At 43.4% G+C, this 288,358-nt stretch overlaps 3 protein-coding genes and 1 pseudogene across 7 annotated transcripts; 3 read left to right on the top strand and 1 right to left on the bottom strand.

Moving 5' to 3' along the window:
* Positions 1-60,429: 60,429 nt before the first annotated feature.
* Positions 60,430-192,882, top strand: LOC124030079 (CUGBP Elav-like family member 4). 5 transcript variants are annotated; one of them, XM_046341587.1, is made up of 14 exons: positions 60,430-61,057; positions 95,801-95,883; positions 161,947-161,995; positions 168,991-169,116; positions 170,457-170,557; positions 170,852-170,992; positions 174,981-175,122; positions 175,338-175,490; positions 177,956-178,060; positions 186,303-186,365; positions 186,560-186,640; positions 187,471-187,614; positions 189,948-190,135; positions 191,686-192,882. In XM_046341587.1, the coding sequence occupies exons 1-13, from the start codon at positions 60,814-60,816 to the stop codon at positions 190,073-190,075; spliced, it is 1,560 nt and encodes a 519-aa protein (XP_046197543.1). In that variant the 5' UTR covers positions 60,430-60,813; the 3' UTR covers positions 190,076-190,135; positions 191,686-192,882. The 5 variants fall into 5 exon arrangements, with proteins under 5 accessions (XP_046197543.1, XP_046197556.1, XP_046197549.1 ...); XM_046341600.1 differs by having other exon boundaries at positions 168,988-169,116; positions 170,457-170,536; positions 186,563-186,640; XM_046341593.1 differs by having other exon boundaries at positions 168,988-169,116; positions 170,457-170,536.
* Positions 192,883-198,534: 5,652 nt separating this feature from the next.
* On the bottom strand, positions 198,535-220,866 carry LOC124030070 (annotated as a pseudogene).
* Positions 220,867-252,409: 31,543 nt separating this feature from the next.
* LOC124030058 (transmembrane prolyl 4-hydroxylase-like) lies at positions 252,410-262,347 on the top strand. The gene is made up of 9 exons (XM_046341570.1): positions 252,410-253,493; positions 253,678-253,759; positions 253,919-254,109; positions 254,556-254,652; positions 256,661-256,823; positions 257,965-258,150; positions 258,443-258,533; positions 260,734-260,857; positions 261,150-262,347. Exons 1-9 carry the CDS (start codon positions 253,122-253,124, stop codon positions 261,377-261,379), a joined length of 1,536 nt encoding a protein of 511 aa, XP_046197526.1. The 5' UTR covers positions 252,410-253,121; the 3' UTR covers positions 261,380-262,347.
* Positions 262,348-276,303: 13,956 nt separating this feature from the next.
* On the top strand, positions 276,304-280,879 carry LOC124019265 (kelch repeat and BTB domain-containing protein 12-like). Its single transcript, XM_046334645.1, has 6 exons — positions 276,304-276,440; positions 276,861-278,040; positions 278,492-278,762; positions 279,126-279,276; positions 279,506-279,703; positions 280,144-280,879. The coding sequence occupies exons 2-6, from the start codon at positions 276,962-276,964 to the stop codon at positions 280,311-280,313; spliced, it is 1,869 nt and encodes a 622-aa protein (XP_046190601.1). The 5' UTR covers positions 276,304-276,440; positions 276,861-276,961; the 3' UTR covers positions 280,314-280,879.
* The last annotated feature ends 7,479 nt before the right edge of the window (positions 280,880-288,358 follow it).

Below are 288,358 nucleotides of genomic sequence, written 5' to 3'. Positions count from 1 at the left end.
ACAGTAGTTTTCGGGTGGGTTTGATTCCGAGCAATGTACTTGGGCAACCACGGCTCTTTGCCTGTTGCGGTCTGGAATATTTCGGGCGGGGGTCGATGTTCCCTGGATTTGCAGTGAGTTTGAAAAATCGCTCGTACAGAAAGGTAGAATTGCATCAAAGTCCTGCGTGTCAGATGTCCATAACGCATCCTTTATTATTCCTGACTGTATGTCGGCTGTAAATACATAAAATAGTTTTTTTTTAAATAGTACACCCTATTTTTTTTTTTTTATATATAAATATTCTTGGGTATGTATTTAATTATAAGGACTTACAACGAAAAAAGGCCTCTGGTGATTGCCTGCCAGACTTTTGCGCCTGTGAACCACCCTCATGTTGTTCCAGATCAGGTAAATCACGTAAAAGCTGCGTAAATGTCGGGGAGCCTAGACACCATTAGACAATATTAACAGTTATACGCTATATCTACACTTTTTTAATATATATTTTTAAAACTATATTGGCCTTTTGGCCTGAAATACCCAAATAACTAGGTGTTAATATTCCAATAATATTCAAACAAATCTTAAAATATGTTTTTCATTTACTCACCTCCAGAAATATCCATTATGCGAGATTCACTTATTCCGAATATTATTATTATTATTTTTTAATCTGTCCGTGCAGCTCAATATTCGGGCCTGTATTTTGCGGTAAAGCAATGCTAACAACGTTAAAAATAGTTCTGTCCTTAACTATCTAAAAGTACGGAATGAGTTTTTGAGAGATGTATGCTACACCCCACCCCTGTATGTCTGTTTTAGAGCCCCCAAAAGGCTTTGAATTCAAAGTACCGTTCTGTCTGCATTGGGTTTGCTAGAATCCCTGTGTGTTGATTAGATATCAGTATGACGGATAATGTAAACCTTGGTTTCAAACGATTCTCTACAGATAGAGCTCTGGGACCCCGGGTTGAACCCCACCACCTTAGGATTTATGTAACACACACACAACCACACACACACACACCCCTGATTCTATTTTACTTCGCGACAGAGCTGGAAGACGTTGTTAAATAGGCTTTTCCCATAGTTAAAGGGTGAGATACCGTTTTTTAAATTCCTTTTATTGTACATTTTCAAAAATTAACACCTACATTTTAACACACGTTATAATTCAACATGTTTTACTATTTCTTCCAGATATAGGGGTCCTGTTAGCCCTGAACATTATCCATTTCCAATTCCCCATCGCATAGTCTTTTCCGCGCTCCGTCGAAGCCCTGTCCACTTTCCTGCCAGGGAAAGATCCGCCTTCGACCTTATTGTTGTTCCGGGGTATGTCTCAACGATAAACTCGGCCATCGACGTAATTGTTCACGATTTTCGAAAAGACTGTCCAGCTTATTCATCAGGGTTCGGAAAATGTGGTAATCGCGCCATTTAAAACTAAACTAAAATGTACATCCTTGCATGCTTTGGGGGATACATGTGAACTGACCATTTTCGTAGCATTTGCCCTATCAAATTGCTCACATGCTAAAATTGTCACTCTGGAGTCCGGGGTATACCCCATGGAAGTGACTCTCAGAGCCATTAGATAATTTTGTCCACAGACTTGTTCTTCCAACGCATATCCTGGCAGCCTTGAAGCACTCAGGACGCGTTCCATTTGACACAAAGCTAGCCTTATTTTAACATTTACATTTAACATTTAAGTCATTTAGCAGACGCTCTTATCCAGAGCGACTTACAAATTGGTGCATTCACCTTATGACATCCAGTGGGACAGTCACTTAACAATAGTGCATCTAAAACTTAGGGGGGGTGGGGTGAGAGGGATTACTTATCCTATCCTAGGTATTCCTTAAAGAGGTGGGGTTTCAGGTGTCTCCGGAAGGTGGTGATTGACTCCGCTGTCCTGGCGTCGTGAGGGAGTTTGTTCCACCATTGGGGGGCCAGGGCAGCGAACAGTTTTGACTGGGCTGAGCGGGAGCTGTACTTCCTCAGTGGTAGGGAGGCGAGCAGGCCAGAGGTGGATGAACGCCGTGCCCTTGTTTGGGTGTAGGGCCTGATCAGAGCCTGGAGGTACTGAGGTGCCGTTCCCCTCACAGCTCCGTAGGCAAGCACCATGGTCTTGTAGCGGATGCGAGCTTCAACTGGAAGCCAGTGGAGAGAACGGAGGAGCGGGGTGACGTGAGAGAACTTGGGAAGGTTGAACACCAGACGGGCTGCGGCGTTCTGGATGAGTTGAAGGGGTTTAATGGCACAGGCAGGGAGCCCAGCCAACAGCGAGTTGCAGTAATCCAGACGGGAGATGACAAGTGCCTGGATTAGGACCTGCGCCGCTTCCTGTGTGAGGCAGGGTCGTACTCTGCGGATGTTGTAGAGCATGAACCTACAGGAACGGGCCACCGCCTTGATGTTGGTTGAGAACGACAGGGTGTTGTCCAGGATCACGCCAAGGTTCTTGGCGCTCTGGGAGGAGGACACAATGGAGTTGTCAACCGTGATGGCGAGATCATGGAACGGGCAGTCCTTCCCCGGGAGGAAGAGCAGCTCCGTCTTGCCGAGGTTCAGCTTGAGGTGGTGATCCGTCATCCACACTGATATGTCTGCCAGACATGCAGAGATGCGATTCGCCACCTGGTCATCAGAAGGGGAAAGGAGAAGATTAATTGTGTGTCGTCTGCATAGCAATGATAAGAGAGACCATGTGAGGTTATGACAGAGCCAAGTGACTTGGTGTATAGCGACAATAGGAGAGGGCCAAGAACAGAGCCCTGGGGGACACCAGTGGTGAGAGCGCGTGGTGAGGAGACAGATTCTCGCCACGCCACCTGGTAGGAGCGACCTGTCAGGTAGGACGCAATCCAAGCGTGGGCCGCGCCGGAGATGCCCAACTCGGAGAGGGTGGAGAGCAGGATCTGATGGTTCACAGTATCGAAGGCAGCCGGTAGATCTAGAAGGATGAGAGCAGAGGAGAGAGAGTTAGCTTTAGCAGTGCGGAGCGCCTCCGTGATACAGAGGAGAGCAGTCTCAGTTGAATGACTAGTCTTGAAACCTGACTGATTTGGATCAAGAAGGTCATTCAGAGAGAGATAGCGGGAGAGCTGGCCAAGGACGGCACGTTCAAGAGTTTTGGAGAGAAAAGAAAGAAGGGATACTGGTCTGTAATTGTTGACATCGGAGGGATCGAGTGTAGGTTTTTTCAGAAGGGGTGCAACTCTCGCTCTCTTGAAGACGGAAGGGACGTAGCCAGCGGTCAGGGATGAGTTGATGAGCGAGGTGAGGTAAGGGAGAAGGTCTCCGGAAATGGTCTGGAGAAGAGAGGAGGGGATAGGGTCAGCGGGCAGGTTGTTGGGCGGCCGGCCGTCACAAGACGCAGATTTCATCTGGAGAGAGAGGGGAGAAAGAGGTCAGAGCACAGGGTAGGGCAGTGTGAGCAGAACCAGCGGTGTCGTTTGACTTAGCAAACGAGGATCGGATGTCGTCGACCTTCTTTTCAAAATGGTTGACGAAGTCATCTGCAGAGAGGGAGGAGGGGGGGGGGGCGGAGGATTCAGGAGGGAGGAGAAGGTGGCAAAGAGCTTCCTAGGGTTAGAGGCAGATGCTTGGAATTTAGCGTGGTAGAAAGTGGCTTTAGCAGCAGAGACAGAGGAGGAAAATGTAGAGAGGAGGGAGTGAAAGGATGCCAGGTCCGCAGGGAGGCGAGTTTTCCTCCATTTCCGCTCGGCTGCCCGGAGCCCTGTTCTGTGAGCTCGCAATGAGTCATCGAGCCACGGAGCGGGAGGGGAGGACCGAGCCGGCCTGGAGGATAGGGGACATAGAGAGTCAAGGGATGCAGAGAGGGAGGAGAGGAGGGTTGAGGAGGCAGAATCAGGAGATAGGTGGGAGAAGGTTTGAGCGGAGGGAAGAGATGATAGGATGGAAGAGGAGAGAGTAGCGGGGGAGAGAGAGCGAAGGTTGGGACGGCGCGATACCATCCGAGTAGGGGCAGTGTGGGAGGTGTTGGATGAGAGCGAGAGGGAAAAGGATACAAGGCAGTGGTCGGAGACATGGAGGGGAGTTGCAATGAGGTTAGTGGAAGAACAGCATCTAGTAAAGATGAGGTCGAGCGTATTGCCTGCCTTGTGAGTAGGGGGAAGGTGAGAGGGTGAGGTCAAAAGAGGAGAGGAGTGGAAAGAAGGAGGCAGAGAGGAAAGAGTCAAAGGTAGACGTGGGGAGGTTAAAGTCGCCCAGAACTGTGAGAGGTGAGCCGTCCTCAGGAAAGGAGCTTATCAAGGCATCAAGCTCATTGATGAACTCTCCGAGGGAACCTGGAGGGCGATAAATGATAAGGATGTTAAGCTTGAAAGGGCTAGTAACTGTGACAGCATGGAATTCAAAGGAGGCGATAGACAGATGGGTAAGGGGAGAAAGAGAGAATGACCACTTGGGAGAGATGAGGATCCCGGTGCCACCACCCCGCTGACCAGACGCTCTCGGGGTGTGCGAGAACACGTGGGCGGACGAAGAGAGAGCAGTAGGAGTAGCAGTGTTGTCTGTGGTGATCCATGTTTCCGTCAGTGCCAAGAAGTCGAGGGACTGGAGGGAGGCATAGGCTGAGATGAACTCTGCCTTGTTGACCGCAGATTGGCAGTTCCAGAGGCTACCGGAGACCTGGAACTCCACGTGGGTCGTGCGCGCTGGGACCACCAGAGTAGGGTGGCCGCGGCCACGCGGTGAGGAGCGTTTGTATGGTCTGTGCAGAGAGGAGAGAACAGGGATAAACAGACACATAGTTGACAGGCTACAGAAGAGGCTACGCTAATGCAAAGGAGATTGGAATGACAAGTGGACTACACGTCTCGAATGTTCAGAAAGTTAAGCTACGTAGCAAGAATCTTATTGACTAAAATGATTAAAATGATACAGTACTGCTGAAGTAGGCCAGCTGGCAGTGGGTGCGTTGTTGACACTACACTAATCAAGTCGTTCCGTTGAGTGTAATAGTTTCTGCAGTGTTGCTATTCGGGGGCTAGCAGGCTAGCTAGCAGTGTTGTTTACGTTACGTTGCGTTAAAAGAACGACAATAGATGGCTAGCGAACCTAGAAAATCGCTCTAGACTACACAATTATCTTTGATACAAAGATGGCTATGTAGCTAGCTAAGTAGCTAGCTACGATCAAACAAATCAAACCGTTGTACTGTAATGAAATGAAGTGAAAATGTGATACTACCTGTGAATGCGATCGGGTAGTTGAGTTCTATACAGAAGACGTTGGCTAGCGTTGGCTAGCTAGCAGAGTCACCTACGTTAAGGACGACAAATAGCTGGCTAGCTAACCTCGGTAAATTAAGATAATCACTCTAAGACTACACACTCTAAACCTAAACAACACAATTATCTTGGATACGATGATACGAAGACAGCAAAGACAGCTATGTAGCTAGCTAACACTAAACTAATCAAGTCGTTCAGTTGAGTGTAATAGTTTTTCCAGTGCAGCTAATCAGTGGACGTTAGCTAGCTGGCTAGTGAAGACTACGTTAGGACGGCGAAATACGATAATTACGCAATTATCTTTGATACAAAGACGGCTATGTAGCTAGCTGAGAAGAAATTGCTAAGATAAGACAAATCAAACCGTTGTGATATAATGAAATATAATGAAAAAGTTATACTACCCGTGGGAGCGAAGTGCAGATGCGACCACTCGCTCCAACCGCATCCTTAGCGCTGGAGAAAAACTCTCGGGTTCTGCACGATAAAAGGGTTGGGACACGCTGTCTGTGAATATCTTAACCGTAGATTCCTTCGGGTTGAATATGTACGAAATATGTCCCTCGCTTGTACACAAAAATCCGTGAAAACATTCGGGAGCCTCAAGCAAAATATCCTCCAGGCTTTTGGCGTTGGATTCATGACATGAGCTACAGAGCACTCCGAGAATTCCCCTTGTAGACATATTTTAGATGTTTAATATTCAGGTCTTAAAAAATGGCTTGTTCTGGACATTTATAAAGCCTAGGCCCCAGATACATAACCCTGGACATTCCTGCTTCATAGATAACAACCATAAGGGAGATAAAACTGGGTGTACGGTCCCAAAAGTTCAAACACTCAAACACCACCCTCCCCAGTTCAACCAGCCCCCCTAGACATCAAACAACAGGCCTACTTCAAAGCATAACATAGATATATAAAATAACACACACCCTCTAACACGGGACCACATGAACTGGGGGGGCGGGCCAGAGGCCCATATTCAGACATGTACACGTCATCATGACGTAAGGTAATCAATCAATCATTTTGACCCGTGCCGTATCCTATCTCTCTCTATTAAAACCTGTTTATCAACCACTCCACAAATATCTTGATAACAAACTACAGTTTTGGAAAGTTGGTTAGGACATCTACTTTGTGCATGACACAAGTAATTTTCCCAACAATTGTTTACAAACAGATTATTTCAATTACAATTTACAGTATCACAATTCTAGTGGGTCAGAAGTTTACATACACTAAGTTGACTATGCCTTTAAACAGTTTGGAAAATTCCAGACAATTATGTCATGGCTTCAGAATCTTCTGATAGGCTAATTGATATAATTGGAGTCAATTGGAGGTGTACCTGTGGATGTATTTCAAGGCCTACCTTCAAACTCAGTGCCTCTTTGCTTGACATCATGGGATAAAATCCTAAGAACTCAGCCAAGACCTCAGAAAAAAGATTGTACACCTCCACAATTCTGGTTCATCCTTGGGAGCAATTTCCAAACGCCTGAAGGTACCACGTTCATCTGTACAAACAACAGTGCGCAAGTAGAAACACAATGGGACCATGCAGCCATCATACTGCTCAGGGAGGAAACACGTTCTGTCTCCTAGAGTTGAACGTACTTTGGTGCAAAAAGTGCAAATCAATCCCAGAACAACAGCAAAGGACCTTGTGAAGATGCTGGATGAAACAGGTACAAAAGTATCTATATCCACAGTATAACGAGTCCTATATCAACATAACCTGAAAGGCCGCTCAGCAAGGAAGAAGCCACTGCTCCAAAACCGCCATGAATAAGCCAGACTATGATTTGCAACTGCACATAAGAACAAAGATCGTACTTTTTGGAGAAATGTTCTCTAGTCTGATGAAACAAAAATAGAACTGTTTGACCATATTGACCATCATTATGTTTGGAGGGAAAAGGGGGAGGCTTGCAAGCCAAAGAACACCATCCCAACCGTGAAGCACAGGGGTGACAGCATCATGTTGTGGGGGTGCTTTGCTGCAGGAGGGACTGGTGCACTTCACAAAATAGATAACATCATGAGGGAGGAAAATGATTTGGTATATTGAAGCAACATCTCAGGACATCAGTCAAAGTTGAAGCTTGGTCACAAATGGGTCTTCCAAATGGACAATGACCCCAAGCACACTGGAACACACTGGAACATTTTATACTATGTTGTTGATTTAAGTAATATTTGTGGTGTGTAATGAGGAGCAACCAGACTGCACTTGACACATTTATTGCTTATTCCAGTTACTAAGAAGCATACATCCATTAAATGATTAAATATCCATTGTGTAACGGCGTTCGTCTGTTGAAGGAGAGTCGGACCAAAATGCAGCGTGGTGGTTACTCATGTTCTTTAATGAAGAATCGCGATACATGAAAATAACTATAAAATATTACAAAAACAACAAACGGAACGTGAAAACCTATACAGCCTGTCTGGTGAACAACTACACAGAGACAGGAACAATCACCCACGAAATACACAGTGAAACCCCGGCTACCTAAATATGGTTCCCAATCAGAGACAACGAGAATCACCTGACTCTGATTGAGAACCGCCTCAGGCAGCCAAACCTATGCTACACCCCTACTCAGCCGCAATCCCAATACCTACAAAACCCCAATACGAAACACAACAAAATAAACCCATGTCACACCCTGGCCAGACCAAATATATAACGAAAATACTATGACCAAGGCGTGACACATTGATTGATGAGGAATTGGAAAATTGTATGGTTGAGGCAAAAGGAAATATGTCTGGCTACACAACCGATTAGCAAACATGCTGCAAATTGACCAAACTCAATAAAAATAAGAAACTATAATGTGAAACAAAGATGAATTCTATATATTTTTTTACCTTTATGTAAAGAATGACAGTTAAAATCTCTGGAGCACATTAAATGAACTTTTGGGCAAAAATACAATCACAGCTACATCATTCACTGGCTCATTCATCACAAAACCACCTGATATTGTCAATTTCTTCTTTTAATTGGCAAGATTAGCAAACTTAGATATGACATGCCAGAATAAAACGCTGACACTACATATCTAAATAAAACTGATCATATGATGAACACAAACGTTTTAAATTCCATAAAGTGTGTAAGATGTGAAAAAATTATTGTTGTCAATGACAAGCCACTGGGGTCAGACAACTTGGATGGAAAATTACTGAGCATAATAGCAGACGATATTGCTACTCGATATTGCTACTCCTAATTGCCTTCAATTTAAGCCTACTAGAAAGTGTGTGCTTTCAGGCATGGAGTGTAAGGGTTTTCTGGTGAAAGAGAAGCGGACCAAAAAGCAGCATGGTGGTTATTCATGTTCTTTAATTTATAAAGAAACTACACATGAGATAACTAACAAAAACAACAAACGTGAGAAAACCTAAAACAGTCCTATCTGGTGCAAACACAGAGACAGGAACAATCACCCCCCAACACACAGTGAAACCCAGGCTACCTAAGTATGATTCTCAATCAGAGACAACTAATGACACCTGCCTCTGATTGAGAACCATACTAGGCCGAAACATAGAAATTCCCAAAACCTAGAAAAACAAACATAGACTGCCCACCCAACTCACGCCCTGACCATACTAACTAAATACAAAACACAGGAAATAAAGGTCAGAATGTGACATGGAGGGAAGCAAACGTTATTCCTCTAATTAAGAATAGTAAAGCCCCCTTTACTGGTTCAAATAGCCGACGAATCAGCCTGTTACCAACCCTTAGTAAACTTTTGGAAAAAATGAAACCAAAATATAACTTTTTGGTAAAAACTCAACTTGTCGTGTTTGGAGCACAAGAATGCTGAGTTGCATCCAAAAACACCATACCTACTGTGAAGCATGGGGGTGGAAACATCATGCTTTGGGGCTGTTTTTCTGCAAACGGACCAGGACGACTGATCCGTGTAAAGGAAAGAATGAATGGGGCCATGTATCGTGAGATTTTGAGTGAAAACCTCCTTCCATCAGCAAGGGCATTGAAGATGAAACGTGGCTGGGTCTTTCAATATGACAATGATCCCAAACACACCGCAAGGGGCAACGAAGGAGTAGCTTCGTAAGAAGCATTTCAAGGTCCTGGAGTGGCCTAGCCAGTCTCCAGATCTCAACCCCATAGAAAATCTGGAGGCAGTTAAAAGTTTGTGTTGCCCAGCAACAGCCCCAAAACATCACTGCTCTCGATGAGATCTGCATCTTTTTAAATGGGAGAACTTGCACAATTGGTGGCTGACTAAATACTTTTTTTGCCCCACTGTACCTGTCTAACAGAACGCAGAGGGTGTTTTTTAATGGAAGCCATTCCAACATAATCCAGGTAGAATCAGGTATTCCCCAGGGCAGCTGTCTATGCCCTTTACTTTTTTCAAACTTTACTAACAACATGCCACTGTGTTTGAGTGAAGTCAATGTGTCTACATATGTGGATGACTCAACACTATACATATCAGCTACTACAGTGACTGAAATGACTGCAACACTTAATAACAAAGAGCTGCAGTTAATTTCAGAATGGGTGGCAAGGAATAAGTTGGTCCTAAATATTTAAAAAACTTAAAACCTAAATCTTATATTGAATAATGTGGAAATTGAGCAAATTCGGGTGACTAAACTGCTTGTTCAGGTGACTAAACCCTGAATTGTAAACTGTCATGGTCAAAACATGTTGATACAACAGTAGCTACAATGGGGAGAAGTCTGTCCATGATAAAGCACTGCTCTACCTTCTTAACAACAGTATCAACAAGTCAGGTCCTACAGGCCCTAGTTTTGTCACACCTCGACTACTGTTCAGTTGTGTGGTCAGGTGCCAAAAAGAGGGAATTAGGAAAATTACAATTGGCTCAGAACAGGGCAGCTAGAATGGCCCTTAAATGTACACGCAGAGTTAACATGAATGATACGCATGTCAATCTTTCGTGGCTCAAAATGGGGGAGAGATTGACTCATCACTTCTTGTTTTTGTAAGAAGTATTGACAAGCTGAATGCACCAAGCTGTCTATTTAAATTACTAGCACACAGCTTGGACACCCATGCACACCCCACAAGACATGCCACCAATCTCCAACTCCAGAACAGGCTATTAGATGTGCACAATACTACATAAAGCCATGGCTACATGGTACTGTATTCCGCATCAGGTAACTGTTCCAAGCATTGGAATCAGATTTTAAAAAACAGATACAAATACACCTTATGGACTGTGAAGAGACACACACACGCATAGGTACAGAAATACACATACGCACATGAGTGCTAGCACACGCACTCTACACACACGTACATTGTAATATTGTTGTATGGCAGCATCATATATTTTGTGTTGTAGATTGGTAGTGGTGTAACAATATTATATGATGTACCATTTCATCTTTTGATCTACAGCAACAGTCTAAAGTTTGGACACACTCATTCCAGGGTTTTTCTTTATTTTTACTATTTGCTACATTGTAGAACAATAGTGAAGACATCAATAAGCGTGAAGACAATAATACATGTGGAATCATGTTGTAACCAAAAAAGTGTTAAACAAATCCAAATATATTTGAGATTTGAGATTCTTCAAAGTAGCCACGCTTTGCCTTGATGACAGCTTTGCACAATCTTGGCATTTAATCAACCAGCTTCATTAGGTAGTCACCTGGAATGTATTTCAATTAACAGGTGTGTTAATTTGTGGTATTTCTTTCCTTCTTAATGCATTTGAGCCAATCGCTTATGTTGTGAAAAGGTAGGGTGGTATACAGAAGATAACCCTATTTGGTAAAAGACCAAGTCCATATTATGGCAAGAACAGCTAATAATAAGCAAAGAGAAACGACAACCCATCCTTACTTTAAGACATGAAGGTCAGTCAATTCGGAAAATGTAAAGAACCAAAAGTTTCTTCAAGTGCAGTCGCAAAAACCACCAAGCGTTATGATGAAGCTAGCTCTCACGAGGACCTCCACAGGAAAGGAAGACCCAGAATTACCTCTGCTGCAGAGGATGAGTTCATTAGAGTTACCAGCCTCAAATTTCTGCAAAGAAACCACTACTAAAGGACACAAGTGAGAAGAAGAGACTTGCTTGGGCCAAGAAACACGAGCAATGGACATTAGACTGGTGGAAATCTGAACTTTGACATTTTTGGTTCCAAACGCCGCTTCTTTGTGATATGCAGAGTGGGTGAACAGATGATCTCCGCATGTGTGGTTCCCCCTGTGAAGAACGGAAGAGGAGGTATGATGGTGTGAGGGTGCTTTTCTGGTGACACTGTCTGTGATTTATTTAGAATTCAAGGCACCAGTATGGCTACCACAGCATTCTGCAGCGATACACCTTCCCATCTGGTTTTCGCTTAGTGGGACTTTCATTTGTTTTTCAACAGGTCAATGGCCCAAAACACACGTCCAGGCTGTGTAAGGGCTATTTAGTCAAGAAGGAGAGTGATGGAGTGATGCATCAGATGACCTTGCCTCCACAATCACCCGACCTCAACAGGATTAAGATGGTTCAGATGAGTTATCATGGCAAAGCGTGGCTACTTCGAAGAATCTAAAATATATAATATATTTTGATTTGTTTGACACTTTTTGGTTACTACATGATTCCACAAGTGTTATTTCATAGTTTTGTGGCTTCACAATTATTCTACAATGTAGAATAGTAAAAATAAAGAAAAACTATTGAATGAATAGGTGTGTCCAAACTTTTGCCTGGTACTGTATGTTTAATGCAAGTGCCTTAGAAACAGTTTATCTTGTGTAGCCAGCACCTGCAAGTTATTGGATGTGGATATACACTACATTTGAAACAAGGTCCTTTAAGATTACAGATAAACCACCTCTCCCCAGGATCACCACAGGGTGTTGAGGGGAGGAGGGTGGGGGTGGTTGAGTTTGTTGTGGTTTTCACCAAGGCTGACTGTATATTTACTGACCTGTCCACCAGAAGCAGCCTGATGTGTTTGTCATCTCCCTCCCTCACCTGGTAACACCAGTAAACGCTAAAGGCCCCTGTAGTATGCACATCAAGGCAGGTTTTGTCATATTGCGCTCGAACATTTATCTTTACCAATTGACACACACACACAAACACTCAGACACACATTCCTACACTTCTGTTAGACAAATGCAGCTGCTCACGAAATGCACACACTTGCTGAACGGTTTGAACAATTCAGCTGACAGCGAACCTTGTTCGGCCCCATGTCTCATAGAGCTATTGAAAATATTTATCTTTATGGTATTATTGCATTGAGATTAACATTTAACGCACAGGAGAACAAATCTTCTTTGTTGTGAGATATCTGTTGTTTTTTTACATGTTCTGTCATTTTCTCCATGTCATCAAGTGAGCAAGCTACTTTCCTTTCTTACTGACAATGTATTGAGATATTCCTCCAACTCAACATCAGTGACGTATTTGGCACGGTTATACAATCGTTTTTGGTCAGTGTACCGTGAGTGTCCTGTCGGGCCTGAGTGCAGTTCAGGGGTGAGACCATCCAGGTGGAATCAGAACAAACAAGCTGTCAAAGACAGTTACATCTTCCAATGTGACACGTGCAAAGCTAGGCCCCATAAAGCTGTCCATCATGTGTCCACAGCCAGGCGCCAGTGTCTGGGCCCCGAGGGCCACGTCAGTGGGAGAGAGGCTGCATTGTTTCGCATGAGAGAAAACAAGACATCCTCTTAGGACTCTGACTCACTCAAGTCTCTTACATGTACCTTAGCTAATGTGGACAAAATCCCAAGTTTTTGTTTTGTTTCCACAATAAAGGTAAGAAAACCCTAGTGATTCTAAAGGATATTCCAGGTCATCTTCATTTCAGTCAACCTGCACAGATTATCAGATTCCACAATGCCTGGAAAAGTATATAAACAGTTTAACTGAGTTACTTAGTGTAATTGTATTGGTTCATCGAACATAACCTTGTTTACTACAAAAAGAGCCCAAAGTTAGTTGGAAGCTAGGTTTAAAACTACTGGTACTGCACTCTTACAATTTTGTGAGGGAACGTCCTTCTCAGGCTGGTGATTACTTGCGACAGAAACACTTACTTGTTTTAATCCCCTCTCTGAATGACAGGATTATTTTTGTGAACAAAACAACATTACAGATAAGTATCATCATCTTCTCTACCATCACTCGAACTCCATGTTATTGAGTATTCAAATGGAGGAGAAAAACTAATTACAAAACATGTCTGGCAAAGAGAGTTATCTTAAAGATAGTCTGCAGTGCAGACACATTTTAGCCATTTGTTTTTTGTTGTGCAAACCTAATTACAGTTTTGTACAAATAGATCAATTCTCCTTAATAGTTCCTCAAACCTGTTATGACCTTCAAATACAATTATGACATCTGCAGAAGTAAGGCATTTAATAAACACTATTTACATTAGCCTAAATTAATTTAGGTGCTATGCTCAGACACTTTGGATACAAATCCTGTTTTGTTTTGCTGTAGGTAGAGCATTTACCAAAATTACATTTATTATGAAAGATATAACTCCCCAAACTTTGGTGGAAATGAAATTGTGTGCATGTTCCTGCCTTACTCAATCAAGCTACTGTCATGACATTGGCCTGGGGGTAGGTTTATGACAGTCATAAATATCTCTTCCCCCCTTTTTCCTCTCTTTACCCTACTGATGTTACATTTGCAAAACCCTTAGTTAACATAAAGATTCTGGGAACATCTGATTTGGGGGGAAATTAACTATATTCCGGTAATCCGACCAATTGAACATATGCGTTGGTACTTAATGAATATGATGTCAGTTCAGTTGTCATCTGAGACATTCTCATCAATGTTAAGATGACATAAACTCTACAGTGGAAAGTCTACACATCAGAGTTATCGGATTCACATAGAATTGTTGTTCAAGTTAAATGTTTGAATGTGAAATTATTTGTGATGGGATGCTCAATCAGTGGCCCACCCCTGCGAAGGGACATGGGCTATAAAACTTTTCAAACACGCCCTCCTCTCCCATCCTAAAATAAAGCATTGACGACAATATAACCTCCTGTTCCGAGGATGTGAGGACAACGGTCCGATGTCAGCTGGCGCAGTGCTGGCGCAGCTGTGCCACCAGAGATTCTGGGTTCGCGCCCAGCCTCTGTCGTAACTGGCCACGACCCGGAGGTCCGTGGGGCGACACACAATTGGCCTAGCGCGGTCCGGGTTAGGGAGGGTTTGGCCAGTAGAGAAATCCTTGTCTCATCGTGCACCAGCGACCCCTGTGGCGGGCCGGGTGCACAGTGTTTCCTCCGACACATTGGTGCAGCTGGCTTCCGGGTTGGATGGCACTGTGTTAAGAAGCAGTGCGGCTTGGTTGGGTTGTGTATCGGAGGACGCATGACTTTCAACCTTCATCGAGCCCGTACGGGAGTTGTAGCGATGAGACAAGATAGTAGCTACTATCTGGGATATCAACTCTGTAAACGTACCAGTTACAACTACTGTAAACGTACCAGTTTATTGTTATGTTTGATAAAACATTCAATACACACCAAGTGGCACTATTACAAAATTACCACAAAATCCAAATGCACTTTGGAACCCTGAATGAGAACCTGTCGATAATATCTGTTATCAATGGCATTTATGTACCATAATCAAAATACCAATTTTAAAAATTTTCCCACTCTTTTTAAAAGAAGAAGAGGAGGAAGCCCTACGTTTTGATCAAAAACAACATGCTAGTTTGAGAGGGGTGAATACAGCCCAGACTTTAGAAACCATGAAACAGTCAATTGAATGGGTGGGTAACTCAAGGTGAGATTGTTTTTTAGAGTCTGTCTCCTTGTTGTGTCAAATTCCAATCATTCCTCAGATGTAGCAAACCAATTCAAATGTAAACATTTAGAGTGTTGTTTGTAGTTTACAATTTGACAGTTATTTGTTTTAAAACTTATTGGGACAAGACCAGAGACAATTCAAAAATCTTTGTTTGTACTTCACATCAGTCTTCAGTTGTTGATTTCATTTCCCTTTTCAGAAGGAATGGAAATACAGCAATAGCCCGCGTGTCCCGCACTGACCTTAGTTATCTTTGTTTTCTTTATTATTTTGGTTAGGTCAGGGTGTGACGAGGGTGGTGTGTTTCATTTTTTTGTATTGTCTAGGTTTGCCTTGTCTAGGGGTTTATATGTCTATGGTTGCCTAGATTGGTTCTCAGTCAGAGGCAGCTTTTTATCGTTGTCTCTGATTTGGAACCATATTTAGGTAGCTATATTCCTTGGTTTATCTGTGGGTTATTGTCTATGTGTAGTTGCATGTCAGCACTCAGTCTTTATAACATCACGTTTGTTTTGTTGTTTTGTATAGTGTTTAGTGTTCCTCCTTTTATTAAAGAAGAATGTATTCACATCACGCTGCGCCTTGGTTTCCTCTATATGACAAATGTGACACTGCGACATTTACTGTATGGATGTGCAGTGCCGTGTCAGAAACAAAAAAAGCCATTGTCTTTGTATGTTGTTACTATGTGTACCCCACGAAGAAGAAAGGGGAAAAAGAAGGGAATAGGAAAAATATTGACAAATTCCTTTTAAAAAGACATCACACCTATTTCCATCAAAGTCACTAATTATTGCCTTTCTCCATTAAACCTGACCAAAATGCAATTTCCATCAGATGTTTTGTAATACAGAATTAAATCTTTATGGTCCCTGAATGGCAAGCTTTCTGCACCATGAATACATACATAAAAACATAAACATATCATAAATACAACAACAAGGGGAGGTTGAAAAGAATTTAAAAATTAAGATTTCCTATAAATGTAAAATGTTAACAAAGAGCAACCAACGACCCTTAGGTCAGGTCTGTGTACAACAATGTTTGTTCTTTTCCTCTGGCCATGTTGAATGGTTTTGCATTGGTGCAGGTTTGTTTCTCCCCATGGTTCCTAGGCAGGGCTGGGAGTGATCTATGCCAGTGGGAAGCTACTTTGTTTCCTGTTGAACACTTAGCTATCAGTGTAAGGATGAACCCACTACAGAAACCATCGCAAACAGCCTCGGCGGCCAGAGTTATGGTGGCGTTCGGTAACAGATTGGGACCCGGGACACAGGAGATAACTCCCACGGTGGAGAGACACACACACAACCCCCCTCCGTTTTTCCTCTCTCTCTCACTCTCTCTTCACCTCCCTAGTCTCCATCCCTCTCCTCTGCGGCCTACGATTGAGTGCTTCTAAGCCAACTGGGTGGCCTGAGTACAGTATAACTTTAATTAAATGTTAATTTTATTTAGATCCCCATTAGCTGACAATAATGGTGACATTACTTTACAATTTACATACATCTAAAAACAACTACATCTAAAAACATGAACATAGAAATGACAACTAGGTCAGACAGGAGAGAGGTGTTGTGAGGTGTTGTTTTACTTGTTTTTTTAAATATAATTTTGCTGTTTGCTTGAGTAATTTGAGATGGAAAGTGATATGTGACCTATATAATACTGTCTGTTGCCTTGAATCCGTTCTGGATTTGGGGACTGTGAAGAGACCCCTGGTGGCATATGTGGTGTGGTAAGTACAGTATGTCTGTCAGATTTATACAGTGCCTTCAGAATGTATTCACACCCCTTGACTTTTTCCACATGTTGTTGTTATAGCCTGAATTTAAATTTTATTACATTACATTTGTATTCACTGGCCTACAAACAATACCCCATAATGTTAAAGTGTAATTAAAGTTTTTCACAAAAAAATATATATATAAAAAAATTAAAGCTGAAATGTCTTGAGTCAGATATTCAATCCCTTTCTTAAGGCAAACCTAAATAAGTTCAGGCATAAGTTCAGGCATAAAACATCTATTTAATCTCTTTTGAATTCAGGGTACAACACAACAAAACGTGGAATAAGTCAAGGGATATGAATACTTTTTGAAAGCACTGTATGTCAGTTGATTATGGAGACAATTTGGAAATTTCAACACAATAATATTTCTCACAGAAACAAGAATTCATACAGTTAATCTTTCATCAACCCTCAACCAGGAAAGACATGCATGTTGTTGATGTTAGCTCTGTATGTGCAGTTAAGGGCAAGGCATGCTGTAACTTTGCTATGTGTTTCTTTGCTGCACTTGACAAGACCAGAGCCTATACAACTAGTACAGTTGATTTGTGTGTAAAAAACGCAGAACATATTATTTTAACAGACATACCCCTCCCCTTCTTCACAACAACTTTGTTAATATGACTTAACCATTATAATTGACCTTCCAATGTTATACTTAAAAGGTTAGCTTCCTCAACTTGCTCTAAGGTCACAACCTTTATAAACAACTCCAGTTGAGGTTTAGGTCTTAGAGAATGTTTTGAAACAAATCCAATGCTTTTAGTTTTAGCCGTATTTAACACCAGTTTATTAGTAATCACTGACTTCAACTCTTTATTTCGAATTTCAGTGGGCTCACTGGCTTTGGGTGCTGACATGTAGTGTGGAACCATCAGCATCCATAATCATTCTAGCTTTGTTTAATGCCAGTGGCAAATCATTTGTAAAAATGGAGAAAAGTAATGGCACACGTCAGCTGCCCAGAGGGACACACCACACTGTACAAATGTTAGAGAATACCTCTCCAACCCTGTGATGCCTGGTGATGTAAAGCCATAGCAAGTGGGTTTCTTCAATAACAATGTCTGATCAATAACATCAAAGGTTGCACTGCAATATAACACAGCCCCAACTATCATCTTATTATCCATGTATTTTAAATAGAGATAGCAATAACTGCATGTACTTATTAGCATATAACATTGAAGTAACACGGGTTATTAGTTTCCAGTATAAAATAAGAATGTGTTCTTAACTGACTTGCCTGTTTAAATAAAGCTAAAATAAAAAATAAAATAAAAATAAGGCCTAAAGTAAAACGCAACCAGGCAATTCTCTCAATACTGTTGCAAGTGCTTAGATCAGTGTTTTGTGAGCATTGAGACAATTCATGTTGTAAATTAAGTCCGCAGTGAGGAAAAAGCAACAAAGAGAGAGTTTCTGTCAAATCTCCTCCCTCTGACAGCTGTTATCACTCACTTTTTGGCTGGAAAAGAACACAAGTTTAAATCGGTGTGCAGAAAAAGAAAATGGTATTGAATAACCCCCTTGGTCAAATATTTTTTGAGGAATGTCATGCAGTCTGATAAATTAGGTGGCCTCTCGATCGATAACTGCTTCTTTCTTCATAGTTCAAGATGGGATTTTTGTCAAAATAGGAACTGGAGCAATGTCCATTGACTTCACTACACTGACTTGGTGTAATTTTGAGGAAGGTAGACAGCAATTGGAAGAAGTACCTATTTGTGTGTTTGCTCAGGTGTGTGTGTATGAGTTTTTTAATTTAAAAGCTGATATCCACGATTGGCGAAACAGTACCCCTGGTCGCCACAGACACAGTTGTTATTGATTGGCGAAACAGTACCCCTGGTCGCCACAGACACAGTTGTTATTGATTGGCGAAACAGTACCCCTGGTCGCCACAGACACAGTTGTTATTGATTGGCGAAACAGTACCCCTGGTCGCCACAGACACAGTTGTTATTGATTGGCGAAACAGTACCCCTGGTCGCCACAGACACAGTTGTTATTGATTGGCGAAACAGTACCCCTGGTCGCCACAGACACAGTTGTTATTGATTGGCGAAACAGTACCCCTGGTCGCCACAGACACAGTTGTTATTGATTGGCGAAACAGTACCCCTGGTCGCCACAGACACAGTTGTTATTGATTGGCGAAACAGTACCCCTGGTCGCCACAGACACAGTTGTTATTGATTGCCGAAACAGTACCCCTGGTCGCCACAGACACAGTTGTTATTGATTGGTGAAACAGTACACCTGGTCGCCACAGACACAGTTGTTATTGATTGGCGAAACAGTACCCCTGGTCACCACAGACACATTTGTTATTGATTGCCGAAACAGTACCCCTGGTCGCCACAGACACAGTTGTTATTGATTGCCGAAACAGTACCCCTGGTCGCCACAGACACAGTTGTTATTGATTGCCGAAACAGTACCCCTGGTCGCCACAGACACAGTTGTTATTGATTGGCAAAACAGTACCCCTGGTCACCACAGACACATTTGTTATTGTTTTGTTTAGAAGAAATGATCATCCAGCATCGTGGTAAAACATATTGTAGTACATACTCTGCTGTTCTATCGCGAATTCAATGATGTCCGAGGGAAAAAAAGGGTTTGTTGTTTGAAGTAATGTCTTTGTTGTTGTAATATCACAAACGGGCGTGGCAGTTTCACCACTATGGATTCCAGCTTTAATGTTGCCTTCCATTTGCTTGAGCTATAAACAGAGAGAGTACTGTGTCAGTACATATAACATCCTTAAAATTCACTATTTTCATCATAATACATTTTCATTAACCATAATATGATATTGCACAATGATTTCATGCAACTGGAGTCAAGTCAGTTGGTAAAATGTTAGGTGCACACTGTGTACACTGACCTTTACGTCTAGCTACCAGTTTCATCTCTGCTTCTTTCATCATTTAACTGACATCCCTCCCTCAAGCTATAGCACCAGATCCATGCGCTCACCATCTCACCATCCAAGTTAAAGAGACAACTCTACAAGATGGCATATCTTCCATACCGGAGATTTCACACAATTTTTAACACATTCCATGTTCAATTCTAACATGCTCCATGGCATGTGAAATGGCTTGATAACCTGTTTCCAATACATTTGCAATGAATTTAGGAACTACAAATGCACTTTTAAGTCCTAACTAGCTTTTCAGGCATTTCAGATGAAAGTAAAGATGATACAATTCAGTTTGTGTTACAAAAACAAATGATTGTGTAATTATTGTATTTCTAATACATGTTTAACATGTAGGCCTACATTTCTGATAGGGTTCCATCTTTGCGTAACCAACATTGTAAATGTGTGGAACAATAAAATTGGTTATTGTGTAATAAATGTATTTTCAACATGTTTTTAACATGCACAGTACATTTCCAGTAAGGCTCTATCTGTGTTTGTCCAACTTTGTATCACATACAAATATGGAATCTTCTAAATTAAAATGTCATGGTGGCGTGATGTTCCATTAAGGCTGTTTCCCCCTCGCCCTTTCTCTCCTCTGATCCTCCCAGTGGACCTATTAAGCAAGGGACAAAATGATTGAAGTTCAAATTCTATTTCCTATATAGTGCACTAATTTTGACCAGGCTCTGATCAAAAGTAGTGCACTACATAGGGAACAGGGTGCCATTTGAGACGCAGACTGAAGGTTTCAGCTCACCGCTCCCCTCCACCGAGCGCTTGTCCCAGCAACCCTGACCTTTACCAAGACAGCCGTCGACGCTAATGTGCTCGCATATCTAATGAGAGGTTCAGATGTAGCCCTGACAGCCCTATATGTGCGATAATTCCACCCCCCCATTCTCCCAACCACCCCCCCCCCCCCCAAAAAAAAAGTAACAAAAAGAGAACTTGCCATCTTGTTCTGTTTTTAAATGTTGAGGTATTCCCCAACAAGATCTGTCTTTCTCTCCTCCTCCTCATTTCTCTCTCTTTCTCACTATCTCTCTTTTCTTCTTCACTTCTTGTATCTTTCTCTCCCTGTTCTCTAGGGAAAGGTTATTTGAAAGGACAAGGCATTGCCTGCTTTTCATAAAAGGCGCCACTGTCTGTCAGTGAGTGGCAGGGGAGATTCTAATCATGCTCTCACTTCCACATATAACAGACGTTCTTACCCTTAAGTCATCTCACGTGGCAGCGTCAGTAATATTTATGTAATCATTAATGGAAAAAGCCTTGTGGACAAAAGCGTCTTAATACATACATTTTTAGCAGAAGGGGGAAATCAACTTTACATTCAAGTTGAAGGCCAAACAGGGCCAAACAGGGTTACTGCAGGCTGTCATTAGCAACTAAGTTGTCCTTCTTCTTCTCAAATCGAATCAAATTTCATTTGTCACGTTCACATGTTTATAAGATGTTATTGTGAGTGTAACGAAATTCTTGTGTTTCCAGCTCTAACAGTACAGCAATATCTAACAGTACTATCTAACAATTTCACAACAATACACACAAATATAAAGTAAAGGAATGGAAATAGGTAAATATAAATATTGGGTGATCAATGTCAGAGCAGCATAGACTTAGATACAGTAGAATAGGATCAAATATAAACTCAGCACAAAAAAACACCTCTCATTGTCAACTGCATTTATTTTCAGCAAACTTGACATGTAAATATTTCTATGAACATAACAAGATTCAACAACTGAGACATAAACTGAACAAGTCCCACAGACATGCGACTAACAGAAATGGAATAATGTGTCCCTGAACAAAAGGGGGGTCAAAATCAAAAGGAACAGTCGGTATCTGGTGTGGCCACCAGCTGCAATAAGTACTGCAGTGTATCTTCTCCTCGGGGACTGCACCAGATTTGCCAGTTATTGCTGTGAGATGTTACCCCACTCTTCCACCAAGGCACCTGCAAGTTCCCGGACATTTCTGGTGGGAATAGCCCTAGCCCTCACCCTCCGATCCAACAGGTCCCAGACGTGCTCAATGGGATTGAGATCTGGGCTCTTCGCTGGCCATGGCAGAACACTGACATTCCTGTCTTGCAGGAAATCACGCACAGAATGAGCATTATGGCTGGTGGTATTGTCATGCTGGAGGGTCATGTCAGGATGAGCCTGCAGGAAGGGTACCACAAGAGGGAGGAGGATATCTTCCCTGTGATGCACAGCGTTGAGATTGCCTGCAATGATAACCTGCTCAGTCCGATGATGCTGTGACACAACGCCCCAGACCATGACAGACCCTCCACCTCCAAATCAATCCTGCTCCAGGGTACAGGCCTCAGTGTAACTTTTCGTACCTTCAACGATAAACGCGAATCCAACCATCACCCCTGGTGAGACAAAACCGTGACTCGTCAGTGAAGAGCACTTTTTGCCAGTCCTATCTGGTCCAGCAACAGTGACTTTGTGCCCATAGGCAACGTTGTTGCCGGGGATGTCTGGTGAGGACTTGCCTCACAACAGGCCTACAAGCCCTCAGTCCAGCCTCTCTCAGCCTATTGCGGACAGTCTGAGCACTGATGGAGGGATTGTGAGTTCCTGGTGATTGTTGCCATACTGTACCTGTCCCGCAGGTGTGATGTTCAGATGTACCGATCCTGTGCAGGTGTTGTTACGCGTGGTCTACCACTGCGAGGCCGATAATCTGTCCGTCCTGTCTCCCTGCTGTCTTAGGCGTCTCGCAGTATGGACATTACAATTTGTTGCCCTGGCCACATCTGCAGTCCTCATGCCTCCTTGCAGCATTCCTAAGGCATATTCACGCAGATAAGCAGGGACACTAGGCATCTTTCTTTTCTTTTTTTTCAGAGTCAGTAGAGAGGCCTCTTTAGTGTCATAGGGTTTCATAATTGTGACCTTAATTGCCTACCATCTGTAAGCTGTTAGTGTCTTAACAACCGTTCCACAGGTGCATGTTCATTAATTGTTTCTGGTTCATTGAACAAGCATAGAAACAGTGTTAAAACCCTTTACAATGAAGATCTGTGAAGTTATTTGGATTTTTACGAATTACCTTTGTAAGACAGGGTCCTGAAAAAGGGAGTTTATTTATGAGTAATGCAAAATATGTAAACATTCTTAAAGTCACTGTAAGGACCGACACCGGAGATGAGAAGCATGTACGGGGAGTTAACATTTAATAAGGAACAGACATTAAACAAGACAGGCACAGCGTCAGTACTCGGGCAAAACAACAATCAATGCTGAAGCAGGGAACAGACATATATAGGGGAGGTAAAGACCGAGGTGATTGAGTCCAATAATCGCTGATGCACGTGACGGGGGAAGGCAGGTGTGCTTAATGATGGTGGCAGGAGTGTGTAATACTGGGGAGCCTGGCGCCTTCGGTCGCCAGGGAGTTGGAGCGGGAGCAGGCGTGACAGTGACTATTGTTCCATTATTAAAGTGGCTAGTGATTCCACGTCTATGTATATAGGGCAGCAGCCTCTAATGTGCTAGTGATGGATATTTAACAGAATTTAACAGTCTGATGGCCTTGAGATAGAAGCTGTTTGTCAGCTTCTCGGTCCCAGATTTGATGCACTTATACTGATCACGCATTCTGGATGATAGCAGGGTGAACAGGCTGTGGCTCGGGTATGTACCATTTCAAAATAATTGGTTCAAGGCCATACATCTGGTGTATTGAAGCAATTATTGGTAACATGACTGTCTTCTAAAAAATGTTTTAAATAGATGAAGACTGACCACGAAGATTAACATTTTCCCATTCACAATAATGGGGGAACCTGTTTTCTGCAAATATTGCCTGCAGTACTGTGGTCGGCCTTTAACTCCTGTGACTTCAATGAGAGGGGGCAGTCGTTCTCCCCTGATTTAAACAGACCTTATTTCTGTTGTCAAATTAAACAGCGGTGTCATTGTCGGTACCATTAGAAATACCAGGAAATACCAGAGAGTAACCTATGAGATAATGTAGTTACCTCCAGTTTACAGGATAAGACAGGTATGGCAGGTATGCATATGGACAACAGTTTGTAAGATTACTGTTGAATTGGGCTCTCAGTTGGAATCTTGTGCTTCTCTTAAAAACCTTTGCAAGCCTCACCTGACAAGTCTTTTCCATTGGAAGAGCAATCTTGTGGCAGTTCCTCACACACTTGTTCAGACTCACACACCTCTCTCTTTCACAGACACTCACTCTAAAACACAAACTCACATTGACACACACACGCACGCACGCACGCACGCACGCACGCACGCACGCACGCACGCACACACGCACGCACACACACACACACACACACACACACACACACACACACACACACACACACACACACACACACACACACACACACACACTCTCTCTCTCTCTCTTACTGACAAACACACAAACATTCTCACTGACAAACACACACACACACTTGGGCCTGCTTTCTGTTCCGTCCTCAGCACTCAGCTGGCCCTATCTTATTAAAGCCTGTCAGCATAGCTTGCGCTATCATAAGCGTTTTATTATTGACTCTGAAAATATGATAATTTGGAAATCAAACACCACCTCCTAAAGACGCTACCGTCACTTTCAATTTGATCCATTCCTCTCCCCTTTAATGGGACTGATGCGATAGTAGGAACTTCATAAGCTTCTCTAGTTTTTCCCACATTTATGTAGTTATTTGTGGGGTGCATTTTTAAAATGTATTTTAGTTTTTGAATTAGAACGTTATAGTGGGGGTCTCTCACCTATTGGACATTGTTGGAAACTCTAACTCCTTTAATAGGGGAAAATGAATTATGTTTGAAGTGGGAGAGATTGCAAACTGACAACATGTTTTATTTATTAACTCAGTCTTCTATGAGCTTTTTACTTCTTCTGCCGTCAACTGAAATAAAATCTCCATGCAATTGTATTACTGACACTCCCTGCACGGCAATTTCTCATTAGAAGATTATTTATGTTAAATGAGTGCAGTGTAAAAATTCATTTTCTGCATTATAAATGAAATAGAGAATTAGTGATCTGAAACTGAGTATACTCATTTATTCTGCTGCCGGCAGGATTTTATTTGAAATTTGGCATTTGCAGAGGAATAGGAAAGAAGCTTTAGATTCATGTTTGAAGCAGAGAATGTGGATACAAATCACAGGAGGCTCCTGAGGGAGGGAATGCTCATAATAATGTCTGGAATTGAGTGAATGGAATGGGATCAAACACAAGAAAATCGTGATTTCAATACCATTCCATTTATTCTGTTCCAGCCATTTCTATAAGCCCGTCCCAATTAAGTTACCACCAGCCTCCTGTGATACAAAACACCAACACGCACAACCTTGTTCCTCTCCTCTATTTTTTCCCTCTCCTCTCTTCGTCATCTATACTGATTTCCAATCCCTCCCCTATCAGCTCTTGTCCTTTTCTTCCTCAACTCTCAGTATTCTCAGATTAGCTCCCTATCTGGTCTTCACATTCCCAGGGGCCTCCACACAATCCATAGTGAACAGGGGCCCTCTTAACTATGCCATAATCTCTATCGGGCACCCCTTGCTTTAATCGGAGTGTAGCTTCAATATCTTATTGACCCTCTCTCTTGATAAAAGATCATTAGCTTTTTAATCTGGAGCCAAAAGGTGTTGAGTGTCCAAGCATGAGAGTGTTGTGGTTCTCCGGTAGGACGGTCAGGTTGGGGGAGACCTGTGTACTCTGCTGATACACAGTGATTCTTGTTGGAAACTTTGCCCCACCGATAGTGGAGGTTGGACGGTCAGTCCTCTGCCTGCTGCAGAGCAAAAGGAAGCAGGAGGTTTCCAGTGAGTTTAATCAGATCTGATTATAATACCTTCTAGTTAGGGGTGGGATTGGGAAGCTGATCCTAGAGCAGTGCTTGAGGGCATGCAGGGCCCCTAATCTAGATGTGGAGAGGTATTGGAGAGATTGTGAGTAACCCAGGGCCCTTTTCAATCAAAATGTATTGTTTATCCAGGTTTAATAACAAAGAACACTAAATTATTCTTGTGCTGTGACTAAGAATGTAATATGAAGTTTTCACACATTAACCAAATCCAATTATGCAATCTTGATTAAATCATGTTTTTTGTGTGTTTTTTTACAGTCTGAAATCAAGCCTTCTTCTCTCCTCTCATATTCTCAAACAGGTATAATATCAGCAATATGGTGTAAATGTGTTCATTTTTGGACATGGCAGTGGAATTCTCCATCCAAGCAAAATCACGCTCAGTTTCATCAATTATAGGGAAACTTTGAACTCTTCCATTTAAATAATGAACAGTCTTGTTTGATGAATTCTATATCTATGCATATAATTTGACAACCCTCAGATGAGAGTGTGTGTAGGAGAGTGTGTGTGGGGGGGAGAGGGGGAGAGGGGGAGGGTTGTATATAACTATGCCCATTTTTACATTGAAAACAGATGCTATTACAACCAGAAGGATCTCTCCCCTGGGCAGTTCTTCTACAGGGAAAGTAAAGGATGGAAAATTGGCCAAGGCGAGCAGCAGAAAGCTAATGGATCAAAATTACACCCGACAGAAAGTTTTGACAAAAGCTGACAGTTGTATTTTTTTTGCCTGCATCTCAATATGAAACGCAGACAGAGAAATCCATCTGTAATGCAGGCATTGTCAGCGTCTCGCATTTTGCACCCACTCTTCTCTTGTTCCTGTGCTTGATGGCGTGATAAATTAATATTTGTCCACGCCACTGCGTCCATTCTTTTAAAAGAATACATTAAGGGGCGTTCAAGACGATTTTTTCCTGTGGTCATTTCCTCTCTCAGTCACCATGACAAATCATATTCTCCAGAGACGAAGCCGAGAACAGAGAGAGAAAAAGTGAGGAGAGAGCAATGTGGAAGGGGAGAATAACATTTTGACGTACTGAAAGCAGCGCAGAGATGCAAACTCAGTCAAAGAGCAAGATTAGAGTTTTAGTCAACAGATCCAATGGGAAAATATAGTGGTCATAGCTGATCAAGAATAATGTCTTATTGTTTCAGATGATGGAACGAGCAGCACTCGAGCTGATTTCAAAACACTTGGTTACATCCCTAAAATCAACAGCCTACTGTCATTTGTCTCTCTTTGCCTTGGCTGTGCAACCAATTGTCCATCTGATATACCATCAGCCATGCATACCAATATTCATATTACACTGCTAATAGATACGACCCCCATACATGTTCTTGGCAATCAAGAAAATGTCAATCTTATCAATCGTTATCAAACACATTTCCAAATGCAGCCAATACTAATAGATACACTGGGTGTTAGCGTGTTCTATCATGGGCTTACCTACGCAGCCATGTCTGTTACAATGTTACAAATATAATTGGAGTTTCTACAAAGAAGCTCATCCACGTATGAGTTAGCCTACAATAGTATTTTTTTAAGCACCGCAGGGGGGGCTCTCAAACACTCTCGCAGTGGTTGTTCCCTTATCATTTCAAATAGCTACCCACTTAAATACGCCTCATCATCCCTTCTGAGAGCTTTGAACCCTGAATGGTGGAACCCTGCCCTGGAGCTGGGCTTCCCCGGAATCGTCCCAGCTTCCAGCGCAGTACGTATGGGACTTTAGGTGAGAGTGGCACTGAGGTGCAGCTCCAGGGGAAGGATGAGAGGGATATAGCACAGGCTCGACTAAGCGGTACAGAGGCCCTCAGTGCCCCACAGCACAGCCCTTCCTGCTGAGTCGCCGAGGCTCTTCACCTCCCGGGACCCTAGTTCTGCTCTCAGAAAAGACTGACTCCACTTGACAGAGGAAAAGAAGGAAGAAGGAAAGAGGGAGATCAGTCATCCTTACTGGGATATGAAAAATAGGAGGTGGTAGCTAACACCCTCTTAAACCTTGGACTTAGATGTGCATGCTAACAAGTGTGAATGTATGCTAATGTGCACACCCACGCAGTAACACATATGCATATGCATACTCACACACACTTTGTTGCTTTGTAGCACATCACTAAGGATCCATTATGGTCCAAACACACCAACACAGTCGTGAAGAGGGCACGACAATGCCTCTTCCACCTCAGAAGGCTGAAAAGATTTGGCATGGGCCCTCAAACTTATACAGCTGCACCACTGAGAGCATCTTGACTGGCTGCATCACCGCTTGGTATGGCAACTGCTTGGCATCCGACCGCAAGGCGCTACAGAGGTTAGTGCGAACGGCCCAGTACATCACCGGTACTGGACCTATAAACCATGTGGTGTCAGAGCAAGGCCCTAAAAACGGTTAAAGACTCCAGCCATCCAAGTCATAGACTGTTCTCTCTGCTATCGCGCGGCAAACACTACTGATGCACCAAGTCTGGAACCAACAGGACCCTGAACAGCTTCTACCCCCAAGCCATAAGACTGCTAAATTGTTAGTTAAATAGTTAACCAAATAGCTACACGACCGATCTGCATTTACCCGTTTTACACTAACTTTTTGGACTCGTCACATACGTTGCAGCTACTGTCTACTATCTGTCACTTTATTCCTAGTTATATGTACATATCTACCTTAATTACCTCGTGCCTCTGCACATAGACTCAGTACTGATACTCCTTGTATATAGCCAAGTTGTTATTGACTCAGTACTGGTACCCAGTGTATATAGCCAAGTAAATATTACTCATTCGGTATCTACTATTACTTTTATTGTTATGTGTTTTACTTTTATATTATTTCTCTATTTTCTTTCTCTCTGCATTGTTGGGGAAGGGCCCCTAAGTAAGCATTTCAATGTTAGTCTACACCTGTTGTTTAGGAAGCATGTGACTACTAACATTTTATTTTATAGCTAAGTTCCTGTCAAAGCAAAATCACCCAGCCCCTTCATCATGTTGAGTCGCATTGGCCATGGCATTGTTATGAGTGACATGGTGCCATACTCAGCTGAATAGTGACTTGCTTTTAAGAGCCTCGAGGGTCATGAATAAGTCATCAAGAAAATATACTGTGTGCTTGTGTTCATGTCATGTGCGTTATGTGTGTACATATATCCTTGTTCTCCATTTCTTTACCCACACAAGTACAGCAAGTTGTTTAATCACAGTCATTCAACTACAGTACTGTATAGGCTTGAAACTGACACACTGTATTTCTGCACCTTTCCTTCTCTTCCGGTCTCTATTCAAATACAAATGGAGCGCTCTTATAAAGCAATTGTCCTTGGAGCGCTGAGTGTCTATTTCACACACCAGAGAATCTCTCGCCACCACAGCAACAGAGTCCGGGGCACACATGTGGGGAGACTGAAGAGATGTATGGGCCATACTGGGGGACGTGTGCCTTTATGTTATAACCAAAGCAGAATCCCTGTAGCCTTACAGTAGCCCGATAGTTATTGAGGGCAGCAGGGTCTGCTGATTGCCTTTTACTCATTTTTTGGGGAGTGCAAATCAGAGGGTCACGTCCAAAATGGCACCCTATACCCTATGTAGTGCAGAATAGTGCACTATATGGTCAGAAAAGTGCACTATTTAGGGAATAAGGGTGCGTAACAAGGATTTGTCAGCAAAGTACAGTAGAGGGCTCCCGTTGACAAACTCCGCATAGGAGGCCTTGCACAGGCAGAAATCCTTTAACCACTGTTCCAAGATTTCACATTTTTCCTGGAGAAGAGAGGATACAATACACAGTCGAGGTAAAAAAAAAACCTACCTAGAAGCAATTAAAAACCTGGTCTTGTGAAGATTTCTCTGCTTAGTTATGGTTTTCAGTACGTCCACAAAAACAACTGTCACAGACTAGATTACAGGAAGACGGGCTGTGATTTGTGGAGGAAAGTGTTGTGGCTGCAGTACTTACAGTTGAAGTCGGACGTTTACATAGACCTTAGCCAAATACATTTTAAACTAAGTTTTTCACAATTCCTGACATTTAGTCCTAGTAAAGATTCCCTGTCTTAGGTCAGTTAGGATCACCACTTAATTTTAAGAATGTGAAATGTCAGAATAATAGTAGAGAGCTTTTATTTCTTTCATCACATTCCCAGTGGGTCAGAAGTTTACATACACTCAATTAGTATTTGGTAGCATTGCCTTTCAATTGTTTAACTTGGGTCAAAAGGTTTGGTTAGCCTTCCATAAGCTTCCCACAATAAGTTGGAGGAATTTTGTCCCAATCCTCCTGACAGAGCTGGTGTAACTGAGTCAGGTTTGTAGGCCTCCTTGCTCACACAAACTTTTTCAGTTATGACCACGCATTTTCTATAGGATTGAGGTCAGAGCTTTTTGATGGTCAATCCAATACCTTGACTTTGTTGTCCTTAAGCCATTTTGCCACAACTTTGGAAGTATGCTTGGGGTCATTGTCCATTTGGATCAGACCAGAGGACATTTCTCCAAAAAGTACGATCTTTGTCCCCATGTGCAGTTGCAAACTGTAGTCTGGCTTTTTTATGGCGCTTTTGGAGCAGAGGCTTCTTCCTTGCTGAGTGGCCTTTCAGGTTATGTCGATATAGGAATAATTTTACGGTGGATATAGATACTTTTGTACCGGTTTCCTCCAGCATCTTCACAAAGTCCTTTGCTGTTGTTCTGGGATTGATTTGTAGTTTTTGCACCAAAGTACGTTCATCCTTATTAGACAGAATGCATCTCCTTCCTGAGCGATATCACGGCGGCGTGGTTCCATGATGTTTATACTTGCATACTATTGTTTGTACAGATAAACATGGTACCTTAAGGCGTTTTGAAATTGCTCCCAAGGATGAACCAGACTTGTGGAGGTCTACAATCTTTTTTTTTCTTTTGATTTTCCTATTATGTCAAGCAGAGGCACTGATTTTGAAGGTAGGCCTTGAAATACATCCACAGGTACACCTCCAATTAACTCAAATGATGTCAATTAACCTATCAGAAGCTTCTAAAGCCAAGACATAATTTTCTAGAATTTTCCAAGCTGTTTAAAGGCATAGTCAACTTAGCGTATGTAAACTTCTGACCCACTGTAATTGTGGTACAGTGAATTATAAGTGAAATAATCTGTCTGTAAACAATTGTTGGAAAGATTACTTGTGTAAGACCTAACCAACTTTCCAAAACTATACTTTGTTCACAAGAAATGTGTGGAGTGGTTGAAAAACGAGTTTCAATGACTCCAACCTAAGTGTATGTAAACCTCCGACTTCAACTGTACGTATTCTGACCCTTTGCTATGAGAATTGAAATTGAGCTCAAATGCATCCTGTTTCCATTGATCGTCATTGAGATGTTTCTACAACTTGATTGTAGTAAATTAAATTGATTGGACATGATTTGGAAAGGTACACACCTGTACATATAAGGTCCCAGAGTTGACAGTGCATGTCAGAGCAACCACTGAAATTGTGATAGAGTGAATTTTAAGTGAATTAATCTATCTGTAAACAATTGTTGGAAAAATTACTTGTGCCAAGCACATAGTAGATGTCCTAACCTACTTCCCAAAACTTTTTTCAAGAAATTTGTGGAGTGGTTGAAAAGATCATTTTAAAAATGAGTTTTAATGACTGCAGCCTAAGTGTATGTAAACCTCCGACTTCAACGGTACATCCTAACGCTTTGGGATGCTGCAAAGGTCGGGCCTGTCTTCTTTTGGGAAAATTGGCTATTTTGTTGGGGTAGTGAGGTTCATGGATCATACCCACCCTTCACTCTTTATATGTTGGTGTCATATGTGAGGATTAGTGGGTAAGGCTGGTCATCAGAAGGGTGCCTGGGACTTGCAGAAATTGTATGGGTGCACTTCTTGAAGAAATTGGACAGTACATGGACTATTTCTTTAACCCTGTCAAAAGGTCTAGTGCTTGGTTGACAAGTATTACGTTTCTGATTCAAATCTAGCCCCAGCAACAATAAGCCTAACAGGGCACATCTGACTCTGGAGCTCCACAATACTGTTTTACAATACTGTAAGTATGCTATATACATTAGATCATAGAATTCGTAGTTCAATATTTTTGTAAGGGCTCTGCTACTTGTAAGATTGCTTGACAACTTTATTTCTAGAGTTCTGTCTAATTGTACCAACCAAAGGGAGAAGGCTGTCTGAACGTATGTCTAACCATTATAACATGTGTTGTCATGTGTTATCATGTTGTCTATGCATAGGGTGACATAACAGAGACATGTATTTGCTTTGCGTACCAATTGGCTCTGCAAGATGAGGTTCTGAGACGGAGGAGGAGTGTGGGATGCAAAGAGGATGAGAGAGAATTACAGAGGAGAGGGGCATGATTATAGGGGAACTATGACTTCAGAGGAAAGAGGATTTACAGAGCCAGTGAAGAGATGAAGAAAGAGAGCAAAGAGAGATAGGAAGATGATTCTGTATATACTTTAAGCATTCGGTCTTTAGTGTATCCACATCATTTTGAGAATTAAATAAATTAAAACATATCTATAAGCTATAGAGAATTGAGATATGCTTGTTACATGTGTTAATGTATGTTGACATGAGCTGTACTGCAATATGGACAATACCAACAGAACTAAACTAACCAACAATGGTGTCAAGAGATAGGGTCTCTTGAACCATCTTTGAAAAACAGAGCATTTCCTCCACTCTATCTATTTATCATTTAAATTGCATCATTTCCTGCTCTGTCATCCTCCTTTCTTCTCATAGTGGGTCTACTTGGCATCCACATGTTTCTGTCCAATTTCAAGCCCAGTTGGACATATCACATGTCACCAAGCAAATGATATAAAAGGCGACGCGATACATATTATTTCCTGGCTTCCATGTGTCATGATGTTAATAGACAGCGAGTAAATGTGAAAACCGGGAGCATTTTCATCTTTCTCTTCTCTCTCCTACACCTGCATGGTGAGGAAGGAATGCATGTAAATTAGCTATCTGGGTGGAGGGGTAGAAAACAATTATCGGAGCGTCGCGCCTGCGAGAAATGAGTCTATTGCCCATCCTGTAATGAAGTGGAAAGTTGACACGCCGGCTTTGTGCGACTCAGAGATTTGAATACGAGGAAATCACTCCTCTGTATAGTCAGAGCCAGAAAAGAATTGGCAATTATAACGGATGGAATCCAGTTGGTGCTTAGGTAACATTTAAAGTGATGGATAGGGACAGACAGAATATTTAGTGGATGCATTTGAGTTTTTTAGCGGAAACATTCAATGAGTCCTTGTAGAGAACATCCCCACAGAGTGTTCAATGAAAACAAGCATGATATGTTGTGAATCCAAAATATTTGAATTGAATGTGACAATGATATGGACCCATAAAAGATATCAAGAAGATTAGAACTTCAGGATCTTATAAGCAAGCAGAGGTGCTTCTTCACTTGCCTGTACAGTACTTGGTCTACGAAAATCTCCCTTCTCCAGATTTTAAAAACATGTTGGCATTTGAATTAAAGATCTGCTAAAGTGCTGCTTTTAATCTGTGCTAAAATAATATAGCCTAATGATTAACATTATGAACTCTCTCAGAGAGTTCCCCAGATGCCAAATGAACCATAGCATGATGGAAATAATGCTATTCTTTCTCCATGATTGGTCCACCCCTGTGGGTGTCAATTGCCATATGAACCTAATTGGCCTCATTTGCTACGCAGACTAACATAGGACCCGAAGAAAATGGACTAGAGCAGGGGACAAAAGAGGACTTTAGTTGGTTGGAGGATGGTCAACTGGAGTTCACAGCAAATAATGTCAGAAATGTGTGTGTCTGTGCTGGTGTGTGCATGCGCACAGGGGCTAATCTGTTCATCTCTGGGTTCTGGGGGGCGTTGACTTGAATGGAGCTCTGCTAATAAGCAGAAGGATAAGCACAGTCTCATTCCAGGTTACTAAGTACATTTCAAAATGCAATGATACTATCTTCATGTCTATGTTTCCTTTATTCTATTCTCTCCCTTTCTTTCCTTCCTTCTCTCATTTCATCTGATCTCCTGCAGGTGCTCAGGAGAGCGGAGTTCATTTTCAGACAGCACTCGTTCTCCCTCCCCCCCTCTATTCTTTTCCATCTATTCAATGTTACTGTTGAAATATTTCCACAGCAGAAAGCTGCTCAAAGACTAGGAAATATCTAAAGGGAATGCCATGCAAGTCACTGTGTCTTTGTAGTCTATTCATGGGTTGCACCTCCGTCACTCGGTCATGTCATGCCAGTGTTATGAACATTCTAAAGACATCTCAGCCATAGTGGCTCCAGAAAGTCGAGTGGTGCCCAGTTATTCTGAACAGGGGCTAACGATTGTTTGGTCTGAATTACATTATAGTGGCTTAGAAATCAAACCAAATTGCCAAAGTAGGCAAATAATTAGTTGGAAACAGCTTAGTCAAATTGAATGTAGACAGATGGAAATGTTACTATTAGCTAGCAAACGTCGCCAGAAATACCTCGCAAAGCTAACATTAGATGCAATACTCTAAGCATGATCAGAGACGGAGTGAAGTCATAGGCTGAAAGGCCATGGAGTGGTGAGAGAGTGGAGAGAGAAATACAGAGAGAATAACTCACCACAGCAGGCCAGGCACACAGCAGGCCAGGAACACAGCAGGCCAGGAACACAGCAGGCCAGGAACACAGCAGGCCAGGCACACAGCAGGCCAGGAACACAGCAGGCCAGGAACACAGTAGGCCAGGAACAAAGCAGGCCAGGCACACAGCAGGCCAGGAACACAGCAGGCCAGGAACACAGCAGGCCAGGCACACAGCAGGCCAGGAACACAGCAGGCCAGGAACACAGCAGGCCAGGAACAAAGCAGGCCAGGCACACAGCAGGCCAGGAACAAAGCAGGCCAGGAACACAGCAGGCCAGGAACAAAGAAAAGGAGAAAGAGACAATACATCTACGATTCTGTAATAAGCATCTGAGTTGTTTGGATTCAAAACCTGAGTTGTTGACCAATCAGCTATCAGCTACAGGATGACAAGACAACAGAACCTCTGCTACACAGAGGTGTGACATCATGGGGGTTGAGGAGATAATGCAGGGAGGCAGCATTTCTGAGGCCTTTGCATAGAGTGTTAAGAGTCACTTCGGGGGTGGGCCGCCCTAACGTCGTTGTGGACTGGATTTTGCGGTTGTGAGTTTGATTAGCTGCAATACACTGTAATGTACAATCAGAGAGAGAATGTAGCCCAGTCCAAGTGATAAAAAGTTTTTGTAGGATGTTACATTTACTGATAGATTAATAAATTAGCCTACATGGGTATCTAGCAACAATATCATATTTTGAGTTCGCTATCCAGCAAAGTGTTTTGAGTTGAATAATGTAGCTTAGGCCAACATGCACAAAGATGTCGGGCAAAATCATCTCTGAAGAGATAAAAAGAAATCGGATCATTTGACAGGTTGCACATAAAAATATCAATCATGTATTCCCTGGATATGTTAGATGAAATAGCTTCCTTTTGAATCATAGGCTACCATCTCAGTTGTCTTACATTTATATTGTAGTCATTTAGCACAAGTGGGGGTTGAGGTGAGGTGGGGATTTCAAAGACTAATTTCAAAGACTCAATCATGGACACTCTTACTGACAGTTGTGGCAGCTTTGCGTGATGTATTGTTGTCTCTACCTTCTTGCCCTTTGTGCTGTTGTCTGTGCCCAATAATGTTTTATACCATGTTTTGTGCTGCTACCATGTTGTGTTGCTAGCATGTTGTCGTAGCAGCATATCGACATAACCTGAAAAAAATTTATCCCAGACCCCGTCCCCGCAGAAGGTCTTTTGCCTTTTGGTAGGCCGTCATTGTAAATAAGAATATGTTCTTAACTGACTTGCCTAGTTAAATAAATAAAAGATAACTCTTTGAAGAGGTAGGGTTTCAGATGGGCAGGGACTCTTCAGTCCTAGCTTCAGGGCCAAGCTGTTTCCACCATTGGGGTGCCAGGATAGAGAAAAGCTTGGACTGGGCTGAGCGGGAGCTTCCCTGCAATAGGGGTGGGAAGGCCAAGAGTCCATAGGCGGCATGTCACGGATCCTTCCGGAACTGTCCTTACGCACACAGGCCCCTATTCCCATTGATTAGTAATTGCATAAGCGTGCCATTTGTTCACCGTTGTCCTGTCGATTATTGTTCCAATGTCCATTGGTTGTGTGAGTACCTGTGATGTGTTGTTTTGGCTTTCGTGCCACTTGTATTGTGCAGATGATTACAGGTCTCGTCCCATGTAATAATCCTTGTGCGATTCTGTATTTATTTGAGGTACTCCTCACTCTTTTGTTTGGGTCTCAACCCTGGTTTTGGTATATGTGTTTTTAAGGTCTTCATCCCCGTGCCTGTACCCGCCACAATATAATTTGGGTAAAGATATATATTTTTTAAATACACATTCCTGCGCCTGTCTCCCGACCCTTTATACCAACGTGACATGGCAGAATGGAGTGCTTGGGTAGGTACTGGAAAAAACTGTCTCAAACCCTGCGGCTAATGTCAAGTAAGTAGTCTTGCACGAGCCGCTGTTTTTGAAAGACGGAATGGCTCATAGGCTCCTGCTCCTATCTGCTGTTTCTGTAGCGTGAGGCAGCTTGATGTATAGGTACACCCCTTGAACAGGATGATAGTCTGCAAAGTAACTGTCCATAAAAATAAATATTGTTGTATTTATCGTTATCGAGCAAAATAGTTACATAAGACTTTTGGTCCATATCAAGTCAAATAAAATATTATTTGTCACATGCGCCAAAAAATGCTTACTTACAAGCCCTTAACCAACTAGTTAAGTTCGAAGAATTTTAAAATATTTTTTATAAAAGTAACAAATAATTAAAGAGCAAAAGTTAAATAACAATAACGAGGCTATATACCGTAGCATGAACCATAGCATGATGGAAATAATGCTATTCTTTCTCCATGATTGGTCCACCCCTGTGGGTGTCAATTGCCATATGAACCTAATTGGCCTCATTTGCTGCGCAGACTAACATAGGAACCGAAGAAAATGGACTAGAGCAGGGGACAAAAGAGGACTTTAGTTGGTTGGAGGATGGTCAACTGGAGTTCACAGTAAATAATGTCAGAAATGTGTGTGTCTGTGCTGGTGTGTGCATGCGCACAGGGGCTAATCTGTTCATCTCTGGGTTCTGGGGGGCGTTGACTTGAATGGAGCTCTGCTAATAAGCAGAAGGATAAGCACAGTCTCATTCCAGGTTACTAAGTACATTTCAAAATGCAATGATACTATCTTCATGTCTATGTTTCCTTTATTCTATTCTCTCCCTTTCTTTCCTTCCTTCTCTCATTTCATCTGATCTCCTGCAGGTGCTCAGGAGAGCGGAGTTCATTTTCAGACAGCACTCGTTCTCCCTCCCCCCCTCTATTCTTTTCCATCTATTCAATGTTACTGTTGAAATATTTCCACAGCAGAAAGCTGCTCAAAGACTAGGAAATATCTAAAGGGAATGCCATGCAAGTCACTGTGTCTTTGTAGTCTATTCATGGGTTGCACCTCCGTCACTCGGTCGTGTCATGCCAGTGTTATGAACATTCTAAAGACATCTCAGCCATAGTGGCTCCAGAAAGTCGAGTGGTGCCCAGTTATTCTGAACAGGGGCTAACGATTTTGTTTGGTCTGAATTACATTATAGTGGCTTAGAAATCAAACCAAATTGCCAAAGTAGGCAAATAATTAGTTGGAAACAGCTTAGTCAAATTGAATGTAGACAGATGGAAATGTTACTATTAGCTAGCAAACGTCGCCAGAAATACCTCGCAAAGCTAACATTAGATGCAATACTCTAAGCATGATCAGAGACGGAGTGAAGTCATAGGCTGAAAGGCCATGGAGTGGTGAGAGAGTGGAGAGAGAAATACAGAGAGAATAACTCACCACAGCAGGCCAGGCACACAGCAGGCCAGGCACACAGCAGGCCAGGAACACAGCAGGCCAGGAACACAGCAGGCCAGGAACACAGCAGGCCAGGCACACAGCAGGCCAGGAACACAGCAGGCCAGGAACACAGCAGGCCAGGAACAAAGCAGGCCAGGCACACAGCAGGCCAGGAACACAGCAGGCCAGGAACACAGCAGGCCAGGCACACAGCAGGCCAGGAACACAGCAGGCCAGGAACACAGCAGGCCAGGAACAAAGCAGGCCAGGCACACAGCAGGCCAGGAACACAGCAGGCCAGGAACAAAGAAAAGGAGAAAGAGACAATACATCTACGATTCTGTAATAAGCATCTGAGTTGTTTGGATTCAAAACCTGAGTTGTTGACCAATCAGCTATCAGCTACAGGATGACAAGACAACAGAACCTCTGCTACACAGAGGTGTGACATCATGGGGGTTGAGGAGATAATGCAGGGAGGCAGCATTTCTGAGGCCTTTGCATAGAGTGTTAAGAGTCACTTCGGGGGGTGGGCCGCCCTAACGTCGTTGTGGACTGGATTTTGCGGTTGTGAGTTTGATTAGCTGCAATACACTGTAATGTACAATCAGAGAGAGAATGTAGCCCAGTCCAAGTGATAAAAAGTTTTTGTAGGATGTTACATTTACTGATAGATTAATAAATTAGCCTACATGGGTATCTAGCAACAATATCATATTTTGAGTTCGCTATCCAGCAAAGTGTTTTGAGTTGAATAATGTAGCTTAGGCCAACATGCACAAAGATGTCGGGCAAAATCATCTCTGAAGAGATAAAAAGAAATCGGATCATTTGACAGGTTGCACATAAAAATATCAATCATGTATTCCCTGGATATGTTAGATGAAATAGCTTCCTTTTGAATCATAGGCTACCATCTCAGTTGTCTTACATTTATATTGTAGTCATTTAGCACAAGTGGGGGGTTGAGGTGAGGTGGGGGATTTCAAAGACTAATTTCAAAGACTCAATCATGGACACTCTTACTGACAGTTGTGGCAGCTTTGCGTGATGTATTGTTGTCTCTACCTTCTTGCCCTTTGTGCTGTTGTCTGTGCCCAATAATGTTTTATACCATGTTTTGTGCTGCTACCATGTTGTGTTGCTAGCATGTTGTCGTAGCAGCATATCGACATAACCTGAAAAAAATTTATCCCAGCCCCCGTCCCCGCAGAAGGTCTTTTGCCTTTTGGTAGGCCGTCATTGTAAATAAGAATATGTTCTTAACTGACTTGCCTAGTTAAATAAATAAAAGATAACTCTTTGAAGAGGTAGGGTTTCAGATGGGCAGGGACTCTTCAGTCCTAGCTTCAGGGCCAAGCTGTTTCCACCATTGGGGTGCCAGGATAGAGAAAAGCTTGGACTGGGCTGAGCGGGAGCTTCCTGCAATAGGGGTGGGAAGGCCAAGAGTCCATAGGCGGCATGTCACGGATCCTTCCGGAACTGTCCTTACGCACACAGGCCCCTATTCCCATTGATTAGTAATTGCATAAGCGTGCCATTTGTTCACCGTTGTCCTGTCGATTATTGTTCCAATGTCCATTGGTTGTGTGAGTACCTGTGATGTGTTGTTTTGGCTTTCGTGCCACTTGTATTGTGCAGATGATTACAGGTCTCGTCCCATGTAATAATCCTTGTGCGATTCTGTATTTATTTGAGGTACTCCTCACTCTTTTGTTTGGGTCTCAACCCTGGTTTTGGTATATGTGTTTTTAAGGTCTTCATCCCCGTGCCTGTACCCGCCACAATATAATTTGGGTAAAGATATATATTTTTTAAATACACATTCCTGCGCCTGTCTCCCGACCCTTTATACCAACGTGACATGGCAGAATGGAGTGCTTGGGTAGGTACTGGAAAAAACTGTCTCAAACCCTGCGGCTAATGTCAAGTAAGTAGTCTTGCACGAGCCGCTGTTTTGAAAGACGGAATGGCTCATAGGCTCCTGCTCCTATCTGCTGTTTCTGTAGCGTGAGGCAGCTTGATGTATAGGTACACCCCTTGAACAGGATGATAGTCTGCAAAGTAACTGTCCATAAAAATAAATATTGTTGTATTTATCGTTATCGAGCAAAATAGTTACATAAGACTTTTGGTCCATATCAAGTCAAATAAAATATTATTTGTCACATGCGCCAAAAAAATGCTTACTTACAAGCCCTTAACCAACTAGTTAAGTTCGAAGAATTTTTAAAATATTTTTTATAAAAGTAACAAATAATTAAAGAGCAAAAGTTAAATAACAATAACGAGGCTATATACCGTAGCATGAACCATAGCATGATGGAAATAATGCTATTCTTTCTCCATGATTGGTCCACCCCTGTGGGTGTCAATTGCCATATGAACCTAATTGGCCTCATTTGCTGCGCAGACTAACATAGGAACCGAAGAAAATGGACTAGAGCAGGGGACAAAAGAGGACTTTAGTTGGTTGGAGGATGGTCAACTGGAGTTCACAGTAAATAATGTCAGAAATGTGTGTGTCTGTGCTGGTGTGTGCATGCGCACAGGGGCTAATCTGTTCATCTCTGGGTTCTGGGGGGCGTTGACTTGAATGGAGCTCTGCTAATAAGCAGAAGGATAAGCACAGTCTCATTCCAGGTTACTAAGTACATTTCAAAATGCAATGATACTATCTTCATGTCTATGTTTCCTTTATTCTATTCTCTCCCTTTCTTTCCTTCCTTCTCTCATTTCATCTGATCTCCTGCAGGTGCTCAGGAGAGCGGAGTTCATTTTCAGACAGCACTCGTTCTCCCTCCCCCCCTCTATTCTTTTCCATCTATTCAATGTTACTGTTGAAATATTTCCACAGCAGAAAGCTGCTCAAAGACTAGGAAATATCTAAAGGGAATGCCATGCAAGTCACTGTGTCTTTGTAGTCTATTCATGGGTTGCACCTCCGTCACTCGGTCGTGTCATGCCAGTGTTATGAACATTCTAAAGACATCTCAGCCATAGTGGCTCCAGAAAGTCGAGTGGTGCCCAGTTATTCTGAACAGGGGCTAACGATTTTGTTTGGTCTGAATTACATTATAGTGGCTTAGAAATCAAACCAAATTGCCAAAGTAGGCAAATAATTAGTTGGAAACAGCTTAGTCAAATTGAATGTAGACAGATGGAAATGTTACTATTAGCTAGCAAACGTCGCCAGAAATACCTCGCAAAGCTAACATTAGATGCAATACTCTAAGCATGATCAGAGACGGAGTGAAGTCATAGGCTGAAAGGCCATGGAGTGGTGAGAGAGTGGAGAGAGAAATACAGAGAGAATAACTCACCACAGCAGGCCAGGCACACAGCAGGCCAGGCACACAGCAGGCCAGGAACACAGCAGGCCAGGAACACAGCAGGCCAGGAACAAAGCAGGCCAGGCACACAGCAGGCCAGGAACAAAGCAGGCCAGGAACACAGCAGGCCAGGAACAAAGAAAAGGAGAAAGAGACAATACATCTACGATTCTGTAATAAGCATCTGAGTTGTTTGGATTCAAAACCTGAGTTGTTGACCAATCAGCTATCAGCTACAGGATGACAAGACAACAGAACCTCTGCTACACAGAGGTGTGACATCATGGGGGTTGAGGAGATAATGCAGGAGGCAGCATTTCTGAGGCCTTTGCATAGAGTGTTAAGAGTCACTTCGGGGTGGGCCGCCCTAACGTCGTTGTGGACTGGATTTTGCGGTTGTGAGTTTGATTAGCTGCAATACACTGTAATGTACAATCAGAGAGAGAATGTAGCCCAGTCCAAGTGATAAAAAGTTTTTGTAGGATGTTACATTTACTGATAGATTAATAAATTAGCCTACATGGGTATCTAGCAACAATATCATATTTTGAGTTCGCTATCCAGCAAAGTGTTTTGAGTTGAATAATGTAGCTTAGGCCAACATGCACAAAGATGTCGGGCAAAATCATCTCTGAAGAGATAAAAAGAAATCGGATCATTTGACAGGTTGCACATAAAAATATCAATCATGTATTCCCTGGATATGTTAGATGAAATAGCTTCCTTTTGAATCATAGGCTACCATCTCAGTTGTCTTACATTTATATTGTAGTCATTTAGCACAAGTGGGGGGTTGAGGTGAGGTGGGGGATTTCAAAGACTAATTTCAAAGACTCAATCATGGACACTCTTACTGACAGTTGTGGCAGCTTTGCGTGATGTATTGTTGTCTCTACCTTCTTGCCCTTTGTGCTGTTGTCTGTGCCCAATAATGTTTTATACCATGTTTTGTGCTGCTACCATGTTGTGTTGCTAGCATGTTGTCGTAGCAGCATATCGACATAACCTGAAAAAAATTTATCCCAGACCCCGTCCCCGCAGAAGGTCTTTTGCCTTTTGGTAGACCGTCATTGTAAATAAGAATATGTTCTTAACTGACTTGCCTAGTTAAATAAATAAAAGATAACTCTTTGAAGAGGTAGGGTTTCAGATGGGCAGGGACTCTTCAGTCCTAGCTTCAGGGCCAAGCTGTTTCCACCATTGGGGTGCCAGGATAGAGAAAAGCTTGGACTGGGCTGAGCGGGAGCTTCCCTGCAATAGGGGTGGGAAGGCCAAGAGTCCATAGGCGGCATGTCACGGATCCTTCCGGAACTGTCCTTACGCACACAGGCCCCTATTCCCATTGATTAGTAATTGCATAAGCGTGCCATTTGTTCACCGTTGTCCTGTCGATTATTGTTCCAATGTCCATTGGTTGTGTGAGTACCTGTGATGTGTTGTTTTGGCTTTCGTGCCACTTGTATTGTGCAGATGATTACAGGTCTCGTCCCATGTAATAATCCTTGTGCGATTCTGTATTTATTTGAGGTACTCCTCACTCTTTTGTTTGGGTCTCAACCCTGGTTTTGGTATATGTGTTTTTAAGGTCTTCATCCCCGTGCCTGTACCCGCCACAATATAATTTGGGTAAAGATATATATTTTTTAAATACACATTCCTGCGCCTGTCTCCCGACCCTTTATACCAACGTGACATGGCAGAATGGAGTGCTTGGGTAGGTACTGGAAAAAACTGTCTCAAACCCTGCGGCTAATGTCAAGTAAGTAGTCTTGCACGAGCCGCTGTTTTTGAAAGACGGAATGGCTCATAGGCTCCTGCTCCTATCTGCTGTTTCTGTAGCGTGAGGCAGCTTGATGTATAGGTACACCCCTTGAACAGGATGATAGTCTGCAAAGTAACTGTCCATAAAAATAAATATTGTTGTATTTATCGTTATCGAGCAAAATAGTTACATAAGACTTTTGGTCCATATCAAGTCAAATAAAATATTATTTGTCACATGCGCCAAAAAAATGCTTACTTACAAGCCCTTAACCAACTAGTTAAGTTCGAAGAATTTTTAAAATATTTTTTATAAAAGTAACAAATAATTAAAGAGCAAAAGTTAAATAACAATAACGAGGCTATATACAAGGGGTACCAGTGCAAAGTCAGTGTACGGGGGCAAAGGTTAGTTGTGGGTTTTGAGGTAATATGTACATGTACATGTAGGTAGAGTTATTAAAGTGACTATGTATAGATAATAACAGAGAGTAGCAACAGTGTAAAGGGGGGGGGGGGTGCAAATCATCTGCGTAGCCATTTGATTATATGTTCAGGAGTCTTATGGCTTGGGGGTAGAAACTGTTAGAAGCCTCTTGGACCTAGAATTGGAGCTCCGGTACCGCTTGCCTTGCGGTAGCATAGAGAACGGTCTATGACTAGGGTGGCTGGAGTCTTTGAGAATTTTTAGGGCCATCATCTGATACCGCCTGTTATAGAGGTTCTCGATGGTAGGAAGCGTGGCCCAGTGATGTACTGGGCCGTACGCACCATATTCTGTAGAGCCTTGCATTCGGAGCCCGAGCAATTGCCATGCCAGGCAGTGATGCAACCTGTCAGGATGCTCTCGATGGTGCAGCTGTAGAACCTTTTGAGGATCTGAGGACCCATACCAAATCTTTTCAGTCTCCTGAGGGGGAATAGGTTTTGTTTTCCCTCTTCACGACTGTCTTCGTGTACATGGACCATATTAGTTTGTTGGTGATGTGGACATCAAGGAACTTGAAGCTCTCAACCTGCTCCACTACAGCCCCGTCGATGAGCTTGGGGGTGTGATCGGTCCTGCTTTTCCTGTAGTCCACAATCATCTTCTTTGTCTTGATCACGTTGAGGGAAAGGTTGTTGTCCTGGCACCACTCGGTCAGGTCTCTGACCACCTCCCTGTAGGCTGCCTTGTCGTTGTTGGTGATCATCGGCAAACTTAATGATGGTGTTGGAGTCGTGCCTGGCCGTGCAGACATGAGTGAACAGGGAGTACAGGAGGGGACTGAGCATGCACCTTTGAGGGGCCCCCGTGTTGAGGATCAGCATGGAGGATGTTTTGTTTCCTATCTTTACCACCTGGGGGAGGACCGTCAGGAAGTCCAGGACTCGGTTGCATAGGGAGGTTTTTAGGCCCAGGGTCCTTAGCTTAGTGATGAGCTTTTAGGGAACTATGGTGTTGAACGCTGAGCTGTAGTCAATGAGTAGCATTCTCACATAGGTACTCCTGTTTGTCCCGGTTGGAAAGGGCTGTGTGGAGTAGTAGTGCAATAAAGATTTCACCATCTGTGGATCTGTTGGGCAGGTATGCAAATTAGAGTGGGTCTAGGGTTTCTGGGAAAATGGTGTTAATGTGAGTCATGACCAGCTTTTCAAAGCACTTAATGGACACAGACATGAGGGCTACGTGTCGGTAGTCATTTAGGCAGGTTACCTTAGTGTTCATGAGCACAGGGACTATGGTGGTATTCCTGGAACATGTTGGTATTACAGACTCAGACAAGGACAAGTTGAAAATGTCAGTGAAGACACTTGTCAGTTGGTCAGAGCATGCTCAAAGTACACATTCTGGTAATCCGTCTGGCCCTGCGGCCTTGTGAATGTTGACCTCTTTAAAGGAGCGTGATCACACAGTCGTCCGGAACAGCTGATGCTCTCATGCATATTTCAGTGTTACTTACCTCGAAGAGAGCAAAGAAGTAATTTAGCTCATCTGGTAGGCTTGTGTCACTGGGCAGCTCTCGGCTGTGCTTCCCTTTGTAGTCTGATAGTCTGTAATAGCTCTAGCGTCTGTGTGCCTGCTTGAAACAGAGACTGACTGACTGACTGACTGACTGACTGACTGACTGACTGACTGACTGACTGACTGACTGACTGACTGACTGACTGACTGACTGACTGACTGATAAGAGACCCTGAGGACCAGAGTGTGACAGTCCCTCACCCTTCTTGTGTCATTCAGTCTGGCTCAGGAGCAATTAAGCTTGAAATCGGTCCTTATTTTACAGAAGGGCCATGCCATGGAGGGGAAAGGGTCCGCTCTGCACTCCATGGCATGCCAACCCTTCATGGCACTTCTTCAAATAGGCATGATGGACAAGGAGAGAGGCCTCAGCAACTTCCACTTGGCACAGAGGTGGTGGCATTGTCCTGTGCCCTTGTTGTACACAACTACACAGGTGGCACAAAATGCGTGTGTGTGTGCGTGCATGCGTGCGTGCATGCGTGCGTGCGTGCGTGCGTGCGTGCGTGTGTGCGTGTGTGCGTGTGTGTGTGTGTGTGTGTGTGTGTGTGTGTGTGTGTGTGTGTGTGTGTGTGTGTGTGTGTGTGTGTGTGTGTGTGTGTGTGTGTGTGTGTGTGTGTGTGTGTGTGTGTGTGTGTGTGTGTGTGTGTGTGTGTGTTGGACTAGGAGGGGGGCCTTAAGGATGGTGGCTTGATTGACAAGTCTCATCAGGGGCAGCTGCATGCCCCCCCCCCACCACCACCACTAATTAGAGCTCATCAAGGTCCCCAATTGAATGTCGTTAATAAATAATGGATCCCCGCCGTAATTCCACATAATCTTGATATTAGAAAGTCAAAGGTGTATGCATTATTAATGGGGCCAAATTTGAATTTAATAACTGTTCAGGCGAATCCTACACCGAGGAGGAATTCATTTATGTTAATATGGCTTTATTATTAATGGAGCAGCCGTTTTCTAAAATGTTAACTGACTGGGGCACTCTAGAGGCAGTTGGCAAGATTGACGACCCTTCCATCGGGGGGGGGGGGGGTTGCTTATTTATTTATTCTACCTGTAGAACCTCGGCACAGATCATTGTGTCAATCATTTCCTAGTAAAGTCATTAGCCGCAATCTGAGTGGCACAATTAAGTCTACCATGTGTGCGATGACAATCGTACATCGTTAGCCCTGTAATGGCATGCGTTACTCAGCCTATTTGTAAACAAACAGAGATGATTACAGGGAAATGCCATCTTCCAGTGTGTGCTAATCAATATGTAATATCTGAGGTTTAAGAGGGATTTAAGTTTATAGTTGGGTATGCATTAAGAAATTCACAATGTTATGAGTTAATAAAATGTATCTTCATGCATTTGGTAAAGCATCTCTCCACATGTTGCTGTTGTATAGCAGACCTGTTATCTCTCATATGTCAGAGGCTTGGTGTGGCTCCCTGATTTAAAATTGCCCTCTTTCCAGCTCAGTGGGAGCCTGGTCTCGACTTCTGAGACAATTTGGGGTAGGCATCTGAGAACCAAAAGTGACAGACTAGTTAATATGTTCTCTTATACTATTTGCATAATGTCCATGGTGCATCGCCAGAGCTGTTCTGCTCCACTTCCTGCTGGTAATATATCTGGCAGCAGTTCTGAAACACTTGTCGCTGGAACTGCCTTACAGATTCTACGCTGCCTGAGACACATCCAGCAATATCATGGAAAACACAGCTTCAAAATATTTGTTTACAATTTTATTTTGGAACAAGTTCCACACTAATCAAGGGTGGAGGCTGTTCTGTTCTCGGGAGGGCCATTCCTATAACATGTTTTTATGGTCCTGTCCAAAATATAAGAACAGGAAGGAGCAAGGAAGACAATGCTATATATGACAGCAGGGGTCCACAACCCTTTTTTTGGCACATTCCCTCAGGGCCTGAATCACCTCTCCTGAAACACCTCTCCCTGCTTTTATCATACTATTTCTACTGCATTTGGTGGCAGAAGAGGGATGCAATTTATTTTCTTTCCCCATATATTGTTTTAATGAGACTGAACTGTGCGTATCACAGGCACATGGTATAACCATTTAACATATTTTTGGTCAAATTTAGCCCGGGATCACACCAAACAAGGTTTTCAAAATATGTGACTTCGGTCTTGAGCCCACATTATGTCTTGGGACCACTTTATCCTTCTAAAAGCAATCTCATGCTGTAGTTGCAACCCAGGCTATTGGACTAATCAATTGCCATACGAGGGCTTCTCACACTGTTAACTATTTGACTGTTGCTGAACAACGGTTGTTTTTTGTGTTAATTAACACTTGCTATCGGAGCAATAATTGACATACACCCCCCCCCTCAATTTCTCTCATCCGTCTCCTCTTCTTTCATTCCCTCCTGATTACTCTTTGTGTGCCCCATTGGTTTCTCTCTTCCTCTCAGCGGAAGTACCTCATCATTTACCAGGCTTTCCGGGAGGGTGGAAGGTATAGTGTTTGTGTGTGTGGTGGGGTTGGTGAGGGTCTGACTGGCATGCCCTGGCTGTGTGAAAAGCCTTTAACCAACTTCCTGACATCCCAGTTGATATATTGACAGCAATTGTCACTTGCCGCAGCTTTGCTTGGTAGTACTGAGCAGCACCAAGCCAAGGAGGCTGCCTGTCACGCTTCAATTCCCTGTAGCAGGACCTCAGTAGCTGGGGAAAATCACACAACATCCTGGCCAGGTGGCTTTGACAGCGTGGAGGATTCCTCACCCTGCACTGACAAGGGTTGCATCCCAACTGCATACCTATTTCACATATAGTGCACTACATTTGACCAGAGCCCTATGGGCCCTGAGCAAAAGTAGTGCAATATAAAAGGAAAAGGGTGCCATTTGGAACGCTGACAAGGACTTCTCCGGGCATTACACCCACCCACCTCTGAAGACAGACAGAAGCAACAACCAACCAACTAGGCGTGACATTGGATCAAATCTGTACTGCAGAAGATATGGACTATATACCTAAAGACCAACTTTAGCTCCCTGAATCAATTCATAGGCTTTAGCTCAGCAGGCTAACATTCTTGTGGCGGTGAGGAGACCTGGGGGGGAGGGTGTGTGAATTTCACTTGCAAAATGTTTCTCCACAGGAAATTGCTTCCTTTGGTGTTCACATTTCCTCATGGCACCCTTTCAATTCATGACCAAAGCCCCCCACAAGAAGAACATGCAAGAGGTTGAAAATGTCAAATGTCCCCCTGTCTTGTCTCCCCTTCCAATTACATTGGCTTCTCACATCTCCTTTTCTCCTCGCAACCTCTGCTCTTTCGTCCTCTCCTCAAAGAGGGGTGGGGAGCCGTGCCAACAATGTCACGGTTGGAGAAAGCTTATCCAGGACAGAGTAGTCTGTGGATAGAGTCAGTCACAGTCGACAGACCCTTCATTGCTATTGCCATTTACCGGGGCCTATTTCCAATTCATCATCAAGGGGCTTCAACTCTTCAAGCTTGATGACCCAAAAAAATGTGTGGGGACAAAGTGGCTAATTTTGTAATTGACTGTGTGTCTGAAGGGAGAAGAGCTTTTAACATTGGGTGATTGAGACATGGAAGTGAGTGATGAGGGATGGAAAAAATCTGGTTGGAATCTGTCACTCCTGATCCACACAGATAGTTCTAATGCTTTGTGTTTTGACGTACATACATACTGTTTGTTTGGTCATTGAAAATGTACTTTTATCCAAAGTGACTTATTAATGTAGGTTTGTAGTACATGAGCTTTATGCTGATAACTAAAGAAAAACAAATCCAAGACATGGTTTGGGAGGAGAAGTTGGAATTCAAAGAGATACTTTTCTCAGCTGTTCCTCACTGAGGGAGAAAAGAGATGGAGAAAATGTGTGAAAATTAGATAGAAAAAGACGAGAGAGCAACGGGTTTTTCTCTCCTCATTAAATGAGAGGCGTACTGCAAGATTGTAGTAAGTTGTCTGCATCATATTAGGCTTGGCAACATGCGTTGTGCATATGGCAATGTATTGTTGTGAAATGGCATTCTGTGGGTTGGGGTATTGGATATTGTGAGTGGATTGACCTCTGCTGACAGTACATGGATACATACATACACATGATGTGGGCCAGCATGCTGTGAAACACTTATTCAGATTCAGAAGCCACACATGTGCGCGTATAGAGAATCTCTCTCTCTCTCTCTCTCTCTCTCTCTCTCTCTCTCTCTCTCTCTCTCTCTCTCTCTCTCTCTCTCTCTCTCTCTCTCTCTCTCTCTCTCTCTCTCTCAGTTATGGAATTCCCAGCCTGCCCCTCTGCCTAGCCCTGCACCGCCCTGATAACGCTGTTCGCCTCTTGTCTCTCCTCCTCTCTCCTCTCTTCTTCTTTCCGGCCCCCACAGCCAACCCACCCAGGATTCTTATCTCCCGTCCAGCCACGGCCCTATCTCTGCCTTGGTGCTTGACAAGGAGCTCTGGTCACTCCATATGCTCCACACACATGCTAATGAACGTGCTACCAGAGACAGACCCCTAGGCAGCTATGGAGGCGGCTAGCACTGCATACACAACAATTAAGTTTGGCTGGTAGGGAGTCAGGGAGAGGGACTGTCCACCCACAGCTTGTGGCTATTATGACTCCCAATGCCAATTTTTATTTTCACTGTGTTTCTATTAACCTACCTGTTCATGTCTGCTACATAGGGACCTTCCTTATGTGGCAGATCATTTAAACTCTCCTCGTAACTGAGATGTATTTTCTTTTGATGCTATTATGATGTGGTTGTTTCTTATGGTGTGTGTGTGTGTGTGTGTGTGTGTGTGTGTGTGTGTGTGTGTGTGTGTGTGTGTGTGTGTGTGTGTGTGTGTGTGTGTGTGTGTGTGTGTGTGTGTGTGTGTGTGTGTGTGTGTGTGTGTGTGTGTGTGTGTGTGTGTGTGTGTGTGTGTGTGTGTGTGTGTGTGTGTGTGTGTGTGTGTGTGTGTGTGTGTGTGTGTGTGTGTGTGTGTGTGTGTGTGTGTGTGTGTGTGCGTGCGTTACGTTATTTTATTATAGTTTAATGTCACTGTAATGGAAAGTGTTACTCAAAGTTTTAATTGAGGACTTCTCTGTCTTCCACATGCTACAGGGACGACACACACACAGCAGACTTCTCGGCTGTCTTTAATTCAGTCAGTGCCACAGGGTTCTTCCCTTCTTTCTTCTAAAATACATGGCCTCGCAAATCCCTGCAGGATCTCCTCTAAACAACTAAACAAGCTGGACTTGGAGGCTGTTTTATTACGAAGGCAAGAGGAGAGGATAGATGGCTCCACCATTGGCCCCTAACAGACAAATAAATACACAAAAAAAGAAATGAGCAGCCTTTCAAAGACTCTACCCAGCGGCAGAAACCATTCATTCTTTCTCCAACTGCCTCGTCTCAGGCCGAGAGAGGCAGATTAATGTTATCACTTTAATAAAATAATAAAATGTGAATGAACATAATATCTCGGCCTCCCTCTGTGAAATGGCCTCCTGGAGTACAGAAACAGATGGCGGGTGCTTTAGCAAACGAATCCCCACCTCCTGTTAGAAAGCCATTCAAATCACAACCCCCACAATGTCCACAGCCATTTTCCACAGAGGAATAATAGGTATAGGGATATCACCTGGTTTTCACCCACCCTTAACTTTCAAAATAATTCGTCAAAATAATTTCACAAATGCAAAATACACAAAATACCACTGTTTTAATCTGTTTTAATACAGTGGTCTCTCAGAGGAAAATCTTGTTTTCAACCAAAATCTGTCTAAAGATGTCTGGGGAAGGGGGGGGGGGGGTGATATGGCCTTCACACTGGATTTTACTCACACACTGTTTCTGCTCAGGAAATTGCTTCCTTTGGTGTTCGCATTTCCGCACAGCACCCTTTTAAGTCATAACCACAGACCCCCGCAAGAAGAACACACCAGAGGTCGAAAATGTCAAATGAAACCCTGTCTTGTTTCCCCATCCAATTCCATGGAGATGTCTTCAGATGTTTCCAGGGTAACATTCCTTGTGTAGTTCAAAGACAGTGTTGGGTGAGTGGAACAAAAACCAAGAAATGGATGTTGCCGCTTATTCAAACATTTTGCATAGTCCATGAAATAAACCATGAACGATTGGCCTAGCTGTTTCATTGTAATGGCACTGTTGTTTACCAAGGCAGCCAAACAGTATGCTATCTACAATTACTGACGGTAAGTACACTGAGGGAACCGTAACAACCACATCATATCTACATTGTAAGGGAATACATCTCATGATGGATGCTCAACCAACCAACAACGTGATTCAGGAAAAGATCTGAAAGTGGAGGACAACAAAGCTTTGTGCCAAAAGTGAATCAAACTCAAGGTGATATCTACGTGAAAGCCATTGCTACAATTTACTCAGTATACATAGGCCTATAGCTCTCCAGCTTATGAACATTGCTTTTTTACAGCGATGATTCAGTCAACCTGTATGCACATCACAGTCCTTGAAATGTGCCTGAACAGAAAGTTATATATCTGAATATACAATACAGGGATTATAAATCAGTTCATGCCAGTCTATTACAAAGACAACGGGTCAATGTCATGACAAACTGTCACCTTCTACATGTAGTCATTTAAAATGGTTTGAAATGGACTTTGCAGGAACACACTCTACACGGTAGTTATGGCTGCTACAGCCTTGTAGGAGGATTGTTGAGAGCTGCTTTACAATCTCTCCTCTTTTCGCCTTTCATTATGCCGTCTGTTTTGTCGCTACTTTGGACTTTCTTGTGACCCTCTTTCTATCTTTTGATTGAATAAGCAGAATGAAGTGTCTAGTGCAATCGACCAGGGCCCATGTCTTGTACTTAACTTATTGACAATGTTAGGACAATGTACAGCTTTCTAACATATGGACTCAGACAGTAGCGTTGTCTCGCTCTCTCTCTCTGTGTGTGTGTGTGTGTGTGTGTGTGTGTGTGTGTGTGTGTGTGTGTGTGTGTGTGTGTGTGTGTGTGTGTGTGTGTGTGTGTGTGTGTGTGTGTGTGTGTGTGTGTGTGTGTGTGTGTGTATGTGTGTGTGTGTGTGTGTGTGTGTGTGTGTGTGTGTGTGTGTGTGTGTGTGTGTGTGTGTGTGTGTGTGTGTGTGTGTGTGTGTGTGTGTGTGTGTGTGTGTGTGTGTGTGTGCGCGTTTGTGCATATGTGCAACAGCCCTACAGCCCTATACTTCAGATGGGAAAGCAGAAATAATACACATCACCACCTGAATTAGATGTTTATGACAAAGCGCAGCCACAGCAACAGAGTGAGAAACCTGAATCCCCCCATGCCACTCAGACATACAGCCGTCAGATTATATTCCACTTGGCTCATAATTATTTCCCTCCCCCCGCACACACACACTTCCTCTCTGCTCCGCAGTGAGATGGGCGGGAACTGAAAAGGGTATTAGAGATGGTAAAAAAGTAGAGGTATAAGGAAGAGACTGTGTGCAACGGTAACCTTTTTCAAATGCTGATTCAGTGTTCATTATTAATGAGCTTTCATACATGTGCAGAGCCAGGTTGTCAGAGTCGCGATCCAATATATATTAATAGTAAATGTACCAATTATATGACAATAGAACAACACTCCCACCTTTTTCATTGTTAATAATATACATTTTCCCATAATATTGATAAATAATGTCAAGCTGACTGGTTTGAGACCACAAATTCAACCAACTCTGCTAAATAGCGCTGATAATAATTCTATATTGAAAATACTGAGACTGAAGAAAAATTGTTATATATATATATTCAATTTGATTTGAACTCAGATACATTCAAAATCGCATCGGGGTGCTGTGTTGAAGCCACCGTGCCTTCATCTTAGCACTCCTACACCATTGTAAAAAATATAGAAATAGAGTTATATAAACATTAAGAACACCTTAAATATTGACTCTATCAATTTGTCAGGTCATGGACTCTACAGGGTGTCGAAAGCATTCCACAGGGATGCTGGTCCATGTTGACTCCAATGCTTCCCACAGTTGTGTCAAATTGGTTGGGTGTCATTTGGGTGGTTCTTGATACACACGGCAAACTGTTGAATATGAAAAACCCAGCATCCTTACTCTCTTAACACAAACTGGTGCAAATGGTACCTACTACCATTCCCCATTCAAAGGCACTTAAAGCTTTGGTCTTGCCCAATCACCCTCTGAATGACACACATACACAATCCATGTCTCAATTGTCTCAAGGCTTAAAACTCCTTCTTTACACTAATTAAAGTGGATCTGACAAGTGACATGAATAAGGGATCATAGCTTTTACCTGGACTCACCTGGTCAGTCTATGTCATTGAAAGAGCAGGTTTTCCTAATGTTTTGTACACTCAATGTATGTCTCCATATCTATGTGGTACCCTAAATTATATTATATGAGCTAAACATATGAATACAAATATATTCCTTAAAGTATATATTTTTGAAATAACTAATATTGCTGTCCACGGGAACAACAAACAAATAAATCCATTAATTCCTGTGGAGGACAGCTCCTACTGGGGAGTGCCAAAATGTCCGACCGGTGGCTTCAAAGCCTCTCAATGGCCAATACATAGCATACGCAATCCAGGGTTTATATACATCATTGATTGAATCCCTAAACTGAGCTAGGCTTTTGTGGTACAGACAAAGGCTGCTTCTCAAATGGCACCCTATTTCCATAGGACTCTGGCCAAAAGTAGTGCACTATATAGGGATTAAGGTACCATTTGGGATGTATTCTGACAGACAGACAGGCAATATGAGAAAGACTGGTCTTCCAGCCACCTGGCATTTAGTGCAAGCTATCTCATCACAGCCCATTCTAATGCTAATGAACTTAAAGATCAACCAAGTGGATGGAAGAGAGTGTGTGTGTATGTGTGTGTGTGTGTGTGTGTGTGTGTGTGTGTGTGTGTGTGTGTGTGTGTGTGTGTGTGTGTGTGTGTGTGTGTGTGTGTGTGTGTGTGTGTGTGTGTGTGTGTGTGTGTGTGTGTGTGTGTGTGTGTGTGTGTGTGTGTGTGTGTGTGTGTGTGTGTGCGCCCATACATCCAGTACACGTGCACTTGCTAAAACTCTCCTATTCAGATGCACCAATAATACTACACAATGCAGTTAATTCACTCTGAAAGGCACACGCAAATGCTAACATCTGAATATTCTAATCTGTCTCTGTTTGTCCATTTATCTACAGATGTGTTTGTGTCTGTCTGTCTGTCTGTCTGTCTGTCTGTCTGTCTGTCTGTCTGTCTGTCTGTCTGTCTGTCTGTCTGTCTGTCTGTCTGTCTGTCTGTCTGTCTGTCTGTCTGTCTGTCTGTCTGTCTGTCTGTCTGTCTGTCTGTCTGTCTGTCTGTCTGTCTGTCTGTCTGTCTGTCTGTCTGTCTGTCTGTCTGTCTGTCTGTCTGTCTGTCTGTCTGTCTGTCTGTCTGTCTATCAATATATCCATCTACTATCAGTTCTTGTTTTACACTTTTTCTTTCTCGTCATGCTGTACTCTGTGACCAGGGCTTGTTTCTTTCTAATCATGCTGTACTCTGTGTCCACCATGGCCCCAGGGGTTGAGTTACACAGTAGTACAACAATTGCCTCTAGGATTCCCTCAAGGATGCATGCTTTGGAAAGCCACACTAAAGCCTCTAGAATGAGCTATTCAGGTAGAGAGAATAGGGAGGGACAGTCAGAGGAGCTGATAGCATTTCAATGCGGTGGAGACAAACACTGTAAATACTGGTACTACACAATGATGGATGATATTTAATCATTTTCTGTTGGGGGACTGCATGTGAAGAAGCCTCCACCTCTGCTGTCCTCTAGGCCCTATAACCCACCTGTACATAAACCTGTCTTGTTTGTCTTTATGTTAATATGGGGGTTTCTCTTGTAACACATGGCATTTGTCAGTCATGGGATTCCACTATTGTTTGAGTGACAATGTGCCAGTTCTTGGAGTTGCTCACACACACCTCATACACGGAGTGTGTGCGTATGTGTGTGTTGAAGCAACTCCCCATAGATTGCAAGTGTGCTGCGGGTGAGCTGCTCTGCTACACAACAACCAATACCTTTCCCACTCATCCTCTACCCTTGGACCAACAATCAAGAAGACAATCAGGTGGCGGTGCATCCTCACACTCTCTCCAAACCACCGTCTTCTCCCTCCTAAAGCAATTAGAGGCAGTGTGGGGTCAGGGACCCTCAGACACCAACATGGCTGCCATCAAGCCTGGTGGGGCACAGCCGCCTGACAGCCAGGTCACGCCCTCTCAGTGTCACAGCCACTCTACGACAGTTGCAGGGTTAAAGCCCCTGACCTCGTGATAGCCCCTGACCTCTCCCTGGAATTGATCTGTTGTGGTGAAATGGGATTTGGAATGGCATGAGCCGGACACCCAGATAGAGACTGCATCCCAAATGGCACCCTATTTCCCACATAGTGCACTGACCAGAGCCCTATGGACCCGCAATGGGCCCTGGTCATACGTAGCGCACTTTATAGGAAAGAGGGTGATATTTGGAACACACACTCAGATAGCTCTTCCTCCCACTTTACTTTTAAGAAGATGTCTGTTGTGACTGACGAGGAGCCCCTCTAGGAGTTGTTTTAAACCTTGTTGTAAGACCGGTGAAACACATATCAAAACAGAGCCATAATACCAGAAATAAGGCTGTTTTGCCCACTTGCGAGGACTAAGAGATAAATAAATCGGATTAATTTGTGGATTTGTTAATCGCCTCAAAAAGATAGTTAGTCTGGGTCTGGTCTGCCTCCTCCTCTGTGTATTTTAGTTTCCTGCTGCACTTGGGTGTGCATGGGTCTGTGTGGGTGCATCTGTGTACACTGAGTGTACACAACATTATGAACAACTCCTAATATTGAGTTGCCGGAACTTCAACGTTCCGGTTACTAGTCCAATGCTCTAACCACTAGGCTACCCTGCCGCCCCATAAACATAAACCAGTGTGCCTGGCACCTACTACCATATCCCATTCAAAGGCATTTAAATATTTGTTCTTGCCCATTCACCCTCTGAATGGCACACATACACAATCTATGTCTCAATTGTCTCAAGGTTTAAAAATAATTATTTAACCCCTTTGTTGCAATCTTCTCCCCTTCATCTACACTGATTGAAGTGGATTTAATAAAATATCATAAGGGATAATAACTTTCATCTGGTCAGTCTATGTCAGGGAAAGAGAAGGTGTTCCTAATGTTTTGTACACTCAGTGTTTGTCTCCATATCTATGTGTGTCTCTGTGTGTGCGTGTGCATGCCTCCACGTGCATGCGTGTGTGTGTGTGTGTGTGTGTGTGTGTGTGTGTGTGTGTGTGTGTGTGTGTGTGTGTGTGTGTGTGTGTGTGTGTGTGTGTGTGTGTGTGTGTGTGTGTGTGTGTGTGTGTGTGTGTGTGTGTGTGTGTGTGTGTGTGTGTGTGTGTGTGTGTGTGTGTGTCTGTGTTCATTTGTGGGAAGGCTGTGTTTTCAGGCTAGCTCGTCTGTCATGGAGAGATGGTGCTCTGGTGGGACTCAGCATGAAAAGAGACACCCACCCGTGTCAAGTGTCAGAGCACTGATTTCTCCCCAGTGCAGCCCAAGTAACCTCCATATATCTCCAGGAAACAAAAGCAATGATAAACTGATGTCACAAATAAAAGGTTCAATCAAACAAGCAGTGCAGTAGTAACTGTATATATCATAAGGATATACTTGTATTCTACATTATGATGGGTAATGAAAGGACTAAAGCTTGGTGTATGTTTTGCACTGAGGATGAATATGTACTGTTGGTTCAGCATTGTCTCTATCACCCTCTGCCATTAGCTGTGTTTGTTTTTCACTCTACTCCCCAAAAACAAGTCAAAGACCCTCCTGGGAAACAAAGACCTCCAATTATTTAATAAATATTTTCTTATTTGTAGAAGGATCTTTGTTTCCTTATGCTTACTGTGTCATTGTTTTCCCACACGTGCAGGGATAACAGCGTATTCCCCCCTCTTACCCCACAAATATTTAGCATTAGCCTAAAAGTTCAAGAGGACATTCCTACGTCGGCCCTCCAAACTTTCCGAGCATTTAGTCATGCCTGTGCCCTTTCATCTTTTGTCTCCGCTCTTCCCCCTAAATTTCGGGGAAGTGATATATAGCCTCAGTGACTCAAGGCTCTGGAAGATGTAGAACATTGTCCCAGATGAGGGAGAGGTGAGAAAATGTATTACTATGCAGAATAGGTCGTATCAGAACGCCGCTCCTCTTTATGACCAGCCCATGCAGATTATGAATCTATTGTTGTTGCCCTGCAAGGATTTTATTCACCTTTAGTTTATTTTCCTTTCCTCAACCCGTTACAGGGCTGAGCCGGAATTGGAATCGCCATGCAGGCAGGAAGCAATCTTTCAAGGGTAAAAAGGTAATACACAGAGATACTGTATCTTGAAAAAGGATAAATACTCTTGTCAATAAATGGTTCGTATCTTGACTACAAATGGTTGACATAATTGTCGATTGAGTTCAATATGTATTTTTGCTAACTGACGATTCGTCCCATTATGGCTCTGTATACTAGTCTTTTTGATAGCTAACCAAGGACCGCTACTCATACAATGGGCACAGTGGTCATTACAGTCTTTCAGTGCCATGGACAGCGACACTTCACTGCACATATTGGCCATAGCGGAGTCTGCCTTCAGCACCATGGACAGCAACTTCAATGTTCTAGCTTGCAATGCAGTCAGTTGAACCACACAGTCCTGTGTAAATAATAGAAAGGAGAGGATGTGGAAATCGGAATTTAAAAAATGTCGTGTGAATTCCCCACAGCTGCCAGACAAATTGTTTCATATCAAAATCCTTAGGTTAATTTACTATTTGACTATAACCTACAGTTGGCTAAATCCACTTCATGCAGTCATGTAGGCTTATACAATATACTTACTACAGGTATCCTGATTTACGCACGTAGGAAGGTCTGCTTTGTGTTGTTCGTTCGTTTCAAGGCCTGTATGGGAGCTGTGGTGGTTGAGATTTTCTCAGCAAGTCGTTTGCATTTTAAATTGCCCCTCAGTGGAATTGCCAGGGCCCTATTGTCATATTTGACTGTCCCTACCGGTATGAAATAACTACAATCATGTGGAGGCAAAGACACATTGTTCAGTAAATTGCCTGTTAATTGCGGGTTATTATTATCAGTCCGATGGGTTCACTCAGTGGAAGCGTTTCACTCAGGGCGACACGCGGTGCATTGAAAACATTTCAGAGCAGCCGTGCAAGTAGGTGAGGAGAGAGAGACCGTCGAGGGACAGTACTGGCAACATACCTTCCATAATCATCGCGATACTACCCCACTCAACATAATGACAATGATTTGTGCTCTCCCATTTCGCCCTTGTATTAAAAAAATATTGCTGAAGGCAAGTCAGGCATGTATGAGCGTGAGGCAGGGAGGGCCGCTGCTTGGTGAGCAGACTGCGGTGTCATGCCAAAAAAAGCCAACTACCTCCGTCCCTCTCTCCCTCCGCCGAGTCCAGGCTATGCCTGCGGTGAGTGTGGGATGACGCTGGGCCGAGAGCGCGGGAGGTGAAAGAGTCACGGAGTGTTTCGCCTTTGTTTTTATTGGTTGGCTAATGTTTAGGCGGAGCGTCCATGTATGATAGCCAGATATTGAAAACAAATCGGGTGTCATACTCATTGGACTGTGTGTATAGATGGGCCTATTAGGCCATCTCATTGAACTCCGTTGGTTTTAATAGGAGGATATTGAAATTACAAAGAGAGGAAGTAACACTCACATTTTATCAAATTGACTTTAGCCTACTGTATTGCACATCCATTTATTTCGGCCTGAAAGACCAGCTGACAATATTTGCACCATGGACATGCAGTGACTCATACAATGGACACAATGGGCAGTGTAACCTGTTGGTACCAATGGACAGTAACAGTTCACTGCACGTATAGGTCTAGCGGAGTCTGCTTTCAGCACCATGGACAGCAGCTGTACCACACTACCTTGCAGTGAATAGGCTACATCAATGTTTTTCAACTTCAGCCCTCCAGTACCCCCAACAGCACACCTTTCTGTTTTAGCCAGGGACAAACTCACCTGATTCAAACTGTCAAGGGCTTGATGACTGGTTGACTAGTTGAATCAGGTGTGCTTGACTGGAGTTACAACAAGCATGTCTACTGTTGGGGGTACTGGATGACTGCAGTTGGGAACCAATGGGCTACATGAAGGTGGGGAGAAAGGATGTGTTTAAAACTACATTATTTGAAGTGTGACAGATTATCTTCCTCTGATAGTCTGCTTCCCAAATTGCACTTTATTCCCTATATAGTGCACTACTTTTGACCAGGGCCCATAGGGGCAGCCATAGAAACAGACAGCATGCCTCCATCCATCCACCTATTGGTTTTCCGTTTGTTGCAGTTTATGGCTGTACTTGTGCATGTGTTGCAATTGAACTAGTGACAGTCTCTTTTCCTCTCACCTCACTGATCAAACACACAACATAGACCTGTGGGAGCACCATACCTGTTTGCAGTTGACAGCTGTGTGTCACGTGGAAATAGAGTTGCCATGTGTGCCATGGTGTGTTTGCGTGTGGGCTGTCAGTGTGAAATGCACATGGGGTTGGGCAACAGCGTATTTTTACATCACATCCTAGCATTCTAGTTTATCTATGCCAGAGGTATTAAATTCTTACTCTACGGGGTGTGGAGCCTGCTAGTTTTATGTTCTACCTGATAATTAATTAACCCATCTGGTGTTCAAGGTCTAAATCAGTCCCTGGTTAAAGGGGAACAATGAACAAGCAATAGTACTGGCTTCTATGTCCAGAGTTGAATTTGAGGGGTTTATACCATCAGATTTGCACCTGTGAATGGATCCCAGTGCTGTTTAGTATATTGTAGTCTACCCTTACACTCTCTCTACCCTCTCTCTTCCCTCTCTAGTTGCTGCTCCCTCCGATGTGCCCGTCTACGCCGCTCGGCGGTGCTCACAGACTTCCTTCTATTCGAATGACATCTACATCAGAATCTGAACGGAATAGATGCCTGCTTGAACTATAGGCTACACTATACTGTGCGACACTGCTTTGTGTGACACATCCTAACGTTCCCTGAAATATATTTTAGCTGCGGATGTTGCTTTTTAACGAGGCTCGACGATTTCAGCACCAGGCGCTGTCCACCCACCCGCTATTCAAGCAGTTCAAGCTCCTTCCAAAGTTCAATACTCTCCGAATTGTTCTACTACACTTTAATGGCCTTTTTCACACCAAATGAAACATTTTTCAATTAAAATCCCTGGCCTTTTGGAGTGGGCCTATATTTTGAAGGGAAAATGTGGTAGACATATATTTTATAGCATATTATTATTATTATTATTATTATTATTATTAGGCCTATTATTTCGCTGCGGACGTGGCGTGATTTGCACATGATAGACTATTGCACAAAGAGCCATACAGATTACTGTCACTATTTATTTTTTTATAGACCCCGTTCCCCTTGGATCGTACCATTCGGCTTTCCAAACGGGAAGGGGGGGATAAAACGCTGTTTAACACAAACATCGAATCCTAGTGGTTCGCCTCGTTCTATACCTCCCCGCATTCCTTGTAGCCCTTGAGCTGGCCCCGTCCGTTTAAACCGAGAACACCCATACCAACTTCTCAATGCAAAAATTAAAAGGGAACCTAGAAGCAGGGACTAGGGGAACGAAAGGAGGTGTAAATAGAATACGAAAGCTCTTGGTCTCTCTCTCTCCCCACTCTCTCCTCTCTTTTAGTAAATGAATGAATGAATGATTAATTAGCACATAAATAGGCTACACGGAATCACGCCTCCACCGGGACAAGAAAGCCTGCTCCAAGCTTTTGATATTCGTTTTAGCCCAATGAGACATATGTATATTTATTCATGTGCATATTTGCATTGGTAGGACAAGCAGGACCAGCAAGGCTTTTTAGACTTATTTTTTTAAATCAATAGGCTACTTCGTTCGGAAGCTTCTATACAACGGCCACCAAGATTGCGCTGCTGCTGCCGCCGCTGTTATCACAACTCATTGCCGGTCCGAAGATGGCAACTTTAACAAATGGACAGGTGGACGGCACAAACGGGCTAGTGAACGGATTAAGCCACAGCCACAGTTCAGCGGGCTGCGGGGGCACCATCCCCATGAAGGACCACGACGCCATTAAACTGTTCATCGGGCAAATACCGCGCAACCTGGACGAGAAGGACCTCAGGCCGCTCTTCGAGGAGTTTGGCAAGATCTACGAGCTCACGGTGCTCAAGGACCGCTTTACGGGCATGCACAAAGGTGGGTTGCGCCTACCAGTCCCCGAGAGAGCGGAATCCCCATCTTCACGCTCTTTTCTCTGCGGCTCCCGTTGCGGCTGCCTGTCACTAATGTCTTCCCATTTCCGAAGCGTTTTGGATTTGATGGATGTGGTTGCGTAATATTACTTGCGTTTACAGTAGTTTTTAGTGTGGCATTTACTATTGTAGTTTACTCTCGACAGGTTTCATGTCCATGTTAACAGAAAGTGGAATAGTCAATTTCTATAGTCTTGATTCCTTGGTCAATATTTAGCCATTTCAACTAACATATCCTCAAATCTCTAGTTCTGAGATATCCAGGCACACCGTGCTGTCAAGCATCACGACCTAATAGGCTATTGTGTAACAATATTGAGAGCAAGTCACAGTTTATCTTGTAACTTTGGAAGTTTAAGCTATGGTGTTAAGAGTAAGTCACACATTTAGTTATTGTGCATTCATTCACAAGTGTAGAATCTCTACGCTTGAAAGTTCACCGGAGGAGTCCGGAGGAGCCCATGGCTTCCTGCCCACGGCACCATCTTGCACTCTGTTGCGCGTTATGCCAAGTTGCTTGTAACAGGAGGAGAGGGAGGGAGGAAAAATGTGTTAGTGTGTGTGCTTGCGCGTGCGCGAGATTGTGCGTGATTGGGTACATGCTTTTTACTGTATTATTCTCTGAGAAAATGTAACCAATACTTTCTTAGATTTTACATAATGCATTCTACAGTATACATTACACATTACCTATGGTCCACCCACCTTACCTACAATATGTAATTGAGGTTATTCTCTAGTCTAAAGCCATGTTTTGTGGTTTTAGAAAGTAAAAAGGATGTCAGGGAACTCTTTGAATATGGCGTAAAGACAGGTGTTTGAACAACCAGCTGATTTATAGAGTGATAACTGTGTGTGTGTGTGTGTGTGTGTGTGTGTGTGTGTGTGTGTGTGTGTGTGTGTGTGTGTGTGTGTGTGTGTGTGTGTGTGTGTGTGTGTGTGTGTGTGTGTGTGTGTGTGTGTGTGTGTGTGTGTGTGTGTGTGTGTGTGTGTGCGGGTGTGTGGGTGTGTGTGCGTGTGTGTGTCTGTGTGTGTGTGTGTGTGTGTGTGTGTTTGTTTGCGTGTGTGTGTGTGCGTGCGTGCGTGCGTGCCTGCGTGTGTGTGTGTGCGTGTGTGTGGGTGTGTGTGCGTGTGTGTGTCTGTGTGTGTGTGTGTGTGTGTGTGTGTGTGTGTGTGTGTGTGTGTGTGTGTGTGTGTGTGTGTGTGTGTGTGTGTGTGTGTGTTTGTTTGCGTGTGTGCCTTAATCTTTCAGCTGTTTAATATTTACATATACCTGTAGCCTTGATAATGGTGTATCAAGAGTCTAGTGTTTTGCATTATACAGTGAGACCTAGTCAACCCTTTGGTGTTACCGTAATTTTACACAATGCTGAATACCTGTTGTGTGATGCAATGAACTGTCACATCTTCAATGTAATGCTAACGATCGGTCACATGCCTTGGTGTAAGGGTAATGACCAATGTTATGGACGTTGATTTCAGACTCTTTAGAGGGGTAGCCAGTGGTTAGCTATTCCCTATTTGCTCAGGGCATCAGAATCTTAATGAAGTCACTAATTGATCTGCTCCACCTGGAGGGCATTTTCAGACTCCATGGGTCACTTCATATGTGGACGTTAAAGTACAGACAGAACGTTTCAGTTTTCCTAACCTCAACCTCTCCCATCCCGTTACCAACATGACGTTTTGCATGTGTCGATTAATAATGATGATATAGAAATAAAGCAGGAGGAAGGGAGGAGGAGATTGCCAGGGATGAGGGAACCAAAGAGAGGAGAGGGAAGTGGGAGGAGGAGGGGGAAGAGGAAGGAGGGGGTATCTTTTATTAATAGCCCAGCTGTAGTAACGACTCCCTGTCCGACGGTTAATCACGTACGGCCCGTGAACTATGGGAGGCCATGCCGGCTGATTCTAGGAACTGTCTCCTTAGGGCGATATATTGCCTGGCATCACAGGCCAGGCCCCCGCTTTTATTAGTGCACCCCCCTTCGTAGCACCGCTCTCATATTATAACTAGCTGGATGCAGTAGCTCTCTCGCTGGCTAGCTGGTTGGCTATAGACAGTGTGTGTGTATACACCTCTTCTCCCAGCCAGCCCAATATCCCCACACCTTCCCACAAGCAGAGGATGTTTGTTGAATGTTGAGTTTAAAAAAAAGTTATTGTAAGGTTATGTCTGAATGTTTTAATGTAAGTAAATAATATTTTTGGTAACTTGTTACTTACAGCCAACAGGTATAGTGCTTTGTTACTTGTTATAAGCATGTGTTATGTTTTATTAGAAACCTTAAAATGTATATATTTTTTATATTATTTTTACCCCTAATTTCGTGGTATCCAATTATTAGTAGTTACTGTCTTGTCTCATCGCTATGACTCCAGGGCTCAGGCTTGAACCCATAATCTTTGGTGGCACTGTGATGCAGTGCCTTAGACCCCTGCACCACCTGGGAATAGATATAGATATGAAGGTGTTATGCCATAAGGGGTCATGTCCAGTCATAACCTCTCATGCCAAATAACCACTGTCATGATAGAGGCAGCGGTTTGTGTTATGACTGTCGTGGTCTACACCATGGACAGCATTCTCGTTATGTTGGTGTCATAGCATGGTTGACTAAATGTCATTGTGAAACGACACTATCATATACATGGCAAAATGGCACTGTCAAATAAAGTGTTACGATTGTGGAATTTGATGCTAAGATTTTGAGACCGACTGAAAAGCCTAGTCAGGATCATTATGAGATGACAGTAAGACATTATAACTGGTTCATACCTGCTTACAACAAGTCTGGCATGCATTATAACTGCATCATAATGCTTTATACCTGTCGGCCTAAAGTAAAGTGTTGCCTGTATTTTGGATATATCTATAAACTGGCAAAATGTGTACGGCATCATTTTTTGACTATTGTACAAAATATAGTCCCAAAGCTCAAAGTCAAACAAGGGCAATGTTGCCCTATAAACAACTTTAGGGTTGAAGAAAGTTATTGCCTTTTCATTGGAATTAATACTGCAAGAAAAGTGCACAACACTAGGGTCTTAGAACATTTGCAGCCTTTTGACACTTATTGGAATGCTCTGAGCTGATTGAAGGTTATTTGCCTAAATCTCAGACTCCAGCCCTCCAGCCACAGCAAAACATGTTCACTCCATTTTATTTTTATTTTCTTTCCATCTTCTGTTTCCTCCTTTTCATCTTTCAGTAGCATGTAACTTCTCATCAAATTACTCCTCCACCTCTCTCTTTCCTCCACATACTTTATTTACACCTTTACGCCGTTCCCTGATTCTCCCTCTTCTCCTCCTCCTTTCCTCCAAACCCCATTTCCCTCTTTATTTCCCTGGTTCACAACAACCCTCAATTCATTTAGTGTGAATATATAGATGCACCTATAGATGCTATTAATATTCTACAATGTTATAGCAACATGTGACGCCACAATAATTGTTAGACAAACTCCTAGCTAGTATTTTCATTGTTGCAAACACCTCGGATACTACTAACTATACTATTGCAATTACCATCCAAATAATGACCCCTTGTAATCACTAGTAATCTAGTCTTTAGGTTGCCATCCCCTTGAAAGGGAGGGGGCTTGTAGAGGAGGCTGTGGTGGGAAGGGAACGGGCACAGGCACAGAGGTGACAGCACTAGCCCTACATTCTCCCAATGATTTTATTTCTCTCCCTTCTGCGACTGGGCTGTGCTAATAGAGGCCATTTATAACCATCACCGGCTGCCGTCGTGCATGCTGAGACGGACGTCGGCACAAAGAGGGGCCGTTTCGCAATTTTTTTGCAATGCAGTATGGGAGGGAGGGTGGGGAGAGATATGGCAGCATACTATGAACCAGGTGACCTAACTAGAATACACCCATGTACAGTAATACACCTTAGGTCAGTGGGTCAATCCTAACATGTATGACTGTCAAGTGTCAACAATGTATGTATCGTGTATCAGTTGCTTTCAAATCAAATCAAACTTTATTTGTCACATGCGCCGAATACAGCAAGTGTAGACTTTACCGTGAAATGCTTACTTACAAGCCCTTAACCAACAGTGCAGCTTTGGTGTAATAACAATGTAATATGCGATTAGTAACAGAGTAATTACATGTATTGTTACATTCACTGAAAATGTTCTCCCTTAGAGTTAGAGTTGCTTTGAGTTCCTCTGCTTTGGGTTTTCCTAGGAGTCATTTGAAAGTGAGAGAAACCCTAGTATACTGATATCTTGGGGTGTTTTTTGAGGAATTCAAGTGAAAGATCGAAAGAGGCTCCCGTTGGGCTCTCTGCCCTCACCTTATTTTGTCCTAGATAATCAAATCAAAATTCATTTGTCACATGCGCCGAATACAACAGGTTTAAACAACGATGTAGTTCAAGAAAGAGTTAAGAAAAAAATGACCAAATAAGCTAAGGAAAAAAAATAATAAAGTAACACAATAAAAGAACAATAACGAGGCTATATACAGGGGGTACCGGTACTGAGTCAATGTGCAGGGGTACAGGTTAGTCGAGGTCATTTGTACATGTAGGTAGGGGTAAAGTGACTATGCATAGATATTAAACAGCGAATAGCTGGCTGGCAAGTGGTGTAGATACATTGTCAAGATCCCCTAAATTAGGGTGACTAGACATCCCCAATTTCTTGGGTCAGTCCCAGATTTTGGTGACCTGTACCCGGCTAGAGCTGTCCCTGAAAATGTCCCTGATTAGGCCTCAGAAATAAAAAGCAACACTGATGTTAAATTGAGGATAATATTTCAATAATCAAATGTTGTATCCAATCAGATTTGCATGTAAAAAATGATGTTTATCCCTGTACCAAACTCGTTTGCTGCAGTGGTTTTGCCGCCGACCTTTTATGAGAAGATTTGATCAGTGTTATATTGTAACCACCGCATGAACAACCATGACCATGGCCAAAAGGGGCTGGCAACAGCATAGTCTACCAAACTTGGGTGATTCTAAAATTACTAGATAGGCTAAGATTACGAAAACTGTGGAGGGGTCATCTATTTCTGTATTATAATTAATACAAGTATTTGAAATGACTTTATATAGCAAAGGTAGTTATTTAAATGTATTCACAGTTAGTAAGCTACCATTCCTACACTCTTTTTCTTAAGAGAGGACAGTTAAACGTCTGTAACTATACTGCCCTACCAAGCAAAAAGGCAGAAACTGCTCAAAGCGTGGAACTGATAAAAATGGCTTTTATTTACCTTGGTTTCACAGTAACTTTATACAGTTACTGCTAACATGACCCCCATCTTCTCCAAAACACAATACAATAGAGGCAGGATACTTGTCCACATGATTAAGCATGTATTTAATGTAGCAAAAATAACATTAACTAATTTTTGACCAAATGAGCAGTTACTGCCTTTTTGCTTGGTAGGGCAGTATAGTTACAGACGTTTAACTGTCCTCTCTTAAGCAAAAGAGTGTAGGAATGGTAGCTTACTAACTGTGAATACATTTAAATAACTACCTTTGCTATATAAAGTCCTTTCAAATACTTGTATTAATTATAACACAGAAATAGATGACCCCTCCACAGTTTTCGTAATCTTAGCCTATCTAGTTATTTTAGAATCACCCAAGTTTGGTAGACTATGCTGTTGCCAGCACTTTTTGGCCATGGGCATGGTTGTTCATGCGGTGGTTACAATATAGTGGATAGAGAGGGTGATATACTGTACAGGGTGTTGATGAGCAGTTTAATCTGGGTCTGGGTAACTGGCCTTTACAGTTCTAGACCTGTGTCTTACTTTATTGGATTACAGGTATCCACCTAGTGACCCTTCTTCTTAGAGAAGCAATGGAAATCTTCATGAACTATTTCTACATTTCTTCTATCATTCAAAATCCATAAAACCTGGACCCTGACTGCTTTGAAAACTAGCTGAAACTGGGAACATTGTCAATGGACAGAATGTCTGAATGTACTGCAGTATCGTAAAGGTAATATCCTGTGGGACTCAGTGAAGGTGTTTTTCTGCCGGGCTGTGTTAATGCGCCACGCGTTCCGGACGCAGGATTTCACTCACGTTGCATCATCCCTTCTGTGGGCTCATTTTTCTCCTCACATCGTTGATTTGGGATGTGTGTGTGTACCCCTCCTTCCCTCTCATCCTCTGCCCAGAATTCTCCACTCAGTTCCAATCGGAATGCATACTTAGACATCACATCGTGCCCTGTTTCTATGACGACGTGCCGTGATCAATATTGAGCGTTTTGTTGAGGAAAAGAGGCAACATATGTCACCGATAAGGTCATGTCTCGCAAAAGTACTCCCCCCAGGTCACCCACCCTCGCATCTAAAAACATCTGAGACACAAGACAATAAATATAGGGAGGAGAACGAGAGACGTGTACGTAGATACGTCAACTCTCATTTGTCAGCGTGGACAGTTGTCAAGGCACCTCGGCTGCTATTGATGATTATGATTGGCCGGGATTGTCAGAAGGGGCCGGCCATTAGCCCAGAGGGCCAGTTACTCACGGTGGGCGATGGCCATGTAGGAAGGAGGGGGATGGGGGGAGGGAGGAGGGAAACAGTGAGGGAGTGGAAGACTTAGGGATCAGCATTCTAACTGCTGGTAGAGAGTCATGACGGTTGTCAGGGGGGAAGAGAACTCTCCTGAACTAAGATGTGACTCCACCCTACATATTATGGAAGTAATTGGAAAAGTATTTGCCAGCACTTTGCAACTTGTGTATGCACGCACGCACGCACAACAAACAAATACACACACATACACACACACACACACACACACACACACACACACACACACACACACACACACACACACACACACACACACACACACACACACACACACACACACACACACACACACACACACACACACACACACACACACACACACACACAAACCCGTTTGTTTTCTATCCTTTTGGGGACCAAACAATTGATTCCCATTCAAAATCCTATTTTCCCTAACCCCCAACCCCTAATGCTTAACCTTAACCCTAACCTTAACCCTAGCTGAATGCACTGTATAACTAGTTGTATACATAACTACATAATAGACCTCTGTGCTACTCGCTATTGATGAATAATCTCAGGTCTAATCAAGTAAAGGATGTATCCATATAAGAATAGTGTGTTAATAGTCCTGATGCTTACTGGTGGTGCGATGCAAGCAAGCTTGTAGGCTAGGCCTTGTACAGCCTAGCTTGACACCAAGCACCTTTTTTCTGAACTATACTTCTTTTCTTGAACTATTTACTACTCTTTTTAGAAAACAAACAACTACTTCTTATTAGTAACAAATAATGCTCGGCTCTTTTCAAACAATGGGCCTTCAGCCTAATTCAAGATGGTAAATGCTAAGTGGGATGATTGGGATGACCCAACTCTGACATCACCCCATTGAGTCTGCCAATTCAAGATGGCACCTGTGGGTTGGACACACCTCTAACCACACCCATACCTGTAGCCTTAAAGGCATAATGCTTGATAAGTAATTATACTGCATACAAAATTCAAAATCTGAAGCACACTTGGTAAGCCTTAAAACTCTACTCAGCTTAGCCTTTTGTATTCCCTAAAAGAGGCCAAAGAAATTGCCCAAAGTCCAGCCTCCTTTCTCATATTAAAATTATATTTTTAGTTTTTTGCTATTGCCATGTCATTGCTATGGCGATTTTGAGTGGCTGAAAGCTTCTTGTAGCGTTGTTTTGGAGGTTGATATAGTTTCTATTTTCAAGGCTGTTGCGTCATCTACAGCCAAATACATTTTAACTCAGTTTTTCACAATTCCTGACATTTAATCCTAGTAAAAATTCCCTGTCTTAAGTCAGTTAGGATCACCACTTTATTTTAAGAATGCGAAATGTCAGAATAATAGTAGAGAATGATTTATTTCAGCTTTTATTTCTTTCATCTCATTCCCAGTTGGTCAAAAGGTTACATACACTCAATTAGTATTTGGCAGCATTGCCTTTAAATTGTTTAACTTGGTTCAAATATTTTGGGTAGCCTTCCAAGAGCTTCCCACAATAACATTTACATTTACATTTAAGTCATTTAGCAGACGCTCTTATCCAGAGCGACTTACAAATTGGTGCATTCACCTTATGACATCCAGTGGGACAGTCACTTAACAATAGTGCATCTAAAACTTAGGGGGGTGGGGTGAGAGGGATTACTTAACCTATCCTAGGTATTCCTTAAAGAGGTGGGGTTTCAGGTGTCTCCGGAAGGTGGTGATTGACTCCGCTGTCCTGGCGTCGTGAGGGAGTTTGTTCCACCATTGGGGGGCCAGGGCAGCGAACAGTTTTGACTGGGCTGAGCGGGAGCTGTACTTCCTCAGTGGTAGGGAGGCGAGCAGGCCAGAGGTGGATGAACGCAGTGCCCTTGTTTGGGTGTAGGGCCTGATCAGAGCCTGGAGGTACTGAGGTGCCGTTCCCCTCACAGCTCCGTAGGCAAGCACCATGGTCTTGTAGCGGATGCGAGCTTCAACTGGAAGCCAGTGGAGAGAACGGAGGAGCGGGGTGACGTGAGAGAACTTGGGAAGGTTGAACACCAGACGGGCTGCGGCGTTCTGGATGAGTTGAAGGGGTTTAATGGCACAGGCAGGGAGCCCAGCCAACAGTGAGTTGCAGTAATCCAGACGGGAGATGACAAGTGCCTGGATTAGGACCTGCGCCGCTTCCTGTGTGAGGCAGGGTCGTACTCTGCGGATGTTGTAGAGCATGAACCTACAGGAACGGGCCACCGCCTTGATGTTAGTTGAGAACGACAGGGTGTTGTCCAGGATCACGCCAAGGTTCTTGGCGCTCTGGGAGGAGGACACAATGGAGTTGTCAACCGTGATGGTGAGATCATGGAACGGGCAGTCCTTCCCCGGGAGGAAGAGCAGCTCCGTCTTGCCGAGGTTCAGCTTGAGGTGGTGATCCGTCATCCACACTGATATGTCTGCCAGACATGCAGAGATGCGATTCGCCACCTGGTCATCAGAAGGGGGAAAGGAGAAGATTAATTGTGTGTCGTCTGCATAGCAATGATAAGAGAGACCATGTGAGGTTATGACAGAGCCAAGTGACTTGGTGTATAGCGAGAATAGGAGAGGGCCAAGAACAGAGCCCTGGGGGACACCAGTGGTGAGAGCGCGTGGTGAGGAGACAGATTCTCGCCACGCCACCTGGTAGGAGCGACCTGTCAGGTAGGACGCAATCCAAGCGTGGGCCGCGCCGGAGATGCCCAACTCGGAGAGGGTGGAGAGGAGGATCTGATGGTTCACAGTATCGAAGGCAGCCGATAGATCTAGAAGGATGAGAGCAGAGGAGAGAGAGTTAGCTTTAGCTCTCATCTAGAAGGATGAGAGCAGTCTCAGTTGAATGACTAGTCTTGAAACCTGACTGATTTGGATCAAGAAGGTCATTCAGAGAGAGATAGCGGGAGAGCTGGCCAAGGACGGCACGTTCAAGAGTTTTGGAGAGAGAAGAAAGAAGGGATACTGGTCTGTAATTGTTGACATCGGAGGGATCGAGTGTAGGTTTTTTCAGAAGGGGTGCAACTCTCGCTCTCTTGAAGACGGAAGGGACGTAGCCAACGGTCAGGGATGAGTTGATGAGCGAGGTGAGGTAAGGGAGAAGGTCTCCGGAAATGGTCTGGAGAAGAGAGGAGGGGATAGGGTCAAGCGGGCAGGTTGTTGGGCGGCCGGCCGTCACAAGACGCGAGATTTCATCTGGAGAGAGAGGGGAGAAAGAGGTCAGAGCACAGGGTAGGGCAGTGTGAGCAGAACCAGCGGTGTCGTTTGACATAGCAAACGAGGATCGGATGTCGTCGACCTTCTTTTCAAAATGGTTGACGAAGTCATCTGCAGAGAGGGAGGAGGGGGGAGGGGGCGGAGGATTCAGGAGGGAGGAGAAGGTGGCAAAGAGCTTCCTAGGGTTAGAGGCAGATGCTTGGAATTTAGCGTGGTAGAAAGTGGCTTTAGCAGCAGAGACAGAGGAGGAAAATGTAGAGAGGAGGGAGTGAAAGGATGCCAGGTCCGCAGGGAGGCGAGTTTTCCTCCATTTCCGCTCGGCTGCCCGGAGCCCTGTTCTGTGAGCTCGCAATGAGTCATCGAGCCACGGAGCGGGAGGGAGGACCGAGCCGGCCTGGAGGATAGGGGACATAGAGAGTCAAGGGATGCAGAGAGGGAGGAGAGGAGGGTTGAGGAGGCAGAATCAGGAGATAGGTGGGAGAAGGTTTGAGCGGAGGGAAGAGATGATAGGATGGAAGAGGAGAGAGTAGCGGGGGAGAGAGAGCGAAGGTTGGGACGGCGCGATACCATCCGAGTAGGGGCAGTGTGGGAGGTGTTGGATGAGAGCGAGAGGGAAAAGGATACAAGGCAGTGGTCGGAGACTTGGAGGGGAGTTGCAATGAGGTTAGTGGAAGAACAGCATCTAGTAAAGATGAGGTCGAGCGTATTGCCTGCCTTGTGAGTAGGGGGGAAGGTGAGAGGGTGAGGTCAAAAGAGGAGAGGAGTGGAAAGAAGGAGGCAGAGAGGAAAGAGTCAAAGGTAGACGTGGGGAGGTTAAAGTCGCCCAGAACTGTGAGAGGTGAGCCGTCCTCAGGAAAGGAGCTTATCAAGGCATCAAGCTCATTGATGAACTCTCCGAGAGAACCTGGAGGGCGATAAATGATAAGGATGTTAAGCTTGAAAGGGCTAGTAACTGTGACAGCATGGAATTCAAAGGAGGCGATAGACAGATGGGTAAGGGGAGAGAGAGAGAATGACCACTTGGGAGAGATGAGGATCCCGGTGCCACCACCCCGCTGACCAGACGCTCTCGGGGTGTGCGAGAACACGTGGGCGGACGAAGAGAGAGCAGTAGGAGTAGCAGTGTTGTCTGTGGTGATCCATGTTTCCGTCAGTGCCAAGAAGTCGAGGGACTGGAGGGAGGCATAGGCTGAGATGAACTCTGCCTTGTTGACCGCAGATTGGCAGTTCCAGAGGCTACCGGAGACCTGGAACTCCACGTGGGTCGTGCGCGCTGGGACCACCAGAGTAGGGTGGCCGCGGCCACGCGGTGAGGAGCGTTTGTATGGTCTGTGCAGAGAGGAGAGAACAGGGATAAACAGACACATAGTTGACAGGCTACAGAAGAGGCTACGCTAATGCAAAGGAGATTGGAATGACAAGTGGACTACACGTCTCGAATGTTCAGAAAGTTAAGCTACGTAGCAAGAATCTTATTGACTAAAATGATTAAAATGATACAGTACTGCTGAAGTAGGCCAGCTGGCAGTGGGTGCGTTGTTGACACTACACTAATCAAGTCGTTCCGTTGAGTGTAATAGTTTCTGCAGTGTTGCTATTCGGGGGCTAGCAGGCTAGCTAGCAGTGTTGTTTACGTTACGTTGCGTTAAAAGAACGACAATAGATGGCTAGCGAACCTAGAAAATCGCTCTAGACTACACAATTATCTTTGATACAAAGACGGCTATGTAGCTAGCTAAGTAGCTAGCTACGATCAAACAAATCAAACCGTTGTACTGTAATGAAATGAAGTGAAAATGTGATACTACCTGTGAGTGCGACCGGGTAGTTGAGTTCTATACAGAAGACGTTGGCTAGCGTTGGCTAGCTGTTGGCTAGCTAGCAGAGTCACCTACGTTAAGGACGACAAATAGCTGGCTAGCTAACCTCGGTAAATTAAGATAATCACTCTAAGACTACACACTCTAAACCTAAACAACACAATTATCTTGGATACGATGATACGAAGTTGGGTGAATTTTGGCCAATTCCTCCTGATAGAGCTGGTGTAACTGAGTCAGGTTTGTAGGACTCCTTGCTCGCACACGCTTTTTCAGTTCTGCCCACAAATTTTCTATGGGATTGAGGTCAGGGCGTTGTGATGGCCACTCCAATACCTTGACTTTGTTGTACTTAAAACCTCTTAGGGCTAGTCGTCCCGCCAGCGGGGACACCTGTCGACAACTTCCGGTGAAATTGGAGGGCGCGCAATTCAAATAGAAAATCATAAAGATTATGGATATTAAACATTTAGGTACTTACAAGTGTCTTATATCAGTTAAAAACTTACATTCTTGTTAACACCCTCTTAGAACCACCCATCCCGGTATATTTGTCATCAGCAACGCTGAATAGCATAGCGCAACAGTCAAATAATATTACTAGAACATATTCATGTTCATGAAATCACAAGTGAAATATAGCGAAACACATCTTAGCCTTTTGTTAATCACCCTGTCGTCTCAGATTTTGAAATTATGCTTTACAGCGAAAGCAACACAAGTGTTTGTGTAAGTTTATCGATAGCAAATCAAAACAATAAGTACACCTAGCATCAGGTAACTTGGTCACGAAAATCAGAAAAGCAATCAAATTAATCGTTTACCTTTGATGATCTTCGGATGTTTTCACTCACGAGACTCCAAGTTAGACAACAAATGTTCCTTTTGTTCCATAAAGATATTTTTTATGTCCAAATACCTCCGTTAGTTTGGTGCGTTATGCCCAGGAATCCACCAGAAAGAGCAGTCAAGACAACGCAGACAAAAATTCCAAATGATATCCATAATGTATACAGAAACATGTCAAACGTTTTTTATAATCAATCCTCAAGGTGTTTTTCAAATATCTATTCGATAATATATCAACCGGGACAGTTGGCTTTTCACTAGGACCGGGAGTAACAATGGCCGCGCACAAATCACTCTGAGAGCCCCCACCTGTCCACATACGCAATGTGGTCGTTCACGCTCATTCTTCAAAATAAAAGCCTGAAACTATGTCTAAAGGCTGTTGACACCTTAGGGAAGCCATGGAAAAAGGAATCTGGTTTATATCCCGTTCAATGGGAAATAGGGATGCATAGGAACACAGGGGTTTCAAAATAAGAGTCACTTCCTGATTGGATTTTTCTCAGGCTTTCGCCTGCAATATCAGTTCTGTTTAACTCACAGGCAATATCTTTACAGTTTTGGAAACTTTAGAGTGTTCTCTCTCTCAAGCTGTCAATTATATGCATATTCTAGCATCTGCTCCTGAGAAATAGGCCATTTACTTTGGGAACGTTATTTTTCCAAACATAAAAATAGTGCCCCCTAACTTCAAGAGGTTAATCTAACTGTGCTGTCCGATTTACAATAGGCTTCACAGCGAAAGCATGCCATGCGATTGTTTGAGGACGGCGCCCCACATCAACATATTTTTCCACCGGCACAGGCTTCATAAAATCACAAATAGCGATTAAATATTCATTTACTTTTTGAAAATATTCCTCTGATTTGCAATACAAAGGGTCCCAGCTACAACATGTAGTGTTGTTTTGTTATATAAAATCCTTCTCTATATACCAAAAAGTCTGTTTAAGTTGGCGCCATCGATTTGAGTAATCCACTTGTTCAACATGTAGAGAAAAGAATCCAAAAAGTTACCGCTAAACCTTGTTAAAGCAAGTCAAAATACACTTCTGTTTAATCCTCAGATACACTAAAATGTAATTAAACTGTAATATTTCATGTGGAAAGAAGTATGTTCAATAGAATTAGAATATTAGCAGGTGCGCGTCCTCTTCGTTGCGCTCGCACAGACTGATTTCCAACTCTGAGTCCCAGTACTAAAACTCATAATTATTCCTCATTTTGGAAGAAACAAGCCTGAAACCTTGAACAACGACTGTTGACATCTAGTGGAAGCCATAGGAATTGCAATCTGGGAGCTGGATTCTCATATGCCCCTATACTTTCTATTGTAAGAGCATGGGCTCTCAAAAAAAGATCCTACCATATCTATTGTGTTATAGTCTCATACATTATTTTAAAATTTCTACAAACTTCAAAGTGTTTTCTTTCCAATGCTACCAATTATATGCATATCCTGGCTTCTGGGCCTGAGTAACAGGCAGTTTACTTTGGGCACATCAGTCAGGCGGAAATTGGGAAAAAAGGCTGAAGCCTGAAGAAGTTTTAAGCCATTTTGCCACAACTTTGGAAGTATGCTTGGGGTCATTGTGCATTTGGAAGACTGATGTCTTGAGATGTTGCTTCAATATATCCACAGAATTTTCCTCCATCATGATGACATCTATTTTGTGATGTGACCAGTACCTCCTGCAGCGAAGCACACCCAGAACATGATGCTGCCACCCCCGTGCTTCACGGTTGGGATAGTGTTCTTCGGCTTGCAAGCCTCCCCCTTTTTCCTCCAAACAAAACGATGGTCATCACGGCCAAACAGTTCTATTTTTGTTTCATCAGACCAGATGAAACTAGGACATTTCTCCAAAAAGTACAATCTTTGTCCCCATGTGCAGTTGCAAACCGTAGTCTAGCTTTTCTATGGCAGTTTTCGAGCAGTGGCTTCTTCCTTGCTGAGCAGCCTTTTATGTTATGTTGATATAGGACTTGTTTTACTGTGGAAATAGATAATTTTGTACCTGTTTCCTCCAACATCTTCACAAGGTCCTTTGCTGTTGTCTGGGTTTGATACAGGTCTCCTTCCTGAGCGGTATGATGGCTCCGTGGTCACATTGTGTTTATTCTTGCGTACTATTGTTTGTACAGATGAATGTGGTACCTTCAGGCAATTGGAAATTGCTCCCAAGGATGAACCAGACTTGTGGAGGTCTACAGTTTTCTTCTGAGGTCTTGGATGATTTCTTTTGATTTTCCCTTGATGTCAAGCAAAGAGGCACTGAGTTTGAAGGTAGGCCTTGAAATACATCCACAGGTACATCTCCAATTGACTCAAATAATGTCAATTAGCCTATCAGAAGCTTCTAAAGCCTTGACATCCTATTCTGGAAAAATTACTTGTGTCATGCAGAAAGTAGATGTCCTCACCGACTTGCCAAAACTATAGTTTGTTAATTAGAGATTTGTGGAGTGGTTGAAAAACTAGTTTTAATGACTCCAACCTAAGTGTATGTAAACCTCCGACTTCAACTGTAAGTGTTATTGTGGTCCATGTTTCAAGAGGCTGACGCTTGGGGTCTGTTCGATCCTTCTGCTTGTTTCCCTGCTTTTTCAGATATAACCTGTGTGTGTGTGTGTGTGTGTGTGTGTGTGTGTGTGTGTGTGTGTGTGTGTGTGTGTGTGTGTGTGTGTGTGTGTGTGTGTGTGTGTGTGTGTGTGTGTGTGTGTGTGTGTGTGTGTGTGTGTGTGTGTGTGTGTGTGTGTGTGCGCGTGTGTGTGCGTGCCTGCATATGTGCATGTGTTTATGTGTGAGGTGCCCCATGCAGAAATCAAACCAAACCAAGCCAATGGAACAACCACAATTCTTCCCCATCCCCAACTTTCTCTCTCCTACAGGACCAGTTAAAGGTTTAGTATGGCTAAAGCCTTGGAACATTCTGACTTGGTTATATTCCACTGTAGATTTGATGCACACGTCCACTGACATTTAGAAGTTTGAATTCTTAGAGATCAATGGAACATATAGGTCAGGCTGGGAACAGCAGCGAATTCAACCCAGGACTCAAAAGGTCTCCTGAATGAGATTTGTATCGATATTGTTGTGCTGCATACTTTGTACCATAATGATAGTGAATTACTACAACCCTCTCTACTGTATGTTAGGTTATAGTGCAGGCAATCTCTCTGACATGACATTCATTGCTATATCACATATCTGCACTGTGTACGTGTAATTATAAGCTTTGGCAATATGTACACTGTTACGTCATAGAGAACACAAGCTATATAATTATAGAGTAAGTTCCTTTGTCTATAGGTCAGCTGTTTGTATGCAGTGCATTCGGAAAGTATTCAGACCCCTTTACTTTTTCCACATTTTGTTATGTTACAGCCTTAGTCTAAAATGGATTCAACTGTTGCCTTTTTCCTCATCAATCTTCAAACAATACCCCATAATGACAAAGCAAAAACAGGTCTTTAGAAATGTTCACAAATGTATTACAATTAAAAAACAAAAACAGGCTGCCACAACCCAGTCTGAGGTCTTGAGCACTCTGGAGCAGGTTTTCATCAAACATCCCCAAGCATAATGCTGTCACCACAATGTTTCACCGTAGGGATGGTGCCAAGTTTCCTTCAGACGTGACGCTTGGCATTCATACCAAATAGTTGTTTCTCATGGTCTGAGAGTCTTTAGGTGCCTTTTGGCAAACTCCAAGCGGGCTGTCATGTGCCTTTTACTGAGGAGTGGCTTCTATGTGGCCACTCTACCATAAAGGCCTGATTGGTGCAGTGCTGCAGAGATGGTTGTCCTTCTGGAAGTTTCTCCCATCTCCACAGATGAACTCTGGAGCTTTGTCAGAGTGACCATCGGGTTCTTGGTCACCTCCCTGACCAAGGCCCTTCTGCCCTGATTTCTCAGTTTGGTCAGGCGTCCAGCTCTAGGAAGAGTGTTGGTGGTTCCAAACTTCTTCCATTTAAGAATGATGGAGGCCGCTGTGTTGTTAGGGACCTTCAATGCTGCAGACCGTTTTTGGTACCCTTCCTCTATGCCTCTACCTATGCCTCAACACAATCATGTCTCTGAGCTTTACAGACAATTCCTTCAACCTCATGGCTTGGTTTTTGCTCTGACATGCACTGTCAACTCTGGGACCTTATATAGACAGGTGTGTGCCTTTCCAAATCATGTCCAATCAATTTAATTTACCACATGTGAACTCCAATCAAGTTGTAGAAACATCTCAACGACGATCAATGGAAACAGGATGCACTTCAGCTCAATTTCAAGTCTCATAGCAAAGGGTCAGAATATTTACAGTTGAAGTCGGAAGTTTACATAGACTTAGGTTGGAGTCATTGCAACTCGTTTTTCAACCACTCCACACATTTCTTGTTAACAAACTACAGTTTTGGCAAGTCGGTTAGGACATCTACTTTGTGCATGACACAAGTAATTTTTTGTTTACAGACAGATTATTTCACTTATAATTCACTGTGTCACAATTCCAGTGGGTCAGAAGTTTACATATGCTAAGTTGACTGTGCCTTTAAACAGCTTGGAAAATTCCAGAAAATTATATCATGGCTTTAGAAGCTTCTGATAGGCTAATTGACATCATTTGAGTCAATTGGAGGTGTACCTGTGGAAGTTGACTGTGTACCTGTGTACCTGTATTTCAAGGCCTACCTTCAAACTCAGTGCCTCTTTGCTTGACATCGTGGGAAAATCGTAGGAAATCAGCCAAGACCTCAGAAAAAAAATTGTAGACCTCCACAAGTCTGGTTCGTCCTTGGGAGCAATTTCCAAATACCTGAAGGTACCAGGTTCATCTGTACAAACAATAGTATGCAAGTATAAACCCCATGGGACCACGGAGATGTCATACCGCTCAGGAAGGAGATGCGTTCTGTCTCCTAGAGATGTATGTACTTTGGTGCGAAAAGCACAAATCAATCCCAGAACATCAGCAAAGGACCTTGTGAAGATGCTGGAGGAAACAGGTACAAAAGTATATATGTCCACAGTAAAACAAGTCCTATATCGACATAACCTGAAAGGCCACTCAGCAAGGAAGAAGCCACTGCTCCAAAACCGCCATAAAAACCCAGACTACGGTTTGCATCTGCACATAGGGACAAATATCGTACTTTTTGGAGAAATGTCCTCTGGACTGATGAAACAAAAATAGAACTGTTTGGCCTTATTGACCATCATTAAGTTTGGAGGGAAAAGGGGGAGGCTTGCAAATCGAAGAACACCATCCCAACCGTGAAGCACGGGGGGGGGGGGGGGGGCAGGGCAGCATCATGTTGTGGGGGTTCTTTGCTGCAGGAGACACTGATGCACTTTACAAAATAGATGGCATTATGAGGAAAGAAATGTATGTGGATATATTGAAGCAAGACATCATTCAGGAAGTTAAAGCTTGGTTGCAAATGGGTCTTCCAAATGGACAATGACTGCAAGTATACTTCCAAAGATAAGAGCGTCTGCTAAATGACTTAAATGTAATGTAAATGTAAAGCTTGTGGCTGCAAGTATACTTCCAAAGTTGTGGCAAAGTGGCTTAAGGACAACAAAGTCAAGGTATTGGAATTGCCATCACAAAGCCCTGACCTCAATCCTGTCTAAACATTTGTGGGCAGAACTGAAAAAGCATGTGTGTGCAAGGAGGCCTACAAACCTGACTCAGTTACACCAGCTCTGTCAGGAGGAATGGGCCAACATTCAACCAACTTATTGTGGGAAGCTTGTGGAAGGCTACCCAAAACGTTTGACCCAAGTTAAACAATTTAAAGGCAATGCTACCAAATACTAATTGAGTGTATGTAAACTTCTGACCCACTGGGAATGTGATGAAAGAAATAAAAGCTGACATAAATAATTATCTCTACTATTATTCTGACATTTCACATTCTTAAAGTAAAGTGGTTATTCTAACTGACCTAAGACAGGGAATTTTTACTCTGATTAAATGTCAAGAATTGTGAAAAACGGAGTTTAAATGTATTTGTCTAAGGTGTATTTAAACTCCCGACTTCAACTGTATGTAAATAAAGCATTTCTGTTTTTTATTTTTAATACATTTGCAGAAATGTCTATAAACCTGTTTTAACTTTGTCATTATGAAGTATTGTGTGTAGATTTAGGAAAAACATTCATAATATCAATTTCAGAATAAAGCTGTAACGTAACATAATGTGGAAAAAGTCAAGGACTCTGAATACTTTCTGAATGCACTGTGCTGTGTCTCTATACTATAGCTCTATTACTAATACATGTAAACATTGACAGATTGCTATTAGTAAGATTGTGGTGCAAGCAGAGAGGTGTGTGTGTGTGTGTGTGTGTGTGTGTGTGTGTGTGTGTGTGTGTGTGTGTGTGTGTGTGTGTGTGTGTGTGTGTGTGTGTGTGTGTGTGTGTGTGTGTGTGTGTGTGTGTGTGTGTGTGTGTGTGTGTGTGTGTGTGTGTGTGTGTGTGCCTCTCCATGCTGTCTTGAGGTTTAGGTGGCTGAATGTTATCAAATGGCAGGAATAGGAGTAGTAAGGAAGTTTACTCACATCCAGATGAGAGCCAAGAAAGCCTGAAATGTGTACTCGAATCAGACAAAGACTTGATATGATGGCATTAGGCACAAGATCATGATTGTTCACTGTTTAATATACATGTCAGTGTGTGTCTTTTGGATCATATATACTTTTTTGTAATAGCATATTCTGTATCTTGAAACTTTAAAGATCAATGTGGGAACATGAAATGGATTAAATAAAAATAAAAAATCAGGATACACTTCAAGATGTTTTCAAGGAAACCTGTGGGATGCATTACAGCATACCCAATAGAAGCAATATTAGGGCAAGAACAGAAGATAAATCAAGCGAAAGTAAATCAAAGCATCCATTAAATTAGCATACATTTGTTCAATATCATGAATAATGAGCTAAATAAAGGTCTTATAAGCATGTGTGACAAGAAACAGGTACACAAGTATAAATCAAAATAGATAAAAGCTTTTAGTGGATACAAAATATCTAGTTAAGATCAACATTGGAACAAGGAACATAGGCCTAGCTAGTGTACCCATTGGTTTCTGATCCTAGAACTAGAGAGAATGTTGATCTCTTGTTGATCCAGAACTAGTGACAGTGTACCTCTTTGCTGTTGATCCTAGAACTTGCTACAGTGTACCTGCTGTTGATCCTAGAACTAGCTACAGGGTACCTGCTGTTGGTCCTAGAACTAGTTACAGTGTACCTGCTGTTGATCCTAGAACTCGCTACAGTTTACCCGCTGTTGATCCTAGAACTAGTTACAGTGTACCTGCTGTTGATCCAAGAGCTAGTTACAGTGTACCTGCTGTTGATCCTAGAACTAGTTACAGTGTACCTGCTGTTGATCCTAGAACTAGTTACAGTGTACCTGCTGTTGATTCTATAACTAGCTGTAATGTAGTTGTCTGCTGTTGATCCTATGAAGCAGAAGCCAAAGACTGTTGATCCTATAACTAGCTACTATCCTAGAACTAGCTACAGGGTACCTGCGGTTGATTCTATAACTAGCTGTAATGTAGTTGTCTGCTGTTGATCCTATGAAGCAGAAGCCAAAGACTGTTGATCCTAGAACTAGCTACCTCTCTGCTGTTGATCCTATGGAGCAGAAGCCAAAGACTAAAGAGGCAAAGCTTGTGTCATTATGTGAGGAAAGATATGCATTTATCCCTCTCGGAATTAACTTGTTATACCCATAACCGAGACTGGGAGAGTCTTTGCTTCAACTAGACTTCCTCTCCATCTCATTTCATTTCTATTTCATGCACCCAATAAAAAATGTACCAAGTCGACTTGTAAAAGGGAGGTCGGGAAGGGGTTAAGGCTTTTGGAATGATCTCCTTAATTATTCAAGGCAAAGTTTGATTCAGAAAATGGAGGATGATGAATAAGTCATGGGGAAGTTTTTGAGGTTTCGGTGGCAGTTTGGGGGTAAGGGTAAGAGTTGGTACGACTAAGGTCAAGTCTCAATCAAATTTATGATAGATGGAATACTAACTTCAGATATGCTTTTGGAAGGGGCAGGGTGGAGACTGAAAGAAATGAAGAGTGCATTAAGAGAGAGGTAAAGAGAGTGAAGCAGAGTGATAGAGGCAGAGAGAGAGAAAGAGAGAAACAGAGAGAGAGGCAGAGGGACTCCCAAAGACAGATGTCCCCCTCCCTGCAAGTAGATGACTCCTGGCTCCGTTCCACGGCAGGCTCTGACCCCTCTGTCCTTTGCTGTAATTTATAGGTTGCGTTTTGCAAGATTTAAGCACTAATCTGTGGCAATCACTGCCCTGGAAGGAAAATGACCTTCCTGCAATGGGAGCAGAATTCAGCCTCGCTGCTTGAAGCCGCCCCTAGGGGTGAATAAGCAAGCGCTCACTGATGTAGGCAGCCATTTTTTACAACGTGTTAATGTTGTTGTTGTGCCTATAATAGTACCTGCTGTTTTTCTCTGCTACACTTCATGTAAACTGCTTTCAGTTGGTTATCTCCTAGATAAGTGGATATATGACCCACATAAGAAAACATATGTTTAGGCACAAGTGTCAATATATATTAGGGGTTATTAGGGTTAAGGTTAGGTTAGGTTGAGGAACAAGGGTGAGGTTAAAGTTAATGTTAGGTATAGTTCCATTGATTTTAAGGTAAGATTTAAGTTAAGGGAAAGGCATGAAGGTTAGCATACTGCCGTCCGCCTCCATTCATTTCCTGCCTCTTAAATATATACTGCCTTTTTAGAAATGTGGGTTTTAGTTGGCGAAAGCTATGCAATGAGTAAACAATTATTTACGCGGTGGAATGTTTATTTTGAAGATAATGTATGCTGTAGTTCAGAATATATACATGATATGTGTACATTAATTAATGCATCAATGCCACAAATGCTGCATGATATCAATATTACGATTTGTGGCCTCTGCCTCAATATAGATCTGTGTGTGTGTGTGTGTGTGTGTGTGTGTGTGTGTGTGTGTGTGTGTGTGTGTGTGTGTGTGTGTGTGTGTGTGTGTGTGTGTGTGTGTGTGTGTGTGTGTGTGTGTGTGTGTGTGTGTGTGTGTGTGTGTGTGTGTGTGTGTGTGTGTGTGTGTGTGTGTGTGTGTGTGTGTGTGTGTGTGTGTGTGTGTGTGTGTGTGTGTGTGTGTGTGTGTGTGTGTGTGTGTGTCTAATACAGTAGACTACTTGGCTCAGCGGCCAGTGGGCTCGACAGGATCTCTGCTTGGCCATTCAGCACATAACTCAACGAACAAGTCAGCCCAGGAATGAAAGAAACCCTTCAGCAAATTATTTCATGGCTTCTGAGATCTCTCGCTAGCACCACTTGTAGGTTTCTAGACTCTAAGAAATAATTTACATTAAAGGACACAATGGTCCCTCCGGACAGGGCATAGTCCTACTAATTCTGGACAGGGGTTGCCAGTTACCACCGTGTACTGGTCTGACTGAGACCTGCTGGCGATTCTTAGGATAAAAATGGCAAAATGGACCTCCATTTGCATCAAAGTGAAATAAGTTTCTAGATGTGATATTACGTTGCATGATACCATTACATTAAACGTGACCTATGGGCATGTCATGCTGTACATGTACGTTAATGTTCTATGGTGCAGCAAGGATCAGACACCTACTAGCCAGTGCTTTGATCATCTAACCAATCAATTTTGCAGAGTTCCATTCTTCCACCCACATTTCCCTCCAATGCGAAATGTAAAAACTCTGTGATTCCAATCTGCATTTCAATGTCCCAATTTGTCCAAGAGGGAGTTGCAGCCTTCTAAGTGAGCTGGATAAAAGCATCTGCCAAATGGCTAAATATTTATAATTATCTGCAGCTCAAGAGCCGATAAAAGGACTGAAAATCGACTGCCTGTGCCAGCGGCCTCATTAGTCAGACGACAACAAAATGTCTCTCCACCGAGGCAGGGAGGGAGGATAACCCAAGTATCTTTGGCTAGCAGACTTGGGCAGAACATTTTTGTATTTTGTAGTTTATTTGTAAATTCCAACTTTTCAAATCCTCGAGATATTCAAATATAGTTTATATAGTTTCAACAAAAAAGGCAACTATTTTCGTTGATATTCAAATACAGGTCTCAGAAGAACAAATAATATTTGAAAGCTGTCAAGGGAAACGGTGACTACTTTGAAGAATTTTAAATATAAATAAATTTAGATTTAACACTTTTTTTGGTTACTACATAATTCCATATGTGTTAGTTCATAGTTGAGATGTCTTCACTATTATTCTACAATGAAGAAAATAGTGAAAATAAAGAGAAATCCTGGAACAAGTAGGTGTCCAAACTTTTGACTGGTTCTGTATATCCACCTCACTCTCAGAGAAATAGTTAGTTCTGCTTGGTTTTACACAGTCAAAATGTGACAAATAGCCCCCCAAAAATGATGATACATTTGTGACATTAATATTTAAAAAATGTGGCCTCCCGGGTGGCGCAGTACTGCAGTGCCAGCTCTGCCATCAGAGACCCTGGGTTCGCGCCCAGGCTCTGTTGTAACCGGCCGTGACCGGGAGGTCCGTTGGGCAACGCACAATTGGCCTAGTGTTGTCCGGGTTAGGGAGGGCTTGGTCGGTAGGGAAGTCCTTGTCTCATCGCACACCAGCGACTCCTGTGGCGGGCCGGGCGCAGTGCGTGCTAACCAAGGTTGCCAGGCGCACAGTGTTTCCTCCGACACATTGGTGCGGCTGGCTTTCATGTTGGATGCGTGCTGTGTTAAGAAGCAGTGCGGCTAGGTTGGGTTGTGTATCGGAGGACGCATAACTTTCTACCCTCGTCTCTCCTGAGCCCATACGGGAGTTGTAGCGATGAGACAAGATAGTAGCTACTACAACAATTGGACACTATGAAATTGGGGAGAAAAAGGGGAAAAATAAAAAATATATATATATATTTAAAAAATGTAATCTAAAATTAATCAGTGCAGTAATATGAGATCTGTATGTAAAACATTTACATTTAATATTTTAGTAATTTAGCAGAATCTCTTATCCAGAGAGACAGTTAGTGCTTGAGACAACCACATGTCAAATTTACAGGACACAAAACTTCAGCTAAACAATGGATACATATCATTTTGCAACAACACCCACTTTAATACACTTTCAAAAATCAATGAATAAAATCTGACAACAGTAATATTTTACACACATACATGGTATCCATAAGCAATCAATTCAGATGAAAATACTCTAATCTGAAAAATGTATGTACAGTATATCACAAAAGTGAGTACACCCATCACATTTTTGCAAATATTTGAGTATATCTTTTCATGTGACAACACTGAAGAAATGACACTTTGCTACAATGTAAAGTAGTGAGTGTACAGCTTGTATATCAGTGTAAATTTGCTGTCCCCTCAAAATAACTCAACACACAGCCATTAATGTTTAAACCGCTGGCAACAAAAGTGAGTACACCCCTAAGTGAAAATGTCCAAATTGGGCCCAAAGTGTCAATATTTTGTGTGGCCACCATCATTTTCCAGCACTGCCTTAACCCTCTTGGGCATGGAGTTCACCAGAACTTCACACAGGTTGCCACTGGAGTCCTCGTCCACTCCTCCATGACGACATCACGGAGCTGGTAGATGTTAGAGACCTTGCACTCCTCCACCTTCCGTTTGAAGATGCCCCACAGATGCTCAATAGGTTTTAGGTTTGGAGACATGCTTGGCCAGTCCATCACCTTTATCCTCAGCTTCTTTAGCAAGGCAGTGGTCGTCTTGGAGGTGTGTTTGGGGTCGTTATCATGTTGGAATACTGCCCTGCCGCCCAGTCTCCGAAGGGAGGGAATCATCCTCTGCTTCAGTATGTCACAGTACATGTTGGCATTCATGGTTCCCTCAATGAACTGTAGCTCCCCAGTGCCGGCAGCACTCATGCAGCCCCAGACCATGACACTCCCACCACCATGCTTGACTGAGGCAAGACACACTTGTCTTTGTACTCCTCACCTGGTTGCCGCACACATGCTTGACACCATCCTGAACCAAATAAGTTTATCTCATCAGACCACAGGACATGGTTCCAGTAATCCTTGTCCTTAGTCTGCTTGTCTTCAGGAAACTGTTTGTGGGCTTTCTTGTGCATCATCTTTAGAAGAGGCTTCCTTCTGGGACGACAGCCATGCAGACCAATTTGATGCAGTGTACGGTCTATGGTCTGAGCACTGACAGGCTGACCCCCCCACCCCTTCAACCTCTGCAGCAATGCTGGCAGCACTCATATGTCTATTTCCCAAAGACAACCTCTGGATATGACGCTGAGCACGTGCACTCAACTTCTTTGGTCGACCATGGCGAGGCCTGTTCTGAGTGGAACCTGTCCAGTTAAACCGTTGTATGGTCTTGGCCACCGTGCTGCAGCTTAGTTTCAGGGTCTTGGCAATCTTCTTATAGCCCAGGCCATCTTTATGCAGAGCAACAATTATTTAAAGATCCTCAGAGAGTTCTTTGCCATGAGGTGCCATGTTGAACTTCCAGTGACCAATCAATATGAGGGAATGTGAGAGCGATGACACCAAATTTAACACACCTGCTCCCCATTCACACATGAAACCTTGTAACACTAACGAGTCACATGACACCGGGGAGGGAAAATGGCAAATTGGGCCCAATTTGGACATTTTCACTTAGGGGTGTACTCACTTTTGATGCCAGCGGTTTAGACATTAATGGCTGTGTGTTGAGTTATTTTGAGGGGACAGCTAATTTACACTGTTATACAAGCTGTACACTCACTACTTTACATTGTAGCAAAGTGTAATTTCTTCAGTGTTGTCACATGAAAAGATGTACTCAAATATTTACTAAAATGTGAGGGGTGTACTCACTTTAGTGATATACTGTATATAGCATTTTGGAATTAGACTAGATAGATTGGAATAGTATAGTAAGTGGTTTGTGCTGTTTTCATTCTATTTCTATTTTCAACTAGTAGTTCCAGATACAGCCCTGCCACTTGTTGAAGGCAAACAATAGTCTCAGAAAAGTAGTCACTTCCTGAGATCTGTATTCAAAAATAAGTGGTTTAATGAGTTGCTTTCTCAGATCTGTATTCTAATAGTATACAAAAAGAGTTACTTTCTGAGATCTGTATAAAAATAGTTTTGAAAAGTATTCACTTCCTGGTATCTGAATTCAAATATTTTTTAAATGTAGTCCTTTTTTGGGGATCTTTAAATAATTGTTGTTACCTCCAAAGTAACTATTTGTTCCCCTGAAAAAAATGTTATTTCCACAAAGCCTAGTTAAAACTCACTGCTCGGCAGTTAAAAAACAAGTTAGAAAGCCTTTTTCTCAAACCACAACGCTTTGTATTTAGAATGATAAAAGCTGCTTAATGTGCAAATGATAATATGCTAATGTGGGATGATATCGTATGATTATGTGTTTATGAAGGAATGGTGGAATGACTCAGTGCTGTGTTTGTTGATCTTATTCATTGACATAAGACAGAGGAGGGATAACTAACTGTTGTGTGTTTGCATGGTGCATATGTAAATATGAAAATCCCTGTGTGTCTTTCATGTGCCCTTCCTTTAATGATTGGTACTCCATGTTAGCCTTGCAAACATCTTAATTGTGTTAACTGGAGGAAAAAAAAGGGTCCAGATTAATTAAAAGCCATTAATGAAGGATTGTGTGGGGGAGGCTGCTATTCCCCGGATGGTGCTTTTGTTCACTTTGGCAAAGCGGGGGAGAGAGAGAACGGCTTCACCTTGAAACTGAAAGCACACCATGAAACAGGGTCATTGTGCCTCTTCCAAAAAAAAAAGCTTTTCTCTCTCTGTCTCTCGCTCTCTCTCTGGAAAGAATCACACACACACAAGCACACGCACCCACAAACACACTCCTCTGTGCTGCTGTCTCACTGCCACTCCCAATCCCTTTCTTTCTCAGTCTGCCCCCTTGTCTCCCTTTCTTTCTCAGTCTGCCCCCTTGTCTCCCTTTCTTTCTCAGTCTGCCCCCTTGTCTCCCTTTCTTTCTCAGTCTGCCCCCTTGTCTCCCTTTCTCTCTCAGTCTGCCCCCTTGTCTCCCTTTCTTTCTCAGTCTGCCCCCTTGTCTCCCTTTCTTTCTCAGTCTGCCCCCTTGTCTCCCTTTCTTTCTCAGTCTGCCCCCTTGTCTCCCTTTCTTTCTCAGTCTGCCCCCTTGTCTCCCTTTCTTTCTCAGTCTGCCCCCTTGTCTCCCTTTCTTTCTCAGTCTGCCCCCTTGTCTCCCTTTCTTTCTCAGTCTGCCCCCTTGTCTCCCTTTCTTTCTCAGTCTGCCCCCTTGTCTCCCTTTCTTTCTCAGTCTGCCCCCTTGTCTCCCTTTCTTTCTCAGTCTGCCCCCTTGTCTCCCTTTCTTTCTCAGTCTGCCCCCTTGTCCCCCTTTCTTTCTCAGTCTGCCCCCTTGTCTCCCTTTCTTTCTCAGTCTGCCCCCTTGTCCCCCTTTCTTTCTCAGTCTGCCCCCTTGTCTCCCTTTCTTTCTCAGTCTGCCCCCTTGTCTCCCTTTCTTTCTCAGTCTGCCCCCTTGTCTCCCTTTCTTTCTCAGTCTGCCCCCTTGTCTCCCTTTCTTTCTCAGTCTGCCCCCTTGTCTCCCTTTCTCTCACTCTTTCAATCTCTCACCTCACTGTATCGCTTGTTTTTCTGTCTTCCTCTCCCCCCCCCACTCTCTGTCTGAATGTCAGATAAGCTCACTGAGGGAGACATTAGAGGACTCTCCATCTGTGTATAAATAGTTTAGGATGAATTATTGAGGGACCTGGGGTTGCTAATAATCCCACAGGACCCATCTGACAATGACACGGAAGATGGAGGGAAAACAATTACGCAGGGTTTCTTTTTTGCAGGAATTGGATTGGAGTGGTGGAGGGAGGAAGGGGGAGTGCAGAGTAAGGTGGGGCCTCCGGTTGTAGAACGGGATCCCCTCGCAGGTCCAACATCTTCGCTAATAAAGCAAATTAACTCTCCAGAATCAATTGGCCCAGGAGTAGCGTCATTTTCTTCGCAACAGGAAGTGTAATGATCCATGTTCCCTCTCCCCCCCCCCCCCCCCGAGTCCTCCCCAAGACGCCCCTGTTTGGAATGTCCTCTCGTCTTGTCTCCCCTGTGGAAGACGGGATAGGACAAGACGTGCCGTCTCTCTGCCGAGGCGAAATAAGAGGGCAGGAAAGCAGGAACGACAGGAGAAAGGAGAGGAATATTAATGGTTGTGTTTAGGGTTGTAAGTGTTGTAATGGGAGGGCAGACCAACCCCTGTGTGTCAGACTCAGACCCCTGCTCCTGTTTTTGACAAATTACAATTTTTTTGTTGTTTTCTTCTCGATTGTTAATGTGAAAGAACTGTGAGATGGAAAGGATTACGCTACAAAATTAGGTTGAAATATTACTGAAATATTTATCTGCACAAAGCACAAGTCCAATTGCCTGGGGAGCAACAACCTGCAAATGTAGTAAACGAGGGGCCAATGAAGGGACAAGGTTAAATGGATTAACTTCGTTATTAATTAATGAACATTAATAAAATAATGTGTAATTAACTTAGCCTATGTCTTTGTGAAGGTAATTTACTGTTTTAGAATTAGTAGACTGCACTATTTAAAATAATCACACACGTATTTACGAAACAATGACAGTGGGGAATAGGTATGAATGAGAGAATAATATAAACTACTGACTAGTGACATTGAGAACTCATCAAAGTGTGCCTGTATGCATGTGTGTATGTATACAGTATACAGTATATGCTGGTATGTGTCTGTTTCTGCTTTAACTTGTGCATGTGTGTGTGGGAGTAGGAGAGTGTGTGTGTGTGTGTGCGCGCGCCAGCATGTGTGTGTACGTGTGTGTGTGTGTGTGTGTGTGTGTGTGTGTGTGTGTGTGTGTGTGTGTGTGTGTGTGTGTGTGTGTGTGTGTGTGTGTGTGTGTGTGTGTGTGTGTGTGTGTGTGTGTGTGTGTGTGTGTGTGTGTGTGTGTGTGTGTGTGTGTGTGTGGTCCACATCCCTCTCGGGAGCGAGGGGACGACGGCAACAACACTGTCCTAATGATGCATTTTCTACTCCATTGATTCAGTGGCTCTGCTCTCCAGTAAATCCTTCACATGCAACACATTAGAGCCAGCCCTTTTTCCTCCTTTGCCAATCGATTAACTAGAGCTTAGGCTGCACCCCAAATGGCATTCTATTCCCAAATAGTACACTACTTTTGACCAGTGCCGATATCGTCCTACGGCATAGGGTGCCATTTTGGATGCAGGCTTGGAGTTGGCCAACTCGGGAAGCAGCATGCAGTGAGAGATGTGGTGCACTTATTGACCTCCACTATCCACACACAGTGACATGCTGTTTCAATGTTCCTTTTTGTTAGTCTAAGCCTTTTATAGGGTTTGACCTGGCCAAGATCCAAACTGGGATCAAAATGTCATGAATGCATGCCGTCACTTTTAGAATGTAGGCATTCAAAATTATCATTCATTAGTCTCTGAAACAGCTTCTGAATTATTAAGGCTTATTTTACGGAACAAAAAAAACGGACATTTCTCTGCACAGTAATTGAAGATTTTATATTTGCGTACTCTGCTCCGAGCTCATATAGCATTTTTAACTGATCAAGGGTTTACTGCAACCAAATACATATTTTAAGATGATATGGGGGTGGACATTGACTGTGTCTTGATAGTATAAGATAACTCCCTTTTCTTATATTGTTTCCTCAAAGCAAAGATCTGAAAGTGTTATAAGGAAACTAAGGAAATAAGGAAATATCAAGTCCATTCACCTGCCAGTGTTATTGAAAGAAAGGGGACTATAGCAAGATGTTGAATAATATATGGACTCAGCCCTTGTACACACTGAGCCAAGGGATTGCTGATCTGCATTAAAGGGATACATGTCAAGAAATGATTTGGTTGGTTTGTTAGCCTTCCAACAAGTGACTGTGTTGCTATTGCATATGCATTATAGAATAACATGGTCCATTCATTCATTTGCAATGAAGTATTTTGCTATAAATATTGGTGTTGCAAAGGCTTTAGTAGTACACACAGAGAAGTGAGGCCTCATATAATAGTAATCTAGTCAGGTTTTTATGTCATAAAATAAATCTATAAACTGAAGTGAAGACGTATTTTGTGTATGGAGCAAAGGTTGTCCTTGGTCGTGCGTTTCAGGTCCAGATAGATGCTAACTGTCACGACTTCTGCCGAAGTCGGTTCCTTTCCTTGTTCGGGCGGTGTTCGGCGGTCGACGTTGCCGGTCTTCTAGCCATCATAGATCTATTTTTCATGTTCCATTTGTTTTGTCTGGATGTCGCACTCGCCTGGTTTCAATTCCCTAATTACATGTTGTATATGTTCCCTCTGTTTCCCCCATGTCCTTGTCGGGAATTGTTTATTGTAAGTATGTGTGCTTTATGGGTTACGGGTTACGGGTTTTGTGCCCAAGTGTTTTGTTATTTTTGTATACCGGTAATTATGTACATTAAACGGATCCGGCTATTTACCAAGTTCTGCTCTCCTGCGTTTGACTTCATGCCTCCAGTTACGCACCCTTTGACATGAACAAAACAGAGATGAGAGATCTGGAGATTTCTATTGACTGGCTGAATAAAGTTTCAAGGCAATGATTTTCTTTCAGAGTTCCTTATGTGCAAGGGTGTATAGAGTCATTTCATGCAATTGACTCTTAAGGCTCTATCTGAAATGGTCTAATAGTTTAAAGAGTATTGAAAAACACAAAGTGGAAAACAGCTACAACTTTTTATTTCCCATTTCGTGATTCTAGAATAAATGGACAAAAGATCATTTGGACGAAAACATTGGAATGAGAACTAATGGTAACACTTATTAGTAGATGGAGCCGTAATTGACAAAAGCATGAATGATAATAGCAAGTCTCATGATCTCACATCTTTTAAATCATAATTATGACTGGGTAAAAGTAGACTCTATGACAGAGGGACCGGCTTAATTGATGCCAGTAAATCTTCAGTTTGACATCTCTTGTGACAAAAGAGAAGAGAGTTTGGCCACTTTGCAGTAAACATTATTACCACGACAGCTGTTTCTCAAACAATCACTCGTAAGATGATGACAAAGCACGTAATTGGAAGAGTAGTGGTGTCTTTCCAACCTGTCTTTTGTACTTTTTAGACCTTGTGTCTTTCAATCCCTGTTTCCATTTTACTCCCTTCTGTCTTTCTCTTTTTCTTTCTTTCTCTCTCGGTGGGTGTGTCCCCCTTTAGGGTGTCTGCAGTGGTTGAGATAAGAGGCGAGTGTAGGACACAGGGGAATGGTGTTCACAGAAGCTAGGTGATCTTATCTTCGCTCCCTCGCTCTCTCTACCTTTATCTACCTCTCTCTCATCCCCCTCTTCATCTATAGTCTCTCTTTTGCTTAGCCTCTTTCCCTTCACCGCTTTCTTCTCCCTTCTCTACCCCTGCTTTCTCCTGTTCCTTTAAATGCCCTTATCTCTACCTCTCTCACTCTCTCTCTTCTTTTCTCTCTTATTCAACATCTCTGTCCTTCCCCTCTGCACTGTTGTTGATTTGAATTTGAGGCGTTGTGAAACAATGTAAGGCAACAAATTATGACTGCCTATCAATTTCTACTACCAGTATGTCATGTGCGGACAAGATACCCCCATGGCTATTCAACTCAATGGATTCCCCATTCACTGAGCAGAGAGGACATTGGATTCAGGAAAATCGAGAGGGGGAGGGATATGCCTCTCCATCAACAGCAAATGGTGTGCTGACTCTAGCAGAGTGGAAGTCTTGACCCATTGTTCAGCCGTCTTGGAATACCTGATGGTCAAATGCCGACCCTTCTACCTCCCAAGAGAGTTTTCAGCTGTTATCGTGACTGCTGTATATATTCTACCTCAGGACAAAAAAAACAGCAAGGTGGCACTTAACAAACTGTATTAGGCTATAAACACGCAGGAAATGATGCACCCGGAGACTGCTAATCTGCTTGTTGGGGATTTTAATTCCACGTCGTTAAGACACTTTATGCCCAACTTCCATCAACATGTCTCTTTTGGCACCAGGGCGAATTAATAACATTGTTACTCTATCCTTAAGCAAGCGTACAAGGCCCTCCGTCGTCCCCTTCAGCAAATCCGATCATGAGTCTATACTCCTGCTTCCTGTCTACAAGCAAAAGCTCAAACAGGAAGTACCCGTGATGCGCTCCTTAGAGAAATGGTCCTCCAAATCGGAGGCTGTGCTGCTTTGTTAGCGCTGATTGTAATATGTTCCGGGACTCCGGCGATAGCATCGACGAGCTAACCACCTCCGTCACCGGCTTCATTAGGAAATGCATCACCGTCATTCTCCCTACAGTGAAGGTTTGCCGCTTCCCCAATCAAACGCCCTGGATTAATACCGAGATTGGCACTAAATTAAAGGACAGGGCTACCGCACACAGGGCTATCGCAGCCCAAAAAGGGTCAATGCAGATTATCCTGATAGCTATTGGCTAACTATTTAACTAACTATTTAGCAGTCTTATACCTTTGGAGTACAAGCGTTCAGGGTCCTGTTGGTTCCATGCTTGGTGCATCGGTACAGCATGCCGTGTGGTAGCAGAGAGAACAGTCTATCACTTGGGTGGCTGGAGTTTTTTTTTTTTTCAAAGACTCCTGGCAGGTCATTTTCAACCTCTCCTTGTCCCAGCCTGTAATCCCCACGTCTCAATCTGACCACCATCATTCCTGTTCCCAAAAACTCTAAGGCTACCTGCAAAAATGACTAATGCCCTGTTCTGAAAGGCTGGTTATGGCACATATTAACTTCATCATCCAAGACACTCTAGATCTCCTCCATTTTGCATACCGCCCCAACAGATTCACAGACGACGCAATCTCAATTGCACTCCACACTTCCCTCAACCACCTAGATAAGAGGAATGCCTTTGTGAGAACGCTGTTCATTGACTACAGCTCAGCGTTCAACACCATTGTCCCCTCCAAGCTCGTCACCAAGCTTAGGACCCTGGGACTGATCACCTGTCTTTGTAACTGGATCCTGGATTTGCTGACACGACGGTGGTAGGCCTGATCACCGGCAAGGGATAAGACAGCCTATAGGGAGGAGGTCAGTGACCTGGCAGTGTGGTGCAACAGGACAACAACCTCTTCCTCAGCATCAGTAAGACCACGGAGCTGTACAAGGAGGGGGGGGGGCATGCCCATATCCACATCAACTGGGCTGTAGGGGAGTGGGTCGAGAGCTTCAAGTTCCTCGGTGTCCAAATCACTAAGGACTTAAAAGGGTCCACACACAAGCACATAGTCAACCTACTCAGGAGGTTGAAAAGATTTGGCATCTGTCTGTCTGTCTGTCTGTCTGTCTGTCTGTCTGTCTGTCTGTCTGTCTGTCTGTCTGTCTGTCTGTCTGTCTGTCTGTCTGTCTGTCTGTCTGTCTGTCTGTCTGTCTGTCTGTCTGTCTGTCTGTCTGTCTGTCTGTCTGTCTGTCTGTCTGTCTGTCTGTCTGTCTGTCTGTCTGTCTGTCTGTGTGTGTGTGTGTGTGTGTGTGTGTGTGTGTGTGTGTGTGTGTGTGTGTGTGTGTGTGTGTGTGTGTGTGTGTGTGTGTGTGTGTGTGTGTGTGTGTGTGTGTGTGTGTGTGTGTGTGTGTGTGTGTGTGTGTGTGTGTGTGATAAAAACTTGATAAATGGCCGTATCAACACAATTGGGTGTATGGAAATCGCGCAGATTTGTGCTTCTCATTTTGAGAGGCTGCTTGGGCTGCTGTGTAACCCTAACCCTAACCCTTTCAGACACTTGCTTGAAATAATGGGCCTGCAGCCTAATTCAAGATGGCACCGTGGGTTGGACATGCCTCCAACCATACCCATACAGCAGCCCTAAAGCATCAATCAGCATGTGGCTCCCCGCCCCTGTTTCGTTAATAAGCTGAGGAATGGCAGGTAGCCTAGTGGATAAGAGTGTTTAGCCAATAACTGAAAGGTCGCTGGTTTGAATCCCTGAGCCAACTAGCTGAAAAATCTGTCAATGTGCCTTTGAGAAAGGTACTTAAACCCAATTACTCCTGTAAGTTTCTCTGGATAAGGGTGGCTGCTAAATGTAAAAATGGATGGGGTTGGAGAAATGTAACCACTCTTAAATTCATAGACAGAGCTATTGATGCAAGGACTAACCATCTAATATTTAACGAAGGCCCATAGTAATGATGCTATTTGGGATGCAAGCTAGATTTTAGGGGTCTATGAGTAGGGATGTTACTTGAATGTTTGCATAAGGTTTTCAAATGTCCTCTGAACATGGTTCCATGGTTTCTTGTGTTATGTATATATTTGTACATAGAGGGTCTCCATAATAACATTTACAGTCAAAAGTTGGACCGTTCTAAATAAGATTCCCCTAAGTTGACATAGCTGATACTATGTCAGCCTTATGACTGCACTACATAGACTTTCTGTCAAGGGGGCCTGTGTGAGTGACATGTTTCCGAGGTATCTCCTCGTTTGCCTGAGTCCCTGGCATTCCTCTGGCAGCCCCCTCACGTCAGCCAGGTGCTAAGGAAACAAGGGATTGTGGGAACATATAGAGCGGAGAGAGAGGCTGTCAGGGAAATGTCTGCCTTGTCACAGCAAAGTGAGGACTGACACACACCGATGGACGACTGGATAACCACAGACTTAGACTGGCAGGGAGAGCGAGGGAGAGCCACATCAGATTTGACATGTTATGGAAGAAAGTAGCTACTGTAGCTAGATTAGCTTTCACATGTTTCCAAATCGCTGCTACATAAGAAGTGGCAATAGGGAAAGTAAATAGAGTAAGTAGTTTTCGTAAGCAAAACTAAACGGTTGTCTTTAAAGCAAGAACACACAGATCTGTGCACACAGAGATATAATTATTTAGCTGCAGGCTTGCTGTGTGTGTGTGTGTGTGTGTGTGTGTGTGTGTGTGTGTGTGTGTGTGTGTGTGTGTGTGTGTGTGTGTGTGTGTGTGTGTGTGTGTGTGTGTGTGTGTGTGTGTGTGTGTGTGTGTGTGTGTGTGTGTGTGTGTGTGTGTGTGTATTTGTTTGTTGTGCGTGCGTGCGTGCATACACAAGTTGCAAAGTGCTGGCAAATTTGTTTTGTTTTTGGCTTTTCTCTGTGATGGTTTTGAGTGGTCTCCTCCTCCAGTTGCTGTCTCAGTGTTTGTCCCAGTATGCTAACATTTCTTTACCATCTCTCTGCCCTCTCTGTCCTCTGTCTCAGGCTGTGCCTTCCTTACCTACTGTACCAGAGAGTCGGCCCTGAAAGCTCAGAATGCCCTCCACGAGCAGAAGACCCTGCCAGGGGTAAGATACCACCACAGTGTAATAGTCTTCGTACCCTATTCCCTATATAGTGTACTACTTCTGACCATAGCTAGTGCACTAAATTGGGAAGAGGGTGCCCATTTGCTCTATGTACTGTAAGTCCCCACCTTATCATACAGTCAGGAGAATATATGGTAAACTAATGGTAAAATAATTATGTTTATAGAGACAATATCATTCTCATCATCACTCAATGCCCAGGTTTATCTCCACTGTATTCACATCCTACCATACCTTTGTCTGTACATTATGCCTTGAATCTATTCTACCGTGCTCAGAAACCTGCTGCTTTTACTCTCTGTTCCGAACGTACTAGACGACCAGTTCTTATAGCCTTTAAACGTACCCTTATCCTACTCCTCCTCTGCTCCTCTGGTGATGTAGAGGTTAATCCAGGCCCTGCAGCGCCTAGCTCCACTCCCATTTCCCAGGCGCTCTCATTTGTTGACTTCTGTAACCATTGTTAACATTAGAAGCCTCCTCCCTAAGTTTGTTTTATTCACTGCTTTAGCACACTCCAACCCGGATGTCCGAACCGTGTCTGAATCCTGGTTTAGGAAGAACAAAAACCCTGAAATGTCCATCCGTAACTAGAACATTTTCAGACAAGATAGAATTCCCAAAGGGGGCGGAGTTGCAATCTACTGCAGAGATAGCCTGCAGATAACTGTCTTAATATCCAGGTCTGTACCCCAAAAATTTGAGCTTCTACTTTTAAAAATCCACCTCTCCAGAAACAAGTCTCTCCTCGTTCCTACTTGCTATAGACCACCTTCTGCCCCAGCTGTGCCCTGGACACCATATGTGAATTGATTGCCCCCCATTGTCTTCAGAGCTCATGTTGTTAGGTGACCTAAACTGGGACATGCTTAACACCCCGGCCATCCTACAATCTAAGCTTGATGCCCTCAATCTCATGCAAATGATCAATGAACCCACCAGGTACAATCTCACATCCGTAAACACGGGCACCCTCATAGATATCATGCTAACCAACCTGCCCTCCAAATACACCTCTGCTGTCTTCAACCAGGATCTCAGCGATCACTGCCTCATTGCCTGCGTCTGCAATGGGTCTACGGTCAAGCGACCACCCCTCATCACTGTCAAACGCTCCCTAAAACACTTCAGCGAGCAGGCCTTTCAAATCAACCTGGCGCGGGTATCCTGGTAGGATATTGACCTGATTCTGTCAGTAGAGGATGCCTGGTTATTCCTTAAAAGTGCTTCCCTTACCATCTTAAATAAGAATGCCCCATTAAAAATACACAGGCAGTTCAGAAAGCAAAGGATAGCTTTTTCAAAAAGAAATGTGCATCCTGTAGCACAAACTCCAAAATGTTTTGGGACACTGTAAAGACCATGGAAAAGAAGAGCACCTCCTCCCAGCTGCCCACTACACTGAGGCTAGGAAACACTGTCACCCCTGATTAATACACGATAATTGAGAATTTCAATAAGCATATTTCTACAGCTCTGCACCCCCCCGCAGCAACTTGCCCAAGCCTCCCCCATTTTTCCTTCACCCAAATCCAGATAGCTGATGTTCTGAAAGAGCTACAAAATCTGGACCCCTACAAATCAGCTGGGCTAGACAATCTGGACCCTCTCTTTCTAAAATTATCCGTAAAAATTGTTGCAACCCCTATTACAAGCCTGTTCAACGTCTCTTTCGTATCATCTGAGATCCCCAAAGATTGGAAAGCTGCCGCAGTCATCCCCCTCTTCAAAGGGGGAGATACTCTAGACCCAAACTGCTACAGACCTATTTCTATCCTACCCTTCCTTTCTAAGGTCTTCGAAAGCCAAGTTAACAAACAGATCATCGACCATTTTGAAACCCACCGTACCTTCTCCGTTATGCAATCTGGTTTCCCGAGCTGGTCATGAGTGCACCTCAGCCACGCTCAAGGTCGATATAATAAACGTCATCGATAAGAGACAATACTGTGCAGCTGTATTCATCGACCTGGCCAAGGCTTTCGACACTGTCAATCACCACATTCTTATCGGCAGACTCATCAGCCTTGGTGTCTCAAATGACTGCCTCGCCTGGTTCACCAACTACTTCTCTGACAGAGTTCAGTGTTTCAAATCAGAGGGCCTGTCTCTATGGGGGTGCTACAGGGTTCAATTCTCAGGCCAACTCTTTTCTCTGTATACATCATTGATGTTGCTCTTTCTGCTGGTGATTCTCTGATCCACCTCTACGCAAACGACACCATTCTGTATACTTCTGGCCCTTCTTTGGACACTGTGTTAACAACCCTCCAGATGAGCTTCAATGCCATACAACACTCCTTCCATGGCCTCCAACTGCTCTTAAATGCAAGTAAAAGTAAATGCATGCTCTTCAACCGATCGCTGCCCGCACCTACCCGCCCGTCCAGCATCACTACTCTGGACAGTTCTGACTTAATATATGTGGACAACTACAAATTCCTAGGTGTCTGGTTAGACTGTAAACTCTCCTTCCAGACTCACATTAAGCATCTCCAATCCAAAATGAAATCTAGAACTGGCTTCCTATTTCACAACAAAGCATCCTTCACTCAAGCTGCCAAACATACCCTCGTAAAACTGACTATACTACCGATCCTTGACTTCGGCATTGTCATTTACAAAATAGCCTCCAACACAGAATGCAGTCTATCACAATGCCATCCAATTTGTCAGCAAAGTCCCATATACTACCCACCACTGCGACCTGTATGCTCTCGTTGGCTGGCCCTCTCCTCAAATTCTTTGCCAAATAATAGTAGAGAGAATGATTTATTTCAGCTTTTATTTCTTTCATCACATTCCCAATGAGTCAGAAGTTTACATACTCAATTAGTATTTGGTAGCATTGCCTTTATATTGTTTAACTTGAGTCAAACATTTTGATAACTTTCCACAACCTTCCCACAATAATTTGGGTGCATTTTTGGTCCATTCCTCCTGACAAAGCTGGTGTAACTGAGTCAGGTTTGTAGGCCTCCTTGCTCGCACACGCCTTTTTAATTCTGCACACAAATGTTCTATAGGATTGAGGTCAGGGCTTTCTGATGGCCACTCCAATACATTGGCTTTGTTGTCCTTAAGCCATTTTGCCACAACTTTGGAAGTATGCTTGGGGTCATTGTCCATTTGGAAGATCCTTTTGCAACCAAGTTTTAACTTCCTGACTGATGTCTTGAGATGTTGCTTCAATATATTCACATAATGTTCCTGCCTCATGATTCCATCTATTTTGTGAAGTGCACCAGACCCTCCTGCAGCAAAGCACTCCCACAACATGATGCTGCCACCCCCATGCTTCACGGTTGGGATGGTGTTCTTCGGCTTGCAAGCCTCCCCCTTTTTCCTCCAAACATAACGATGGTCATTATGGCCAAACAGTTCTATTTTTGTTTCATCAGACCAGAGGACATTTTCCAAAAAGTATAATCTTTGTCCCCATGTGCAGTTGCAAATCGTAGTTTGGCTTTTTTTATGGCGGTTTTGGAGCTGTGGCTTCTTCCTTGCTGTGTGGCCTTTCAGATTATGTCGCTATAGGACTCGTTTTTCTGTATATATATATACCTTTGTATCTGTTTCCTCCAGCATCTTCACAAAGTCCTTTGCTGTTGTCTGGGAGTGATTTGCTCTTTTCGCACCAAAGTACGTTCATCTCTAGGAGACAGAACGCGTCTCCTTCCTGAGCGGTATGACGGCTGCATGGTCCCATGATGTTTATACTTGCCTACTATTGTTTGTACAGATGAATGTGGTACCTTCAGGCATTGGACATTGCGCCCAAGGATGAACCAGACTTGTGGAGGTCTACAATTTTTTTTCTGAGGTCTTGGCTGATTTCCTACGATTTTCCCACGATGTCAAGCAAAGAGGCACTGAGTTTGAAGGTAGGCCTTGAAATACATCCACAGGTACACCTCCAATTAACTCAAATTATGTCAATTAGCCTATCAGAAGCTTCTAAAGCCATGACATCATTTTCTGGAATTTCCAAACTGTTTAAAGGCACAGTAAACTTAGTGTATGTAAACTTCTGATCCACTTGAATTGTGCTACAGGGAATTATAAGTGAAATAATCTGTCTGTAAACAATTGTTGGAAAAATAACTTGTGTCATGCACAAAGTAGATGTCCTAACTGACTTGCCAAAACTATAGTTTGTTAACAAGACATTTGTGGAGTTTTAATGACTCCAACCAAAGTGTATGTAAACTTCCGACTTCAACTGTATATTTCACTGGTCACCCCCAAAGCCAATTCTTCCTTTGGCCCCCTTTCCTTCCAGTTCTCTGCTGCCAATGACTGAAACCAACTGCAAAAAATCACGGAAGCTGTAGACTCATATCTCCCTCAATAACCTTAAGCACCAGCTCGCAGAGCAGCTCACAGATCACTGCACATGTACGTAGCCCATCTGTAAATAGCCCATCCAACTGCCTCATCCCCATACTGTTATTTATTTATTTTGCTCCTTTGCACCCCAGTATCTCTACTTGCACATTCATCTTCTGCACATCTATCACTCCAGTGTTTAATTGCTATATTGTAATTATCCCTCCACTATGGCCTATTTATTGCCTTACCTCCCTTATCCTACCTCATTTGCTCACACTGTATATAGACTTTTTCTATTGCTCCGTTCAAAAAATGCAGAACTAAGAACAGATACAGCCCTTGGTTCACTCCAGACCTGACTGCCCTCGACCAGCACAAAAACATCCTGTGGCGGACTGCAATAGCATCGAATAGTCCCCGCGATATGCAACTGTTCAGGGAAGTCAGGAACCAATACACGCAGTCAGTCAGGAAAGCTAAGGCCAGCTTCTCCAGGCAGAAGTTTGCATCCTGTAGCTCCAACTCCAAAAAGTTCTGGGACACTGTGAAGTCCATGGAGAACAAGAGCACCTCCTCCCAGCTGCCCACTGCACTGAGGCTAGGTAACACGGTCACCACCGATAAATCCATGATTATCGAAAACTTCAACAAGCATTTCTCAACGGCTGGCCATGCCTTCCGCCTGGCTACTCCAACCTCGGCCAACAGCTACGCCCCCCCCCCCCAGCAGCTCCTTGCCCAAGCCTCTCCAGGTTCTCCTTTACCCAAATCCAGATAGCAGATGTTCTGAAAGAGCTGCAAAACCTGGACCCGTATAAATCAACTGGGCATGACAATCAGGACCCTCTATTTCTGAAACTATCCGCCGCCATTGTCGCAACCCCTATTACCAGCCTGTTCAACCTCTCTTTCATATCGTCTAAGATCCCCAAGGATTGGAAAGCTGCCGCAGTCATCCCCCTCTTCAAAGGGGGAGACACCCTGGACCCAAACTGTTACAGACATATATCCATCCTGCCCTGCCTATCTAAGGTCTTCGAAAGCCAAGTCAACAAACAGGTCACTGACCATCTCGAATCCCACCGTACCTTCTCCGCTGTGCAATCTGGTTTCCGAGCCGGTCACGGGTGCACCTCAGCCACACTCAAGGTACTAAACGATATCATAACCGCCATCGATAAAAGACAGTACTGTGCAGCCGTCTTCATCGACCTTGCCAAGGCTTTCGACTATGTCAATCACCATATTCTTATCGGCAGACTCAGTAGCCTCAGATTTTCGGGTGACTGCCTTGCCTGGTTCACCAATTACTTTGCAGACAGAGTTCAGTGTGTCAAATCGGAGGGCATGCTGTCCGGTCCTCTGGCAGTCTCTATGGGGGTGCCACAGGGTTCAATTCTCGGGCCGACTCTTTTCTCTGTATATATCAATGATGTTGCTCTTGCTGCGGGCGATTCTCTGATCCACCTCTACGCAGACGACACCATTCTATATACTTTCGGCCCGTCATTGGACACTGTGCTATCTAACCTCCAAACGAGCTTCAATGCCATACAACACTCCTTCCGTGGCCTCCAACTGCTCTTGAACGCTAGTAAAACCAAATGCATGCTTTTCAACCGATCGCTGCCTGCACCCGCATGCCCGACGAGCATCACCACCCTGGATGGTTCCGACCTTGAATATGTGGACATCTGTAAGTACCTAGGTGTCTGGCTAGACTCCAAACTCTCCTTCCAGACTCATATCAAACATCTTCAATCGAAAATCAAATCAAGAGTCGGCTTTCTATTCCGCAACAAAGCCTCCTTCACTCACGCCGCCAAGCTTACCCTAGTAAAACTGACTATCCTACCGATCCTCGACTTCGGCGATGTCATCTACAAAATTGCTTCCAACACTCTACTCAGCAAACTGGATGCAGTTTATCACAGTGCCATCTGTTTTGTCACTAAAGCACCTTATACCACCCACCACTGCGACTTGTATGCTCTAGTCGGCTGGCCCTCGCTACATATTCGTCGCCAGACCCACTGGTTCCAGGTCATCTACAAGTCCATGCTAGGTAAAGCTCCGCCTTATCTCAGTTCACTGGTCACGATGGCAACACCCATCCGTAGCACGCGCTCCAGCAGGTGTATCTCACTGATCATCCCTAAAGCCAACACCTCATTTTCGTTCCAGTACTCTGCTGCCTGTGACTGGAACGAATTGCAAAAATCGCTGAAGTTGGAGACTTTTATCTCCCTCACCAACTTCAAACATCAGCTATCTGAGCAGCTAACCGATCGCTGCAGCTGTACATAGTCTATTGGTAAATAGCCCACCCATTTTCACCTACCTCATCCCCACACTGTTTTTATTTATTTACTTTTCTGCTCTTTTGCACACCAATATCTCTACCTGTACATGACCATCTGATCATTTATCACTCCAGTGTTAATCTGCAAAATTGTAATTATTTGCCTACCTCCTCATGCCTTTTGCACACATTGTATATAGACTCCCCTTTTTTTCTACTGTGTTATTGACTTTGTGTTGTCTGTTCACACTGCTATGCTTTATCTTGGCAAGGTCGCAGTTGCAAATGAGAACTTGTTCTCAACTAGCCTACCTGGTTAAATAAAGGTGAAATAAAAAAATAATAATAATTATTGACTCTATTTATTTTATTCCATGTGTAACTCTGTTGTTGTTGTTGTTGTTTGTGTCGCACTGCTTTGCTTTATCTTGGCCAGGTCGCAGTTGTAAATGAGAACTTGTTGTCAACTAGCCTACCGGGTTAAATAAAGGTGAAATAAAATGTAAAAACAATTAAAACAATATCAAATGACAAACCAATTCGACACCCATGCAGCTCGCCACCACTCGTTTAATTCTCAAATGTACGACACATTTGTATTTATTTCCTAACTTTCTGTTGGCATACAGTATACACTACCACACATGCCCACACATGTCCTTTTTCACGTTTGTTCGCTTTCTTTCTCTCCATGCCTCAATCTCCTTCTTTCTCCCCCTCACCTCCCCTTTTCATTCTCCCTCTGACAGTCACACTAACCCACAAGAAGAAACCACACAGCATCACATCAGAGCCGGCCTATTTATAGCTGATGTGTGTGTGTGCATGCATGCATGTGCACGCGCGTGTCTGCGTGTCTGCGTGCATGCGTGCGTACGTGTGTGTTGATTTGCCGGAGTTTTGATGCGTCTCTGTCAGGGCTCGCTCAGTTGGGTCTGTTCGTTTTTTAATGACGCCTCCAGGGAGGTTGACAGTCGCCGTGTTGAGCAGAAAGCCTTTGATGTGAATGATTATGACATCATAGACGTGCAGTGGGGAAGAGAGGAGGCGTGTGCTGCCTCTGCCGCTGTGGATCCCTCACTCTTTCTCTTATTTCATCCGCCCTTCCCGTCTTCCCACAGAGCAGGAATGGCATAGTCACACACAAAAAAATAAAAGAGATTAAATATTTGTCTTGAACGAGAAGGGGATTTTACATTCACATGGAATGTGTTTGCGTTGGAAGTTTTTGTCTTACTGAGTGTTGTACGTGGTACGGCATCTATGTTAGCAATAAAGGGCCCTTTTTCATGTAGCGATCCATTTTGAAAGCTTTAGCGACTAGACGAGACCAGCCCCCGTAGCGTTTGTCAAATAAATGTAACTGAAGTCACTACCCATCACCATCATTTAATAAGAAATGCTAATTAGTCAATCCCTGATCGGATCCGCCGATGATTGCTCAGATTTGTCGACTCATTGTGCATGTTAAGTAAACAGTTATAATTGTCTGGGACAGTCCTAGTATGAGCAGCCAATCTTAAAGAAGCAGACGAGTCTGGGAGATGCATTCTATGAAGCCTTGACGGCGAAACGCATCAAATTAGTTCATTAGGGAAAGAACAGGGACTTGGCAGAGAGATGAGAAAGGCAGTGGGACATTTTATATGCTGTGTAATCTGCATTTGCTTATTCTCTTTCTACCCAACTATCCCTCTCATCAATCTACACACAATAACCCATAATAACAAGGCAAAAACAGTGATTATATATTTTTTTGCAAATGTATAAAAAAATACATATAAAAATCCCTTTTACATAAGTTTTCAGACCCTCTACTGAATACTTTCTTGAAGCACCCTTGGCAGCAATTACAGCCTCAAGTCTTCTTGGGTATGACGCTACAAACCTGGCACACCTGTATTTGGGGAGTTTCTCACATTATTCTCTGCAGATTCTCTCAAGCTCTGTCAGGTTGGATAGGGAGTGTCGCTGCACAGCTATTTTCATGTCTCTCCAAAGATGTTTGATTGGGTTCATGTTTGGGCTCTGGTTGGGCCACTCAAGGACATTCAGAGACTTGTCCCGAAGCCACTCCTGCGTTGTCTTGGCTGTGTACTTAGGGTCGTTGTCCTGTTGGAATGTGAACTGTCGCCCCCCAGTCTGAGGTCCTGAGCACTCTGGAGCAGGTTTTAATCAAAGATCTCTCTGTACTTGCTCCGTTCATCTTTCCCTCCATCTTGACTAGTTTCCCAGTCCATGCAGCTGAAAAACATCCCCACAGCATGATGCTGTCAGCACCATGCTTCACCGTAGCGATGGTGCGAGGTTTCCTCCAGACGTGATGCTTGGCATTCAGGCCAAAGAGTTCTTGGTTTCATCAGACCAGATAATCTTGTTTCTCATGGTCTAAAGAGTCCTTTAGTTGCCTTTTGGAAAACTCCAAGGGTTGTCATGTGCCTTTTACTGAGGAGTGGCTTCCGTCTGGCCACTCAACCATAAACACTTGATTGGTGGAGTGCTGCAGAGATGGTTTTCCTTCTGGAAGGTTCTCCCATCTCCACAGAGGAACTCTGGAGCTTTGTCAGAGTGACCATCGGGTTCTTGGTCACCTCCCTGACCAAGGAACTTCTCCCCCGATTGCTCAGTTTGGCCGGGCCACCAGCTCTTGGAAGAGTCTTGGTGGTTCAAAACGTCTTCCATTTAAGAATGATGAAGGCCACTGTGTTTTTGGGAACATTCAATGCTACAGAAATGTTTGGGTCCCTTCCCCAGATCTGTGCCTCGACACAATCCTGTCTCTGAGCTCTATGAACAATTCCTTCGACCTCATGGCTTGGTTTTCGTGCTTACATGCACGGTCAACTATGGGACCTTATAAGGTGTGTTTCTCTCCAAATCATGTGAAATCAATTGAATTTACCACCGATGGACTCCAATCAAGTTGTAGAAACCTCTCAAGGATGATCAGTGGAAACAGGATGCACCTGAGCTCTGAATACCTCTGTAAATAAGGTATTTCTGTTTTGTATTTTTTTTTAAATGTGCAAAAATGTCTATAAACCTGTTTTCAGTTTTTCATTATGGGGTATTTTGTATAGATTGATTACAGAAAAAATATATAATTATTTAGAATAAGGCTGTATCCTTGTGTTTCCCTGCTCCGCGCCGCAACCTTCTCCCTCTGGCTTTGAGCTGAGCCCATGCAGCTGGGAGGGATTCGCGTAACAAACTGTGGAAAAAGTCAAGGGGTCTGAATACTTTCCAAATACAGGGATACTCAAATCTGGAGCTTGAGTCCATTTCCACTTCATTCTCGCCCTTTAGTCAGGGTTTGATTTAGACCCAGTGCACCAGGTGAATGCAGTTACCTACCAGGCAACAACAAAAAGTGAAACTGTGCTTGATTTGAGTATCCCTGACCTATTATTACAAGTGATAGTTCAACTTTTGGAAGTTTGACCTTATTTTCGACTTCCTAGCATGTTGATGTTTAGCTGGATATCTAGCAATGTCCAGAATTTCCTGGCTAGCTTTTTTTGGAGAATGTAGCAATGCTAGTGTTAATGGATTGTATCAGTTAGAGGTGCATTCAACATTTTATTTGTTATTTATTAACCCTTATTTTACCAGATACGTTGACTGAGAACACATTCCAACAACCTGTGGAATAGTTACAAGGGAGAGGAAGGGGATGAATGAGCCAATTGTATGTTAGGGATGATAAGGTGGCCATGATGGTATGAGGGCCAGATAGATAATTTGGTAATATAGTCCTTTGTGTGGAGTCAGCTAAACTACTAGTATGTATTTTCGTAGGATAAGATACTTCTTTGTTTTTATGTATCATAATCATAGTTGAAGTGACTGATTACTGATTAGACTGTGTACTTGTGTATCACCACAGGTTTTCACAGCTGCTGGCACATTATCAGGTTCCCACCTTTTACAAAGAAGAACTTATGCGGAGGTCAAACCAATGTCAGACATAAACTAAACATAAGAAATGTTGCATTAGATTATGTATTCAAAGTGTGCGTCTATGAAATAATTCACGGGGAAGTTTAAGAGAGTGTAAATGACCTGTATAAAACGGGACCTGTCCCAATGTGTGCCTCTGGACGACACATTTATGATCCCCTCTCACGTTTCAGACTCATACAACAGCATGATGCATCAGAAAGCCTTTATTGATTTTGGCACAGGGCCTCCCTAGCAGGGAGGGCTATCTAGAGGATTTCAGTTATTCGGTTTTGAGCATTAATAAACTCTGTTTCTGTTTCGTTTGGGTCCTCCTTCACCTGCATAACATGGATGAGAATTCCTCAGTTTCAGACTCATACACAATGATGCGAGATCCAAGGAGCCTCCTCGATTTTGCGCACAGGGCGCTCGCCATGCCAGTGGAGGTTTCCGAGGGGGGCATGATCAGCCTGTACCTTGTTTGTAAACACCCACACACAAATACTCTCTCACACTCATAAACACACATACACAAATACACACGTGTAAAGCCTTGAGCATTCAAACACGCAGACAGACAGACAGACAGACAGACAGACAGACAGACAGACAGACAGACAGACAGACAGACAGACAGACAGACAGACAGACAGACAGACAGACAGACAGACAGACAGACAGACAGACAGACAGACAGACAGACAGACAGACAGACAGACAGACACACACACACACACACACACACACACACACACACACACACACACACACAGACACACAGACACACACAAAAATCCGGTACCGATTGACTCATACTGTAATAGTTCAAACAGGGAGCCAGATGAAAATATTTAGAAGCTCGTGAATCAATGTGTCATTTCAGAGCCTGTTCAAATACACACACACCCTTCTGCCATCCCTCTTTCCCTCTCTCCCTTACACCGGTTCAACACAGGGACAAAAAGAACTGAGGGAAAGGAAAGGAAAGGAAAGGAAAGGAAAGGAAAGGAAAGGAAAGGAAAGGAAAGGAAAGGAAAGGAAAGGAAAGGAAAGGAAAGGAAAGGAAAGGAAAGATGGGTGATGGAGAGAGAGAGAGGCGTCTCAGTACCACTGATTTTGTGTCTGTTTCTTTTTTCCCGAGGAGAGATAATGCCGGGTCCAGAAATCTATAGCATTGATTGGCTGCTCGACCCAGTTTCATGGCAGCTTTCTCAATAAGTCGCCTCATTGGTCAATAACTGCCTGGCTCTCTGGGTGAGGCAGGGGTTCGGTTCTGTGAGTGTGGGTGTTGGGAGAGAAGGGGGGTTAAGAGGGCGGGCCCGTCTGCACAAAGACCATGGATGCATCGCAAATATCACCCTATTCCATATAATGTATAGTGCACTACTTTTAGTCAGAATCCATAGGTATAGCTTCAATAGAGGACATACACACACATCTCTGGAATATGTAACACCTTTAATTCCAATAATCCCAATGTAGACATTTTGCCCATAGCCATAATATGTTTTATCTGGGGGAGCAGAATGACAACATGGGGAGTGGAGGTGGAACAGTATCAGCCATGCCGTGGCTCGGGCAGCTTTTAATAATTGATAGTGTACGAGGCCCCGGATTGAGGAGTAATTGCATTACAGGTCACTTCTCAATAGCAATTTGTGAAAGTTGTGGTGATGTGTTCCGGGTGGCGATCAATAGGGGCTGTCCAGGGATGTAGACACACCAGCGCTCTCTCTCTCGCTCTCTTTCTCTCCAGACAGACCGTACTGTGCTATACTGTACAGTAATCTACTGTACTGTACTTTACTGTACTGTGCTTTACTATACTGTACTTTAACCTACTCTATTGTACTCTACTGTGCACTACACTGTACTTTACTGTACTGTGCTCTGTACTGTACTCGAGTTTACTCTACTTGAGTTTCTTACAATTGAAGAAATGGCCCATGGACTCTTGTTCTAGTGGTCTTGGTCTTGAGACCACTCAAGACCACATAAATTATGTCTTGAACTTGTCATGGTCTCAAATCACTGTGTCTGGGTCTGGATCTTGGAACCAGTGTCCTGGTATAAATATTGGTCTTGGCTCTTGGATATTAGTCTTTGGTTTGCAAACCATCATGGGTGGAAAGAGTACTGCATTTTCCTACTCAAGTAGAAGTACTGTTACTTTAATGACATTTTACTCAAGTCGAAGTAAAACTACTGGTGTAAACAATTACTCAAGTAAAAGTAAAACTACTGGTGTAAACAATTACTCAAGTAAAAGTAAAACTACTGGTGTAAACAATTACTCAAGTAAAAGTAAAACTACTGGTGTAAACAATTACTCAAGTAAAAGTAAAACTACTGGTGTAAACAATTACTCAAGTAAAAGTAAAACTACTGGTGTAAACAATTACTCAAGTCAAAGTAAAACTACTGGTGTAAACAATTACTCAAGTCGAAGTAAAACTACTGGTGTAAACAATTACTCAAGTCGAAGTAAAACTACTGGTGTAAACAATTACTCAAGTAAAAGTAAAACTACTGGTGTAAACAATTACTCAAGTAAAAGTAAAACTACTGGTGTAAACAATTACTCAAGTCGAAGTAAAACTACTGGTGTAAACAATTACTCAAGTAAAAGTAAAACTACTGGTGTAAACAATTACTCAAGTAAAAGTAAAACTACTGGTGTAAACAATTACTCAAGTAAAAGTAAAACTACTGGTGTAAACAATTACTCAAGTAAAAGTAAAACTACTGGTGTAAACAATTACTCAAGTCGAAGTAAAACTACTGGTGTAAACAATTACTCAAGTCGAAGTAAAACTACTGGTGTAAACAATTACTCAAGTCGAAGTAAAACTACTGGTGTAAACAATTACTCAAGTAAAAGTAAAACTACTGGTGTAAACAATTACTCAAGTCGAAGTAAAACTACTGGTGTAAACAATTACTCAAGTCGAAGTAAAACTACTGGTGTAAACAATTACTCAAGTAAAAGTAAAACTACTGGTGTAAACAATTACTCAAGTCGAAGTAAAACTACTGGTGTAAACAATTACTCAAGTCGAAGTAAAACTACTGGTGTAAACAATTACTCAAGTCGAAGTAAAACTACTGGTGTAAACAATTACTCAAGTCGAAGTAAAACTACTGGTGTAAACAATTACTCAAGTCGAAGTAAAACTACTGGTGTAAACAATTACTCAAGTCAAAGTAAAACTACTGGTGTAAACAATTACTCAAGTCGAAGTAAAACTACTGGTGTAAACAATTACTCAAGTCGAAGTAAAACTACTGGTGTAAACAATTACTCAAGTCGAAGTAAAACTACTGGTGTAAACAATTACTCAAGTCAAAGTAAAACTACTGGTGTAAACAATTACTCAAGTAAAAGTAAAACTACTGGTGTAAACAATTACTCAAGTAAAAGTAAAACTACTGGTGTAAACAATTACTCAAGTCGAAGTAAAACTACTGGTGTAAACAATTACTCAAGTAAAAGTAAAAAGTTGCAGACTAAAAGTAACTTAGTTCCTTTTAAAATTAAAACAATGACCTTATAGCTAAGGGCCATTTGACCAAGAAGGAGAGTGATGTGAGTGCTGCATCAGATGACCTGGCCTGCACATTCAACTGACCTCAACCCAATTGAGATGGATTGGGTTGAGTTGGACTGCAGAGTGAAGGAAAAGCAGCCAACACGTTCTCAGCATATGTGGGAACTCCTTCAAGACTGTTGGAAAATCATTACTCATGAAGCTGGTTGAGAGAATTCCAAGAGTGTGCAAAGCTGTCATCAAGGCAAAGGGTGGATACTTTGAAGAATCTAAAAATAAAATATATACTTTCTTGTTTAGTACATGATTCCATATTAGTTATTTCATAGTTGCGATGTCTTCACTATTATTCAACAATGTGGAAAATAGTAAAAATAAAGAAACTTTTCACTGGTACTGTATATAAAAAACTATGGATTTGTCAATCCTATTAATATTTTATAATAAATTTAATGTTAATAGCAATTAAAATGTTTTGATGAATTATAGGCAATACAAAATAAAGTACATAAGCAACAAATCACCCATTCAAGGTGATTTTCCTCACTCAATCCATCTTTCAATCCATCACAAACTCCCTATTTCCCTTAATTACTTACTCAATCACCCATACAAGGCCAAATGGTGGGTGCCGGGGCACACTGAATATTCTAAAGGATTTGGTGTCAAATTACCTCTGGAGGCAACAACAGAACATCATGGAAATAAAGATGTATGAGCAAACCCCCCTGAAAAAGAGAAAGTGCTCCAGATGTTGCATTAGAATGACAAACTATATATTGGCTACAAATACAGAGTAAATGTTTATAAAAATATATATAATAATCAACGACATTAACCAACCGTTCCTAGTTAGGATTCAATTGGAGCTGCCATCTTAGAGCAACTGTCACACCCTGGGGTTCTCTATGGTGTTGTAGGTCAGGGCGTGACTAGGTCAGGGCGTGTTCTAGTTTTCCTATTTCTATGTTTGTTTTGTTGTATGGTTCCCTTTGATGAAAGATACCGGAGAGAGGTGGTAGCGAAGAGAATGCTGCAGCGCAGGCGTGCTGAAGAGCATGACACCAGACTGGGGCCATCAGCACCGGTTTCACGCATCTGGCCTCCAGTGCGCCTCCCCAGTCCGGTACGTCCTGTGCCGGTTCCTCGCACTCGCCCTGAAGAGCGGGCCATCAGTCCAGTGCCATCTGTGCCAGCTCCCCGCACTCGCCCAGAAGAGCCAGAGACCGTCAGGGAGGCGATGGAGAAGTTGGGAGGGAGAGAGAGAGAGGAGAGAGATGTTGGTCAGGTGTGTTCTGCACAACATTCGACCTGAAGAGTCAGCAGTCTGGTGAAACCTGTGCCAGCTCCAATCATCTGGCCTCCATTGCTCCTCCCCAGTCCGGTACGTCCTGTGCCAGCTCCCCGCACCCGCCCTGAAGTGTGTGTCACCAGTCCGGTGCCACCTGTGCCAGCTCCACGCTCCAGGCCTCCACAACGACTAAACAACGATAACTTCTCGCAAACCTTCTGTGCCCTCATGATCTTCTATAGACAATTTTCTGTGTTTACAAACTTTGCCGCAAGAGGGCGATGCGCGCAAGATGGTGGCAGAACCAGGAGGAGTTCTTATAGAACGGCATCAAAAAATGAGTGCATTTCACACAACTTTTGCATTGAAATTGGATTTTAAGGATCGTATGAATGTCCTGCTTAATATAATGTTGGTGTTGTCATTGCAAATCAACTGCATTATACTTAAAAACACTTCAACTTCAATCAGTAAAATGTCTCTCTGGCTAGCTTTTGCTAGAGCCTACAGTGGCAAGAAAATGTATGCGGTCATAAAATTTGATCGAATCTTCATCTAGGTCACAACAATAGGCAAACAGTCTGCTTAAACTAATAACACACAAACAATTATACTCATTCATGTCTTCATTTAACACACCGTGTAAACATTAACATTGCAGGGTAGAAAAAGTATGTGAACCCATGGATTTAATAACTGGTTGACCCTCCTTTGGCAGCAATAACCTCAACCAAACATTTTCTGTAGTTGAGGATTAGACCTGCACAACGGTCAGGATGAATTCTGGACCATTCCTCTTTACAAAACTGTTTCAGTTCAGCAATATTCTTGGGACTGCTCTCTTGAGGTCATGCCACAGCATTTCAATTGGGTTGAGGTCCTATTTTTCTTTTGTTGAAGCCATTATTTTTGGGTCGGTGTCCTGTTACATCATCCAACTTCTGTTGAGCTTCAACTGGCGGACAGACAGCCTTACATTCTCCTGAAAAATGTCTTGATAAACTTGGGAATGAATTTTTTGGTTGTTGATAGCAAGCTGTCCAGGCCCTGAGGCAGCAAGGCAGCCGCAAACCATGATGCTCCCTCCACCATACTTTAAAGTTAGGATGAGGTTTTGATGTTGCTGTGCTATGCCTTTTTCTCCACACATAGTGTTGTGTGTTCCTTCCAAACAACTCAACTGTAGTTTCATCTGTCCACAGAATATTTTGCCAGTAGCGCTGGGGAACATCCAGATGCACTTTTGCAAACTTCAGACATGCAGCAATGTTTTGTGTTGTTGACAGCAGTGGCTTCGTCTGTGGTGTCCTCCCATGAACACCATTATTGTTTAGTGTTTTACATATCGTAGACTTGTTAACAGAGATGTTAGCATGTTCCAGAGATTTCTGTAAGTCTTTACCTGACACTCTAGGATTCTTAACCTTTTTTTCACCTTTATTTAACCAGGTAGGCAAGTTGAGAACAAGTTCTCATTTACAATTGCGACCTGGCCAAGATAAAGCAAAGCAGTTCGACAGATACAACGACACAGAGTTACACATGGAGTAAAACAAACAAACAGTCAATAATACAGTATAAACAAGTCTATATACAATGTGAGCAAATCAGGTGAGAAGGGAGGTAAAGGCAAAAAAGGCCATGGTGGCAAAGTAAATACAATATGGCAAGTAAAACACTGGAATGGTAGTTTTGCAATGGAAGAATGTGCAAAGTAGAAATAAAAATAATGGGGTGCAAAGGAGCAAAATAAATAAATAATTTAAATACAGTTGGGAAAGAGGTAGTTGTTTGGGCTAAATTATAGGTGGGCTATGTACAGGTGCAGTAATCTGTAAGATGCTCTGACAGTTGGTACTTAAAGCTAGTGAGGGAGATAAGTGTTTCCAGTTTCAGAGATTTTTGTAGTTCGTTCCAGTCATTGGCAGCAGAGAACTGGAAGGAGAGGCGGCCAAAGAAAGAATTGGTTTTGGGGGTGACTAGAGAGATATACCTGCTGGAGCATGTGCTACAGGTGGGAGATGCTATGGTGACCAGCGAGCTGAGATAAGGGGGGACTTTACCTAGCAGGGTCTTGTAGATGACATGGAGCCAGTGGGTTTGGCGACGAGTATGAAGCGAGGGCCAGCCAACGAGAGCGTACAGGTCGCAATGGTGGGTAGTATATGGGGCTTTGGTGACAAAACGGATTGCACTGTGATAGACTGCATCCAATTTGTTGAGTAGGGTATTGGAGGCTATTTTGTAAATGACATCGCCAAAGTCGAGGATTGGTAGGATGGTCAGTTTTACAAGGGTATGTTTGGCAGCATGAGTGAAGGATGCTTTGTTGCGAAATAGGAAGCCAATTCTAGATTTAACTTTGGATTGGAGATGTTTGATATGGGTCTGGAAGGAGAGTTTACAGTCTAACCAGACACCTAAGTATTTGTAGTTGTCCACGTATTCTAATTCAACCTCATTGAGCATTCTGCGCTGTGCTCTTGCAGTCATCTTTGCAGGATGGCCACTCCTAGGGAGAGTAGCAACAGTGCTTTCTCCATTTTATAGACAATTTGTCTTACTGTGGACTGATAAACATCAAGGCTTTTAGAGATACTTTTGTTGCCCTTTCCAGCTTTATGCAAGTCCACAATTCTTCATCTTAGATCTTCTGAGATCTCTTTTGTTTGTGGCATGTTTCACATCGGGCAATGCTTCTTGTGAATATCAAACTCCAATTTTGTGTGTGGTTTTTTTTATAGGGCAAGGCAGCTCTAACCAACATCTCCAATCTCGTCTCATTGATTGGACTCCAGGTTAGCTGACTCCTGACTCTAATTAGCTTTTGGAGAAATCACAAGCCTAGGAGTTCACATACTTTTTCCAACCTACACTGTGAATGTTTAAATGATGTATTCAATATAGACATGAGAAATACAATACTTTGTGTGTTATTATTTTAAGCACACTGTTTGTCTATTGTTGTTACTTAGATGAAGATCAAATTTGATGACCAATTTGTGCAAAAATCCAGGTAATTCTAAAGGGTTCACATACTTTTTCTTGCCACTGTAATATCAATGAGCGTTAGCATTCTAGCAAACAACTGCTGCATCCAAAATAGTTATTTTGCAAAGATCACAACCAAATATAATCTTAGTGGCTGTTCAAGCAAGAATCAAAACATCATTGTAAATGTATGAGAACCCCCTCCCCTAAAGTTATTTTGTTTAGAAGTAATAAAAACGTAAATCTAGGCTATGCTGAATGGGCGCAGATGACGATGGCTATCTTACTGCTGCCAAGAATCGCATGCATTTGTGTCCGTGACCTCAGTGTTTCGTGTCCTGGAAAAGGGTCTATTATGGATCAGACCAGAGAGAGCCTACAAATTTGTATTCTGTAATGGATGGTTTTAAAAAGGGAGCGAAGTAAAATACCTAATTCAAAACATACTTGGAGTAAAATCAAAATTACTGAATTACGAACAAAGCTAATCAATTACAGTAACAAGAATATTTGTAATTCATTTCTTCCACCCCTGCAAACCATAGGCAACCCAATGTGATCATTGGCTGATCACTCCCAACACATATGAATCCCCACCCAGTTGACTACTTTTAAATGGTGGAAGCCCTGAATGACAATGTCTATACAAAAACAAAATATTTCCATTTAGAGTCCTCTATTTATCTCCTATTGTCACTTGACACAAGATGGGTAAAGTGATAATTCACCATTGAACAATTTACAGAGAACAATAGAGATTATGTCTCTAAATGTATTATTATTATTATTATTATTTTAATATGGTGAAATCATGTTTTTACAATTTTGTTCATTTGTTATGCAAATACAATTTCTAAAATATATCTGTAATAGACGGGGAGTCAAAAGGATCACTTCTGTGCATTGTTCTCCCCTTATTGCAACCATTTTCACTGTTTCAGTAGTCAGAAATTTAAAATAAAATATAATTTCTTTCACATGCTTCTTAAACAAGAGGTGTGTATAGCAGTGAAATGCTTCATTACGGCCAACGATACAGATAGAAGAATGGTATATAAAAAAGAATAACACAAGGAATAAATACACAATAAGTAAGGATAACTTGGTTATATACTGGGGGTATACTTACCGGGTCGACGTGGTCGATTTGAAGTATATTTGTACAAAGCACAGTAGGCCAGTTTCACCTTAATTGGGGAGCATGGGCTCAGAGTAATGGCTGGAATGGATGAAATGGAATGGTATCAAGCACATCTGGACCTCTGGCAGTCTATGGTGGTGCCACGGGGTTCAATCCTCGGACCGACTCTCTTCTCTGAATACATCACTGATGTCGCTCTTGCTGCTGGTGAGTCTCTGATCCACCTCTATGCAGACACCATTCTGTGTACATCTGGCCCTCTTTGTTAACTAACCTCCAGATGAGCTTCAATGCCATACAACTCTCCTTCCGTGGCCTCCAACTGTTCTTAAATGCAAATAAAACTAAATGCATGCTCTTCAACCGATTGCTGCCCACACCTACTCACCCGTCCAGTATCACTACTCTGGACGGTTCTGACTTAGAATATGTGGACAACTACAAATACCTAGGTGTCTGGTTAAACTGTAAACTCTCCTTCCAGACTCACATTAAGCATCTCCAATCCAAAATTAAATCTAGAATCGGCTTCCTATTTTGCAACAAAGCATCCTTCACTCATGCTGCCAAACATACCCTAGTAAAACTGAAGAATACCTACCGATCCTTGACTTCGGCGATGTCATTTACAAAATAGCCTCCAACACTCTACTCAGCAAATTGGATATAGTCTATCACAGTGCCATCTGTTTTGTCACCAAAGCTCCATATACTACCCACCACTGCGACCTGTTTGCTCTCGTTGGCTGGCCCTGCTTGATATCGCCAAACCCACTGGCCCCAGGTCATCTATAGGTCATTGCTAGGTAAAGCCCCACCTTATCTCAGTTCACTGGTCACCATAGCAGCACCCACTCGTAGCACGTGCTCCAGGAGGTATATTTCACTGGTCACCCCCAAAGCTAAATCCTCCTTCGGCTGCCTTTCCTTCCAGTTCTTTGCTGCCAATAACTGGAATGAACTGCAAAAATCACTGAAGCTGGAGACTCATATCTCCCTCACTGGCTTTAAGCACCAGCTGTCAGAGCAGCTCACAGATCACTGCACCTGTACATAGCCAATCTGTAAATAGCCCATCCAACTACCTCATCACCATATTGTTATTTAATTGATTTATTTTGCTCCTTTGCACCCCAGTACCGCTACTTGCACACTCATCTTCTGCACATCTATCACCCCAGTGTTTAATTTGCCGTACTGTAATAATTTCACCACTATGGCCTATTTAATGCCTCAGCCCCATTATCCTACCTCATTTGCACACACTGTATATATACTTTCTCTATTGTGTTATTGACTGTATGTTTGTGATAGAGGAATTCTAAATTCCTTTGTTTTAATTGCCAAAACCAATTTCGCACTCGTTTCTAATTCATTAATGATGTGTAAGTTCATTAATTATGCATGAAGTAGATCGAGACCAGTCTTAAAAGCCAGGTAAGAGCGTTTAATTCCAGAGAGTACTGACCCAAAAAAACAAAGAACATTACATTTTAAAGAAAGAGAACATAAAATGACGTCATCAGTTTCACACCCTCTCCCATCCTTACAATAGCGTAGTATTCAGTCCTAGAGATAGTTTTACTCCCCTCATAAAACTACATTCCAACCTGTCTAAAAGATATACTTCTCTCCACTAATGGAATCCAACCAAAACATTCTTATCTGTATGAAAAGCTATCTCATCCCTCCCCCTTAAACTTCCCAAGAGGCAAAGACAATTAATTCATTCTGCTTACATTTTCAGTAATAGCTTAACCAAAAACTCATACTTTTCATATCATAATATAATAGTATTAGAATAAATGGTTCTAATCAATAATGTATACATAATTAATCATTTCAACTATAATTTCCTCTAACAGTTTGTTTATTCCATGTGTAGCTCTGTGTTTGTCACACTGCTTTGCTTTATCTTGGCCAGGTCGCAGTTGTAAATGAGAACTTGTTCTCAACTAGCCTACCTGGTTAAATAAAGGTGAAATAAATAAAATAAAATTTTAAAAAACAAGTCATGGCAAAATGGGTAGAATTGCAAGGAATTATATTTTCTCTCTGCCCTATGGCAAAATAATTAGAAATGCAGGAAATCAACTTTAGAACGTAACTGTTTCTCTCCACCGTCAAGAGGCGGGAAGTGTGCACTAAAATATTTTGCTAGTGAGGTGGGAGGGGCCCTCAACCAAACCTTGCTTGGGGCCCCCAAAAGGCTAGAGCTGGCCCTGGACTGAGGGGTGTGACTACTAATGTATATTAGATACAGTATTTCTGAATTTCATTTCAATAAATGTGCTACAAATTCTAAAAACATGTTTTCACTTTGTCATTATGAGGTATTGTGTGTAGATGAGTGAGAAATATATTTATTACATTTTTAATTCAGGCTGGAAACTATTCAGACTCCTTGACTTGTTTTCTTGTTACGTTACAGCCTTATTCTAAAATTGATTCAATTGTTTTTTCCCTTCATAAAGCGACAAGCAAAAATGAGGGTTTTTTCCAAATTTATAAAAAATAAAAACAGAAATATCACATTTACATAAGTATTTAGACCCTTTATTGTTGAAACACCTTTGGCAGCGATTACAGCCTTGAGTCTTCTTGGGTATGATGCTACAAGATTTTGTACCCTTCTTCTCTGCAGATCATCTCAAGATCTGTCAGGTTGGATGAAGAGCATTGCTGAAAGTTATTTCCAGGTCTCTCCAGAGATATTTGATTGGGTTCAAGTCCAGGCTCTGGCTAGGCCACTCAAGGACATTCATAGATTTGTCCCGAAGCCACTCCTGCGTTGTCTTGGCTGTGTGCTTAGGGACATTGTCCTGTTGGAAGGTGAACCTTCGCCCCAGTCTGAGATCTTGAGTGCTCTGTAGTGGGTTTTCATCAAGGACCTTTCTGTACTTTGCTCCGTTCATCTTTGCCTTAATCCTGACTACATAGTCAGTCCCTGCCGTTGAAAAACATCCCCACAGCATAATGCTGCCACTACCGTGCTTCACCATATGGATGGTGCCAGGTCTCCTCCTGACGTGACTCTTGGTTTCATCAGACCAGAGAATCTTGTTTCTCATGGTCTGAGAGTCTTTAGGTGCCTTTTGTTAAACTCCAAGTGGGATGTCATGTGCCTTTTACTGAGGAGAGGCTTCTGTCTGGCCACTATACCATATAGGCCTGTTTTTGGAAGTGCTGTCTTTCTGGAAGGTTCTCCCATCTCCACAGAGGAACTCTGGAGCTCTGGCAGAGTGACCATCGGGTTCTTGGTCACCTCCCTGACCAAGGCCCTTCTCCCTGATTGCTCAGTTTTGCTTGGCGGCCAGCTGTAGGAAGGGTCTTGGTGATTGATGAAGACTTCCATTTAAGAATGATGGAGGCCACTGTGTTCTTGGACCTTGAATGCTGCAGAATTGTACCATTCCCTAGATCTGTTTGTCAACACAATCCTATCCTCGAGCTTTACGGACAATTCCTTCGACCTCATGGCTTGCTTTTTGCTCTGACATGCACTGTTAACTGTGGGGCCTGATATAGACAGGTGTGTGTGCCTTTCCAAATAATTTCCAATCAATTTTATTTACCACAGGTGGACTCCAATCAAGTTGTAGAAACCTCTCATGGATGATCAATGGAAACAGAATGCACATGACCTAAATTTCGAGTCTCATAGCAAAGTGTTTAAATACTTACAGTATGTAAATAAGGTATTTGTTTTGTTTTTTTAAACATTGGCAAACATTTCTAATAACCTGTTTTCACGTTGTCGTTATGGGGTATTGTGTGTAGATTTCTGAGAAAAAAATGTTTTAGGGGGCCGAATACTTTCGCAAGGCACTGTATTCCTCTAGGATTTTGCCTGTGCTTAGCTCCATTTATTTTTATCTTTAAAAAACTCCCTAGTTCTTGGCAATGACGAGCATACCCAGAACATGATGCAGCCACCATCATGCTTGAAAATTTGAAGAGTGGTACTTAATGATGTGTTGTGTTAATTTGCCCCCAATATAACGCTTTGTATTCAGGATGTAAAATTAATTTATTTTACATATTTTTAGCAGTATTACTTACCTGCCTTATTACAAACAGGATGCATGTTTTGAACTGTTTTAAAATCACCTTTGGCTTCCAAACTCAGTTTCCTTCCTCTCTGACACCTGTATCTTTGTAGTGACTGGGTGTATTGATACACCATCCAAAGCCTAATTAATAACTTTTACACATCTACCAATCTGTGCCCTTCTTTGAAAGGCATTGTGGTTGAATCTGTGCTTGAAAATCACTACTAGATTGAGGGACCTTACAGAAGATTGTATATGTGGGGTAGAGAGATGGGGTAGTCATAAAAAAAAATTTTTAACCAATATTATTGAACACAGAATGAGTCCATGCAACTTATTATGTGATTTGTTAAGCTCATTTCTACCCCTGAATGTATTTAGTCTTGCCAAAAAATAGGAGTTAAATACTTATTGACTCAAGACACTTCAGATTTTCATTTTTTATTAATAAAAAATGTTCTACAAACAATTCCATTTTGACATAATGGAGTATTGTGTGTAGATCCGTTATACAAAATCAAAATGTAATACATTTTAAAACCAGGCAGTAACACAACAAAATGTGAAAAAAGTAATGGTCTGTGAATACTTTCTGAAGGCACTGTGCTGGCCCAGGTGCTGGTCATACGTAGTGCAGTATAGGAAATAATGTGCCACTTGAGGCACACTCAATGTGGTGCAAGTTCAACACAACTGGCCATTCATTTAAATATTGTTTCGTTTTTTCACAAAACACAACTGATAATACGATGAAGTTCTTTAACTTAGGACAGTGGGATATCTACTATACTATACTACACTAGTTACTGTTCTATAGTTTATGCACGCATGCCAGTATGTTGCTTTCGATGAAAGTGTCTGTTAAATGGGATATATTTAAGCAATAAGGCCCGGGGAGGTGTGGTATATTACATTTACATTTAAGTCATTTAGCAGACGCTCTTATCCAGAGCGACTTACAAATTGGTGCATTCACCTTATGACATCCAGTGGAACAGTCACTTTACAATAGTGCATCTAAATCTTAAAGGAGGGGGGGGGTGAGAAGGATTACTTATCCTATCCTAGGTATTCCAACGCGAAGTGCCTGGACACAGCCCTTAGTCGTGGTATATTGGCCATATATCACAAACCCCCGAGGAGCCTTATTGCTATTATAAACTGGGTACCAGTGTAATTAGAGCAGTAAAACTAAATGTTTTGTCATAGCCATGGTATACATTATGATATACCACAGCTTTCAGCCAATCAGAATTCAGGGCTCAAACCACCCAGTTTATAATATATTATCATATTACTATACTACTGATCTCTCAATGTGTTGCTCTGATACTCTCGAGGCCTGTTATGTCATGGGAATTACAAGGTAACTCAGGTTCTCATTCTGCCCTCTCTGAGTGCCCCAATTTCACATCTCCCATGGGTGAAGGTAAACTGTAATAGATGGTTTACTTTGCCCTCTCTCTGGTGAAAAGAAAAAGTAAATGCATTTTTTTTCTCTAGGTGCACTTACTACATTCTCTTTCTCTCTCTCTCTTTGGCTCTTCTGTGTCACACCATACAATTGCTTTTTTTGGACTCTCTTTTTCATTGCCTTAGCGAAAGCGATTGATGTCGCCCCTCTCTCTTGCCCTATTGCTCTTTCTTTTTCTGTCTCTCTCTACAGTAGCTCTCTTTTGTCCTCCCCCTATTTATCACACACTATCACTGTTCCATCATTGTTCTCTTTCTCTCCTGCTGCATCTGTCTCTCTCTCTCCCTCTCCCTCAATCTCTCAATTTCAATTTAAGGAGCTTTATTGGCATGGGAAACATATGTTTACATTGCCAAAGCAAGTGAAATTGATAATAAACGAAAGTGAAATAAACAATAACATTTTTACAATACACAATACACTTACAACAGTTCCAAAAGAATAAAGACACTATACATATTATGTATATAGTGTTGTAACAATGTGCAAAAAAGTTAAAGTACAAAAGGGAAAATAAATAAACATTAATATGGGTTGTATTTACATGCAGTCTCAATTTAGTGTTTGTCCCATTTTGTGAATTTTTAGTTGGTGTGCGGACCCCAGACCTTACAATCATAAAGGGAAAAGGGTTCTATAACTGATTCAAGTATTTTTAGCCAGATCCTAATTGGTATGTCAAATTTTATGTTCCTTTTGATGGCATAGATGGCCCTTCTTGCCTGGTCTATCAGATCATTCACAGCTTTGTGGAAGTTACTTGTGGCTATGATGTTTAGGCTGAGGTATGTGCTCTAGGTCAATGGTGTCTAGATGGAATTTGTATTTGTGGACCAGGCAACTGGACCTTTTTTGGAAGGTCACGTGCAGAATATCTAGGTGCCGCTGTAGGCCCTCCTTGGTTGGGGACAGAAGCACCAGATCAGAAAGCAGTAGACATCAGATTCTAGTAGGGTGAGGACGGGTGCTGCAGAATGTAATTAGTGCCCTCGCCAATTCACTGATATATATGTTGAAGAGGGTGGGGCTTAAGCTGCATCCCTGTCTCATCTCACAGCCATGTGGAAAGAAATGTGTGATTTTGTGCCAATTTTTGTCAGGATTTGGCCAGGGTTGTTCCGGTTTTTGGTCACTAGATGCCCCCATTGTGCCTTTTGACCTTTTGTTTTCCCTTGATCCCCATTATTATTTGCACCTGTGCCTCGTTTCCCCTGATTGTATTTAAACCCTTTGTTTTACTCAGTTCTTTGCTCTGTGTTTGTATGTTAGCACCCAGCCCTAGTACTCTGTGAACTCTTGTTGATCCCGGTGGACTCTCTTGTGAAATTCTGTTTTTTGTTCTTGTTTGTTTGTGAATATCTTTTGAGGCTTTTTGTGCTATACCTTCCACCTTGTGGATTTACCTTTTTGTCTTGGAGGATTACCTTTGTTCTTGTGGAATTCCTTTTGAGGTTGTGGAGTTACATGTTTTCCTGAAGAACTTCACGTTTTACTTCATTAAATACACCGTCTCAAGTACTGCTGTGTCTGCCTCATCTTCTGGGTTCTGCTGACTATTCGTGGCTCAGTTGGTTTAGTGATTGTTTCTCACTCCGGAGACCCGGGTTCGTAACCGGGTCCTGACAGAAACACAGAGCCAGAAATGAACCCAGAGGCAGCCAATTCCCAGGACCTTGTTGTCATGCTGTCCAACCACCAGGAGACTGTCCAACGCCACAAAGCCGCCCTGGTTCAGCAAGAGGCCTTAATGGCTAGACATTCTCATCTTCTGTCGGAGATGCTGACTTCCATAAAGCAGATATCTGATCGACTTACCCCGGCAACCATTCCCGTCCCAGTACCTCAGATTCACGTACCCATGGCAGTTAACCCTCTGGCTGAACCTCGTCTTCCACCTCCCCAACGGTTCTCAGGTGATCCAAGTGCTTGTAAAGGGTTTCTCACCCAATGTTCTCTCTCCTTTGAGCTGCAACCCTCGTCGTTCCCCACCGACCGGTCTAAGATCGCATATATCATCACCCTGCTGGTCCGGCTCAAAGCAGCCCAGGGTAGTGGCCGATGGGCGTAGAATGTATGCACACATGACTGTGTGCTTTGGATGCCCATAAAAAGCCCTTGGGCTACTGCTGTGTGGGATGCCCATAGTTCCTGCTGTGCCATCTACTCTGCCTTTGCTGAGGAATTCAAACAAGTGTTTCAAGGCCCAAGCAGTGGTCCTGACTCAGCCAAACAGCTCCTGACTCTCCACCAAGGTCGGTGCAACGTGACGGACTATGCCATCCAGTTCCGCACGGTGGCAGCAGCGAGTGGCTGGAACAACGAGGCGCTCACGGTGTGCTTTCTGAAAGGCCTTTCCGACACTATCCAAGATGAACTGGCCACTTGGGAACCACCGGACAATCTCGAGTCCCTGATCAAGTTGGCCTCACGCATTGACCAGCGTCTGAGAGAGAGAGAACTCAACCGTAGACCTCTAGCCCCTATCAGTCCCAGCTCCGAGTCCCCACCTTTATCCTCGCTGGCTCCACCGGAACTCATGCAGATTGGACGCATCTCCCAGGCTGAGAGAGACCGCCGGATGAGGGAGCGACGCTGTCTATATTGTGGAGGAGGAACTGAGAGGAACTACGACGTGGGGGATCGTGAACTCCTAGCGGTTAAGATGGCATTGAAGGAATGGAGACACTGGCTCGAGGGGGCTTCTCACCCGTTTCAAGTGCTTACGGACCACAAAAATCTGGAGTATATCCAGCAGGCGAAGCGGTTGAACTCTAGACAAGCTAGATGGTCTCTTTTCTTCAATCGATTCCAGTTTATCCTCACCTTTCGGCCCGGGTCGAAGAATCTCAAACCGGATGCCCTGTCCCGAGTCTACGCTCCTGCCATTCGAGATGACACGGGCATGCCTGTCCTTCCTGCTGCTAAGATCGTGGCTCCGATCTCGTGGCAAGTTGAGGATACCGTGAGACGAGCTCAAGCTATTGAACCGGACCCGAAAGGAGGTCCTGCCAATCGGTTGTTTGTCCCCAAGGCAGTGAGGACTAAGGTCCTTCTGTGGGGGCACTCCTCTCGCCTCACCTGTCACCCGGGTGTAGGTCGCACCTTGGAGTTCATCCAGCGTAAGTTCTGTTGGCCTACCATAAGAGAAGACGTTGCCACTTTCGTCAATGCTTGCCCCGTGTGCTGCCAGGGCAAATCTTCTCACCTCCGCCCGCAAGGACTCCTTCACCCTTTACCTGTTCCCCACAGACCCTGGTCCCATATCTCGTTGGACTTTATTACTGTCCTTCCTCCATCCCATGGCAATACTACTATCCTAGTCACAATCGACAGGTTTTCAAAGGCGGCCAGGTTCGTCCCTCTGACTAAGTTACCTTCTGCCAAGGAAACGGCTGAGTTGGTAATTAATCATGTGTTCCGAGTCTTCGGCATTCCTCAAGATATGGTTTCTGACAGAGGTCCCCAGTTCGCCTCTAGGTTTTGGAAGGCCTTCTGCCAACTCACGGGGGCTTCTGCCAGTCTATCTTCAGGGTACCATCCGGAGTCCAACGGCCAAACAGAGAGGATGAATCAAGAGCTGGAAACCACCCTCCGATGTATGACTCGTAACAACCCGCCCACATGGTCATCCTTCATTGTTTGGGCCGAATACGCGCACAACACCTTGCGCTCCTCCTCCACTGGTATGTCCCCGCACGAGTGTCAGTTTGGCTATGCCCCTCCATTGTTCCCGGACCAGGAGGCAGAAGTCAGAGTGCCTTCAGCCTTGAAGTTCGTCAGACGCTGTCGGCTTATGTGGAGGAAGACCCGTCTTAATCTTATGCGTTCCTCACAGAGGTACCAACAACAAGCCAACAGACATCGCCGTTCCGGGCCTACCCTGCGCCCCGGCCAGAGTCTGGCTCTCCACAAGAGACTTACCACTACGGGTGGAGTCTCGCAAGCTGTCCCAAAAATACATCGGTCCCTTTAAGGTTGCCAGAAGAGTTAACCCTGTTTCTTATCGCACCTGACAAATTTTAACCAAACACTTGTTTGTGTACATGGATTTTATAACATTGTATGTTTTTCCCCAACACCACTTTCCATCAATTTGTATATCAGACACTCATGCCAAATTGAGAAGACTTTTCCTTTGTTTTGGTTTGTGTGTTTGTCAATTAGGGTGTGCACGGTGACTATGTGGTCTGTCGAATTGTAATTTTTGACATTTGCTCAGTACATTGTTTTCACTGAGGAAATGTACAAGTCTGCTGTTAATGACAATGCAGAGGATTTTCCAAAGGTTGCTGTTGACGCATATTCCATTGTAGTTATTGGAGTCAAATTTGTCTACAATTCTGTGGATTGGGGTGATCAGTCCTTGGTTCCAAATATTAGGGAAGATGCCAGAGATAAGGAGGATGATAGAGTTAAAGTATAGCCAGTTGCAATTTGTTGTCTGTATATTTGATCATTTCATTGAGGATACCATCAACACCGCAGGCCTTTTTGGATTGGTCCGTTTGTATTTTGTCTTGTAGTTTATTCAATGTAATTGGATAATCCAGTGGGTTCTGGTAGTCTTTAATAGTTTATTCTAAGATTTTTATTTGATCATGTATATGTTTTTGCTGTTCTTTGTTATAAGGCCAAAAAAGATTGGAGAAGTGGTTTATCCATACATATCTGTTTTTGATAGACAACTCTTTGTATTTGTTTAGTGTTTTCCAATTTTCCCAGAAGTGGTTAGATTCTATGGATTCTTCAATTACATTTAGCTGATTTCTGACCTGCTGTTCCTTCTTTTTCCATAGTGTATTTCTGTATTGTTTTAGTGATTCACCATAATGTAGGCTCAGGTTTTATGGGTCTCTGTTTTTGGTTGGATATGTTTCTCAATTTCTTTCTTAGGTTTGTCACATTCTGACCTTAGTTCCTTTGTTTTGTCTTTGTTTTAGTATGGTCGGGCGTGAGTTGGGGTGGGAAGTCTGTGTTTCTATGTTGGTTTTTGAGTTTGGCCTGGTATGGTTCTCAATCAGAGTCAGGTGTCATTAGTTGTCTCTGATTGAGAATCATACGTAGGTAGTCTTTTTCCACCTGTGTGGTGGGTGTTTATTTTCTGTTTTGTGGTATTCACTAGACAGGACTGTTTCGTTTGTTCGTTCTTCGTAGTTGTCGTTTTGTTTAGTGTTCAGTTTTGATTATATTAAAAATCATGAACACTTACCACGCTGCACCTTGGTCCTCACCTTATTCCACCGACGACGGCCGTTACAAGGTTTTTGCATTCTTTATCAAACCATTTGTCATTGTTGTTAATTTTCTTAGGTTGTCTACTTGACATTTTTAGATTTGATAAGGAAGCTGAGAGGTCAAATATACGGTTTAGGTTTTCTACTGCCAAGTTTACACCTTCACTATTAAATTGAAAGACTTTGTCCAGGAAGTTGTCTAAAAGGGATTGAGTTTGTTGCCTAATAGTTTTTTGATAGGTTTCCACACTACTTTCCTTCCATCTATACTATAGCATTTCTTAAAATTATTAAGTTCCTTTGGCTTTGATGCCTCGTGATTGATTATTGCTCTGTTCAAGTAGACTGTGATTTGATAGGGGTGTCAGTGGGCTGACTGTGCACGCTCTGAGAGACTCTGGGTTGAGGTCAGTGATAAAGTAGTCTACAGTACTACTGCCAAAAGATGAGCTACAGGTGTACCTACCATAGGAGTCTCCTCAAGGCCTACCATTGACTATGTACATACCCAGCATGCAACAGAGCTGCAGGAGCTGTGACCCGTTTTTGTTGGTTATGTTGTCGTAGTTGTGCCTAGGGGGACATATGGGGGGGAGATGCTGTCACCTCCAAGTAGGTGTTTGTCCCCCTGTGCGCTGAGGGTGTCAGGTTCTTGTCCAGTTCTGGAATTTAGGTTGCCACAGACTAGTACATATCCCTGAGCCTGGAAAATAATGATTTCCCCCTCTAGGATGGAGAAGCTGTCTTCCTTTAAAGTATGGGGATTCTGGTGGGGGGATATAGGCAGCACACAGGTGGACATTTTTCTCTGTTGAGATAATTTATTATTGAATTTCTATCCAAATATAAATGTTCCTGTTTTGATTAATTTAATAGAGTGAATTAGGTCTGCTCTATATCAAATTAGCATACCCCCTGAGTCCCTTCCCTGTTTCACACATGGTAGTTTGGTGGGCGGGACTACCATCTCTCTGTAACCTCGAGGGCAACCAGTCCATCTCCTCGAAAACATGTTTCTTGTAGGATGACAATGTCTGTATTTCTGATTTCGTTGGTGAAGTCCAGGTTCCTGCTCTTTAGGCCAAAGGCAGATGACCTCAGGCCTTGGATATTTCAGAGATGGTGAAGGTTTTGTGTTCCATAAAGTGTCCAATGTTAGTCATGTGGTTTGGCCTCAGACCAGAAAGTGTGAGCAGAGCCTCTCTCTTTCTCTCTCTCTCTCGCTCCCGATCATCCTCTTTTTAAATTCAATTCAAAGGGCTTTATTGGCATGGGAAACATATGTTAACATTGTCAAGGCAAGTGAAGTAGATAATATACAAAAGTGAAATAAACAAGTTCCATAAGAATAAAGACATTACAAATGTCATATTATGTATATATACAGTGTTGTAACGATGTGCAAATGGTTAAAGTACAAAAGGGAAAAGAAATAAACACACATGGGTTGTATTTACAATGGTGTTTGTTCTTCACTGGTTTCCCTTGTGGCAACAGGTCACACATCTTACTGCTGTGATGGCACTCTGTGGTATTTCATCCAGTAGATATGGGAGTTTATCAAAATTGGGTTTGTTTTCAAATTCTTTGTGGATCTGTGTAATCTGAAAGAAATGTGTCTCTATGGTCATACATTTGGCAGGAGGTTAGGAAGTGAGCTCAGTTTCCACCTCAGGCTATGTGCACACTGCCCACAAAATATTTTCTCTTGAGATCCAGGTCTGCCTAATGCGGCCTTTCTCAATAGCAAGGCTATGTTCACTGAGTCTGTACATAGTCAACGCTTTCCTTAAGTTTGGGTCAGTCACAGTGGTCAGTTATTCTGCCACTGTGTACTCTCTGTTTAGGGTCAAATAGCATTCTAGTTTGGCAGGGGAGGTCTGTCTAGTATTTCTCTCTCTAGCTCTCAATCGTTCCCTCTCTGTGTTGGCAGAGGAGGATAAGAGAGTGGAGGAGACAGTGGATTTTTCATACTCTAGATCAGAGGTCGACAAATATATATTGTTTTTGTATTTTGCTAATTATTATAGTTCTGTTCCTGTCCTCTGACCATCCACTCTGACACGGCTGAATCTAGTTGTCTACCCCTGCTCGAGATACAGCTACTATGTGTGGGATGGTGACTTTTCCTGTCGCACTTGGGCCTCATTTTGTCTGCATTTCCTTTCTATTGAGCTCTCTGTCTTTTTCACTTTGTCTGTACTGTCTGCTGAAACCACTTGCAGGTGCTTTGTGGGGTGTGACATTGTTGAAAAGTCACTAAAGAGTTAAATGATGATGTGCCATCCATCACTGTTTATGGACTCTCTCTATGGCGCTGTGGAGAGTCTCTCTCTACTCTGCTGTAACACAAGACTCTGTCCCTCCCTATACCCTGGCTGGTGTGTGTGTGTGTGTGTGTGTGTGTGTGTGTGTGTGTGTGTGTGTGTGTGTGTGTGTGTGTGTGTGTGTGTGTGTGTGTGTGTGTGTGTGTGTGTGTGTGTGTGTGTGTGTGTGTGTGTGTGTGTGTGTGTGTGTGTGTGTGCATACACCTGCATTTGTGTGTGTGTGTGTCCAGACTGTGTTCAATGAGCCTTCAGTATACTATGCCCTGATACTGTATTCCACTTCAGTAATATTTCACATTTTTGCTGTAACATTATTTACTCTATCATATTCCTTTCAGCTAGCTTCCTTACATCAACAATCTTTGTACCTCATTTATTCTGTCTCTAGATTTCTCTCACACACCCCTCCCACTGGAAGACCCGCTCACATTTCTCTTTGTGTCACCTTTCCACATGGAAGAACAATCGCTCTGACTATGTTCTCTATCCTCGCCTCTCCTCTGTTCTCTGAAACACTCTCAGATCCTAAAGGAATCTCGCTGCCTGAGCCAAATGCACCGCAAACATGTCAGACTGTGTTTGCGTTTTTCCTCTTGTCTGTCCGTCTGTCTGTCTGGACATCTTCTAGGTCAACGTATCAACAGAATCCGAGTTGCAGTCGTATGTAGTAAAGGCAAAATTGGGATGCAAAATAATCAGTTTTTGGCTAATAGTGGGGCCTCAAGGAAGGAAATGAGCCGGTGTGATAGAAATCCCCGAGACGATTTCTGGTCTCAGTCCACCCCTGGGGAGTGAAAGATACATTTTCCTTGACGTTTGCAGAGAGCGGATTAGGCTGTCTAGAACTGAGCCGGATTGACAGGTAGCCGGATTGACAAGACAGCCTTACATCAGGTATGTAAGGCTGTCTTTTCCACAGTCAGAAGATCAGATACCCTGTGTCTTTAGGTCAGGAAGGGTTCACAGGGGTCATATCACCCTGACTTTGGAACTGACCTTTAACTCACAACGCATGTTCTCTCCATGTTCTTCAAACAGCTTGCTTTCTTCCCTGCTTAAGTCATTTAGTTGATCTCTGATCTGAGAAGGCTGTATAGATGAAAGCCCTGAGAATGAAAGAACAAAATCAAAAAATGTTTAAGGAAGAAGGGGAAGGAAGAAAGCAGAGTGAGAGTCTTGGAACAGGGCTACGTGGGAAGAGAAAAGCAGAGGAGACACCCACACCCATCAGCTGTAGGCACACTTCTAAGACGCACTTCTAGCTTCCCAAACCTTGGCAGGAAGTGGCACCAGCCCAGCCACAGCATCCTTTATGAATGTCACACCCTCTGAGAGGAAAATGAGTACGTTGCAAAGGAGACAGGGGGTTGGAACAGGAGGGGGGAGAAGAAAAATCACTTTGATGGATTACGCTCCTCGTCGGACAACCTTGTAACGTTTTTGGACGGCCACCCAACTCTTCCAGATCCTCGATTTTTGTGATGATTCCCTCCTTTTTTTCTTTCCTTTTGTCATCTCCTACATGCCTTGGCTGGGAAGACTGTGACTGTGCTGATGTCTAATGATACAGCTCATAGAAATGAATTACTACAAGTGATTAAGAAGGGAGACTTGTTCCTACCACAAATGGTGTCTTTGGGGGCTACCTAATTGTCTTTGGGGGCTACCTAATTGTCTTTGGGGGCTACCTAATTGTCTTTGGGGGCTACCTAATTGTCTTTGGGGGCTACCTAATTGTCTTTGCCAAATAAATGATGGTCAAAGATGCATGAACCAGCGATTGTTAATGTAATCTCAGGCTGCATCCCAGAAGGAACCCCATTCCATATATTGCACACTACCTTTGACCAGAACCCTATGGGCCCTGGTCAAAAGTAGTGCACTATATAGGGATTAGGGTGCAATTTGTGATGCTGCCTTAGCGTTGCTGTGGTATAGAGGGATGATTCCATGGTGACTGGCGCACCAGCACACACAGATGGTGCCGCTTGTTCACGGCGAGCCGCCAATTGTTGATTGGCGTGATTGGAGTTTTTGAACGATTGCTTAGTTGTGTTAGCCTGTGTTACCGGCAGTTTTCACGTTGAAGGATAATTTGGAGTTAAAGGCTTAGACATTTGTGACTGACCGCCTTGATTCATAGCAGCAAAATTAGAAACTGTGTTTTTGACATTGGATAAAAGTAGAGACTCGGAGCTAGAAAATGGTATATCATACACTGCATTTGAGGAACAATAGTAAAGTAATTCTGCTTTGAAAATGGATAAACTTGTAACCCCACTTTTGAGAAAGTGGCCCTTAAATGTTTTGGTACACCTACTTGAGAGCTCTTTGTTAACACCCATTCATCATCGTTCACACCCTCTTATGCCTTGGCTCCACCCATCTCATTAAGGATTCACATGTGAGGCCATGTGGTAAACACGCTATGTCAAATAACATTTAAGTTTCTTTGTCATGTGCACAGGATACAGAAGGTGTAAACGGTACAGTGAAGAGGTTACTTGCATAGTATTGTCGTGTCTTTGGCTGTGCCGGATTAATTGATAAAACATGCTATTCTATAAAATACATTCTCCGTAATTAATATCACCTGATTGAGCTAATCATGTAAATGTAATTAACTAGAGAGTCGGGTACCACAAAATCATATTTATAGAGCTGTTATCTTCTGAATAAACTCTTAAAGACCTAGTAATATTTTACATCAATAGCAGTCAACATTAATCTTCATCTTACTTCAGTCTCATAATCTGAAAGTTGTAAATTCTTGGTTATCTGCAAGAACCCTGGCTAACAATTTGAATCAGCAATACAACATTGGGTTTAATTATTTATTTACTAAATACCTAACTAATCACACAGAATTCACAAAGAGCGTCTGCTAAATGACTTAAATGTAATGTAAATGTAATCATAACTTGATTACAAATTACGTCATAAATTAAAACGTCCCTAGCGGGCGGAACAGATATGACAGCTTGTTACACAAAGCAAAAGGGGCTGGGTTGAGTGAAAGAGCGGGAGACTGAGGAACAAAGCGAAAAAGCTGTGCTATCGTAAATACAGTATCTTATGCATTCTAAATTACCGCCCATTTGGAAAAGGAAACTGCAAAAATATTTTCTCTGAGCTGCGATTCAGTAGGTTGGTGGTAGATGGAAGACTGTGTTGCCAAACCGAGTCCTTTGTCCTTTGAAGAATGTCTCTGGTGGTCAATTGGATACGTTGTAGTAACGTCGTTGTGGGGTAGATGGGATACTCTGTCTTTTCCTTCCTAACCTGCGTTTGCAGCTGCGGTCGCTAACTCAACGGCTAGGAGGTATCACTTCTGTAGTGAATAAGAGTTCAAAAGTTCATACCATTCACAACCAAAGCTCGTGCTGATGTTGGCTTCGTTCTGTAGTTATTATCTGAACCATTCTGACATAGGACCGTCATCCTACCTCATCTGAACAGGAAGTTCTATTGTCGTCAAGGCTTTATATAGGAAGGGAGAAGAGGGCGTGTTTGAAAAGTGTTATAACCCATGTCCCTTCACAGAGGTGGGCCACTGAGTGAGCAGTCCTAACTTATGAAAACCCACATCTCACATTTTAGAAGCTAAAATCACATTTCATCCCGTCACAAATCATTTCATATTCAAACATTTAAATTGAACAACAATTCCATGTGAATCCGATAACTCTGATGTGTAGACTTTTCACTGTGGAGTTTGTCATCTTATCATTCATGAGAATGTCTCAGATGACAACCGAACTGACATCATATTCATTAAGTACCACCGCATCTGTTCAATTGTTCGGATTACCAGAATATAGTTAATTTCCCCCCACCTACTGATGTTGCCAGAATCTCTGTTAACCAAGGGTTTTTCAAATGTAACCTCAGTAGTGTAGAGAGAAGAAAAAACTGGGGAAGAGGTATTTATGACTGCCATAAACCTATCCCCCAGGCCAATGTCATGACAGTATCAATATCAAAAACAGAAAGTGTATTTTATCATTATTAGATGAGACACACTTTTCTAAATTGATGAGTCATGTGAAAATGGGTCATGTGAAAATGCTATAACCACCTCCCAGCCACATCTAGTTAAGGTTCCTGTCTCTTTCTGTGCGACATACGCCTAGTTTCCTGAAACTGTGCTATTTTTTATGAAAGGTAGACAGCAATGTGACCACTGTTTACTGTGTTGCTACTGTTTTAAATATCACTAACCTCAGTCAAAAAAGCAGTTGGGGTGTTTTAGGCCAAAGTAGATTTCAAGTATAAAGCACATTTCTAGAAACTAGATGCTTTTACATTCCAGGAGGGTACCTCACCTCATTCACCACCATTGTTATCACACACACATCTGCCATTCTGTGTTGACCAACTCGCTGCATAAAACGTTGGAGCACTAAGGCCATGTTATCTCACCCTTGGGAAAGGTACTTAACTTCATATTACTCACACAAGTTCCAAAAGAATCGAGACATTTCAACTCTCTCTCGCTCATCTTTCTCTTACTCTCTTACTCTTACTCTTACACTCTACATCTCTCTCTCTTTCTATCAATCTCTCTCTCAGGGAGTTCTCTATTTTAGTTTTATTTCTCTTGATCTTGGTACATCATGACTTTACATTAAAGTTTGATTAATTTAACAAGCACCACCATACTCTGCTATCCTCTTTCTATCTTACTTCTCCCTCTTTCTCTTACTCTCCCTCTCTTTCGCTCTCTTCCCATCTCTCTCTTACCCTCTCTCTCCCTTTTACTCTCAGTTTCTCGCTCTTCATCTCTCTGTCTTCCTATCTGTTTCTCGCTCTCTTTATTTCCATTTCTCTCTCTTTTCTCGCTGTTTCACGCCGAGGTCCTGGAACTATGCTTTTCATTCATTTGTTCTGCCTGTCTCACACATGGGGCGGACCATTGAGACTATCTGGCAGCTCTCTGAACAGCATGCAAGCTGTCAGGTTTCAAAGGAGCCCAGATGTTGAGAATCGCAGTTGACTTCTATGAAGATGTTCACATTCCTTAATTAAACCTTTGATTTTTTTTGTTAATCTTTAACTATATTGATTGATATTTTAACAGTTTTTATGGGTCAGTGTATTCAGTTTGGCTGTTTTTCCCCCTCTTTCCTTTAGTGTAATAACTCAATTTTGTCCAACAGTCATATTTTTGTCCTCAACTGGCTAAATGTCTCGTCAACTCAAATAGCCTTTGGTCGTTAGAGTTGCATACTGTACATACTGTTGCCCTTGGATTGAGTCGCTGGCTATGTCCTGTATACGTCTACAAAGGATGAAATGGGTGTGCCACTTTAATGCTTCTCTCTGGAACCTTTCTCTGCCTTTTACATTTAGGAATCTTTTACAATACATTTCATTACCATTTTGGTTATGACATGAATGTTCCCGAAACGTTGTGTGAACATTTTTCTGGAAGGCAAAACTGCAATTATACCAAAACAACAGCATTTAGTCCATCTCAGAACTCATGGCTAATGGTCTGTTCTGGAAATGAAAGCAGCATTAACAGCATTTTGGAGACCAGAACCAATTAATTTCCGAGAGTATTCGGCTTGAATTTTAACATTTGTTCTTGGAACATTCTTAGCCCCCCAAATAACATATTTAATTATATATTTGCTGGCAGCCCAATTATATTGCATCAGCCATCACCATTTGGGTGCCGGACAGAACTAGCCATCTCCTTCAGCCTCTCTTTTTCATGGCTGGATGTCATCCTCACTCAGCAATTGGGCTGAGATGTGGCCATGTTGAATTATTGATGCTGGTGATAAGTATTGTGCTCTAATTGCATGTCATTACCACAGTGGCACTGTGTCTTCATGTCCCCATAATGATATTAAAGATTCATAATTGTGTAGTTATTAGCTTAGCTTTATTATGCACAACACTAAATCCTTCTAATTAGCCACACATGGCTAGCACTGTTCTCCGATTGGGCTGCTGTTGATTCATTATTTTTCTTCATTGAATAGAGAGACAGGAAAGTTGGAAGAGAGTTTGTGTTAGACAGGCGTGGGCCAGATTTGAACCCATGCCGAAGTGGTTTATGTGCTTTGAAGGCGGCAGGGTAGCCTAGTGGTTAGAGCGTTTGACTCGTAACCGGAAGGTTGCAAGTTCAAACCCCCGAGCCGACAAGGCTCTGTCGTTCTGCCCCTGAACAGGCAGTTAACCCACTGTTCCTAGGCCGTTATTGAAAATAAGAATTTGTTCTTAACTGACTTGCCTGGTTAAATAAAGGAAAAATAAATGAAGACAGTGACCCTAACCACTAGACCACCCCCAGACCAACGTTATGAGATTGCTGTTGGGGAGAAGCACTCTGACGACGAAGGTTTTCATTCTGAAAATCGGACTATTTCTGGTAATAAGGAAGCACATTTTATTTAGCTTTTTTTTCTGAATGTTTCATGCACATTATGTTTTAGCATCTGTTATCGGTAGTGTCAATTTATGACAACAATAACTTGGGTAAGGGAAGACGAGTGGGTTTTAGACTCAGGTACTAAGGTACTAAGAATAGATATTGAGTCATGAGTCACAGTTACCAGAGTGTGTTCTTGAGAGTGGCCAGTTGCTAAGTCTGTAAATAGTTATTGTACAGCCGTAGACATTTTTTATCACAGTGTGGTGAAGTGAGGGAGTAGATATTGCTGATCACATCCAGCCTTTGCTATTTTATTGGTTTCTCAGTGTGAATACTGCAGTCTCGTGGGCACTGTTTTGCTGGTCATTTTTACATGTGGTACTATAGTAACCCTATGCCACCCCCCCCCCTTCTCTTACTCTAGAATTGGCTATTGTCTCTCGCTATTTCCGACTTCCTGTTTTCGTCTCTCTCTCTCAATATCTTCCTCATGTCTTCCCATCCTCTCTATCTCCTCATTTACTCCTCGTTCTTTCTCATTCCCTTTCCTCCTTCTCTCCTTTCTACTTTGACTCTACCTCCCTCCCCCTTCTCCATCTACCTCTCAATATCTATCCTCTTATCTCCTCTCCTTCCCCCACTCTCTCCCTCTATCTCTCACTGTACCTCTCTCACCCTCCCTCTCTCCTTCACTCCCCCTTCCTCTCCTGCTTGTTCTTTCTCCCATCCCTCAGCAACATTTGTCTCTGTTGAAAGAGGAATGAGAAGAGAGAAGTAAGGAGAGAGAGGCCCAGGTGATCAGCCCTCCTCCCCCCGGCCAGAACCAGAGAGCCAGGGCCAAGTCCAAGGCCAGCCATTAATTACCCCTACTTATTAGCAGGAGGGGAAAACTAGCCTTTAGAGAGGGGAAAGACCAGGGAGAGAGAGAGTGTGAGTGTGTGTGTGTGGCGACCCTTTGGGGTGGGGCGGGGCAGGTCAAAATCTCCTTGAATGGCCCCCAGAGAGTGAAGCAGGGCCAGGGAGGAGCCGTTCTTAGGAAGGGGAAATAGAGTGAAAAGGGTAGAGGGCACAGCCAAGTCCTTCTCTAGCTGCCTTGAATAGTGAAGTGGGATAGATAATCTACCGATCAGCTAGTGAGAAAAGGGATGTAGGGTAGAAGAGTGCATGTGCTCTCATACCTATCATAGCTTCCTGCCTGTAGTCCTGTATACATTATGGTCAGCATCAAGGACAGTTCAGTCTCTCTGCTCTCATATTTGTTGGCACATAGACCTCACATGCTTACACTCTGTCCAGGCAGGCTTCCAAGAGAACCCGTTGAACTCATCTAGATGAAATTTTACGAGAGCTGTTAGTCAGCTTAGTCTCCATTGTAGCCATTGTATGCATCCCAAATGGCACCATATTCCCTATAATGGCACCCTATTCCCTATATAGTGCACTACTTTTGACCAGTCTGGTCATAGGATGCCATTTGGGAAGCAGGCACTAGCTTTGCCCCTCAGGTCGAAAAAAATATAGCCAAGGCTGTTGGAATATAAGGATCTCATTCCATATGACACACTTATATAGGCCTCTTTTTAATTTTGAAGCTCATAGGACTGTAAAATAAAACATGTCATTCATTAAACAAGCACCGTTTTGTATTGTTTGGCTCCAGGTAGCTATAAATGAACTATTAAAGTAAGTGCCAGGAAGTACCTGTTTCCCTATCTGTTACCTGGGCAATAGGGACTTAAAATCAAACATAAGCATTCTATCATATGGCTGCTTATTAAGCCATATGAAAGAGTATTGTTACCAAGTTTTAGAGCTTGTGACAGTGTTTATCCTTTATCTCAAAAAATGAAAACCATTCCAAAAAAATGTGCTCTCTTCATTTCCCTCTCTTTCTCCATTATTAAGATGCATATCATCTGGTGTCATTCTGTTCTGTCTGTGAACTGCGCTCTCTGTTCTCTCTTCTATTTGCTATCTCTCCTCTGAGTTCCTCCTATGTGCCCTAGTCAAAAGTAGTGCACTATAAAGGGAATATCGTGCCACTTGAAATGCAAATATTCCACCAGAATCTTAATTACAATTCCTCCATTAAGTTTACTTCAGAATGCCAGTTAAAATAATATAATTCAACACCTGTCCTTTCTCAGATCAGGGAACTCTGTAAAATAGCAACATAGTTCAGTTCACTATGTTATTCCATTATCCAGCTAAAGGTTTCATTCTCTCACAAGCTAACAAGACAAAAGTGTGCTGTGTGGTAGCTAGCTGATTTTTTTTATCTCTCATAAGCTTTAGTTCACTTGAACCCTTTGTCATAAAAACTGTTTGAAGTTGACACAACCTAGCTCCAGTTGTCATAAGCAGACATTTTAAAGGATGTCTATCTATGTCAACATATCTGACACATTCATGACAGATGCAGCACTACAGCTGGCTAACAAGCTAGGCAGAGCTAGCCTGCTTTCCACTTGCATGCAACATAATAGTGTTAGGTATATCGTTTGATATACACTACATGGCCAAAGGTATGTGGACACCCCTTGGCTATTCCAGCCAAACCCCTTAACAGGTGTATAAAATCGAGCACACAGCCAAGCAATCTCCATTGACAAACAATGGCAATAGAATGGCCTTACAGTTACTTTCAATGTGTCACAGTCATAGAATGCCACCTTTCCAAGTCAGTTCGTCAAATTTCTGCCCTGCTAGAGCTGCCTCGGGCAACTGTAACGGCTGTTATTGTAAAGTGGAAATAGAATATTTTTTTAGAATATATTCTAGAATATTCTGTGCTTCCAACTTTGTGTCAACAGCTTGGGGAAGGCCCTTTGTTTTGTTTTTAAAAAATTTACCCCGTTTTCTCCCCAATTACGTGGTATCCAATTGTTTTAGTAGCTACTATATTGTCTCATCGCTACAACTCCCGTATGGGCTCGGGAAAGACTAAGGTTAAGTCATGCGTCCTCCGATACACAACCCAACCAAGCCGCACTGCTCCTTAACACAGCGCGCATCCAACCCGGAAGCCAGCCGCACCAATGTGTCGGAGGAAACACCGTGCACCTGGCAACCTTGATTAGCGCGCACTGCGCCCGGCCCGCAACAGGGGTCGCTGGTGCGCGATGAGACAAGGATATCCCTACCGGCCAACCCCTCCCTAACCCGGACGACGCTAGGCCAATTGTGCGTCGCCCCCCGGACCTCCCGGTCGCGGCCGGTTACGACAGAGCCTGGAGAAGGCCCTTTTTTCTGTTTCAGCATGACAATACCCCCATGTACAAAGCGAGGTCCCGACAGAAATGGTTTGTCCAGATCAGTGTGGAAGAATTTGACTGCCTTGCAAAGAGCCTTGACCTCAACCACACCGAACACTTTTGGGATGAATTGGAATGCTGACTGTGAGCCAGGCCTAATCGCCCAACATCAGTGCTAACTAATTCTCTTGTGGCTGAATGGAAGCAAGTCCCTGCAGCAATGTTCCAACATCTAGTGGAAAGCCTTCCCAGAAGAGTTGAGGCTGTTATAGCAGCAAAAGGTGACCAACTCCATATTGATGCCCATGATTTTGGAATGAGATGTTTGACGAGCAGGTGTCCACACTTTTGGTTATGTAGTGTACCAACGTCAGCGATTGTGACAGTCAATTACATATCTTATGTCATGAGTGGGTTCAAGCAAGGTACCTAGATAAATGGCATATACTATTATATTGTATATGTATTATCAGAAGCTTTCATACCAAGCGACTTGACAGTCATGCATGCATACATTTTACGTAGATCCATGACTACATGGAACTGTATTCCACGTCAAGTAACTCAAGCAAGCATTCAAATCCAATTTAAAAACAGAAACTACACCTTATGGAACAGCGCAGCCTGTAAAGAGATGCAAACACAGGCACACGCACATTGTAATGTTGTAATATTGGCAGCAGCTAATGGGTATCCTCAATAAATACAAATGCCAGGATAGTGGGAATCGAACACACTATCCTGGCAAGCACCATGATCTGCCAACTGAGCTACAGAGAAACAGATAGGATAATTTAGTTAAGTTTTGAGTTGTATAGTTCTACCATAGTAATAATGTTGCATTAGCTACTTTTACACTCTTGTCTTTTCAGGAGATTTGAAGTGGGTGTCCTCGAGTGGATCTTGCTAGTGTTGCAGCATTTTAAAGCATTGTGATTTGAATCAGTGAAATTTGGCTGGTGTTAACGTAATCAGAGGTCCTCTAATTTGTAAGAGAGTTGGCTGGTGTTAGCGTCGCACCATGCCATGACCCAATCAGACGGTCTCCTTAACCCCCAGAGGAGATGAAAAGACTAAAGTCAGTTGCTTAGCTTAAACACCTCCACTATATTGTGACCAAACTGATCTGGAGTCAGTCATTCAGCACGCTGAACATCTCCATTACACTGGAACACCTTTACTCCACTGATTTCGTTATAAATGGCAGCCTATTCCCTATATAGTGCACTACGTCTTACCAGAGCCCCATTGGACGCCCCTGAAGTCAGTTGCTTAGACTGGTTAACCTTTTACAACTGCACTTCTTTCTGCTCATTGTTGAACTGCATTTGAATGTTAAACGCATGACATGTGTGATGTGAAATAGACAACTATAACCTTTCTCATTACCATTGTTGGTGTTAGCATTCTCCCACCTCCCTTGACCCCTTCCCCAGGATTAGGGGTCCTTCAGTGCCCCATGAGGGGTAAATAGAGCTCAGTTCCTGGGTGTGCTGTTGCAGGTGACTGGCAGGCTTCCGACAGGCCCCCTGCTTTATTTGATTAGGCCTGGCTCACCCTGGGTCTGTAATTTCATTTGCCTGTTGCTGTGTGTTTAAGAATAGCCTTCAGTCCCCACTGCCCTCCCCTCCTGATTCCACTGCCTCTGGGAGAGTGCGCGGGATAACAAGTCGTCATGACAACCAGGGTTGCATGGAAGGCCCACTCCACCTCTCACTGACTTTGCAGTTTCTGTCCTGGTGGATTTCTCTTTTCGCTCAGTGATTATTTCTGTCTGCGATTCAATATTGTTTTGTTTCTCGTACATGTGCACCTCCCCCTCTAAAAGGGACAAAGCTGTACCAAATGTTACATGTGTTGAGTCACCGTGGGAGGGCGAGATGAAGTGCTTTCAAATGGGACTCGTATTTCACTCCCTTTATAATTTATGGAGGCACTGGGTTGAGGATAGTGTGGTAACATGGGATATACTGGTATGAATCATAATCAACCTTGGGGACAAATCAATGACATGTTTTGGTTGTGTCGAGAGCAGATTCTCATTGTGGGTTTGATGTTGTCACAGTATCTTAAGGATCACAGATGAACACATCTCAGGTCTTGTTGGAGGTCATTTACACTTCGTTCTAATGTTCAAGGCCTTGTCAATGCTTCCGTGTGGTGTGTTAGGTCTGCATTTCCATTTTGTCTTAGACAGTGCCTTAATTGCTGTGGGTTTGTTGAGAACGTTTCTAACGTACGATCCGAAAAGGTGCTACCTCTTTGAGTTTGTATTGCACTGCAGTATACTCGGTCTTATGAGACATCAATTTGTATTGTAGGATATGATGATATAGTTTTGATCTTGCAATTGGAGCCGCCTTGGAGTAACCTGTCTGCTAATCACAAAGTACAGCTGCCCCCACCCCTGCCATCAATGGCAGGACAGGAGGTTTGGCACCCTACGCAACCTCCTTTTAAGACGCTTATAAATCTCACCTTGCAGATAGGTCAAGATTTTGGCCAAGTTCATAAATCTAGGGGCCTTGGTTAAAAGGCTTGTGAGTCATCTTCCAACGCCTTCACATCCCCCGGCTTCCCTTCCCCAGCGTTCCTTTGCTTTGCCTTGCCTTCCCTTCCCCAGTGTTGCCTTGCCTTGCCTTGCCTTCCCAATCCCAATCCCCACTACAGTCTCAAGTCCCATGAGCCTGTACAGCGGGCACGGCTAGAGAGCAAGATAGAGAGAGGCTTGTTGGTGAAACAGGCAATCGATAAATCAATATGTTTTGCGCCACTAAGCCAGGGTGAACTCACACTCTCTCCCACATACACTTAACACAGTCCCACACACCCACCACCCACACACTGTGGCCCGGGACAGTGTGGCCCCTGTCAAAATACATGTTGTTGTTTTAGGGCTTCTCTTTTCATTCTATTACCCATTTTAGATCATTAAGCCATTGATTTTTGTTTCACTGGGTAAGTCATGTGCGGGACTCCCAGGGAGAGAGCTGGAAAAACCCATCTGAGAAGCAGCCCCAGCAGGACATTCTCTGAGTCTGACAGGCCAGTCCCATGGGCCATCAAAGGCTTCTTCTCTACCAGGATGAAGAGACTGGGAATATGTCCATAATGGCACCATATTCCCTATGTAGTGCACTACTTCTGACCAACGTCCTATGAAAAAGAGAAATCCAGAGAAAATGTTCCGTTGGCCTTAAGCCAGATACATGGTTAGGTTAGATACTGTATATAGCGACAAAGATGGATGCACATAATTTAAAGAACCTGACTTGTAACCTTGTGTAACCTACACTCACACTGATTACTTACAGCTATGTAAGTAATCCTCACACTGGGCATCAGCTATGTAAGTAATCCTCACACTGGGCATCAGCTATGTAAGTAATCCTCACACTGGGCATCAGCTATGTAAGTAATCCTCACACTGGGCATCAGCTATGTAAGTAATCATCACACTGGGCATCAGCTATGTAAGTAATCCTCACACTGGGTATCAGCTATGTAAGTAATCCTCACACTGGGCATCAGCTATGTAAGTAATCCTCACACTGGGCATCAGCTATGTAAGTAATCATCACACTGGGCATCAGCTATGTAAGTAATCCTCACACTGGGTATCAGCTATGTAAGTAATCCTCACACTGGGCATCGGCTATGTAAGTAATCCTCACACTGGGCATCGGCTATGTAAGTAATCCTCACACTGGGTATCGGCTATGTAAGTAATCCTCACACTGGGTATCGGCTATGTAAGTAATCCTCACACTGGGTATCGGCTATGTAAGTAATCCTCACACTGGGTATCGGCTATGTAAGTAATCCTCACACTGGGTATCGGCTATGTAAGTAATCCTCACACTGGGTATCGGCTATGTAAGTAATCCTCACACTGGGTATCGGCTATGTAAGTAATCCTCACACTGGGCATCGGCTATGTAAGTAATCCTCACACTGGGCATCGGCTATGTAAGTAATCCTCACACTGGGCATCGGCTATGTAAGTAATCCTCACACTGGGCATCAGCTATGTAAGTAATCCTCACACTGGGCACCAGCTATGTACAGTTGAAGTTGGAAGTTTACATACACCTTAGCCAAATACATTTAAACTCAGTTTTTCACAATTCCTGACATTTAATCCTAGTAAAAATTCCCTGTTTTAGGTCAGTTAGGATCACCACTTTCTTTTAAGAATGTGAAATGTCAGAATAATAGTTGAGAGAATGATTTATTTCAAATGTTATTTCTTTCATCACATTCAAATCAAATCAAAGTCTATTTGTCACGTGCGCTGAATACAACCTTACAGTGAAATGCTTACTTACAGGCTCTAACCAATAGTGCAAAAAAGGTATTAGGTGAATAATAGATAGGAAAAGAAATAAAACAACAGTAAAAAGACAGGCTATATACAATAGCGAGGCTATAAAAGTAGCGAGGCTACATACAGACACCGGTTAGTCAGGCTGATTGAGGTAGTATGTACATGTAGATATGGTTAAAGTGACAATGCATATATGATGAACAGAGAGTGGCAGTAGCGTAAAAGAGGGGTTGGCGGGTGGTGGGTGGGACACGATGCAGATAGCCCGGTAAGTCAATGTGCGGGAGCACTGGTTGGTCGGCCCAATTGATGTGGTATGTACATGAATGTATAGTTAATGTGACTATGCATATATGATAAACAGAGTAGCAGCAGCGTAAAAGAGGGTTTGGAAGGGGGCACACAATGCGGGGGGGGGGGGGGGCACAAATCCCAGTGGGTCAGAAGTTTACATACACTCAATTAGTATTTGGTAGCATTGCCTTTAAATTGTTTAACTTCAAACGTTTCAAGTAGCCTTCCACAAGCTTCCCACAATAAGTTGGGAGAAATCTGGCCCATTCCTCCTGGCAGAGCTGGTGTAACTGAGTCAGGTTTGTAGGCCTCCTTGCTTGCGCATGCTTTTTCAGTTCTGCCCACAAATTTTCTATAGGATTGAGGTGAGTGCTTTGTGATGGCCACTCCAATACCTTGACTTTGTTGTCCTTAAGCCATTTTGCCACAACTTTGGAATTATGCTTGGGGTCATTGTCCATTTGGAAGACCCATTTCCAACCAAGCTTTAACTTTCTGACTGATGTTTTGAGATGTTGCTTCAATATATCCACATCATTTTTATTCCTCATGACGCCATCTATTTTTTGAAGAGCCCCAGTCCCTCCTGCAGCAAATCACACCCCCACAACATGATGCTGCTACCCTCGTGCTTCACGGTTGGGATGGTGTTCTTCGGCTTGCAAGCCTACCCCTTTTTCCTCCAAACATTACACTGGTCACTATGGCCAAACAGTTCTATTTTTGTTTCATCAGACCAGAGGGAATTTCTCCAAAAAGTACGATATTTGTCCCCATGTGCAGTTGCAAAACATAGTCTGGCTTTTTATGCTGATTTTGGAGCAGTGGCTTCTTCCTTGCTGAGGGGCCTTTTAGGTTATGTCGATAAAGGGCTTGTTTTACTGTGGATATAGAGACATTTGTACCTGTTTCCTCCAGCATCCTCACAAGGTCCTTTGCTGTTCTTCTGAGATTGAGGAAAGTACGTTCATCTCTAGGCGACAGAACGCGTCTCCTTCCTGAGCGGTATGACGGCTGCGTGGTCTCATGGTGTTTATACTTTTACTACTAGTGTTTGTACAGATGAACGTGGTACGTTCAGGCATTTGGAAATGGCTCCCAAGGATGAACCAGACTTGTGGAGGTCTACCATTGTTTTTGTCCTGAGCTCTTTCTTCTTTCTTTTCTTTTGATTCATTCATGATGTCAAGCAAAGAGGCACTGAGTTTGAAGGTCGGCCTTGAAATGCATCCCCAGGTACACCTCCAATTGATTACAATGATGTCAATTGGCGTATCAGAAGCTTCTAAAGCTGTTTTAAGGCACAGTCAACTTAGTGTATGTAAACTTCTGACCCACTGGGATTGTGATATAGTGAATTGTAAGTGAAATAATCTGTCTGAACAATTGTTGGAAAGATGACTTGTGTCATGCACAAAGTAGATGTCCTAACTGACTCTCCAAAACTATAGTTTGTTAACAAGAAACGTGTGGAGTGGTTGACAAACAAGTTTTAATGTCTCCAACCTAAGTGTATGTAAACTTCTGACTTCAAATGTAAGTCATTCTCACAAGGGGTACCAAGTCTTACAGTATAACCACCTTTAGTAGAAAATTATGTTAATCTGACTTTTCTATGTATTTGTTAGCATTTACAATGGAAGTAAGTCAGTAGTTCAGTTAAGGGAATGCAAGAATGTCTAACACATTGGAATTAGTAGTATACTTCAGAATGAGAGAAGGTTTGACCCCTGACTTTTCCCAGGGTTCATAATAAATGCACCGGACCGGACCAACCCTGGAGCTTTGCGTTCTGATAACGTTCCCTCCCTCTGTAGACATGCTAGACGTTGTAGAGATATTGACGGATGCAATTTAAGGGTCCTATGAGCCTTGGTATTCTATATAGAGAATAGGGTGCTATTTTGGACACACATTAAGATCATTTTCTCCCTTTCCTTTCCTTTCTTTGGCTGGCCTCGCCATGTCCTCCGAAGGTGTCCACAAACGAAGTCCAAGTCAATTTAGTAAATTAAGATGCAGGGAGGGAAGTGGTGGTGGGCCTGCTAACGTTACATCCTACCTCGGGGGGGACAGACATATTTCAGCTTTGTTCAAAGGGCAAATTAGGAGCCGCCGGTTTAATTTCAGCGGTGCCAGCGTCCTCCTCTGTCTCTTTTCTTTCTCATTCTCTGTCTCAGGTATTGCATTTGGAATGATTGAAGTTTTAAAATGATTCTAATCATTCTTCTGTGGGACTGAGAAGACAGTGGTGTGCTGCTCATTAAGGAGCCCTGTTGTTAGAGGGGTGAACAGCTGAAGCGGTGGAATTGAATAAAGGCAGGAATGTGGGAAGTGGAAAAAGAGCAGATGAGAGATAGAATTGACAGATGCACTTGTCTGTCCTTGACACTTTACAAGGGTGGAGGACCTTTTCTAAGGGACCAACAAAGTTCCACACTCTTAAAGAGAGTCTCTGTGAGTTGCTTTCAACACATACTAAATTACAGGTGATTCAATTGCAAAAGTATTATGGTAATAAGAGTGTTTGATGTGTGGGAGAGGGAAATTTCTCACCTATAGTTATCCTCTGAAGTTTGAGCGGATGGTGATGGCTTACTGAAAGAATCACTGTTGTTTCTTAGTCAAAGCATTACAGGCAGATTTGTCAGAATGACACTCCCCTCCTCCTCCATGTTCTGTATTAAATTAGCTAGGGAGAGAGAAGGGTGAGAACAGTCATGAGTCTGTGTCTGGGATGTCTGTGTGCAGGTGCTTGTGTATGTCTCAGGATGCTGGGTTTTAGTGAGGAGTTTGAGAAGTGTATTATCATGTGTGTCTGATCTCTTTGTTGCATACTGTTGCGTGTGTGCACGCACTTAATCATGGCTGTGTTCATGTGTGTATCCATGCATAATTGTGTTTACTCCAGCCAGAGAGAAGGAAGTTCCCTGCTATAGAGATTACTTACAGCCGTAAATTGTCCCTACGGTCCTAGGCCTCAGATCGGCCCTCCCTTTCTGAAAGTAACACTTCAGCATTCTGTCTAAAGGACTGGAGGAAGGGGGGGGGGAGAGAGAAGGAGACGGAAAGGGAGAAAGAAAAAGAGCGAGAGAGAGCAAAGAGCAGAGGGAGAGTAAGATAAGTCATTCTAAATTATAGAACTATGCATCCCCCCACTCTCCCGAGGTGCCGATGGTCCAGGGTCAGGGTGTTAAGAGAGAGATGGAGGTTGAACATTACATAACTCTTGCAGGCGTTACTCTGTCATTCTTGACGACCCTGCCTCACACAGGAAGCGGCGCAGGTCCTAATCCAGGCACTTGTCATCTCCCGTCTGGATTACTGCAACTCGCTGTTGGCTGGGCTCCCTGCCTGTGCCATTAACCCCCTACAACTCATCCAGAACGCCGCAGCCCGTCTGGTGTTCAACCTTCCCAAGTTCTCTCACGTCACCCCGCTCCTCCGCTCTCTCCACTGGATTCCAGTTGAAGCTCGCATCCACTACAAGACCATGGTGCTTGCCTACGGAGCTGTGAGGGGAACGGCACCTCAGTACCTCCAGGCTCTGATCAGGCCCTACACCCAAACAAGGGCACGGCGTTCATCCACCTCTGGCCTGCTCGCCTCCCTACCACTGAGGAAGTACAGTTCCCGCTCAGCTCAGTCAAAACTGTTCGCTGCTCTGGCCCCCCAATGGTGGAACAAACTCCCTCACGACGCCAGGACAGCGGAGTCAATCACCACCTTCCGGAGACACCTGAAACCCCACCTCTTTAAGGAATACCTAGGATAGGATAAAGTAATCCTTCTCACCCCCCCCCCTTAAAATATTTAGTTGCACTATTGTAAAGTGGCTGTTCCACTGGATGTCATAAGGTGAATGCACCAATTTGTAAGTCGCTCTGGATAAGAGCGTCTGCTAAATGACTTAAATGTAAATGTATGTAAATGTTGACATGGATGGCACCTTATTGGTAGATTAAGTTTATAAATTGCCTGTGGGACAGTGGATGCGTATTGATAATTCAAATGGAACTGTTAACAGGCATTACCCAGGTATTGTGGTGAATAACTCGGCATCCAGGATTCCAAAAACCTGTTAAAATACCTGTTTTGCTATTACATATCTTTAAATGTTGATCATTTAGCAGACTCACTTATCCAGAGTGACTTACAGGAACAATTAGGGTTAAGTGCCTTGCTCAAGGGCACATAAACCGATTTTTCACCTATTCGGCTTTGAACCACTGACCTTTCGGTTACTGGCCCAACGCTCTAAACCTCTAGGTTTCCTGCCGCCCACACATACAACCCCGACACACAGTTGTCTCTCTCTCTGTCTCTGGATGTTAGAGTGAGCAAATGGAGGGTGTGGTACTGGACTGTCAGTCACCATGCCCTTGTACTGCTCCTCACACTACCACAGAGAGGAGACAGGAGAGAAAGAGAGAGGATGTGTGTGTGCTTGTGTGTGTGTGAGAGAGAGCGAGAGACTTAGAAAATGTGAAGTGTGTGTGTGTGTGTGTGTGTGTGTGTGTGTGTGTGTGTGTGTGTGTGTGTGTGTGTGTGTGTGTGTGTGTGTGTGTGTGTGTGTGTGTGTGTGTGTGTGTGTGTGTGTGTGTGTGTGTGTGTGTGTGTGTGTGTGTGTGTGTGTGTGTGTGTGTGTGTAGGAAATGCTTTGGATGACAACACAATACAGAAATACCCAAATTAACTAAAGCCCACTCTCTCTACCTCAGTGACCACTAGACAGAGGAAAAAGAGAGGGAGGGAGGAAGAGAGATCTTGCCAAGTTCCAAATCTGACAGCTTTTGAACTTGTTTTTCATTTCTTATTCATTAGATAAGTAAAAGCAAATCCAGTGATGGCACGCTGCTGCTGTAGCTTGATTTATGTCCACTTCTGGGGAAAGAAAGGAGAATTTATGGCTTTCTCGTGTCACCTAATCTACGCCGCAAAGCCTATGCATTCTGTTGCAGTGGGTTTAGAAAGATGCTCTGGAAATACTCAACTCCCTCTCCCTCTCTTTCTCTCTCTCTCACACACAGGCACACGTGCACATAAACACCTCTTTTTGCCCTTAACCTTTTGCCCACCAATTTCCCTTCTATCTTATTCTCTGTCTGCTCTCCTTCTCCCTCCTTCTTCTCCCCCTCCCTGTCCTCCTCCCTCTCCTCCCTCTCCTCCTCCTCCCTCTCCTCCTCCACTCCCTCCTCCCTTTCTTCCTCCCTCTCCTCCTACTTCTCTCTTCTTACTCCCTCTCATTCTTCTCCTCCCACTTCCTCTCCTCCCTGTCCTCCTTCCTCTCCTCCTACCTCTCCCTCTCATCCTCCCTCTCCTTCTCCTCTCTCGCCTTCTCTCCCTCTCCTTCCTCACCTTCTCTTCCTCCCTCTCCTTATCCTCCCGATGCCTCTCCTCCTCCCTCTCCCTCACCCTCTCTTTCTCCTCCTTACCCCCTCATCTCCCTGTCCTCTCTCTCTCTCCTCCTCCCTTCCTTCCCCATCTCCCCTTCCTTCCTTCTCCTCCTCCCTCTCCCTCTCCTCCTCCCTCTCCCTCTCCTCCTTCTCCTCCTCCCTTCCTTCATTCTCCTCCTCCCTCTCCTACCTTCTCCTCCTCCCTCTCCTCCTTCTCCTCGCCTCCTCCCCCTCATCCTACCTCTCCTCCTCCCTCTCCTCCTCCCTTCCTTCCTTTCCTCCTTCTTCTCCTCGCCTCCTCCCTGTCCTTCTTCTCCTCGCCTCCTCCCTGTCCTTCTTCTCCTCGCCTCCTCCCTGTCCTTCTCCTCGCCTCCTCCCTCTCCTCCTTCTCCTCGCCTCCTCCCCCTCATCCTACCTCTCCTTCTCCCTCTTCTTCTTCTCCCTCTCCTTCCTTCTCCTCCTCCCTCTCCTCCTTCTCCTCGCCTCCTCCCTCTCCTCCTTCTCCTCGCCTCCTCCCCCTCATCCTACCTCTCCTTCTCCCTCTTCTTCTTCTCCCTCTCCCCCTTTTCCTCCCTCCTCCTCCTCATCCTCCCCTCCTCCTTCTCCCTCTTCTTCCCCCTTCCTCCCTCTCCTTCCTTCTCCTCCTCCCTCTCCTCCTTCTTCTCGCCTCTTCCCCCTCATCCTACCTCTCCTTCTCCCTCTTCTTCTTCTCCCTCTCCTCCTTCTCCTCGCCTACTCCCCCTCATCCTACCTCTCCTTCTCCCTCTTCTTCTTCTCCCTCTCCTTCCTTCTTCTTCTCCCTCTCCTCCTTCTCCTCGCCTCCTCCCCCTCATCCTACCTCTCCTTCTCCCTCTTCTTCTTCTCCCTCTCCACCACCTTCTGCCTTTCTTATATAGACCCTCTCCTCCTCCCTCTCCTCCTTCTCCTCGCCTCCTCCCCCTCATCCTACCTCTCCTTCTCCCTCTTCTCCTTCTCCCTCTTCTCCTTCTCCCTCTTCTTCTTCTCCCTCTCCTCCTCTTCCCCCTCATCCTACCTCTCCTTCTCCCTCTTCTTCTTCTCCCTCTCCTTCCTCCTCCTCCTCCCTCTCCTCCTTCTCCTCTCCTCCTACCTCTCCTTCTCCCTCTTCTTCTTCTCCCTCTCCTTCCTTCTCCTCCTCCCTCTCCTCCTTCTCCTCTCCTCCTCCCTCTCCTCCTACCTCTTCTTTTCTCCCTCTCCTCCTCCCTCTCCTTCTCCCTCTTCTTCTTCTCCCTCTTCTTCTTCTCCCTCTCCTCCTCTTCCCCCTCATCCTACCTCTCCTTCTCCCTCTTCTTCTTCTCCCTCTCCTTCCTCCTCCTCCTCCCTCTCCTCCTTCTCCTCTCCTCCTACCTCTCCTTCTCCCTCTTCTTCTTCTCCCTCTCCTTCCTTCTCCTCCTCCCTCCTCCCTCCCTTCTCCCTCTCCTTCTCCTCCCTCTCCTCCTCCCTCTCCTCCTCCCTCTTCTTCTTCTCCCTCTTCTTCTTCTCCCTCTCCTTCCTCCTCCTTCTCCTCGCCTCCTCCCCCTCATCCTACCTCTCCTTCTCCCTCTTCTTCTTCTCCCTCTTCTTCTTCTCCCTCTCCTTCTCCCTCTTCTTCTTCTCCCTCTTCTTCTTCTCCCTCCTCTCCTTCTCCCTCCTCTCCTTCTCCCTCTTCTTCTTCTCCCTCTTCTTCTCCCCTCCTCCTTCTCCCTCTTCTCCTCCTCCCTGTCCTTCTTCTCCTCTCCTTCTCCCTCTCCTTCTCCCTCTTCTTCTCCCTCTCCTTCTCCCTGTTCTTCTTCTCCCTGTTCTTCTTCTCCCTCTTCTTCTTCTCCCTCTTCTTCTTCTCCCTCTTCTTCTTCTTCTCCCTCTTCTTCTTCTCCCTCTTCTTCTTCTCCCTCTTCTTCTTCTCCCTCTTCTTCTCCCTCTTCTTCTTCTCCCTCTTCTTCTTCTCCCTCTTCTTCTTCTCCCTCTCCTCCTCTTCCCCCTCATCCTACCTCTCCTTCTCCCTCTTCTTCTTCTCCCTCTCCTTCCTCCTCCTCCTCCCTCTCCTCCTTCTCCTCTCCTCCTACCTCTCCTTCTCCCTCTTCTTCTTCTCCCTCTCCTTCCTTCTCCTCCTCCCTCTCCTCCTTCTCCTCTCCTCCTCCCTCTCCTCCTACCTCTTCTTCTTCTCCCTCTCCTCCTCCCTCTCCTCCTCCCTCTTCTTCTTCTCCCTCTTCTTCTTCTCCCTCTCCTTCCTCCTCCTTCTCCTCGCCTCCTCCCCCTCATCCTACCTCTCCTTCTCCCTCTTCTTCTTCTCCCTCTTCTTCTTCTCCCTCTCCTTCTCCCTCTTCTTCTTCTCCCTCTTCTTCTTCTCCCTCCTCTCCTTCTCCCTCCACTCCTTCTCCCTCTTCTTCTTCTCCCTCTTCTTCTCCCCTCCTCCTTCTCCCTCTTCTCCTCCTCCCTGTCCTTCTTCTCCTCTCCTTCTCCCTCTCCTTCTCCCTCTCCTTCTCCCTCTTCTTCTCCCTCTCCTTCTCCCTGTTCTTCTTCTCCCTGTTCTTCTTCTCCCTGTTCTTCTTCTCCCTCTTCTTCTTCTCCCTCTTCTTCTTCTCCCTCTTCTTCTTCTCCCTCTTCTTCTTCTCCCTCTTCTTCTTCTCCCTCCTCTCCTTCTCCCTCTTCTTCTTCTCCCTCTTCTTCTTCTCCCTCTTCTTCTTCTCCCTCTTCTCCTTCTCCCTCTCCTTCTCCCTCTTCTTCTTCTCCCTCTTCTTCTTCCCCCTCTTCTCCTTCTCCCTCCTCTCCTTCTCCCTCTTCTTCTTCTCCCTCTTCTTCTTCTCCCTCTTCTTCTTCTCCCTCTTCTTCTTCTCCCTCTTCTCCTCTCCCTCTTCTCCTTCTCCCTCTTCTCCTTCTCCCTCTTCTTCTTCCCCCTCTTCTTCTTCCCCTCTTCTTCTTCTCCCTCTTCTTCTTCTCCCTCCTCTCCCTCTTCTTCTTCTCCCTCTTCTTCTTCTCCCTCCTCTCCTTCTCCCTCTTCCTCTTCTCCCTCTTCTTCTTCTCCCTCTTATTCTTCTCCCTCTTCTTCTTCTCCCTCTTCTTCTTCTCCCTCTTCTTCTTCTCCCTCTTCTTCTTCTCCCTCCTCTCCTTCTCCCTCTTCTTCTTCTCCCTCTTCTTCTTCTCCCTCTTCTTCTTCTCCCTCTCCTTCCTTCTTCTTCTCCCTCTCCTCCTTCTTCTCACCTCCTCCCCCTCATCCTACCTCTCCTTCTCCCTCTTCTTCTTCTCCCTCTCCACCACCTTCTGCCTTTCTTATATAGACCCTCTCCTCCTCCCTCTCCTCCTTCTCCTCGCCTCCTCCCCTCATCCTACCTCTCCTTCTCCCTCTTCTCCTTCTCCCTCTTCTCCTTCTCCCTCTTCTTCTTCTCCCTCTCCTCCTCCTCCCCCTCATCCTACCTCTCCTTCTCCCTCTTCTTCTTCTCCCTCTCCTTCCTCCTCCTCCTCCCTCTCCTCCTTCTCCTCTCCTCCTACCTCTCCTTCTCCCTCTTCTTCTTCTCCCTCTCCTTCCTTCTCCTCCTCCCTCTCCTCCTTCTCCTCTCCTCCTCCCCCTCATCCTACCTCTCCTTCTCCCTCTTCTCCTTCTCCCTCTTCTCCTTCTCCCTCTTCTTCTTCTCCCTCTCCTCCTCCTCCCCCTCATCCTACCTCTCCTTCTCCTTCTCCCTCTTCTTCTTCTCCCTCTCCTTCCTCCTCCTCCTCCCTCTCCTCCTTCTCCTCTCCTCCTACCTCTCCTTCTCCCTCTTCTTCTTCTTCTCCCTCTCCTTCCTTCTCCTCCTCCCTCTCCTCCTTCTCCTCTCCTCCTCCCTCTCCTCCTACCTCTTCTTCTTCTCCCTCTCCTCCTCCCTCTCCTCCTCCCTCTTCTTCTTCTCCCTCTTCTTCTTCTCCCTCTCCTTCCTCCTCCTTCTCCTCGCCTCCTCCCCCTCATCCTACCTCTCCTTCTCCCTCTTCTTCTTCTCCCTCTTCTTCTTCTCCCTCCTCTCCTTCTCCCTCCTCTCCTTCTCCCTCTTCTTCTTCTCCCTCTTCTTCTTCTCCCCTCCTCCTTCTCCCTCTTCTCCTCCTCCCTGTCCTTCTTCTCCTCTCCTTCTCCCTCTCCTTCTCCCTCTTCTTCTTCTCCCTCCTCTCCTTCTCCCTCTTCTTCTTCTCCCTCTTCTTTTTCTCCCTCTTCTTCTTCTCCTCTCCTTCTCCCTCTTCTTCTTCTCCCTCTTCCTCTTCTCCCTCTTCTTCTTCTCCCTCTTCTTCTTCTCCTCCTCCTTCTCCCTCTTCTCCTCCTCCCTGTCCTTCTTCTCCTCTCCTTCTCCCTCTCCTTCTCCCTCTTCTTCTTCTCCCTCCTCTCCTTCTCCCTCTTCTTCTTCTCCCTCTTCTCCTTCTCCCTCTTCTCCTTCTCCCTCTTCTCCTTCTCCCTCTTCTCCTTCTCCTCTTCTTCTTCTCCCTCTTCTTCTCCCCCTCTTCTTCTTCTCCCTCTTCTTCTTCTCCCTCCTCTCCCTCTTCTTCTTCTCCCTCTTCTTCTTCTCCCTCTTCTTCTTCTCCCTCTTCTTCTTCTCCCTCTTCTTCTTCTTCTTCTTCTCCCTCTTCTTCTTCTCCCTCTTCTCCTTCTCCCTCCTCTCCTTCTCCCTCTTCTTCTTCTCCCTCTTCTTCTTCTCCCTCTTCTTCTTCTCCCTCTTCTTCTTCTCCCTCTTCTTCTTCTCCCTCTTCTTCTTCTCCCTCTTCTTCTTCTCCCTCTTCTTCTTCTCCCTCTCCACCACCTTCTGCCTTTCTTATATAGACCCTCTCCTTTTATAGTGTCTCCTATAATCACCATGTAAACATAAGAGGCTGTTGATTGCCTGTATACTGTATGTCTAATTATATAGCGATCAGTGTGTGTGTTCATGTGCGTGTGTTTCACCAGATCATGTATTACATACGAGATATCAACAGCTTGCATAAGAGCAATCCATGGGTGTTGCAGAGTTATTCTCAACAAACACATCTGTACGTTCTATTATTATCTAACTGTAATATGATACTGGTTGCATTTCAAATGTCTTTGAAGGCTAAATGAACTGCTGTTGTCACAAACTCTGATGCATTTTTTTTGTCAGACAGACAAAATTAAAGGCAAATGTACTGTATATTTTAAAAAATGTATATTTTGTATGTATATTTATTTGGATGGTCCCCTGTAAATGTTCTCTAGTTGCTTTAACTATCGACAAACTGTAACTTGAAAATAAAGTGAGAAGACATAAACAGGACAAGAGACAGTTGAAAAAAAGGATGTGGGAAGAGGAGTGAAGACTAGTCTGTAGCCTGCTGAACACATAGCTGATGGAGACAAAGACTGAACACATAGCTGATGGAGACAAAGACTGAACACATAGCTGATGGAGACAAAGACTGAACACATAGCTGATGGAGACAAAGACTGAACACATAGCTGATGGAGACAAAGACTGAACACATAGCTGATGGAGACAAAGACTGAACACATAGCTGATGGAGACAAAGACTGAACACATAGCTGATGGAGACAAAGACTGAACACATAGCTGATGGAGACAAAGACTGAACACATAGCTGATGGAGACAAAGACTGAACACATAGCTGATGGAGACAAAGACTGAACACATAGCTGATGGAGACAAAGACTGAACACATAGCTGATGGACACAAAGACTGAACACATAGCTGATGGAGACAAAGACTGAACACATAGCTGATGGAGACAAAGACTGAACACATAGCTGATGGAGACAAAGACTGAACACATAGCTGATGGAGACAAAGACTGAACACATAGCTGATGGAGACAAAGACTGAACACATAGCTGATGGAGACAAAGAGAAATCAGACACAGAAGACATGATTGCTTGAGATTTTCCCAAAGTCTTTTTTTCTGCCTAGCATTTGAAACTGCTTGTGCCTTGACACCCAGTATTATTTCATGTGAGTCCTTTTAAGATGACTGTATTCTAGAAAGAGGGAAGGACTGTCAAGGAAATGAATTGTGAAGGATTTTTTTATTTTACCTTTATTTAACTAGGCAAGTCAGTTAAGAACAAATTCTTATTTTCAATGACGGCCTATGAACAGTGGGCAGAACGGCAGATTTGTACCTTGTCAGCTCGGGGGTTTGAACTTGCAACCTTCCGGTTACAAGTCCAACTCGCTAAACACTAGGCTACCCTGCCGCAGGCTGTGAACTCTAAATAATTTAAACATACAATGCAGATGTTTTTATCTCAATACCAAATAATTTATTGATAACAATTAAGTAACTTACTGTGATTGTTTTCAATTAAAATAGTCAAAAAGAAACTAAATAGCTTCTTAGCAAAGATAATAATTTAGCTAGGACTGTCTGAGGAAAACTGTAAACTAGCTGTTATTGGCAGAGAGGTTTTGAAACTCTTTCTTGTTGGTCTGTTAACAAATTTACCACCTGGTGATGTCAACAGGCAGGTCAAAACTCCATCCCACCATAACAGCCTGGAATCTTAGGTGGTCTTTCCAAACAGCTCTTTCACTGAAAGGGCATTATCATCATTTGCACAATTTCACAGTATTATTCCAACCTGTGGAAATATATATAAAACACAGGAAATAAGGTTTTGACAGGACTGGGCCTTTAAGAAGAAGAAAATGACCATGGGTCTTTTTTTAAATTGATCAGGCGGAAAACCGAATGCTAAAAATCTTAATTATAAAGTGTGTGTGTGTGTGTGTGTGTGTGTGTGTGTGTGTGTGTGTGTGTGTGTGTGTGTGTGTGTGTGTGTGTGTGTGTGTGTGTGTGTGTGTGTGTGTGTGTGTGTGTGTGTGTGTGTGTGTGTGTGTGTGTGTGTGTGTGTGTGTGTGTGTGTGTGTGTGTGTGTGTACCCTGAACAGCACGGCTTCTTATCAGTGATGCAGCGTCTGACCATATCACAGTTAGAGTAGCCGACTGGCTGCAGGAGTCGCCAAGAGAAGCACAGATTGTGCCAATTCATAATTCATCTTGATGGTTTTTTATTTAGCATTTGTTTTGCTTCCTCCCATGTGACTGACTTGCTACTCAATACATGGCCAAACAACTAGGTCTTGAAGAATTGTTCTCTCCTCTCCCATATGTATGAGATGTGAAAGAAAAGGACTTGTCCTGTCTGACTATAGTGAGGAGGGGTGTGAGAGGAAGGGAGAATTGTTAACACTTTACTTTACAATCCTGGCACAGATAGTAGTTAGAAAACAACAGTAACAATTGATACGTTCTGTCTGTTTTTATTTATTTCTTAGTCAATTCAATTGGTAAATTGCCACCACAGTGTGTGTGGTATCTGTGAGGTTTGGAATTAAACAGAGCAAAAATGCACATTTGTTTTGATGGCCAATACAATTGTATGTTATGTTAAAGCATCAAATGGTAGTTATTAGTAATAGTAATGTCATAACATTATGCAATTTCTAAGTAAACACCAGTTAAATTGAAGACTGTAACAAAAGACTACCGCTAATATCTGAGGAAGGAATATGAACGTAAAGCAAGTCTCATTCTCACTAAGAATTTCAAGCAGTGCTCTCTCATTTTGTTTAGGAAATTACCTCTCCTCCAGTGCTAGACTTTCTCCTCAATGTGATTCACTTTTATCTTATTGCTATGATTAAAACACAGTTGTCTGTGTGTCAGTGGAGGGTCCTCAGAAAAGGAAGGGGAGGACCATCCTACTCAGTGAATAAATTTTTTTTTTAAAGTTAAATATTTAAAAAGTTAACATTTTTAGATAAAACTATACTAAATACCTGATTAAAAAACACTGTTTTGCAATGTATTCTGATCATCGATGCTGATCGTGAAACAGCAGAGGGAGCATGCCCCTATCCACATCGACGGGACCGCAGTGGATAACGTGTTCATCGGCGTAAACATCACTGACAATCTGAAATGATCCAACCATACAGACAGTGTGGCGAAGATGGCGCAACAGCACCTCTTCAACCTCAGGAGGCTGAAGACATTTGGCTTGGCCCCTAAGACCCTCACAAACCTTTACAGATGCACAATTGAGAGCTTCCTGTCGGGCTGTATCACCGCCTGGTACGGCAACTGCACCGCCTGCAACCGCAGGGCTCTCCAAAGGTTGGTGCGGTCTGCCCAACACATCACCGGGAGCACACTGCCTGCCCTGTAGGACACCTACAGCACCCGATGTCACAGGAAGGCCAAAAATATCAACAAGTACATCGACCACCTGAGCCACAGCCTGTTCAACAGTCAATCTGACTGTTAAATAGCCATCACTAACAGGCTACCCCCCGGTTACTCAACCCTACACCTTATAGACTGCTGCCCTATGTACATAGACATGGAATCACTGGCCACTTCAATAATGGAACACTAGTCACTTTAGTAATGTTTACATACTGCTTTACTCATATGTATTTACTATTCTATTCTACCTTATTGTGGTCAATGCCACTCTGACATTGCTCGTCCTAATATTTATATATTTCTTAATACCATTATTTTACTTTTAGATTTGTGTATTGTTGTGAATTGTTAGATACTACTGCACTGTTGGAGCAAGGAACACAAGCATTTCGTTACACCTGAAATAACATCTGCCAAATATGTGTGTGTATGTGACCAATAACATTTTATTTTATTTTAATGTCTACTGTAGCTTCAACAGCCCCCTCTAGGCTAGCACCATGGTGTAGCCAGAGGACAGCTATTTTCCGTCCTCCTCTGGAACATTGACTTCAGTACAAAACCTAGGAGGCTCATGGTTCTCACCCCCTTCCAAAGACTTACAAAGTTATTATGATGACTTCCGGAGGACGTCCTCCAACCTATCAGAGCTCTTGCATTGTGAACTAACATATTGTCCATCCAATCAAAGTGTCAGTGAATGAATCTATTACTGAAAGCACAAGCTACAGCTAGCTTACACTGTAGTGCATAAAGTATGCTGAGTAGTTGACTCAAAGAGCGAGAAAAACAATAGTTGAAATATTTTGAACAAATTATTTTCTTCAAAACATTAAGGACAAGCAGCTGAGAGAGCTAGCTGTATTTCTTTTTTTTTCTTAGTTTACCTTTCACTTACTTTAAGCTAATGCAGCTAATTTAGCCTACTCAACAGCCTGACTAAATCAGAGAGGAATGCTTTTTATGTTAGCTGACTAAGGCTATCCAACACGGCAACTTTTCCAAGTCAAGGTAAGTTTTCGGTTTTATTAATGTATTGCCATCGGGGCCCTCCAGTGAGACTGCTAAAACTGCTTTCTGTACACTGTACTGCGTGATTGTACACATGGATTGCATTATGGGTACTAACGTGTTAGTTCTAGTTTGTTGACTAACTTTTAATATGGTCACAGGGCTGTAGGTTGTGTACTGGTTTGGCTTTTTGCACCTGGTCATAGACAGCAAAAGGGAAAAAGTGAGAGGAGAGCGCAAATATACGAGAAGCAAAGTAATGATGCAGTATGTGCCTGTGTGTGTGCGGTGATCACGGATGTATTCATTCCACCGATTCTGTTGCAAAACATTTCTTCAACGGAAGCAAATGGAACAAGGAGGGACCACTCTGAATTTATCCAATAGAAACTTTTGTTTTAGACTAATGTTTACACCCGAGATCAGCTAGATGCAGGTAAGAGTGTACAAGGCGGTATTGAATGTGTCTGTCACCTTGATTACTCCTATTTGTCTTTCAACCTGTGTGCCTTATAAACTTTCATTTCTTGGTTAGGTTGTAGCAAAATCCGAGTATCATGTAGCCTTAACCTATCGATGTTACATTGAATGTGTGTGTGTTTCTGTGAGAGGAGAGGGAGACTGGGGAGAGCTGGAATGATGTGCCACATAGGGGAAAGAGGGAGATAAGTGTCTCTGTGTGTGTGCGTGCGCAACACCAGCAGACTGATTGTATCTCATGTGTTCTGCAAGGCCAAACTAACAGAGCTGCTGCAGCACTGGGGCAACAATGGGCTGAGCTCTGTGTGTGTAGCAGGGGGAGGAGCATGTTCCCGGGCAAGGTGTGTGTGTGTGTGTGTGTGTGTGTGTGTGTGTGTGTGTGTGTGTGTGTGTGTGTGTGTGTGTGTGTGTGTGTGTGTGTGTGTGTGTGTGTGTGTGTGTGTGTGTGTGTGTGTGTGTGTGTGTGTGTGTGTGTGTGTGTGTGTGTGTGTGTGTGTGTGTGTGTGTGTGTGTGTGTGTGTGTGATGACTGAAGCATAGAATTCTCATCTCACAAGAAAACAGTAAGAAGTCTGTTTCTCACTAAGACACTTTGGGTGAATGTGCAAATGTGTATGAGTGCCTGAGTGTATGTTTGTACATGCGTGTGAATGTGGGTGCGTTTAATGGTGCTCCTTTGTGTGAATTTGAGGTGGAGATAGTATTTTCTGTCTCAGGGAAGTGTATAATGAGGAGGTAGAGAGTTGTAGGCTGTTGTGCGTGATGCATAATGTTGCTCAATGCTACCATCTAGCTGTGACTTCTGTTAGTCCAACTTATTTCTCTGTCACTCCTAGCCCCTTTTCTCTCTTTGCTCTCTCTCTCTCGCTATCTTTCAGTCTCTCCACCACCCTTTCCCAATAGCCCTCTCTCCACACCTCCCTCTCTCTTTCACTCTCTATCTCTCTCAATATCAGCAGCCAGAGTGATATAAATAATGCATCAAAACACATTAAAAACATTTACTGGTGATGAATGAGGAGGGAGAACGGGGGACTGGGCCTTAAAAGAAGGAGTGTTATAGTGCATTGGGAGATTTAGCAGACCTGGACCTTTTACACTGAGGAAGAGATGGTAAAAAGACAGTAATATACCAAAGTGTTCCCCTAATATTGTCAGCCTCTAGTAGTTTACTGGTCGTTTACTTTAGAGCAAAACATGGCTTTATTGAGCTCCATCTCATCCAGAGTGCTGCCTAGTCCACTAACCACTGATTTCATTCATTAAGGTGTAGCACTCAGCAGTGTTTTGGTTAGTCTGTACATTGTAAATGCAACAAAGTGGAAGAATTGCAGAACCATGAAGCATACATCCTTTCATACACTACCTGATAACACACACACACACACACACACACACACACACACACACACACACACACACACACACACACACACACACACACACACACACACACACACACACACACACACACACACACACACACACACACACACACACACACACACACACACACACACACACACACACATTTACATTACATTTAAGTCATTTAGCAGACGCTCTTATCCAGAGCGACTTACAAATCGGTGCATTCACCTTATGACATCCAGTGGAACAGTCACTTTATAATAGTGCATCTAAATCTTAAAGGGGGGGGTGAGAAGGATTACTTTATCCTATCCTAGGTATTCCTTAAAGAGGTGGGGTTTCAGGTGTCTCCGGAAGGTGGTGATTGACTCCGCTGTCCTGGCGTGGTGAGGGAGTTTGTTCCACCATTGGGGGGCCAGAGCAGCGAACAGTTTTGACTGGGCTGAGCGGGAACTGTACTTCCTCAGTGGTAGGGAGGTGAGCAGGCCAGAGGTGGATGAACGCAGTGCCCTTGTTTGGGTGTAGGGCCTGATCAGAGCCTGGAGGTACTGAGGTGCCGTTCCCCTCACAGCTCCGTAGGCAAGCACCATGGTCTTGTAGTGGTCTTGTAGCTTCAACTGGAAGCCAGTGGAGAGAGCGGAGGAGTGGGGTGACGTGAGAGAACTTGGGAAGGTTGAACACCAGACGGGCTGCGGCGTTCTGGATGAGTTGTAGGGGTTTAATGGCACAGGCAGGGAGCCCAGCCAACAGCGAGTTGCAGTAATCCAGACGGGAGATGACAAGTGCCTGGATTAGGACCTGCGCCGCTTCCTGTGTGAGGCAGGGTCGTACTCTGCGGATGTTGTAGAGCATGAACCTACAGGAATGGGCCACCACCTTGATGTTAGTTGAGAACGACAGGGTGTTGTCCAGGATCACGCCAAGGTTCTTAGCGCTCTGGGAGGAGGACACAATGGAGTTGTCAACCGTGATGGCGAGATCATGGAACGGGCAGTCCTTCCCCGGGAGGAAGAGCAGCTCCGTCTTGCCGAGGTTCAGCTTGAGGTGGTGATCCGTCATCCACACTGATATGTCTGCCAGACATGCAGAGATGTGATTCGCCACCTGGTCATCAGAAGGGGGAAAGGAGAAGATTAATTGTGTGTCGTCTGCATAGCAATGATAGGAGAGACCATGTGAGGTTATGACAGAGCCAAGTGACTTGGTGTATAGCGAGAATAGGAGAGGGCCTAGAACAGAGCCCTGGGGGACACCAGTGGTGAGAGCGCGTGGTGAGGAGACAGATTCTCGCCACGCCACCTGGTAGGAGCGACCTGTCAGGTAGGACGCAATCCAAGCGTGGGCCGCGCCGGAGATGCCCAACTCGGAGAGGGTGGAGAGGAGGATCTGATGGTTCACAGTATCGAAGGCAGCCGATAGGTCTAGAAGGATGAGAGCAGAGGAGAGAGAGTTAGCTTTAGCGGTGCGGAGCGCCTCCGTGATACAGAGAAGAGCAGTCTCAGTTGAATGACTAGTCTTGAAACCTGACTGATTTGGATCAAGAAGGTCATTCTGAGAGAGATAGCGGGAGAGCTGGCCAAGGACGGCACGTTCAAGAGTTTTGGAGAGAAAAAAAAGAAGGGATACTGGTCTGTAGTTGTTGACATCGGAGGGATCGAGTGTAGGTTTTTTCAGAAGGGGTGCAACACACACACACACACACACACACACACACACACACACACACACACACACACACACACACACACACACACACACACACACACACACACACACACACACACACACACACACTTCTTTCCCCTATGTGGCACATCGTTCAAGCTTTCCCCAGTCTCCCTCTCCTTCTTGCTCTCACTCCCCCTTCTCTGCTTCCCTCTCACTCCCTCTCTCCCCTCTCTCTATTACTCCCCCCTTCCCTCCCCCTCTCTCTCCCCTTCCCTCCTGGCAGTGTGGCGATTGGCATTATTAAAAATTGATTGGCAGCGAGCATTTTGTGGCTTGCATGTATTACTGAGCCGGAGAGCAGTGGGAAAGCAGCCAGAATTGACAGACAGGCAGTGGAGGAATGGAAGGATGACTGTAAAGGAGAAATGAAATGAGGGGTGAAAAGTAAGAGTGTAAAGGAGGAATGAAATTAGAAGTGCAAAGGAGGAGTGTAAAGGAGGAATAAAATAATGGGTGTAAACTAGGAATGAAATGAGGAATGTAAAGGAGGAGTGTAGGGGGAATGGAAAGAGGAATGGAAAAGGGTGACAAGGCCTTATATGAGAACTGGGTGTCTAGATTAGATGGACAGAGAGACAAGCAGACAGGCAGAAAGTTAGACCTAGTCAGAATTATTCAAATGTACAGGTCTCTGTAATGAGGCCCGGGTGAACTGCAATGTATTTGAACAGAGCTTGCACACATCCTCTCCCTTTCTCTTTCCATCCTTCATCCCTCTCTCTAAATTACTGAACCTGTACTATCAAATCTCAAAGGTTGTCCTTCTATCCCAACCTACACAATTACATCTCAAAACATATTTAAGTACTGTTACTTATTTGCCAACGCTGTCAATGACATTTAGGAAATGGTGTGCAGCTTTATCTTCTTGTTAGGTAAGCAATCCTAACATCTCCCTCTCTCTTCTCTGTCTTCTCTTCCTTACTTTCTTTCTTTCTCTTTCCCTCCTACCCTCTTATTCTCAATCTCTCTCTCTCTCCCTCTCCAGATGAACAGGCCTATCCAGGTGAAGCCTGCGGACAGCGAGAGTCGAGGAGGTAGTGCTCCACTTCTTTAAACATAGCTGCCGACCGTCCCACATCAGTGGCACCATTACCCCTCTCTGGCCTAGACAAGCACACACGCAAATCAGAGGAGGCTGGTGGGAGGAGCTATAGGAGGATGGACTCATTGTAATGGCTGGAATGGAATAAAAGGAACAGTATCAAACACATTAAACATATGTAAACCACATGCTATTCCGTTTCAGACATTACAATGAGCCTGTCCTCCTCCTATAGCTCCTCACCTCCTTAGATGTTTGTCTTATTCTTTTTTTTCTCAATGCATAACATATTTAGTTGTGAATTAATCATACACAAGTTTGAGAGTTTTGAATAGCATCAGCTAGAGAGAGTGAAGGAGTCAGTCAACTATGGCCTTTTAAAAGTCAATCATTATCTCAGTAACTTTCATTTTCTTCAAAGGACTCACACACAAACACATACGGTACACACACACATGGGCCACTGATTAACCAGTTCAAGATAACATTCTTCCAGGGCAGCGACAATTTTTGTTTTCTTTTCACACTGTAACATATTTCTGCCTGCAATATAACATGAATAAACATTGTTGTATGAGAGAGAGAGAAAAATAGAGAATGGCGGAGGAGAGGAGAGTGGGAGAAGAAGAGAGAAAAATAGAGAGTGTGAGGGAACCATTTTTAGAAAGAGATAAAGAGGTAGAGCAAATGAGGAGAGCGAGGGAGAAAGAGAGAGAGTTACTGAGGGATTGCATGACTTCCTCCCTGTTTATTCTGGTCCTCTAACTGTGATTGATGGAGCTGGGGAGACGAGAGAGAAACAATCAGTGGATGAGCTGGAGAAGGATTCTTACTTCTCTTCCTTTACCTCTCTCCATCCCTCCTGTTTCCCACCTCTCCCCCTCGCTCTTCCTCTCCCTCTCCACCTCCCTTTCCTCTACCTCTACACACCCCCCTGTTTCTCTTAGTGCCTTATTCTCAAATCCAGTCCTTGCTCCCACTGCTAGTTTTCATTCTTCCCCACTAACCAGGAACTGATTCAGACCTGGGAACATAGGCCTCTCAGTTTAGGCCAATGTAGTGAATGAAGCCCTTATTTAAATGGTGGTGTTACATTAGTGACCGGTATCCTGAGCACAGATTAAGTTGAGTCCTGGACTAATACATTCTTTAAATGGAGATTCTCCATTGAGAGTTGTTTTTAATCCAGGAGTTGGGTTCATCTGTGTCAGGGAAACTGGCCCTAAGTGAAACTCTCATCATACATTGGTTCCTATTAATTTAATTTCCAGCTGAATATTTCTGTTTGTTGTGTTGCAAGTTGTTTCTCGAAGAGAGAAGTGAGAATGAATGGTGCCATCCCATGAGAACTGTGAAGGCTTCGGCCTTTAATGAGTTTGTGTGTGTGTGTGCAACTTTTACGCCACTACATTCCTAAAAAATACGTACTTTTTACTCCCATTCATTTTCCCTGAACTAAAAGTACTTCTTACATTTCGAAGGATCAGACAGGACAGCAATATGGTCAAATTCACTACCTACATGTGTGTGAATTTGCCAACCTACAGTACCAGTCAAAAGTTTGGACACACCTACTCATTCATGGGTTTTTCGTTATTTTTTAAAACAATTTTCTACATTGTAGAATAATAGTTAAGGCATTACATAATGAAATAACACATATGGAATCATCTAGTTACCAAAAAAGTTTTAAACAAATCAAAATATATTTTATATTTGAGATTCTTCAAAGTAGCCATCCTTTGCCTTGACGACAGTTTTGCACACTCTTGGCATTTTCTCAATCCGCGTCACCTGGAATGCTTTTCGAACAGTCTTGAAGGAGTTCCCACATATGCTGAGCACAAGTTGGCCACTGATCCTTTCCTCTGCGGTCCAACTCATCCCAAACCATCTCAATTGGGTTGAGGTCAGGTGATTGTGGAGGCCAGGTCATCTGATGCAGCACTCCATCACTCTCGTTCTTGGTGAAATAGCCTTTACACAGCCTGGAGGTGTGTTTGGGTCACTGTCCTCTTGAAAAACAAATGATTGTCCCACTAAGCGAAAACCAGATGGGATGGCGTATTGCTGGAGAATGCTGTGGTAGCCATGCTGGTTAAGTGTGCCTTGAATTCTCAATAAATCACTGACAATGTCACCAGCAAAGCACCCCCACACCATCACACCTCCTCCTACATGCTTCGTGGTGGGAACCACACATGCGGAGATCATCCATTCACCTACTCTGCGTCTGACAAAGGGATGGTGGTTGGTACCAAAAATCTCAAATTTGGATTCATCAGACCAAAGGGCAGATTTCCACTGGTCTAATGTCCCTTGCTCGTATTTCTTGGCCCAAGCAAGTCTATTCTCATTGGTATGGTTTCTTTGCAGCAATTCAACCATGAAGGCTTGATTCACGCAGTCCCCTCTGAACAGTTGCATTTATTTGGGCTGCAATCTGAGGAGCAGTTTACTCTAATGAACTTATCCTCTGCAGCAGAGGTAACTCTGGGTCTTCCTTTCTTTTTGCGGTCCTCATGAGAACCAGTTTCATCAAAGCACTTGATGGTTTTTGCGACTGCACCTAAAGAAACTTTCAAAGTTCTTGACCATGTCTTAAAGTAATGATGAACTATCATTTCTATTTGTATATTTGAGCTGTTCTTTCCATAATATGGACTTGGTCTTTTACCAAATAGGGTTATCTTCTGTATAGCAAAAATTTAGTCTCTCGATGTGCAAAACGGACAGAGACATACCCCAAGCGACTTACAGCTGTAATCGCAGCAAAAGGTGGCGCTACAAAGTATTAACTTAAGGGGGCTGAATAATTTTGCACGCCCAATTTTTCAGTTTTTGATTTGTTAAAAAAGTTTGAAATATCCAATAAATGTCGTTCCACTTCATGATTGTGTCCCACTTGTTGTTGATTCTTCACAAAAAATACAGTTTTATATCTTTATGTTTGAAGCCTGAAATGTGCAAAAGGTCGCAAAGTTCAAGGGGGCCGAATACTTTCGCAAGGCACTGTATTTTAGAAGCCTTTCAATGACAGTCGCAAGTGAATAATCTGCTAGGCCTATTGCCACGCAGACTCTGCCCAAATTGCAGGTTTCCCAATAAAATAGTCATAGGCATATGCACCTGTGATTTGAAACAATCTTCAGCTATTTCTTTTAAAGAAGCTAATGATCCTCTGTGACTAAGTCATGCTCTCTGGTGTAGGATTTATAATTATTTTATTTAGACAGGAGTAATATCATATCATTTTGGCAAAACATAATTTTACTTAAGGGGAAGGGAAGCCAGCATCCGAACAGTGCACTGTGCACCCGCCAACATTCCTTCCCAATTTGCAAGTGCAGATATCTGTATACACAGTGGCGGAACTAGAGTTTTCTACATGGGGTGGCCAGGGGGTGGCCATGGCTACTTCAGGGGTCCATAGACCATGACAGAACATTTGTGTGTAACCCTATCCTGGCATCTAAGGAGCATGAATAAATCCTATGATTGCTGATTAGAGGTAGAAGTGATAATTCACTTAACCCCGGAGTTCTTCAGTGTGGCAGATAGTGTGGTCCAAAAGGGTTACTTCACTAGAATTCTTTAACATACTATGAATAGTCAGTGTCTCTACCTCAGAGCTGCAGCTCAATTTCTCTCTCTCTCTCTCTCTCTCTCTCTCTCTCTCTCTCTCTCTCTCTCACACACACACACACACACACACACACACACACACACACACACACACACACACACACACACACACACACACACACACACACACACACACACACACACACACACACACACACACACACACACACACACACACACACATTGGGTCACTCTGTTTTCATGAATATATAATCTGGGTCTATAAGTGTTGAACATCCCCCAAAAATTCAGAGAATAAAGCTCATGCTCCAAGGAGATAAGATACATTGCATAGTTTATTTACAAAATAAATTATTTACAAAAAACACACTGCAATTTGACATACCAGGTATCAAGTAGAATTGGACTTGAACATTTTTAATCATTTTGGTGCCCATCAATATTACAAACTTACAGTATCATATTTATGCTCATATATATTATGTTAACTAACAGAAAATACATTTTTTGGAATTGGCCTAATCAAGACCAAATTAAATCTGTGTGACATGATACCCTTTGGATTTATCATTTTAGAATGTCAGTGTACTAGCTAGTACACAGTGCAGATTTTAATCATGACCAGAGGGACCGCCTAAGTGCCAAATTAGTCTAGGTAGATTTAAAACAGCATAATTCTGCCGTTCTGGTGAGGACTGGCTAAATGTTTCACAAACTCATCCATGTTGAGGGAGTGTGCCCTCCTTGACTCAACACTGAGGATTCTGAGGTGACTTAACCTGTCATCAACCATTGTTGTCCTAAGGTGGGTTTTAATCCATTTTAAATAGCTCATAGAATACCTCCTTTATAAGGTTCTAGAAACACAACAAAGTCAAGGAGAGTAGACGGTCTGTCCCTTCCACTTTTCTCTCTCCTGTCAAGAAGCCGCTTGGTTTGATGAACCTCAGGTCCTCTAAATCTGACTCAAATGTCTGAGCAAAGGCAAAAAGAGGCTCCTCATTCAAGAATGTTGTAGTCTTTTGGGTTGAGAGACTGGACCCCTTGCATTATCTCGCAATTCCTATTTGAAAAATGCCTCGTTGCAGCCCAGCTGTGAGACTCAAGCACCTGATAAATGATAGCTCTTTGGAAGCTCTCACCAACACTTCGGTCACTATATTATGTCCTACAGTGCTCATTATCAATGAGTCGTGAAATCTTAAGCTTGTTTTAGGCTGTCTTTTACACACTGTTTGTACACTTGTTTTTCAGTGCTCTGCAATCTCTTCAGCCTCTTTCCATAGTTCTCCAAAGTAACCCTCACTTCTGTAGTCCTGTGATGTGTCTGTAAGGGCACCTACAGTCCTTGCTAGGTTAAGAGAGCTTGATTGGAGCATGTCAGAAAGACATTTGGCATCACCGAGCACTTTACCAAAGGTAACCAAAAGCCCTTTGAAATGTAAATCTATATGAGAAAGAAGGCCCCTTGCCTCCACTGAACTATCACCACTATTTTCAAGTGTGATATCCTGTGCACTCTCAGAACTGCTGGAAGCCTCTACCTCAGATTACGGCATGCCATGTATCTGCATGCCCATCTTATATCCGTAAGTCTCTGTAGTTCCCTGGGCTGCTGCTGTGGATACAGCTCTTTCTGAACTGCAAGCCACTTGAGATGAACGTGCAAAGTTATACAGCTTCTGCAGGAGAGCAAAAAAGTTAACTGCCTCAGGCACTGATTTTACAGCATCGACAAGAACCAAAATCAAACAATGTGCATTACAGTGCACATAAAATGCTAATCTTGCACTGTTTTAAATCCGTGCAGACACTATAGAATGCTTTCCGCTCATGCCCCACAATATTATTTCTGTAGTCCAGACCATGTTTTTCAAGGCAATCAATTATCGTGTTTGTGAGACCTGCTGCATCTAAGCTTTCAGCTGACTGAAAGTGTAAAAATCTTCCGTGGATGGCCCATTGTAATAGTACCTCACATCTAAAGACGTGTTATTTTTATTTATTTTTTATACACATTTCGCTTATCATGGATAGATTTTGGCGAGAGTGGGCCCTCTCGCTTCGCCTCTTCCTTCTGCTGGAACAATCTCACCGGAGAAAGCATCCGAGCGAGCAAAACAGAACCCCTCTGTCTTGCTAAATGTAACCCATGTATCTGATGCCGTCTGGACAGATATAGTTTGACATGCCATACTATTTTTGTCCAGACAGAATCAGATACATGGTCTCATATACACATACTGTTGTATTTACTCAGAGGCTTTATCTGAAATTGAAACGCATGTCTGTTTAGCAGGTCTCGGTCAAATAAATGATCAATATTTTCTTTTGACGGGCAAGGACGTACGTTAGCCCATAACGTCGACCCTGTAGCCACAGTAATAAAATCTGATTTTTATAACCCTAACCTTATCCACAATGTTAAACCCATATGCCTAACCCTAACCTTAAATTAAGACCAAAAAGCTGATTTTTACAACACATACAATTTTGACTTAACAGCTAGCCCATCTAGCAAAAATAGCTTAGTTCTTCCGCCAGTGCAAGATTCATGAGAATAAATGTAAACCTGCTCAATATAATGCGTTGTTATCCCTACTGACTCTGATCGGACGGACTCGCTAAACACAAAGAGTGCGTTTATAAATCATGTCTGAGCCTTGGTGTGTGCCCCTGGCTGTCCGTACATAAAAATACAAGACAATTGTGCCATCTGGTTCATGTAATATAAGGAATATGATGTATTGCATTTACTTTTAACTTTTTCTTAAGCATGACAATCGAGTACTTTTTCCACCACTGTACTTAAATACATTTAAAACCAGATACTTTTACTCGGGTATTAATAGTATGATAATGGAGTACTTTTCCCTCCACTCTGTCTGTCTGTGTGTGTGTGTGTGTGTGTGTGTGTGTGTGTGTGTGTGTGTGTGTGTGTGTGTGTGTGTGTGTGCGTGCGTGCGTGCGTGCGTGCGTGCGTGCGTGCGTGCGTGCGTGCGTGCATGCGTGTGCGTGTGCGTGTGCGTGTGCGTGCGTGCGTGTGCGTGTGCGTGTGTGTGTGTGTGTGCGTGCGTGTGCGTGTCCTCCACCCCTGATCTTCGGGCCACACTTGTTAACATTCCCCCCTGTGCAAGGCCAGAGCCGAGATTAGTCTTGTTGACTGGGCAAGGACAGCCTGTCAGGGAGAGCATCCCCTTTACACACACTCACTCACACACACACACACACACACACACACACACACACACACACACAAATCCATGCACACTTGAACACATTCACAGACCCACTCACACTCAAACAAACCTCACACAGGCACTCACACACACGTGCACACACACATACCTGTTCATGACCAGTTCCTCTTTGTTTCAGAAGACAGAAAACTCTTTGTGGGCATGCTCAACAAGCAGCAGTCTGAAGACGATGTGCGATGTCTCTTCGAGTCCTTCGGCAGCATTGAAGAGTGCACCATCCTTAGAGGTCCTGATGGAAACAGTAAAGGTCAGTGTCTGTGGTTTCAGCTTCTCATCATTTTGTTATGTTCATCCTCACTCCATATCATCAAAGACATGTATTTATTTATCTATTTATTTGTATTTATTTGAGTTTGAACAATTGACACCTTGAATTAGAATCCTTGAATCCTTTCTGGCATTTATCTTTAGAAGTACAATAGCTTATGTCTGGCTAACAGTGATCCTAAAAGCTTTACCATCCTCTTCATCAGGCTCGAGGTGAAGTTTCCCCTAGGTACAGATCTAGGATCAGCTTCCCCTCCCCCAATCCTAACATGAACCATTTGTGGGAAAAATGCCAAACTGACCCAAGATCGGCGTCTAGGGGTAACTTCACCGTACACCCTTCATCAGTGCGCTTTATTGGCAGGCTTCAGTAGTAAACCTCATTAGCTTCTTCAGTGCCGCTTCATTGCTTCACTTCATTATCAGTGGGCTGACACTAATCAATAGGCTCCATCACAACTAAGCCCAATAATTACTGTATGCTTGATCATTCACAGTCATCAGTAAGCCTCATCAGTGAGCTCCTTCAGTGAGTTGAATGGGAACGATGGCATGGGGGATGCCGAATATTTGCTGTGAGCTTGATCATCTAGACTCATCACTAGGTTTAATCGATAGTAACGCTTCAGTGGTAGTAAGGGTTACACTGTAAGTGTAAGCATCATCGTTAGGCTTCATCAGTTAACCTCTAATGGAAGTGAGTTTGAATGATGTGGGTATTAAACGTCTATTCGACATTGGTTAAAAATGTAATTTCATTGAAATGACTTGGAAACAACATTGATTCAACCAGTGTGTGCCCCGTGGGTAGTGACTGACTGTCTGACTGACTGTCTTTTCTGTCTCTTTCTCACTATCTGCTTCTCTCTTTTTCTCTGTTCCTCTCTCTGTTCCTCTCTCTCTGTTCCTCTCTCTCTGTTCATCTCTCTCTCTCTCTCTCTGTTCCTCTCTCTCTCTCTCTCTGTTCCCCTCTCTCTCTCTCTCTCTCTCTCTGTTCCTCTCTCTCTCTCTGTTCCTCTCTGTTCCTCTCTCTCTCTCTGTTCCTCTCTGTTCCTCTCTCTCTGTTCATCTCTCTCTCTCTCTGTTCCTCTCTCTCTCTCTGTTCCTCTCTCCCTCTCTGTTCCCCTCTGTTCCTCTCTGTTCCTCTCTCCCTCTCTGTTTCCCTCTGTTCCTCTCTGTTCCTCTCTGTTCCTCTCTCTCTCTCTGTTCCTCTCTGTTCCTCTCTCTCTCTCTCTCTCTCTCTCTCTCTCTCTCTCTCTCTCTCTCTCTCTCTCTCTCTCTCTCTCTCTCTCTCTCTCTCTCTCTCTCTCTCTCTCTCAGGTTGTGCGTTTGTAAAGTACTCCTCTCACGCTGAAGCTCAGGCAGCTATCAGTGCACTACATGGCAGCCAGACAATGCCTGTGAGTTCAGTATTCAATATGGTGAGTGTATCAGCTAGTGTGTGTCCTTTGTATTGTGTGTGTGTATGTGTTAACATATGTACTCCCTTGCTCTCTCTCTCTGTGTGTGTGTGTGTGTGTGTGTGTGTGTGTGTGTGTGTGTGTGTGTGTGTGTGTGTGTGTGTGTGTGTGTGTGTGTGTGTGTGTGTGTGTGTGTGTGTGTGTGTGTGTGTGTGTGTGTGTGTGTGTGTGTGTGTGTGTGTGTGTGTGTGTGTGTGTGTGTGTGTGTGTGTGTGTGTGTGTGTGCACGCATGCTTACCTGCGTGTGTGTGGCAGGGTGCGTCCTCAAGTCTGGTGGTGAAGTTTGCCGACACAGATAAGGAGCGCACCATCCGGCGCATGCAGCAGATGGCTGGTCAGATGGGTATTTTCAACCCCATGGCCCTGCAGTTTGGGGCCTACGGGGCCTATGCACAGGTAGGACACACCAGGGGAGAATGACTTCCCCCTCTTATTGAAGCCATGGATATTCAAGGCCGACCACGGTACTGCAGGCATAGTTAGCAGAAAACAGGATCCCCCATTATAGTGAATGGGAAAAATTGAAATCTTCGTGGTCAATTTTAGTGTAAATGAAAAAATGTTTAGAAGACAATCATGGTACCAATAATTGCATCTAATACACTAGATGTATGTCCTTGAACTAAGCATTTTTTTTATTGCATACAGAAGAAGTTATAAGGATCATTTTGTTGCTAATGGCAACCTGCAGTACCCCGATCGGCCTTCAACTTGAATTACTAAATGAGTGGGGGTAGCACAAATGTCCGCTCTAAGCTCCCCGGGACAGCCACACAGAATAAATATCAGCCTACACTCAACACATTCACTCAGACTTTCTAGAGCAGTGGTCAGCAACCGGTCAATATTGCCCAGCATTTCTGTAAAGGGGGTCTCCCGAGTGGCGCAGAGGTCTAAGGCACTGCATCACAGTGCTAGCTGCGTCACTACAGATCCTGGTTCAATCCCAGGCTGATTCGCAGCCGGCCGCGCCCGGGAGACCCATGAGGCAGCGCACAATTAGCCCAGCATCATCCGGGTTAGGGGAGGGTTTGGCCAGCCGGTATGTCCTTGTCCCATTGTGCTCTAGTGACTCCTGCGGCAGGCCGGCCGCATGCATGCTGCCACGCCAGGTGTACAGTGTTTCCTCCGACACATTGGTGCGGCTGGATTCTGAGTTAAGCGACAGTGTGTCAAGAAGCAGTGTGGCTTGGCAGGGTCGTACTTCAGAGCACGCACATCTATTGACCTTCGCCTCTCCCGAGTCGGTAAAGGGATTTGCAGCAATGGGACAAGACTGTAATTAATTACCAATTGCGGAGAAAAAATAAATCATTTTAAAAACAATTTCTGTACGTGCACCCAATTCAACTGCCCTGCGCCCCGGGGAGGTAAACTTTTTTTAACCATTTCATGTGTCTGAAGGTAAAAACTCTGCTTTCCTGGCAGGAGAGCAAATCAAGTAGCTGCAGTGACCGTGTCTCCAGTAAAGGAGCATAAAAGAAAGTGCAAAGTTTATAGTGTGAGATTTCAAAACATTTAAAACCAGACTAGAGAGAGACTGTCAATGAATACAGCAAAGAGCTGCTGTTTTTATGACTGAGTTCATGTTTAAGTTCTTTGTCAGCACTGTCAACACTTTCTATTCAACACTTTCTATTCAACACTTTTAGAATCCATAAAATGTGCGTTCTTCCTATTTTCCCTCAGTGCTACAACAAGCACTGCAGCAGTAATAAATGAGGAGGAAAGTGTATCTATAGGCTTGCGTTGTTGTCATTATTAGCAGCTTGGGTCTTTTTAATATTGAGGAATATTTCACTTTCTCTGTTCAAACAGAGAGTAACAACATGAATTTGTGTATGAGGCTGAAATAATGCGGTGCGACTCAAGTTTTGCCATCAGCTGGGAGACAGTGTCCCTTTTTGGTCCGTGTCAATGGGAGCTGAGGGGTGAGCGGAGGGATGTTGAGAGGCGGCACCTCAGTCTGCTGCTGTCTTCTTCCGCTGAGACTGACCATCAGATGTAGGCAACATCAGTTCAGTAAAATTATAATTAAATGATTTAACTGTATACTCACTTTGCTGTGCCTTACAAGTGATACAACAATGGCTCTATTACTGGTGTGATCATATATCTCAAATGGCCCAAACAACAATAGATTGGCAGGGCAATTCAAGTAAAGCCAATATGCGGTGATAATGTATTGGGCCTATAGCTTACTGGACAAACCTCATTGCAACAGTACTGTTTTTAATTGGTTAATGTTGCATAGGCTTATATTTTTAACTCAGGTTAAAAAAAAATCTGAGCGGTAGATCTCAGCTTGCATTTTGACTCAGAAAATGTTGGCGACCACTGTTCTAGATTTTTCCCTGTTAACACTATAAACGTTTCCCTTTACTGTGTCAATTTCGATCGAATCATCTCAACATTTGCACTTTAAATGCAACGTTGCAGGCAGAAAGCATCAGAGTAGGATTCTATTGCATTGGCACACACAACTCCCGTACTCTACACAGACCGGAGTGGCATAACCAATCAGAGCTGCAGTAGGCCTATATGCAAATAGACCATTGCCGTATATGGATCTGTGCCATTTGCTTGAAACTGGACTGTGTTTACAGTACGAGCGGTCGTGAGTAGATGCGCTTGTTTTGAGATCAAAGTCAGAGCTATATGTAGCCACATGCACATTTGTTCACATCCTTTGCTAGTTAGTGAGTTATTAGCCTAGTTATAGATCATTTGTAGTCAGCGATAGGGGAGTGATTGATTCATACAAGAGCACAAAACGTGTAAATCTTTGAAAAGCGAGTCAGGTGAAGAGTTCATTTTTTTCTTAAAGGGGCAGTGATATTTTTTGAGACAGGCTTGAATACACTAAGGGTAGCATAATTTGTCTGATTCTCTGTTATAATGGAATGGAATGGGAATAATAATGTGTTTTATTTTGTAAAGTGTTTTTTGCATCAAGCAACACAACAACATTTTCAGTCACCTCCTTGTCTGATGGACAATTGTAATGAACAGGTTAATGTCAAGCCCGGCATGTTTTTTTCAAACGTTTCATGGAATGTACATTGAACACCACACTTTGGCTGCTTCTGTAGGCTAAATGATAGAAGAGCTATTTCCATGTTAAAATGTTATGGGATGCATATTCTCCATTGTTTTTGGTAGGCATACATTATGATCAAATAGCCACCATAGCCTATTTGACCACTGTTAAAACTATAACTTAAAGCATGTGTCAGGACACAGTTCCGAACCCGGGTCTCCGGAGTGAGAAACAGTCACTTAACCAACTGAGCCACGAATAGTTGGCAGAACCCAGAAGATGAGGCAGACACAGCAGTACTTGAGACGGTGTATTTAATGAAGTAAAAAGTGAAGTTCTTCAGGAAAACATGTAACTCCACAACCTCAAAAGGAATCCTACAAGAACAAAGGTAATCCTCCAAGACAAAAAAGGTAAATCCACAAGGTGGAAGGTAAAGCACAAAAAGCCTCAAAAGATACTCAAAAACAAACAAACAGGAACAAAAAACAGAATTCCACAAGAGAGTCCACCGGGATCAACAAGAGTTCTCAGAGTACTAGGGCTGGGTGCTAACATACAAACACAGAGCAAAGAACAGAGGAAAACAAAGGGTTTAAATACAATCAGGGGAAACGAGGCACAGGTGCAAATAATAATGGGGATCAAGGGAAAACAAAAGGTCAAAAGGCACAATGGGGGCATCTAGTGACCAAAAACCGGAACAACCCTGGCCAAATCCTGACAGCATGTACAGTCTCAGTGTTCACAGTAAATGCGCGCTGTGAAAACGAGACCTGAAATTTACTCAGTGATGAAATATTTTGGAGGGAACATTGGGCAGCACTGAGCTAGGCTGCAACATCCCTTCCTGGATAAGCTCAATCTGCGCATATTGTGTCTCCATGAGACGCCATTTGGCTTCAATGTGCTACTGAGTTTCACATATGAATGAATGGTGTCACGTGATCGATGGCTGTGTCCATTCATATATACAGTCATTTACACACACACACAAGTACACACAAGTACACACACACACACACACACACACAAAATAGAATATGAGCTGAGGTATAAAAAAAAGTTACAATTGTGCAGAATAAGAAAGTCACACTCTCCATCCCTCTCTCCTGAGTGTCGGGGCGGTCTAAGGCACTGCATCTCAGTGCTAGAGCCGTCACTATAGACCCTGATTCCCATGGGGTGGCGCACAATTGTCCCAGCGTCATCTGGGTTAGGGTTTGACCGTGTAAGGCTGTCATTGCAAATACGAATTTGTTCTTGACTGACATGGCTAGTTAAATAAAGGTTAAATAAAAAATACATACAAATATCTCCCCCTCCCTCCATCTCTCCATGCAGGTGCAGCAGCAGCAGGCAGCGTTGATGGCGTCAGTAGGGCAGGGGGGCTACCTCAGCCCCATGGCAGCCTTTGCCGCTGCACAGATGCAGCACATGGCCACCATCAACGGCCTCCCAGGGGGGCACATGACCCCCACGTCAGGTGAGGCCAGGGGTCAAGGGTTCAACTTTTCCACCTGTAAGGCAATCATATTAAGATAGTATCAGCTGTCGGGTGTGGGGGGGGGGGAACTTAGTTGTCAGTAAAAAAACACCCTCAGTGGTCAGTTGTCAGTTGTCAGACCAAACTTGTCAGTTAACTGGCCTTACAACTGACAATGTCCCTTGCTCATCTCTTTATTTATTTCTCTCTGCCAGGTGGCAGTACCCCCCCTGGTATTGGCGCCCCCACAGTGACCAGTATCCCCTCGCCCATCAGTGTGAATGGTTTCGCTGGAATGCCCCCACATCAGACCAATGGGCAGCCCACTGCCGAAGCTGTGTATACCAACGGGATACACTCCTATCCTGGTAAGCCACCTCAAACCACCCATCCACCTACCACAAACATTCAGCACCACACACACTGCAGAGAACACATACTTGCTGACAAAATAACACACACTCGCTGTGATACACGTGTAGGGCAGCCCCCAAAGTGACTCTTCATTTCACTGTATGAAGAATTTATTCTGTGTAGCCTTAGGAATTCAGCATTCTCTGTGCTGATCTTGCCAACCCCCATTGTCTCACCACTGAGAAGCAGATGATGTAGGTATCGCTCCACAGCTAGTCAGGAACAAATAAAAGAAAGAACAATGAATCTAAGACCCTTTAATAAGCATCTGAGTTGTTTGGATTCAACATCTGAGTTGTTGACCAATAGTATTACTCTAAAGTTAACCTTCAATCAGACATCAGACCTACGGGATGTAAACCTCTGCTTCTCAGAGTTAAGACAATGGGGGTTGGCAAGATCAACACAGAGAATGTTGAATTCCTAAGACAACACAGAGGAAATTCTTGCATTCAGTGAAAAGAAGAGTCACTTTGGCAGCTGTCCTACACACATTCACTACAATGTGCACTGGGCTTAACACATGCAGAGTAGAACGCAGATTCACCACAAAGCATGCAAGGTGCACCCAATGATTGACATATACAGTAGGCCTATATGCATTACATGGATAGAACAAGAGCCATGTATAATGTATGTTACATATTACCCAATATTACATATTTACCTGAATCTTTGAATTCCCAAAGCCTGATGTAACTACCGTGAAACTTAAATTAATTGCCCAGGCTTTTATTTGCTTAAAACAGGCACTTATTGGAGACAGACATCTATTTGAGTCAGGCGTCTATTTCCTTAATACACACAGCTTTTGCTAATTTGCAGTTAATTGTTTATTTCCAGCATTCACTTCCAGCATTTTAAGCAATTTCCTGCACTGTGTAATCATTTACACACTGTGTCAAGTTTATTTTGTCTTAGCATCCCTCTATAAAAAAAATAATAATTCCTTGACAGAATAATTATTCTCCTCTTTTTATTGTGCATTTCCGTCAGTTCTTACTTTCGCCACTAGAAGGCAATCGGGCATTTTCTGGGGTCTGGGTTCTACCGAAGTTGTTAACTGCTTTTGTGCTTGGCAGTTAGCTGGTACTGATGGGAAGTTTGGGTCTTTTTTTAAACTCAAATCTTTTGACTCATTTTGTTCATTTGAGTCAGTAATTCCCAGAGCAGACAGGGCCCCTTACCTGCTGACTATGAACTGAAAACTTGAAAGAGTCATGATTCTACAAGCCTCTTGTTCACATGTTGTCTTTCCACATAGGGGGCATATTAGAAGCTGTCATTTGTGACTGAGACTTGTAAACGTGTGCTTTAAACAATTAACATTTGTTTATTGAGATTATTTCTTGATACATTTGAAGCGAGGTCCAGTCGTGACCGCAACTAGACTAGAATGCAAACGACCCTTGACAGAATGCCTTGCTTGACTGCCACGAGGGTGATAAACAGAATGCCGTTTGCGAACTGCAGCCCCACAAACTATTTTTTGTTTGTTGAGCAGAAGCTGTGTATGTTTTGGTTCTAAAAAGCTGTGTGCATCATAACATTTAAAAATCTATTAATTGCATACATTTTTCCACCATGTGATCAGTTATCAGTTCTAAAAGTGTATTTTTCTTATTTATGCTCATGATCTATTTTCCTACGCTCATATGACAGATAGTTCACGGTCGGACTCGGAGCACGTCTCTGGAGTCGCTGAGCCTGGGAAGTGTGTGTTAATACTGCTGCAGGACTCATTGTGGCCAGCACTAGTACAGGTCAAATGAACATCAAAAATGAAGGAGTCACTGATTCATGACTCTTGAGTCAGTAAAAATACTTATTCAAAAATTCACAAACCGCACATCACTATTAGCTAGCAGTTCTCAACTGTTAGCAGCCAATGGCTAGACGATTCTTACTGGTGATAGAAATATATGATTTACATTTTTTTTAGTATTTACTGAATTATGTAATGTAAAAAATCAAACATTAAACCATGTAAACAATTCATTTAGACCCGCCAGACGTTTATTTGCCGAAATGTGTGTCATTGCCCGGCTATTAGAAGGGACAGGGGGCTTTTTGAGATTTACACGGTTCTCTGTGGTGCAAATCTGTGACTGAGGGTAACTTGTGCAGCAGGTCTATTTTGCCCCAAACATTTCCCATCCAGAGGGGCATGATGTTGGATTCTATTGAGGAGGGCTGGCTGTATTGAAAAACAGGTTTCTGTAGTCATCTTACAAAAGGATAAAGAAACGAACAGCTGTGTTATGAATGGTAAGAAAGGTGTTTATAAAAGGTTATCAAGGTTGCTGATGTACAGTATGCGCTTGCATCATGTTCCAATGTTAGCCAGTAAGTAGGTGTGTCAACGTCCTTGGGTTTGCGAATAGTGGAGAAAATGCTTCTTTCTCCAATCTCTTTCCAGTGTTGCAGGAGGTGGTTTTTAGAGAGGACTCTGAGAAAAACGGTTTGGCTCAGCGGAGTTGTTTTGGAGTTCAGGGTGGCTGCTTCCTCTCTTCTCTCTCTGAAGGTACCCATTACCCCCATCCTCAAGCCTTTCTCCCCCTGTGTGTGTGTGGTGCTTCCTCTCTTCTCTCTCTGAAGGTACCCATTACCCCCATCCTCAAGCCTTTCTCCCCCTGTGTGTGTGTGGTGCTTCCTCTCTTCTCTCTCTGAAGGTACCCATTACCCCCATCCTCAAGCCTTTCTCCCCCTGTGTGTGTGTGGTGCTTCCTCTCTTCTCTCTCTGAAGGTACCCATTCACCCCATCCTCAAGCCTTTCTCCCCCTGTGTGTGTGTGGTGCTTCCTCTCTTCTCTCTCTGAAGGTACCCATTACCCCCATCCTCAAGCCTTTCTCCCCCTGTGTGTGTGTGGTGCTTCCTCTCTTCTCTCTCTGAAGGTACCCATTACCCCCATCCTCAAGCCTTTCTCCCCCTGTGTGTGTGTGGTGCTTCCTCTCTTCTCTCTCTGAAGGTACCCATTACCCCCATCCTCAAGCCTTTCTCCCCCTGTGTGTGTGTGGTGCTTCCTCTCTTCTCTCTCTGAAGGTACCCATTACCCCATCCTCAAGCCTTTCTCCCCCTGTGTGTGTGTGGTGCTTCCTCTCTTCTCTCTCTGAAGGTACCCATTACCCCCATCCTCAAGCCTTTCTCCCCCTGTGTGTGTGTGGTGCTTCCTCTCTTCTCTCTCTGAAGGTACCCATTACCCCCATCCTCAAGCCTTTCTCCCCCTGTGTGTGTGTGGTGCTTCCTCTCTTCTCTCTCTGAAGGTACCCATTACCCCATCCTCAAGCCTTTCTCCCCCTGTGTGTGTGTGGTGCTTCCTCTCTTCTCTCTCTGAAGGTACCCATTACCCCCATCCTCAAGCCTTTCTCCCCTGTGTGTGTGTGGTGCTTCCTCTCTTCTCTCTCTGAAGGTACCCATTACCCCCATCCTCAAGCCTTTCTCCCCCTGTGTGTGTGTGGTGCTTCCTCTCTTCTCTCTCTGAAGGTACCCATTACCCCCATCCTCAAGCCTTTCTCCCCCTGTGTGTGTGTGGTGCTTCCTCTCTTCTCTCTCTGAAGGTACCCATTACCCCATCCTCAAGCCTTTCTCCCCTGTGTGTGTGTGGTGCTTCCTCTCTTCTCTCTCTGAAGGTACCCATTACCCCCATCCTCAAGCCTTTCTCCCCCTGTGTGTGTGTGGTGCTTCCTCTCTTCTCTCTCTGAAGGTACCCATTACCCCCATCCTCAAGCCTTTCTCCCCCTGTGTGTGTGTGGTGCTTCCTCTCTTCTCTCTCTGAAGGTACCCATTACCCCCATCCTCAAGCCTTTCTCCCCCTGTGTGTGTGTGGTGCTTCCTCTCTTCTCTCTCTGAAGGTACCCATTCCCCCATCCTCAAGCCTTTCTCTCCCCTGTGTGTGTGTGGTGCTTCCTCTCTTCTCTCTCTGAAGGTACCCATTACCCCCATCCTCAAGCCTTTCTCCCCTGTGTGTGTGTGGTGCTTCCTCTCTTCTCTCTCTGAAGGTACCCATTACCCCCATCCTCAAGCCTTTCTCCCCCTGTGTGTGTGTGGTGCTTCCTCTCTTCTCTCTCTGAAGGTACCCATTACCCCCATCCTCAAGCCTTTCTCCCCTGTGTGTGTGTGGTGCTTCCTCTCTTCTCTCTCTGAAGGTACCCATTACCCCCATCCTCAAGCCTTTCTCCCCCTGTGTGTGTGTGGTGCTTCCTCTCTTCTCTCTCTGAAGGTACCCATTACCCCCATCCTCAAGCCTTTCTCCCCTGTGTGTGTGTGGTGCTTCCTCTCTTCTCTCTCTGAAGGTACCCATTACCCCCATCCTCAAGCCTTTCTCCCCCTGTGTGTGTGTGGTGCTTCCTCTCTTCTCTCTCTGAAGGTACCCATTACCCCCATCCTCAAGCCTTTCTCCCCCTGTGTGTGTGTGGTGCTTCCTCTCTTCTCTCTCTGAAGGTACCCATTACCCCCATCCTCAAGCCTTTCTCCCCCTGTGTGTGTGTGGTGCTTCCTCTCTTCTCTCTCTGAAGGTACCCATTACCCCCATCCTCAAGCCTTTCTCCCCCTGTGTGTGTGTGGTGCTTCCTCTCTTCTCTCTCTGAAGGTACCCATTACCCCATCCTCAAGCCTTTCTCCCCCTGTGTGTGTGTGGTGCTTCCTCTCTTCTCTCTCTGAAGGTACCCATTACCCCATCCTCAAGCCTTTCTCCCCCTGTGTGTGTGTGGTGCTTCCTCTCTTCTCTCTCTGAAGGTACCCATTACCCCATCCTCAAGCCTTTCTCCCCCCTGTGTGTGTGGTGCTTCCTCTCTTCTCTCTCTGAAGGTACCCATTACCCCCATCCTCAAGCCTTTCTCCCCCTGTGTGTGTGTGGTGCTTCCTCTCTTCTCTCTCTGAAGGTACCCATTACCCCCATCCTCAAGCCTTTCTCCCCCTGTGTGTGTGTGGTGCTTCCTCTCTTCTCTCTCTGAAGGTACCCATTACCCCCATCCTCAAGCCTTTCTCCCCCTGTGTGTGTGTGGTGCTTCCTCTCTTCTCTCTCTGAAGGTACCCATTACCCCCATCCTCAAGCCTTTCTCCCCCTGTGTGTGTGTGGTGCTTCCTCTCTTCTCTCTCTGAAGGTACCCATTACCCCCATCCTCAAGCCTTTCTCCCCTGTGTGTGTGTGGTGCTTCCTCTCTTCTCTCTCTGAAGGTACCCATTACCCCCATCCTCAAGCCTTTCTCCCCCTGTGTGTGTGTGGTGCTTCCTCTCTTCTCTCTCTGAAGGTACCCATTACCCCCATCCTCAAGCCTTTCTCCCCCTGTGTGTGTGTGGTGCTTCCTCTCTTCTCTCTCTGAAGGTACCCATTACCCCCATCCTCAAGCCTTTCTCCCCCTGTGTGTGTGTGGTGCTTCCTCTCTTCTCTCTCTGAAGGTACCCATTACCCCCATCCTCAAGCCTTTCTCCCCCTGTGTGTGTGTGGTGCTTCCTCTCTTCTCTCTCTGAAGGTACCCATTACCCCCATCCTCAAGCCTTTCTCCCCCTGTGTGTGTGTGGTGCTTCCTCTCTTCTCTCTCTGAAGGTACCCATTACCCCCATCCTCAAGCCTTTCTCCCCCTGTGTGTGTGTGGTGCTTCCTCTCTTCTCTCTCTGAAGGTACCCATTACCCCCATCCTCAAGCCTTTCTCCCCCTGTGTGTGTGTGGTGCTTCCTCTCTTCTCTCTCTGAAGGTACCCATTACCCCCATCCTCAAGCCTTTCTCCCCCTGTGTGTGTGTGGTGCTTCCTCTCTTCTCTCTCTGAAGGTACCCATTACCCCCATCCTCAAGCCTTTCTCCCCCTGTGTGTGTGTGGTGCTTCCTCTCTTCTCTCTCTGAAGGTACCCATTACCCCCATCCTCAAGCCTTTCTCCCCCTGTGTGTGTGTGGTGCTTCCTCTCTTCTCTCTCTGAAGGTACCCATTACCCCCATCCTCAAGCCTTTCTCCCCCTGTGTGTGTGTGGTGCTTCCTCTCTTCTCTCTCTGAAGGTACCCATTACCCCCATCCTCAAGCCTTTCTCCCCCTGTGTGTGTGTGGTGCTTCCTCTCTTCTCTCTCTGAAGGTACCCATTACCCCCATCCTCAAGCCTTTCTCCCCCTGTGTGTGTGTGGTGCTTCCTCTCTTCTCTCTCTGAAGGTACCCATTACCCCCATCCTCAAGCCTTTCTCCCCCTGTGTGTGTGTGGTGCTTCCTCTCTTCTCTCTCTGAAGGTACCCATTACCCCATCCTCAAGCCTTTCTCCCCTGTGTGTGTGTGGTGCTTCCTCTCTTCTCTCTCTGAAGGTACCCATTACCCCCATCCTCAAGCCTTTCTCCCCCTGTGTGTGTGTGGTGCTTCCTCTCTTCTCTCTCTGAAGGTACCCATTACCCCCATCCTCAAGCCTTTCTCCCCCTGTGTGTGTGTGGTGCTTCCTCTCTTCTCTCTCTGAAGGTACCCATTACCCCCATCCTCAAGCCTTTCTCCCCCTGTGTGTGTGTGGTGCTTCCTCTCTTCTCTCTCTGAAGGTACCCATTACCCCCATCCTCAAGCCTTTCTCCCCCTGTGTGTGTGTGGTGCTTCCTCTCTTCTCTCTCTGAAGGTACCCATTACCCCCATCCTCAAGCCTTTCTCCCCCTGTGTGTGTGTGGTGCTTCCTCTCTTCTCTCTCTGAAGGTACCCATTACCCCCATCCTCAAGCCTTTCTCCCCCTGTGTGTGTGTGGTGCTTCCTCTCTTCTCTCTCTGAAGGTACCCATTACCCCCATCCTCAAGCCTTTCTCCCCCTGTGTGTGTGTGGTGCTTCCTCTCTTCTCTCTCTGAAGGTACCCATTACCCCCATCCTCAAGCCTTTCTCCCCCTGTGTGTGTGTGGTGCTTCCTCTCTTCTCTCTCTGAAGGTACCCATTACCCCCATCCTCAAGCCTTTCTCCCCTGTGTGTGTGTGGTGCTTCCTCTCTTCTCTCTCTGAAGGTACCCATTACCCCCATCCTCAAGCCTTTCTCCCCCTGTGTGTGTGTGGTGCTTCCTCTCTTCTCTCTCTGAAGGTACCCATTACCCCCATCCTCAAGCCTTTCTCCCCCTGTGTGTGTGTGGTGCTTCCTCTCTTCTCTCTGAAGGTACCCATTACCCCATCCTCAAGCCTTTTCCCCCTGTGTGTGTGTGGTGCTTCCTCTCTTCTCTCTCTGAAGGTACCCATTCACCCCATCCTCAAGCCTTTCTCCCCTGTGTGTGTGTGGTGCTTCCTCTCTTCTCTCTCTGAAGGTACCCATTACCCCCATCCTCAAGCCTTTCTCCCCCTGTGTGTGTGTGGTGCTTCCTCTCTTCTCTCTCTGAAGGTACCCATTCACCCCATCCTCAAGCCTTTCTCCCCCTGTGTGTGTGTGGTGCTTCCTCTCTTCTCTCTCTGAAGGTACCCATTACCCCCATCCTCAAGCCTTTCTCCCCCTGTGTGTGTGTGGTGCTTCCTCTCTTCTCTCTCTGAAGGTACCCATTACCCCCATCCTCAAGCCTTTCTCCCCTGTGTGTGTGTGGTGCTTCCTCTCTTCTCTCTCTGAAGGTACCCATTCACCCCATCCTCAAGCCTTTCTCCCCCTGTGTGTGTGTGGTGCTTCCTCTCTTCTCTCTCTGAAGGTACCCATTCATCCCATCCTCAAGCCTTTCTCCCCTGTGTGTGTGTGGTGCTTCCTCTCTTCTCTCTCTGAAGGTACCCATTCACCCCATCCTCAAGCCTTTCTCCCCCTGTGTGTGTGTGGTGCTTCCTCTCTTCTCTCTCTGAAGGTACCCATTCACCCCATCCTCAAGCCTTTCTCCCCCTGTGTGTGTGTGGTGCTTCCTCTCTTCTCTCTCTGAAGGTACCCATTCACCCCATCCTCAAGCCTTTCTCCCCCTGTGTGTGTGTGTGTGTGTGTCTGAGTGTGTGGTGCTTCCTCTCTTCTCTCTCTGAAGGTACCCATTCACCCCATCCTCAAGCCTTTCTCCCCCTGTGTGTGTGTGGTGCTTCCTCTCTTCTCTCTCTGAAGGTACCCATTCACCCCATCCTCAAGCCTTTCTCCCCCTGTGTGTGTGTGGTGCTTCCTCTCTTCTCTCTCTGAAGGTACCCATTCACCCCATCCTCAAGCCTTTCTCCCTGTGTGTGTGTGTGGTGCTTCCTCTCTTCTCTCTCTGAAGGTACCCATTCACCCCATCCTCAAGCCTTTCTCCCCTGTGTGTGTGTGGTGCTTCCTCTCTTCTCTCTCTGAAGGTACCCATTCACCCCATCCTCAAGCCTTTCTCCCCTGTGTGTGTGTGGTGCTTCCTCTCTTCTCTCTCTGAAGGTACCCATTCACCCCATCCTCAAGCCTTTCTCCCCCTGTGTCTGTGTGTGGTGCTTCCTCTCTTCTCTCTCTGAAGGTACCCATTCACCCCATCCTCAAGCCTTTCTCCCCCTGTGTGTGTGTGGTGCTTCCTCTCTTCTCTCTCTGAAGGTACCCATTCACCCCATCCTCAAGCCTTTCTCCCCTGTGTGTGTGTGGTGCTTCCTCTCTTCTCTCTCTGAAGGTACCCATTACCCCCATCCTCAAGCCTTTCTCCCCCTGTGTGTGTGTGGTGCTTCCTCTCTTCTCTCTCTGAAGGTACCCATTACCCCCATCCTCAAGCCTTTCTCCCCCTGTGTGTGTGTGGTGCTTCCTCTCTTCTCTCTCTGAAGGTACCCATTCACCCCATCCTCAAGCCTTTCTCCCCCTGTGTGTGTGTGGTGCTTCCTCTCTTCTCTCTCTGAAGGTACCCATTCACCCCATCCTCAAGCCTTTCTCCCCCTGTGTGTGTGTGGTGCTTCCTCTCTTCTCTCTCTGAAGGTACCCATTACCCCATCCTCAAGCCTTTCTCCCCCTGTGTGTGTGTGGTGCTTCCTCTCTTCTCTCTCTGAAGGTACCCATTCACCCCATCCTCAAGCCTTTCTCCCCCTGTGTGTGTGTGGTGCTTCCTCTCTTCTCTCTCTGAAGGTACCCATTACCCCCATCCTCAAGCCTTTCTCCCCCTGTGTGTGTGTGGTGCTTCCTCTCTTCTCTCTCTGAAGGTACCCATTACCCCCATCCTCAAGCCTTTCTCCCCCTGTGTGTGTGTGGTGCTTCCTCTCTTCTCTCTCTGAAGGTACCCATTCACCCCATCCTCAAGCCTTTCTCCCCTGTGTGTGTGTGGTGCTTTCTCCCCCCTCCTCTTCTCTCTCTGAAGGTACCCATTCACCCCATCCTCAAGCCTTTCTCCCCCTGTGTGTGTGTGGTGCTTCCTCTCTTCTCTCTCTGAAGGTACCCATTCACCCCATCCTCAAGCCTTTCTCCCCCTGTGTGTGTGTGGTGCTTCCTCTCTTCTCTCTCTGAAGGTACCCATTCACCCCATCCTCAAGCCTTTCTCCCCTGTGTGTGTGTGGTGCTTCCTCTCTTCTCTCTCTGAAGGTACCCATTCACCCCATCCTCAAGCCTTTCTCCCCCTGTGTGTGTGTGGTGCTTCCTCTCTTCTCTCTCTGAAGGTACCCATTCACCCCATCCTCAAGCCTTTCTCCCCCTGTGTGTGTGTGGTGCTTCCTCTCTTCTCTCTCTGAAGGTACCCATTCACCCCATCCTCAAGCCTTTCTCCCCCTGTGTGTGTGTGGTGCTTCCTCTCTTCTCTCTCTGAAGGTACCCATTCACCCCATCCTCAAGCCTTTCTCCCCCTGTGTGTGTGTGTGTGTGTGTCTGAGTGTGTGGTGCTTCCTCTCTTCTCTCTCTGAAGGTACCCATTCACCCCATCCTCAAGCCTTTCTCCCCCTGTGTGTGTGTGGCTGCTTCCTCTCTTCTCTCTCTGAAGGTACCCATTCACCCCATCCTCAAGCCTTTCTCCCCCTGTGTGTGTGTGTGTGTGTGTGTCTGAGTGTGTGGTGCTTCATGGTGGAAATGTGGGTGTGTTTACATGCATGTGTGTGACAGTGTGGTTCTGATGAGTGTGTGGAGTGGCATGGTATTGGTGTTGGTTATTATTGAGGTGTAATATTTCCAATTCACTGTGTGTCTGTAACATGTTTTGGTCCAAAAATGTGCACCACACAAGAATGTCCTATAGTGCCAGGAGTTCTTGTGCGGAGGGGGTGGATCTACATGAATCTCGGCGTGTTATAGTGGTCAATCTGGTCATTAAAACTGTTCAAATTGGTGTCTGTATGTGTAGAAATATAGCCAGTCCCAGACTGTCCTTTTTGCCCAGTTGTTTGAGAGAAAATGGTGAGAGATTAAGTTAAATTGCCATTCACGCTCAAACAAAGCACACATTGACTCCTTCATATCTCCCTCTCTAACCGTTTCATATCTCCCTCTCTAACCGTTTCATATCTCCCTCTCTAACCGTTTCATATCTCCCTCTCTAACCGTTTCATATCTCCCTCTCTAACCGTTTCATATCTCCCTCTCTAACCGTTTCATACCTCCCTCTCGAACCGTTTCATATCTCCCTCTCTAACCGTTTCATATCTCCCTCTCTAACCGTTTCATACCTCCCTCTCGAACCGTTTCATATCTCCCTCTAACCGTTTCATATCTCCCTCTCTAACCGTTTCATATCTCCCTCTCTAACCGTTTCATACCTCCCTCTCTAACCGTTTCAAATCTCCCTCTCTAACCGTTTCAAATCTCCCTCTCTAAACGTTTCAAATCTCCCTCTCTAACCGTTTCATATCTCCCTCTCTCTTTCCCTCCTTTTTTCATTGCCTCTTCCCATTCTTACTGTTTTTTCCTACTCTTCTTGTCCTTTCACTCTCTCTCTCCTTCTCTTCGACTCAACAGCTCAGAGTCCCACTGCAGCAGATCACCTACAGCAGGCTTACACAGGAGTCCAGCAGTATGCAGGTATGTCACTCTCACATGGTGTGTGTGTATGCATAATCTGATATGTAGGTGTGTGTGTAAAAACATTAGACTTAGCGTCTTATCAAATACATTTGTGTGTGTATAAGTGGGTATGAGTGGGTATGTAGGTGTGTGCGCTCAGCTCTCCAGCCTTTGAGTGTTATCTGATCTGCTTATGTATGTGTGTGTCTTAGCAGCCTACCCTGCTGCATATGGCCAGATCAGCCAGGCCTTTCCCCAGCCTCCTCCCATCATCCCACAACAGCAGAGAGAAGGTGAGGCACACACACAGACCAACCCTGATCTTTGCCAATCTGATAAAAGTGTTAAAGTGGCTGGTATTTTTTGCTTGTTTCCAGGCTCATACACTACTAGCAAATAAACTGTCCCTTTCATAGCATTTCCATGCAGTATGCCTCAATGTTACATGAGGGGTGCACCTCAATAGCTTCCTTTCTTTGTCACCAGCAGCACCGGCGATTTAACATGTATATACTTTGGGAAATGCCAATGTTCTGTGTTTTCTTTTGTTCTGGAAGAAAGCAAGTGAGAGAGATGCATAATGGTAGACTTGCTGTAATCAGCCGATGTGGAGGGAGAACTCAATGACCTGTGTGATGGATGACATAGGCTTGGGACTCTGGCTCCCCCCTGTGGAGTGTAGATGAAACATATGGGAATCATTTTGCATCCCAAATGGCACCCTATTCCCTTTATAGTGCACTACTTTTGACCAGAGCCCCCTATGGGGCATCATCTGACTCCAGAACTTGTTCTACATAGTCTTTCTGATATCATATTATGTACCAGTTTACTTGCATCATCATGTTGATTGGTCTTCCCCCCTTTATACCACCACCTCTCACTCCTTTGTATTAACCCCCTCTTCCATCCCACCCCTTTCCTCTCTCTCCCCTGCCGCAACCCCTCTCCTCTCCCCGATGCCACCCCACCCTCTCTCCTTTCCTCTCTCTCCCCTGCCGCAACCCCTCTCCTCTCCCCGATGCCACCCCACCCTCTCCTTTCCTTTGTCTCCCCTCCTCTCTTTCCCCCTCCCCTCTCCTTTCTCTCCACCATCCCATCCTTCCTCTCTGTCTCTGTGCAGGGCCGGAGGGCTGTAACCTGTTCATCTACCACCTCCCTCAGGAGTTTGGGGATGGCGAGCTGATGCAGATGTTCCTGCCTTTCGGTAATGTCATCTCCTCCAAAGTGTTTGTGGATCGGGCGACAAACCAAAGTAAATGCTTTGGTGGGTAAAAATGATAAAACACCTGTAAAGATGATTTATTCTTCATTATTATCCTTATTATTCTTTCACATTCTTTTTTAGAAAACATTGAAAAGAGACATTGTAAATGATATAGTTGCTTGAAAATTCATGGCCCAGGCGGGAGTGAATATGTCTTGCGGGTCTTCTGTTACAGTGCCCTGAAAAAGTATTTGCCCCCTTTGTTTTTTTTCCTATTTTTGAATATTTCTGACAAAATGTTATCAGCTCTTCAGTAAAAACCTAATATTAGATAAAGGAAACGTGAGTGAACGAATAACACAAAAATAACATTTCTGTCATTTATTTAATAAACTTTTTGGATGACATGGGTCCCGTTATCTCTGGCGAAAACCAAACACTGCATTCCACAGTAAGAACCTCATACCAATGACCGAGCATGGTGGTGGTAGTGTGATGGTTTAGGGATATTTACTGCCTCAGGACCTGGATGACTTGAAGGAACCATGAATTATGCTCTGTACCAGAATTCTACAGGAGAATGTCAGGCCAGACATGAGTTAAAGCTGAAGCGCAGCTGGGTCCTGCAGCAAGACAATGATCTAAAACACACAAGCAAGTCTAGATCAGAATGGCTGAAAAGCATTACATTTCTACCCAATTGAGATGTTGTGGCAGGACCTGAAACAAGCAGTTTATGCTCGAAAACCCACAAATTTCGCTGAGTTAAAGCAGTTCTGCATGGAAGAGTGGGACAAAATTCATCCACAGCGATGTGAGGAACTGATCAATAATTACAGGAAGCATTTAGTTGCAGTCATTGAAGCTAAAGGTGTCACAACCAATTAAAGAGTGTAAGATGGCAATTACTTTTTCCACATAGAGGCATTAGGTGTTGCATAACTTTGTTAATTAAATAAATAAAAAAATACGTATCATATTTGTTCACTCAGGTTCTCTTTATCTAATATTAGGTTTTGGTTGAAGATCTAATAACATCCAGTGTCAATAATATCAAAAATAGAGAACATCAGAAAGGGGGCAAATACTTTCTCATGGCACTGAAAATGCAATGGATTTAGGGGTAGAAAACACCTGTAACTGCATCATTAAGAGATCCTTATGCTCATTAGAATGACAGAGCAGATGTTATAAGTTGTCATAATGGTTTATGTCAGGTTATGACAACATATGATACATGACATGGCTTTAATCATTTAGACTAGAGCGTCAACAAGCTGAGAAAGCAGACATGGTCATAATACTTTCTATGAATATCCTCTTCATAATACCTTATAAACACATTTCTAATGCCATACTGTATGAGGTATGCATAATACAATACAGTATGCATTATGAAGAGGGTATCCATAGGAAGTGTTAATGGTTAGTTGGCATATCACTGAACGCTACCAGGAATGTATTGCAGCATAAACGGACGTATCATGACTGCTGTTATATGCTAATGATAGGTTTATGACAATTAAATTACGTGGAGTTCTAGCAGTGTTAACCCTTAAACACTCTCTCTATGATGATACCCATGACAGGACTAGCGAAACACATTCATTGAGTAGTCTCCACCATAGATTTACAACATCTGGAATGGACATTGTACTATTTAGTGTAACATAGTCTATGAATAATTTTCATGGGCCTTTTAACAGAGGCAGAATTAAATAGATATTTATTCATTCACTGGGGGATGTTTTGCAGATTGAGTCATAAATATTGCCGATAAAAACTAAAGTGCCGTTTCGACGAGTGATGTCTGTTCTATATGTTCTAATTCTATGGTTAATACCCTTGAGTTGAGTGACCTAGTGTTGTGTTTCTATTGCATGCCGTTAGGCTTGTTAATGATTATTTGATGTTGTGTCAAACTGTGTCTAATGTATAGTAACTTTAACATGCATTATATGTTAAGTCCACACGATGGTATTGTAAGAGAATTGTAAATGAAGTGATACCACGTGTTTTTAAAGTGTTGCAAACTGAGATATAAAAATTGCATTCTGATAATCTGAATGGCTATGGCAGGAAATGTGCTATATTGATTGTACGATGAAGTCCAGTATTCATTCAAGTTAAGGTATGTGTGTGTTACAAATGTGGCAAAATAAAGAAATCATGTAATCGACTTAATCTGAAGTAGCTTTGATCTGACCACTCCGCTCATCCTGTATTCCGTCTTCCTTTCCATCTCATGCTACCCTTTCATAAACCTCCCAACTGTCACTCATACGGTCCTTTCTTTGGTCTTGCACTTATCTAACTCCGTCCCTCTTCTCTCACGCTATATATATTTCCATCTTTTGGTCTCTCCATCTCTCTTTCTGCGACCCATCCCCCAGGATTTGTGAGCTTCGACAACCCAAGTAGTGCCCAGGCTGCCATCCAGTCAATGAACGGCTTTCAGATCGGCATGAAGAGACTCAAGGTGCAGCTCAAGAGGCCGAAGGACGCCAACCGCCCCTACTAGCCACTCCTAGCCACCCCTGCCCTGGGGGATAAGGCAGATGCTGCACACAGGGAAACACAGGTGAGTAGTCGCCCGCAATTAGACCCCCTAAATTATAGAATACAGTGTCTTCAGAAAGTATTCACACCCCTTGACTTTTTACAGGTTTTGTGTTAGAGCCTGAATTTAAAATAGATTACATTGAGATTGTGTGTCACTGGCCTATACACGATACCCCATAATGTCAAAGTGGAATTGTTTTTTCAAAATTATATATTTTTTATTAAAATGAAAAGCTGAAATGTCTTGAGTCAATAAGTATTCAACCCCTTTGTTATGTCAAGCCTAAATGAGTTCAATAATACAAATGTGCTTAACAAGTCACATTATAAGTTGCAAACTCTAACTCAGTTGCCGGAGAGGAAGGAAACTGCTCAGGGATTTCACCATGAGGCCAATGGTGATTTTAAAACAGTTAAGAGTTTGTCTGTGATAGAAAACTTAGATTGAGCAACAACATTGCAGTTACTTCACAATACTAACCTAATTGACAGAGTGAAAAGAATGTAGCTTGTGCAGAATAAAATAATTCCAAAACATGCATCCTGTTTGCAATAAGGCACTCAAGTAAAACTGAAAAAAAAGTGGTGAAGAAATTACCTTTATCTCCTGAATACAAAGCATTATGTTTGGGGCAAATCCAAAACAATACATTACGGAGTACCACTCCATATTTTCAAGCATAGTGGTGGCTGCATCATGTTATGGGTATGCTTGCAATCATTAAGGACTGGGGAGTTTTTCAGAATAAAAAATAAATCAATGGAGCTAAGCACAGGCAAAATCCTAGAGGAAAACCTGGTTCAGTCTGCTTTTCAATAGACACTGGGAGACAAATTCACCTTTCAGCAGGGCAATAACCTAAAACACATGGCCAAATATACATTGCAGTTGCTTACCAAGATGACATTGAATGTTCCTGAGTGGCCTAGTTAGTTTTAACTTAAAATCATCTTGAAAATCTATGGCAAAACTTGAAAACAAAAATGATCAACAACCAAATGTATAGAGGAATAAGTCAACGGTATGAATACTTTATGAAGGCATATAATATTTAACATGTGTATATTTAAATTAATTAGCATATACAGTATATAATATTTGTTGACATATATATATATAGTACATTTTAATTTATTTAATTACATATATACAGTTCAAACAAATTAGAATATATTTGATTTGACTGTGAAAATATGTTTTGCTGGGGCATATAGAGCAATCTCAAATCAAATCAAATTGTATTAGTCGCATACTTACAGTGAAATGCTTACCTACGAGCCCCTAACCAACAATGCAGTTTTAAAAAATACAGATAAGAATACGAAATAAAAAGCAATTAAAGGGCAGCAGTAAAATAGCAATAGCGAGTCTATATACAGGGGGGTACCGGTAACATTTACATTTAACATTTAAGTCATTTAGCAGACGCTCTTATCCAGAGTAAAGAGTCAATGTGCGGGGGCACCGGTTAGTTGATGTAATATTTGGGTAGAGTTATTAAAGTGACTATGCATAGATCTGATTTTACTGTTAGCAATGAGTAAAGGACAGTATTCTCAATTTTCCAGGTTTTTGTTGAGCTGGAACATATGTTGATTACATGAACAACGCCATTGAACTGACGGATCACCGGGACACAGGTATTCTTTGAGGCTGGTATGAAACTGGATCAGATACTGGGCTGAACATGAACAAATAGATGACCAAGTAACAGAAAATTCTGTTGGATGTACCTTTTGGACCTCAAGAGAAAACTCCTGCAGGCCTGGGTAGCTCCAGGGATCCAACTGTCTTTATCGCCTCCCCTCTCTCTCTCTACCTAACCACACCTGAACGACAGCTACCTTACAGGACCACAAGTGAGGAATTCTAAATGTAAAAAAACACAGAACAGGATGGAGGAAACATGGATAATAAGAGTTCCAAGAATTAAACCAACTTTGAAAAATACTTTATGGGGGAATGCCATAGGATATCTCTATGTAAATGTGTTTGGGTATGGGGAAACAACTTTTTAAAGAACAATTTTACAGGACTAGAAACAAAAAAAAAATGTTTCTCGGAAGAAAGAGAACTTTGTAGGGAAAGCGATATTTCATCTTTAGCTTGGAGTGCCTGTTTGTTTCCAGGGGACACCGTTGGCAAGGAGAGCCAGAGCAACGGTCTCCAGGGAGTCTTACCTGTCATTCCTTAGTTGTTTTAGGGACCAAAAGACCAAACATTTTTATTGCTGAGGACTTGTAGCTCTATTAATATACTCATACCACTGTATCTCTTTTAAATCGCTGTTAACCGATTAAAGAGTTTCATTTAAAAGGTGTACAGTGTGTGTGTGTGTGTGTGTATATATATATACCCACACACACACAATACATGTATACATACATATATATTGCTGATATGCTTTTTGAATACAGCCAAAACTATTTCCGATGACCGATGGGGTCGCTCACTTCACTAGTTTACAATTAACTATTCAAAATGTTAATGTTTTCCCCCCCTTCTCATTTTCTCTTGGGGGATGAAATGGAGAGTGCATGGGAAGGTTTGTTCCATATTGCAGCCTTACCTTTTCTAACATGAAATCCTAACCTCATAGTTAAAACAACATAATAATGTTTTGAAATATATGAACCTGTTTATATTTGCAGTACATATACAGTACCAGTCAAAAGTTTGGACACACCTACTCACTGTAGGGTTTTTCTTTATTCTTACTATTTTCTATATTTCAGAATAATAGTGATGACATCAAAACTATGAAATAACACATTTGGAATCAAGTAGTAACCAAATATGTTATATTTGAGATTCTTCAAAGTAGCCACCCTTTGTATTGATGACAGCTTTGCACTCTTGGCATTCTCTCAACCAGCTTCATGAGGTAGTCACCTGGAATATATTTCAATTAACTGGTGCGCCTTGTTAAAAGTAAATTTGTGGAATTTCATTCCTTCTTAATGCGTTGAGCCAATCAGTTGTGTTGTGACAAGGTAGGGGTGGTATACAGAAGATAGCCCAAGTCTATATTATGGCAAGAACAGCTCAAATAAGCAAAGAGAAACAAAAGTCCATCATTACTTCAAGGCATGAAGGTCAGTCAATTCAGGAAATGTCAAGGACTTTCAAAGTTTCTTCAAGTGCAGACGCAAAAACCATCATGCACTATAATGAACCTGTCTCATGAGGACAGCCCCAGGAAAGTGAGGATAAGTTCATTAGAGTTAATTGCACCTCAGATTGCAGCCCAAATAAATGCTTCACAGAGTTCAAGCAACAGACATATCTCAACATCAGCTGTTCAAAGGAGTGTGTGTGAATCAGGCCTTCGTAGTCAAATTGCTGCAAAGAAACCACTACTAAAGGACACCAATAAAAAGAAGAGACTTACTTGGGCCAAGAAACACGAGCAATGGACATTAGACGGGTGGAAATCTGTCCTTTGGTCTGATTTTTGGTTCCAACCGCCGTGTCTTTGTGAGACACAGAGTAGTTGAACGGATGATCGCCGCATGTGTGGTTCCCACCATGAAGCATGGAGGAGGAGGTGTGATGGTTTGCGGGTGCTTTGCTGGTGACACTGTCAGTAATTTATTTAGAATTCAAGGCACACTTAACCAGCATGGCTACAGCAGTCTGCAGCGATATACCATCCCATCTGGTTTTTGCTTAGTGGGACTATCATTTGTTTTTCAACAGGACAATGACCGAAAACACACCTCCAGGTTGTGTAAGGGCTATTTGACCAAGAAGGAGAATGGAGTGTTGCATCAGATGATCTAGCCTCCACAATCACTGACCAGCAACCCAATTGAGTGAACAGTGAAAGAAAAGCAAACAAGTTCTCAGCTTGTGGCAACTCATTCAAGACAGTTGGAAAAGTATTCCTTATGGAGCTTGTTGAGAGAATGCCAAGAGTGTGCAAAGCTGTCATCAAGGAAAAGGGTGGCTACTTTGAAGAATATAAAATATAAAATATATTTTGATTTGTGAAACACTTTTTTGGTTACTACAGGTGTGTCCAAACTTTTGACTGGTACTGTATTAGTATAACACACAAAGCTAATGTATTCATATATATATATATATACACATATATACAGTATATATGGATAAAGATATTAATCAAAATAAGATATGTATTTATATGCACATATTTTATGTATGTGTGTCTGTATATAGAACGGCTATTGACTATGTTGTAATTTTTTTGTAGATTTTAGCTGGAGTTTGAAACACTGCTGTGCTTAGGATGAGGCGCAAATCTGGCAGCTCCCAAAACTGCAGTCATTCCTCTCTCTGAAAAACTATACATGCTGATACACACGTATTCCTAAATATATGTGTGAAGCACAGGAGGATGGTGGTACCTTAATTGGGGAGGATGGGCTCATGGTAATGGCATGGTTTCCATGTGTTTGATGCCATTTAATTCCTCCGTTCCAGCCATTATTATGAGCTGTCCTCCCCTCAGCAGCCTCCACTGGTGTGAATATTCACATATTTAAGTGTACATACAATTTGAAAATGCAAAAAAGCTACTTCTCAGTAGCAGGCTCAAAGAGAAAATAAGGCTAAATTAATATTAGAGGTAAAGGACAAACATCTTCAACTCGATTCCAAACCTATCTTTTTAACTTCACAGTACACTACACAAACTTGAACATGTACAAACTAAGTGTGCTCTTTGAAACTTTAACCAAAATAAATTAATACCATGACCTTTTCGCTCTCTTAATTGCATTCAATAAGTAAGTGCATTTGGCGTATGGGCTGTCACCACAGGTGTGCCTTGTCACCTGCAGAATCTGCCATCAAGCACTGTGCTCTCAAAACTAGGGTTGCAAAATTCTTGGAACTTTCGATACATTTCCTAGTTTTCCTGGAATAAGGAGGGAATAAGCAGGACATCCAGAATCCTCCAAACAGGATTCCTGGAAAACCAGGGAATTTATTGAATGTTCCAGGAATTTTGCAACCCTACTCATAACACTACTGCAAGCAGCCAACGCACTACGATGATGTCAATACTGCAGTCGCATCAGTCATGTCATTTCACATCTCCATAGAGAGCTTTAGCAGTAAAGCATGTCAAAGCTAACAAATCGTTCAGATGTTAAGACCATCAATGTCCTCTCAAACATCCATAAAGTACCATGAACTACTTGGACTAGCATTAAGTACTCGGACAATCACAGACTAATTGTGATGTTTATTTGTCATTACACTTTCTATCAAAGTAGGCATTATGTACTCTCCGCTAGAACAGGTACTAACTAAAGGGAGTGCTTGGAAATGCTGTGCGAGTATAAAAAACGTTGAGGCTGGGTTCCATTAGGTTTGATCTAAATTAAATTGATGAAAAGAGGTTAAATGCCTGACATTGCAAATTGTATGGTTATAGGATATTTGTGAAGTTTCATGATGTTAAAACAAATTGCAGACCTAGAAAAGTGTTTTTTCTACTGTACACAAAGAAACCAGGAAGTATTTTTTTATGTGAACAGCCAGCGCCAATTCAGCCATTGTTATATTGAGCTCTGTAACTGTTTCTCGCCACACCATTCCAGTGCCAGCGTCTAACCTTTCCTAACAGACAAGAATGTAGTGGTAAATAAAAGGTGGGTAAACACTGAACGCCAATCGAGACTGCCAGGCAGATCCCAACGCCAATGCTAACAGTGTTAATTTAGCGCACTAGGTGCATAACTGCTAAACATCATATCAAAACGGTTTTTACCTGCAACTAGCCTCTACTACATCCCTGCAACAAGGTCCATCTCACCCTGTCCCCCCCCCGATGCAAACAGGCCTAAAACTCTCCTTGACACTTCCATATTTTGTTGGGTTTGTCAAGTCAAGTGTTTCTAAAACACCTCTCCCCATTATTTATCAAGGGTCAACCCTATCTTGAGCTCTTGAGATATTCCCATTGGCATCGATCAATTTATGATATACTTGAAATTCAAAGTTTTATGAGCATCTAAAGTTAGGATTTGAATCCTAAGTCACTTCAATGTGTTTCACCTCTCCTTTAGAAAAGAGGCCTTCACTTCTCTCCATACCAGCTTTTACTCAGCTCACCCTCTCTCTCCTTTCATGTATACTTTCCCCTTGAAATTCAACCCTTACTCGCCATTTTGTTCTGTTTTGTCTTATTTCCCTGCTTGCTCCCCTCTCTCTGCTTAGTTTCAACCCGAACTCCAAGACCTGAGAGTACTGGATAGGTGTCAGCAATAGCATGGAAACTCCCTTAGCCCTTCAAATAGGCTATAGATCTATTAGTGCGTTTCTTAGACCTATCCCAATGTTTTCTAATCGAGCAAATGAAGACAGAGGAATGACTGGAATTGAGCACCTCTTTCACAAGCTCTAACTTTCAGCTGCAACTGTTTACATATACATCGAGAGAACAGTGGTTTAAAAAACAAATGAGAAACAAACAGAAGTTTGAATATAAATATCTATAAATATATACATAAACCGATGAATATACTGTAAATGCTTTTGTTGCTGTTTTCCTCTGTACATAGGTTTGCATATTTTATAGGAATTTTACTTCTATCTACAAGGACTGAATAAAAATTCAACTTTAAATACTTAAAAAAGATGAACGAAAACAGGTTTTTAAAAAGAGTCCATAGGGATATGGTACAACTGTAGGACCTGACCTAGGCATTTAACCAGAAAAGTCAGGGAGAGCATTGAACTCAGTTAAGAGCATAGACATGCATTGACCTTTTTATACAAGTATTTTGGGGTGTCTTTAATTGATTTATTTATGTATTTATTACTTCTGTTTACAAACGATACGATATGCATGATTTCATGGCATTATTTTTTTTATGAGTTGGTATGTGACCAAATAGTTTTTTATATTCACGTATAGGCCTACATTGTGGTACATTGTTGACTACTGTTATTGTCTACAGGATCACGACTCCAACAGTTAACTGAGAAATAGAGATTATGCTCATATTTGACAATTGTTTTAAGTAATCTGAGGTTTTTCCACTGTTCTTTTTCCATTTGTGATGCTGTTTTATTCAATATCAGAGCTCTACTGTTCTACTTTATCATAACACACATTACCCACATTTATTTCAATGTATGTCAACTGTTCAATCTTCCTAGATGATTATTGCTTATAAGTCCATTCAAATTGCGGTATATTTGTAAATGTTCACATAATGTAGCTCAGTTGGTAGAGCATGGCGCTTGTAACGCCAGGGTAGTGGCGTTACAAGCGGGTAGTGGGTTCGATCCCCGGGACCACCCATACGTAGAATGTATGCACACATGACTGTAAGTCGCTTTGGATAAAAGCGTCTGCTAAATGGCATATATTATTATTATTATATTACAAATTGAGAATTCAGCTAAACGTGGCAGCCTATAGGCTGCAATGACAATAACATGGCAATTTACTGTTTCAAAATGTAAATAAATACAACTAAACCTTTCCAGAAAAACATCAAAACCTTGTTAGCTGTGAATGTGTTCAACAATTTGAATGGACCTTTGCTGTTTCAACACTGCTCTGTTGTTGACTGTCTAAGCTCTTGTAACACTTCAAAATATGGGATAATACAATATGGGATAATACAATTAAAATAATTATAAATCCCACATACAATGTGTACCTTATTTTGAGGTGTTAGGAGTTCTGTATTAATCATGTTAACTTTCTTTTTAATGTTTTCTAGAGCTCTGGTGTTGTACAAGTGTTCAGTTCTATCCAGGGTAAAACACCCATCAAAAACTGCACTATTTCATCAAATATTGTTACTAAATTTCTGATCATTTAGTCTACCTTCAATGCTGTTATCAAGGGTTTATTCCTACAAGCTAGTGTTCTTAGGAGAATCACATTTACTTCTTCAATGGATTCAAAGGTATTCTGAAGACAATTTCAGCACATGAAGGGGATGGGGAATTGAATGTTACGTGTTGAGCTTTGCCATGTCTGATGAGGTAGGCTTCTCATTGATTAATGCGCTTTAGGCTCCCGCCCTCATCTCTTCTCTGGTCCCTGGACTCTTTTGTAATTTTAATGAATGATGCGTCTCAGCTTAGCTCAATAATAAAGCACAGTCTAGAATACACCTGTGTCTTGACTCAAACTTACTGCATATTCTAAAAGGGCCTTGAACAGGGTCACGTAAGACTTTAAAAAATAAAAAAAATGTTTCGCTACGGTTTGCCCTAATGAATATGACCCAGTTCTAATAATACTTCAGTTTCCTAATGTGTCCATCTCTGAGATAATGTGACCAAGGTGGTCAGTCGAGCACACAGAAGTTTTACAAACAATTTACCATTTATGTTGAAGTTAAAAGAAGTAGAGTAGAATTATAGCGCATTTAGCTACTTTGTGGGTGACCATGTCACTACATGTGGGGAGCACTACACAAAGATATTAAATTACAGTTTATTTATATTAAATATAAAAACAAGTATTGCATTACAAACACAAAATAGTATAATGAACAAAATCATGATTGTTTTGGAACTTCATACTGTAAGACAAACAGAAGGCACTGATCTTGATTTTAATTATTAAGATTGATTTCAATTTTCATATGTTTCTCAGGGTACCTACCCCCGGATCCCCCACCCCCTCAGCAAATGAAGAAGATTTCTTCCAGTATCTGGCTCTCCTCCAGGTCCTGCTGGGGGGTCCGGTAGGGGCCAGGATGGGAGAGCAGAGCTTGGTGGGCTGGTTTGGGGGCACTGAGGGGGGGCGGGCGTCGGGGAGGGTTGCCTCGCTTGGGCACAGAGATGGGACTGAAGACCTCCAAAAACTCAATCAAGGAGGAGTCCAACCTAGAGCAAAAACACAGATGAAGAGAGGAATCAATGAATGAAAACGTATTTGATAACTATGGTAAGTCTTCTTGCTAACATAATTGCAATATTGCCTTTGTAATATTGTCCTTTCTTAAACTTAAAACTCTCCAGCATTCATGTTATCCTATTGCTTAATAGGAATTAGACAAGGCACGAGGCCAAAGCATGTCTGTGGCACAAAGCTTGTATTGCAAATGTGTAGTGCACCTCGTATTTGTTAGCATACAGAAGATATGAAAGGATATCCCTATACAGATGAACTGTAAATAAAATGTTTCTGTTTTGTAGTGTCCATTGATGCCTAACACAACCAGCGTTAAAAGTCTAAAGCCCTGGGGTCGACAAGCAAAAGGGCATGAGATGTTACAGGTGCAACAGAAAGAGAGTCGAGCGAGGGCGCACGGGGGCATTCTCTACCAGAATAAGAATGAGGGCAGAAATAAATAAACCAAAGCGAAAGATTAAGCTAATAAAGATTCCATCCTTCAGTATGGCTGCTTGATAAATTATTCAGTATGTACACAGTTGGACGAGTGCATACCAGATAGAAGACATGAATTCTTAAAGCACGCTAACATAATTCTCTGCTCGTTTTATGCAGCATCGATTTGCATCTGGCCGACAGTTGGCATGTGCGGTCAGAGTCTTTTTCTATTTGTTTACATAATATTTCTAGTTCTATTTTCTGTATTTTAACTTCATGGCTTTAATTGGTGCAGAAAGAATGATCACTGTAGTTTTCCATCAAATTATTTAGAAAATCTATGTACAGTACATTGAATGAATGTGGAGAGAGAAAACAGAGGGGACACCTATAGGGGATAATACCCGCTGGGAAATAAACATGATTGAAGCTAAAGTAAGTAAATCTGTCTTCTTCATTTGGTCTCCTTCTGCCTGTCAATAGCAGTTAGTGGGGAGAGGAATGACTGTGTGTGTGTGTGTGTGTGTGTGTGTGTGTGTGTGTGTGTGTGTGTGTGTGTGTGTGTGTGTGTGTGTGTGTGTGTGTGTGTGTGTGTGTGTGTGTGTGTGTGTGTGTGTGTGTGTGTGTGTGTGTGTGTGTGTGTGTGTGTGTGTGTGTGTGTGTGTGTGTGTGTGAGAGAGATAGAGAACGAGTGGGAGAGAGAGAAACTTTGTCTGGGCTCCCTCTTGAAATGTGAGAATTAGCATTTATATTTGTAGATTTATTTAATGGACAGGGCTCTCAAACAGCAATCCATCAACGGATGACATCGCTGTAATGAATAATGCATCACTTACCGGTGGTCACAATCTATAACAAGAGGAAGGGGTTGGGGGGGGTGGGTACAGTTTCGGCAAGGGGATTGGCCGAATGGTGAGAATTCTAATGGTTTGGAGGGGCCGTGTGTACCAAAGGCCTTCGTTGTTTTACGCAAGGTTTAATAGCGAACGGCCTACGGGTATTAATATAACTCAAGGGAGCCCTTTACGATTCTGCTTCACTACTCTCTGTGTATTCACACAGAGAAGTAACAATGACAAAAATAATAATTGCATTAGACAATGACTATTCAAAAATGTTGCTACCCTGCACATCAGACTGGCGGCTAAATTCACCAGACATCTATACTTTCTTGGGTTACTATGAAAGTTTTAACTTGGCTCTCGCAGAACTGCAATTTGTCTATCCACTTCTCCTACCCTCCCAGTTGTTTCGCTCTTCTCTCATTATAGATGGCCATCTTGCCCAGCGCCCCCTTTCATTTTCAGTCCAAACAGTAATCTAAAAATCCTATGATGGCAGGCAGGTACATACCGGATGTCAATACCCTGCCATTCAATAGCAAGCAGGCTAGGTGAGTCGAAGGGGGAGGCAGGAGGAGCAGTAGGGTGCAATGGAACTCTTTACTAACTAACTAACACGGGAGGCCGGGGATTAACCCCAGTCCCATTTAACGATTTGCACCTTTAACATTCTATTAGTTAAGACTTAATGGTTGTTCGGGTTTGTTGGGGGAAACATGGGCATCGTAGGGCTTACCCATCAGTCTCATAACATCTGCAAAAGTCAACAGTGTCAGGACGACCCTCGCCAACCTCCCTTCCCTGCAAAACAACAACCCCTTAAAATGACTCACTTCATTGATTCCCTCCACACACACAAAATCAGATTTTTATCTGAATAATGCAGGAAGCTGCTTCCAGACTGCTGACTACAAAATATTTATCTGTCCATACATAAGCTAGCATTCTCCGGTGCTTGTTAGCCTAAGCAGCTCTGCATCACTGGGGTTTGTTGTTGTCTGGATGAAAGGGCAGTTAAGAGCAGAGCAGGCAGAGGAGATGCGCTAGTCTAATCTGACTGATTACAGTCGGTTTGTTGGAAGATTACAAATCAACTCTTGGCTACTATGCTGGTTGGAGGGGTTTAGGAGACCAGAACTGTCTGTTGCTCCCATTTAGCTGGCTTTGATAAATTATCCACGACAGACATCTGTTGGTTTTTGAACATACAGAGTGTGAAATGTGCAAGACAATCTTGGATGTCTTGCACTGACCTCAGCAAAACTTTTTGTTTTGTTTAAAGTTAACAGTTTAACATTGGATCAAGCGCATAATAATTAAATTATTGAATGGTGAATACAGCGCTTTAACAATGATTAACGAGGTCATTGTTAAGAGCAAACCTCTCAGAAGGACCCAATTGAAATGCCTTCAAAGTTCACTGTTATTATGATCTGTATCCATTATTTCCCTTTGTGGTTTTAATGGCCATCTGCTTGAGTTTACACTGTTCGATTGGCATGGTGGTGGTTTCTTGAACCATACTGCATTGTTTATGATTCAGAACATTGTGAAGAGCTGTCCTTCTGGCTGAGTCAGAGACAAGCTGTCTTTCTGTTTCATGTTGGCTAGGCTATGGACCAGTAGAAGGAAATTTGGAGTTCACACTTGAAGAACATTTCATATGCAAAGACAAAAATGCACTTGCCAGAAGTAAAAAAGGGAAAAAGTATGAAACATAATCCCTTTCCTTAAAAATGACATGCTAATAAACATTTGTCCACAGCATTCTCTGCTAACTAGAAGTGTACACTCAGACACACATTGTCACATGAATTACCTTTCAACAAAAAGTGTGGGGAGGGGGGGATAATAATGAATTTCATTCCCTTTTTAGAGTGTGTCTCACGTTAGTGATTCATTCCTCTCTGCGCTCTCTGTCTCTCCTTCTTCTCTCTCCCCTCTCATTATTGCGAGAGAGCTAGAGAAGGAGAGAGACAGTGCATCCCCACAGAAGTCTGTTCAATTACCTGCTGCTGGGTCCCAGCTAGACCGACTAATGGAACGCAGCTTGGCTCCTGTCAGCCTCGCCGCTAGCCTGGGAGAAAGCTTAATTTAGCCCATCAAACACTAAGGACCAGTGCCGGCCAGGCCTGCCTCAGGCGCCTGCTCCCCTTTCCTTCCTTCCTTCCTTTCCTTTTTCTAACCTGTATTTTGTTTCCTTACCCGTGCACCAATATATTGAATTGCATTTCCCCCGTGCTCTGTTCATAAAAATAGTCTGGTTTGTGTATTTCTAATCTAAATGTTTCCAGAGTGGGTAAGTGGGTAAAAAATGCACTATGAAATGCTGTTGAAAATATAGAACTGCTTTTAAAGATGCTCTGTTTATTTAGTGCTCATAGTGTGTTAATAATAGATTGTAATAATGTACACGTATGATATAACGTATAGCAACCCGCACACTGATGAACGCTCCTGCTGTTTTACTGTGCAGCGTTTTGACCCAAGGTCAAAGGTCAAGCTGACCTTACACAACAGAACACCAGGAGCATTCATCAGTGGATAGGGATCTATTCTCTATTTTATCAGAGAACTATTCTCTATTCCATCAGGGAACTATTCTCTATTTTGTGTTTACTTTTTGTACCCAGCACCTGCAACTTACTGGATGTGCGTACACAAAATTTGACAATAATAATAATGTCATCATAAACTACTTTTTGGACAACACACTTTATTTTGACCTTGAGAGTGCTGATTATGATGTGGTGTTGCGGTGCAGTACAGTGGAAACAGCAGTGGTATATGGGATGTAACAGTGTTTTGATTGGGACACCGGGATCCAATGTGGCTTACCTTGCATCGGGAGTCCTAAGTAGCGCGGGAGGCATCACTGGTGCTGGGGTGGCTTCGAGTCTGCTATGGGACACCACAAGAGAGGTGGCCATATCCCTCCTGGAATTGTTATGACAGGGCTCTGCAGATGGAGGACAACAACAAATGGACTTCAAAACCCTAATGACGGAGACGATAAGCCAGGGATGGAGAACTGGCGACCCGTGTATACACACACACAACCTACCAGGTAAATGTATGGAGTTTTGCAGGAGGATGTGTGCAGTATGGTCTTTGAGTGGAGGAGCTTCTTGTTCTGCTGTCTCACCCAAGTTCTCTGCATCGTCACACCGTCTCATTTCACTGCAGACACACAGTCAAGCTCACATTCAACTGCGTGGTAAGCTGAAGGCTAGATTACTAGATACAGTGAATGAGTGAGTGAGTTCCATGATTTTACCTGAGTAACACATGTTCATTGGGTAAAGGATCAGTTCCGTTTCTGGACATGGAGTGGCCGAGTTCAGCTGCAGAGGCTTGCTGGAACCTGCAAGAGAGACAAAATGAAGTACATGCCCCAATTATTGTGCATATATTGTTAGATGTATCATTTTTCTAAAATATAATTAAATTCAATACCTGCTGTAATCGAGGCGTGTGTGGAGAAGCTGCTGGTTCTGTCTGATCAGCCTCTCCTCCTGTTGCGCCAGCCGCGCCTGCAGCCGCTCCCTCTCCACCTCCAGCTGCAGCTTCTGCAGGAGCAGCTGGCGCCTCCTCTCCTCCCAGTCCTCCCGGCCCAGGAGGGGAGCGGTTAGGTCCCTCTCTGACCCTGCTCCCTGCCATGCTGGGTCCCCTTCGAGTAGTAACCTCCGGGGTCCAGGTAGACGTCTGCTGTCTTCGGGTGGTTCACCAGAATTGTTGTGGAGCCGTGGGCTGGTGTTGCCCAGTCGAGGTTCTTCTGTGGCCCCCCCTATGGAGAAACCCCCCATTGACCAGATGTTCCCGTCTGCTACGGGCTCCTACTCCTCGGAAACCCTGGCATTTGATTGGTCCCTGGGATTGGTTGCTAGAGGAGGAGTAGGGAGGGGAGGTGGCTGAGTGGAGGTCGTCTGAGAGAGAGGCGGGACTGAGGTATGGGACTCTTCCCCTGCCACTTCTCTCTCTTCCTCCTCCGTTTGTCCCTGTTCCTCCAGGAGTGGGCAGGCCCAGGTAGGAGCCATCCCAGGCTGTGGCTATCTCTGCCCTGCTAGGCTTGGTGGAGCATACCTCACTGCCGGGGGCCTGTGGAGACAAGAGAGCCACCTAGTCAAATATACCTTTCTTTTTTATCTATTGTAAATATATTATTCAATGTTACTATTTAATGTTATGCACCTGTACTAAATTTCTGCCTATAGTAAGCTCTATGTGGGCATCAATAAAATCTGAAATGTGTCATGCGTTTGTCTCCAATCTCCACAAGTGTATAAGTGGTAAGAGCAAGGGGTCAATTTTGCAGTTAGTTACCTCACTCTGATAGTCACTCCTTCCCTTCACCCTTTTGAACTTTTCTGTGAGAAAGCAGTGGTTAAGCCAAGATGGACCCGACACCAATACAATGCAGAACTAAGATTTGGGTTTGGGCAAGACTGAGATCCTCATGAAAGTGCTGAGCACAGGGAAACCAAGGTCAATGAAGCAAGAGAGATAAACACAAAGTAAGGTAAAGCCCACCTTCAGCAAGACAAGAGAGTGACTAATTCAGTGTGAGGTCACAGAGCATGCAAACACATTACTCAGTCCCACTGTAGGACACGGAGGACGACAAAGTGATCTATCCTCAGAGCAGGGGGACCCAGGAAGATGTCTCTAAATGGTTACCTTGAGAAAAGCAACCGGTTCTGCTACTTACTGTATGTGGTCATAATGTAGTGATTTTTTTTATTACTATTGTGATATCTGATATGCTGTCTAGGTCCAAGTAAGGGTCCTTTAAAAATAAAATGTGTGTGTGAGTCTCTCTCCCAGTTGGCAGCATTGTGATTGATGGTGAACAGTGGCGGTAGCTTGGAGATAGCGCACCGGGGAAGATTATACACACAGACACGCACCACTCGCCATCTCTCTCAGACACACGTCTGTATCACACACTCTTACTACGCACACTCGTACAGACACACACAGAGTGAGTACCTTTCTGTGGGAGTTGGAGCTGCGGGAGTGGCTGAGCTGGGCGATAGACTGGTTGAGTTTCTCCTGCTGTTGAGAGAGGTACTGCTGGTAGAGCCCCAGCAGCTCCTGGCACTCCCGGTACTGCTGCTGTAGGCCTGGGCAATAGGGGGCTGGGGTTAAGGGTAATATTCTTGTCTTTATTCCCTTTTTTGGGATACATTTCAATTGACATTTTGAAGACATCAAATATAACCCCAAAAGGACATCTCCAACCACCACGCCTTCATTAGGCCAGGAAAGTAAACAGAACAGTGCGTTACCTCAAAAAGTTGAAAAGGACAAACTGAAAAGAGCATGATAAAAAGTTGAGGGGCTTTATAGACTTCTCCATCTGGGTCGGCCCAGGCTGAGCAGAGCTGGGCCGTGATGCCAGATCTGAGTGCTAGGCCGAATGCCAGACAGAGAACTGGCACCCGACTGGCGCCACGCTGCAGAAGGCAGGACACAGCTCATCTGGTGCAGAACCACTGCTGAGCTTGAGGGTCCCGCTAATGGCGGTGGTGGCACCGCTCGCACACACACCCGGGCTGAGTGAGTAAGGTAGGTACACATATATGGATACATACTTATGCAAGAGTGGCAATGGGGGTAAGAAAGCATGGGATCTCATACTGTGTACTAGGGCAGACCCCATCTAGTCGACTGGTCCATTGTTTGGTCGATAGGCTGTTGGTCATGGTGTACACGACACCTGTCGGATTCGTGCCTGTCTGAGTGGACTGATCCATTGTGGAGGCTATGGGGGTGGCACAGTCCATCAGTCTAAGACATTTGCTACAGAAATTGTATATGGTTGTATTATGTTTGAACAATGGTGCCACACAAACACTTTTTTATTTACAGTGGGGCAAAAAAGTATTTAGTCAGCCACCAATTGTGCAAGTTCTCCTACTTAAAAAGATGAGAGGCCTGTAATTTTCATCATAGGTACACTTCAACTATGACAGACAAAATGAGGGGGGAAAAATCCAGAAAATCACATTGTAGTATTTTTAATGAATTTATTTGCAAATTATGGTGGAAATAATTATTTGGTCAATAACAAAAGTTTATCTCAATACTTTGTTATATACCCTTTGTTGGCAATGACAGAGGTCAAACTGTTTTCTGTAAGTCTTCACGAGGTTTTCACACACTGTTGCTGGTATTTTGGCCCATTCCTCCATGCATATCTCCTCTAGAGCAGTGATGTTTTGGGGCTGTTGTTGGGCAACACGGACTTTCAACTCCCTCCAAAGATTTTCTATTGGGTTGAGATCTGGAGACTGGCTAGGCCACTCGAGGACCTTGAAATGCTTCTTACGAAGCCACTTCGTTGCCCCGGCGGTGTGTTTGGGATCATTGTCATGCTGAAAGACCCAGCCACGTTTCATCTTCAATGCCCTTGCTGATGGAAGGAGGTTTTCACTCAAAATCTCACGATACATGGCCCCATTCATTCTTTCCTTTACACGGATCAGTCGTCCTGGTCCCTTTGCAGAAAAACAGCCCCAAAGCATGATGTTTCCACCCCCATGCTTCACAGTAGGTATGGTGTTCTTTGGATGCAACTCAGTATTCTTTGTCCTCCAAACACGACAAATTGAGTTTTTACCAAAAAGTTATATTTTGGTTTCATCTGACCATATGACATTTTCCCAATCTTCTTCTGGATCATCCAAATGCTTTCTAGCAAACTTCAGACGGGCCTGGACATGTACTGGCTTAAGCAGGGGGACACGTCTGGCACTGCAGGATTGGAGTCCCTGGCTGGAGTCCCTGGCGGCGTAGTGTGTTACTGATGGTAGGCTTTGTTACTTTGGTCCCAGCTCTATGCGGGTCATTCATTAGGTCCCCCCGTGTGGTTCTGGGATTTTTGCTCACCGTTCTTGTGATCATTTTGACCCCACGGGGTGAAATCTTGCATGGAGCCCCAGATCGAGGGATATTATCAGTGGTCTTGTATGTCTTCCATTTCCTAATAATTGCTCCCACAGTTGATTTCTTCAAACCAAGCTGCTTACCTATTGCAGATTCAGTCTTCCCAGCCTGGTGCAGGTCTACAATTTTGTTTCTGGTGTCCTTTGACAGCTCTTTGGTCTTGGCCATAGTGGAGTTTGGAGTGTGACTGTGAGGTTGTGGACAGGTGTCTTTTATACTGATAACAACTTCAAACAGGTGCCATTAAATCAGGTAACAAGTGGAGGGCAGAGGAGCATCTTAAAGAAGAAGTTACAGGTCTGTGAGAGCCAGAAATCTTGCTTGTTTGTAGATGACCAAATACTTATTTTCCACCATAATTTGCAAATAAATTCAATCAAAATCCTACAATGTGATTTTCTGGATTTTCTTTCTCATTTTGTCTGTCATAGTTGAAGTGTACCTATGATGAAAATTACAGGCCTTTCATCTTTTTAAGTGGGAGAACTTGCACAATTGGTGGCTGACTAAATATTTTTTTGCCCCACAGTACATAAAATGTACTTCCTCCTGCATTGGATAGTGGTCACTGTCCACAGTTCTGAAACATTTGGGCACTGTTGAATTGGTATCATGCTGTGGGATGTCACGTCTGGAGGATACAGCCTCAATTCTTCTTGAGTATTACGCTACAATCAAGGACATCAACCACCCGAGCCACTGCCTGTTCACCCCGCTATCATCCAGAATGCGAGGTCAGTACAGGTCCATCAAAGCTGGGACTGAGACTGAAAAACAGCTTCTATCTCAAGGCCATCAGACTGTTAAACAGCCACCACCAACATTGAGTGGCTGCTGCCAACACACTGTCATTGACACTGACCCAACTCCAGCCACTTTAATAATGGGAATTGATGGGAAATGATGTAAATATATCACTAGCCACTTTAAACAATGCTACCTTATATAATTGTCAGGATTTGGCCAGGGTTGTTCCGGATTTTGGTCACTAGATGCCCCCATTGTGCCTTTTGACCTTTTGTTTTCCCTTGATCCCCATTATTATTTGCACCTGTGCCTCGTTTCCCCTGATTGTATTTAAACCCTTTGTTTTACTCAGTTCTTGGCTCTGTGTTTCTGTCAGGACCCGGTTACGAACCCGGGTCTCCGGAGTGAGAAACAGTCACTAAACCAACTGAGCCACGAATAGTCAGCAGAACCCAGAAGATGAGGCAGACACAGCAGTACTTGAGACGGTGTATTTAATGAAGTAAAAAGTGAAGTTCTTCAGGAAACATGTAACTCCACAACCTCAAAAGGAATTCCACAAGAACAAAGGCAATCCTCCAAGACAAAAAGGCAAATCCACAAGGTGGAAGGCACAGCACAAAAAGCCTCAAAAGATACTCAAAAACAGAACTCCACAAGAGAGTCCACCGGGATCAACAAGAGCTCACAGAGTACTAGGGCTGGGTGCTAACATACAAACACAGAACCAAGAACTGAGTAAAACAAAGGGTTTAAATACAATCAGGGGAAACGAGGCACAGGTGCAAATAATAATGGGGATCAAGGGAAAACAAAAGGTCAAAAGGCACAATGGGGGCATCTAGTGACCAAAAACCGGAACAACCCTGGCCAAATCCTGACAATAATGTTACTTACCCTACATTATTCATCTCATATGCATACGTATATACTGTACTCTATATCATCGACTGCATCCTTATGTAATACATGTATCACTAGCCACTTTAACTATGCCACTTTGTTTACTTTGTCTACATACATCTCATATGTATATACTGTACTCGATACCATCTACTGTATGCTGCCCTGTACCATTACTCATTCATATATCCTTATGTACATATTCTTTATCCCCTTACACTGTGTATAAGACAGTAGTTTTGGAATTGTTAGTTAGATTACTTGTTGGTTATCACTGCATTGTCGGAACTAGAAGCACAAGCATTTCGCTACACTCGCATTAACATCTGCTAACCATGTGTATGTGACAAATAAAATTTGATTTTGATTTGATTTGATTTACAAGCTTGGCACACCTGTATTTGGGTAGTTTCTCCCATTCTTCTCTTCAGATCATCTCAAGCTCTGTCAGGTTGGATGGGGAGCATCACTGCAAAGCTATTTTCAGGTCTCTTCAGAGACGTCCGATCGGGTTCAAGTCCGGGCTCTAGCTAGGCCACTCAAGGACATTGAGACTTGTGCCGAAACTACTCCTGCGTTGTCTTGGCGGTGTACTTATGGTGGATGTCCTGTTACATTTGCAAACATTTCTAACAACCTGTTTTTGCTTTGTCACTGTGTGTAGATTGATGAGGAAAATGTTTTAAATGTAATAATTTTTAGAATATAGCTGTAAAGTTAAAATAAATGTCAAAAGTCAAAGGTTCTGAATACTTTCCTAATGATCTCTCTCTCTAGTCAAAAGTTTGGACACACCTACTCATTCCACATTTCTCCTTTATATTTCTACATTGTACAATAATAGTGAAGACATCAAAACTATGAAATAACACATATGGAATCATGTATGAACCAAAAAAGTATATTTTATATTTGAGAATCTTCAAAGTAGCCACCCCCAGGGTGTCCTGACTCTCTGTGGTCACAAAAGATCCCATGGCACTTACCGTAAGAGTAGGGGTGTTAACCCCAGAGTCCTGGCTAAATACCATCACGATCACCTAATCATCCCCAGTGTACAATTGGCTCATTCATCACCTCTCCACTGTAACTATTCCCCAGGTCATTGCTGTAAATGAGAATGTGTTCTCAGTCAACTTACCTGGTAAAATAAGGGTATATATTAAAAAATAAAATTGCCTTGACAGCTTTGCACACTATTGCCATTTAGTCACATGGAATGCATTTCGATGAACAGGTGTGCCTTGTTAATAGTTATTTTGTGGAAATTCTTTCCTTCTTAATGCTTTGAGCCAATCAGTTGTGTTGTGACAAGGTACAGTTGCTATACAGAAGATAGCCCGATTTGGTAAAAGACTATATTATAAGACCATGTATTATTATCCATATTATGGCAAGAACAGCTCAAATAAGCAAAGAGAAAAGACAGTCCATTACTTTCAGACATGAAGGTCAGTCAATCCGGAAAATTAATCCGGAAAATTTCAACAACTTTTAAACTTTCTTCAATTGCAGTCGCAAAAAACATCAAGCGCTATGACGAAACTGGATCTCATGAGGACCACCACAGAAAAGGAAGACCCAGAGGATAAGTTTTTTTTTTCCATTAGAGTTACCAGACTCAGAAATTGCAGCACAAATAAATGCTTCACAGAGTTCAAGTAACAGACATCTCCACATCAACAATTCAGAGGAGACTGCGTGAATCAGGCCTTCGTGGTCGAATTACTGCAAAGAAACCACTACTAAAGGATACCAATAAGAAGAAGAGGCATGTAGGCCTCTCCAGGTCTCACACCCACTGTGAAATATGGTGGAGGATCGGTGATGATCTGGGGGTGCTTCTGCAAGGCTGGAATTGGGCAGATTTGTCTTTGTGAAGAACACATGAATCAAGGTTGTCCTGGAAGAAACCGTTCTTCCATTTGCTCTGACAATGTTGATTTTTCCAGCAGGACAATTCTCCATGCCACACAGCCAGGTCAACCAAGGTGTGGATGGAGGACCAGCAGATCAAGACCCTGTCATGGCCAGCCCAATCTCCAGACCTGAACCCCATTGAAAACCTCTGGAATGTGATCAAGAGGAAGATGGATGATCACAAGCCATCATATAAAGCCGAGTTGCTTGAATGTTTGTGCCAGGGGTGGCATAAAGTCACCCAACATCAATGTGAAAGGCTGGTGGAGAGCATGCCAAGACGCATGAAAGCTGTGATTGAAAATCAGGGTTATTAGACCAAATATTGATTTCTGAACTCTTCCGTTAAAACATTAGTATTGTGTTGTTTAAAATTAATTTTATTCGAGGTCTGACAACACTGTATATTTTTTGTTATTTTGACCAGTTGTCATTTTCTGCAAATAAATGCTCTAAATGACAACATTTTATTTGACATTTTGGGGAAATGTCAGTAATTTATAGAATAAAACAAACATTTTAATTTTACCTAAACACACCTATAAATAGTAAAACCAAAGAAACGGATCATTTTGCAGTGGTCTCTTCATTTTTTCCAGAGCTGTATATGCAAACCCCCACATAGAGAATTTGCAATGAACCTAGCAATGAAACACATTACCAAATCCTCACCTGTAGTCACCCACAAAGACGGGTACACAGTCTCAAACGCACTCCTACCAACCAACTACTACCCATAAACCTCCCTGCTCCAGGCCATATATTTTTATGGGTGGGCCATCGCCCCTGGCTGATGAGTTTCTCAACACATCACCTTTAAAAGTCCCTGATTTAACAGCAAATGAAAGTTTCAAAGTGAAGCCATATTGAAGTAACAGTCTGTGGAAGGATATGCTAGGAGAAAACACTCTGGTGTCGGAGGAGTTCAATCAAGCCTGGGAAATGAAATGGAGTAGAGCAAGAGAAAGACTTCAGATGAAGTGGAATGAAAGTGAATGCCCTGTCGACAAATGCTCCAAAGCTTCTTTCATACACTCTACCGGTAAGTAACACCTGAACCGTCTGTCTGCATAAGGCTGTTTTTCCACTGACGTTACGTCATAGCAATCATAGGGAGTCATGACAACTGAAGTTATGTTATGACACATGGCTATCAAAACTCGACAGAACCGGCCAAACATTTGTTTCAATTCCCATGTCAACCGATTCATATAGGTAATATAATGTCCTCTGGGGTAACACTTTTATTCAAAGGAATCTAGTACATGTCAGAGTCAACCCACACAAATCTGGTATTGCAAGCATCATGCTCCAACCAACAGTCATTGCAACCACAAACAATACCTATGCCGATTATAGGATGTGGATGTTCTGAGAGTGTAAACAACACACCTACATTAAAAACATTGTTGGGCAGGCGCAGCCTCGCCTCTCAAGGCCTGGTAAACTAAAACGACTAGAGCGCAATTGATAAGGTTCTATTCCAATGCCGAAAACAGTGAAAACTCTTCTGAGTCTTGGGCATGAGCCAATCCGAATGCCCACCCTCTTCAATCAAAGCGGTAGCAACCGCTTCTTCTGCCCCTCAATCCAAAAATATACAAAATCAAGACTTTGCTTTCGAAGGCTTCAGACAGAGCCTGTCAAAATTATTAATTCACCCCGTCAGGCCACGCCCAAATGAAATAAATGTGGAATAAATGTGCACAGTTTTCAAAGCCGGCCATTTTTGCACTGTGCAAAATCGACTGGGTGTGTGTTAGGTCACGGTGATGGTTAATTGTTGAAAGTGTACAGTTAGCATAACTTCATTATAGCCCATACAAATAAACCAGTTTACAATCAACCCAACCAAATACCAATAAATATACTTGCTAACAATCACTATAGCTTAAGGTTTACTCTGTCTATTGATGATATTAAAAGGTCTAACACAAATTATGTGACAAAGAAAATTCTAAGTTTAGCCCTTTAACCATTGCCTAAGGGAGGAGGGTAGAGACACTTATTTCAACCACAGCCACTGACAGAATAGTAAGGTAATTGATTAAAAAAGTAGTATGTGATTTGTGAAGCACAAACTCAGAATTGATATCTATCCTTTTTACCTCTCCAAGACATCATGCCAAGGAGATATAACCAACTACAAGCTTATTCAAATCTTACATTTTATTCAGTACTTGAGCTCCAAAATGGTCCTGACAAACAACATTTCAACAAATACGCTTTCACTCATCTCTCATTGCGGGTCTTTAGATAGGAGAGATATACACATCCTCCCCTTGATAACCTGACTCTGGTAGATAAGACTGTCATGGAATTAGACTTTACAAGTCTTCCCCACGTCTGTTTGCCTTTGGTGTCTCCTTAACCTTTAAAAGATCCATCTGGAACCCTACGTCTCAGAACTCTTTACGACTCCGTGTGTGCGTTAAAGACCGGTTATCCCCTCGGGGTGCTTTAATCAAAGGGTTTTCCCCCCTCAAATTTGTTTTTAATGGAGTTTAGAAGTTTTGTGTAAATGCCAGGTCTCCCAGTCAAAGTGCCTTTAATTGAGTTGTGCTTTTCTAATTTCCCAGCTCTGCTGCCAATTGTGCAATTTACCAACAGGCGATTACTTTTCATATTTCGCAGCGTATTCCCCCTAAATTGACGGCTCTCACCAAGTCGGTTTGACCTGAGTGGAATCATTAAAGAGGACATCAAGGAGGGTGGGGGGTGCAAAAGTAGAGGAAACAGGGTAATTATGGGATGCTGTTGGAATTATAGAAAAGTTGCCAGGTCAGGCCAAGAGACTGAGCCTGACAGTGTTAGCTCGCTTAGAATCAACTGGTGGTGCTGTAACTGGTCATAAAAAGGTAAGAAGCGAATGTATGTGGACAACCTTTTAAATTAGTGGATTCAGCCATTTCAGCCACACCTGTTGGTAATAGGTGTATAAAATTGAGCACACAGCCATGCAATCTCCATAGACAAACATTGGCAGTATAATGGCATTACTGAAGAGCTCAGTGACTTTCAACATGGTACCGTCATAGGATGCCACCTTTCTAAACAAGTCAAATTTCTGCCCTGACAAATTTCTGCCCTGCCAGAGATGCCCTGGTCAACTATAAGTGCTGTTATTGTGAAGTGGAAATGTCTAGGAGCAACAACGGCTTAGCCCCGAAGTGGTAGATCATACAAGCTCACAGAATGGGTGCTGAAGCACGCAGAAATGTCTACGGTTGCAAATGCCTCTGGAAGCAACATCAGCACAAGAACTGTTCTTCAGGAAATGGGTTTCCATGGCCGAGTAGCCGCGTCGGCGTGCTTTACACCACGCGTCGGCTGAAGTGGTGTAAAGCACGCCGCCATTGGACTCAGGCTCCTCAGTTCCGGTGAAGGGAAATCTTAACGTTACAGCATACAATAACATTCTAGACGATTCTGTGCTTCCAACTTTGTGGCAACATTTTGGGGTAGGCTCATTCCTGTTTCAGCATGACAATGCCCCCGTGCACAAAGCACGGGGCAGCTGTTATAGCAGCAAAGGGGGACCAACTCCATATTAATGCCCATGATTTTGGAATGAGATGTTCGATGAGCAGGGATCCACATACCTTTGGTCTTGTAGTGTATGACAGAATTCAGTGCATCAAGAAGAACAAGATTACCAAGACATGAGAGAAGAGCAAATGCCACAGTCCCACAAGATAAAACGTCAGAGAAGGAAACGGTTTCAAACACTGAATGTAATCCACAGTGAACTCAGACATGGGGCAAATGTCATTTTAAAATGTCAAGACGTGGCCAAGACTCAAAATCGTGGAAAATGCAGGAGGGAATGGAGGTACGTGGGCATGTAATAACGCTCATGGAGTATCTGTCATACCACTGAGGTTTGCAGTGGAGATATCAAGCTGTATACAATGCTGCCCCCTGCTGACAGGTAGGAATAGCCTTTTAATTATTTTGTGGCAGACTGGGCTGCAGTGTGTGCAAATACACATGGCTGTCTTTTAAATCAGTGACTGATACAGACCTGGGAAGGCAAGAGAACACCGGCAGGCACTGTTGCCCTCAAAGACTGGATTTGAGGATACTTCACACAGACAATGCCAGTGAGATAGGCCCTCTGTATTAGAGGTCGACGATTATGATTTTTCAACGCCTATACCGATAATTGGAGGACCAAAAAAAGCCGATACCGATTAATCGGCCGATTTTTATATATAAAATATATATTTGTAATAATGATAATTACAACAATACCGAATGAGCACTTATTTTAACTTAATTTAATACATCAATACAATCAATTCAGTCTCAAATAAATAATGAAACATGTTCAATTTGGTTTAAATACTTCAAAAACTAAGTGTTGGAGAAGAAAGTAAAAGTGCAATATGTGCCAGGTAAAAAAGCTAACGTTTAAGTTCCTTGCTCAGAACATATGAAAGCTGGTGGTTCCTTTTAACATGAGTCTTCAATATTCCCAGGTAAGACGTTTTAGGTTGTAGTTATTATTGGAATTACAGGACCATTTCTCTCTATACCATTTGTATTTCATTAACCTTTGACTATTGGATGATCTTATAGGCACTTTAGTATTGCCAGTGTAACAGTATAGCTTCCGTCCCTGTCTTCGCTCCTACCTGGGCTCGAACCAGGAACACAACAGCCACCCTCGAAGCAGCGTCACCCATGCAGAGCAAGGGGAATAACTACTCCAAGTCTCAGAGCGAGTGACGTTTGAAACGCTATTAGCGCGCACACCGCTAACTAGCTAGCCATTACACATCGGTTACACCAGCCTAATCTCGGGAGTTGATAGGCTTGAAGTCATTAACAGCAGAGCTGCTGGCAAAACGCATGAAAGTGCTGTTTGAATGAATGCTCAAGAGCCTACTGGTGCCTACCATCGCTCAGTCAGACTGCTCTATCAAATCATAGACTTAGTTATAACATAATAACACACAGAAATACGAGCCTTAGGTCATTAATATGGTCGAATCCGGAAACTATCATCTCGAAAACAAGACGTTTATTCTTTCAGTGAAATACGGAACCATTCCGTATTTTATCTAACGGGTGGCATCCCCAAGTCTAAATATTGCTCTTACATTGCACAACCATCAATGTTATGTCATAATTATGTACAATTCTGGCAAATTAATTACGGCCTTTGTTAGGAAGAAATTCTCTTCACACAGTTCGCAACGAGCCAGGCGGCCAAAACTGCTGCATATACCCTGACTGCCTGCACAGAACGCAAGAGAAGTGAGACAATCTCCCTACCTAGAATAAATTCATGTTAGCAGGCAATATTAACTAAATATGCAGGTTTAAAAAATATATACTTGTGTAGTGATTTTAAGAAATGCATTGATATTTATGGTTAGGTACACATTGGTGCAACGACAGTGCTTTTTTTGCGAATGCGCTTGTTAAATCACCCGTTTGGCGAAGTAGGCTGTGATTCAATGATAAATTAACAGGCACTGCATCGATTATATGCAACGCAGGACAAGCTAGAGAAACTAGTAATATCATCAACCATGTGTAGTTAACTAGTGATTATGTTAAGATTGATTGTTTTTTATAAGATAAGTTTAATGCTAGCTAGCACCATACCTTGGCTCCTTGCTGCACTCGCATAACAGGTTCCTCGTGGAGTGCAATGTAATCGGCCACAATCGGTCAAAATTGGTGTCCAAAAATGCAGATTACCGATTGTTATGAGAACTTGGAATCGGCCCTAATTAAATCGTCCATTCCGATTAATCGGTCAACCTCTACTCTGTATGTCTGTGTGCATCCATGGAGAAAAGGATACTCTCTCTCTCCTGTACAATGAGCTGGTTCTGCTGCTCCAGCTGTAGAATCTTGCACTCAAAGTTCTCCTGTTCATCCTTCAACCTCTGTACCGACTCCTCCTTCTCCTCACTCACTCTGGGAAAGAAGAGGTAGAGGGTCAGGGATTATAGCAGTGTACCCCCTGAATAAACTTAATTCTTGAGAACATTTCTTAGGGCTGATCCCATTTAGTCAAGTGGTCGATATGCTGTTGGTTGACTGAGATTTCTTTAGTCAAGCAGTTGCAATTATATATTTTTTTTTCATGGTGCAAAAGACATCTGTCTGATTCATGCCTGTCCAGTGGACAACTCCATTGAGGCGACCACGGGGATGGCACAGTCCATCACTCTAACACATGTGATACTGAAATTGTACATGGTTATATTATGTAAAAATAATGGTGTAACACTAATACATCTAATATTATAACAAATGCGCTTTCTCCCGCGGTGGATACGGTCTCTGTCCACAGTTCTAAAACAATTTTCAGTGCGCCGTATAATTGGCGCCCTTCCCTATGTTGTGCATAATAGCAAAGTTAACCAGAATAATGGGTGGGATTGAGAACAATGCAGCGGAGGCCGGAGCAACAGAAAAGAGTAAAGAGCCCTTGCCTTAGCCTAATTGTCTAAGAAAATTGAGGAGAGGAAACCCCACCTTAATTAGGCCAATAATCAATCGCCTACTGTTAAATGTCCCTGGCTTTATAAATCATCCATATACAGCATCAGTCAAAAGGACATACTTACTCATTCCAGGATTTTTCATTATTTTTACATTGTAGAATAATAGTGAAGACATCAAAACTATGAAATAACACATATGGAATCATGTAGTAACCAAAAAAGCGTTAAAAACATCTAAATATATTCTATATATTTGAGATTCTTCAAAGTAGCCACACTTTGCCTTAATGAGAGCTTTGCACTCTTGGCTTGCTTCTGTTGCCTGTTTGAGAGTTTTTAATTGCCTACTGATTCCGTGAGCACTTAAGCCTCATGCAACGGGAAAAAAGTTTGATTTAGCAATTTCACAGATTTGGCTGTTTTTAAGATTTGCTCTGCTATAATAAAGGCTTTACAATTGTTTTTCGTTACAACCGACTGGTATTACTTTGAATTTATTTAGTGTTGTATACACTATTCCAATCACGCAGAAGAAAATATAGTAATCTAACACCACTTTTTGTCACACATATGCACGCAGCTCTCACTCCTATACCCACCTTTTTCTTGATCTCATTATTATTATTATTACAATTATTATTATACACATCATTATAATAAGTAATGTCGTTATGATTAGTCGGCTTTGTATAGTTGCCTTGTATAACCATCATTGAGCTGTAGGCCAAAGAGCGTGTCCTGTCTAGTCTTAATACCGTAACTTACTAAGGCCTAAATTTCAATATACTGTATAGGCTACTGTATCAATCAATCATTCGGCTTTGTATAGTTGCCTTGTATAACCATCATTGAGATGTAGGCCAAAGAGCGTGTCCTGTCTAGTCTTAATACCGTAACTTACTAAGGCCTAAATTTCAATATACTGTATAGGCTACTGTATCAATCAATCATTCCTTCATGCCATCACACAGCATACGAGACATTCATGCTTTGAAATGCAATCAAGCATTTTTGTTATACAATTAAATAAAGGGAGCTTTCATTAATTAACTTAAACAATAAATAAACCTGCAATGTAAATGTTTTTAGTCTGCTGTAATAAAGACTATATATTTATTTCATTTGTTTACACCGTTCCAAATGGTCAGAAATAATATTGTAATCTAACAGCAACTGTTTGGCACACATAATACTCTCGCAATGCTTGCTCTTATACCCTCCTTTTTCTTGATCTCCAGTAGTTTCCACAACTAACTTTTTAGTTGTTGAGTGTGTCTCATATGCCTCATTATCCTCTTATGTTTGTTGTGTAGTAAATATTTAGTAAATATTTCAGCTTTTATTTTCATTGTTTTTATTTTTCCTGTAAAGCACATTGAGTTGGACTCCATTTCTGAAATGTGATGTATAAATAAAGCTTGATTTGATTTCCCTCCTTAACAACCAGTAAACAATCGCCCATTTCAAGTTTATTTTTTACTTCCTCCACATCCATTTTGCTGTCACGTGTTACTGTGTTCGGAGTTTCTTATAACCAATTGATTGATGTGATAATGATAGGCTGTTGGTCACATGCATGCGATATTTACATGTTTCACGTAAAGAGAGCAGGGCCATTTTTTTCATAAACAAATGAGGGATTTCGGGAACAACTTTTTAGTCAGAAACAAGTAAGAAACTAAATAGCTGAAATTACGTTGTAGCTTCAGCACAGATAGTGCAATAAACACTTGCTGTGGTGCCTTTTCAATACAGTAGGGAGGAGAGCGAGACAACATGCACCAGTAACACAGGCACTCGCTGTATTTTTTTTAACAGTGTGACCATCGGGCTCTTTTTTGAGTAATTTCTGTATGTTAATTATTTAATCAAATAGTGTCAGACAAGCTCAGTAGATATGCAGTTGATTTTATTCAAACACATAGGGTGTGTCTGTTTATATATGGAAAAATAAGTTTAAACATTTCAACAAATAGATTGGTCAAAAGAACAGGACGACCAAGATTTTTTTTAGTCGTGGACAGCCCTAATATCTCTACACCCCCACTCCCTGCCAAACACACACACAAAATCCCTCTTATGATGAATGAGCAGTTACCTGGCCAGCTCCTGGATGAGGTTGGCCATGCGCCGTTTATCCTCAGGACAGAGGTCCTTCAGAGAGGCCCTGCTCTTAGCCTGGGTCACCTCAGAGAGTGCCTGAGCAAAAGACAGTTTTTTTATGAATCACATAAAACAGAAAGCCTTAGATCATGAAAAAAAGAGCGCAAAACAGTGCAGTATATTGAGTGATACTACCCTATTGAATGTCAGCCTGTTTCTGCTTTTTTATCTTCCCTGGTTTGGCCAAATTAGCAAGCATTGTTTAATCAGGCATGAGATCAACTTAGAACAACTTAGAACATCTGAGAAAAGAGGGCCAATATCAATTTCAATCAGAAATGTTTGATTCATCCACATCCCTGTTGAATGAAGAAATAGCTGTGTACCCAGGCTTTATGTTTGCAAGGGCCTGTTCCGACTGGAGAGGCTATTAGCTAGTAACCAGTTAGGGTCAAGGGAGAGGTCCCTCTTGGCAAACCTACCTGCGAGGTGGTGAGGAGATGCTGCCGAGTGGCTGGGCTGGGGGATGGGACTGTGGCTTCAGGTGCGATCTGGAGCTGTCCTCTACCCATGGAGGACTCAGAGACAGAGGACAGGGAAAGAGGCTGGCCTCGCTTTTTATTGCCCCATCCCAGAGGAGCCTCACCTCGGATCTGACAGCCATATTTGGCCCTCATTTTCACCTTTCTTTCACTGCTGTTGGACCAGGAGCCCGACTTAAAAGCTGACCGAAAGTGTCCCTCTTTGTTCACTCCTGAGTGACAGAAACATGGAAAATGCAGTAACATTAGCAGCCAGCAATAGGAAAAGCAGTCAGAACTATCTCACACATGCCTTTGACAAGTGCTAATGTCCTCACCTGGAATGAACACCACAGGTTGGTCTTCATCTGATGCTGTGTGAATTGAATTAGGAAATATATTTGATTTGAACATTTGAACATGTAGGTAGGGGTGTAGGTAGGGGTGAAGTAACTATGAATATATAATAAACAGCAAGTAGCAGCAGTGTACAAAACAAATGGGGGGGGGGGGGTAAAGCTGTTATGGAGCCATTTGGTCCTAGACTTGGCGCTCTGGTACTGCTTGCCGTGCGGTAATGATTGCGTCCCGACCTCAATGCAGTTCAAGTCTTTAAGAAGTGTAACGGTAGGGTCGGTATCTTCTGGCAAGGTATATCACATCACAGCTACCGATCAGTTTTCCAGCCAGGTGAGAAACCACTAGCTAGCTAACGTAAACTAGCCAATTAAATCCAGATTTGCTAAAGTTAGCTAGCATGATTGAATGTTTATAGCTAGTTAGCAAATTCACCACACAACACCCGGCTTGTTAGTTAAACGTATCCAACCTTTATTAACATACGGACAATATTGACTATAAGATACGGGGGCTGTCTTTGATAGAAACCAAGTAAAAGGATACTGTCATTGATCCAAAAAAATCCTGAGTCGTTCTTTCCCATTTCTGCCGCAGCCATATTGAATCAACCGCCACTCACAAAATGCCAAGGATTGCCAGGTTCTTCTTCTTTGGGATTTGATTGGCGGTCGGATTCAACTTTTACGTGCATACACCGCCACCTACTGTACTGGAGTGTAAAGCCAGGCACGGTCGAAAGACATTAAATTATCTTCATTAGTCTTGTTCCTCTAGTAGTCTAAGAAGTGAAACACCACCATTTACAGTCATTAAAAACCCACTACTCCATTCCACTACTTTGACCCTATCTCCTCCTGCTAACCATTGCTATGAACGCTAAGAAGCCAACCTAACTGAATAATAAATAGGCAAACTCTTTCGGCACAAATCTACTACTCAGCATACGACACCTTCTACACTTCTCTGACTCTGGCCACTTCAACCTGCCTCTTTCAGGAGGTGCTGTGTTGAAGCCACCGAACTGCAATTTTGGTACTCCTCTTCCACTGTAAAAAAAACAGATACCTTATTTACAAAAGTATTCAGACACTTTGCTAAGAGACCTGAAATTGAGCTCAGGTGCATCCTGTTTCCATTGATCATCCTTGATATGTTTCTACAACTTGATTGGAGTCAACCTCTGGTAAATTAAATTGCTTGGACACGATTTGGAAATCCACACACCTGTCTATATAACATCCCACAGTTAACAGCGCTTGTCAGAGGTCAAAGGAAGTATCCTTACAGCTCCGAGACAGGATAGTGTCGAGTCACAGATCTGGGAAAGGGTACCAAAACATTTCTGCAGCATTGAAGGTCCCCAAGGACGCAGTGGCACCATTATTCTTAAATCGAAGAAGTTTGAAACCACCAAGACTCTTCCTAGAGCTGGCCACCCAGCCAAATTGAGCAATCGGGGCCTTGGTCAGGGAGGTGACCAAGAACCCGATAGGCACTCTGACAGAGCTCCAGAGTTCCTCTGTGAAATGGGAGAATCTTCGAGAAGGACAACCATCTCTGTAGCACTCCACCTTTACGGTAGATTGGCCAGATGGGAGTCACTCCTCAGTAAAAGGCACATGACAGCCCACTTGGAGTTTGCAAAAAGGCACCTAAAGGACTCAGATCATGAGAAACAAGATCCTCTGGTCTAATGGCCTTAACGCCAAGCGTCAAGTTTGGAGGAAACCTGGCAACATCCCTATGGTGAAGCCTGGTGGTGGCAGCATCATGCTGTGGGGACGTTTTTCAGCTGCACGGAATTGGAGACTAGTCAGGATCTAGGGAAAGATGAACAGAGCAAAGTACAGAGAGATCCTTGATGAAAACCATCTCCAGAGTGCTCATAACCTCAGACTGGGGTCTTGCAAATGCATCCAACAAGTTTGTAGAGTCACAAGCTTGGAATATGGGACCAAACATTCAACTTTTTACACATTTTTTAAGTAAAAATATTACTTGTAAAACAATTCCATAAAATAATATCATTCCAAAAATGTTCTAAAGATTTTGAGCAAACAATACAGCTCACTATTTGAACTGTTTTCGTTATATAGACATCATTGCTCATCTTTATCAAGGGTGTCAATCATTTTGACCCCACTGTATATACAGTACCAGTCACACCTACTCATTCAAGGGTTTTTCTTTATTGGAATATGTTTTTACATTGTACAATAATAGTGAAGACATCAAACTATGAAATAACACATATGGAATCATGTAGTAACCAAAAAAGTGTTAAACAAATCAAAATATATGATATATTTGAGATTCGCCAAGTTAGCCACCCTTTGCCTTGATGATAGCTTTGCACATGCTTGGCATTCTCTCAACCAGCTTTATGAGGTAGTCACCTGGAATGCATTTCAATGAATAGGTGTGCCTTGTTAAAAGTTAATTTGTGGAATTTATTTATTTAGTAATGCGTTTGAGCCAATCAGTTGTGTTGTGACCAAGGTGGAGTGGTATACAGAAGATAGACATATTTGGTAAGAGACCAAGTCCATATTATGGCAAGAACAGCTCAAATAAGCAAATAGAAAAAAACAGTCCAACATTACTTTAGGACATCAGTCAATCCAGAAAATGTCAAGAACTTTCAAAGTTTCTTCAAGTGCAATTGCTAAAACCATCAAGCACTAGCACTGAAACTGGCAAGCACTGAAACTGGCTCTCACGAGGACCACCACAGGAAAGGAAGACCCAGAGTTACCTCTGCTGCAGAGGATAAGTTCATTAGAGTTAACTGCACCTCAGAATGCAGCACAAATAAATGCTTCACAGAGTTCAACAAACATCTCAACATCAACTGTTCAGAAGAGACTATGTGAATCAGGTCTTCATGGTCGAATTGCTGCAAATAAACCACTACTAAAGGACACCAATAAGAAGAAGATACTTGCTGGGCCAAGAAACACGAGCAATGGACATTAGACCGGTGGAAATCTGTCCTTTGGTCTGATGAGTCCAAATTTGAGATTTTTTGTTCCAACTTCCGTGTCTTTGTGAGATGCAGAGGAGGTGAACGGATGATCTCTGCAGCACCCGATGTCACAGGATGGCCAAAAATATCATCAAGGACAACAACCACCCGAGCCACTGCCTGTTCACCCTGCTATCATCTAGAAGGTGAGGTCAGTACAGCTGCATCATATCTGGGACAGGGAGGCTGAAAAACAGCATATCAAGGCCACCAGACTGTTAAACAGCCATCACTAACATAGAGTGGCCACTGCCAACATACAGTCTCAAATCTCTGGCCACTTTAATACATGTAATAAATGGATTTAATTAAGGTATCACTAGTCACTTTAAATAACGGCACTTTAATAATGTAATCTACTGCATCTTGCCTATGCTGCATGGTCATCGCTCATCCATATATTTATATGTACATATTCTTATTCATCCCTTTACATTTGTGTGTATAAGGTAGTCATGAATTTGTTAGATTACTTGTTAGATATTACTGCATTGCCAGAACTAGAAGCATAAGCATTTTGCTACACTCACATTAACATTTGCTAACCATGTGTATGTGACCAATAAAATTGGATTTGATTTGGCACGGGCAGCAGGGTAGCCTAGTGGTTAGAGTGTTGGACTAGTAACCGGAAGGTTGTGAGTTCAAACCCCTGAGCTGACAAGGTACAAATCTGTCAAACCCATGTTGGTTTTTATGTTGTACCTCTTCTATTTTAACATTTTGTGTCAAGTAAATGTATATGATAACCATCAGTTTAAGATTTGCAGGTAGCTTACTCTCTTTTACAATACTGGTTTGTGGTAAGTAAATGGTAAATGGTAAATGACAAATTAGAAGAACAGAGCATGTCCTTGCTCACTTAGTACAGTAGGAGTAACATTTGACAAATGCTTGCATGACTAATTGGTAAAAGACCTCTTTTTTATTTTTTACATGGCCGAGATATTAACATGACACTCTTCATAGAACAATAGAACTAATTTAGCTAAATTTGTTATTTTCAGAAAGACTTTCCTTCTTTTTTTGTGTATCTGTGTTTATCTTCATACAGGCATGCATACAGTACCAAGCTAATAGAATAGTGGGGAGTGGAAGATGAGGCTGCAATGTCATTTGTGGTATGAGGCTCTATCACTGTCTTTCTTAAAAACAAAGCATCTGCTTCCTTGCTGCCATCCTTTACCATAATGGCATTTTGAGAAATGTTATATTAACCATTTGCTCTATATGGCAATGTATTATCTATCTTCTCCTGAAAATCTATTATGGAACTGGCACAATGAGATTAAGCAAGAAATGCATTGTTTTGTGTGATTCGATTTCTTTTTGTCATGATTTCTTAAAAATGGCATTTAAATGAATTGTACCTTGCTGCCAATTTCATGGCTAATGGCTCTAAGCTGACCTGGGACTCGGAGATGTCAGCACGCTTCTGAGCTTCCTCCAGCTCATGCTGCACCTTCCTGAACCTGGTCAGGTGAGTGTTGGCCTGCTCCTCCTGTTTGGATCACAAAAATACAACATTCAACAATTATACTGCATGTTTGGGGAAAACATGCAGAAGTTCAAATGTCTTATAAATTGTTTACGTTATCATCATCATCTTATCAATAAAGAAAGATCATACCAAAAGTACAACAGAAACAGACAACAAGTGTCAGGATTTGGCCAGTGTTGTTCCGGTTTTTGGTCACTAGATCAAATCAAATCAAATCAAATTTATTTATATAGCCCTTCGTACATCAGCTGATATCTCAAAGTGCTGTACAGAAACCCAGCCTAAAACCCCAAACAGCAAACAATGCAGGTGTAAAAGCACGGTGGCTAGGAAAAACTCCCTAGAAAGGCCAAAACCTAGGAAGAAACCTAGAGAGGAACCGGGCTATGTGGGGTGGCCAGTCCTCTTCTGGCTGTGCCGGGTAGAGATTATAACAGAAAATGACCAAGATGTTCAAATGTTCATAAATGACCAGCATGGTCAAATTTAAGGCAGAACAGTTGAAACTGGAGCAGCAGCACAGTCAGGTGGACTGGGGACAGCAAGGAGCCATCATGTCAGGTAGTCCTGGGGCACGGTCCTAGGGCTCATATGGGGTGGCCAGTCCTCTTCTGGCTGTGCCGGGTGGAGATTATAACAGAACGTGGCCAAGATGTTCAAATGTTCATAAATGACCAGCATGGTTGAATAATAGTAAGGCAGAACAGTTGAAACTGGAGCAGGAGCATGGCCAGGTGGACTGGGGACAGCAAGGAGTCCTCATGTCAGGTGAAACTGGAGCAGCAGCATGGCCAGGTGGACTGGGGACAGCAAGGAGTCATCATGTCAGGTAGTCCTGGGGCATGGTTCTAGGGCTCAGGTCCTCGAGAGAGAGAAAGAAGGAGAGAAGGAGAGAATTAGAGAAGCACACTTAGATTTACACAGGACACCGAATAGGACAGGAGAAGCCAGTGTTAGCCCCCCGACACATAAACTACTGCAGCATAAATACTTGAGACAGGAGGGGTCACTGTGGCCCCATCCGAGGACACCCCGGACAGGGCCAAACAGGAAGGATATAACCCCACCCACTTGCCAAAGCACAGCCCCCACACCACCAGATGCCCCCATTGTGCTTTTTGACCTTTTGTTATCCCTTGATCCCCATTATTATTTGCACCTGTGCCTCGTTTCCCCTGATTGTATTTAAACCCTTAGTTTTCCTCAGTTATTTGCTCTGTGTTTGTATGTTAGCACCCAGCCCTAGTATTCTGTGTACTCTTTGTTGATCCCGGTGGACTCGCTTGTGGAATTCTGTTCTTGTTTATTTATTTTTGAGTATCTTTTGAGGCTTTTTATGCTATACCTACCACCTTGTGGATTTACCTTTTTTGTCTTGGAGGATTACCTTTGTTCTTGTGGAATTCCTTTTGAGGTTGTGGAGTTACATGTTTTCCTGAAGGACTTCACTTTTTTACTTCATTAAATACACTGTCTCAAGTACTGCTGTGTCTGCCTCATCTTCTGGGTTCTGCCGACTATTCGTGGCTCAGTTGGTTAAGTGGCTGTTTCTCACTCCGGAGACCCGGGTTCGTAACCGGGTCCTGACAACAAGGTAGAGGGTCGAAGTAAACTTGATTCTTGTACTGTATGTTCGCCATAATTCAGGTTTCTTATCATTTGGTTTGTGTTACCTATCCCATTTTGTATTCTACTTATTTTTTACTTCAAGTTGAACCTTAGATAAGATTATGAAAACATATTTTCCCATAACCATCATTATTTATCAGGCCTATATACAGTACTGAGCAGACGCTGTAATACAAAGGAGTTTACTTGTGCATACATTTTACATATGAGTGGCCCCAGCAGGTTAAAACCCATGACCCTTTGCTTTGCAAGCGCCATGCTCTCCGGGGCGGCAGGGTAGCCTAATGGTTAGAGCGTTGGACTAGTAACTGTTGCAAGTTCAAATCCCCGAGCTGACAAGGTACAAATCTGTCGTTCTACCCCTGAACAGGCAGTTAACCCACTGTTCCTAGGCCATCATTGAAAATAAGAATTTGTTATTAACTGACTTGCCTAGTAAAATAAAGGTAAAGATTTTTTTAACTGAGCCACACAGGGCCACTACTTTGCTTTATGACTTAGTAATTGTAACAACTTTCTCTGTTATATTTGTTTTACCTAATAACAAATTTGATTTATTGATGATTATTTGAAACAAGTAGGTGCAAGTAACTAACACATAGTAAGTAATAGTAATAAGTTAATAATTTGAAATAAGTACCACAATGTACTGATTGATTTGATGGTAAAATATGTGTTAACTATGTCCCCAATACTAAAAAATCTGTAAAGGAATATGATACTCAGTTTCCTCAGCCGCTCTCTTGTAGGCCTTCATTTCCAACTGAAGCTGGTCCACTAGATCCTGCAGCCTGCTCACATTTTTATTCTCCTCTTCAGTCTGTAGAATTTACAAGAGTTGGAAATGTCCTGTCAAATACTCCACTGCAGTACACAATATCTTGTATTTTTATAATCAATGAATCATGGTTATACCTGGTAGGTGAGCTCATTGACTCTTCTTTCACATTTGCAAACACCTTTAATGACTTCAGCTCCACGTCTCTGTTCAGCATCAACTTCACCCTCCAGTTCTTGGACCTTACCTTACTTTTCTCAGTTAAGGTCTCATATACAATGTAGCTTGCTCTACGCCTGTATATGATGTAATGTATAGTACATACCCTAGCCTCCAGTTGCTGGAGTTGTTTCTTTCCTCCCTTCATGGCCAGGTTCTCAGCCTCATCCAGGCAGTGTGCCGGGTCCTTAACTGTGACCTCCGGGTTCTTCTTCATCCTCTCCAGGTGACTGCTGGTGTCCTGCTCCTTCTTCAATTCCTCTGCCATCATGGCAGCCTGGAATAATATGTTGTGTACATTGATTATATGAACACTTCTGCAGTAGTTGTAAAAGGTAAATGATATGATAGTTACTGATGATGTATGAACAATTAAATGTCCAAACTATTTTTATTTATCACATTGTAAGATATTGATATTATATACAAAAGCCAGAACATGAAACTCACATCAGTAATAGCCTTCTTGGCCTTCTCCTCTGCATTTCTTGCCTCCTGGACAGTGTCTTCCATTTCATCTTGATCCTGAGTAAGGTCAACCTCCAGCTTCTTCTTAGTGTTGATGAGGCTGATATTCTGTATGAATTGGGGGCATTTCATCACATTGCAAAACATGATTGTACCTCATCCCATTTGTAACCGAGAGAAGGTTAATATTTTATATGTACCTGAGAGTGCAGGAGTCCTACACGCTCGATGGCATCAACCAGCTCCTGCTCCGCCACTTTGCGGCCTCTCTCAGTCTGTTTCAGTTCTTCAATTTCAGCCATCATTAGGTTATTCCTGCGCTCCACCATAGATACCTGCTCCTTCATGTCATCTGCGGCGTGGAGGGCGTCGTCAAGTTGCAGTTGGGCATCCTGAGGATTATTGGAACATGTATTTTAACAGCATCTAAAGAGAAAGAACAATCCATTTGGGACTCAATACAAAAATAAAGTTTATAACTTGAATGTTCCCTGGACATTCCTCAGCTGTTTCTGGGCTTCAGCAGCATGACGGTTGGCATGGTTCAGCTAAATCTCCATCTCATTGAGGTCTCCCTCCATCTTTTTCTTGACTCTCATAGCATCATTCGTACCCCTGATCTCAGAGTCCAGAATGCTCTGCATGGAGTCCATCACCCTCTGGCTGTTCCTCTTGATCTGCTCTATCTCCTCATCCTTCTCCGCCAGCTTCCTGTCAACTTCCCCATTGATCTGGTTGAGCTCCAGCTGTATACGAAGAATCTTAGATTCCTCATGTGCCAGTGTGCCCTATAGAATTGAACAATAACCAAACCATTAAATAATGTAGTGATGTAGGAATGACGTATATTATCATGATCACTTTGTTGAGATAACTATTGTGGTGTACACCTCTGCTTCTTCTAGTGCAGCCGGGATTTCTGGCTTTTCATTCTCCACCGTCTTCTTTGCCTTATCCAGGTCAGAGATCTCCTCTATTGAAATGAAAAAGGGAGGGAAATGAATAACATTGTGGATTTGTATCCACACATACCAGCGCATAGATGGTGCATTGTTAAAAAGAGAGTGATTTATTTTAATTTCCCCATACGCTGCAGGTTCTTGTTCTCTCTCTTCAGTGTCTCCAGGTGGTACAAAGCTTCTTCATATGAATTCTTCATCTTGAACAGTTCAGTGCTGAGAGAGCGAGCCTCTTTCAGAGACCCTTCTAGCTCTGCCTGGCCCTCCTCATACTTCTGCTTCCACTCTGCCAGAACCTGGGAGCACAGTTAAGTAAATGAATATGCAAGAATGAATAATGTATAGATTTGACTGTATTTCATTGATATCTTTGTCAAAACGTTACCCTGTCAAACTTCCTTTGCTTCTTGTCAAGCTGGGCAGCCAAAGCATTAGCTCTCTCCACATCAATCATGATATCCTCCACTTCACCCAGCAGTCTTTGCTTGGTCTTCTCCAGAGAAGCACACTAGGAGTTTGTTTCTTCAACAACTTCCTGCGCATCTTGCAGATGCTGGGTAAGCTTTTTCCTGTAAAAAGACAGAAAAAAACTCTAATTTTAGCCATTGTAGGTACTTTGGTGATTATGAAGATAGAGTGGTAGAATGTTTTTTAAATTACTTGGCATCCTCAAGCTCCTCAGTGCGCTGAATGGCATCAGTCTCATATTTGGTTCTCCACTGAGCGACCTCGCTGTTGGCCTTGGCCAAGGCACGCTGCAGCTCAGCCTTGGCCTCCTGCTCTTCCTCAAACTGCTCCCGAAGCAGATCACAGTTATGGCGGGCTGACTGCACACCAAAAGTTAAAATTAAGCACTTCATCAAAATGGAACATTTATATGAATCACAAAGAGGCAGTATAGTAGAAGATGGCAGTTGACCTTCACTTCCTCTTCAATATGCCTCGTGTTCCTCAATCTGCTGTGTGTAAGCCTGCTTAGCCCTGGTCAGCTGTGAAACAAGATATTCTTTCTCCTCCATTTGACGACCAATTTCACCTGATTGAGACAGAAAGTTGGAAGTTAGGTTTATTGGTATTATGGAAAACAAACAGAAATACTAACCTTCCATTTTAAACTCACCATTCTCAGTCAGAAGCCTTGCTCTCTGAACATTTATGTCATTAAGTTGGTGGACATGCTCATCATTCATCTTTCATTCACTCAGTTGATTTTCAAGGGTTCAGCACATTCTTTCTAGATTACCCTATCAAGAACGTTTAACAGGTTATTTTTCATTATTTTCATCAGGTTATTTAAAAAGAAATATTCTGGCAACCACATCATCTCCCACCTTTGCTTTGGCGATAGCTTCCATATTGCTGGAGAGGTCAACAATCTCCATTTTGTATTCACTCTTCTCCTTCTCCAACCTCTGTTTGACACGCTGGAGGTTGTCGATTTGCTCTCCCAGTTCTGCCACAGTGTCGGCCTGCTTCTTACGGAGAGCAGCAGCGGTGGCCTCATGCTGCAGTGTGGACTCTTCAAGAACACAACGCAGCTTCTGGAACTCAGCCTCACGCTTCTTGCTCATCTCAATCTGAACAGATGTTGCACCACCATCCTCTTCAAGTCTCTCACTGATCTCCTCAAGGTCCCTAGAGAGATCAGAGCTCTGCTTCTCAACCTTGGCACGAGCAGCACGTTCAGCTTCAATCTCCTCCTCCAGCTCCTCAATAAGGGCCTGAAATATACAATGGATTTAAATGTTTATTTGCTTAAAACATGACATATGTAAGATAGGGCTCCATAATGTATCTATGTTATTAATCTTTTTCGTTGTGGCATATTGAACTGACAGATCACCTGGAGTTCTTTGATTTTCTTCTGAAGTTGAGCACCAAATGCCTGCTCATCTTCAATTTTGCTGAGAAGTTGGGTTGTCTCAAAGTCTTTCGTGTTTTGGATAAAAAAGTATATATTAAAATATATATCAGGCGATCCCTTCTAGAGAATGGTTCAACAACTGCTTAGATTTTAAATGTACTTCTTGATCTTTTCATCATACTGCTGCTTGTCATTCTCCAGGTCCATCAAGGACTCCAGGGCCAGTTTCAGATCTCCTTCAAGCTTCCTCTTGGCTCTCTCAAGGTCCATGCGGACCTTCTTTTCTTGCTCCAGGGTACCCTCCAACTAGACCACACAAGAACAGTTTCACAATATTAAGTAAACAGTACATTTATTTTATTTCCTTGGATGATAACATGAAGCTGTTTTAAGAGGGCTATGTATGACCTTGGTTGTCACATCTCTTACTCACATCATCCACTTGCTGTTCAAGTTTGGTCTTGGCCTTGGTCAGTGTTGACTTTGTCTTCCTCTGCCTGGAGATCATTAAGGACCTGCTGGTGTGCCTCTTGGAGGGCTTTCTTCTCCTTGGTTAACTTGATAATGCACTCATCTTGAGAAGACATCTCCTCTGTCAGGTTTTTAACCTAAATTGAATTATTTCATATACAATCATCAATGCTTTGTCTTTTACATTTAAAATTAATACACAACTTCACAACCTCGTCATAAAAGGTCAACCTTATTTTCAGTGGCATGTTTCTCTTTCTCCACTTTGGCCAAGGTGTGCTCCAAGTCATCAATGTCTTTCTTAAGCTCAGAACACTCATCCTCCAATTTTCTCTTTTTGGCAGTCAGCTCAGCATTGATCTCCTCCTCATCCTCCAACCTCTCAGTAATCTCTTTGAGTTTGGCTTCCATCTGGATCTTACTCTTGATGAGTCCCTTACATCTTTCCTCAGCATCAGAGAGAGTATTCTCTTCCTACAGCAGATAAAATATAAATTAAACAACACTGGAAATCAAAGGCAAATTAAATGACATCAAAAATAATTGTATTAAACAAGCAATTTGTTAACTTATAGATGCTATCTGTAGCTGCAGGTCATTATTTTTCATGCAGAAGAGAAACCATTTTCTCCTCTAGTCCTTTTATCTTGGCCAAGGCCTTTGCCAGATCCTCCTTAATTTTCTCAAAGTTTTCATTCATTGCGGCCATCTCTTTTTCAGCTTCTGCTGATTTTAAAAGAGGCTTGATCTTGAAGTACAGCTTCATCCATGGCCAGTGTTTTACGTTCATAAATGAGCAGATGTTGTATTGAATGGAGTAAATTGCTTCTCTGTTAATAATCATTTAAAAATTAGTTTTGGGGCGATTCTCTTCACTGGCTCAATATAACATACTCTATAACAGTGTTTCTGAATGATGGTCCTGGGGACCCAAAGGGGTGCACATTTCGTTTTTTGCCCGAGCACTACACACCTGAATCCATTAATTAACTCATCATCAAACATTTGATAAGTGGAATCAGGTGTGTAGTACTAGGGCAAACACTAAAATGTGCACCACTTTGAGTTCCCAGGACCAGGGTTAAAAGACACTGCTCTGTAAAGTAGTGTCGCTATCATCTCGCCATCATCTTGACAAACTCTTTCCTCATGACGTAACCTCTGCCTCTGAGTCATGGTCACCAGAGTAACCAGTTTCTCATCTAGCATCTGCTCCAGAGTACCCAGAAGACCAGCTTTGAAGAACACCTATAGGAATATTGATCTTTATTATATTTATAGAAAATACAGAGCTACAATTTTTTTTCAATTGAGCTCAATGTTTGTGGTTTTTGTGGGAAAAGTGATACTGCAGTCCATTGCTCTACCTTAATGTGCCCAAACTTGTACTGACTCTTGTCCACATCTATTGATCCCAGGAGCTTCTCTGAAACCTTCTTGTTGTCAATAAATTGTCCATCAGGATGACACTTGCATTCAATACTTTGTATCTGACATGGTGATTAAAGGGGGATATAAAAAATATATACAATAGGAAACACATTAGTATGTGATGTGATCATGCCTGTGAAAGAAGAAGAATTGAAATGACTGGACATCTTACAGAATGTGGCTTTAAAAAAAGTGTCAAACACAACTTTGTTTATTACAGAATATCATTCCCAACTTACACATTTTCCAAATAAACAAAGTTGTGTTTGACACTTTTTTTAAAGCCACATTCTGTAAGATGTCCAGTCATTTCAATGAATAAAATATACCCATGGATTTGGAAGAATATTCATTATGAATAGAGATGATATACAACTGTTTTACATGATCATAACCCAAACAGCTAAATACCGATTATAGCTACCTATTAGCACCCCACAGTTTCCATTTTCAAAATAATACACCTTATTACATCATAATAAAGAATAATACAGATGCAGATACCCTGAACAGAGCCGACACAGTCTGGAAGGAACCACCCTTCTTCTTCTTGCTTCCGCCTCCTTTTGCAGCATCTGTTTACAAATGTGTTAGGCCAGTTATTTTTCATCCCAATTAGATGAAAACTAATATTGACTCATGTATATTATATACAGTGGGTCAATCTAAAGAATACTGTATTATATATGTATATAGTCATATATAAATCCAGTATACTGACATTTCCAGTAATACTAATGCTATTTAATTAAAATGACCACTTCTAACGCAGTGCTTTATAACCATAAACTATATAACAAGGGAAGGGGTAGATAAAGTCTCCTTCTGTAGTATGAGCAATTCTGGATACCATGGGATGTACCGTTTGCTTGTGAAGCTGCTGCTCCTATATAAAGCATAGCCAACATTTTGACTGAGGACTTCTGGTACAGCTGCACAACAGAGTCGTTCAGGGGGTCCTTATTCTTGTCCAGCCAGCCTGTGACATTGTAGTCCACAGTACCAGCATAGTGCACCAGGGCAAGGTGGGCCTCAGCCATGCCTTTTCCAGGTTTAGGTTTCTCGAAAGCTTTAGTTTTACCAAGATGCTGGTCATACAGCTTGCTCTTGAATGTAGTGTCTGAAGCCTTGGGGAAAATGCACTCCTCTTCAAGGATGGAGAATATGCCCATTGGCTGTTCGTGACAAGACAATGTGAAATATTAAACTGATAAGCAGACATGTCTGTTATTGTATTGTCTGCCTTTTTAAGATCTCACCTACCTTCTCTATAAGCTCAATGCAGGCCAAGTCCATCCCAAAGTCAATGAACTCCTATTCAATTCTCTCTTTCTTGTACTCCTCTTGCCCCAGTACAAACATGTGGTGGTTGAAAAACTGTTGCAGTTTCTCATTGGTGAAGTTGATGCAAAGTTGCTCCAAGCTATTGTACTAATGTTCAAACACAGAAAGTACAAATGAATTACTTAAAAATCATACAATGTGATTTTCTGGATTTTTGTTTTAGATTCCGTCAATCAGAGTTGAAGTGTACCCTGGCCTAATCAAAATAGAGAATAAAAGCCTCTCTACGGCCAGAGCGTGCGGACTCCAGCCACAAAACCTGACTCTAAGGGGAGGGTCCGGGTGGGCCTTCTTACGGCAGCGGCTCGGGTGCGGGACGTGGACCCCGTTCCACCTCAGTCTTGGTCCACTTAGGTGGCACCTCTGGGGCGGGGACCCTCGCAGCAGGCCCAGGACTGAAGACCCTCGTAGAGGACGCCACTGGACCCATTATTCCACCTCGCTGCACTGGCCCCGCTCAAAGGACGCTACTAAGGTGAACAAAAACTGTGGTGGAGTGGGGGCCACGTCCAGCGCCAGAGCCGCCACCGCGGACAGATGCCCACCCAGACCTTCCCTATAGGTTCAGGTTTTGTGGCCGGAGTCCGCACTTTGGGGCGAGGGGGTGTTAGTCGTTGTCTCTGATTGGGAACCATATTTAGGTAGCCTGTTTTGTCATTGTGGGTTGTGGGTGATTGTCTATGTGTAATGTTTGTGTCAGCACGATTATTCATTAGCTTCACGGTTGTCACTTTGTTGTTTTGTAGTGTTCTGTTTTTCCATTAAAATGACGAACACTTACCACGCCGCATCTTGTTCCTCCTCTCTATCTCCAGACGACGATCTTGACATTATGGGAGCCTTGAACAATGTAAAAATATTGGAGTAAACTAACTATAAATATAATTCTATTGTTTTTTTTTGCATCTATTTAAAATATTTACAGATGTTATTAGACGAAGACAACCAGAGCAACATAGAGCAAGGAGTTCCAATATGATCAGAAAACTAGAGACAAGTTATATAGATCGCTGAAAATGATTGTCCATAATTTATTTTATTAGTCTCTATTTAATCTCAGGGATGCTTCTTGAAAACGTCACAGAGAGGCAATTTCTGGTTTTGCCGCTTCTGTCCTTGTCGGATCCTTGTATGATGTTCGCTGTTCTGTGTCCTGGTCTCGCCCTGTCGTGTTTTGTCTTCTTCAGATGCTGCGTGTGAGCAGGTGTCTTAGTCTGCTACGGTCGGTGCCTTCCCTAAACAACCTGCAGTCTATGGTCGAGTCTCCAGTCGGTCCTCGCTACTACGAGTGGATTTAAGTTTTTCCTGTTTTGTTTTCTCCTTGTTATATCCAGGATTATTACTTTTGTCTTATACTGGAATAAAGACTCTATTTTTGTTAAGTCGCTTTTGGGTCCTCATTCACCAGCATAACAGACAGAGCTTGAAGATTTATGAAAATAATAATGGGCTAATATTGCACAATACAATTGTGTAAAGATCTTAGAGACTTAGCCAGAAAGACTCACAGCTGCCAAATGTGATTCTAACATGTATTGACTCAGGGGTGTGAATACTTATGTAAAGGAGATATTTCTGTATTTCATTTTCAATACATTTGCAAAAATAATTAGCAAAAATTGGTCATCACAATGACATAAATCCTGTGGCTGAAATTTTACCCTCAAAACAACAGATTTGTATTACTTTTTCAAATCCAATGTATTTTCCACATACAGTAGATTCCTCGTAATATGTTGACAAATTATTTTGAAAAAAAAGTTGATTTAACCAGTTTGTGCCCAGTCAGTAGAGACTAAAGCTCAAAGAGGTACAGTGCATTCAGAAAGTATTCAGACCCCTTTACTTTATCCACATTTTGTTACGTTACAGCCTTACACCATGCCCAAAATGCGTGTTCCATCGTGCCCAAATTGATTTTGTACCCCCACACCGAACACGATCACGACACGCATGTTGAAATATCAAAACAAACTCTGAACCAATTATATTAATTTGGGGACTGGTCGAAAAGCAATAAACATTTATGGCAATTTAGCTAGCTAGCTTGCAGTTGCTAGCTAATTTGTCCTATTTAGCTAGCTTGCTGTTGCTAGATCATTTGTCCTGGAATATAAACGTTGAGTTGTTAATTTACCTGAAATGCTCAAGGTCCTCTACTCTGACAATTAATCCACACATAAAACAGTCAACTGAATCGTTTCTAGTCATCTCTCCTCCTTCCATGCTTTTTCTTCTTTGGACTTTATATGGCGATTGGCATCTAACTTTCATAGGTGTATTACTACAACCGACCGACCGACCTCAGTTCATCTTTCAATCACCCACGTGGGTATAACCAATGAGGACATGGCACCTTGGTATATGCCTCTATAAACCAATGAGGAGATGGGAGAGGCAGGACTTGCACATCGTTCAGCATCACAAATGTAACTGACTTCTATTTTAGCACTTGGCAACGCAGACGCTTGTTGGCGCACCAGAGCAGTGTGGGTGCAATGATTGAATAATGTGTGTATATTTATTTTGCAACGCAACGCGAGTGGTGTGGTCAGCATTTTATTTTAAAATGGATTACAGAATGACGAAGCAAAAAAACTATTTATTAAACATAAAAAAATATCACATTTACATAAGTATTCAGACCCTTTACTCAATACTTTGTTGAAGCACCTTGGGCAGGAATTAGTCTCGGGTCTTCTTGGCACAACTGTATTTGGGGAGTTTCTCCCACTGTTCTCTGCAGATCTTCTCAAGCTCTGTCAGATGGTATGGGGGGCGTTGCTGCACAGCTATTTTCAGGTCTCTCCAGAGATGTTCAATCAGGTTCATGACAGGGCTCTGGATGAGCCACTCAAGGACATTCAGAGACTTGTCCCAAAGCCACTCCTAAGTTGTCTTGGCTGTGTGCTTAGGGTCGTTGTCCTGTTGGAAGGTAAACCTTCACCCCAGTCTGTGATCCCGAGCGCTCTGGAGCAAATTTTCATCAAGGATCTCTCTGTACTTTGCTCCGTTCATCTTTCCCTTGAGCCTGACTAGTCTCCCAGTCCCTGCTGCTGAAAAACATCCCCACAGCATGATGCTGCCAACACCATGCGTCACCGTAGGTTTGGTGCCAGGTTTCCTCCAGACGTGGCGCTTGGCATTCAGGCCAGAGTTCAATCTTGGTTTCATCAGACCAGAGAGTCTTGTTTCTCATGGTCTGAGAGTCCTTTAGGTGCCTTTTGGCAAACTCCAAGGGGGATGTTGTGCCTTTTACTGAGGAGTGGCTTCCGTCTGGCCACTCTACCATAAAGGCCTGAATGATGGAGTGCTGCAGAGATGGTTGTCCTTCTGGAAGGTTCTCTGTCAGAGTGACCATTAGGTTCTTGGTCACCTCCCTGACCAAGGACCTTCTCCTCCGATTGTGTGTGTGTGTGTGTGTGTGTGTGTGTGTGTGTGTGTGTGTGTGTGTGTGTGTGTGTGTGTGTGTGTGTGTGTGTGTGTGTGTGTGTGTGTGTGTGTGTGTGTGTGTGTGTGTGTGTGTGTGTGTGTGTGTGTGTGTGTGTGTGTGTGTGTGTGTGTGCGTGTGTGTGTGTGTGCGTGTGCCTATGTGTAACGGTCGTTGTAGGTGGAAGAAGGAGAGGACCAAGGTGCAGCGTGGTAAGTGTTCATAATTATTTTAATATAACACTGAAAAATACAAATACAAGAACGTGAACGAATTAAACAGAAACAGTTCTGTCTGGTACAGATACGAAACAGAAAACAACTATCCACAACTCAAGGGCGAAACCAGGCTGCCTATGTATGGCTCTCAATCAGAGACAACGATTGACAGCTGCCTCTGATTGGGAACCATACCAGGCCAAACACATAGAAATACAAACATAGAATACCCACCCACATCACACCCTGACCAAACTAAAAATAGAAACATACAAAATATCTACGGTCAGGGCGTGACACTATGTTTGTGTTGCTTCACAGTCCCCGCTCTTCCATAAGGTGTATTTTTTATGTAGTCATGGCTCTATGTAGTACTGTGTGCCTCCCATAGTCTGTTCTGGACTTGGGGACTGTGAAGAGATCTCTTGTGGCATGTCTTATGGGGTATGCATGGGTGTCCGAGCTGTGTGCCAGCAGTTCAGACAGACAGCTTGGTGCATTCAACATTCAACCTCTCATAAATACAAGTAGTGATGAAGTCAATCTCTCCTCCACTTTAAGCCAGGAGAGATTGACATGCATATTATTAATATTAGCTCTCTGCGTATAGCCAAGGGCCAGCCATGCTGCCCTGTTCTGAGCCAATTGCAATTTAAACAAGGTAGTCAAGGTGTGACAATACTAGGGCCTGTAGGACCTGCCTTGTTGGCAGAACAGCGCTTTATTATGGACATACTTTACCCCGTCTTAGTTACTGTTGTATCAATATGTTTTGACCATGACAGTTTCCAATCCAGGGTTACTCCAAGCAGTTAAGTCTTCTCAACTTGCTCAATTTCCACATTATTTATTACAAGATTTTAGTTGAGGTTTAGGGTTTAGTGAATGTTTTATTTTGGACTAACTTATTCCTTGCCACCCACTCTGAAACTAACTGCAACTCTTTGTTATTGTTGCAGTCATTTCAGTCGCTGTAGTAGCTGACATGTATAGTGTTGAGTCATCCGCATACATAGACACTCTGGCTTTACTCAAAGTTGGTGGCATGTCGTTAGTAAAGATTGAAAAAGCAAGGGCCCTAAACAACTACCCTGGGGAATTCCTGATTTTACCTGGATTATGTTTGTGAGGATTCCATTAAAGAACACCCTCTGTGTTCTGTTAGACAAGTAAATATGTATCCACACTAGCAGGGGGTGTAAAGCCATAACACATGTTTTTCCAGCAGCGGACTATGATTGATAATGTCAAAAGCTGTACTGAAGTCTAACAAGACAGCCCCCACAATCATTTTATCATCAATATCTCTCAGCCAATCATCAGCCATTTGTGTAAGTGCTGTGCTTGTTGAGTGTCCTTCCCTATAAGCGCCCTGAAAGTCTGTCGTCAATTTGTTTACTGTGAAATAGCATTGTATCTGGTCAAACACCATTTTTTCCAGAAGTTTATTAAGGGTTGGTAGCTTTAGGAGGCTTTACTATTCTTGGGTAGCGGAATTACTTTAGCTTCCCTCCAGGCCTGAGGGCACACACTTTCTAGTAGGCTTAAATGTTATATGTGGCAAATGGGAGTGCCAATATCGTCTGCTTATTATCCTCAGTAATGTTCCATCCAGATTGTCAGACCCCAGTGGCTTGTCATTGTTGCTAGACAACAATATTTTTTTCACCTCTTCCACAATGCCTTTACGGAATTCAAAAGTACAATTCTTGTCTTTCATAATTTATTCCGATACACTTGGATGTGTAGTGTCAGCGTTTGTTGCTGGCATATCATCCATAAGTTTGCTTATTTTGCCAATGAAAAAGTCATACAAGTAGTTGGCAATATCAGTGGGCTTTGTGATGAATAAGCCATCTGATTCAATGAATGATGGAGCTGAGTTGTCTTTTTTCCCCCAAAATGTTGGTATTTGGTATGATTCCCAATTAGATGCAGCTGGCTATCGTTGTCTCTAATTGATGACCATATTTAAGTAGTCAGGTACGTCCTGTGCCTGCTCCCCGCACTCCCCCTGAGGTGTGTGTCACCAGTCCGGTGCCACCTGTGCTGGCCCCACGCATCAGGCCTCCAGTGCGCCTCCCCAGTCCAAAGCTTCAGGCGACGGTCTCCAGTCCAGAGCATCTGGCAACCGTCCCCAGTACAGAACTTCCGGCGACGGTCCCCAGTCCAGAGCTTCCGGCGACGAGTCCCAGTCCAGAGCTTCCGGCGACGATTCCCAGTCCAGAGCTTCCGGCGACGATTCCCAGTCCAGAGCTTCCGGCGACGGTTCACAGTCCAGAGCTTCCGGTGACATTTCACAGTCCAGAACCTCCAACGACGGTCCGCGGTCCAGAACCTCCCGAGACGGTCCGCGGTCCGGAACCTCCCGAGACGGTCCGCGGTCCGGAACCTCCTGAGACGGTCCGCGGTCCGGAACCTCCCCGAGACGGTCCGCGGTCCGGAACCTCCCGAGACGGTCCGCGGTCCGGAACCTCCCGAGACGGTCCGCGGTCCGGAACCTCCCGAGACGGTCCGCGGTCCGGAACCTCCCGAGACGGTCCGCGGTCCGGAACCTCCCGAGACGGTCCACAGTCCGGAACCTCCCGAGACGGTCCACGGTCCGGAACCTCCCGAGACGGTCCACGGTCCGGAACCTCCTGAGATGGTCCATGGTCAGGAACCTCCTGAGACGGTCCACGGTCCGGAACGGTTCGAAACCTCCAGCTCCATGGCCGGAGCCTTCCCCTGCGCCGATGCCCAGTCTAAAAGGAATCTGTCAAAAACAAGTATCCTCATGGTTAGGGAGGAATTTAAGTCTTCAAGGAAGGGTGCTTTTATCCAAAGCTGAGGGGCTATCTCGTGGATCCTATCTTTTTTAATTTATTGACATTCCCAAATCCACTTGCTGTACCTTAGATAGGCTTTTGTACAACTTCATATGGAAAAACAAGCCACATAAGATCAAAGGAGATGTTATCACCAACAGGGTTTGTGATGGCGGTCTAAATGTCTTAGACTTCACTCTCTTCAATCAGATATCAAAAGTCAACTGGATTAAAAGGTACATAAAAAAATTCTCATAGTTTCTGGAATATTATACCTCATTTTGTTTTTCAGAAGTTCAGATTTTTTACTACAATGTCCATATATTGTGTAAACTTCCTGTGAAACTGGCAGCTTTTCACAAGCAGGCTTTAATGTTCTAGGCTTTGTTGTATAAACACAACCTTTCACCTCATAAATATTTTATGTGGAACAATGGGTCATTATTACATAGAAACAAGATGTTATTTAACCATAAATGGTTCTCGAAAAACATTGTCCTTGTCAGCCAGTTAGTTAATATTAGTGGGAATCTACACGGAGAGAATTTATGGAAAGATACAACTTTGAGGTTTCAACACTAGGACCTTCTTTTTTGAAAATGTCAGTGTTATGGTGAACAAACAAGGTCCCATAAAGAAAATGTAAATTAAAAACAGGTTCAGCCCCAAGTTAACCCGTGATCTGGCAGAGTTAGTCCAACCTCAAGAATTCCATTTGGCCAATCGCTCGGCACATGCATACTCAGGCTGACTGCAGGCTGACTGGATCTCGTTCAGGCAAATTATAAATAACTGCACTCAGGCTATCCGGAAGGCCAAAGTTAATCACTTTTTTTATTTTTATAATATGTTTATTATTTTACAATAAAAAATCAAATAAAAAAGACAGCAATACTAACAATGACATTCATTGTACTGTTGAATGGGATGGCCAATTTAGAGGACAAAACAAAACTTAACTCACACATACACAAAATAAAACAAAATCCTATAAGGTGGTACATGTATATGAAGACAGCATATAGTCATTACAAGCAGTGTAGTTAAGCCAAAAATAAATGTTGAGTGGAGTACAGCACAGAGTAGCAGCAGATCGTCAACCCAGTTATGAGGCGGGACTAGACCATTTATCCAGTATCGGCTGCCATATTTTGTAAAACATTGGACTTCTATTGGAGGTATTGTATCGGATCTTTTCCATATGTATTACGTTCCCTCAATCCCGTAACCACATTTCAAAGGCAGGTACAGTCTCCAGTTTCCAAAATTGCAACATGAGCCTTTTGGCTAATAGAGTACAAAGAGAGACAGCTTTCCCTTTGTGGTTATTCCCATCAACTGTACCAAACAGAGCAGTCAATGGGTCTGGGGCTAGAACTCTATCAAAGGCTCTAGATAAATAATAAAAAATGAGAGCCCAGTAAACATGTAACTTAGGACATGTCCAGAATAAGTGGGTCAACGTCCCCTCATCCTGCTTGCACCTCTCACACAGTGGTGAGGTGTCCGGGAATATTTTATGCAGTTTTACTTTTGAGTAATGTAACCTGTGTATCACCTTAAACTGCACACGGTTGTGTCTGGCATTCACTGAACTGTGGTTTATATTCCTGAGAGCTTCTACCCAGTCCTCATCTGAGATTTCTGACCCAAGTTCTTGTTCCTAAGCCCTTTTAATGGTGTCTGTGGATACCTCTATGTGGGCCTGTAGGACATCATACAGTCTAGAGACCGACCCTTTTGAATGGGGTTTGACAAGGATCAAGCTATCTAATGTAGGACTATTTGGCTTCATGCCATACTGTGGGATATGTGTCCTTACGAAATTCCTGATTTGGAGGTATCTGAAAAAAATGTGTTGTTGGCATGTTGAACTTTCCCTGTAATTGTTGAAATGAAGCTAACTGACCATCTATGTATAGATTACCAATTGTTGTGAGCCCCTTCTCCCTCCACTGTGAAAACACCATATCATCCAATGCGGGGTGGAAAGCATGATTCAGGCAAATCGGGCTGTCAATGTATACAGTGGGTATGTTAAGAAAATACCTAATCTGTTTCCAGATCCTAAGCGTATGACAAATGGCCGGGTTAGAGTCATAAGTGGATTTTTTCACATATGTTGGGCTATTAACAAGTGCAGGGAGCGAGGAACGTTGACAGGAGGCCTGCTCAATCAAAAGCCATGCAGGCATATCCTTCTGTCTCATCGCAGGTAAGCTTTCCCTCCAGAAAGACACAATGTTCAGATTAGCAGCCCAATAATACAGTTTAAAGTGAGGAAGGCCAAAGCCCCCCTCTATTTTGTACTTGCATAAATGCTTCTTTGAAATTCTGGCTGCCTTGTTATCCCATAAAAATGGAGTTACTATTGAATCCAGTTTCATAAAATAGCTTTGTGGTATGAAATTGGGTAGACATTGGAAGAGGTAAAGTAACCTGGGTAGGACAACCATTTTAATAGTGTTTATATGACCAACCAAGAAGATAGGCAGAGTTTTCCAAAAATCTATATTTTGTTTAAGCTGATATATTTTCATGTCCCAATTCGCTTTCAATAGCTGATCAAGGTCTCTTGTCACTACAATGCCAAGGCTTGTGGACTTGTCCATCGCTGTTCTAAACGGGGTAGATTGCAGAAATTGCATATCCACAGGCCGTGATATTGGCATCAACTCACTTTTTTGCCAGTTTATCTTGTAGCCAGAGAAGGAGCCAAATGTGTTTATTAAGTTAAGTAAGGGTGGAATAGAAGTTTTAGGTTTGGACAAAAAACGTTAGTCACTTTAAGGAGCAGTTGTTACTGACAAGAGGCACATGGCTAAGGTCTTTAAACACCACTTCATTGTCAGGATTGTTATTTGACTCTGCCATTCGAATGCGACTAGACCCCGATGCTCCTACCTCTTTTTCCGCTGCCCCGCTACAAAGTTTCGCCTTGCAGGCAGTCACTGAGTCCGAGGTGCTAAAGGAGCTCCTTAAATTTGACCCCCAGAAAACATCTGGGTCAGATGGTTTCGACACTTTCTTCTTTAAGGTTGCTACCCCTATCATCGCCAAGCCTATCGCTGACCTTTTTAACTTGTCTCTCCTCTGTGGGGAGGTTCCCATTGCTTAGAAAGCAGCCACGGTGCATCCTTTATTTAAAGGGGGAGATCAAGCTGATACTAACTGTTTTAGACCAATTTCTATTTTGCCCTGTTTATCAAAAGTGTTGGGAAAACTTGTCAATAATCAACTGACTGGCTTTCTTGATGTCTATAGTATTCTCTCGGGTACGCAATCTTGTTTCCACTCAGGTTATGGATGTGTCACTGCAACCTTAAAGGTCCTCAATGATGTCACCTTGCCCTTGATTCTAAGCAATATTGTGCTGCTATTTTTATTGACCTGGCCAAAGCCTTTGAAACGGTAGACCATTCCATTCTTGTGGGCTAATTAAGGAGTATTGGTGTTTCTGAGGGGTCTTTGGCCTGGTTTGCTAACTACCTCTCTAAAAGAGTACATTGTATTAAGTCAGAACATCTGCTGTCTCAGCCACTGCCTGTAACCAAGGGAGTACCCCAAGGTTCAATCCTAGGTCCCTTCTCAATTTACATCAACAATATAGCTCAAGCAGTAGGAAGCTCTGTCATCCATTTATATGCAGATAATACAATCTTATGCTCAGCTGGCCACTCCCCAGATTTTGTGTTAAACGCTCTACTACAAAGCTTTCTTAGTGTCCAACAAGCTTTCTCTGCCCTTAACCTTGTCATGAATACCTCCAAAACAAAGGTAATGTGGTTTGGTAAGAATGCCCCCAGTGTGATTACCACCTCTGAGGGTTTAGACCTTAAGATAGTCACCTCATACAAGGTCTTGGGAGTATGAGTAGATGGTACACTGTCCTTCTCTCAGCACATATCAATGCTGCAGGCTAAGGTTAAATCTAGACTTGGTTTCTTCTATAATATTTCCACTCCTCTTTCACCCCAGCAGCCAAACTAATCCTGATTCAGATGACCATCCTACCCATGCTAGACTACGGAGACATAATTTATAGATTGGCAGATAAGGGTGCTCTCGAGCGGCTAGATGTTCTTTACCATTCGGCTATCAGATTTGCCACCAATGCTCCTTATTGGACATTTCTGTATACCAGCAACAAGATCCACTGGTTGATGCTTATTTATAAAACCCTTTTAGGCCTCACTCCCCCTACCTGAGATAACTACTGCAGCCCTCATTCTCCACATAAAACACCCATTCTGTGTCGTGGAAATTTCCTCTATTTACCAAATCATGGGAGCAAACCACACACACAAGTCAGAGTTAGTTATCAAAGTCCATCTTTAATTATATGAGCTCTATCACAATCCTGTGACTCTCAGGTAATTCAGTGTCTCTCAGTGAATTCTCTGAGAGCCCCCCCTGCATTGCAACTGCGATCCTTTAATAGCAAAGAAAACACATAGTCAGACAGCATAGATGTAACGGATGTGAAACGGCTAGCTTAGTTAGCGGTGTGCGCTAAATAGCGTTTCAATCGGTTACGTCACTTGCTCTGAGACCTTGAAGTAGTAGTTCCCCTTGCTCTGCAAGGGCCACGGCTTTTGTGGAGCGATGGGTAACGATGCTTCGTGGGTGACTGTTGTTGATGTGTGCAGAAGGTCCCTGGTTCGCGCCTGGGTATGGGCGAGGGGACGGTTTAAAATTATACTGTCACATAGACATAATAAATCGTTCAGCTTTGTCTCCTTACTCAAACCCCAGAACCATAAACCAATCCTCCATATCAACAGGCATATATCAAATTGTCATTTAGATACAACCAATTCTAAATACAACCAATCCTGGACAAGCTCACGGAGAGGAGAGTGAGGCTATAGGTTAAGATAAAATGGAGCATGAGAATGATTCCAGACACTGCCACCCTCCTTTCCCCACTAGAAAAAGGTAGGGAGTAAAAGATATGTTTACACATGATGACACTTTGACCTCTCCCCTCTCTGTGGCCCATGCAACTTAGTCTTGACATAGAACAGATAACTGCAACCTCGCCACAGTATTATGCAAAAATACCATTCTGATGAGAAGTAACTTACACACATTTGATGAATATAAAACATCTTACATATGTTACCAACAAATTCTGAATCTTCCACGACATCTGCCAGTCACATTCTGTTAGAGGTCCCCAAAGCACACACATCCCTGGGTCGTTCCTCTTTGCAGTTCGCTGCAATTAGTGACTGGAACGAGCTGCAAAAAAACACTCAAACTGGACCGTTTTATCTCCATCTCTTCATTCAAAGACTCAATCATGGACACTTTACTGACAGTTGTGGCTGCTTCACGTGATTTACTGTTGTCTCTACCTTCTTTCCCTTTGCGCTGTTGTCTGTTTTTGTACCATGTTTTGTGCTGCTACCATGTTGTGCTGCTGACATGTTGTGTTGCTACCATGTTGTTGTCATGTTGTGTTGCTACCAAGGACCTGTGTTTTCATGTGTTGTTGCCATGCTATGTTGTTGTCTTATGTAGTGTTGTGTAGTGTTGTGGTCAGGGGCGCCACAAGGGATTTTGGGCCGCATGAAATGATATCACATTGGGCTCCACAACTACAGACCAAACCAACCCTGTGCAATTGCTATAACCACACACCTCCAGAACCCAATCAACCCATTCAAAGCTTTCAATAACTCTACCTTTGCAGGCTTACAACTCTCTTGTAGTTCAATATTACAGTGAGTTGTGAAAATATAACACTGTGCAGACATGCGCGCAACATTATGCATACAGTGGAATTCACTATTTGATGCAAGACTGATACCGTCTATAAGAAATGCGCTGAAGCCCATCTTTTACAGTCTGAATGTCATTTTAATGGTAAAATGCTTGAATGGAAAATTCTCTTAACATTAATGAATAACTTAAAATAAATATAACTTAAATACACATTGACCTCTTCAATTAAAATAAAAGAACATGATAATCTATAGAATGATATAACAAACAAAATAATAAAATCAGCAGCAGATCTTTGATCTAAATATACATACCAACTAGAAAATAAGCAGCTGTAAAAGTGGAAATGGAAAATGGAAAACAAAATGGAAATGGTATTGAAAAGGCCTGATGGTGGTGCTAGAGGAAAGGTCACCAAATCAATAGGTTTCTTCCACTTGGGGTCTTGATTGTGCACAACAAATTGTATGGCAATCCAGCCATTACTTTGCAAAATATCTTGTTCTCAGTCTTGTTCTCAGCCTGTGGGAATCATGTGTGTAGTGATCCAATATCCAAAGTCAAAACATTTAACAGTTATCACTTGCCCTTGCTCAGCCTTACTCACCAAGAAGTCACCGAAAGTAACCGATCAGCTTGTTTTTCAACATCCTCACTTCGTCTACTTCTTTCTGTGCACCTTTTCTCATTTGCCTCATCCTCATCGTCTTCAGTGGTACTGCCTGCACTGTCTTTCACCTCTTCCTCCATTTCCACACTCCTCCCTGAAAAAACTGTATCACTTGAAGATGGTCCTGGTCCTGACGCATATAACAATATATCCTATAATGTAATACCATTTGTAATAAGATCATAACCAAAATTTCAGTTGCTACAATTTAAATTAACTGCATGCACCACGGAAAAAAATTAAACAGCACTGAATCCTGCAGAATATTGACCCAAATTACCTGCAGTTGCGTGTCCCCACCACTAGTTGTCATTAAACAACCATATTTCAATCTGCATCAAAGCCACGGAGACATACAGTTGAAGTTGGAAGTTAACATACACCTTAGCCAAATACATTTAAACTCCGTTTTCACAATTCCTGACATATAATCCTAGTAAAAATGCCCTGTTTTAGGTTAGGATCACCAATTACTTTTAAGAATGTGGAATGTATGAATAATAGTAGAGAGAATGATTTATTTCAGCTTTTATTTCTTGCATCACATTCCCAGTGGGTCAGAAGTTTACATACACTCAAATCGTTTTTGGTAGCATTGCCTTTAAATTGTTTAACTTGGGTCAAACGGTTTGGGTAGCCTTCCACAAGCTTCCCACAATAAGTTGCGTGAATTGTGTACCATTCCTCCTGACAGAGCTGGTGTAACTGAGTCAGGTTTGTAGGCCTCGTTGCTCGCACACGCTTTATCAGTTCTGCCCGCACATTTTCTATGGGATTGAGGTCAACGCTTTGTGATGGCCACTCCAATACCTTGACTTTGTTGTCCTTAAGCCATTTTGCCACGACTTTGGAAGTATACTTGGGGTCATTGTTCATTTGGAAGACCCATTTGCGACCAAGCTTCAACTTCAACTGACTGATGTCTTGAGAAGTTGCTTTAATATATCCACATCATTTTCCTCATGATTTGGCCTCATGATGCCATCTATTTTGTGAAGTGCACCAGCCCCTCCTGCAGCAAAGCCCCCCCACAACATGATGCTGCCAACCCCGTGCTTCACGGTTGGTATGGTGTTCTTCGGCGTGCAAGCCTCCCCCTTTTTCCTCCAAACATAACGACGGTCATTATGGCCAAAAAGTTACATTTTTGTTTCATCACACCAGAGGACATTTCTCCAAAAAGTACAATATTTGTCGCCATGTGCAGTTGCAAACCGTAGTCTGGCTTTATGGCGGTTTTGGAGCAGTGGCTTCTTCCTTACTGAGCGGCCTTTCAGGTTATGTTGATATAGAACTTGTTTTTCGTGGATATAGATACTTGTGTACCTGTTTCCTCCAGCAACTTCACACGGTTCTTTGCTGTAGTTCTGGGATTGATTTGCACTTTTCGCACCAAAGTAAGTTCATCTCTAGGAGGCAGAACGCATCTCCTTACTGAGCGGTATGACGGCTGCGTGGACCAATGGTGTTTATACTTCCGTACTATTGTTTGTACAGATGAACGTGGTACCTTCAAGCGTTTGGAAATTGCTCCCAAGGATGAACCAGACTTGTGGAGATTTTACACATTATTTTTCCAAGGTCTTGACTGATTTCTTTTGATTTTCCCATGATGTCAAGCAAAGAGGCACTGAGTTTGAAGTTAGGCCTTGAAATACATACACAGGTATACCTCCATGTGACTCAAATGATGTCAATAAGCCTATCAGAACCTTCTAAACCATGACATAATTTTATGGAATTTTCCAAGCTGTTTAAAGGCACAGTCAACTTAGTGTATGTAAACTTCTGTCAAACTGGAATTGTGATACAGTGAATTATTAGTGAAATAATCTGTCTGTAAACAATTGTTGGAAAATTACTTGTGTCATGCACAAAGTAGATGTCCAAACCAACTTGCCAAAACTATAGTTTAACTCTGTCACCACCGATAATTTCAATAAGCATTTTTCTACGGCTGGCCATGCTTTCCACCTTTGCTACCACTACCCCGGTCAACAGCACTGCACTCCCCACAGCAACTCGCCCAAGCCTTCCCCATTTCTACTTCTCCCAAATCCAGTCAGCTGATGTTCAGAAAGACCTGCACAATCTGGACCCTCATAAATCAGCCGGGCTAGAAAATGTGGACCCTTTCTTTCTAAAAATGAAAGAAATTGTTGCAACCCCAATTACTAGCCTGTTCAACCTCTCTTTAGTGTCATCTGAGATTCCCAAAGCTGCGGTCATCCCCCTCTTCAAAGGGGGTGACACTCTTGACCCAAACTGCTACAGACCGATATCTATCCTACCCTGCCTTTCTAAGGTCTTCGAAAGCCAAGTTAAAAAACAGATCACCGACCATTTCGAATCCCACCGTACCTTCTCCGCTATGCAATCTGGTTTCAGAGCTGGTCATGGCTGCACCTCAGCCACGCTCAAGGTCCTAACCGCCATCGATAAGAAACAATACTGTGCAGCTGTATTCTTTGACCTGGCCAAGGCTTTCGACTCTGTCAATCACCACATCCTCATCGGCAGACTCAACAGCCTTGGTTTCTCAAATGATTGCCTCACCTTGTTCACCAACTACTTCTCCAACCGAGTTCAGTGTGTCAAATCTGTGGGCCTGTTGTCAGGGCCTCTAGAAGTCTCTATGGGGGTGCCACAGGGTTCAATTCTTGGGTCGACTCTCTTCCCTGTATACATCAATGATGTCGCTCTTGCTGCTGGTGAGTCTCTGTTCCACCTCTTACGCAGACGACACCATTCTGTATACTTCTGGCCCTTCTTTGGACACTGTGTTAACAACCCTCCAGACGAGCTTCAATGCCATACAACTCTCTGTCCGTGGCCTCCAACTGTTCTTAAATACAAGTAAAACTAAATGCATGCTCTTCAACTGATCGCTGCCTGCACCTGCACGCCCGTCCAACATCACTACTCTGGACGGTTCTGACTTAGAATATGTGGACAACTATAAATACCTAGGTGTCTGGTTAGACTGTAAACTCTCCTTACAGACTCACATAAAACATCTCCAATCCAAAGTTAAATCTAGAATTGGCTTCCTATTTCGCAACAAGGCATCCTTCACTCATGCTGCCAAACATACCCTCGTAAAACTAACCATCTTACTGATCCTCGACTTTGGCGACGTCATTTACAAAATAGCCTCCAACACCCTACTCAACAAATTGGATGCAGTCTATCACAGTGCCATCTGTTTTGTCACCAAGACCCCATATACTACCCACCACTGTGACCTGTACGCTCTCGTTGGCTGGCCCTCGCTTCAAACTCGTCGCCAAACTCACTGGCTCCAGGTCATCTACAAGATCCTGCTTGGTAAAGTCCCGCCTTATCTCTGCTCGCTGGTCACCATAGCAGCACCCACCTGTAGCACGCGTTCCAGCAGGTATATCTCACTTGTCACCCCCAAAGCCAATTCCTCCTTTGGCCGCCTCTCCTTCCAGTTCTCTGCTGCCAATGACTGGACCGAACTACAAAAATCTCTGAAACTGGAAACACTTATCTCCCTCACTAGCTTTAAGCACCAGCTGTCAGAGCAGCTCACAGATCACTGCACCTGTACATAGCCCATCTATAAATAGCCCAAACAACTACCTCTTCCCCTACTGTATTTATTTATTTACTTTGCTCCTTTGCACCCCAGTATTTTTACTTTGCACACTCATCTACTGTCAAATATATCATTCCAGTGTTTTACTTGCTATATTGTATTTACTTTGCCACCATGGCCTATTTATTGCCTTTACCTCCCTTATCTCACCTCATTTGCTCACATTGTATATAGACTTATTTTTCTACTGTTATTGACTGTATGTTTGTTTTACTCCATGAGCAACTCTGTGTTGTTATATGTGTCGAACTGCTTTGCTTTATCTTGGCCAGGTCGCAGTTGTAAATGAGAACTTGTTCTCAACTTGCCTACGTGGTTAAATAAAGGTGAGATAAAAATAAAATAACAAATAAATTGTTTGTTAACAATAAATTTGTGGAGTGGTTGATAAACAAGTTTTAATGATTCCAACCTAAGTGTATGTAAAAGTCCGACATCAACTGTACCTTGGCCATATGACTTGAAGGTATAATTTTAACATTGGCTGTCACTTATACAGACTGAGTCACTCAATACTAGGGTAGCACATTTTGTGGAATACTCAGAGGTGGAAACTTTCTGTGGGAATTAACAGGAATATATGGGAATTAATGGAAATATATGCAAATTAATATTAATACCATTTAAATGTAGATGTTTATTGCATTGGATATATTTACCATATCATATGGAGACAGAAACAGAAACCTTTTACCTGATCATAAGTAGACATAATTGAAAATAATTCAATCTTTCCAAAATAAAAAATAATAAAGATATTTAGTTACAAATTGAACTTTAGATAAATGAGTTGACTATTCACATGGGATGATTTCACTGAACAACAAAAGAAAGCGAATATTGAATGATCCCCAATGATCCATCGCATCTCTCAAAAACATTTTCAACATACACTTGTAAAATGATTGTCTGGAAACTAAAGTTTTGGTTGTCTTCCTCTCAGGCTTCCATGTCTTCTCCCTGGACCTCCTCAATGTCCACCTCTTGAACATCAGACTCTGAGGCCTCATCTTCACTGTCACTTTCCAACCTTGTTGAAGATGGCTCATTGTCAGGCTCAAAAAGCCTAAAATTTGCCAGGATGGCCACCAATTTTCAACCCTTGTATTGGTCAGCCTGTTGCGTGCTTTGGTGTGTGTGTTCCCAAACAAGGACCAGTTGCGCTCTGAGGTGGCTGATGTTGGTTGGATTTGGAGGATGATGGAGGCAACAGGGCAAAGAGCCTCAGATCCACAAAGTCCCTTCCACCAGGTGGCTAATGAGATATGTTGGCACGACTGCCATATTGCATCTCCATCCCAAAGCCCTTGCTTGGCAACAGGTTTGTACCTTGTCAGCTCGGGGATTTGAACTTGCAACCTTTCGGTTACTAGTCCAACGCTCTAACAGCCTGTTCAGGGGCAGAACAAACCCACTGTTCCTAGGCTGTCATAGAAAATAAGAATGTGTTCTTTAACTGTCTTGCCTAGTTAAATAAAGGTAAAATAAATATAGCCTACAGCAGCCTATATGTGGTGTTCAGTGCAGGACTACATTGAATGAGACTTTTAAAAACGTTTTTACATTATGAACGGCTTGACATTAATTCATGATTTTTTTACTTGGTCTGTAACACCATGGGCCAAATAGGTCACTGTAAATTATATTGTGTTGTATGATGCAAGAACTCCTTTACAAAATAGAATTAATTATTATTACCATACAGAGATTTAGACAATGTAGGCTACCTCTAATATTCAAGCGTGTCTCAAAATACAACATTGCCCCTTTAATTAAGACGTAAGCTTTTTACCTGGCTTTTCAAAGACCGTTTGAAATGTAGCCGACACGTTTTGTGCAGGGAGTTACTTTTTTAAGCAGTAACTCCCCATTGCTGACCTATACTTATCTATAACTGGGCTAATAACTTGCGAACTAGCAAATAATATCAACAACTGTGCACACGCGCGGCTCTGCACTCTGATCTGAATTGACCTGAAAAGTGCATTAAACATTTGGTTGAAAGACCGAGCCAAAGTGTTACGTGGAAATGCACTGTCAATCACTTACTTTCGCAAGGGAATCAGCATGCAGTGTCGACTCGAGCCGTCAGGGGGCACTACTGTCCTTTTGCTCCCTGCTCGCTGTCAGCGTGATAGTTTGAAGTAGCTGCGAGATGAGCTACTGCAGTAATTGTCAGGGCAATGGTGGCGCATTATCAGCCGGAAAACAAACGCCACAGAGGAATTTGTGGCAGAAATGAGAGTTCGGGGTCGGCCGCATATTTGTTCGTTTTTCAATTTTACTAGATGATTACTGCACCAAGGACCTTCGAATGGATATATCGCACACCTTTTGAAATGGCTATTTTTCCTCTATTTTTAGAAGTACGCAACACGGATTGCTGAAATCGCAACGTAAACAAGACGCTGGATTAAGTCCTCTGCAGTGCTGGGAGTGTGATTTAGAACTAACGTTGCTGTGATTTCAACCTAAAGAACCACCGAACTTCACATGTTTCGTCGCTTATATTTAGAAAAAATAATAACATAACCTAGCTAGTTGACAGGAAGCCATAACAGAGAATGGGTATTATGACGGGCAAGATATGGTGATTGAGTCGGGACAGTATGGATTGTGCACTGATGCGGTAACTTTTATGACCTAGCCTACCAGAAGAGAACTGACTCCATTGTTTACAACGTCAATTCAATGACATGTCTTTCTCGTTAGAGCCACAAATGTAATCAGAACAACAAACCAGTGATAAGCTTATGGTCCGTAATCATATCAGGTCAAAGATGATTGAACCACAGTGTTGCGACGACGGAGATGAACATGAAACCCTGCCATTACCAACCCTACCCCCTATGCCACGAGAGCGGGTCCCTTTGCAGAAGAGCAGCATATGCTCCCGTTCCTACTTCATGGTGGTGATGGTCTTTTTTCATGTATACATCATCAATGTCATTGTGCTACTCCTATACGTGCACTACAACAACGGCCCAGGAGACGTACTGGCCACCCAGAACATGGATGAGGCAAGCGGGGGAAGCAATCATCACAAGCCTCCCGAGTCCCATCAGCAACCGTCATATTCTGGCTTTCAGCGGGACATGTACCTTCCACGCCTAGAGGGCATACGGGTGAGATAAGGATGCCCGTGTAATTCTGTGTCTGTTTAGCCCAGAGCTCAACCTTGCAGAAAGTAGGTGTATAATAAGCTTCAGCGCTGGGCTAGTGTCAGTTGTGCTATTCTACTTCCATATGAATGGTGCGTTCCATGTCATCTTGAAGGCATGAAGTTATAGTCACAGTGTTGTCTCTCAGGTGGGCCATGTCCAGAAGGTGTCACTGGTGCCAGACAAAGTGCATGAGATGCGGACCCTGAGCCTGAAGCCCCTACTGTTTGGTGAGAGCTCGCGGAGTTAGTGTCTGCTGTCATTGCTCTCAAAGGTTCTCTGTTTACGTTGAAGTTGCATGTGTGTGTGTTTGTGTGTGTTTGTGCGTGCATTTGCGTGTGTGTGAACACCTATGCGTGTGTGTGCTGTGTGTGTATCTGTCTCTCCAGAGATCCCAGGGTTCCTGTCTGAGGAGGAGTGTCGTGTGGTGGTGCAGCTGGCTCAGCTGAAGGGCCTGATGGAGAGCCAGGTGATGGTGCCTGAAGGACAGGAGGAGCTGACGGAGCAGCTCAACCTTAGCCCTGATGAGATTTTCAACCTGCTGGACCTCAATCAGGACGGACAGCTCCAACTCCAGGAGGTGGGTGGGCAAGCAGGCATGTGTGTGTCTGAGTGAAGTAAGTAACCTTGCAAGTACACCCCCTGGACAGGACACTAGTCTATCTCCTGTTTCTCTAGCGTGAGGCAGCTTGATGTACAAGTACACCCCCTGGACAGGACACTAGTCCATCGCAGGGCCTCACCCACATTCTCCTTAATGCTGAGTGCCAAGCAGAGACTCATTGGGTCCCAATTTTTACAGTGTTTGGATTGAAGTCCCAATTTTCCAATCTCAGGGCAGACACTAACCACAAGGCCACTGGGTGGTGGGGCTGGCTACTGTGGCAGCAAAATATCAATGTATTTTGTTCCTTTATAATGGATCAATAAAGATGTATTGTATTATCTTCTATATGTCTGTGTAATGTGTGCTTTAAAATTTTTTTTTAAAACATTTTATATATGTGTTTCCTGGGCCTTCTACAGATATTGACCCATTCACGAGTGAGGGATGGGATCTGGCTGACACCAGAGAATCTGAGAGAGATCTATGCTGGACTGAAGGCTGACCCTGATGGTAATGGTAAGAGACTGTCATTCTCAGCAAGGCCTCAGCATACAGAGCTAACTAATCCATAACACCAACAGAATACATCCACTATAATCTGTCTGTGACACCAAGTCAAATTGAAAACCAGTTCCAGGGAACAAGCATGAAAATAAGAAGTAGTATTCTTTGCACAGGGACAATGATCATCCACAGCAACGTTTCCACGAGCTTCTTCTTTTCAGGCTTATCATATAGGTATACAGTTGAAGACGGAAGTTTACATACAATTTAGCCAAATACATTTAAACTCAGTTTTTCATAATTCCTGACATTTAATTCAGGAAAAAAATTCCCTGTCTTAGGTCAGTTAGGATCACCACTTTATTTTAAGAATGAAATGTCAGAATAATACTAGGTGATTTATTTGAGCTTTTATTTCTTTCATCACATTCCCAGAGGGTCATACGTTTACATACACTCAATTAGTATTTGGTAGCATTGCCTTTAAATTGTTTAACTTGGGTCAAACGTTTTGGTAGCCTTCCACAAGCTTCCCACAATAAGTTGGGTGAATTTTGGCCCATTCCTCCTGACAAAGCTGGTTTAACTTGGGTCAAATGTTTTGGGTAACCTTCCACAAGCTCCCCACAATAAGTTGGGTGAATTTTGGCTCATCCCTCCTGACAGAGCTGGTGTAACTGAGTCAGGTTTGTAGGCCTCCTTGCTCACACACACTTTTTCAGTTCTGCCCACAAATATTATATAGGATTGAGGTCAGGGCTTTGTGATGGCCAATCCAATACCTTGACTTTGTTGTCCTTAAGCCATTTTGCCACAACTTTGAAAATATGCTTGGGATCATTGTCCATTTGGAAGACCCATTTGTGACCAAGCTTAAACTTCCTGACTGATGTCTTGCGTTGTTGCTTCAAAATATCCACATAATTCTTCTTCCTCTATTTTGTGAAGTGCACCAGTCCCTCCTGCATCAAAGCACCCCCACAACATGATGCTGCCACCTCCGTGCTTCACGGTTGGGATGATGTTCTTCGACTTGCAAGCCTTTTCCCTCCAAACATAACAATGGTCATTATGGCCAAACGGTTCTATTTTTGTTTCATCAGACCAGATGACATTTCTCCAAAAAGTACGATATTAGTCCCCATGTATAGTTACAAAACACAGTCTGGCTTTTTTTATGGCGGTTTTGGAGCAGTGGCTGCTTCCTTGCTGAGCAGCCGTTCAGGTTATGACGATACAGCACTCGTTTTTACTGTGGATATAGATACTTTTGTACCTGTGAAGATGCTGGAGGAAACAAGGTCCTTTGCTGTTGCTCTGGGATTGATTTGCACCTTTTGCACCAATGTATGTTCATCTCTAGGAGACAGAACACGTCTCCTTCCTGAGCTGTATGACGGCTGCGTGGACCCATGGTGTTTATACTTGTGTACTATTGTTTGTACAGATGAGCGTGGTACCTTCAGGCATTTGGAAATTGCTCCCAATTGGGATGAACCAGACTTGTGTCATAGCTGATTTCTTTAGATTTTCCCATGATGTCAAGCAAAGAGGCACTGCGTTTGAAGGTAGGCCTTAAAATACATCCACAGGTACAACTCCAAGTTACTCAAATTATGTCAATAAGCCTATCAGAAGCTTCTAAAGCCATTACATCATTTTATGGAATTTTCCAAGCTGTTAAAAGGCACAGTCAACTTAGTGTATGTAAACTTCTGACCCACTGGAATTGTGAATTATAAGTGAAATAGTCTGTCTTTAAACAATTGTTGAATAAATTGCTTGTGTCATGCACAAAGTAGATGTCCTAACCGACTTGCCAAAACTATAGTTTTGTTAACAATACATTTGTGGAGTGGTTGAAAAACGAGTTTTAATGACTCCAACCTCAGTGTGTGTAAACCTCTTACTTCAATTGTACCTGTAGCTAAGCTACCCCTGTCTGTGTGTCTTTGTGATAGCTATCTGACCCCTGTGTGTCTGTGACCCCTGTCAATCTGTCTGTGTGTGTCTGCATTAGGCTTGCTGAGCCTGGAGGAGTTCAGGAGTCTGGACAGTAATGCGTTTCAGCGGTTCTTGCAGCAGCGCGGGGTGAAGAGCAGCCAGCTGGTCAGGAACAGCAGACACACCTGGCTGTACCAGGGAAAGGGGGCACATCAGGTACTCCGAGACCTCAAGAAGAGGTGAGGAGAGCATCACTGTCAAATGTTGTCTTGGCCTCGTAGTCTCGCCTCTGCACTGGTCTCTATCTCTCCTCTCTCTCTTCTATTCCCTCTATTACGTTACTATTCCAAATGTTTTAATGACGTATAGTTTTGTATGAAAAGAGTATTGGGATTTTACTGATATCGTTCCCATTGCATGTGTATAGATAACACTGGGATAGAGGATTTTCTTCTCTTCTTTTTTTAAAGCCCAGAATACTGAACAAAAATATAAATGCAACAATTTCAATGATTTTACTGATATAATTAATATAAGGAAATCAGCCAATTTAAATACATTCATTAGGCCCTAATATATGGATTACGCATGACTGGGCAGGGGTGCAGCCCCTAGGCCTACCCACTTGGGAGCCAGGTCCACCCACTGAGGAGCCAGGCCCAGTCAATCAGAATAAGTTTTTCCTCACAAAAGGGCTTTATTGCAGACAGAAAAGAACCTCAGTTTCATCAGCTGTCTGGGTGGCTGGTCTCAGAAGATCCCGCAGGTGAAGATGCCAGATGTGGAGGTCCTGGGCTGGTGTGGTTACACGTGGTCTGCTGTTGTGAGGCCTGTTGCATGTACTGCCAAATTCCCTAAAACAACTTTGGAGACTGCTTATGGTAGATAAAGGAAAATACAATTCTCTGGCAACATCTGTAGTGGACATTCCTGCAGTCAGCATGCCAATTGCGCACTCCCTCAATGTGTTGTGTGACTAAACTGCACATTTAAGAGTGGCCTTTTATTGTTCCCAGCACAAGGTACACCTATGTAATGATAATTATGTTTAATCCGCTTCTTGATATACCACCCTGCCAGGTGGATGGATTATCTTGGCAAATTAGAAATGCTCACTAACAGGGATATAAACAAATTTGTGCAAAACGTTTGAGAGAAATAAGCTTTTTGTGCGTATGGCACATTTCTGGGACCTTTTATTTCAGCTTGTAAAAAATGGGACCAACACTTTACATGTTGTGTTTATAGTTTTGTTCAGTATATGTTTGAATACATGAATAAAAACAGTTAGAATAAACACCATGGCCAAGGTTATCGGAATCTGATGTTAAGGATTTTTGTCCCTTTCTCTCTCTTTTCTCTTCTGTCTCTCCTCCCTAGGGTGACCCGTCTGACCCGGCTGCCCTCTGCGTTGGTGGATCTGAGTGAGCCACTCCAGGTGGTGCGTTATGAGCAGGGTGGTCACTACCACGCCCACCACGACAGCGGCCCTGTCTACCCTGAGACAGCCTGCACACACACACGCCTCGCTGCCAACACCTCCACACCCTTCGAGACCTCCTGCAGGTGAGAGAGAGCTGTGTTGAGTCAGCCAACGCCTTGATCTTGGCTTTGTTTTAATAATACTGTATATTCATAATTCTGGTTAGATGTCCTTTGGGTTAAGATGGTTAGGTGGAGTTATTGTGTGATAATGTACTGTAAAGTCTGTGAACGTTAGGTGGATGTGTTTGTGGTAAACTATGTGTTGTATGGCTGTGTAACTTAGCGCATGTAAATATATCAGTTTGTGACTAAGGCTTACATATCTATGGTGTTGTTGGTCTGTGTGTGTATTAAATGTGTGTTGCACACCCAGGTACATCACAGTTCTCTTCTACCTAAACTCTGTTGAGGGGGGTGGGGAGACCGCGTTCCCTGTGGCAGACAACAGGACATATGAGGAAGTGGTGCGTTATTTACTCTGTGTGTCTGTGTGTGGGCTCTTGTATGTTTATATAATTTCTATATTACGTGTTTGCGTGTTTGTCTGTGTACAGCTGTATGTGTATCTCTATGTTTTTGTCAATTTTTATTTTTTTATTTATCCTCTATTTTACCAGGTAAGTTGACTGAGAACTCATTTGCAGCAATGACCTGGGGAATAGTTACAGGGGAGAGGAGGGGGATGAATGAGCCAATTGTAAACTTGTCAATGGTATTAATGAGTGATTATGTGTGCAGGGCTTGACATTAAGGCTTGTCCTCTTGTCCTGAACAAGTTAAAAAATAAAAATAACAATATCAAACAATTAAAAAAAATATTTGTTTATGTTATTTAACCAGGCAAGTCAGTTAAGAACACAATCTTATTTACAATGACGGCCTAGGAACAGTTGGTTAACTGCCTTGTTCAGGGGCTGAACGAAAGATTTTTACCTTGTCAACTCGGGGATTCGATCTAGCAACCTTTCGGGTTACTGGCCCAACACTCTAACCACTAGGCTACCTGGCGCCCCAATTACTTTGATCAGAATTGAATCAGAGAGGCCAACATTGGGATAATATTCAAATCTATTTTTCATGTACATAAATACAAAACCCTACATGTCAAAGTGTAGGTGACATACATATTGGCTAGAGCCTCATGTCCAACCCGATGCTTTAATGATACTTTTAATTACAAAAATATAAATATTGGCTAAACACCAGTCATATGTGACAAATATAGTCTAATGAAGGATTATTAATGTTTAAAGGCTTGATTCTGTTGAAAAACACGAGGCTCGGTTTGTTCAGATCAAATAGTAAAAAGACCGGAGAGTGAAGGACAGTGCCTGTTGTGCACCGCACATCAACCATCTTGAATCTGAGCTGAGGAACATTTTGAAAGTATTTAACCATAAACTTAATTGTTTAAAACCTGGACATTTTATGTAATTTCATGAAGCATGTCTTAACTTGTTTCAAAGTAGGCTAGCCAAAATACCATCATAGAAATCCTGAAGGAAGTATCCTAGCATTTTTCTCATGTTCTATTGGTTTTCAAATCAACTTTATTGTATTGTCCAGCAGCCGAAGGCATAATCCTAGTCATATTAGTAAGCCAAGCTAGTTGATGGCTCTTTAGATCTCCCCTTTCTTAGTTTCTAACGGATATTTTAATCTCTGTCAAATTAAACAGCTCGCACATTTGATGTGCTTTTGAGGACAGTGTTTTCCCGCTAATTGCATTTTGGAACATTCACGCATAACCTACAGTGTGCGTTGTTGGGGATATAATATGAAGAAATAAAACACTATCAACATTTTAAGCTAAATGGTCTGATCCATCAGCCTCATTGTTTTTTAAAATATTTTTTATGTGCAGTGGTTGTATGAATTTGGGATCTGTCGTCCCAGAGTCCGTTTTGAATCATAGACATATTTTTTTATTGTCACAGGGACGATGGGACGCCCATAATTTAGAACTCTGGAGGGAATTATTTTATAAAGAGAAAGTATTTGGTCAATGTATTGTTGCAATATTTGGTCAAACGTTTTACTTTATATAACCATGGACATAACTGTCATGACCCATATATTTACACCTGTTGTGACATATTGCATTATTTTATGGCTGCTTATGACACCTACACAAGAGTGTCAACCCACATATATTCAAATGAGTTATTTCCCTGCCAAGGATTTTCTTATCGTTTTGAATGTTTGTTTCTTAATTCCTTTGTTGTTGTAATGAATTGTTTTTTGAATAAATGTGGGTTTTGACACTCTTATGTAGCTGATATAACCAGCCATAAAATAATGCAATATATGTAACAATAAATATATGGCTCATGACAGTGTTATGACCATATGATGACAAGTTATGTCAGCTGTTATGACATGGTTATGAATGTGTCATGCCGTGTTATGACATTGGGTGACAAGTATAGTGTTACCCAATATTTTATAGGCTACCAAGGGTGGCCATTGTTGTATTTTGAGACGGGAGAGTTATTTTGTTTTGTCTTTCTCTATGGTAAAATGGATAGCAATGCATTTTATTTTGTAAAGTGGTCCCTTGCATTGTGTTAGACCATGTATTATTTTGGGACAAGTGACTTGAGCTTTTGGCAAATGGCAAAAAAAGTTAATGTCAAGCCCTGGTGCGTATGTTTGTGTTTTCAGTCTCTGATTCAGAACGATGTGGATCTTATGGACACGAGGAAGAACTGTGATAAGAGCAACCTGAGAGTGAACCCTACTAAAGGGACAGCTGTGTTATGGTACAATTACCTCTCTGATGGACAAGGTACAGACATAGTATGATCCTTCAATGTACACACTACTACAGCTTAATTACTGCCCATCAGACAGGACACACAACTTATTGTACACAGCAATTACCCCATTTCATTCTATCACTGCTGTTCAGGTCCTTATTTAAAAACTGAAGCATGTGTAGTTTTGATGAAGGTTATGCCCACTGTTTTAGAAACGCATTGAAAAAGAATACTTCTACTAGTCCACATGGCAGTTATCAGTTATGCTGTTATCAAAGCTGCTTTTGAATACACGTATGAACTGCTCTCTGTTACCCACAGGCTGGGTGGGGGAGCAGGATGAGTACTCTCTGCACGGTGGCTGTGTGGTCACCCGTGGGACTAAGTGGGTGGCCAATAACTGGATCAACATCGACCCGGACTACCAGCGCCAGGCTCGCTACCAGCAGCTGGTGTCACAGCAGGGGGAGGAGGACGCAGAGGACGAGGGGGAGCAGTCTCAGCCCAGCCCTGAACAACTGCACACTGCTGACTCCCATCAGGAACTGTAGCTGTACTGCTGCAGCCTAGAAAAACAATAACCTCCCCTTAAGTCCACTAATTACACTAGTTCCAACTTTGAAAGCTGGTCCCAAAGATGGGTGGTTCAAATATTTGTTAAGACATTGTAGTTTGTGGGCATAGACCTCGTCCACCCCTCTTCTTCAGCCCAAAGCTACCCTACCACCACCCCACGCCCCAACCTGACTTGACTATGTCCTGCTGTTCACAATCTCCCATGATGACACTTCTGGCCAGTACGAAGATATATTTGATATTCAGGGACTGTGGTCACTTAGGTTTTATGCAACTGTGAGAGGGGGAAAAAAATCAAATTTTCTGATTTCCTTGTTTGTTCACTGTTTGTTGAATTCATGTGTAATTCCAAACTTTGTTTGCATTATATGTATGCACAATTTTACCTCCCTTCTGTGTGTCACAAAACATTCATGTTAGATTTTCAGTGAGTGAGACTGTCATTCTGATACACATATTGCAGAGGGTCAATCATGCTACTATTTGCATGTACGTGCATTTGTATGAGCTGTTACATTAGGCTTTGTGCAGGTTTTTACAGTGTCATGTTTAACACAGACTAGAGCGATGACTTTAGATCGTGTCTGCTCTGATCCTCTGTATCTTTGGGTGATGACGTTGTCTGCCATCACCCAACGACCCCTCCCCCATCTTCAGATGTGATGAAGCATGTTAACTGTTATTTAAACGTTGCACGGATTGTTTTATTTATTTATTATCTATGTTTTATGTATGGGGGAAATTATTTTCATTCTGTCACTTGATTCCAGTACTTCTCAATCTACTTCAGGTATTTGATTTATATGTATTTTTAAAGTATTATTTATTTATTCCATATTGTTCACTTTGTTCCATGTTGTGTTGTTCACCTTGTTTCGTGTTTGTTCCAAAATGCACTGAATCACTTTCCTCTGCTCCAAATAAAGTATACTTTAGGTTTTGAGTAATAGTTATTTCTCTAATTTCAGTGGAGTCACAGAGATCGAGTAAGGCCCATTGCCAAAGCTGTTTCTGACAGAACCCTGGCAGAAGCATATCCATATTTGGCAACTTAGTCCCCCTGCTCTGTTGCTCTTGTTCGGGGGAGGTTATTATTTGGACATTGTAGGGGTTTACTGTACCTTCCACTAGGTATTTCATTAATTATTAAGCTTTTTTTGTTGATGCATTGAGGTTGCATACACTGACTTCGCTATAAGAAATGCATGACTGCATTAGAACTACCATATACACAGTATATACCTGTATACTAACTTCCCAAATTACAGTAACTTTTCAAAAGGGTAGGGGCCAGCCCCCATAACAGAAAGTATATAAGAAATATGCAGAATGTCAGACTTCGGGTAAGGCTCCTCAGAGTTTGGTGTTGCACTGCATCTACTGCAATGACATTTACAGACATGGTTAATATTTACAGAGTCTTCCATATTGTATTTTCCATTTAACTGTAGTGAATGATTGGATTGTATGTGTTTTGGCATGCAGATATGCATGTCTCTCATCAGTGAATACTCAGAGCTCGGCGTTGATGTTCTCTGGTGGCCAAGGCAGTGAAGCGCAGCATCATGGACTTGAGCAAACAGATGTCCTTTAGTGATTGACTCAGAAGAACACTCCCAGCTCTTAACTGCTCCACTACAGATGCTGGATAGTATGAGTTATTTACACATCCTATTCAAAGTAATGAGTTATTCATTTATTAGCCACAGATACAGGTTTCACTTACATTGAAACCTAGCCATGTAGACAGTAACATCAATCTCACCAAAGTTATAAAATACCTGTCAAAACTGGACTGGAGGACAAACACTGCTTTTAAAACCTCTTAAGGATCGGAAACTTTTTTTCCATTTTCACCTAAAATGACATACCCAAATCTAACTGTAGCTCAGGACCTGAAGCAAGGATATGCATATTCTTGATACCATTTGAAAGGAAACACAGAAGTTTGTGGAAATGTGAAATTAATGTAGGAGAATATAACACATTAGATCTGGTAAAAGATAATACAAAGAAAAAACGTGTTTAAACAAAAAAAAAGTACCATCTTTGAAATGCAAGAGAAAGGCCATCATGTATTATTCCAGCCCAGGCACAATTTATATTTTGGCCACTAGATGGCAGCAGTGCATGTGTGAAGTTTTAGACTGATCCAATGAACCATTACATCTGTTCAAAATGTTGTATCAAGAATGCCCAAATGTGCCTAATTAGTTTATTAATAACTTTTCAAGTTCAGAACTACGCACTCAAACAATAGCATGGTATTCTTTCACTGTAATAGTTACTGTAAATTGGACAGTTCAGTTAGAATTGAAGCTTTCTGCCAATATCAGATATCTATGTCCTGGAAAATGTTCATGTTACTTACAACCTTACAACCTCATCCTAATCGCATTAGCCTACGTAAGCTCAACCGTCCCGTGGGGGACCCACTGATCCTGTTATCTCAACCTACCAAACCTTTGTCATCCTAATCATTTTCTCCCCTTATGCCTTTTATTGTAGGTACATTCCTGATTTTTGTCTCAATTTTTGTCTTCAATTCAAGGCCATCTCCCCGATCTCATAATTTCCCTCTCCTCATCATCACCCACTCACATTTCTCATGGTCTTGATAGCCCCGGTGTTGATGAAGTTAGCCGTGGATAGGTCTAGGATGATGGAATGGATGACAAAAGTCCTCTTGCCCAGCGAGACCTGGGAGAACTTATCCAGGTCCCGGCTCTTGGTATCCTCACTATGTGGAGCCCAGAGTGGTGGTGTCCCTGTCTTGCAGTTCCGACTCTGTCACTAGGGTGGCACTGTCTGTTCTCCACCGCCCTTCAGGTACTCCCAGCTGCAGTGGTCATCTGACTTATGAGGTGTTGATGGCATGACGAACACGGTGCTGTTCTCGTGGCCACACCAACCTGGTTGGTCCCAGTGAGGTTAAACAGTCCCTTTAGAAAGTATTCATACCTCATACCTTATTACAGATTTTGTGTTACAGCCTGAATTCAAAATGGATTACATGTCTTTTTTTCCTCACCTACCTACACACAATACCCCATAATGACAAAGTGAAAACATGTTTTTAAAGATTTTTGCCAAACTATTGAAAATTAAATACAGAAATATCTCATTTAGTATTCACCACCCTGAGACATACATGTTAGAATCCCCTTCGGCAGCAATTACAGCTTTGACTCTTTCTGGGTAAGTCTGTAGGAGTTTTGCACACCTGGATTGTACAATATTTGCACATAGTTCTTTTTAAAATTCTTCAAGCTCTCAAGTTGGTTGTTGTTCATTGTTAGACAGCCATTTTCAGGTCTTGCCATAGATTTTCAAGTTGATTTAAGTCAAAACTGTAACTAGGCCACTCTTGGTAAGCAACTCCAGTGTATATTTGACCTTGTGTTTTAGATTACTGCTGAAAGGTGAATTTGTCTCCCAGTGTGTAACGGCTTTCTTCTGTGGACAAAGGAGAGGACCAAAGCTCAGCGTGGTTAGCGTTCATCATGTTTAATAAAGACGATAAACGTGAACACTACAAAATACAAAACAAATGTGAAAAAAACTAAACAGTTCTGTCTGGTGCAGACACACGAAGACAGAAAACAACCACCCACAAAACCCAACACAAAACAGGCTACCTAAATATGGTTCCCAATCAGAGACAAAGACTAACACCTTCCTCTGATTGAGAACCATATCAGGCCAAACATAGAAATGGGAAAACTAGACACACAACAGAATGACCACTTAGCTCACGTCCTGACCAACACTCCTCCTAGGAACGGCGACCACCGACCTTGGACTGGCAACCCTACTAAAGGGCCCCACTGGACTGAGGGGCAGTTCGGGACTGAGGGGCGGCTCGGGACTGAGGGGTAGCTTGGGACTGAAGGGTAGCTCAGGACTGAAGGGAAGCTCAGGACTGGCTGACGGCTCTGGCAGCTCCTGGTGGCTCTGGCAGCTCCTGGCGGCTCTGGCAGCTCCTGGCTGGCTGGCGGCTCTGGAAGCTCCTGGCTGGCTGGCGGCTCTGGCAGCTCCTGGCAGCTGACTGACTGGCAGCTCCTGGCTGACTGATGGCTCTGGCAGCTCCTGGCTGACTGAGAGACTCTAGCAGCTCTGGACAGGCGGGAGACCCTAGCAGCTCTGGACAGGTGGGAGACTCTAGCGGCTCTGGACAGGCGGGAGACTCTAGCAGCTCTGGACAGGCGGGAGACTCGGGCGGCTCGGGACAGGAGGAAGGCTCTGACAGCACTGGAGAGGAGGAAGGCTCTGGAAGTACCTGTAGGCAGAAGACAGAGAGAGAGCCTGGTGCGGGGGGCTGCCACCGGAGGGCTGGTGCGTGGAGGTGACACTGGAGCTCTTGAGCACCGAGCCTGCCCAACCTTACCTGGTTGAATGCTCCCCGTAGCCCGACCAGTGCGGTGAGGTGGAATAGGCCGCACTGAGCTTGGGCCGGCGTACAAGGCTGGTGTCATGTACACCGGCCCAAGGAGACACACTGGAGACCAGATGCGTAGAGCCGGCTTCATTGCACCTGGCTCGATGCCCACTCTAGCCCGGCCGATACGAGGAGCTGGAATGTACCGCACCGGGCTATGCACCCGCACCGGGGACACCGTGCGCTCAACAGCATAACACGGTGCCTGCCCGGTCCCTCTCGCTCTACGGTAAGCACAGGAAGTTGGCGCAGGTGTCCTACCTGGCTTCCCCACACTCCCTGTGTGCCTCCCCCCCAAAAAAATTGGGGGCTGACTCTCGTGCTTCCAACCACGCTGCCGTGCTACCTCCTCATACCAGCGCCTCTCTGCCTTCGCTGCCTCCAGCTCTGCTTTGGGGCAGCGATATTCCCCTGGCTGTGCCCAGGGTCCTCTCCCGTCTATAATTTCCTCCCAAGTCCATGAGTCCTGTGTCTTCGGCCGCTGTTGCTGCTGCCCATTACCACGCCGCTTGTTCTCTGTTGGTGTGTGTTTCTGTAACGGCAGATTTCCTCCTCTTCGTCTGAACTTTGCTGCTCCTACACAGAGTGATGTACTGCTTGAACATACTTTTCAGGTTCACAAAGACGATGGCTGCAAGCACTGCCTGGAATACACACAAACTTAAGAGTGGTTTCAGCCAGTATAAAACACACACACACAAACCTGATACTTCACTTATAATAGAATAACTGACAAAAATCTGACATTTACATACTCAGACCCTTTACTCAGTACTTTGTTGATGCACCTTAAGCAGTGATGACAGCATCAAGTCTTCTTGGGTATGACACTACAAGCTTGGCACACCTGCATTTGGGGAGTTTCTCCCATTCATCTCTACAGATCCTCTCAAGCTCTGTCAGGTTGGGGGAGGAGTGTTGCTGCACAGCTATTTTCAGGTCTCTCCAGAGATGTTCGATTGGGTTCAAGTCTGGGCTCTGGCTGGGCCACTCAAGGACATTCAGAGACCTGTCCCGAAGCCACTCCTGCGTTGTCCCGAATGCTCTGGAGCAGGTTTTCATCAAGGATCTCTCTGTACTTTGCTCCGTTCATCTTTCCCTCGATCATGACTAGTCTCCCAGTCTCTGCCGCTGAAAAACATACCGACTGCATTGTGCTGCCACCACCATGCTTCACCGTAGGGATGGTGCCAGGTTTCCTCCAGATGTGACGCTTTGCAATAAAGAACTGCCAAAGGGAGAGGAGTTGCAATCTACTGCAGAGATAGCCTGCAAAGTTCTGTCATACTTTCCAGGTCTATGCAGGTCTAGATGCCCTCAATCTCACACAAATAATCAAGGAACCCACCAGGTACAACCCTAAATCCGTAAGAATGGGCACCCTCATAGATATTATCCTGATCAACTTGCCCTCCAAATACACCTCTGCTGTTTTCAATCAGGATCTCAGCGATCACTGCCTCATTGCCTGCATCCGTTATGGGTCCACGGTCAAATGACCACCCCCATCACTGTCATACGCTCCCTACAACACTTCAGCGACCTTTCTCGTCGACCTGGCCCGGGTATCCTGGAAGGATACTGACCTCATCCCGTTGACCTCATCCCGTAAGTCAAGGATGCCTGGTCGTTTAAAAAAAAGTAATTTCCTCACCATCTTAAGTAAGCATGCCCCTTTCAAAAGATGTAGAACTAAGAACAGATATAGCCCTTGGTTCACTCCAGACCTGACTGCCCTTGACCAGCACAAAAACATCCTGTAGCGGACTGCACTAGCATCGAATAGTCCCCATGATATGCAACTTTTCAGGGAAATCAGGAACCAATGCATACAGTCAGTCAGGAAAGCAAAGGCTAGCTTTTTCAAACAGAAATGTGCATCCTGTAGCTCTAACTCTAAAAAGTTTTGGGACACTGTAATGTCCATGGAGAATAAGAGCACCTCCTCCCAGCTGCTCACTGCACTGAGGCTAGGTAACACTGTCACCACGATAATCGAGAATTTCTCTACGGCTGGCAATGCTTTCCTCCTGGCTACCCCAACCCCGGCCATCAGCTCCGCACCCCCCGCAGCTTCTTGCCCAAGCCTCCCCAGCTTCTCCTTCACCCAAATCCAGATAGCAGATGTTCTGAAGGAGCTGAAACACTGGACCTGTACAAATCAGCTGGGCTTGACAATCTGGACCCTCTCTTTCTAAAATTATCCACCACCCCTATTACCAGTCTGTTCAACCTCTCTTTCGTATCGTCCGAGATCCCTAAAGATTGGAAAGCTTCCGCGGTCATCCCCCTTTTCAAAGGGGGTGACACTCTAGACCCAAATTGTTATAGACCTATATCCATCCTGCCCTGCCTTTCTAATGTCTTTGAAAGCCAGGTTAATTAACACTGACCACTGACCTTTTCGAATCCCACCGTACCTTCTCCGCTGTGCAATCTGGTTTCCGAGCTGGTCACGGGTGCACCTCAGTCACGCTCAAGGTACTAAATGATATCATAACCACCATCAATTAAAGACAGTACTGTGTAGACATCTTCATCTTTAGCCTCGCCCAATTCCCCAAATACTTCTCAAACAGAGTTCAGTGTGTCAAATCGGAGGGCCTGTTGTCCGGACCTCTGGCAGTCTAGATGGGGGTACCACAGGGTTCAATTCTCAGGCCGACTCTTTTCTCTGTATATATCAACAATGTCGCTCAATGATGATTCCCTGATCCACCTCTACGCAGACGACACCATTCTGTATACATCTGGCCCATCTTTGGACACTTTGTTAACTAACCTCCAAACGGGATTCAATGACACACAACACTCCTTCCGTGGCCTCCAACTGCTCTTTAACACTAGTAAAACCAAATGCATGCTTTTCAACCGTTCGCTGCCCGCACCTGCCCGCCCGACTAGCATCACTACTCCCGCACCCCCCCCCCCAAACACTGTCTCTTTCACTCTAAATACTTAACCTCTGGGAATATCCCCCACTACTGAGATTGTGTAGTTGATGTTTGGTAGGTGTAGGACAATATCATCGTCGCTGCCACAATCTTTATCAAAATAAAAACACACCCTTTTCAATACGACTTAGTCACAATCATTGGTTGGGGTCAATCAGAAGCCATAAATGTGCCTAATCATTGGTGCTCCCGAGTGGTGCAGCGGTTTAAGGCACTGCTGCTCAGTGCTAGAGGCCTCACTACAGACCCTGGTTTGATTCCAGGCTGTATCCCATAGGGCAGCGAACAATTGGCCCAGTGTTGGCTGGGGTAGGCTGTCATTTTAAATAAGAATTTGTTCTTAACTGACTTGCCTAGTTAAATAAAGGTTCAAACATAAAACATGTCAAAATTAGTTATGAATCCACTGTGTCTGCTGTGTATGATACTAATACACTACATTGGAAGAGTCATATAGTTGACTTATCTCTTCTGTTTTAGACTAGGGCCATTCTGCTACATGTCTGTTTTCCTATGCAGCAGCCAAGACTCGTCAACATGAACTAGACTGGACAGAAACTATTTCTCTGACATACCCAAACAAATAATCATTGTCAAATATTCAAAGTTCAAATGTTCATATGACCAGTCAAGATAGTTTTGTAGAAAAAAAAACATAAAGAAGAGACTGACAGAACAAAAGGGGATGTAGATCAAGAATAGACCATACGACAAGGGACTGAGTATCATAGAAACGGACTGTGATGACTTCTACTGTAATGGGCATGGGCAGTTGGGCACTGATGGCAAAAGTTGATTTCCTTGCTTGCGATTAGAAACACCATGGATACACCACTGACCAACAGAGTGGGGAGATGGGTTTAAGGCAGCTTGGAGCACACCTCCACCAGGGTATAAGGACAAGGGGTACACTGATATTACAGCAGGGTCAGGGTGTAGTTCAGAGGTTGACTTAAAGTGTCAGTTGAATTAGTGTCACTCACACACACACAAACACAAACACACATGCACGATACAAACACACACACATGATGTAAACACACACGCACGGTACTCACATAAACTAGTGACAGTGGTCCACTGAAACATGTGATTGACACCCCAAAGAGCTGTGCGATCACACAACCACAGCATGGGCAGTAGCTGCTTTTGTGTAGGCTCGCACCAGGGGTTCCGACAGGTAGATACCCACAAACTTCACCACCCCCAGTGTCACCTAAAAGTGGAAGCATGAAAATTCAAACACAACATAGTGTATACTTACTGTCAGTCATAGTAAGGATAAATGATCCATGATTGTCTGATTATGTGTCATAGCTCTTATGTTGTATTGTATTGAAGCGTAGTGTAGAATATTGTCTTGTGTTGTGTTGTATTGTATTGCATTTTCTATTAGCGTCTGAACTCTTCTGTTTGTGACCTGGATGAGTCCTCCTAGGAAAGTGTTAGCAACAGCGAACTGCACCCTGTACATATTACCTCATATTACCTGTACATATTACCTCAACCAACAGGTGCCCCCGCACATTGACTCTGTACCGGTACCCCTTGTATATAGTCTCCACATTGACTCTGTACCAGTACCCCCTGTATATAGTCTCCACATTGACTCTGTACCGGTACCCCCTGTATATAGTCTCCACATTGACTCTGTACCGGTACCCCCCTGTATATAGTCTCCACATTGACTCTGTACAGGTACCCCCTGTATATAGTCTCCACATTGACTCTGTACCGGTACCCCCTGTATATAGTCTCCACATTGACTCTGTACGGGTACCCCCTGTATATAGTCTCCACATTGACTCTGTACCGGTACCCCCCTGTATATAGTCTCCACATTGACTCTGTACCGGTACCCCCTGTATATAGTCTCCACATTGACTCTGTACCGTTACCCCCCTGTATATAGTCTCCACATTGACTGTGTACCGGTACCCCCTGTATTTAGTCTCCACATTGACTCTGTACCGGTACCCCCCTGTATATAGTCTCCACATTGACTCTGTATCGGTACCCCCTGTATATAGTCTCCACATTGACTCTGTACTGGTCCCCCCTGTATATAGTCTCCACATTGACTCTGTACCGGTCCCCCAGTATATAGTCTCCACATTGACTCTGTACCGGTCCCCCTGTATATAGTCTCCACATTGACTCTGTACCGGTACCCCCTGTATATAGTCTCCACATTGACTCTGTACCGGTACCCCCTGTATATAGTCTCCACATTGACTCTGTACCGGTACCCCCTGTATATAGTCTCCACATTGACTCTGTACCGGTACCCCCTGTATATAGTCTCCACATTGACTCTGTACCGGTACCCCCTGTATATAGTCTCCACATTGACTCTGTACCAGTCCCCCTGTATATAGTCTCCACATTGACTCTGTACCGGTACCCCCTGTATATAGTCTCCACATTGACTCTGTACCGGTCCCCCTGTATATAGTCTCCACATTGACTCTGTACCAGTACCCCCTGTATATAGTCTCCACATTGACTCTGTAACGGTCCCCCTGTATATAGTCTCCACATTGACTCTGTACCGGTACCCCCTGTATATAGTCTCCACATTGACTCTGTACCGGTCCCCCTGTATATAGTCTCCACATTGACTCTGTACCGGTCCCCCTGTATATAGTCTCCACATTGACTCTGTACCGGTACCCCCTGTATATAGTCTCCACATTGACTCTGTACCGGTCCCCCTGTATATAGTCTCCACATTGACTCTGTACCGGTCCCCCTGTATATAGTCTCCACATTGACTCTGTACCGGTCCCCCTGTATATAGTCTCCACATTGACTCTGTACCGGTCCCCCTGTACATAGTCTCCACATTGACTCTGTACCGGTACCACCTGTATATAGTCTCCACATTGACTCTGTACCGGTACCCCCTGTATATAGTCTCCACATTGACTCTGTACCGGTCCCCCTGTATATAGTCTCCACATTGACTCTGTACCGGCCCCCCTGTATGTAGTCTCCACATTGACTCTGTACCGGTCCCCCTGTATATAGTCTCCACATTGACTCTGTACCGGTACCCCCTGTATATAGTCTCCACATTGACTCTGTACCGGTCCCCCTGTATATAGTCTCCACATTGACTCTGTACCGGTACCTCCTGTATATAGTCTCCACATTGACTCTGTACCGGTCCCCCCTGTATATAGTCTCCACATTGACTCTGTACCGGTACCCCCAGTATATAGTCTCCACATTGACTCTGTACCGGTCCTCCCTGTATATAGTCTCCACATTGACTCTGTACCGGTACCCCCTGTATATAGTCTCCATATTGACTCTGTACCGGTCCCCCTGTATATAGTCTCCACATTGACTCTGTACCGGTCCCCCTGTATATAGTCTCCACATTGACTCTGTACCGGTACCCCCTGTATATAGTCTCCACATTGACTCTGTACCGGTCCCCCTGTATATAGTCTCCACATTGACTCTGTACCGGTCCCCCTGTATATAGTCTCCACATTGACTCTGTACCGGTCCCCCTGTATATAGTCTCCACATTGACTCTGTACCGGTCCCCCTGTACATAGTCTCCACATTGACTCTGTACCGGTACCACCTGTATATAGTCTCCACATTGACTCTGTACCGGTACCCCCTGTATATAGTCTCCACATTGACTCTGTACCGGTCCCCCTGTATATAGTCTCCACATTGACTCTGTACCGGCCCCCCTGTATGTAGTCTCCACATTGACTCTGTACCGGTCCCCCTGTATATAGTCTCCACATTGACTCTGTACCGGTACCCCCTGTATATAGTCTCCACATTGACTCTGTACCGGTCCCCCCTGTATATAGTCTCCACATTGACTCTGTACCGGTACCTCCTGTATATAGTCTCCACATTGACTCTGTACCGGTCCCCCCTGTATATAGTCTCCACATTGACTCTGTACCGGTACCCCCAGTATATAGTCTCCACATTGACTCTGTACCGGTCCTCCCTGTATATAGTCTCCACATTGACTCTGTACCGGTACCCCCTGTATATAGTCTCCATATTGACTCTGTACCGGTCCCCCCTGTATATAGTCTCCACATTGACTCTGTACCGGTACCCCCTGTATATAGTCTCCACATTGACTCTGTACCGGTCCCCCCTGTATATAGTCTCCACATTGACTCTGTACCGGTACCCCCAGTATATAGTCTCCACATTGACTCTGTACCGGTCCCCCTGTATATAGTCTCCACATTGACTCTGTACCGGTCCCCCTGTATATAGTCTCCACATTGACTCTGTACCGGTCCCCCTGTATATAGTCTCCACATTGACTCTGTACCGGTCCCCCTGTATATAGTCTCCACATTGACTCTGTACCGGTCCCCCTGTATATAGTCTCCACATTGACTCTGTACCGGCCCCCCTGTATATAGTCTCCACATTGACTCTGTACCGGTCCCCCTGTATATAGTCTCCACATTGACTCTGTACCGGTCCCCCTGTATATAGTCTCCACATTGACTCTGGACCGGTCCCCCTGTATATAGTCTCCACATTGACTCTGTACCGGTACCCCCTGTATATAGTCTCCACATTGACTCTGTACCGGTCCCCCCTGTATATAGTCTCCACATTGACTCTGTACCGGTACCCCCAGTATATAGTCTCCACATTGACTCTGTACCGGTCCCCCCTGTATATAGTCTCCACATTGACTCTGTACCGGTACCCCCCTGTATAAAGCCACGCTGTTGTTATTTTACCGCTGCTCTTTCATTATTTGTTACTTTTATTTCTTATCTGTATTTTTAAAACTGCATTGTTAGTTAGGGGCTCGTAAGTAAGCATTTCACTGTTGCATTGGCGCATTTGACTAATAAAATGTGACTTGATTTGTAGGCATCCCTAGCAAAGATTAGTTAGAAGAATCAACAACAAGTGGGACACAATCATGAAGTGGAACGACATTTATTGGATATTTCAAACTTTTTTAACAAATCAAAAACTGAAAAATTGGGCGTGTAAAATTATTCAGCCCCCTTAAGTTAATACTTTGTAGCGCCACCTGCACCTATTCATTGTGACCAGGAAGTTTTTGTCTGGAGCCAACCTCTCTGTCACACTTCCAACCATGACACTGAGAACTGCAAACGCACCTGCACCTGCACACAACATAACGACACCTGTGTATGTACATTGCATACACATAAAGAATTGGGCTGACTGAGAGTGTTAATCTAAGTCTTTATCAACCATTCCCAAACTACTGGTACATATTTCTGTCCACTTGCCTATGGAAATATGTCTGGACATTCCAAATAAGAAGTAGACCAATGCAGGAGGCCAGCAATGCATATGCCATACCAGCGCTGTTCAAAAAACATTAAACTATTCATTTTACTCTCATTCTTTTATCACTTGAATAATATATATGAAATGTTCTGTTTTGTAGCCGTCCACATGAAGTGTATGTCGTTAAGATTACAACCATTGAAAGGCATGTTGTTTTTTAGTATAATAGTGTTTTTGTGGTTTACCCATGGGGTTGTGGTCTTACTGTACCTTGTGGCATGATACCCACACTGATGCCAGAGATGAGGTCTGGCATGCCATAGTCCCAGACAGTGTACCAGGGCAGCTAGTAGAGTACAGGCAGACAGCCTCACTGAGCTCGAGCTGTTTTGCAAGGAGGAATGGGAAAAAATGTCAGTCTCTCGATGTGCTAAACTGATAGAGACATACCCCAAGCGACTTACAGCTGTAATCGCAGCAAAAGGTGGCGCTACAAAGTATTAACTTAAGGGGGCTGAATAATTTTGCATGCCCAATTTTTCAGTTTTTGATTTGTTAAAAAAGTTTGAAATATCCAATAAATGTCGTTCCACTTCATGATTGTGTCCCACTTGTTGTTGATTCTTCACAAAAAAATACAGTTTTATATCTTTATGTTTGAAGCCTGAAATGTGTCAAAAGGTCGCAAAGTTCAAGGGGGCCAAATATTTTCGCAAGGCACTGTATAGTAGTGCTTTAAAGTATTTTTATAGGAAGAGAGGTTCATCTACAGTACAGTAGTTAATCTACAGTACGGTATATATTTCATCTACCGTACAGTATATGGTTCATCTACAGTACAGTATATGGTTAATCTACAGTACACTATATGGTTCATCTACAGTACAGTATATGCTTCCAGCCAACAGGCAGCAATGAGCATGAGCCACAGGACCACATCTATTTGCAATAAATCAGAAACTCACACAAATATTCACACACCTTAGACTAGTGCGTGGACACACACATACACACAGATACACACATCTTCTGTGCCTTACTTGAAGGACTTTTTTAGACGCTCGGTGAGGGGAGGCTGTGTCAGATTAGTCCATTCTCTGAGTCAGCTCCTCCAGTCTCTGCTCATCCAGCACATTTCTCTCCAATCTGTACCCCTTCGCCCTCCACCCCACACCCATACCACCTTGTGGACAAGGTTGGGCTATTTTCTCCTCCCCGTGTAAGTCGCTTGAAGTGCCTGTCAATCCCTCTTTTATACAATATGACTATCTAGGAGGCATTTTCCCACCTCATATTTGATCATTCAAAATCTTGAAGAGCCACATTTCAGGAAGGCTGGAATGTCTGGACTGCACTCTGGTCATAGGAAAGAGGTGAACCATGAAAACACCAGGCAGCCAGTAGCTGATGACATACTATTCCTGTCATCTATTACAGACAGCTGTGGCTTAGAGGACAGTGGACAGACAGAGACAATGGATATGGGAATTATAGATTAACTTCAGGTGAAAAACAACATACTACATATACAGTACATATAGCATTTTCTGATTTACGGCCTACACAGGATATCACAGGGAAATGCCTTCAGTTTTAAAAAACAAACAATTTTGTTTTGCAATACCTGTAGGGTTCATCATTGCTTTGTTCAGGATGTCCACACCATAGAGATACTATGCAATTACTCATTCCTAATTCTATGGTTCACACCACCTCAGGTTAAAATGTTAACATCAATCTGTTGAGTGGTATGAACAAAGTATCAGCTGCATCATCGCAAGTTTATTATTATGATTATTATGAATATTGTGATTATTATCATTCAAAATGACCGTAGTTGCTTTCAGAGAGTGACATGAAGAATCCAACCCAGAGGCTGGTTCCATGTGCCAGTCCACAGATACATGAGCCTACACGTGATCGTAAGCCTACACCCTCCCCCCCAAAAAATATAGCGATAGCAAAGAATAGCAATCGGGTTATATTTTACTTGTGAAATTCTAATAGACCATTGCTCAACATGACACAACATTATCATATGTGAGTCTCCTGACATTAGTCCATGTAAAAACTAAATGTGCCCCTCGCCCCTATATGCCTGCTGCCTCTCTGACCCAGTTGCCGTTCCATTGGCCATATCATAGTCTATTTTAAGGTGTGTTGCTCAGCTCAGAAGGACAGGGCATTCAGGCAGGGAAGCGAGAGTAGGGGAAGGTAAACAGTGCTGGGTTTCAGAGAGGATAGCTTGGCCCCCTGTCTCTCTGACCACTCTTCCTGGTGCATTCAGCTACATTAACAACAACGCCTGTAGCCTGGCTGACTGAGGAACCTGATGGTCTACTGGAATAAGTGGATTCCCACTGACTGGTAGGACAGGATGAAATAGGCTTGACTACTGTGTGATCAAAGGGCAAAATAATCTCTAATAAGACTAAAGGGCGTAAGACTTTAGTAACATAATGCATAGTGGGAGATAATACTGATTAGTGTTTAACATGGATCCCTGGTTTCACAGAGGCAAGCAGGGCATGGACATGCTTTAGTTGCTGTACTGTTATGCTGTGGTGTATGTGTCAATATGGGAAATTGGAATTCCAGTAAGAAATGTTGGTCACACTTACTGATTTATATTGACAGAACTACAAATTTGAAGACAAGGAATGTCTTTTTAACTATCAAATATTCACAAAATGACTTTTGACTCTACTCAACATAAATGTAAACAATGTACTGGGGTCTTGATCATATCAACATTGAACTTGAGTTTCTTTCTTTCTATACTTTCAGGTAAAGAACCTCCTTGTTTTGTTATTTATTTAAATCTATTTACATTTTTCGTAATTATTTTCTAAGTTCAGTTATTACTGTTGAATAGACATTAGATCCAAATGGATCTGAGAGCTAAACATAGTCTGGGTCTTCTGGACCAGCTGAGGAAGATGAGGGAGACAGAGAAGCTGACAGATGTGGTGCTGGTGGCTGAGGACATCAGCTTCCCCTGTCATCGCGTGGTCCTCTCAGCCTTCAGCCCTTACTTCCGGGTCATGTTCACCTGTGGCCTGCGGGAGTGCAGTACTAGGGAAGTATTTCTGCGTGACACACCAGCCGATAGCCTGGGTCTATTGTTGAACTACATGTACTGTTCTGAGCTCCCACTCAACAACGCCAATGTACAGGGGGTGTCCGTTGCCGCCTTCCTTCTACAGATGGATGAGGTATTCAACCGCTGCCAGAGCCACATGAGGGAGAACATGGACGCTTCCAACTGCCTCGGGGTGTACTACTATGCCCGCGACCTTGGAGCCGAGGAGCTGGCCGACCATGCCCAGAGATACCTACGGACGCACTTCGTTCAGGTGTGTATGAGCGAGGAGATTCTAGAACTAGAGGCCCATAAGCTGGGGGCACTGCTGAGCTCCGACGACCTCAACGTGTCACGGGAGGAGACCATCCTGGATGTGGTGCTACACTGGGTCAGACAGGACACTCTAGGAGACGGGGTGGAGTACGGGCGGAGTAGACACCTGGCTGAGCTCTTGAGGAAGGTGCGCCTCCCCCTGGTGGCCCCTGACTACCTGAAGGAGTCCATGAAGAGGAATATGTCCCTTCTGGCAGATGCAGAGTGTCTGGAGATGATGGAGGAGGCTCTGGAGGCCACTGGGATGCACCCTGCAGTTGCTCCCAGGAAACTGAAGCTCCGATATGGGATGGAGACCACAGATCTGCTACTCTGCATCGGCAACGAGGGCGGAGGGATCCGATCGCGGTATGGAAATTATTCAGAACGCAGCTTCTGCTATGCCCCCTCCACGGGCCGGACATACTACATCACATCCCCGCGCTACGGAGATGTTCTGGGAGTCGTGTGTGCCGGGGTCGTCACCGAGGGCAATGAGATTGTGGTGGCTGGGGAGGCAGGGGTGAGGAAAATGGCCAGGCAAACAGACAGGAATGTGGAGCTATTCAGGTAGGAATCTGGAAGAACGTTATCATGAGCTTTGTGTGTTTGAATGAGATCATCAGCAGTAATAAACCTATTGGTCAGTGATGAGAGTGACAGTCAGTGGCATACTGTTGGCCAGGTGGAGTGTGTGGCCAAGTAGTGTGTGTATGTAAACAACGTCACTCTGCTTGCTTAGGGAGTACCACTTCCTCCTGATTCGGCTCACACGAGGCTTGAACCCAGGGCTTCTGCCTTGCTAGCACACGTGACCTCCCTCCTGAAGCTTCTTACCAGTCTGTGCCACGCGAAAGCTAGACATTCTCTGGTGCAAGTGGGGACACTTTAGACTGCTACATGTAGACAGGTAGAATGTGTGGTCAGGTGAGAATGATGGTCAGCACCCCTGTGTTTATTTTAGCATGCTAGAGTCTGACTAAAACCCCTGTCCCTGACTTGTCTGTGTTGTCCTCCTCAGGTACAGGGTGGAGGCCCAGGGGACCTGGGAGCACCTGAGCTCAGCTGAATACCGAGACTCATATGCGCTGGGGGCGCTGGGTGATACTATTTACCTGCTGGGAGGCCAGATGAAGCTGAAGAACCAGTACCTCATCACCAACTGTGTGGAACGCTGGTCCATGCAGGGTGGGCCCTGGCGTAGTGCCGCCCCGCTACCCATTCCATTGGCCTATCATAGCGTGGTGCGTCTGAAGGACCGTCTCTACGTGCTCGGGGGTCGAACTCCACAGGTAATGGACTAAAGAGAAGGGGTTTGATATACAGTAAGATGAATAGTCAGTCAATGCTACTCTGTATTATGTTTTTGTTTGTTTTTGTTTGTGTGTGTGTGTGCGCGTCTGTGTCTGCATGTGTGCAATGTGCGGGCAGGTAGACCAAGGGGCATTTCACATTTGTTTAATTCAGTCTCACAACATCCATGTATTTTTGGAGTCCCTCACTCTCACTCATGTACACACTATACTTGAGGCTGTGAGGCCTTGAGAGCAGAGAGACACACTATCTGTGTCAGTGTGTGACTGTGAGCCTGCTCTCTATCCCCTCCTCCTTCTCTAAACTCTGCACCTGTCCTGTCCCGTCACTCCCCATGGCAGTCCTGGCGGATGGATGACGAGCCAGACCGCTTGAGCAACCGTCTGTTGGAGTATGACCCTGAGACAAACAAGTGGACAGAGCTGGGTCCCATGAAGCACTCTAAGTACCGCTGTAGTGCTGTGGCGCTCAATGGGGAAATCTACGTGATGGGTGAGATTGAAAAGATAAACAACACATAGGCTGTTTTTTAGCACATTGCATTCATTAGTTTCATGATGGTCATGGCGATGATGGTCACTTCTCCTAGAGAAACCCCTCAACTCCCCTCAAAATAAATAATATGTTTGGACAGATCAGTTTAATAGTTTTTGAAAGTAGTACCTGACAACACAAGAAGTGAATGTCTCAGTACACAAAAAAAACAGTTGTGTTCTAACAGGGGGCATCGGCTGTGATGGGGTAGATCGTGGGCAGTCCCGTCGTTGCCTTGATGCTGTGGAGATTTACAACCCCGATGGAGACTTCTGGAGAGATGGGCCCACTATGCCCTCTCCGCAGCTGTCCCTACGCAGCAATGCCTCCAACGCCGGAGTGGTGGGGGGAAAGCTATATGTGTGCGGATACAACAAGGGAGCCGGTAACTAAACCCACTTTCCTTTCCACTGTTCATAAAAATGAGAAAACCACACACTGCTCTTACTAGTATCACTTAATTTTACTGAAGCTTACGTGTCAGCCTCTTGGCCTTCGCCAAAGCTTTGAAGGCCAACACGTAAGCTTCAATAAAATTAAGTGATACTAGCAAGAGCAGTGTGCAGGTTTCTCTGTTCTTTGAAGTTATCGCATTATTCCAGTGCACCTGCAGCAAGTGCCTTTTTTTACTTTCCACTGTTCGTAAAACTGTGACATCACGTGGGACTTGTTTGAGTAAACGATTACCTGTCCTTTTAAGACCTAAACAAGTTGACTGTAGCTGAATGCTGTTTAATTTGATTGCCACACCACTCTTTAAAATGGCTGATTCTAATAGTGACAAAAATTATATTCCTGGCCTATGCCAATCCCTGTGTCCCTCAGATTGTCATGAGGACATAATCAAGGACATCCTGGAACTAGACCCATGGGAGAACCGCTGGACCGTGGTGGCCCGCCATGTTCTGATGCATGATGCCTACGACGTCTGCTTGGTGGCAAGCCTCAATCCCCGGGAGCTCATGTCTCCCCCGGCAGACCTAGTAACTCAGTGACACCCACCCACCCTAAGGTCTAAGGACCCATTCTTATCTCAGAGCAGCTTGGGCAATAACAATTTTTTTCTGAAAACTGAGAGCTGATAATATTGAGCAATACCTTTCCGCTGCTGTGGGCCAGGAGTGAAAATGCAGTAGTGCTGGCTGATCCTGGTGATGCTTGTTGGTTTATTGAGACGCATTTGATCTCTGGTGACATTACAGTTAGTGTTTGAAGCCCTGACCTGAGTGGGGCACTGCACAAAATCCAACTCTGCACTTGTCTTGTACTGTATATGAACTACTGATTTGCACATTTAGAAGTAGACATTGCATCTATCTTCAATGAATATCATAACTTAGTGGGTTTTATGGCACAGCTTGTAAATATAATTATTGTGATTTTGTATCTCGTTGTAAAATGCCTCTGGCGATCACTAGAATTTTGGAAAGTAAACCATAGACAGGTCCTTCACAATCTAGAGATTTTAAATCAATCATTCACTGCTTTTTGCTCTTTACATCTGTGTTCAAGATTATATTTTTGTCATTCAAATAAAGCTTACATACAATGCCTTGCAAAAGTATTCACCCCCTTAGCGTTTTTCCTATTTTGCTGCATTACAACCTGTAATTTAAATTGAATTTGATTTTGATATCATGTAATGGACATACACAAAATAGTCTGAATAGGTGAAGTGAAATGAAAAAAAATAACTTAATTCAAACTTTTAAACTTTAAAAAAAATGTTTCATTAAAACTGAAAAGTGGTGGGTGCATATGTATTCACCCCCTTTGCTATTGTTGGAATTGGCTAAACTTTGAACATTGAGATATTAAATAAATGATAGAGACGAAGCCTTGAATAGAAATAATCTGTAGCAACCCAGAAGGCTTTGGAATATGTTTGGTGGAGGAGAGGAGAGCGATGTGTTGATATAGGCAAGACAGATGGATATCTGTGGATTAGGTGAAGGAGGGGTTGTGGATTAGGAGGTGAGGGTTGAGGTCAGTTCCCCTTAAAGGAGTAATCAGATGGGGAGTGTCTTAATTAGGATGTACAGGTATATAACTGTGATGTCTGAAATGTTTTGCTGTCTGATTACAGCTGTACAGAACCTTTGGGAATGATTAAACTTGGTTAAAGCTTCTCTAGTGTCCAAGTTATTTACTCTGAAAAATAAGAACCTAACACTACGAAGCCCCTAAATAAGATCTGGTGCAACCAAATACCGTCAGAAGTCACATAATTAGTTCAACAAAGTCCACCTGTGTGCAATCTAAGTGTCACATGAACTGTCACAGTATATATAAACCTGTTCTGAAAGACCCCATAGTCTGCAACACCACTAAACAAGGGGCACCAACAAGCAAGTGACACCATGAAGACCAAGGAGCTCTCCAAACAGGTCGGGGACAAAGTTGTGGAGAACAGATCAGGGTTGAGTTCTAAAAATATGAACCTTTGAACATCCCACAGATCAACGTTAAATCCATTATAAAAAAATGTAAAGAATATGGCACCACAACAAACCTGCCAAGAGGGGGCCGCCCACCAAAACTAATGGACCAGGCAAGGATGGCATTAATCAGAGAGGCAACAAAGAGACCAAAGATAACCCCGAAGGAGCTGCAAAGCTCTACAGCGGAGATTGGCGTATCTGTCCATAGGACCACTTTAAGCCATACACTCCACAGAGCTGGGCTTTACGGAAGTGGCCAGAAAAAAGCCATTGCTTAAAGAAAATATAAGCAAACACGGTTTGGTGTTTGCCAAAAGGCACGTGGGAGACTCCCCAAACATATGGAAGAAGCTACTCTGGTCAGATGAGACTAAAATGTAGCTTTTTGTCCATCAAGGAAAACGCTATGTCTGGCGCAAATCCAACACCTCTTATCAGCCAGAGAACACCATCCCCACAGTGAAGCATGGTGGTGGCAGCATCATGGTGTGGGGATGTTTTTCATCGGCAGGGACTGGGAAACTGGTCAGAATTGAAGGAATGATGGATGGCGCTAAATACAGGGAAATTCTTGAGGGAAACCTGTTTCAGTCTTCCAGAGATTTGAGACAGGGACGGAGGTTCACCTTCCAACAGGACATTGACCCTAAACATACTGCTAAAGCAACACTCGAGTGATTTAAGGGGAAACATTTAAATATCTTGGAATGGCCTAGTCAAAGCCCGGACCTCAATCCAATTGAGAATCCGTGGTATGACTTAAAGATTGCGGGACACCAGCGGAACCCATCCAACATGAAGGAGCTGGAGCAGTTTTGCCTTGAAGAATGGGCAAAAATCACAGTGGCTAGATTTGCCAAGCTTATAGAGACATAGCCCAAGAGACTTGCAGCTGTATTTGCTGCAAAAGGTGGCTCTACAAAATATTGACTTTGGGGGGGGTAAATAGTTATGCACGCTCATGTTCAGTTTTTTTTGTCTTATTTCTTGTTTGTTTCACAATAAAAAATATTTTGCATTTTTATTTATTTATTTATTTCACCTTTATTTAACCAGGTAGGCAAGTTGAGAACAAGTTCTCATTTACAATTGCGACCTGGCCAAGATAAAGCAAATCAGTTCGACAGATACAACGACACAGAGTTACACATGGAGTAAAACAAACATACAGTCAATAATACAGTATAAACAAGTCTATATACAATGTGAGCAAATGAGTTGAGAAGGGTAAAGGCAAAAAATGCCATGGTGGCAAATACAATATGGCAAGTAAAACACTGGAATGGTAGTTTTGCAATGGAAGAATGTGCAAAGTAGAAATAAAAATAATGGGGTGCAAAGGAGCAAAATAAATAAATAAATAAAATACAGTTGGGAAAGAGGTAGTTGTTTGGGCTAAATTATAGGTGGGCTATGTACAGGTGCAGTAATCTGTAAGATGCTCTGACATCTTCAAAGTGGTAGGCATGTTGTGTAAATAAAATGATACAAACCCCCCCAAAATCTATTTTAATTCCAGGTTGTAAGGCAACAAAATAGGAAAATGCCGAGGGGGGTGAATACTTTTTCGCAAGCCACTGTGCAATTGAGTCTTTGCTCAGGCTTAATCATGTATTTGTGGAAACACTTCAAATGGGAAGGAACAATGCCGCTACCTCGCTCTCCAACAAAGTGTAGAAACCCTGTACAGTACTATACACTGAGTTTACAAAACATTAGGAAGACAAATGATATTGTCATGTCATATGTTTGTGATGTTTGTCAAGAATATAACGCATGTGCCCTTGTGGTTGACTATGACAACATAAGACTTTTACATGTCAGGTCTGTTTTGTTGGCAATAATCCACTCAGTGAGTAAAGATAGAAAAAGTTCTCTCCTTTCAACTATTCATCCCACTGCTTCCCTCTTTTCATCCCCTCCTTTTTGTGTGGCCAGATATTCTCTGACCTTTCATCACACAATTAATCAACAAAACACAAACATTAGCGTCTCTTATTATTTTCCATAAAAGGTTTAATCTTACTTATTTAACATTTTCAGTTTCAAGGTTTTTGAAAACACTAAAACACAAAGTGCTTTTTTTACAATGAGGTTAATCAAATACAACAGCTTGTCAAACAACTCCCTCCTCATTCCCTCCATACACTGACATCCTGATACCCCATCAGACATCAATCAGAATCACAGTATGTCAAACTGCTGCCATAAGCCTGTTTCTCTCCGAGACAGCCCGAGGCTCAGGTAGTGATGGAGTCTCTTCCTAGGCGGGCCTGACATTGTTCCCTGTGGCCCCGCACACAGAGCTGTTACTGTCCTGGGACCACAAGCTGAAAGGGTTGCGGTAGCCTCCAGAGGCTTTGTTAGACCTTTTCTCCTTGTCCTGCTGTCGTTTTTGAGGTTCTGGTTTGAGAATGTCCATTTCCCTTCTCTTGGGATCATGCTGCTCCTTGCTAGTCGATCCATCTCCCTGCTTCCTTTGATATTTTAGGGGCTGTCGGTTCTTGTCCTGACCCCTGCCCACTACTCCACCATTACTCCTGGTCTGTGGTGGCATCGGTTCCCTCCTCCTGCTTCTGAAGGGAAGTTTCCTCTGTCCCTGGCCTCTCTGGGTGAACCTACGTATAGCCATGGTGCTCCTGCCCCTGGGGCTCTCTGAGGGGACCGCTGCAGGCTCGCTGTGGTCGGGCTGCCTGCTCTGCATCGCAGTTTGAGTTCATGATGGTGCGGGTGCTCCTAATGGTCACGTCCTGTAGCATTGCGTAGGCCCTGCTGGGGTCCTGAAAGCCCTGCATGGAGTACTGTAAGACAGAGGGTCCTGTGCCTGTCCCTGGTCCATAAGTCACAGCGGTAGAGCGTGTTTGGTATCGGTACACCATCTGCCAGGAGGTCTTAGCCAGCTTATCCAGCACCATCTGGCTATAACGCTCCAGCTGATCCTCCTCCGCCTCCTTCATCATCACAGGAGGAAGGTACAGGGCTCTGGGGGCATTGGCCTGGCCCTGGTCACATCTCTGAGGGTCCTTCTCTGGGTCCTTTCTCTGCAGGGTGCAGCCGCCCTGCTGCCCCTCTTTCAGTATCCCTTTACACCACATGATGCCACTGCTTTAGAAGGTGCCGCAGAGACGTACACCTTCGAAGCACCTCTTCTCCTCACTCACCAGGCAGAACCTCTACAAGTCCTGGGGACATCTGGGCTGTGCAGTCTGTCACCCTGACAGGGGTGAGTTGGTGTTCGGACCAGTGCTGGGAAACTAAGGTGCCTAGAACGGACAGGGCTTCTCCTAGCATGCTTTTGATCCCGGCTCTGCTCATGTCTCAGGACTTCCAGCTTCTGCTGCAGGCCCTGCATGTGGCAGCTGAGTGCTGTAGTCTAAGACAGAATAGAAGACAACAATGTTTGTTTGTACCCATAATAACTAATAGCAAAGAGACAACAGAATCAAATATGCATAATTTACATTAAATTATTATCTTAAGTATGTCAAATAGTATTCTCAGCACCCAGAACCAAATATTGTGTGTGCCGGCCAGTTAATGTTTGGTCTGTCATGAGAGACTAGTTATATAGTGTTATACAACCGGTGAGTCTAATCCTGAATGCTGATTGGTTAAAACCACATTCCAGCTGGTGTCTATTCCAAAAGTTAGCATGACTAAATCTATGACCTTAAAATGCCTATTTATTCTGTTCCATCTGAATGCGCAATCCACTGTCAATCCATTTTCAACTGGCAATCCACAACCCAGCTAGGCAATTTATAAACTTGATCTCCACAAAATGATGATGTGCAGAATTTATTCCAAACTTTCGAAATTGCTTTGTTGAGACCGTCTCCGAGAAGAAATTCAAACAAATCCTTGCTGAATACAGATCAGACATCCTACCGCTCGCTGTTGAGGAATATGATACTATGTCTCACTCTGAAAAGACAATGATGTCCGTTGTGAATGAGCTCCTCTGTGGCTTACATTTGAATGGTTCCTTAGCTCATCAGACAAAAATGATACTTCTACTGTGGGAAAATATGATTTTTGGAGATGAGGAAACAACAGCCTTAACATTGGAACAACAGAGTTGGAGCCCGGAATGGTGCGTTTGGTGAGAACTGTGAGTGATGCTGTCCAAGAGCTGGGATGGGCAGAGGACGGTCAGCTTGTTCTGGGTCTGATTTCTAAGCTAATCATTCATCTTCTCTGGAGAGCCCCGACTTCAAAGGGAAAGGAGTTTGGGATGTAACGAAGATATCACATCCCTTTTACCAAGCTCAAAGAATGGCAGGATGATGGGAGAGACCTTGAAGGAAATGTACAGTTGTTTGATGACATTGAGGTGCCCAAAGACCTTGTGTTGGACTGGCTTACCATGCAGACAGACCCAGACTTTTTTTATTTGACCATTCAGGTTGTTGAATTGTTTTTGGGGGGTATGTGGTAAAATGCCTGTCGATATACAGCCAGTGTCAAATATTGATGATCGAGGCAGAAAGGATTTGGGGGTATTCAAAAATCTTCAAAAGGCTAAGTCAAGTACAGTCAGTGTTGTATTTGAAACCATGGACATGTTCATGAAGACTCGCACTTGGGAGTGGCACCGGACTATGGACAAAGAAAAAAACTGGTGTTAAAATCACTGCAGAAAGTAGTGAGACTAGTTTTGCCAAAAGGAATGAGGAATATTAGGCAAAGGGGTTTGCGTAGAGAAAAACACACAGAAGCAGTGGAGCTTAAGTGTGGATAGGATGTAGTCTAACTTTGAAAAAATTACAGAAACTGACAGATGCCCACATTAAAATGACATCAAAGGTGGTGAAAATATCAGCAGTGACCCCGATGCAAGTTGACACTACTTATCTCAATCTTACAATTACATTTTTTAACTAGCTTAGTGATTGAGTGTAATATTTTGAAATCTTAAAATCAACGATATGGCATAATTTGTAGATTTTGAAATGGTCCACTATTTTAGCAAATAGCAACATGTTACTGCAAAAACTGACTTGACTGCACGATTCGACGTTCCGTCTTCAGTCATCTGTTTATTCCACACGCACACAAACAAATGGTTGACGGTTATTTTATTTTCAGAACGGTCTTCGTCCATATCCGTCGGTTACATGGTTATGCAGTAATTGTACCAGCCCTAATTGGGCTAGGCTATATCACAATGGTTTCACAGTTTAAGAAATGTGCTTCAGTGCCCTCTAGTTACCTAATGCTACATTGATCCAAAGACTATGCTTGGAATGTGAATGGTTCATAATATAAGACACATTTTAGGCCTCCCTGAAGTCAATAGACTAAAATTCTATTACTCACCGTTCAGAAATTGGTACACAAGAATATCCTAGTTCTTTTAGGATTAGTCTAAGTGAAATAGGGGGAGAAATATATATATTTTTTGACTCCTCATTTCTATTAAGGGTTTGTCTTTGAATGGTGGATTTTGCTGATTACCTTGGCCTGTGGTTAACCTTTGATGCCTGGTCTTCCTGTAAAGAGACTGAAAACAGCGTGATTATTGCAATACTTATTTTTTTTCTTCACCATTGAACAATGTATTCATGAACTAACTCCTCTACCTTTGAGAGAAAGCTTCTGTAAAAGAACCGTTGATCTTTTTTGTTATTAATTTAATGATTAATTATTAGTGTGCAACCTACTATGATGGATCATGTTTTTTCTTTTGCAAATGGATCTTTAAGCCATTTTTGTAGTGGACGTTTTATCTGCGGGTTATTTTTTGTTTTTGTCTTGCTTTTTGTTGCAAGATTAAGAAAGACGACACTGCATCAAGACTTGCGTTGCAGTTACCCACACTTTTCTATTTTGAACATGGAGTTCTACCATCAACTATGAAGTGGAAGTTAAAAAATAAATAATCCAAGGACACTTCCACTGACATTCTTATGTGTTCCTCTGAAACCTGTGTGTGCATCTGGAAGAAAAGGTATGCAAAGTCCATGTTTAATTGGGATGCACAACAAATATTTTATCCTATTCTAGTTTGGTGAATTATGTAAACATTTTAAGAATTCATATAATATTACTGGTGCCAATAGCATTCATTTCAACACTTAGGCCTGTAAAATGTAACTAGCTGTTATTGTTTGGTCTGAACTTTACACATGTGTATTCACATGTTTGTTTCCAGTCACAGTGTCCCTAAAGCAGCATGGTCTTCTCTTCTCCATGTTGGACTGAACTGTTTCATCTCTTCAGAAGTGAAAACATAAAATCCCTAGAGGCGTGTTGGCAATATTATTTTAAAGAGTCAGATAATTTACTATTTGTGGCTTGATTGCTCTCTTATTGGGGATCTCATTATTATCCAATTCTTATCTGGAAATGTCACATTGATTTACACTGGCACGAAATGCCTTTGTTCCATTCTACTGGTGGAGTAGGCCGCCATCTACAGTATGTCAGGAGCAGTGGCTTGTTCCAGGACCGCAGCTTTTGAGGATGTAACTTCTCAGTCATGATGAAGTGTCATCTCTGCTGGTGAGTTCCTGTCATTTTGTGGGTGTTGTTTTGCATGTTCACTGTAGATCTCTCAACATGGACTGACTAGGACGACTAACTGCATGCACAGAATT

Source organism: Oncorhynchus gorbuscha, linkage group LG03, assembly GCF_021184085.1.
Source record: "Oncorhynchus gorbuscha isolate QuinsamMale2020 ecotype Even-year linkage group LG03, OgorEven_v1.0, whole genome shotgun sequence".
In the NCBI taxonomy this organism is placed as follows: domain Eukaryota; kingdom Metazoa; phylum Chordata; class Actinopteri; order Salmoniformes; family Salmonidae; genus Oncorhynchus; species Oncorhynchus gorbuscha.
Note: the sequence above shows the minus strand (reverse complement) of the source record. Positions and strands in the feature narration are given on the sequence as shown.

Coding starts and splice junctions, on each gene's coding strand:
- LOC124030058 (XM_046341570.1), top strand. CDS start 253,122: ATGGTCCGTAATCATATCAGGTCAAAGATGATTGAACCACAGTGTTGC. Junction 254,110..254,555: donor GACAGCTCCAACTCCAGGAG/GTGGGTGGGCAA, acceptor GGCCTTCTACAG/ATATTGACCCATTCACGAGT. Junction 258,151..258,442: donor CCCTTCGAGACCTCCTGCAG/GTGAGAGAGAGC, acceptor TTGCACACCCAG/GTACATCACAGTTCTCTTCT.
- LOC124030079 (XM_046341582.1), top strand. CDS start 60,814: ATGGCAACTTTAACAAATGGACAGGTGGACGGCACAAACGGGCTAGTG. Junction 170,558..170,851: donor TGAGTTCAGTATTCAATATG/GTGAGTGTATCA, acceptor TGTGTGTGGCAG/GGTGCGTCCTCAAGTCTGGT. Junction 187,615..189,947: donor AAACCAAAGTAAATGCTTTG/GTGGGTAAAAAT, acceptor CCCATCCCCCAG/GATTTGTGAGCTTCGACAAC.
- LOC124019265 (XM_046334645.1), top strand. CDS start 276,962: ATGGATCTGAGAGCTAAACATAGTCTGGGTCTTCTGGACCAGCTGAGG. Junction 278,041..278,491: donor AGGAATGTGGAGCTATTCAG/GTAGGAATCTGG, acceptor TGTCCTCCTCAG/GTACAGGGTGGAGGCCCAGG. Junction 279,277..279,505: donor TGGGGAAATCTACGTGATGG/GTGAGATTGAAA, acceptor GTGTTCTAACAG/GGGGCATCGGCTGTGATGGG.